This window comes from Megalobrama amblycephala, linkage group LG12, assembly GCF_018812025.1.
Source record: "Megalobrama amblycephala isolate DHTTF-2021 linkage group LG12, ASM1881202v1, whole genome shotgun sequence".
Lineage (NCBI taxonomy): Eukaryota > Metazoa > Chordata > Actinopteri > Cypriniformes > Xenocyprididae > Megalobrama > Megalobrama amblycephala.
In genome coordinates this window covers 5529080-5749259 of record NC_063055.1, presented here as the reverse complement: position 1 = coordinate 5749259, position 220180 = coordinate 5529080, and the positions used below count along the sequence as shown (strand labels likewise).

At 37.3% G+C, this 220180-nt stretch overlaps 11 protein-coding genes across 73 annotated transcripts; 7 read left to right on the top strand and 4 right to left on the bottom strand.

Annotated features, from left to right (window-relative positions):
* Positions 1-1290: 1290 nt before the first annotated feature.
* mecp2 (methyl CpG binding protein 2) lies at positions 1291-15302 on the top strand. Of its 3 annotated transcripts, none has more exons than XM_048210148.1 (3): positions 1291-1448; positions 6758-7126; positions 9082-15302. In XM_048210148.1, the coding sequence occupies exons 1-3, from the start codon at positions 1417-1419 to the stop codon at positions 10313-10315; spliced, it is 1635 nt and encodes a 544-aa protein (XP_048066105.1). In that variant the 5' UTR covers positions 1291-1416; the 3' UTR covers positions 10316-15302. The 3 variants fall into 3 exon arrangements, with proteins under 3 accessions (XP_048066105.1, XP_048066104.1, XP_048066103.1); XM_048210147.1 differs by having other exon boundaries at positions 1315-1448; positions 6755-7126; XM_048210146.1 differs by lacking the exon at positions 1291-1448 and adding an exon at positions 1475-1986.
* A 132-nt stretch (positions 15303-15434) lies between these two features.
* irak1 (interleukin-1 receptor-associated kinase 1) lies at positions 15435-29720 on the top strand. Of its 3 annotated transcripts, none has more exons than XM_048210089.1 (15): positions 15435-16217; positions 16877-17044; positions 18786-18899; positions 19007-19089; positions 19277-19462; positions 19569-19633; positions 19722-19769; positions 20689-20803; positions 21834-21946; positions 22741-22948; positions 23983-24051; positions 24134-24358; positions 24964-25408; positions 25529-25648; positions 28173-29720. In XM_048210089.1, the coding sequence occupies exons 1-15, from the start codon at positions 16106-16108 to the stop codon at positions 28268-28270; spliced, it is 2169 nt and encodes a 722-aa protein (XP_048066046.1). In that variant the 5' UTR covers positions 15435-16105; the 3' UTR covers positions 28271-29720. The 3 variants fall into 3 exon arrangements, with proteins under 3 accessions (XP_048066046.1, XP_048066047.1, XP_048066048.1); XM_048210091.1 differs by lacking the exon at positions 15435-16217 and adding an exon at positions 16238-16607; XM_048210090.1 differs by lacking the exon at positions 19722-19769.
* Positions 29721-30689: 969 nt separating this feature from the next.
* On the top strand, positions 30690-58835 carry hcfc1b (host cell factor C1b). The gene is made up of 28 exons (XM_048210073.1): positions 30690-30852; positions 32942-33126; positions 34983-35131; positions 35253-35413; positions 35494-35702; positions 37097-37181; positions 38251-38357; positions 42486-42665; positions 43346-43669; positions 43755-43906; positions 44120-44314; positions 44602-44826; positions 45172-45273; positions 46199-46412; positions 46580-46722; positions 46829-46967; positions 47064-47260; positions 47760-49137; positions 52197-52339; positions 52629-52880; positions 53718-53967; positions 54044-54328; positions 54508-54626; positions 54708-54845; positions 55648-55833; positions 56115-56412; positions 56893-56956; positions 57060-58835. Exons 2-28 carry the CDS (start codon positions 32952-32954, stop codon positions 57097-57099), a joined length of 5910 nt encoding a protein of 1969 aa, XP_048066030.1. The 5' UTR covers positions 30690-30852; positions 32942-32951; the 3' UTR covers positions 57100-58835.
* Positions 58836-59612: 777 nt separating this feature from the next.
* Positions 59613-66240, top strand: cdk20 (cyclin-dependent kinase 20). The gene is made up of 8 exons (XM_048210167.1): positions 59613-59924; positions 60023-60136; positions 61983-62171; positions 62273-62394; positions 64166-64228; positions 65472-65595; positions 65698-65853; positions 65939-66240. The coding sequence occupies exons 1-8, from the start codon at positions 59850-59852 to the stop codon at positions 66128-66130; spliced, it is 1035 nt and encodes a 344-aa protein (XP_048066124.1). The 5' UTR covers positions 59613-59849; the 3' UTR covers positions 66131-66240.
* Positions 66241-70051: 3811 nt separating this feature from the next.
* On the top strand, positions 70052-79339 carry gata1b (GATA binding protein 1b). The gene is made up of 5 exons (XM_048210161.1): positions 70052-70395; positions 72233-72691; positions 75407-75552; positions 76226-76351; positions 78908-79339. Exons 1-5 carry the CDS (start codon positions 70185-70187, stop codon positions 79199-79201), a joined length of 1236 nt encoding a protein of 411 aa, XP_048066118.1. The 5' UTR covers positions 70052-70184; the 3' UTR covers positions 79202-79339.
* A 5717-nt stretch (positions 79340-85056) lies between these two features.
* On the top strand, positions 85057-100994 carry hdac6 (histone deacetylase 6). Of its 5 annotated transcripts, none has more exons than XM_048210086.1 (29): positions 85114-85130; positions 87432-87527; positions 87637-87714; positions 87813-87923; positions 88358-88443; positions 90278-90362; positions 90457-90497; positions 90602-90698; positions 91229-91326; positions 91435-91539; positions 91938-92006; positions 92102-92228; positions 92478-92543; positions 92619-92678; positions 92766-92855; positions 92936-93042; positions 93139-93206; positions 94368-94494; positions 94640-94768; positions 94960-95128; positions 95249-95451; positions 96137-96329; positions 96406-96555; positions 97372-97546; positions 97648-98021; positions 98102-98230; positions 98659-98805; positions 99748-99876; positions 100213-100994. In XM_048210086.1, the coding sequence occupies exons 4-29, from the start codon at positions 87873-87875 to the stop codon at positions 100279-100281; spliced, it is 3144 nt and encodes a 1047-aa protein (XP_048066043.1). In that variant the 5' UTR covers positions 85114-85130; positions 87432-87527; positions 87637-87714; positions 87813-87872; the 3' UTR covers positions 100282-100994. The 5 variants fall into 5 exon arrangements, with proteins under 5 accessions (XP_048066041.1, XP_048066043.1, XP_048066042.1 ...); XM_048210085.1 differs by lacking the exon at positions 85114-85130 and adding an exon at positions 86572-86937; XM_048210084.1 differs by lacking the exon at positions 87637-87714 and having other exon boundaries at positions 85057-85130.
* Positions 100995-101620: 626 nt separating this feature from the next.
* lhfpl4b (LHFPL tetraspan subfamily member 4b) lies at positions 101621-109563 on the top strand. The gene is made up of 6 exons (XM_048210171.1): positions 101621-102270; positions 102357-102402; positions 104844-105292; positions 106497-106730; positions 107723-107786; positions 107907-109563. Exons 1-5 carry the CDS (start codon positions 102165-102167, stop codon positions 107746-107748), a joined length of 861 nt encoding a protein of 286 aa, XP_048066128.1. The 5' UTR covers positions 101621-102164; the 3' UTR covers positions 107749-107786; positions 107907-109563.
* pcsk1nl (proprotein convertase subtilisin/kexin type 1 inhibitor, like) lies at positions 109089-120743 on the bottom strand. Its single transcript, XM_048210168.1, has 3 exons — positions 120586-120743; positions 112986-113515; positions 109089-111422 (listed from the first exon to the last, which is right to left on the bottom strand). Exons 1-3 carry the CDS (start codon positions 120661-120663, stop codon positions 111029-111031), a joined length of 1002 nt encoding a protein of 333 aa, XP_048066125.1. The 5' UTR covers positions 120664-120743; the 3' UTR covers positions 109089-111028.
* Positions 120744-125882: 5139 nt separating this feature from the next.
* LOC125279932 lies at positions 125883-155918 on the bottom strand. Of its 6 annotated transcripts, none has more exons than XM_048210149.1 (12): positions 155674-155918; positions 155544-155585; positions 155415-155456; positions 152058-152099; positions 150936-150977; positions 145543-145944; positions 145134-145307; positions 144276-144548; positions 143923-143964; positions 130469-130510; positions 129707-129832; positions 125883-126063 (listed from the first exon to the last, which is right to left on the bottom strand). In XM_048210149.1, exons 1-12 carry the CDS (start codon positions 155717-155719, stop codon positions 125957-125959), a joined length of 1380 nt encoding a protein of 459 aa, XP_048066106.1. In that variant the 5' UTR covers positions 155720-155918; the 3' UTR covers positions 125883-125956. The 6 variants fall into 6 exon arrangements, with proteins under 6 accessions (XP_048066106.1, XP_048066107.1, XP_048066108.1 ...); XM_048210150.1 differs by having other exon boundaries at positions 129713-129832; positions 155674-155912; XM_048210151.1 differs by lacking the exon at positions 130469-130510 and having other exon boundaries at positions 155674-155916.
* Positions 155919-165868: 9950 nt separating this feature from the next.
* Positions 165869-186200, bottom strand: LOC125279928 (germ cell nuclear acidic protein-like). Of its 50 annotated transcripts, XM_048210092.1 has the most exons (36): positions 186010-186136; positions 185891-185917; positions 185735-185770; positions 185052-185105; positions 184910-184951; positions 184470-184508; positions 184128-184166; positions 183857-183895; positions 183536-183574; positions 183243-183281; positions 182926-182964; positions 182657-182698; positions 181850-181891; positions 181555-181596; positions 181235-181273; positions 180936-180974; positions 180658-180696; positions 178562-178600; positions 178298-178339; positions 178000-178041; positions 177316-177354; positions 177020-177058; positions 175766-175804; positions 175492-175533; positions 175197-175235; positions 173924-173962; positions 173626-173664; positions 172767-172808; positions 172446-172484; positions 172173-172214; positions 171169-171210; positions 168096-168116; positions 167679-167951; positions 167381-167422; positions 166827-166949; positions 165869-166490 (listed from the first exon to the last, which is right to left on the bottom strand). In XM_048210092.1, the coding sequence occupies exons 1-36, from the start codon at positions 186056-186058 to the stop codon at positions 166447-166449; spliced, it is 1752 nt and encodes a 583-aa protein (XP_048066049.1). In that variant the 5' UTR covers positions 186059-186136; the 3' UTR covers positions 165869-166446. The 50 variants fall into 50 exon arrangements, with proteins under 50 accessions (XP_048066049.1, XP_048066055.1, XP_048066053.1 ...); XM_048210098.1 differs by lacking the exon at positions 180936-180974 and having other exon boundaries at positions 186010-186159; XM_048210096.1 differs by lacking the exon at positions 172446-172484.
* A 6444-nt stretch (positions 186201-192644) lies between these two features.
* LOC125280103 lies at positions 192645-213550 on the bottom strand. Its single transcript, XM_048210425.1, has 14 exons — positions 213409-213550; positions 213279-213317; positions 213123-213158; positions 204935-204964; positions 204635-204673; positions 204110-204151; positions 201570-201608; positions 200772-201044; positions 200434-200475; positions 195719-195763; positions 195378-195422; positions 195050-195094; positions 193429-193551; positions 192645-193101 (listed from the first exon to the last, which is right to left on the bottom strand). The coding sequence occupies exons 1-14, from the start codon at positions 213548-213550 to the stop codon at positions 193058-193060; spliced, it is 984 nt and encodes a 327-aa protein (XP_048066382.1). The 3' UTR covers positions 192645-193057.
* Between the last annotated feature and the right edge of the window lie 6630 nt (positions 213551-220180).

Here is a 220180-nt window from a genome sequence, read left to right as displayed (position 1 = left end):
AAAATGCTGCTGTTTTTGGTACTGAGAAGGAAGTACCACTTGTACCACCGCATACATGGTTATCAGCATGTGCTGATCATCTAAAAATGGAGACCTGTAGGCCTTGCTGATATATCACTCCATCTCTACTTTTTTGTGTCTTCCAGAAATGGTCAGAAATTAAGCAGTGCTTGCTGCAAAAATGCTATTGAAAATGACAAAAAATGCCAAAGATTTAAAAATTGGATCCAACATATGTCCCGGTAGTGCATTCATCTGTTTATTTTTAATAACATTGTACATATTTCGTCTATTGATCTATCTAGTGATGGGTTTAGTATGGATTCAGTGCCTCTCAAGAAATTAGCTGTCAGATTTATTCTGTTTTCACTGTTTCAGATGCAAGTGTTGTTGACTGTGTACCCAAGCAAGTGTTTTCTGATTGCAGTGGGACAAAACTAAGCTCAACTGAATTAAAAAAACAACAAACTCAGCTAAAACACAAATCCAAATCTGTAAAAATCTTACCATGTAAAATCTAAATACGGATGGGACGGTTATTTGAAATAAGAGTGTTTATTGATGGTATCTTGTGCATTTGATGTGGAATCAATTTAGCTATTTCTGTATTTCTTTTCTACTTTCTGCCAAGTCTGTAAATCGTTTTTCAACTCTTGGCCTGTGAGTAAAGATTTGGGACGTACCCTGATACTCTCATTTCCTCTTTTGCTTTTTTTCTTTCTTACCTCATTATCACATTTATGTGTCAAAAGAGGAAGTTGGAAAGAAAATAATTACAAACTTCAACTTTGCAAGCATCACCCTTATAGCAGCACTTGTTGATTGTTCACATGAAAATGTCAAGCTAAATATGAAATATGCAATTGGAGAAAGTTAAAACAGGACAACATGAGCCCTGCTACCATTTCCAACCTTATTCGTGCATGTGTGCGTGTGTGAATTAAAACTGTAAATGTCTATTCAATTTGAAAAGCTTTATTTACATTTTTATTTTTTAATCCATCATTAGTTTCCTTATTTATTAGTGGCAAACTAGTGACACTAGCCTTCCATAGGCTATATAAGGTGCAGACGTGTTTTAAAATAAGCACTTTTATCAAAAAATATCTCAAACGCATTCAAAAACTTGATATGAATTTATCTAAAAGAAACAGGACTAGTACATAATACAGTTATGCACTGTTATTCTGGTGTGCAATGCAGCTTTCCTCGCCCTGGACGTTGTTCCCCTCTCTAGTTATCCACTTCTCAGCTCTCGCGAGAACGTACGCGTTACCCCCTTTCCCTTCTACCCCACCTCTCGCGAGAACTCGCGTCCGAAGGATGGTGTTGTGTTAGAGGGAGTGGGAGAGGAGGGTGAGGGGTACCCACAAAGATGTTGCGTGATTTTTTGGAAATTTATTTATTTAAATAAAAATGGCCGCCGCAGAGAGCGGAGAGGAGAGACTGTAAGTGTGAATCGCATCCATTCCCATTGTCACGGCTTCCAATGTCAGGCGTCGCGAGCGGCGATGGCGTAGGTTTTGATCGTCGCTGTGATATTTTGTCAGGCAGGCGCAGGCTGAGCGGGGAATGTTAGCCGCGCTAGCCCGCGAAGGCGTTGAGAATACGTCACTCGTATTTCTCCCGCTCTTTTTCCACGATCAACGGACACATTGTGCGGCACGAGAGCCGCGCGCTTTATCCCGATGTGTGTTCGGTGTCGTTTTCTGACGTTACTTCAAAAACTCCTCTGAAATGTAGCGCGAAGGGCTGCCTGGGGGTTTGGACGCTCACATGTTTTGTTTTGCTTATATTCGTGGCTCTTTCGCGAGAATATTACGTGTTGTTTCGATCCTAAGTGTTCGGGAGCTGTCAAAAACAGCAGACTGAAGTAAGTTAGCTTGCTTGTGGCGCTGCAGGACAAGGCAAATGAGATTTGCTCCAGATAGATATGCCTGTCCTGGCGTGGAATTACTTGACTAAGTGCTTAGAAACGAGGTTAAGGTGCGTTTTAGTAGTCTCGCGCCGTGTACATCATCAGGTACCAAGTTTGCATATGCAAGCAAGTTGGCCAGTGTGCTATTTCTCTGTCTGATGTCACTGTGCTTGTGTCTTTGTGTTGTTATTGCTGCTCATTTTGCCCCTGCAGCATGCAAACCATTTAACTCCAGGTGCAAAACACTGTTCATGCGACTGTTGTGCTTCTCGCATCACTGAAATAGATAGTGAGCTTGCTTTAGCGGTGCACAAGGCACTCCCATGTGATAGCAGGCTGGTGATATTGTTGAGCTGACTTCCGGTAACCAGCTAACGGATCTAGCATCATCATATTTGTCTATATGCGTGTGTGGTCGACCGCAAGGCGATTAGCACAAACAGGGTGACATGCAAAACACACTGGTTCATGTCTTTTACACACACTTGTGACATGTCTCGAAGGCTGAACTTGAATCCTGTGCAACTTCTTCCTGTGTGTTGCATGCTCCATGAATTCATTGCAAGGGCAGGTACTGGCTCAGTACATGGGCTATTTTGTGGTTTTAACTAAAACTAATTATTATTTTAAACATTTAATATGGAAGTTATATGGGCACTAAACTATCATATTGAATTTTCATTGTAGTGACTCAAAGGAAAGTTCCAATAAACAACATGCAGTCTTTGGGTTTCCTATGTTTTTTTTCAAAGACAGTTGTTCATGCTGGTTAAACATGATCCTTGATTGTCCAGCATGGTATAATTGCACTTGTTCTTATTTATTAATTGTTCTTAAGGTTACATACCACCAGAACATAAGGAGCTGTCTAATGCAGATATTAATTGATTTCCAGCTGAGTTTCAAGGTCTATTTCGCCTTCTGTGAAGCTCCTACTCGGTACTAAGTTGTACAGTCAACATTCACAATAATGTGAAACTTAATAATGAACAATACCAATTATCTTCCATCATGATTCTTTCATTGACCTGCCCCCAATAATTGTGGCTTAAAGAAAGCTTGCAGTGTTCATTTGTGTTCATCTCATAAATGGTTAGTTCATGCATAAGGTCAGATTATTACATGGCTAACGAACAGAATATCTCATCTCGGGGGGGGGGGGAGCGATATAAATTCGATTAACCGGTAGAAATTTGTCAGCCGGTCGAGATTTCTGTCTATCGCGGTTATGTTTACGTGACATTGCTGTGCTGCGTAGTCGTGAAAGCTTATCATATTTTGTGTGTTTTTAAAGGGATAGTTCACCCAAAAATGAAAATTATCCCATGATTTACTCACCCTCAAGCCATCCTACGTTAATATGACTATCTTCTTTTAGACGAACACAAACAAGAGATACCTTATAAAATATCCTGGCTCTTCCAAGCTTTATAATGGTAGTGAATGGCGCTCCTGATTTTGAAATCCAAAAAAGTGCATACATCCATCATAAAAGATATCCACACGGCTCCAGGGGGTTAATAAAGGCCTTCTGAAGTGAAGCGACACTATTCTGCATCTTACGTCATCAGAAGTTTGGCGCAAGTCGATTTGTGTAGGCAGTCTACCGGAAGCTAGTTATTTTAGTTTATAAAGTTATTACGTTTTAAATATGGATATTTTTCTTACAAAAACCCATCGCTTCGCTTCAGAAGGCCTTTATTAACCCCCTGGAGTCATGTGGATTACTTTTATGATAGATGGATGCACTTTTTTTGGACTTTTCACTACCATTATAAAGCTTGGAAGAGCCAGGATGTTTTTTAATATAGCTCGGATTGTGTTCATCTGAAAGAAGATGGTCATATACTTGAGGGTGAGTAAATCATGGGATAATTTTCATTTTTTTGAACTATCCCTTTAAGTATTGCTGTTTAAAAACAAGTGATTTTAAACCATTAAAGTACAATAAGCAGAGAAAGAGAACTCATTGCGGTATATGCACAGTGAAGCTCGCACAAATCCGCTGCTTGTAGAGCGCGCAAGTACTGAACTGAGTTCTTTTTGCTGCCTTATTGGTCTTGAACAGGTCAAATACACACACTTATGTGTCAAAATGAACTTCTTTGTAAGTATCCACAGTCATTTATGACTTATGTGAAGGTAAACAGAAAGAAAGCGCATATGTATCAGTAAATTGGATCAGTGCATTCGGTCTTAAAGTGACAGCAGCCTAATAAACGTGCTGCTGTCTGTCATTAATGTTAGTCAAACAACGAAAGGCCGTTATATATACCGTTATCGTGAAATACAATTACTCATATCATGATATAAGATTTTGGTCATATTGCCCACCCCTAATTTCATCTATGCCAAATGAACTAGAATCTGCCCTTACCTAGTAATAAATTCATGGAGCATGCAACTCAGGATAAAGTTGTAAATGAATAAATGTAAATGCATAGTAACAAGATTTTAATGTATAAGGGAACGTATTTATATTAGGTCCTGTGACTGGACTTTCACAAATGTTAAAAAATAACTTTCACAATAAATGGTCTTGTGTTTTGACTGATTTTACAAATATGGATGAAGTGCAAATATTCCATGTAGTTTCTAATTTTTGAGGTCATGGATAGTATTTATGTACAATGTAGGAAAATGCAATTGAGAATATTTATGAATGGAGTTTTGCAAGTCACACCACAGGGATTGTGAACTTCCCAAATGTGTTTCACTTCAGAATTAACATATTTGGGCAACAAATGTGATGAATTGATGCTGTTTTTTTTGTTTTTGTTTTTTTAAATGTGATTTCTGCTTCTGGAACCCAACTGTTGTGCTCTACCAAAGTTTGAAAGCTACTTCACTTAGCTTGCTCAGTTTGCTTCAGTTCAGAATTAAAAATTTCCTGATAATTTACTCACCCCCATGTCATCCAAGATGTCTTTCTTTCTTTCTTTTTTCTTTAGTCAAAAAGAAATTAAGTTTTTGAGGAAAACATTCCAGGATTTTTCTCCATATAGTGGACTTCAACAGTTACCAACGGGTTGAAGGTCCAAATGTCAGTTTCACTGCAGCTTCAAAGGGCTCTACACGATCCCAGACGAGGAATAAGGGTCTTATCTAGCAAAACGATGTCATTTTCTAAATAAATAAATTAATACACTTTTTAACCACAAGTGCTCGTCTTGTACTAGCTCTGCAATGCACCACCTATTAAGTAATCACGTTGGAAAGATCACGTTTGACGTAGGCGGAAATACCGATTCAGTGTCTACAAAGCGAACGTGCAAAGACTAAGTTAAACGGCCTTTACAAAAAAGGTCAAACAACGATGTTGGACGATTTTGAAGTTTGAGGAGAAAATAAGATGGAGTTTTTTGCCCTACCGCAGTATTTCCACCTACGTCACACATGGCCTTTCCAGCATGATTACATAATGCGTGGCGCATCGCAGAGCAGCGCAAGAGGATTATTTATGTTTAAAAAGTATATACATTTTTATTTTTTTAGAAAGTATTATACTGCAATTTGGACCTTCAACCCGTTGAACCCCGTTGAAGTCCACTATATGGAGAAAAATCCTGGAATGTTTTCCTCAAAAACCTTAATTTCTTTTCAGCTGAAGAAAGAAAGACATGAACATCTTGGATGACATGGGGGTGAGTAAATTATCAGGAAATGTTAATTCTGAAGTGAGCTAATCCTTTAAGTCGTGGTGTGTAGTGATGTATTGAAACGTCAGTAAGTTTTTTTGCAGACTGTTGATTGATTGTTTAAGTGAGTAACATAAAAGAACAGTTTAACCAGTAGTTCTAGCTTTATTTAACTGGTAAACTTCATGAATGTGTTCATCACTTGACTTTGTCTTCCGAATTGACTGCACTATTATTGAAAGTGACACAACATTTGAGCTTAGAGCATGTTGGATCTGTTACAATGATCCCAGTCTCCACCCTAATAGAGTAACTGTAAATGATAAGGAAATCTAAAAAATGTGTCCTTTTAAATCTAGCTGTATTGCGAAAGTTTTGTATACCAAAACTAAGGGAAGCAGTACTGTACGATGACTGAAGAAAAAGATAAAAAATATGTTGGCTACATAGTTTGGTTAGTTATTTTTTCTCTTAAATCTCAGTTGTTGGAGATATAGAAATTAAGTTCACAATGTATATTTTTTTTGTTTATTGTGATCTGATGTTTTAATGGATTTAAATATTTTGTTTCTTTGTTCATTACTTAAACACCAAGCCACCATGTGTTCATGACGAAAGCATACGTATTTAGAGTAATTTGCAAAGTCTAAGGCAAATGAAGTTGATCAGTAACCAACAAAGAGTTGTTGTCCCCTTGAGGGACAAGCCACAGACAAGTGGGAAATTCCTTCGTCCCCTGAAGATACAATGATTCAGCCTTAACGTTGAGGTTTTGCTAAAAACAAGCCTCTTGACACCTCCAGGGTGATTTCCGTGTGTTTGCATTCACAGTAGAAATCAAATTGAATGCGTTTATCCAGAAGTTACGAAATAGACACATCCTGAGGATGACGTCCAAAGATGTTAAGATGAAAATTGCATCAGTTAATTTGGTTAACTTAGTTTTATGCTAACACTTTAAATTCAGGCCACTTCCCGCCTGCTTGGTGGTGGTATTTAATAGAGCTTGTGTGATCTGAAAATGAGCATGCTTTAAAGCCAAAATTTTGAATTGATGATCGCAAACATGCAAACTCAGCACTTCTGTTCAGTTTTTAAAAAAATCCTTCTTAGATATTTAGACAAGCGGTTGACTAGAATACAGACACATAATACTGTCATCCTCTCTCAGTATGCCACTTATTTCTTGTGTTGTCAGCAGAGGTGAGGACAAGAATGAAGACCAGGAGGGCTCAAAAGACAAGACACAGAAGCAGAAGAAAAACAAAAAGGAACGGCAAGATGTGGGAAAACTCGAGGCCACAGTATCCGTTCCTCCACCCCCGCCCCTCTTTACGCAGGGGGATGTCGGACAACAGACGGAGGCAGGGAAGTCTGAACCCACTGACCCTGAAGTTGGAGCTGCACTCAGCGCTCCAGAATCTTCCGCATCAGCCAAGCAGCGGCGTTCCGTCATTCGGGACAGAGGCCCACTGTATGACGACCCTTCACTGCCTCAAGGTTGGACACGCAAGCTGAAACAGCGCAAGTCTGGGCGATCTGCTGGCAAATTTGATGTCTACCTGATCAAGTTAGTACAAGTTACAGGAAGTTAGTACTTTTTTGAGAGCAACTGTGACGATATTCATTTCATAATGTTTATTCCAAATGACGCATACAACAAATCAGTCATTATTAAAAGTCACGTTACTGTGTTTGGAGAGTCATTGCAAACGCAACAAAACTAAAGCTTCTGACACTGGAAGTACCAGTTACGGCCTCAGTTGTTGTGCTATATTCCCCATTTAACTGAAATAAAATTATTTTATTTACATGTATAATGGATTATTTATTTGAAACTTATTCATTATGTACTTCTGTCCATCACGCCAAAGCCAGCTTGTGATGTCTCTGGTCTCTCACGATATGTATGTATATGTAGTTGTAACATTGTGTATTAAATAGTTTTGGTGCAAAGTCAGACTAATGTTACATATTTATATACTAATGTTTTGAGTAAGAATCCCTCCCATTTTAGTGTCGCTGAAGTCTTAATCACAGATTCACAGCTGATTTGTCTGATGCAGGGATATTATTGTTAACTAAAACAGAAACCATTAAAAAACAATTTCGTTACTTGAAACAAAATAAACCTTAATGGAAATAAATTATAAAAAATTAACCCCTGGTTTCGCAGACAAGGCTCAAGCTAGTCCTAGTCTAAAATGCATGTTTGAGCTGTTTTAACTGAAAGCAACTTGTACTGACATATCATAAACTATGTCAGTGCTATTGTTTTGTCTTAAGATGCACACTAGTAATGTTTTTTTCTAGTGAACGTTTATAAAAGCTAATTGAACTAATGCCTAATCCTGGCTTAGGCTAAACCCTGTCTGTGAAACTGTGCCTAAAACGTATTACATTTCAGCTAGTTTCCAGTGCAGACTTTTTAAATTTTCATTTAGTTTAACTTAAAATACTGATATTAACAAAATTAACTAAAAGTAATACATAAAAAAGTATAAAGCTATTTAAATAAAATAAAAAAGACAAAAATTAACAAAATTAATACAACTTTAAAGTTAAATTGAAAACAAAAAATAAAAATCTAATTCAAAATATTTACAAATACTATAATATTATAATTACACTGATCTGGGAGGCGTTACTGGTCACTTCCGACATAAGACGCAAGATTGCGCAACTGGTCCCAGCAGTATTTGATGCATGATATAATAACTCAGTAGTTGTTCAATAAATCTGAATTGCATGTATAGAGAGAGCTGTGCATTACACTGGTTGGGGTCACAGAGATTTGTGTTTTAGAGCTTGATTTACAAGATTTACTGTATGGCTAAATAATTAAATGATGTGAAGGTTATTGTTCTTCCAAATAATTTGACATGATGAATAAGGGTGCATGCTATTGAACACTGACTGATGTGTCACAGTTGCCACAATACCTTATTTTAAAGCATGCTTAATAGGAATAAACATGAAATCAAAGAAAATATTCAGATTTGCTTGTCTGGTTACAAATTCAGCACAAGTCGAATGCACAGCCTTGCAAAGTCTACTTCACTTAACTCGTGCGCATACACAGGTGTTCAACTCATTCGCAGTTTTGAGCAATCTCTCGCCACGAGTTACAATCCATGTAAATATATTTGTGTTTTTTCATGCTAGAGGTGTACAAATGAGGGTACTTTCTAACATCTTCGCACACTCTGTTGCCTATATAGCCTCCATTGTCACTGTAGCTTGCATGCGTTCCTGTCTGTTCTGTTTATGCAGGGTTTTTTTTCGACTACCTTGTGAATCGACATGCACCACCAGGGCACGGTTGCCACCTAAAACTAATTACTGAAAAATTAAATGCGCAATTGCAACCTGCGCATACAGAGTATGCGTGGTTACTTTCCTGATGAAATTCACGTCATGCGCACTGTACGCTGACCCTCACGTATTCATAAAAAGTGAAATATACTTTTGGCTTTACACTGTATTTTTTTGTATCATACTAATGTATTTGTTTTTATTTTTCAGCCCAGAAGGGAAAGCCTTCCGCTCCAAAGTGGAGCTCATGGCATACTTCCAAAAGGTGGGCGATACCACAACGGATCCCAATGACTTTGACTTCACAGTAACGGGCCGAGGAAGCCCGTCTCGCAGAGAAAAGAGACCGCCAAAGAAGCCTAAAGTGGTCAAACCCTCCGGTCGCGGGAGGGGCCGCCCAAAAGGCAGCGGCAAGGTACGGCAGGCCACGGAAGGGGTGGCGGTAAAGCGTGTCATAGAAAAGAGTCCGGGAAAACTCCTTGTAAAGATGCCCTTTGTTGCCCCTAAAACTGAACCGGGGGCTCCATTGGTGCAAGCGGCAGTTGCCAAAGTGCGTCGAGGACGCAAACGAAAAACGGAACAGGAACCGCCAAGCACCCCCAAAAAACGTGGCCGCAAGCCAGCAGCTGCTTCGCAGTCAACAGTGGGGACAGGCTCGGCCGCCGCGTATGCCGCCGCGGCCATTCTCACCGCAGAGGCCAAGAAAAAAGCTCAGAAGGAGTCTTCCGTAAAGCCTGTTCAGGAGAGGGCACTTCCTATCAAGAAACGCAAAACCCGAGAGACTTTGGAGGAGTTGGAGGGATCTACCACCTCTGGAACCACACCGACGGAGACGAAACGACTGATTGCATCAACTGTGACCCCTACAGGGGAGGAGGTAGAAACGGGACAGAGGCCTCACAAGCATCCTGGCCGGAAGCACAAAGAGGCATCCACAGATCCAGGGAACGGCAGCAGCGGAAGCGGCAGCGGCAGTGGCAGCGGAACGGCAACCAGCGGCGGCGGACCGAAGAGTCACAAGAAGAGAGATCAACGAGGGCAGCATTTTAAACACCACCACCATCACCACCACCACCAACACCACCTGCAGGCCATGCCGCCCTCCACCTACACTCCGCAGGCTCACCAGCTCTCCCTGGGTCACTCCACGCAAGGGGGGCCGCCGGTGCCTGCGACCATGGAAAACGAACCCCAGGACTTGAGCACCTCCAGGCCCAGAGCGGAGCACGTGGCCTGCAGGGAGGAAGCGAGAACTGACAGCTCCTCAAGCAGGGATGCTCAGAACTCAAGCAAGATGGCCTCCGCTGACCTGAGAGGGCAGCAGACGACTGTGATGGGAGAAGGCAAGGAGTTGAGAGACATTGTTCCTCCCTCCGCCGTCCCGAGGCCGAGCCGAGAGGAAACGGTCGAGTCCAGGACACAAGTGAGCGAGCCAGTGAGCTGACTGACTAAATGACCGATCGGCAGCGGCTTTGTGTGTGAAGAAGCGGAGGCGGTTGCAGCGAGACGAGTGATTTTTCGTTCTTTTTTACTGAGGAAAAAAGAAAAAGGAAACAAAAATATACAAAAATGTAAACGTACTGAAACAAAAGGCAGCTGTTGTGTCTCGTTCTCTCTGTGGGTTGGACGCGGGGCGACAATTCTCTTGCTTCCGGATGAATTCTCTGCTAACCTTTTTTCTTTATGGTTTCCTTTTATTTCCCACTATATCTTTGTATTAGTATATCTTTAGCACTCACCTAAACCCGTTATTCCTTTGTCAGAGCTTGTAGGAAGTAGAAACACACTCAAGTGGTAATGGATGCACAAGTCACACGCCATAGTAAGTGAACCTTTCTGATCAAATTGCTCTCGAAAGAACTAAAATGCCTCATAGTCATGTCATCTCAACCCTAGCAAAAAGGTGTCCTATTAGTGTGTTCTTCCTTTTGTGTCATAAAACGAAGGGGCAAATCAGACGCAAAGAAAGCAAGCTGAAGAAAAAAGGGCCACATTTCCGATCTCCACCTTTCCATTTGAGTCGGACACAGCTGTTGCAGCATCCTCACCTTTGAAATAATAAACGCTAGCTTAACTCAGACAGAAAAGAACTTCCTAGTTGTGGGTTTGTGCCAAGCTGATATTTCCAGCCTGTTGACCTGTAAAGATCAATTGAATTTGATAGTATTATTTCCTTTTGCGTTGTTGGTATTTTTAGCGCACATATGTATATTAATTATCAGTAGTTGCGTTAACCTAATCGCCCGTTTCGGATGTGCCTGAGAAAATGCAACTAGAGCGGAAAGCTCTATTTTTCATTTTCTTTGGTAGGGAAGATAAAGCACAAATGTATTTGTTAGGGAATATTGAAAGCACAGTCCACTGTAGCGTCTGGAGTAGATGTTAACTTGCGTAAAAGAATACGAGAAAAGAAATTTGTTACGTTTACCTGCTTTTTTTCCCCATTGAGTACAATTTAAATAGAGGCCTTGTGTTCTTGTGACACAAATCCCTAACAAAAAAAAAAAAAAAAGGCATACCATTTCAAATGTAGCTTTTGTTTTTACTGTGTGTGGTTATAGACTAATACCATAGAGCTGCTGTTCTAAAAATGATTCAGACAGGAAAGTTAATAGATTGCTATATTTATATAATGTCTTGTCAGGCTGTAGCTGTGTGAAATGCATGGGTTGCTGATGTTTGCGTGCTTTGCGTGCTATTTATTACAGTACTCCGTCATTGTCTTTACTATACATAAAGGTTTATAAAGCCAGGTACAGCACTATTGATGAGGGTTAAACGTTTTAGAAACGTATATATTTTGAATTCCGAATTTTTGAATTATGAAAACAGTACTTGGCAACAAAGGAAAGGTAAACTTGCATACATTTTACAACACAATGCCATCATGAAATAGTTTTCTAATCTGAACTCTTCAAAATGACAACATTTTGCAGTCAGAAAGAAGGACTGCACATCATGGCTACATGCATCAATCAAGTGGTTAGATATTCAAAGAGTGTCTTAGTAATTAACTATATATATATATATATATATATATATATATATATATATATATATATATATATATATATATGAATATGAATATGAATATGATTAGGATAGGATTAAACTTAAACCTGAAGAAATTTTGAACCAAACTGAGGAAGTTCTTCTTTGTTGTTTATGTAAACTTGTTTAGGATTTTACAGAAACTTTACAGCACTTTTTCTGTTCCATTTTCGTTTCTTCTCCTACATGAAATGCACCTTACTTTTAAGACACTTTTTTTGGAATTGTGAGAAGCATAACAATTTTCTTTATTATTATTTTCCATATATTGTTCTGGTTAGCCTTGCACAGACTTCTGTTTCATGTCCGGAGGTTGTACCTTTCTTCAGATGTGTGTTGGCATAGGATGCATGTTTAATGTCATTATAAAGAGCCATTCTTTTGTTTAGTTGTGCTTTCTCTGTAAAAACACCAAATCATAAAAGTAGCACATAACGGCTACATTTCACTTACAGTGTTGGATATCACACATTTATGGCCAATAATGGGGTGACAAAGACGGTAAAGTTAGTAAATCTTTACAGACCCCTGAATCCAATGGCATCACAAACTAATATTTTATATTCTAGATATTGCAGTTGTTGTTTTGAATAGTCCCAGAGTTTTCCCCCCCAAAGTATTAGTTTTGTCTGTGAATCTCATACATTTATGGTTATTGTGGCTTGTGTGATGGATGTGCATCGTCACTGACATAAATGCTGATAAATGTATACTACTAAACCTTAATCAGAGTCATAACAGACAGTTTTAAGTAACACTCAGCACTTGTTAAATCTTTTTGTCTGTTAGTTCAGCTAGAGTAAGATGTTTTTGATATTTGATTAGGGGTTCAAATGTATGAGTGAGAACTTACTGGTCAAGCGTGCTCTAGGTTTCTTGAAAAAACATTATTTTTGGACGCTAAATGTATAGATTAAATTGGAATCGACAATCGCAATTTTTTTTTTCATTTCTTATTAAGAACGAAAGTGTCTCCATTCTCTCCCTCCAGCCCCCCCGCTCCCTCGACCCTCACCGGGAAGAGGCACAGAGAATAAAAGAGCGTTTCCGCTCTGAACAAGGGCTATGTAATCATTTCAAGTAGTCAAAAGCAGATAAAGGAAATGGATTTTCACGTCAGAGGAACGCAGGGTCCGGTCCTCGCTGTAAAGGCAAACTCAGTTAATTGCTTGAGGTCTAACAAGAGACTTTAAGTGTTGTCAAACACCACCGGCTCGCTCTCTGTCAGAGTTAGAGCGCTCACTTAACCGGCGGCTGACGTCACGAACGTCTCCCCGGTCTGACTAAACTCGAGCAGGAGAATGGAGGTAGCAGAATGGATTCCTTTAACTTGAGCTCAGCAAGCACATTCTCAGTGTTTAAGAATAACGCAGAAGGAAAGAAACCTCCAGACATGAATTGAAGTCGCGACAACTCTTAGTTTAAAGCGCCGACTCACAAGCTGCATCAGTCTGGCTGAAACAGAAAGGGTAGTGCCTTTATTTTGGGAGACTCACTAAGGTGGTAGAAGTGACCTTTGATTCTAAAGAAACACCTTTATCCCATTGAAGCAACACGGGAGGTGAATTTACTCAAACGCTTGGATTTTATTTGGTCATTTTTCATAGGTAGGACGTGCACTGGTGTGTGTGTTGTAACTAGAGGTTTCATTGTTGTACATTTTTCTTTTTCCATCAGCCGGACCTTTGTGCCCACCTAGAAATGATGTATTGTTAAAAGCCCTCTGCTTTATGAACTTCTTGCCTTTTGTAGCGCTCAAAGCCCACTGACAAAAATGGAGCCCTACAAATGGGTAAAGACAGAATAAGAAAATTACTTTTATTATTTATATGTTGGTTTGTTTGTTTTATTTTCTTGTTCGTTTGGGTTATTTGTGCCTCTGGCAGTGAAATATGCTTTGGAATGTCCTTGTGTCCCTGTAGCCAAAAATACATGCTATGTACGTGAACATGTATCAATATGCATGATTGCCATTAGAAGATAGGACATTGCTTGCCCTTTACTATTATATATAAGATGTTTTCAAACAGCACTCCAAGAGCTGAGCCCAACCGAATCCGAAGGTTTTCATGAGGTATAAAATGTTGAATGTGTTTGTTCAATGAAGGCTAGCTGTGCACTTCGGTCTGTTTAATATGAACAGATTTATTTCATTGAAGTACTTGTTTTTTGTTTTAATGATTTAACTGGTAGCTGAGTTTGGGCTTCATATGCCGCCGTATCAACAATTGTAGTGGCTAGAGTAATTTCTGTGTTAGATTTATTTTTTATTATTATTCTTAGCATTTTTTTTTTTTTTTTTTTTCATTTTTTATTCTAAATCCAACATTGGAAATAGACCATTTTATCTTGATAGCAATAGTATGATAGTATACCCAGCAGATCCGATATGAGTTTTCTCCGTTAGTATGTCTCTAATTTGTGTACTCTGTTAAACAGTAGAACTGAAGTAAAAGAAATTTACCCTTATAACTAAAATGCAGCACTTTGAATCGTGCAAGGAGGACAATTTAAAGTCAAATGAAACAGAAGTTAAACTATAAGAAATAGATTCCAGTTCCACCGTGGTAGAAAGTTCATGGTCTATTTAACATAGTCTTGTGCCTTGAAGTTTCAGTAATAGAATTTATCTTTATACTGTAGTTGTATTTTTATTCCGAGTCCTGTGTTTGCCTCTTGTTGGTATTCAGTGCTTTGGATGTATTAAGGATTTATAGAAATCAAGAATATGTTTGCCTTGCTTTATTTTCTTAATTGAGGAAAAAAAAAAAGGATAACATTATAGGAAGATGTATTTGGGCAATATTGATGATGTAAAAAGCTATAGGATTTTGATGTTTTTCATCCCTGATATGTTGAATGTTTCACAGATTAATGAGTGACGTGTGTTTGTTGGGAAATATTCTCCATTTTAACATGACCATAAAAAAAACAACCTGGCCTCAAACATAATCTTCCAATCACAACATGACATTTTATGACAAAAAAAAATACTTCAACCTTGACCGGAAGGACGAGTCTAAGATCTGCACTTTATAAAGTATGTTTCCCGGCAGGACACCCATTAACTTTTTGTATGTATTTTTTACCTTTGTCCAAAGCTGTTTTGTTTTCATATTATTTTTTAATTTAGTTTTAAATAAAAGGGATGGGTAGTATGTATGTAAAACAAAAAAAAAAAAAAAAGAAAAAAAAAAAGTTATTTTAACCAAACAATCCTACAGACTAGGTGTCAGTGGTTATTCGCCATCTGCCAAGCTAAGTCCTTGCCTTCCTGAAAGTGAAAAGTATAGTTTGTGTCTACTTTTATAGTACTGTGTTACTGTATCATTTGTTTGCCGTATGTAACAGATACACAATAGTAAACAACATTTACCTGCTCTCTGTCTATAACATTTATTTCACTCACATCACAAACAAAAACACAATGTTAGTGTTATCATTATTAGATAATAAGATTTTATTAATCATTAGGGTTTTGTTGTCTTTAATCATGTGAGAGAGAGAGAGAAAAAAGGAAAAGTACTGATAATTGTAATCTGAAAACTGTTTCAGTTTTACTGAGAGATTTTCTCTTGAGGTTTTGCAGTTTAACCGCGTGATTTTCATTTATATTAAGTTTCTTTAGTAACCACTAACAAATGCAACTTAAATGTCTGTTTCAGAAGGAAACAACAATAGTTTATCACTGACAAAAACCGATGAATATTGCGTTTCACAGCACTAAATATAAGCAAAGTGAAACTTTCTATATTACTAAATGTGGAAAAAGGAAATGGAAGATATGAGTAAGTTAAACGTGGTGGATCTCACGAACTTCACTACTATGGTGAAGGTGGTGACTATGAATATTAACAAACGTAATGTGACGTAAGCCTCTGGAACTAGATGCCGAATTGTTGACGTTCAAATGTGGGCGTAAGTGTGCGCGCTGTAGCGGTGGCTCATGAATATTAAGTAGGTGACGCGCATCCTTTGAGGTGACGCAATAAATATTAATGAGCCAGGCGTTCTTCGCCATTAGTACGATTCGTGAAGGCTGGTGATGGTGACTAAAAGTAAAAGAAGAAAACAAGACCACCATCACAAGTGACAGCCACAAACAGGAAACTTTCGCGTTCAAGAACCACGTAAAGCTGACTAAAAAAAGACTCACACATTAAAGATAATAAAGTCCGTTAAAATGTCTGGAGTGGAGTTTGAGAGGGAGTTTCTGTACAACTTACCCGCGTCTGTTATGAGTCACTTTACACGGGTTATGGACTCACTTTCACACTCAGACTGGATATTATTCGGTAAGAATAATCTGTTTATCTTTAGGTTTCTATTATGATGATGTTGTTTTCACTTATTTAACTCGAAACTTAGAGGATTAGCACACGCGCTAACGTTAACTCTGTCTGAGCGGTGACGTCAAAAGTTCAGTTTGTGAAACGTTTATTTATTTACATCGAGGGTTTGTTTATTTCGTTTGGTTGTGAATAACTTTTGTAATGATATTTGTTTTGTTATGAATGTATTTGAGGTAACTAGAATGTTTTGCTAAGTGTCAGGATTGTTGCCCTGGCCTGATGATTAATGACATCGGAGTAAATAAACGGGTAAATAATTAATAATATGATTAAAAAGCCAGAATTTGTTGAGCACTGGACATGGATCAACGTATGTTGTGTCCATTCATTCAGGTGAGATGCTGAGATTTGATAAATCACATGGTTAAATCACAGCTGTATTTGGTCTTTTCCTCAATGGGGAATCAACTGGGATTGGGAATTAGTTTAAATAAATGTAATTTTTTCTGGCAATGTTGGCCATTTTCAGTATGTTAGTTAGGACTTTATACATAATTTTGTCTCTTCAAGTTTTAGCATGAATAATTCCATATTAATTCATTATGTTTTTGCTGTAGTTTGGTGTAAACTAAACTTAAACACTGCTTTCATGTCCATTGCAGCTTCACATGTAATATCTGATCAGACTGAACTACGCCTTTTGGAGCAAAGCCCCAGACGCACAGACATCCTCATGCACAAATGGGGCTGTCGCAACGGGACGGTTGGAGAACTACTGCAGATTCTTGAAGGCTTGCAGTGGTTTCGGCCCCGTGATATCATCCTTGAATGTATGCATGCTTTTTATTTTTTATGTAATTGTATATTGCCATTTGCTTGCTTCTGTTGTGTCTACCACATTTGATTCTCTAACCAGCCAGGTTATCAGGTGGGTTTTGTGGTTGTTTTACGAAACTCAGTTGATCATTTTTACTCAGGCACATTCTTGACAAGTAACATTTCAGTTGTGAAGAACAAACAAGCACAATGCAACATTTCTCTGCTGTGATCACACATGCATATTTGTGTTAGTTTCTGTTCTTTGATCACTAGAGATCAGATTACACTCAACCAGTTACATTCTCCACTGGCATGAGGTGGTGGGGTTGGGGGCAACTAATTAGGTTCGTTACTTAAAGGGTTAGTTCACCCAGTAATGAAATTTCTGTCATTAAGTACATTAATCCACACCTGTAAGACCTTTGTTCATCTAAAGAACACAAATTAAGATATTTATGATGAAATCTGAGGGTATCTGATCCACACACAGGCAGCAACATCATTGAACCTTTTGATGTCCAGAAATGTTGTTAAAAATGGTTAAAATAGTCAGCGTGACTACAGTGGTTTAACCTTAAAAGATTAATTCACTTTCAAATAAATTTTCCCTGATAATTTACTCACCCCCATGTTATCCACGATGTTCATGTCTTTCTTTCTTCAGTCGAACAGAAATTAAGGTTTTTGAGGAAAACATTCCAGGATTATTCTCCTTATAGTGGACTTCAATGGCTCCAAATGGTTAAAGGTCAAAATTACAGTTTCAGTGCAGCTTCAAAGGGCTTTAAACGATACTAGACGAGGAATAAGGGTCTTATCTAGCGAAACGATCGGTCGTTTTCGAAAAAAAATTTTTTTTATGTATGTAGGACATACAGCATAAGCTTTTTTAAGAATACCAAAGTGTGGTTTTGGCGGAACCACTTGGAAGGCGATCATTTGTTTATATAAAGCATATACATTTACATTTTTTTCGAAAATGACCGATAGTTTCTCTAGATAAGACCCTTATTCCTCATCTGGTATCGTTTAAAGCCCTTTGAAGCTGCACTGAAACTGTAATTTTGACCTTATAGCGTTTGGAGGCCATTGAAATCCACTATATGGGAATAATCCTGGAATGTTTTCATCAAAAACCTTAATTTCTTTTCGACTGAAGAAAGAAGGACATGAACATCTTGGATGACATGGGGATGAGTAAATTATCAGGAAAATTTTATTTGAAAGTGAACTAATCCTTTAATGTTATGAAGCGATGAGTACGTAGTGAAATACGTACTGCAGGCTTCCTTGTTTATGTAAAATGCCAGCTTATTATTGGCTGGCTCCTGCGTCAGCATCACATGCATGCGTTGTGCTGCTTACGTGTTCAGCTTAGGCCAATAATGAGTCGTATTAATTAAAGAACTTAGCATCCATCTGATATAAGTTTAAGTTGAAATACTACAACGAAATAAAAAAAAAATTAAAGCTAAATAGAAATATAAAAAAAACTAAAAACAAAATGACAAGCACATAAAATTACTAAAACAAACTAAAATGAAAACTGAAAATATAAAAATAACAGCTAATTCAAAATAAATTAATTACTATAATAGTATTTAATACTAAAATAACAGTGTATTATAGATGTGTAATTTTAGGTAAAAAAAATGTACCTGATATGTTTCAGCTTTATAATTTTGTGTTTTGTGCAATTTATTGTAGTTGGATAATAAATCCATTAATGTAGTTTTGTATGCATTTCCAAAGGTAGACGTATACCGCAGTCTCGTTTGGAGCGACGGTCACCTTCACCGGTGCCACCATCCACGGCATGTCAAACCAGTACAGTCAGCTTTATCAAAGAGTTTCTCCCGGTCCACGGTAACATGTTAAACTTTCTGCAGTGCTTGCATCTGATGATATAAATAATATCATTATGATGGTAAAAATATATATATTTTTAATATACGGTAATTTTGTTTTTCCAGAAATCAGGCCTCTACCCAAGCCTAGCCCTCCACCGCCCGATATGGACTCCATCAGTTCAAGAACCTCAAATATAGCCGAAAAGGTGCTTTATTTGATTAAAAAAGAAAGAAATTAAGCATTAAAAGTACTAATAAAAAAGACTTGATAGGTTTGAGCGTTCACTCTATTTTTATTGTGCTGGAAAGGCATTAGTCAGCATGTCTCTTCCTTTAGCCATTACGTTTATCTTCCCTTTCTTAATCCACTGACACTTCTGTGTTTGTTCACAGTGCCCAAGTAAGAACCGGGTGGATCCCCCGCCTCTTTACTCCACTGCGATGAGTTGGCCGTTTGAAGAAATACAGAGAGGCACATGCAATTTTTCGCCGTGCAAGCAGATCGGAGAAGGAGGTTTTGGGCACGTGTATCAAGCTGTGATGAGAAACACAGAGTTCGCTGTGAAGAAGCTGAAAGAGGTACTAAAACAAACATCTGTGAGTTTGGTTGTTGTGTTATTGAGTCATTCATTCAGTTTCCTTAACATCCATCTTTTTTTTTCTTTCACGTGGATGTTCGGAGCAGGACTCTCATTTGGATTGGGATGTCGTGAAGGAAAGTTTCAGGACGGAAGTGGAAAAACTTTCACAGTAAGAAACTGCCTGTCCATCCTCTGCTCCTGTGGCTTATGCTTCCTTCTCTCGTGCTTTAAATCTGTCTTTCCTGATTTGTCTTAAGGCACCCATGCACATTTTGGGCCCAATTCTCCCTTTCCAACAATCCTAGGTAAAGTCTTGATTATCTTGATGGTTCTACAGATTATCTTATCAGATTTTCCTCTTGTGTGATGTGTATTAAGAGTGATTGAATCTGCTTGGAAGAATGTCAGGGCCTCACCAATCTCGAATCATAAGTATCCAACATGTTGAACATTTAAGATCAGAAATCCTGTTGTGTAAGGGGGAACCCAGAGGACAAACACGCGCACACACTTTGTAGATTGTCACATGATGGAAGGAAACAATACCCAATCAGAAAGCAAGCTGACAGAAGATGGAAGCAAAACACAACTTGATCCAAACATTTTTCATTTTTTTCCCCTGCAAAAATTCTGTAAAAAGCAGTCCAAACTCCATTATCGCCATTTCTTCTTGCCCGTTTTGAGTCCCAGTTTGACCCTGAGTTCACAGTAGGGACTCTTGTTGTTTATGAATGCAATCTGTTAATGTGTGGTGTGCTGTCTTGGTCACATCGTGGCACCCCACACACTATGGAAACTAAACGATCTAATCTATCTTCTTTTTTCTTTCATCATGTTTGCGGTCCCTTACATTTCGAAAATCTGATAAGATTTTAATATTTATCATTTTAGTTTGGGCAAGCCTTTATCAGCTTTTTTTCGGTCTGGCTGTGATTCATTTGTTTGTTTAACAGAAATGCAGAACGGGACTTACCCGCCTGAAATTTGATTGCTCTTTATGCACAACACCAGCCAAAAATGAAAGTCTCCTGCCTACCCTCCAAATCTTTTTTGTGGTTAGTTGTCATCCTGTTGTCTCTTAATTGGGTCAATTTTTTTCTGACACATTTTTCAGCCAACACTTTCAAGCCTTGCTTTTTCAGCTACTGTAATGCTCTCATTTAATGTTATGTAATACAATCTAAAGCAACACATTTTTTTATTAGGCTCTTTCTTATTCCGCAGATACAGGCATCCCAACATAATGGACTTTGTTGGCTACAGTATAGACAGACAAATTTATTGTCTCATATATGTTTATATGCCGAATGGCTCTTTAGAAGACCGACTACGCTGTGAGGTGAGTTACCACATTTACAAGACAATATAGGCTCTGCTTCATGATTTAGTGTGTTACTTAAAGGCGTAGTCCACTCAAAATGAAACTCTCATACCTGTATGACAAACAGTGAAAGTAAATAGAGACAATGCTGTCGAGGTCAAGAAAGTACAAAAAAAGTTTGTATGACTCATATTTTGAGTGTTCTGAAGTCATATGATGGAATGTAATTTAAATTATCTTTTGAAAATCATCTCGCCTGTCAATTATGGAAGCTTGTTTCCACATGACATAAAAAATAAAGGTAATTACATTTTTTTTCTCACAATTCTGACTTTTTTTCTCGCAATATCATGATATAAAGTCAGAATTGTGTGATATAAAGTCAAAATTGCATGATATAAAGTCAGAATTGCGAGTTATAAAGTCAGAATTGTGTGACATAAAGTCAGAATTGCATGATATAAAGTCAGAATTGCGAGTTATAAAGTATATCACGCAATTCTGACTTTATAACTCGCAATTGTGAATTTAAATCTCGCAATTTTCTGAGATATAAAGTCAGAATTGTGTGACAAAGTCAGAATTGTGTGACATAAAGTCAGAATTGTGAGATATAAAGTCAGAATTGTGTGATATACTGTAAAGTCAAAATTGCATGATATAAAGTCAGAATTGCGAGTTATAAAGTATATCACGCAATTGCGAATTTAAATCTCGCAATTTTCTGAGAAATAAAGTCAGAATTGTGAGATGTAAACTTGAAATTGCGAGGAAAAAAAGTCAGAGTTGTGAGATAAAAAGTTTAATATTTAAAAAAAAATCTTCCATACTCATTAGCACATTTAAATATTGTGCATCACAACGTATTGCACAAAGTTTTTTTCTGTATCTCATCCTCATGCACTTTATTTGTATGGAAATAAGCCCTCAGAACAGTCATTTGGGGAATACCATGAAGGTGAATAAATGATGACAGAAGTTTCATTTTATGTGATCTAACCCTTTCAAGGCACGAGTCTGTGTTTTTCATAATGCTTGTTTCTTTCAGGACAGCAACGCCCTCTCTTGGTCACAGCGTGTAAATGTGTTACTGGGCACTGCAAAAGCTATTCAATACCTGCATTCTTGTTCACCTGCACTTATTCATGGAGATATCAAGAGGTGAGTACAAGAACATGTAAACCACATGAACACTACCATTTAAAAGTTTGGGATCAGTTTTTTTATTTTTATTTTTTATTATTTTAAAAAAAAAAAATTATACTTGAATTCAGCAAGGGTGCATTAAATTGATCAAAAGTGACTGTAAAGACACTTATAATGTTACAAAAGATTCCAGTAAAAAATGCTGTTCTTTTGAACCTTCCGTTCATCAAAGTATCATTGTTTCTACAAAAATATGAAGTAGTGTAACTGTTTTCAACACTAATAATAATTAGAAATGTTTATTAAGCCGCAAATCAGCATATTAGAATGGTTTCGGAAGGATCATGTGACACTGAAGAGTGAAGACTGGAGTAATGATGCTGAAAATTCAGCTTTGCCATCACAGAAATAAATTACATTTTACAATACATTAAAATAGAAACGTTTTTAAAATTGTAATAAAATGCAGTCTTTGTGAGCATAAGAGATGAAAATGATAATGTATGTTTAGGCTCTTTGAAGTTGAGATCTTCAGACTTTTTGAATCATCAGTATTTGATATGGATTATCATGAGTGCTTAGAAGTGGCAGAAATGATTGTTCATGAAAATGCAGTAATTGTGGGGTTTTATCTAATTGCTAACTGCAACTCCATCATCAAATGCAGCCCCATTTTTCCTTTTTGTTGAATATATTGTTTGCATAAGTCGAACGAAATAAATAAGTTGTAAATGCCATTTAATGTTGATTTCATGTTAACCATTAGGGTTGCACCAGGCGTCTTTCACAAACCGGTCATCTTCCCTCAGCTCTAACATCCTTTTAGGCGATCACCTGGAGCCCAAGTTGGGCGACTTTGGATTGGCGCGTTTCTGTCGGAGCCCCAGCAAAACCCCAGGCAAGACGTCCACCGTGGCTCACACTGCAACGGTACGGGGAACTCTCGCATACCTCCCAGAAGAATACCTGAAGGATGGACAGCTAGGAGTGGAGATCGATGTCTACAGCTTTGGAGTGGTGAGATTCATCTTTTAAGACATGCATTGTGAAAGCAAAACCTCATAAAGGGTTAGTTCACCCAAAAATAAAAACTTTGTCATTAATTACTCACCCTCATGTCATTCCAAACCCATAGGACTTTCGTTCATCTTCAGGGCAGAAATAAAGATATTTTTTATGAAATCTGAGAGATTTATCCCTCCATTGACAGACTGCGCAACTACCACTTTGTCACTTCAAAAAGTAGAGTGATAGAAGTAAAGAGTTCATAAAACTAATCCATATGAATTAAGTGGTTTAGTCCAAATTTTGTGAAGAGACTCGATCGCTTTATATGATGAACAGATTTAATTTAGTCTTTTATTCACATAAACATTGATCAGCGAACATGAACAGAAGCTCAACCGAACCTACTTGAGAACAAACCTCAAACCTCAAATTTGGACTAAGCTTCTCAATTCATATGGATTACTTTTATGATCTCATTATGAACTTTTTGAAGCGTCAAAGTGGTAGTTGTGTAGACTGTCAATGGAGGGACAGAAATCTCTCAGATTTCATTAAAGTATCTTCATTTGTGTTCTGAAGAACACAAAAGTCTTACGAGTTTGGACCGGCATGAGGGGGAGTGATAAATGATGACAATTTTCATTTTTGGGTGAACTAACTCTTTAATAGCAATAAATTAATATAACTTTGACAGCCCTAATTGTACCCAAATGTTCACCATCATCCTCATCAACAATATTTTATTACAATAACATTCAAGTGGGCTGGGATCCACAAAAAAGCACCCATTGAGAATTGAAAATGGACTGAGACTCCATCACACCTAATAAGATTTCAGCTCACTTTCAAGGCCAATGTAAACTACTTTTTGGTCCACTTAAATGGGTGTGAGTTGGGTTTTTTAAGGAGGACCCACCCTTTATTATCCTCACTTCCATATTTAGTTGAACTCTTTGATGGTTCATGTTCGTAAAGAGATGCTGAAACGTCCTTCGATCTTACATTTTTGATAAAGTAACACTCCAGTTTCTCTCGTACCGCAGGTCATACTAGAGGTACTTACTGGACGGCAGGCACTTGAGGTCGATGGCCAGTCCAAAACTGTTTACTTGGTAAGAAAAGCTAAAGTTAATTTATAGTAACATATGTTAGGGTTAGGGTTAGAACCAGGGTTAAACCTGTTATTTCTCACAGAAAGATCTGGTTAAAGAGGAGGAAGATGATGGGAGAAGCTTCAGCAAAGGGAAGCACTCGCGAGAGCTGTCCTATGTTAACGCGGCGGAGAACATCTGCAGGAAACATCTGGATCCACGATTGATGACTAAAGACACACCTACCCCTCATGGATCAATGGAAATTTCTCAAATGGCATGTCGATGTTTAGAACGACGGAGGAAGAAGAGGCCTCCTATGACGGAAGTAGGAGAATCTATTCAAATGCTATTTGTTTATTTTGATTTTAATATGTTAAAGGGGTTATGTTATGACCTGTAAATTGAAGTGGCAGTAAAGACATTTATAATGTTACAAAAGATTTCTATTTCCAAAAAATGTTCTTGTGAACTTCAAGAATCAACCAAAATATATAAACTAAAAAATATTAAACAGCGCAACTGTTTTCAACAAAAATAAAAAAATAGTTTCTTGATCATCAAATCAGCATATTAGAATGATTTCTGAAGGATCATGTGACACTGAAGACTGGAGTAATGATGCTGAAAATTTGGCTTTGCATCACAAATAAATTATATTTTAAAATAGATTGAAATAGAAAATAGTTATAGTTAAAAAATGCTGTATTTCTAATAAAATAAATGCAGCCTTGGTGAGCATAAGAGACTTCTTTCAAAAATATGAATTAAAATCTTAATTATTCCAAACTTTTGAACTTTGTGGGACTGTCTGGCTAACAATTAGACATGAGGAAAATAAATAAGATTTTTATAAACCATAACACCCCTTCATAATATTATGTTTTAGTTCAAATTATCAGGCTTATTCTGGCTCTTTTGGTGTTTTTATAGGTGTTTAAAGCACTTCAAGATGTACATTCAGGGTTGAAGACCTCTGGCAGATTGACCACGGTCAGATTATCTCCTGTATCATCTCATCCATCCACCCCTGAGCCTCTGCGCTCCAACGACAGCTCTCTGGACTCTCTCACCCATCAGTTCTCCAAACTCCACCCTCAAGAGAACACATACCCCTACCTTCAAAAGCCTGTCTTTCCCACCTTGAACTCTGTAATGACTCAGTCTAGCTGCTCAGTGTCAGAGCTGAATGCTGAATCATGGGCTTCACAGTCCTCTGGCATGCCATGTGAATCGGATGAGAGTCAAGGCTTTTCTCAATACTTGACAAGTCACTGTAGCAGACCTCAGTCGACGTCATGTGGGGCCTGTGGCGTTCAGAGCACTGAAATAAGCAGTTCTTTAGAGGAAAACCCATCACAGTCCAGTCCAAATGAAGGTAATATTTGTTATTAAAATGGATAGATTAGGAACATCATACATATTTAAATGAGCATTTTTCTGAATGTATGTTGTTAATGTTTTTCTTTCTTTTCATTCTCTGTCTGAATCTTTACAGATTTTTCTGACCAGAAAGCATTTATCAACCCTGTAAGGCAGCGACTGGTCCAGAAAATGGAGCTTTATGAAGAGGGGAGGATTTTAACTTCTGATCTGCTCTCATCAGGCGACTCATTATGTAAGTGTGAAAATCAATTGTAAATGGATTCCATAACTGTTACAAACAAATGTTTGGTGGAGACAGTTCTGGGTTCTTCAGGCAACACGAGAAGATGTTTTAAGATGGAATTTCATTCAAGCTGAGCTGATAATGACCCATTTAGTATAGTCATAGATGCTGGTTATCATGATTGCATCTGTTCGAGTAGAATCAGATTGCCCTGTGACTGATGTCACTGATGACACAGCAGGATCATTTCCATAATGACCAACGGAATCTACCAAGAGCAGCGCAAATTAGCGTCTGGTTTAAGACATGCTTTTTTGGGTGGTAAATAATGGCGCAAATACCAGAAAACTGACTAGCGCAAACCTTAGTAAATCACCTTGCATGATTCATTCCAATAAATTTTGCGTCTGAAAGGGAAACTCCTACAAACGCATATGCATTAAGGTCAGCCGCAAAAATAACTGTGTCCACACCTTTTCAGCACAAATTTTTCACTGTGTGTCTTTAGTAAATCCTGACGGTAGTTTTTAATTCCAAAATAGGGTTTGTGCTGGCGTAAGTTGTCAGAAAATCTGGCCCTAACAGGTGGTAGGCAGTTAAAGGTGCTAAAGAGGATGTTTTGTTTTATACATTTTTGCAATATTGCTTGAAACTGTCTTTACTAACTGATAAAAGACTATTTATTAGGTGCACTGAAAGGAATAATATTAATATACATCATCTGTGCACGAGGTAGGGCCTTAAAAACATCAGCCAATCGCGATCATGCGCGATCATCGACCCTCTGGCTTGTCAATCACTGCCATGACGTTCCTTGTGCGAGACGTGCGCGGCTGCGCGCTCCAGTAACTTTCCACACTCTACAGGCACCGCATGCAATGTTTTTGTCAGGAGACAGGAGTAACAACTGCAGATTATGAGTTACCTGCGGTGAGTCCGGCATAATGAATCCACAAACACGACACAGCGAATGCCGGTGGTAAACGCTCGTGTTCCAATACTCGTGCACGAGTTTTGGGAGGCGTTCCCTCGAAATGAGCTGTGAAGGAGGGGGGTTGTTCTTACGCATGCGCTCATTTCAAAAACTCACTAACAGTCTTTGGTTTCTCAGTCGACGAAAAGATTCTCTTTAGCACCTTTAAGGTCACAGTTCTAATAACTTAGGACACTAAAAAAAAAACTTTTCTATGGATGCTGAAAAACACCAGAAGAAAGATGCCCAAGGTTCCTTATGACCATGCCATGGTCCTGCTGCAGGGAGGCTTGAGGACTGCAGATGTGACCAAAGCAATAAATTGCAATGTGCGTAATGTAAGACGCCTAAGACTGTGCTACAGACAGGAAGGACAGCTGATCGTCCTCACAGTGCCAAACCACATGCAACCATGTGTCCCCCAAGACGTGTTTGAGAACTTGCAAGTGTCTTGGTGAAAGAGTGAAGTAACATCTCACAGCAAGAACTGGCAGATCTGGTGCAGTCCAAACAAACCATAAGACTTCTGGAACGATGTCCTTTGGACAGCTGAGACCAAACTGGAGATGTTTGGCCATAATGCACATCACCAAGTTAGGTGAAAACTAAATGCAGCATATCAGCACAAACGCCTCATATCAACTGTCCATCACGCTGGTGGAGGGGTGATGATTTGTGCTTGTTTTGCAGCCACAGGACCTGGGCATCTCACAGTCATTGAGTCGACCATGAACTCCTCTGTACACCAAAGTGTTCAAATGTGAGGCAATCTGTCTGAAAATTGGGTCATGCAACAGGACAATGATCCCAAGCACACCAGCAAATCTACAACAGAATGGCTGAAAAAGAAAAGAATGAAGGTGTTGCAATGGCCCAGTCAAAGTCCAGACCTCAACCCGATTGAAATGCTGTGGCTGGACCTTAAGAGAGCTGTGCATAAACAAATGCCCACAAACCTCAAAGAAATGAAGCAACATACAGTGAACTGAATGTAAAGAATAGTGAATGTGAGAGAATGTGAGAGACTGATACTGTCATACAAAAAATGATTCCTTCAGCTTATTGCTGCTAAAGGTGGCTCTACAAACAACTGAATCATAGGGTGTACTTAGTTTGTCACACATGGCGTTTCCATTTTGGCTTTATTATTGTTAAATAAATAATGACAGTGTAATATGTCAGTTGTTGTTCATTTGAGGTTGTATTTATTATGTCCTGATATGTAAAACCATAAAATCCTAAAGGGTGTCCTTTTTGTGTCTGTCTGTCTATCTGTCTGTCATGTGAAAATGAAACCATATATGTATGGAGCTAGATATATTTATTAATGTATATATTTATTAAAGCCACATATATTTCATCACTATAAGCTACTTTACAATAATTTTCGTTAGCATTAATAAACATTATTCAGTGCATAATGGATTTGTTCTCTAGATCTGATTTAAGGCTTCTTGTCTGAAGAACTCAGAAGTGCAGTTTCTTTTTGTGACATCCTGATAATGAAAAAAAAATGGAAGAGGATTTAAATATATTTGGTTTTTTTTCAACATTTTGTAGACCGAGGGATGAACGCTCAAACGAGGGAGCCAGAAGAGAGTGATGAGTTTGCAAGTGAGACGTCTGGAGTCGACATGCAGTCACCTGCTGCAGTTTAACACTGGATGTTTGGAAGAAAGTGCACAACAGTTGTTAAAATATTATTCAAAATATACATTAATTTCTTTATGGTACTTTTTTTTACGGTTATGGTAGAGAAAATACCTCCATAAATACCTCGGCCAAAGCTTTTTTTTTTTTATTTGATGGTAATGGCAAGTGAAAAGTGGTACAGATAATGAAAGCTCTGAAGTTGTAAACCTGTGAATCTTGACTGACAAGTCAAAGGCGAAGATATAAAAGTGCATAATTTATTGTTATACGCCTGTTATTTTGGCGATCAAATGTCTGTCTGTTGTTTTAGGCTTAGTTCTTAGAGGCATATTGCTTTAAATAGCATAAAGTCAAGTTTATGGATTATGGCCAAAACACTTACATGTATGAGAGTACTATTTAACATTAATGACTAATCTTCTATGGTACTAACTGGTGTTTGTTATATAAATTGAATTTAGCCTGTTCATTATGCACAATTTATTTTTATTTTTATTAATTGTCAGCAAAACTACAGCAATACCGAAACAACAGCTTTATTTGAAACGGTTTTTGTTTCCATTAGATGCCTGTTTAGCCCGTTGCTTTTTAAAGGTCCATGTATCTCCCGTTTTTCAAACTGTTCCAAAAAGCTTCTCTTTTTTTACAGTCTTAATTTTGTGATTGGCAGATTCAGAATCTAAACTGAATTCTTGATTTTGCTTGCGTTATTGGTTATTGTACACACACTGACTTGTAAAATGTTTTTACTTGAAAAATTGTTGTCAGATGTATCTATTTAATCTGTTCTTCAGAAAGAAAAAGTTTAGGTCATTAATCAGAACACTGGGTTTTTGTGAATGGAATACAACTATTATGTGTGTTGTTGAGAGTGTTTTATAAACATATACTATTTACATGAATCTGATAAAAAAATGTTCATGCAGAGATCATGAATTTTACAGAAATCATCATGTTGGAGTTAAAGGAGAAAAGACTGTGTTTACCATAGTTTCTGTTACACAAAAATATTATGTATTTGACCTTATTTCTGTATGTAGGCTATATATTCTATAATGTAAGTTTATATGTCTGAAGGGTTGATTTTTATTAAAACTAACAAATTTCCAACTTTTTTTTTTTTTTGTATGAAGATCAGAAAACTTGCTAACTTTTTTGTGCCTTAATAATTTATTTTTGTCCCCTTGTCCCAGACCCAAACTTTCAATGTGTCAAAACTATGTTGTTATAGTTTTAAACATGTAAATATCTAAACATATTGAAATAAACTATTTCATTATTTATGTGAAAATTATTAATATATACAGTATATATATGTAGCTATATGTATGTATTTAGCAATAGATAGATGGATAGATTCTATGGAAATCATATTCTACATTGGAATAATGCTTTGTACTTTATCTGTATTTGATTTTGTTCAAGTAAATATAATAAAAAGATGTGTGAAGAAAATGGACAGATCAAGGTAAATATCACTTGTGAGCAGAATATTTTTTATTGCACATCATGTGCAATCAAGCAGTGATTTTGTCAAATTGTGCAAAAATACAACACGGCATAGCTATGAAAAAATATGTAAATTCAAACTATAAAATGTATGGTATTTGGGTGTAAACTATAATCCAGATTGCAGAGCATGGCTGATGAGTGAATGGAATGTGATGGTAGTTTTTTTATTTAACAAGATAAACAAAATACATTCATAATGGCATTCATAATTATAAATAAATAAGCAAGGCACACCAATAAAATTGGGAAAAACGATGAAGAGGGATCTTTTGATTCATATTTCAAAAAATTAGTCTCCTATCAACCCAGTAATGTGTGTGTGTGTATATATATATATATATATATATATATATGGAATGTTATGGTAGTTAGTCTTTTCATTCATCTTTCAAAAAATTAGTAAATTAGTCTCCTATCATCCCAGCAAATTGCCAGGCCTGTTTACTATTCATATATTATCAAAAATTGTTACAAAGATAATAAAGTTTAAATACAGAGAAATACAGTATTGTCTTCATACACTTACATTTACAGATAGAGAATTTACCCAACATGAACATTACATTAACAAAAATAGTCTGCCTTTTTGTGGTACAATATGGTTTCTAGAAAAAGTAGAAGTTTCCAACCAATACAACTCTCAAAAACGAAGGTTCTTTGCCATCTGTGGTTCCATGAAGAACCTTTATCGTCTATGGAACCTTTCCATTCCACGAAAGGTTCTTTAGAATTTTAAAATGTTCTTAACACTGTTCAAATGTTCTTTTGGGACCCAAAATGGTTCTTCTATTGCATCGCTGCGCAAAACCGACCTTTTGAAACCTTTATTTTTAAGAGTGCAAGTCATATCTTCCCAGAGAATATCTGAGGGCATACAGTAGGGATGCGCGCGCTCTAGAGGCTGAACCGCTCCGCTGTTGAATTATTGAGCGCTTGTCAAGAAGATGGCGGCTTCCTGGGCGGCATGAAAAGATGTAGAGTTAGCAATATCTACAGTGAAAGACGCACCCAGGGTTGAATTCGTTCTCTGAGTCCTCTCTCGTGATTTTTAAATTAAGTTAACGAATCGGAACGAGTAAGTATTTTGTGCCAGGCAATGACAGAATCCGAATATTTTGCAGCTTTCTGTGACGGCTAACGGTACATCCGCCATTTTTCTTGAGGGAAGCTAAGCGAGTAGCCAGAGACGAAACAGTAACTGAAGTTATTGAACTGTGCATCTCGAATAAAATGCAATTTGAAATTCTAACAGTAAATAAACATGAAACATGTAACATTTTCTCTGTTGTGCCAAATGAGTATGTAGAATTTGCAATGTTGTAATGAGCTATTTAGCATTGAAGCTAACTGGCTGCCCAATGGATCTCATTGAACATTTCAGATAGAGTGCTAATGCGGCTAATAGCTAGCAGCAGCCGATATACGTTCTTCTTTTTAGTTTTATCAGCGCTGATTTGTAGCAAGAACATGAGTATTTATGGTGTATTTATTTATAACTATACACATGCATTTGGATCATTAAAAGGCACTAAGCATTTTTTCCAGAGGGATGGATTGTTTGGTTTGTTTATCAAGATGGCGGCACCCAGACAAGAGAGGCATGAATAATCCACATATCACATAAACTTGCGCTGTTAACCTCTATCAGAATTTATTTTATCATGTGTCAATTTTTTTTTTACCTTTAACAAATTTAAATGTTACCCGCGGTGATTAATTGACTTATTATAATATGATTTCCGTAATATTAACTTTAATATTTTGTTTGGATCGTCGCCCGTTCTTTATTTTTTTAATTCATTTTTGGGGTTTTTTTTTTTTTTTGGGTCGCCCATTTTTCATTATTATTATTTACATTTTTATTATTATTATTATTTTCCATCCCGTTTCCACTTACTAGCTTGTATTTTAGATTTTAAAAAAATATTAAAATTCACCACCTATTTTATTTTTTCGCCACCCATTTCTGTTCACCAGCTCCTGTTTTTTTTACCGTCACCTTTTTTTCTTTTTACTATTTATTTTATTTTTTCCACCGCCCATTTCTATTCACCAGCTCGTATGTTATAATTTTGTTTGTATTTTTTACTATTTTTTTTTTCAATTTTCTATTCACTAGCTTATGTTTTTTTTTACTGTCACCTTTTTTTACTATTTATTTTATTTTTTTCCACTGCCCATTTCTATTCACCAGCTCGTATGTTAATTTCTTTTTACCGTCACTTTTTTTTACTATTTCTTTTCCACCACCCATTACTATTCACCAGCTCATATGTTGGATTTTTTTTTTTTACTAATTTAATTTTTTTCCACCGCCCATTTCTATTCACCAGCTCGTATGTGTTAGAATTTTTTTTTACTAATTTATTATTTTTTTCCACCGCCCATTTATATTCACTAGCTTGTATGTTTTTGGGGTTTTTTTGTTTACCGTCACCTTTTTTTCTTACTATTTATTTAACTAATTTTTTTTCCACCGCCCATTTCTATTCACTAGCTTGTATGTTAGAATTTTTTCGCCGCCCATTTCTGCTCACTAGCTTGTCTGTGTTAGCTTAGCCGCTTAGCAGCTAACTAGGCGCTCGTGCTGGTAGCGTTTAGCTAGCCTCTGCAAGATGGCGGCATACACATCCTCATTGCGCTTTTCTTTTTCTCCTAGAGACATTTAACCTAAACATGCTTTCTAGTTTACAATACAGAGATTTAAGGAAAAAATGCACAGGAGCCCACCTGCATGTAATGTTATGTATTTTTAATAACTTTCCTATATTTCTCCGGGAATTCGCGTTTGTTCAGCCGCCGGCGTCTGTCTATTTATTTTCTTCTCGTGATGAAAAGCGTCTTTTGCCGCTAAAATGGCGGTTCGCGCAGATTTGAGCGGCTAACATGCTAACCGGCCAACATTCTTCACACGCTATCCTTTTGGTTTCCGAAGCGCACAAACACTAATATTTGTTATAACGGGGTTTTTGTAGTACATTTTAGGCAGCATTTGGCCCAAAAAAAGCTTGTGGAAGTCGAATACATTTTAGTGACCTAGTTAGCTCGCGCGAGGCTACCGTGCACTAGCGGGCTAATCCAGTTAGCACAGAGATTTTGACACACGAATGCTGTTGAGATCCGAACTAAAACCAGCGCTGTGCGTGGGATTTGTGTTTCGCTAGAGAAGTGGACATGGCTTCTTCAGGCACCTCGGTTCTGCAGCCGCGCTGGAAGAGGGTTTTGGGCTGGTCTGGCCCGGTTCCTCGCCCAAGACACGGACACCGAGCTGTGGCCATTAAAGAGCTGATGGTGGTGTTCGGCGGAGGGAATGAAGGCATTGTGGATGAGCTGCACGTCTATAATACAGGTGAGAATATTATTATTTTGTAATAAGGCGGTTATTTTGCGCGTACTTGCGTTTTATTTCAGTAGCATTTAGCTCGCTATGTTATTAGCCCGATTTTGTCCCTTCTACGGTCTCTTCTTGGTGGTCAGAGGTGCTGTTTTGGTTTTTACAAACGCTACAATTTGTTGCATTTTTGCACTTTACATAACTCCTTTTTATATTTGTTTAGTAGTTTCTGGACTAATTGTTTATATATGCATTATTAGCCCTGGTGCATTAGCGCAGTTAGCGGCTAGACGAAATCTGCATAAGTGATCAGCTACCTAAGCTAACTAGCCATAAAGAATGTGCACAAAGATATTACACTTGTAATTCAAAACTCGCACCGTCAAGTGGTGTTTGCACTGACATTAGCGCACTTAATTTCAGTGCATCATCTGCAGAATATGATACTGCATTTATGCGCACTGTTGAATTGATCTGTGTTGTGTTCAGATGTTTGTGTGTTGAAGTGTCGGCTATCCAGCTAAAACGCTACAGCACTAGCCAAGCACTGAAACTTGCACGCCAGGAAAAATGCAAAGATAAATGGCGGGTTAAAGCAACGCCGCCTACGTCATCACAACACACATGCCCCGCCCACAATATTTCCCGCATTTCCATGTAAATACTTCTGGAATGAATGGAAGAGTTTGTAATTCACAGAATTTCTGATGTGGATATTTTAGTTAATTTTAAATAGTGTTGCAAAGTTTTGGTAAGGTCTGGGGAATGATATAAAACTGTAATGAGTAGATGCACTCCAAAAAGCATTGTTTTACATTGAAAATATATATGCTACATGTTGTTAAGTGATGCTTATTAATAAGATGGTGATATAAAGATGCCCTACATTTGCATGTTGCTCATGGATCATTGTTTTCTTCTGGAAGCTGTTTATAGCTATGCACAACCAGTATTATTCATTGAGGTTCTATTATAGTATCTATACTAAATGCTGTTACAGATTTAGTTAATATTTAGAATTTTTTTTTTTTTTTTTTGCATTTTTGTTAAAGCTTTAGTAAGTAACAAAATGGTTTTAGTTAAAGGATTAGTTCATTTCAGAATTACAATTTTCTGATAATTTACTCACCCCCATGTCATCCAAGATGTTTGTCGAAAAGAAATTAAGTTTTTTGACGAAAACATTCCAGGATTTTTCTCCATATAGTGGACTTCAACGTGTTGAAGGTCCAAATGTCAGTTTCAGTGCAGCTTCAAAGGGCTCTACACGATCCCAGACGGGGAACAAGGGTCTTATCTAGCGAAACGATTGGCCATTTTCTAAAAACAATAAAAATGTATGTACTTTTTAACCACAAATTCTCGTCTTGCACTGTGATGCGCCACGCATTACATAATCATGTTGGAAAGGTTAGGTCGGATGTAGACCTTTCTAACGTGATTGTTATGCGTGGCGCATCACAGAGCAGTGCAAGACAAGTATTTGTGGTATTTACATTTTTATTTTTTTAGAAAATGATCGATCGTTTCACTAGATAAGACCCTTATTCCTCAGCTGGGATTGAGTAAAAGTCCTTTGAAGCTGCACTGAAACTGTAAATTGGACCTTCAACACGTTGAAGTCCACTATATGGAGAAAAATCCTGGAATATTTTCATCAAAAACCTTAATTTCTTTTCAACTGAAGAAAGAAAGACATAAACATCTTGGAAGACATGGTGGTGAGTAAATTATCAGGAAATTTTAATTCTGAAGTGAACTAATCCTTTAACTAAAATTGCAGAATGAAAGAACATGATGCATTGCAACACGCCACTGAAAGAACTTTATTTATCAAAACCACAATGACGCAACTATATGTTTCTCAACAGCCACCAATCAGTGGTTTATTCCTGCTGTCCGGGGTGACATTCCTCCCGGCTGCGCTGCATATGGATTTGTGTGTGATGGCACCAGACTCCTTGTGTTCGGGGGCATGGTTGAGTACGGAAAATACAGCAACGATCTTTATGAACTACAGGTAAGCATATTGGCAACATCTTTAAATCTCAAAGGTTAAGCTTTTTTCATTACTGCTTTCTCATAGCATCAGCCCTATCGTTTGTAATAATTAATTAATTTCTGTCAAATACTTCAAACAGGCCAGTAGATGGGAGTGGAAACGTTTGAAGCCCAAAGCCCCCAAAAATGGCCCGCCACCCTGTCCTCGCTTGGGCCACAGCTTTTCTCTAGTTGGAAACAAATGCTACTTGTTTGGTGGACTGGCAAATGACAGTGAAGATCCCAAAAACAATATTCCCAGGTAAAAGATGGAGCCAAACTAATTCATGAATGTGTGAGCAGCAGATCCATAATTTAATTATTTCTCTGTTTTTACACCAGATACCTGAATGACCTCTACACACTCGAGCTACGCCCAGGGTCAAACGTAGCAGGCTGGGACATCCCCATTACATACGGCGTGCTTCCCCCTCCTCGCGAGAGCCACACTGCTGTTGTCTACACAGAGAAAACGTCCAAAAAGTCTCGTCTCATCATCTACGGCGGCATGAGTGGTTGCCGTCTTGGAGACCTCTGGACTTTAGACATAGGTGAGAGAAAGTATTCATAGTTTTCAGTCACGTAAATGAAACAGAGGCCTGGAAGGCAAAATATCCATAGAACTGAAAGAAATTATGGTTTTTGAGGAAAACATTCTAGGATTTTTCTCCATATAGTGGACTTCAACAGTTACCAACAGGTTGAAGGTCCAAATTGCAGTTTCAGTGCAGCTTCAAAGGGCTCTACATGATCCCAGACGAAGAATAAGGGTCTTTTCTAGCAAAACGATCGGTCATTTTCTTAAAAAAATAAATAATAAAAATTAGATACAATTTGGACCTTCAACCCGTTTACCCTGCTGAAATCCACTATATGGAGAAAAATCCTGGAATATTTACCCTAAAATAAACATTTCTTTCTTTGGTCAAAAAGAAATTAAAGGGATAGTTCACCCAAAAATGAAAATTTGATGTTTATCTGCTTACCCCCAGGGCATCCAAGATGTAGGTGACTTTGTTTCTTCAGTAAAACACAAATGATCATTTTCAACTCCAACCGCTGCTGTCTGTCAGTCAAATAATGCGAGTGAATGGGAACTTGAACAATAAGAGTAGAAAAAACATGCACAGACAAATCCAAATTAAACCCTGCAGCTCGTGACGACACATTGATGTCCTAAGACACGAAACGATCGGTTTGTGCGAGAAACCGAACAGTATTTATATCGTTTTTTACCTCTAAAACACCACTATGTCCAACTGCTTTCAGCATTCGCTTAGTGAAGTCTGATCACACTCTGACAACGGCAGTGATGTCTCTTGCATAGACTTCAGTGAGTGCTAGACATCACTTCTGAACGCAGTTGGACATAGTGGTGTATTAGAGGTAAAAAATGATATAAATACTGTTCGGTTTCTCGCACAAACTGATCGTTTCGTGTCTTAGGACATCAATGTGTCGTCACGAGCTGCAGGGTTTCATTTGGATTTGTCTGTGCATGTTTTTTCGACTCTTATTGTTCAACTTCCCATTCACTCGCATTATTTGACTGACAGACGGCAACGGTTGGAGATAAAAATCATCATTTGTGTTTTACTGAAGAAACAAAGTCACCTACACCCCTTGATGCTCTGGGGGTAAGCAGATAAACATCAAATTTTCATTTTTGGGTGAACTATCCCTTTAAGACATAAACATCTTGGATGACATGAGGGTGAGTAAATTATCAGGAAATTTTAATTCTGAAGTGAACTGTTCCTTTCACGAGAAACTGCACGTTGCTTTTATATTCTGGGTTCGTCTGCTCCAGAAGAGCATTCCTATAAGGGTGTGATATCAAGTGAAAGCTATGAATTGGCTTAAAATATTTTTTGAAGAAAAGCCCATGCCATAGCATTATATAACATACGTGAACTCTGTACAATGAACTCACTCTGTTTTGCAGATACTTTAACCTGGAACAAACCTGCCATAAGTGGTGCAGCACCTTTGCCCCGCAGTCTCCACTCTGCCACCACTATAACCAACAAGTAAGTTATAACTTTCTCAGGCTTGTTTTAAACATTAACTGTCTTCAAGATTGGAAATGATTGATGAGAAACCAGTACTGCATTATGGGTGCAGAATTAAAGTTGACATCGAATCATAAATGACTTTCAGAGTAGGCTTACTGCGGTAGTCTGTGTTACACGGTGTTCGGCCATACACCTATTACATTATATGCCCACCATGGCACCGCCCTCACTGTCGTTTAACTTTTTTTATAGAAATAAAAACCATTTAGTTCAGTTGGACAATGGATGCTACAATTTTATAAACTGAAAGCGTCTGCTCTGCTCCATACAGCACGAGCTGCAGAGTCGCAGCGCAGTGCAGCAGGAGTCAGATTTCACTTATCACGTGACGAGAGTAAGGAGAGATGACTGAGAGGACGATGGCGGAGGATTTGGTGCGCAACAGATCCTGAGAGTCATTGACAAATATCTTATCTTGTAAAATGTGGGGTCAGTACCGCCGCTCCCTATACACAGAGTATGCGTGACTGCGAATCCGAAAATGAAAAGCGAGAGCACATTCAAAAGTGATTTCAGTACCCCGCATATTGATATCCCTGATGTCTGCCAATTATGATAGTGGCTTCAACTCCCCTCGTTTACTCTCTTAAAGTAAACTGAGTATGAATAAGTAGTATTGCATTTGTAATTCATATGCTTATGCTCGTATAGCATTAGCATTCAGCATTTAAATCATTTAAACAAGTCTTTGAATAGTTCATATTTTATTCAATGAACCTCGCAAATGATCAACTTTATTATATCGAATATCGCCGTCTGCAGTGGCCGTAAAAAAAAATAATAATAATATTGGTTGACCACTAAAACACATGTTTGTCTTAATTATCTTGCATTTAAATGTAAAAACTTGCTTATCTCTGAAACACATTTCCTTTTTGGAAGTGAATAAAACTAAGTACCTCCCCACAGTTTTAATTTTTTTACGTCACAGAAGTAAAATGTGTTGTGAATGCCTTTCCATGTTGACTTCAATAGTGGACTAGTTGGTGTGGACTTGACTAATGTTGGTCTCATGTGTTTGTAGGATGTTTGTGTTTGGTGGATGGGTCCCTCTGGTTATGGATGATGTCAAAGTAGCCACACACGAGAAGGAATGGAAGTGCACTAACACGTTGGCCTGCTTAAATCTAGGTATGTTTAAGGTGCAGTAAGCGACTTCTGAGAAACACTGATATTTGAAATCAACCAAAAAACAAACAAACGCACACTTCATTGCTCCGACCCCAAAACAACACACTATGCAACATAGGCAACCACTAAAGTCTTTTTTTATATTCGACTTGCTCCGCACCGCAAGCCTCCGCTGACTGCGCGCACTCCTCCCCAAATGGACAAGGCGCTTAAACTGGTCATGCTTGCTGTTGTACTATTCTTTGAATTGACGGGGCGACTGAGTAATTGTCCTCTAAACCATCACGAAGCAGCAGTGAGAAGTGAGGTACACACGTGGCAATGTTTGTTTTTTATTACACTTCACCAAACCCACGCTACAAAAGAACCAAAGAATCATGTGAAACCCGGTAAACCTTGAGATTATTACTTGTGACATTAGAACAAAATAGATATGAGATATGAGAACAGCTATAAAACTAAATCTTAAACATCTTAAATATATTCTAATTTCATTAAACATTTTCATTTAATTTCATGAACTTTCCATTAAACATGGACCTTTATTTTCATTGAAAATACTTATTTCTGCTATTGTAGGCTCATTTTGTAAATGTAAGCAATTAATTTAGATGAGTGCAAACTAGGTGCTGGTAAGATGCCAGAACAGACATAACTGCTCGACCAGAATTGCCTCAAAGTCGTGCATCTTCTGAAGAGGAGCCATGCATAAAGTTACAAAAAAAATGCCTGCACACCGCCACGTAAAATGGGGTCTTGCTAGGGTTGCCAACTGTCCCGTATTAGCTGGGACTTCCCGTATATTGGGCCTCAGTGATTTGTCCTTTACATGACCTCCCTTGTCCCCTGCTACACTGATCTAACGGCCACTTTCTTACTTGCATGTATTTCGGGAGAAGTGGAGGCTTGACGTTTTAAATACGACACGATTCTCTGAATTGCGGTGCAAACTAGCATCGCGCGTTATAGATCAGCTAACATGATCATTATAAAGGTTTTTAAATGTCAAAACACATTCACTTACAGTTATTTGAGAATCTGAAGATCAGGTAGGTGATGACAGCTAACAAGTTTGTAAATATTTTGAATAGAAAAGGAAAAACGGAATAAAAGCAATACATCTGTCATACAGCGCTGCTGTGGTGTCGCCATGGAAATAAGGTGAAACGTTCTAAATTAAGTCACCTTAAAGGTCCCGTTCTTCGTGATCCCATGTTTCAAACTTTAGTTAGTGTGTAATGTTGTTGTTAGAGTATAAATAAAATCTGTAAAATTTTAAAGCTCAAAGTTCAATGCCAAGCGAGATAAGATATTTAACAGAAGTCGCCTACATCGAACGGCCAGTTTGGACTACATCCCTCTACTTCCTCCTTTAATGACGGGGCCGTGGTCTTGTTGCGCTCCCATGGAGAAGAAGTTTGTAGTGTGTGTTTGTCGCCATGTCGTTGAAACGCTGTTATTTTCATCCCGCAGTCCAATCACCTTTGTTTGGCCTTCCCAGGGACGCTGTACTTAGAGATCAGTGGTTACAATTTATGTTTAACTCGGTTCCCGAAAATTATAATCCACATGTAAAACTATGTGCAGCACATTTTGCTGAGGACAGCTTCCTCAATCTCAATCAGTTTAATGCCGGATTCGCGATTCGCACAAAGATTATTCTTGAAAGATGGAGCAGAAGCTGCTGTCGAATCACAACACAGAATCAGAACTCGTTACGTATTTCTGAAGGAGGGACTTCATAGAACAAGGAAGTCATCAGCCCGTTTTTATGACAGTGGAAACAGCGGTATACAGATAAGTAAATTATGTGAAAAATACTGTGTTTTTTTACACGCGAAACATGAACACATGTTATATTGCACACTATAAACACAATCAAAGCTTCAAAACACCACGAAAAACGGGACCTTTAAAAAAAACTCACTCTAGGGGTGGCTAGAATATTTTAAACGTACGTGTGAAAAGGTTCATATTTTGGCTTTCTTCATTTCTTTGTCTTCAGGTAAAAATATGAACAATCAAAAATTTGAGCCGGGAAAGTTTCTGAAATTTGGTTGATTTGACACGGAATGATCCAAATGTATTTATGTCTGAGAATCTTTACATCTTTCATACGCACTTAACTGCAGATACTGAAATGACATGCACTGTGTGGTGCAGTACAAATCTTTTGAGTGTGTGTGCCTTATTTTCTTACAAAGAACCATGATTGTCCCTTATTTTCGTTTCCCAAAGTTGGCAGCCATAGGTCTTGCGCACTCAATGCGCACGACTGCCCAGCTGGTGCAGCAGAAAACTTGCACAAGTGTGGATGAATCAGCTGTGATTTAGAAACAACAACAGCATGGTTCTATTTCTGTGAAACATAGCAAGAAACAATATTACTCACATATAGAGCAGAAACAATTGCAACCTCAGAATCTGTTTTCAGTCCTTAATTCCCGCTCTCTAAGGGCCTGTTTACACCTGATCATCTCGTATGTTTCTACTGATCGAATAGATGTCTGATTTGTTTAATCGGTTCCATTTACACTTGGCCACATAAGTGTCTCCCCAAAATGAATATAAATCTAATCTTTAAATCCTGTGCTATATGCAAATTTTCATGTCAAAGTTCATGTCAGTGAAAGTAACACATGTGCTGCATTTTATCAGCTAACTTCAAGATCAAAGGCTGCAGTGGGAGAAAGAGCAGCATCAGCACTGCTAAGATCATTGTCTCAAGACTTTTAATGAAGATGATTGTGCGTTGACCGTCTGAGACTTTGTTTCAATTTGTGGCAGTTTTTGCGTTGGTTTGCTGAAGAGATATTCAGCTGCTCATCTGTGGTGATGTGTGATGCAGTAGCCCTGTCATATCTGGCTGTAACATGTCATATAGCCTATAACATGCTCTCTCACATTTATTTAACAATTTAGGAGGAGTAAAATTCACATATGTGGTTTCAGCAAACAGATGCATTTATACTTCTCCAGTTTCATATGGAATGTGTCTCAGACCACATCTTAAAGTTGTTTGAGTGATCGGATTCAAATCTGTCTCAAAGTGTTTCGGAGGGCATTTACACCTGGTCTTTTCACGATCCAATAGCTATCCGATAAGAAAAAAAAACATGTGAAAAAATGCAGTGACCAGGTGTAAACAGGCCCTAACATATCTCTAGCGCTGTAAAGCTTTTCTAATATTAATGTGGATCCTAGCTCTTGCCCGATTGCAACCCTCCTTCCAATTATTTTCCTCTGACCTTTTTCTCTTTGGTAATATCTCAGCTATCTCAATTTTTACAGTCCTTCTACAAATCTCCCACTTGCTCACTCTCTCTCCTCCCCCATCATGAGTGGATACACCCCCATTGTTGACTGGCTACAAGAATGTTTTGGTGCTCTGTTTTTTCTTCTATTTACACAGCCAGGACTATGTGCAAACACTTTTTTTTTTGGTCAGCACACACAAAACGGACATCTAGTAAATATTCACAAAATTGTTTGTTTAGGTGTTGACGCTTACTGCACCTTTAAAAACACCTCAATTTTATTGAGAGGCCCAAACTGAGCAAAATATGCATTTTGGTGCAGTATCTGATATTCATATAGCCAAAAAATAACATTAACATTTTTATAACAGTATAGCAGACTACTTGCATAATGCATATAAGTATCAGTTGTTGCTCAGTAGCTTCCAATAACATGTCTTAGTAAAATTATATTTAAATGTTTAGTTTCCAATTTTAGGTGTGCGTCAGGCAGCCTTATCACGTGATGGCATTATGATGTACGAGTCGCTCAAGATGTCATTAAGATGTAAGAGTCGTTGACGCGTTTTAATGTTTCTGTTAGCCTATCCAGTTGATCCCACTAGATGCGGAGCTACAGCGTTGTTCATTCAAAACATTGCAGAAATAGAGAAGCTCAAGGCGGAGAAGATCCTGGTTAAGTCCAAACCGTAACCAATCCCATCACACGGAACTCATTTTCTGCCCTGCATTTCTATTGTTTTCAATGTAAACATGTTAAAAGAGAACTGTCTCAGATTCCTTAAAATGCTGCCTCTGCTCATAGTTCATTAGGTTTCAGAACAGGACTTATGTTTTACCACTGCTGATCTTGACCTTTTATTTCTTTCAGACTCAATGTCTTGGGAAACTATCCTGATGGACACTCTTGAGGATAATATCCCAAGGGCCAGAGCTGGACACTGCTCTGTGGCTATTAACAATAGGCTGTACGTCTGGAGTGGAAGGGACGGCTACCGCAAAGCCTGGAACAACCAAGTTTGCTGCAAAGATCTGTGGTATTTGGAGACAGGTGAGTTGAGCTGGTACCTCAGTGTAGAAGATGATTTATTACACCTACTCATAGTATTACATTGGGACGTTGGGAGAAAAAAAATCCATTCTCAGATGCATCGCAATTCTCGCTTCAATGATTGTAATTCTTTTCTGAAAACGTATCTTAGTTTTTGACAAGTCATTACTAGTGACTATTAAATATGTATTTGTCATTGAATTATTCATTCAAGAGACTTGTTCAAAAATGCTGATTCATCCAGTAATGAAACAAGGGAAGTCTTTATGAGCAAGTCATTGAATTATTTATTTAAACTAATTAAAAAAAAATAATTCAAATTAATAAAAAAAAAAAAATTAAAATACTGTTTTGTTTAGTTGTCTGTTCAGAATCGTGGGAGAATCGTGATCTCTATTTTTAACAAAAAAATCGTGTAATTCTCAATTTATCCAGAATTTATCCAGGTGACTTGACTACTTAAGTTGTATTTAGTTAATTAATAATTCTTAACATAGTTGTTTTGATTTGATCAATTTGTTATTAATTTAAAAAGTAATTGAACAAAAATGCATAACAAAAAATAATTTAGAATCGTTCCAGAATCAGAATCTGATCATGAGTTGCCTAATGATTCCCCACCCCTAGTATTACCATCTCAGACAAAATTTAAAATGCATAATCTTGTCTTTTGCTATCAGATCGTCCTCAGCCACCATCACGTGTGCAGCTGGTCCGTGCCAACACTAACTCTCTGGAGGTGAGCTGGGGGGCAGTGCCTACCGCCGACACTTACCTGCTGCAGCTGCAGAAATACGACATCCCTGCTGCAACAGCTGCCACATCGCCAACGGTCAACCCCACTCCGTCTTTACCCGTCAACTCGCCTAAGAGTCCGGTGCCCGCCGCTGCTGCTCCTGCAGCTCAGAGCATGCCTCTCTCTGGGGTCACACTGGTGCCACAAGTCCCTTCCCCCACCACCGCCATGCCAACCAGCCCACTTGCAGCCTCACCTCGTGGACCAGGTGCAGCTAACTTCACGAATATCTTTTTGCAATTTGCAGACTTATTGTGACATTACCAACCCCAACATATTCTTTTCATTCCCAGCTATTCTTAAAGTGGCAGCGCCTCATTCAACCCCCGGGACGTCAGTTGTTACTGTGCGTCAGGCCACTCCTGGAGGAAAATCCCCAGTCACGGTTACATCACTTCCTGCAGGCGTCCGCATGGTTGTCCCCGCACAGAGCACCCAGGGGACGGTATGTAGATGATCAGCATCTATATAAATCTTAAATTAGAGCTGCACGATTAGTCAAAATAAAATTTAATTCACAATATGACTTAATGTGTTTATCTATATTAACACGAACACCCCACACACACACACTCCCAAATCATGCAGCCTTGTCTTCAATTTCAGAATCCAGTGTTAAATTTGCATTTAAACCCTTTGTAACTGTTTCTGTCTCTAGCCAATTGGCAGCAGCCCTCAGATGAGTGGCATGGCTGCTTTGGCAGCAGCTGCAGCCGCCACACAGAAGATCCCGCCCTCTTCTGCAACCACTGTGCTAAATGTTCCAGCCGGAGCCACCATCATGAAAACAGTCAATGTTACTCCTGGATCCACAACTCTGCCTGCTACTGTCAAAGTAGCTTCACCTGTAATGGTAAGTATCATCTCGAGTAACCAGATCATTAAGTAAACAATATAAACCATAAGTCTTCAATCGTGGAGACCCACTGTCCTGCAAAGTTTATATCCAACCTGATGTTGTACTATTGGTGAGCAAAAAGTACTTTGGATAAAAACAACTGAGTTCCAAAATGATAAAACATAAATAGAATCAACTTCCCTTTCTGGCATCCTTCCGGACGTGAATCATCCTGATTATATCCTTCCTGTCTTGTAGCTGTTCGTGATTTTAATGTGTCTTTGTTCCTGCTTCCATTCCAGGTTACTAATCCTGCGACCCGAATGCTGAAAACAGCTGCAGCACAGGTCGGCACTTCCGCCATCTCTACTCCCAACACCCCGACTCGGCCGATCATAACTGTGCACAAATCAGGCACAGTAACTGTAGCCCAGCAGGCCCAGGTCGTCACCACCATGGTCGGAGGAGTCACCAAAACTATAACCCTTGTTAAGAGCCCCATCACAATGGGTAGCAGCGGTGCTCTGGTAAGAACAACAACATATCTGATTTTCTATGCTTAAAAGTAGGGCTGCTTGTTGGAGCTGCCAATGTGGATATTGGTCGTTTGCCGATACGACCCCCCTCTCTCACCCACTTTACTTCCTGTCCTCTCTCCAATTGATAATCACAGAAGTTTTGGCCAAATTGTGCAGCTGTGTTTATCACATTTTAAATGCCTTTTTTTTTTTTTTTTTTTTTTTTTTTCCAGAAAAATCACAATTTGAATTTATTTCCCCTGAAATCGCACAGCCCTAGTGTTTTGACTATGTGAATCCAGACTCATTTTTTCATTTGGTTATACTCCAGTAATAACCCTTTACTGTTCTCAGATCTCCAGCCTTGGGAAGATGATGTCTGTTGTCCAGACCAAACCAGTACAAACGTCTGCGGTCACCGGACAGGCTGGAGGCAGTCCTGTCACTCTAATACAAGTCAGTAGTGCTGCTCATTTTAAGCACTTGCATGTCGTGCCCAGTCTTATAGACCAATTTGGTGTTTGCAAACAGCGATGATGTTTTTTGTGGGCGGAGCCTAGCTGGTTGCAAAAAAATGACAGTTGAGCAGTAGAAGTCTATGGAAGCCACGAAATAAAAGAATAAAAAAAGTTAATTTCGAGTTTATATCTCACAATTCTGACTTTTATTTTTCGCAAATCTGAGTTTACATCTCACATTTCTTACAAAGAAAAACAGAATTGTGAGATATACTCGTTATTCTGTCTTTTCTGAATTGCAATTTATCCCGCAATTCTGACTTTTCCCCCCTCAGAATTGTGAAATAAACTCACAATTGCGAGTTATAAAGTCCGAACTGGGAGTAATAAACACGCAAATGCAAGAAAAAAAAAGTAGAATTGTGAAATAAAAATTGTTTAAAAGTTATCTATGTAAAATATTATAGGTTTAAATTATTTTAATTATAATTATTTCATGCCGTGTAACTGCTATGTATGTCCTCTGAGCTGCATATGTGAATTATGTAGACTTACTGTTTACATCAAATTCCTGCTTTAATAGTAGACTAATCCTTGCAGGTGTCATCAGTCCAGTCTGTGAAACATCTCTGTTTATCTTCAAAGGACGTTTTCAACGATGATTTTCTTTAAAAATGTAGACTATATTTTTTGCATTCCGATTCCAACATCCAGAGGCACAACAAAACATTTTTCTCTTATTCTGTGGATTTTGCACATTTTCCTTCAATTGCTACCGCTATTTTTCTGCAACCAGTATGCGCGCGCAGCTGCAAGTGACGTAATTGTGACGTCTGCTCCAAAGTGGTCTATATGTTCTTAAAAGAAATTGTGTTGTCAATTTTCTATAAAGTTATTTATGCTTGTCTAAAACTTTTTCTTAGACAAAGACTCCTCTGCCTGCTGGTACCATCCTGAAACTGGTCACATCTGCTGATGGCAAGCCCACCACAATCATTACAACTACCCAAGCAGGAGGGACTGGCACCAAACCTACTATCCTGGGCATCAGCAGTGTCTCTCCAACTACCACCAACAAACCAGGCACCACCATTATTAAAACTATTCCCATGTCTGCTTTACAACAAGGAGCAACAGGTCTGTTTCATATCTGACTGTTCATCTGAAGAGATTTTAGTTCAATTGTATCTCAGATGTTTTTTTAGTTAAGCCTCACAACCTCATGTTTATAAATAACATCTGTTTTTTTACGCATCGTTGCAAGCTCACATGATTTCCTGTTGTGATATCCGTCTCGATGCTAGGTGTGACTAGCAGTACTGGCATCAAGTCCCCCATCACAATTATCACCACTAAGGTTGTTACTCCTGGCACGGGTACTCCGGGGAAAATCATAACAGCTGTACCTAAGCTGACAGCAGGTGCAGGACAACAGGGGGTCACACAGGTGAGGCCAATTTGATCTAAAAACGAATTGTTTTATGCACATTTTAAGCTAACATAGATGTAATTTAATATTTTGAGTGGTACCTGAATATTTTATTTGCTCTCAGGTGGTCCTGAAGGGGGCGCCAGGACAGCCCGGCACTATCCTGCGCACTTTGCCTATGGGTGGAGTGCGTCTGGTTTCACCAGGCACTGTGTCTGCCGGCAAACCAACGGTTACCACACTAGTCGTCAAGGGCACCACGGGTATGAATATTTAGGCTGTAAACTTTCTCTGCGGTGTAGTTGTATACAAATTACAGAGAAATTATTTCTCATTATTAATGACTTGTCTTAATTTAGGAGTCACAACTCTGGGTACAGTAACTGGTACAGTATCAACTAGTGCGGCAGGGGCCAATGTGGCAAGCGCTAATGCCAGCCTGGCTACTCCTGTCACCACACTTGCCTCTATCGCCACATTGTCCAGCCAGGTGATCAATCCCACGGCCATCACTGTATCTGCTGCCCAGACCAGCCTCGCCACCGCTACAATGCAAGTAAGTCATTGTAACATTTATAAATATTTTAAAATAATTGCTGTTCTTTTGACCTTTCAACTAATAAAAAAAAAAAAACATGAAAAATGTATCATGGTTTCCACAAAAATATTAAGCATATTCTGCTTTGCCATCACAGGAATAAATTTAGTTTTAAAATATATTAAAATAGATACTGCTATATAAAATTGTAATGTTTACTGTATTTATGATCAATAAATGCAGCCTTGCTGAGCATAAGAAACCTCTTTAAAAAAAATAATAAAAAAAATCTTACCAACCCTGTTCTTTTGAATGGTAGTGCATAACAATAATTATAATTCACTTATTTTTAACACTTGTGTGTATTTTATTTTTGTTTTTATATAAATGAATATAAATAACTATATAAATTGTTATTAAACAAAACATTTGTTATAATAAAAGAATTTTTTTATTATTTATTCATTCATCCAATAAATGGGAATTCTCATTTCTTAATCTTTATTTTTTCTCTTAGTCGGCACCCCAGCCTACTCAAGTAACCCTGATCACAACTCCAAGTGGTGCTGAAGCCCAGCCTGCACAGGATCTTCCTGTCTCCATCCTGGCCTCTCCCACCTCAGAGCAGCCCTCCACCACTGGTGCTGATGCTGGTGACGGCTCTGGCGACGCTGGTACCACTGTGACACTGGTCTGCTCCAACCCACCATGTGAGACCCATGAGACTGGAACAACCAACACAGCTACTACAGCTTCTGCCAAAATGGGCACCGGACAGGTTTGTTCCAACCCTCCATGTGAAATGCATGTAACAGGCACCACCAACACTGCAACTACCGCCTCTGCGAACATGGGCAGAGCACAGCAGGTCTGCACCAACCCACCCTCAGAGACACATGATACTGGCACCACCAACACAGCCACTACTGCCAGCTGCAACATGGGCTCTAAAGAGATGGGCACTGTGAACAGCAAGACAGGGGCTTCTTCATCAGCTACATCCTCAGCTTCTGGTTCAGAAGCAGCAACGCCCGTCACAGAGAGCGGTGCTGGATCTGGCTCCATGCGGCCGGAGAATCTCCGCACAGGTACCACCAACACCTCCACTACCGCCCGCTCCAACATGGGCTCTGACCAGACGGGAACGGTCCAGAGCTCCAACAAGAGCCAAGCTGCCATCTCCTCTACTCTGATGCCTGTTTGCTCCAGCCCTACTGGGGAAACTCCCGAGACGGACACCACAAAAGCTTCAGCTGAGTCCGGTGACGTCCAACAGGTCTGTTCAAATCCACCCTGTGAGACACATGAAACGGGCACGACCAATACTGCTACGCAGTCAAGCTCCAGTATGGGAAGTGGGCAAACTAATGTTGTGCAGAGGGTATGCTCCAATCCACCCTGTGAAACACACGAAACGGGCACCACCAACACGCCAACCCAGGCTTCATCTACTATGGGTGCAGGACAGAGTGGCACCGTGCAAATGGTTTGTTCCAATCCACCCTGTGAAACACACGAAACGGGCACCACCAACACGCCAACCCAGGCCTCATCTACTATGGGTGCAGGACAGAGTGGTGCTGTGCAGAGGGTTTGTTCCAATCCTCCCTGTGAAACACATGAAACGGGCACCACCAACACGCCAACCCAGGCCTCGTCTACTATGGGTGCAGGACAGAATGGCACCGTGCAGAGGGTGTGTTCCAACCCTCCCTGTGAAACTCATGAAACGGGCACTACCAACACGCCAACCCAGTCCTCGTCTTCTATTGGTGCTGGACAGAACGGCACAGTGCAGATGGTGTGTTCCAATCCACCCTGTGAAACACACGAGACGGGCACAACCAACACAGCCACCACTGCTACAAGCAGCTTAGAAACTGGAGAAGGAACAGGTATTTATCTATACTACACTTTTTTTTCAAGATTATTGTTTTAATATAAATATTAAACTTATAATTTTTAATGTTGTTGTAACTAAAGGTAGGGCTGCACAGTTAATCAAAATAAAACCGAACTACCAATTTGGCTGCAATTATTTTAAATGAAATATATGCACAGCACAGGGTTCGTACGGTCATGAAAAACCTGGAAAAGTCATGGAATTTTAAAATGGCTATTTCCAGGCCTGGAAAAGTTTTGAAAAAATTAATTAACCCACAAAGTTTTGGAAAAGTCATGGAAATTTGTTTCACAATCTCCGTATATTCGAATATAGTTGATAATATTAGTTAAATTACAATAGTTAACGTTCGCACTATCCGTCACGTGACGTTCTCTGCGTGGGGTAACGCAGTTTCAGCAAATAGTATTGTGTAGCAATGCCAGGGAAATGCAGATTTAAAAAATGTATGACTTCATGATGAAAAGTATGCAGCTGCGTGCTCGACTGCTTCCAACCCAATCGCTGGCTTTTTCACCCGTGCGACTGACGTGACACCCGCTCCCAGCTGCGGTGCTTCCCTCTCATCCACTGTAAAACAAGGGACCATTTTGAGTGCTTTGCAGAGGTAGGCTACTGTGCAGGAACAGTGTTGCTGGACACTTTTATTTATTTTTTAGTTTAACATTGTTGCTTCCCCTTGATTTATGTTAATTTTCTCCCATGGATTACGTTAATCCATTTCTAAGCGGTTCTCAGGGTTTTATGTAGCCTATGTTATGAAACTTTGTTGGGGCCGTTCACACAGAACGCGTTTTTCTATTCCAATGCGCTACTTTCCTATTGTTTTTCTATGTAAACGCGCTTGACGGATGTGCATGCGTCTTTTGCAGCGCCTCTCACATGAGCGCCGCGTTTTTAAGACGCCATGTCAAGTTAAAAGAATTTCAACTTTTACACGCAGCGCCGCTCATCAATGTCAGTTCCAAAACAGTGGACCAATCAGAAGAACTCGGAGGCAGGGCAAGCGTTGCGAGTTGGCATGACAACTGTTTTATATAACGGCAACATGGAGGAGGCGCTCATTATTATCTTATTTTCTTTTTTTCCATGTCAAAACTTGTATCTGTAAATTCTGCAGTTTGCCTATTTCTATTATTTCCATTATTGCATCACGTCTCAAAGGCGTGTCTCGAGACTCTCGCGTTCTATGCTGCGTTTTTTTAAAAACCACTCCTGAGCGCCGCGTCTCACGTTTTTAGACGCAAAGACGCGTTCTGTGTGCAAGCGTTATTTAAATAAATATTTCATATTCTACTGTACACTACAAAGCTTGTCATTTATTTTAGTAAAAATATGCTGGGTGTAACATGGATTTTCTTCTTATTTAACATGTATACATAGACATTTCATGAAACATTAGGTCATGAAATTTTACTTAAAGTCATGGAAAAGTCATGGAATTTTATTGGTAAAAATGTGTACGAACCCTGACAGCATGTTAGTGAAGAGAGACTCCATAGTAAATGCTGCTCCATCTCTGAAAGCACTGCTAGTTTGAGTCACTTATAACATGCAGTTGAAAAAGCAGTAAGTTTCAAACATCTTCCAAAACTTGTAAGGCGAAGCGTTTATAAACCTGTTGTCCAACAAAAGACAACATTTAATAACATGTTTTTACTCAACTCACTTCATAACGTCAGTCAAGTGTTTGAAATAACTTCCTTTTGTGAGGTGATGTGGCTTCTTATCATAGAATAAAGCAGACAATATATTAATTTATAGTATTTTATACAGTGATAAAGGCTATGTCGATTAGCATTGCATTATAAATATACTTTATTATTATGAAATTACCCGAGAAGGCTTGAGCTCAGATAAACCATTATTGTCTTCATGTTTAATCAGTCAAAGCATTTCTATCTTTTATTCAGCTACAGCGAGAGCTGAATGCCATATTAAGGATAACCTGGAATGCCATAAGTTTGGCTATATTACTTCTGTGAGGCAAATTTGGAGTTTCTGGTCTTATTTGGGGTAAAAATAGGAAAGATAATACTTGTTTCTAAAGAAATTTGAAGTAAACATGATAATCCATATGTTTTTCTCCAGTGTACAGGAGTTTGTTTGTTTTTTTCTCACAGTTGATGCATAGGAGGCTCATATTTCATATCAAAGACATGGACTCCATTTTAATTTTGCATACCTTCTGACAAAAGAAATTGTCAGATTTTTATATTTTATATTAAATCCTTAGACCTTTCTAATGATTTATAGTCAGGCTGCCTTCATGTGAGCAGGTAACCCTGCAGTATTTTGTAAAATAAGTTTTCTGTAAAATAAAAAGTAATATTTTCTTATTATCATGTTATATTTATTGTTAAATACTTTTTTTTAAGCAATAATCATAATGATTATTGTTAGCCATATTAAAATATAAGCACAGTATGTTTTGGTAAATGGTGCAGCCCTACAAACAAGCACAAGAAACCAGGTATTCTTTGTGTTTTGTTCATTTGTTTTAAAAATTGCATTTTAAATTGCAAATTTAACCAGAAAAATCGCAATTAGGCTTTTTCTCCAAATCGTGCAGCCCTAACTTAACGTATAATTATTTTTTATATTTGTTAACGAGAGCACCCCCCCCCCCACATAACAATTTTTTTTATATTTATTATTAAATGTAGTAGTAGTAGTAGTAGTAGTAGTAGTATGAGTATTATTCTTTTTATTTGTTTTTAGAAAGCAAATGCATCGCATTTTTTCAAAAAGTCTTTTACGAAGTATATGTAACCAAAGGCATTTTTATTTTAGCCAGGTATTAATACTGTCAAGCTGTCAAGAGTACTAAATAGATGATTCATCTTTTTTACCTCAGCCTGTTTTACTTATTATCCTCGATTGCCACTTCAATGTGGACACTTCAAAAAAGAAAACATGCTAGATTTACAGTATAGTTTTATAATATTGGTCATCTATTATAAAGCAATTATCAGCATTAATTATTATTGTCAATGTCAAGAGTTTCAGTGCACCCTTAGTAATTAAGCTCATCTGTGTCTGTCCTTTTAGCCCAGCAGGGTGGTGATGGACAGAGTGACAGCGGCACCAGCTCAGAACCCACATCATCTACAGAACCAGCCAATCCCACGACACAAAGCAGAGCCATCACCACAGTAACACAGGCCACGCCCACTCCAGGACCATCAGTACCGGTATGAACACGACTCTAATCTGATCGGCTGGCTTTATGCAATTTCCTGGGCCTGACTCACATTTATATTCCACTCTGCTCTCAAGGTTATCTCAGATACTATTAAAGATAGAGCATAAAAGCTGCTTAGTAATTTTACATATACAGACAGCACTTTACTATCTAATTGGGCACATTTCAGCTAGAAAAAGCTGCAGTGCAGGGCAGATGGGATACATGCAAATTGGTGTTCTAAATTAAGCGATTTTTGTCATCCTTGTTCTCTCTGCTTGTCTTCTCACTCAATGCAGGAGATCTCGTCTATGGCCGGATCTGTGGTAGTGGCTGAGGTCCCGGGAGAGGCGGAGGCCATGGAGCAGACCAGCGCAGAGGCCGTAGCAGCGGGAGAAGAGCCCATGCAGACCGAGTGTCAGGGAGAGCTCGGTGAAGAGGGAGCCATCAGGGTCGTTGCCATAGATGAAAGTGCAGCGGGTGATGAGGGCACCATGCTACAGGTTCATGTTGCCATGGAAGCACAGCCAGGTCAAGGAGATCAGGCTGAGGTAAGGAAGAATGTTTTGTAATCGTATGGTTTAGAGAGAAATACAAATGATGTGAATTGATATTGTGAAACCACACTTTTATGATGCTTTTTTTTTTTCTTCACTCCGCTTAGAATGTTAGTCATCGTTTCTTTGACCAAAACAAGTGTAATTCAGTTATTCAATACTTTTTTTCCACTATTTTTGAACCTTTGAATTCAATAGACTATTTTTTGATTGGAGCTTTTGCGTTGCAATCCTTGTTTATACCTTGTTTATTTGAATTTTTTGTTTAAAAAACATGTTTTTCCTGATACAGCTATATATGTTATATATTGGTATATACACTACTGTTCAAAAGTTTGGATTTAAGTTTTTTTTTGTTTGTTTTTTTAGTGTTTTAGAAAGAGGTCTTCTTATGCTCAATGCTGCATTTATTTGATCAAAAATATAGTAAAAACTGTACTATTGTGAAACATGATTACAATCTAAAAGAACCGTTTTCTATTTGAATATATATTAAAGTATAATTTATTCCTGTGATGCAAAGCTGAATTTTCAGCATCATTACTCCAGTCTTCAGTGTCACATGATCTTTCAGAAATCATTCTAATATGATGATTTGCAGCATTTTTTACTGTTTTTGTGCTAAGTAATATTTTTGTGGCAACTGTGTTTTCAGGATTCTTTGATGAAAGGAAATCAAAGCACCATTTATTTAAAATAGAAATCTTTTCTGACATTGTAAATGTCTTTACTGTCACTTTTCTTCAGTTTAATGCGTCCACACTGAATAAAATCTTACTAAACATAAACAAATGTGCAAATAATAAACAATTCCTTGTTCTCACCATACAGCAAATGGACGCCGGTGTGGAGGCTGCAGAAGCGATGAGTCTAGCTGCTCAAGACTCAGAAGCGCTCGCTCTGCCCCAGGAACTGATGTCTGCAGAAGGACAGCAAACCACCCTCATGGTGACTGGACTGACCCCAGAGGAGCTGGCTGTGACGGCAGCAGCTGAGGCTGCAGCACAGGCTGCGGCTACAGAAGAAGCGCAGGCCCTCGCTATCCAGGCTGTCTTACAGGCGGCTCAGCAGGCTGTGCTCAGTAAGTGTGCGACACACTGCCATACGCTTAACGTTATGATGGATGCAGTGGAATTCTCAGCTTGACTTTGTTTCAGGTGAGGGAGACGGAGGTCAGGACGGGCAGCAATCCACCACCATCCCTATAGTTTTGACCCAGCAGGAACTCGCTGCTCTAGTTCAGCAACAGCAGCAGCTCCAGGAGGCGCAGGCGGCCGCAGCCCAGCAGTTAAGCGCTGAAGCAGCTGCAGCTGCTCTGCCCACCGAAGGCTTGGCACCAGCAGACAGCCTCAATGACCCAGCATCTGAAAGCAATGGCCATGAGATGGCAACCGCTGTTACGAGAGCCGTGGCCTGTCTCCTTCCGCGCACTACTGCCGAGAGTAAGAGATCTTTTTTTAAACAATTGTTTTTAATTGCACAAACAAAACAAATAAAGTTTATTTGAACAAGTTGTTGTTCTTCCCAATATTTTGGTGTCAGGAGATGCATTTAAGATGCTTTATGATTCAAATGTGTTGTTTTTTGGTGCATACTAAAAAATGTCCCTCTTTTGTTACAGCTCTAGCCCCATCAAGTACTTTTGCACCATCTCAGCCGATTATGGTCGCCAGCCCTGCCAAGATGCAAGCAGCAACTGCTTTAGCTGAGGTGGCCAATGGGATTGAATCAGCAGCTGGGGTGAGTTCACAAGTGGTGCTTAATGATTACTGTACCAATATTTATTTCAGACTATTGTTCAACCAGTTGTTTTTATTGTAGAAGCAAGGAGCACCTCCAGCAGTTGTGAAGCCACCAGTGAAGAAAGAGAATCAGTGGTTTGACGTTGGAATCATTAAGGTCACAAACACGGTTGTCACTCACTATTACGTGCCAGCTGACGATTCAGCGGTTACTGATGTAAGTAGTTCAAGGTGCCATTAATTTTGTGTTTTGCAGCAATTCAAGTAAAAGGTCTTAGAACAATTTGGAAAAGGAAGTGTTATTTAGCACAAGTTGAAATCCACTTTACTTGGTGTAAATCATGATAACTGATTTACAGATATATCGTTAAGGTTCGTCAAATATGGATTTATATAATGTCTTTGACATCTAATAAAGTCGATTATAATGATTGTAACGATTATATAAACTTGTAAATATAAAAGTCTATTCTCCAGACCGCTGGAGCTTATCCCAGTGTCTGGAACTAAATAAATATAAAATGCAAAATATGAATTATACATGTGCTAATTACTTTTTTTTTTTGTGAGCAAGGTGACTGATATACACAATATCACACTTGCTGTGCATTCACACCGCCGCCGGTGAGAGCGTCAACATTCGAATGGGCTGCCCTGCCAACAACGCTGTACTGTGCGTTTAAACCACCGCCAGCGGGAGGGTCAAAGTAAATGACAAGTTGTGGCAACCAATCGGAATCCTCTCAAGCGAGGACCTCTACATTCAGATTGGTTGCCGCTGAACCGCGTCATAGCTCATTACCATAAAGTTGACCTGACTTCAACTCTCCTCAATGCTCTCCAAGACATGCTGTGCCGTGCCGCTCTCACCGGAGCTTGCCGCCGGCTCACATTGAAAATGAATGACTTCCTGTCACTTTGATGCTCTCGCCGGCGGCGGTGTGAACGCACAGCAAGATATCGACAATGGCCTTTAAAAAATTCATATCAGACAACCATTAATCCTCTTGACATTGCAGGATGATTCTGGCGCAATCCCAGACTACAGCCGAATGAAGAAGATTGAGCTGTCTCCAGGCACTGCGTACAAGTTTCGTGTGGCTGGTGTCAACGCGTGCGGCCGTGGAACGTTCTCTGAGGTCTCTGCGTTTAAGACTTGCTTACCTGGCTTCCCCGGAGCACCGTGTGCCATCAAAATCAGCAAGGTTGGTCACTGCAAATGGCTTGCGTTTGATCTACTTGTGGGTTTGTCTTGGTGACCTAACTAAAAGAGCAAAAACAATGCCTGATGAGGGTCTCAGGACCGAAGCAATGTATTAAAATACGATTTGCAAGCTATAGCAGTGTGCATGATTAATCTATTTTTGTTAGATTATTTGCTTCTATTTATTCCTACGCACCTGCTTATAGGATTTTTAAGGAGATGTGGTGGCATTTCATTTATATTTTATCTTGGTGACTGAAATAGTTTTTCCTTACTCGTCAGAGCCCAGATGGTGCCCACCTGACCTGGGAGCCTCCATCAGTGACATCAGGGAAGATCATTGAGTATTCAGTGTATCTGGCCATCCAGAGCTCGCAGACGGTCGAGGCGAAAGCATCCACTCCGGCTCAGCTTGCCTTTATGCGGGTGTACTGTGGGCCCAACCCGTCCTGCCTAGTGCAGTCGTCTAGTCTCTCCAACGCCCACATCGATTACACCACCAAACCCGCCATCATCTTCCGCATCGCCGCCCGCAATGAGAAGGGCTACGGCCCCGCCACGCAAGTCAGGTGGCTACAAGGTGAGGAAATGTTTTGTTGACACTTTTCACAGACTTGTTTCCACAGTTAACATCGTAAATCTAGCGAAGTTTTTGTTTTTAATATTTAGAAAATTGTATGTACATTTACAACACTATACTTTGTAATATTACCTTGGCATTTAATTAAATCTAAAATTAGTTTTAAAAAAAGGAGCTAGTTAATGCTGCTGAGGGAGTGATGGCAGATTTGACATCTTTTTCTCTTTTCTGACCAATGTAATTAACCTCTTGATATTTTTTTTCTTTTTTGGAAGTCAGAAACTATTGTGGATTTTTTTTTTTTTTTTTTCTTTTGTAAATGGGAACACAAAAAATTTGTTGTTTCAGTTCACCAATATAAATGTTTACCCAACTATGATACCAAAAAAGAACCCCGGAAATGTGAAAAGGGTCTATTAAACGCATCTTTAAGCTGTGGAAGGGATTTTACAATTATTTTTCTTCAAATATTGTTTGCAGAAACCAATAAAGATGGCTCTGCGGCCAAACCTGCAGCAAAGAGGCCGGTCTCGTCGCCTGATATGTGAGTTTGTTGCATTACACCTTTCGAAATGAACAATGCAAGCCTGTCGTATGCCAAACCTGATGCGTTTTATTGAAACGAAACGTTTCTTTGCCCTTTGCAGGAAAGGCGCTGGTCCAAAGAAGGCCAGATCTGACCAGTGAGAGCTCACCGTGACCCCTGACCCCGCCCTCTTTATGAGCTGAACCCTGACTGAACTCCACTTCCTGCTGAATGACCTTCCTGCTTCCACTTCTCACACCATTCCATCCTCTGCAATGAAACGGAAGGAAACTGCAGCCAAAAAAAAGGAAAACCATTTGTTTCCATTTTTGAGAAATCTGCTCCCATCACTGGACATTTTGGTGCCATGGACGCCTTATTTCCGACTGTATTTTTAAAAAAAACATAAATGTTCCTCCTCAAAAGCACATACATTTGCTTTTCCTGACAATTTTGTGTAAAGAGATTCCAATGGCAGCGTTCAGTCTCGTTATAACTGTATTATCAGATACTCGATCTTTGTTTTCCTCCCTTGATATTCATTTATTTTTAAGCTTATTTCAATCCAAGCAATAGATAAGCAGAAAAATAACTTTGCTCTTGTCAGTTTGTTGATGTTTTCATTATTTGGGCAAGTCTGTATATTTCAAAACGTGTGCTTAAAGGTGACGGATATACGGAGGAGGGAGTGTGGACGACAAAACGGCGCAGGGGAAACGCATCAAAATAAAATGAAAACGAACAGCACTTGGTGATGCTTGTGAGGGAAAAGACTCGGTTCATTCAGAGAATCTGTAATTATTCATTCACTTCGAGTTCAGTAGCCTGTTTTGCATCACTGTGTGTTCATACATTTGCTGTGAGGGACAATTGAGGACCGCAACGCTGAAGACTAAAAGGACTTCAATCCATGTAGATGAAAAGCATACTACTTTTGCATTGCGTCAACAAGATCTTGTATAAAGAGAGAGACGAAAAAAATCCCCAAAATAGTAAATGGTGATACAGGAGTTCTTTGTGTGTGGTTTATTTTTGTAATTTTTTTTTAAAAAGGTCTTTCTTTATTGTGTGCTTCAGGGCGCAGTTTTAAACCTCACACCTCTCCTCAACATGTTAACTGCTCATTCCTGCAGTCTCCATGCTTGAGATTTTGACATGCGGCGGCTTGTCTAAAGGCCACAGTGTTTCACATCCCGTGTTCATGAATGATTTCATCTTTATTTTGGGAATTGTAGTGTAAAATATATGTATTTGTTCTGGACAATGACCTACTTTTGACAACTTTGAGGCTTCCTCAACCCTTTTTTTCCCCCCCTCTCGACATTTTATTCTTTGGCATTTACAATATCCTGCTACAGAAGAAATGTTTTTTCCCCCCTCCTGTCACTAGTCTACATTTCCTGTAAATTTGCTTTTCTGAATCTCACATTTCTTTTTTTTATGCTTGGTTTTGTGAGTTGATGAATATGAATTGGGATTCTTCTCAAGCTGAGCAGCAAAAGTTTGACCCATTTTCATTCTCTGCAAACTGTTTGGACTTTCGGAGATAATGTTTAGGGATGCAGGCCTGTGTAAATGCTAAATAGGTGGAAATTAAGGAGAGGTTTTGATGGGCATGTCTCTTTTTTTTTTTTTTTTTTTCTCTCTTTTTTTTTTTCTTTTTGAATGGAAGTTGGAAACAGTTTGTTCCTGTTTCTAGTGGTTGGAAAATGTTGCAGATGGATTGTTGGCTTAGCCAGAGTTTGAACTCCGTTGTAAATTAGTTCTTTCACGTAGCAAGACGTAAAACGATAAACTCTTTGCCTTTTTTATATAATTATCTGTAACAAAATGTTTTTACATGTTGTCATCTATTGATTGCTTTTGTGTCTTGACATATAAAAGTAATGGAATTCTGTCTCTGTGCTCATTTGTCTTGTTTTGCCTGCTGTTACTTCAGCGTTTGTGTTGCTGATTGTGTCTTATGGTCTTGTCTTTTAAGAAATGTTATGTACAAGAAATATAGATGACAACCAAGAGATTAAAGATGATTTGTATCAGGAAAAAGAGGAGGCGTGGCTTTGGAATTTTAACATCAGTATATTAAGGATTCAATACAGTAAGTTAAGTTTTTTTATTATTATTATTGAAAATGTACCATATTTGCCCTCAAACGTAGTTTCCTCACGAGTTTATAGCATGGATTTTGAGTGGATTTCAGCTTTTAGTCACGGGAAATTTTTATGGTAAAAATACATATTTAATATATGCTACTCACTGACCTGGATCTACTTGTACAATGCAAAATTATAATCATTTAAATGTTACTTTCTAAATACTGGCACTTGCCATACGAATGTAAACAAAGAATATACACTAACAAGAAGCGACACTCAATAGAACGTTCCATTGCAACAGCGGGTTCTAAGCTCTGATGTAAATCAGCTCAATAAAGCGCATTAAGCGCGCAATCAACTGTGATTGGTCCATCCAGACTTGCGTTGAGAAAAGTAACAGGTGCCACCAGACAGCTTTTGTTTATACCTAAATAATTATATTGAGAAATTTTAATATTTAAATTCAATTAAAATATATAGACAATTACTTTACAATAACGTTTGTTTCGTTTTCATCAGGAAAATCGTTTTTGGTCCACTTTAATTTACGAGGTTGATAAAGTAACGCGGATTTTTGTCTTCGCTAGATTGCCGTACTGAAACGATCTCCATGGCGACTGCTATCAGCTGCAGCGGAGCGTCGTCGGATTCACCCACAGATGATCTCTTCTAAACAATCCTCCATCTCGCTATTGTTTCCATTCAGTTATTGTTTTGTTTTGCGAAGTAAAACGTTGCTGAATATTTGCCAGTGTGTGAATGGAAAACAAAGATACATTTCTGCTTTGCTAGCCGGCTAGTTGTCGAGTAGTGGGATGGATCAGTACAGTATTCTGGGTCGGATTGGGGAAGGAGCTCACGGAATTGTTTTCAAAGCCAAACACATCGAGGTGAGACTGTATATGCCTGCATTCATCCTGTGTAAAGGACAATAACTCTGTTTCTTACAACAGGCCTTCTGCACTGCTTTATCTGTTGATGTATTCAGACAGGAGAGACAGTGGCTTTGAAAAAAGTTGCTTTGCGAAAACTTGAAGATGGTATTCCGAACCAGGCCCTGAGAGAAATCAAAGCCCTGCAAGAGATCGAGGACAACCAATATGTGAGTGAGACTGAGACATACAGATCACTGGAGACTTGAGTAGTGAAGATCATCTCAAGTGAAGTAACTCTATTTCTATGCAACTCACATTGGAAGAAAAATATGCTTTGGTAATCATAATTATGACATAAAAAGTTGAAATGATGACATGTTTAGAGTTGAAAGTCAAAATTGACAATGAAAAGTCAATATAATGACATACTAAGACAATCATTTTTTAGGTTAAAGTCATTATGACCAAATGTTGAAATTATGACATGCAAAGTCAATTATAGGATAAATCAACATTATGATATTGTAAGTCATGACATAAAAAGTCATTTACGAGTGATGACAGTCATTTATTTAGATTAAAGTCAAAATTATGAGATAAAAAGTCATAATTATGGCAAAATGTTAAAAATTATGACATACTAAGTCAATAATGAGAAGTCAAAATTATGTCTTTTTAAGTCATGACATAAAAATTCATATTTACGAGTGATGAAAATGTCTTTTTAGGTGAAAGTCAAAATTGAGAAGTCATAATTATGACAAAATGTTGAAATTATGACCGACTAAATCAATTATGAGATGAGTCAAAATTATGACATTTTAAGTTGTGACAAAAAGTCACAGTAATAATCCCTGATTATAAAACATTTTTGTCATAATTGTCAAAATGTTGAAAATATGACATACTAAGTCAATAATTGAAATTATGACATGCTAAGTCAATTATAAGATTTTAAGTCATGACATAAAAAGTAATTTACAAGTGATGACAGTCATTTCTTAGATGAAAGTCAAAATTATGAGATAAAAAGTCATAATTGTGGAAAAATGTTAAATTATGACATACTAAGTCAATAATGAGAAGTCAAAATTATGACTTTTAAGTTGTGACATAAAAAGTCATTTATGAGTGATGACAGTTGTTTTTTTAGATGAAAGTCAAAATTGAGAAGTCATAATTATGACAAAATGTTAAAAATTATGACCTACTAAATCAATTATGAGAGGAGTCAAAATGATGACATTTTAAGTGATGACAAATAGTCACAGTAATAATACCTGATTATAAAACATTGTCATAATTGTCAAAATGTTGAAAATATGACATACTAAGTCAATAATTGAAATTATGACATGCTAAGTCAATAATGAGAAGTCAAAATTATGACTTTTAAGTTGTGACATAAAAAGTCATATTTATGAGTGATGACTGTCATTTTTTAGATGAAAGTCAAAATTGAGAAGTCATAATTACGATAAAATGTTAAAAATTATGACCTACTAAATCAATTATGAGAAGTCAAAATGATGACTTTTCAAGTCATGACATAAAAAGTAATTTACAAGTGATGACAGTCATTTTTTAGATAAAAGTCAAAATGATGAGATAAAAAGTAATAATTATGGAAAAATGTTAAAAATTATGACATACTAAGTCAATAATGAGAAGTCAAAATTATGACTTTTAAGTTGTGACATAAAAAGTCATGATGACTGTCATTTTTTTAGATGAAAGTCAAAATTGAGAAATCATAATTATGACAAAATGTTGAAATTATGACCTACTAAATCAATTTCAAATAAATCAAAATTATGACATTTTAAATCATGACAAAAAGTCATAATTTTTTCTTTTTTGTCATAATTGTGATTTTCATCTCAAAAAGTCAAATATTTCAAAATAATTTGTCATCCTACTTTTGTCATAATATTTTCATCTTATGTCTTTTACCAAAGCATGAATTGTGGTGGAAATGGGCTTCCATACTATGATGATTTGTATAACCACAATAATTATTTCTATTTTCATCATTTGATCTAGACTAATTTTTATTTCTGATCATCTCTATAGGTGGTGAAGCTAAAGGACGTGTTCCCTCACGGCACAGGCTTTGTGCTGGTGTTTGAGTACATGTTATCCGATCTGTCAGAAGTCATTCGGAATTCCCAGCGTCCTCTCACCGCATCCCAGGTCAAAGGTTACATGATGATGCTGCTGAAAGGAGTGGCTTTCTGCCACGAGAACTCTATCATGCACAGGGTGAGACTGCGTTCTTTATGATCATTAGATTTGTCCCCATATAAATCTGTGCTTTACGTGTTTCTTTTTTTAATCCGTGCTTTAAATGTTTTTTTGTGTAGGATCTGAAGCCTGCAAACCTTCTCATCAGCTCAACGGGTCACCTGAAGATCGCTGACTTTGGTCTGGCGAGGCTCTTTTCCAATGAAGGAGATCGTCTGTACAGTCACCAAGTGGCCACCAGGTGATCGTTTAAGCCAGTTCACCCTAAAATGAAAATGAACTCATCATTTTCTCACCCTGGTGTTGTTCTAACGCCGTATGCCCTTCTTTCTTTTTCGGACTACAAAAGGAGAATTTAAAGAAATATATAATGGCAGTGAATAGCAGCCAGCATCAAGCCTTGCATCAAAAAAAGATGTAAAAGTGTCACAGAATGGTCCCATGTGACATGTGCCGTGGCCCGTGTATATGACAGGGTTTGGTGAAAAACAAACTGAAATTTAATGTATTATTTAAAAAAAAGAAACCCTGACCTTGGCCGCTGGTCTTCTGAGCACGGTTCATGACACTTTATTAGTGCTGCAGTTCACTCCGACACCCAGAAAAAGCACACAAGTTGTGAGAAATCAAGATGAATAAAAACACGACATGAAATACAACTCATGTGCCTTCTTCTCTGAGGTGAATATATCCGTTGTGTTCAAGAAGTTGTCACGTTCACATCTGTCATTCTGACTGTCATCTGACAACCAGAGTTCCTGTCTGGAGATATTTAACTCTGAAAGTACACAGAATTTTTTTTTATTGTTATTGTTTCTAGGAGTTAGAAACGTTTTTATTAACTTGTGTGCTTTTTCTGGGCGAGTCAGAACTACGGCACTAATGGCATGTAATGAACCGCGCACAGAAGACCAGTGGAAAAGGTCATGATTTTTGTTAAATCACATGAAATTTCAGTTTGTTTTTCACCAAACCCTATCGCATACCCCCAGAACACATGGAATATATGACACGTGACAGATGGGATCATGCTTTGATGCTTCTGCATCTTTTTTAAAAGCTTGATGCTGGTCGCTATTCACTGCCATTATGTCGTTATGAATTTTGTGGTCTGAAAAAGAAAGAAGGGCATACGGCATTAGAACAACAGCAGGATGAGTAAATGACTTAATAAGTGTTAGTTCACCCAAAAATGTTGTCATCATTTACTCACCTCCACGTTGTTCCAAACCCTTTCGTTCATCTTTGGAACAGAAATGAAGATCTTTTTATTGAAATCTGAGTGATTTCTGTCCCTCCATTGACAGCTACGCAACTACCACTTTGACGCTTCAAAAAGTTCATAAAGAGATCGTAAGACTAATCCATATGAATTGAGCGGTTTAGTTCAAATTTTCTGAAAAGATTCGATCACTTTATATGATGAACAGACTGAATTTAGGCTTTTATTCACATATTAATATTGATCAATGCACACATCAGTTGTGGTAAACTGAAGCTCAAGCATGTTTGCATGACGTGGGAGAACCAATGAGGTTCATTCTCGTACGCCAAGCATTATGGTTAAGTTCTGTTCGCTGATCAATATTTATATCTGAATAAAAGCTTAAATTCCATCTGTTCATCATATAAAGGGATCAAATCTATTCAGAAAGTTTGGACTAAACCACTTAATTCATATGGATTAGTTTTACGATCTCTTTATGAACTTTTTGAAGCAACAAACTGGTAAGTGTGTGGACTATCAATGGAGGGACAGAAATCTCTCAGATTTAATTTAAATTATCTTCATTTGTGTTTCAAAGATGAATGAGTCTTACGAGTCTAAAATGACATGAGGGTGAGTAAATGATGACTTTTCATTTTTTGGGTGAACTAACCCTGTAATTTTCATTTTAGGGTGAAATGTCCCTTTAAAGCTTCTGTCAAGCCAGCATTGATCTACATTGGTTCTAGCTTTAAGCCAAAACCTAAATCATATGGCTAAAAATACATGTTGTGCTGTGTTTCAGGTGGTACAGAGCACCAGAACTTTTGTATGGTGCCCGAAAATATGATGAAGGAGTTGATCTTTGGTAAGAAATTTTAGAATCATATGTCCACTTTATTCTTAAAGTCAACATGAAATCGGTATTGACACTTCTTATTTTTTATTAAATATTTTAGTGTTTATTATAATTAATAAACATGGTTGCCCTGCCCTACATTTTTTCTTATTCGAGAAGCCGCATCACTCAGATATACGTCGCAATTGGATCCTTTTCACAGACTGAAGACTCGTTTCCACAGTTATCAGCATCGCAAATATATTCATTTTTAAAAAATGTAATACACATTTATGATGCTATATATTGTATGAAATGAGGGAAAACTAATGAACGCTGCTGCAAGGGTGTTTCTTACAGAGAGTGACAGCAAATTTGACATCTTTCTCTCTTCTGACCAACATAATCAACCTCTCTGTATTTTTTCCTCTTTTGGAAAGTCGTGGAAACTAAATCACAGATTTTTTTCTTTTGCTATTGGAGTAAATGGAATTATATTTTCTGTCATCTCCTGTTCACCACTATAGAAGTTTACCCAGTTATGACGAGTTCTGCTTCTGAGTAAAGGGTCCATATTAGGAAAGAAAAGTTTCTGTTTCACGCTGCCTTTAAGAACCTTGAAAATTCTAAATTACAAAAATTATTTTTGAGGAAATAAATTGTTACTAATAACAGTCATTCAATATATACATTTAATCATTTTATATTAGCATGTATTAGTTTTTATCAGCTTTAACTATTTCTATACATTTTATAATCAGGTTAATTACAGATAATTTACTAAAAATATATCCGGTGTGTGATGTCTGTGTAAATTCATGATTTTTTTAAAACATTCAGGTAATGTTCAAACATCACTGGACTACATAATAATTAATGATTGTTTGAATCCAATGTGTTATGCAATTCTTCAGTCTGTAAATGTGAAATGTATAGTTTTTATAGATTTGGATAGATTTGTGTCTTCGTTTTCATTTTTTTGGATGAATCAAATACCAAAATACCAGAATAATTAAATAAAAAAAAATTCTAACTAAATGTCAGATTTCGTAATGCATTCATAATGCAACATATTCGTATGAAAGATATTTTGAAATAAAAAATTAAATATTCATAAAAAATATTTTTTTTAAAAATTCCTAAATATTTAGATCCCTACTAATAAGTCCTTTTTTTGTGAACTTTGTCTCTTGCCTCAAGTTTCACTAGATGGCAGTAGTGCTTCTTCTGCACTCATCCGGTGTCTCTGTGTCTTCCTTCTGGCTTGTTTCAGGGCAGTCGGCTGCATTTTCGGGGAGCTGTTGAATAACTCTCCACTTTTCCCCGGAGAGAATGACATTGAGCAGTTGTGCTGCGTGCTCCGAGTGCTGGGAACCCCCAACCAGAAAGTTTGGCCAGTGAGCTCTCGCTTTACATTCACTACGCCTGTTTAGAATGACGCGATGCACGACTGTTCTCCTAAAGATTCTGCCTGTGTCATGTTGATGTATCAAATCTAGGAAATAACAGAACTACCAGACTACAATAAGATCACATTTAAAGAAAACCCACCTATTCCTTTGGAGGAAATTGTACCTGACACGTCACCACAAGCTGTGGACCTGCTGAAGAAGTTCCTCGTCTATCCATCCAAACAGAGGATCAGTGCTAGACAGGTGCACATTTGAAGTTGTGTACAGATTGATTCAGTCAGTCATGTAACTCCACTCGACACTTATAATGCCCCATCTGTTTCCTCAGGCTTTGCTCCATCCGTATTTTTTCACAGACCCTCTCCCGGCTCATCATTCAGAGCTGCCCATCCCACAGCGAGGAGGAAAGCACTCTAGACAGCGCATGCAACCGCCTCACGAATTCACAGTGGATCGACCCTTACACGAGAGCTTGGTGGATCCGAGTCTGATCCAAAGGCACGCGTGGAGTTGTTTATGACACCGATATGTGCAGAAATGTAGGGGTTTGTACTTTGATTCAAACCAGGAAGCTGGCCATTTTTAAGGATGATGAAAATAGAAATAAAACATTTAAAGTATTTATTATAATATACAGAAATAGGTCATATAATGTTTTAGTTCTTTGAATATACTTCTAGTGAATTTCAAAATGGCATGTCTAGCTTTGCTTTTCTGTCACACGTTTAAATTTCATGTAATATTTCCGTTTCAATTTGTACGGCACATTTTACAATACGCATGTAGCTTATTTGACTTGATAGCATCTCATGCTGTATAACTTACTCCACTTCGGTGGAACTGTAAAATGAAAAAACGATTCTTCCTTCTTGCTCAACAACCATTAACCTTATCATTTAACACCAGCCAGTATAAATGCACTGATCTGGGTTTTATACAGTTAGACGCAACTTTATATGGTGATCAGATAAAAATGAATATACTAGAACAGGTCTGGTCATGCAGTTTTGTGCCAACATTTTTTAAAGCGCCAGGTTTTCGTCCCAAACAACAAATTGCCGGGTAGCTAGTTTGGAATCATACACTACCATCCGTTCAAAAATTTGTGGTCGGTAAGATTTTTTAAAAGAAATGAATACTTTAATACAGCAAGGATGCATTAAATTAATCAAAAGTAAAGCAGCACTTTAAACAGCACAACTGCTTTCAACATTGATAATTAATTAGAAATGTTTCTTGAGCAATTAGAATGATTTCTGAAGGATCATGTGATGCTGAAGACTGCAGTAACGATGCCTGAAATTCAGCTTTGCGTCAGGAATAAATTATATTTTAAAATAGATTCAAATAGAAAGCGCTTATTTAAAATAGTAATAATATTTCACAACATCACTGTATTTTTGATCAAATAAATGCGAGCATTAGATATCCCTTGTTAATACAGTTAATATTATTAATACAGAAACGTTCTACCTTTCAAATGATCATTACATTGTTGAAAAGCTGTGGAGGAAACTAGCCTTATCAGTGAACATGCAAACACCTAGTTTCTATTAATAGAGCTATAAGCAGTCTTATCATTGTTTTATAGATTTTTCTGAATTTCTTTAATCACTAACACAGTCATAGTGATGAATCACTTGAGAAAATACAACATCGCACAAAAGATGGAGGCAAATAGTGTAACTGTAATGTCAAATTAACATTGCTGTTAGGGCAAATAAACTCTAAACCAGAACAAAACGGACGTGGTGTATATCTGTCATCTTTTTTATTCTGTTGTAGTCTGTTATACTTTACATTTTCTAGCTAGATGACACTCTTTCACACACAGCATGATTCATCACACTAATGTTCCTTCAAACCGAACGCGCAAAAGGAAAGAAAACGGCTCGCTTTGATTAACAAATGACTTCCACAGCCCTGCTCTGTCTGCATGTGGTCAGGTTGTGCGACTTTAGAATGATTGCAGCATTTGTCTCTATTTGCATTAGTGCAATCAGCTCAACTGTCCTCTTGTGTTACATATTAAGCTGTGCTTTGCATCTTTTATTGGCTACACTTTCCCTTTTGTTCCATCAGTGGTTTGGCTTTTATCAAGATTTTTTTTTTTTAAGTTGGTTAAAATTCTTAGAGCTAATAGTAAGTTAAAGTTCACTCAAAAATGTAAATTCTGTCATCATTTACGCACCCTCATTTTATTATCTTCTGTGAAACAGTGTTTTTTGTCCATACAATGAAAGTCAATGGGCTCCAGTGTTGTTTGGATGCCAACATTTGTCAGAAGATCTTTTATGAAAGTCATACAGGTTTGGAACGTCATATATCAGTTTCTTTATACTTTGTACATTCTCTGTGTATGTATTTTATATATCAATTTTAGTTTAAGTTTATATTTTTAGTTTTTATGTTAATTTTAGGTACATTTTTAGTTATTTTGTTATGTTTTTCATTTTATTTTTATTGTTTTTATTTTATATTGCTATTTAGGTTTCATTCATTTTTATTTTAGTTTTTGTTTTTATTTATTTTCCTGTTTTTCAACTTTCAACTTCTAATTAAGTTTTTCAACTAATATTTAGATTTTGTTTTGTTTGATTTCAGCTTTATTTCAGTTAACAGGAAAATTTTTTATAGTTTATATACATACATATATACACATTGTATGGACAAAAAACACTGTTCCACAGAAGAGAGAAAGTTATGTAGTTTTGCATGTGATAGATTTGCATATTTGTAATTGTAATTTGCAATGCAGACTTTTATTAGATTTACAAATTATGGGGAAATTTTTTGTGCATTTGCACTTACGAGGCACCACATTTGCTGAAGTGGACCTGTCTTTGGCTCCGCCCACTGTATCCACATGTGTAACCTCACAATGCCAGAGCTCAGAAACTTTCACACATAAAGTTCTGACCCATCAGCGGTGCTCCAACGTATGCTCACCTTCGTCACAGACACCTGTCCTGCAGACTGAACAGATAAGCTTCAGGTATGTCGCATTACAATCTACATTACCATATCTACAGCCGGATTAGCAAATCAAACAATGCAAGTGATGCTTATCTTGTTTTTAGAGTAATTTGATTCTAAATGTGATTTTTGTTAAATGGAAAGGTGAAGACTGTCATTGTTGTTCTGTTTGGTCTTCATTGTGCAGCAGTATTACGTATTTATTAAAGATAGAAGGGTTTGTTTGCTTTTTAAAGTATGGATTTTGTGAGAATCTGATTGATCTTCTGAAATGTATTCAAATGTATTTTTATATTGTCTTTAAACTGATTCGATTGCAATTATTAAAACTATTAAATAATACACATACAGTGGCATGAAGAAGTATGTGAACCCCTTGCAGAATCTGTGAAAATGAGAATTATTTTAATAAAATAAGAGGGATAATAAATTATTTTTTGTTTAGTACTGTCCTGAGTAAGATATTTTACGTAAAAGATGTTTGCATTTAGTTCACAAAACAAAACAATAGCTGAATTTATTAAAAAAAAAAACCATTCATAAGTATGTGAACCATTGATTCTCAATACTGTGTGTGGTTACCTGATGATCCACGACTGTTTTTATGTTTTGTGATGGTTGTTCATGAGTCTCTTGTTTGTCGTGAGCAGTTAAACTGAGCTCTGTTCTTCAGAAAAATCCTCCAGCTCCTGCAGATTCATCAGTTTTCAAGGATTTTTGCATATTTGAACCCTTTCCAGCAGTGGCTGTATGATTTTGAGATTCATCTTTTCACACTGAGGACAACTGAGGGACTCAAACTCAACTTTTAAAAAAGGTTCAAACATTCACTGATGCTCCAGAAGGAAACACGACGCATTAAGAGCCGAGGGGTGAAAACTTTTGAACAGGATGAAGATGTCACAATTGTTCTTATTTTGTTTAAATATCATTGTTTTTCATTTAGTACTGCCCTTCAGAAGCAACAGAAGATACTTGCATGTATCAGAAAAATTAAGTACAATTTATTGATATTTGAATTCAAAAGTTTTCACCCCTCGGCTCTTAATGCATCGTGTTTCCTTCTGGAGCATCAGTGAATGTTTGAACCTTTTTTAATAGTTGAGTTTGAGTCCCTCAGTTGTCCTCAGTATGAAAACACAGATCTCAAAATCATACAGCCACTGCTGGAAAGGGTTCAAATATGCAAAAATGCTTGAAAACTGAAGAATCTGCAGGAGCTGGAGGATTTTTCTGAAGAACAGAGCTCAGTTTAACTGCTCAGGACAAACAAGAGACTCATGAACAACCATCACAAAACATAAAAACAGTCGTGGATCATCATCATCATTCTTACTTAAGAATGGGGTTATTTTAATAAATTCAGCTATTGTTTTGTCTTGTGAACTAAATGCAAACATCTTTTATGTAAAATATCTTACTCAGGACAGTACTAAACAAAAAATAACATGCATTTTTTATTATCCCTCTTATTTTATTAAAATAATTCTCATTTTCACAGATTCTGCAAGGGGTTCACATACTTTTTCATGCCATTGTATAGTAACTTACTATAATTTCCATAATTAAATCCAGTACAAAAGGGTTTCCTGGTAGACATGGAGAGCTCCGTTGAGCAGACTCGCTGGGTATCATCGTCCATGGTGGCATCAGAGGTGATGCCCACCTACCCATCTGACTCCAGCTATCTGGTCCACACCGAGGATGGCTCGATGTTCCCCTGCACCGACGCGGATCACAGCGGCCTGCCCTCTATGTTCACCAGCCCCATCCATGGCCGCCCGTCTGGAGCTTTTCAACACAGCCCAGGTCAGTGACACAGCACACCGTCAGAAGAGTATTGTGGCAGTGTCATGGTAAGTGATATACAGTACACTACCTACTGTTCAAAAGTTTGGGGATTATGTTTGAAAGAAGTCTTTTTTTACTGTAAAAACAGTAATATTATTATTACGATTTACTTAGGATTCGATTTGCTGATGAGTGTATATTTTTACCCTCGCCGTTGGTGCTAATTTTGGATGCATTTATTCTCACCTCGCACCAGAGAATACTTCCATATCTATGATGAAACATGCATTTTGGAGGTTTAAGAGGCAGATGTTTTCTAGAGGCAAATAATAGAACATTTTTAGAAGGTCAGATATTAAAAACAACCTTTTTTTTCAGGTTTATCATTAATTTTTGCATTATCAATTGAAACATATTGTATTTTCAGTTCATTATCTGATTTTGATTATTCACTTTTTCAAAGATCAGATTGTTGGGTCTTTTTGTCCTTTTGTTTATCCATATTTTAGCACCCAATACAAAAGACTGTAATGTATTTTTCATTTTCAGATGTCCAAGCAGACAAAAATCACAAAACTACAAGAAAATGCTAAAGTTAGAAATATATTTTTTCTATTTGAATATATTTTAAAATGTAATTTATTCCTGTGATGCAAAGCTGAATTTTCAGCATCATTACTCCAGTATTCATTGTCACATGATCCTTCAGATATCATTCTAATATGCTGATGCATTTATAATTATTATCATCGATACAGAAAACGGTTGTTCTGCTTATTATTTTTCAATATTTTTTGATGAATAAAGTTCAAAAGAAGAGCATTTATTTAAAATAGAAAGCTTTTGTGACATTATAAATGTATTTACTGTCACTTTTGATCAATTTAATGCATCCTTGCTGAATAAAAGTATTAAAAAAAACTTATTAACCCCAAACTTTGGAACAGTAGTGTATACTGTACTGTGGCACTGAATAATTACCATATTCATATAACATGATGATAACTTAAAGAACCAAAAGCTTATAAATAGTATAAAAAGGACCCTTGAATACAGAGAAATTATATGTAAGTGAAAACATGTGACTGTGTCAGTAAGTCAAATTATCAATAGCCATGAAGTGAGTGAAATTAAAACTTTCGTCCATTTAATTGTGCTTTACATGCACCAGATGTTAAACCGAAACTAATATTTTGAAACTCATTTCATAAAAACTTCAGCGATGGTTATATTTCAAATGAACTGCATTGCATTTCTTCAGAATTACCCTAGCTGTAAGGAGTTACACTAAAATTAATTCCATTAGCTGTTTTAGATAAAAGTTGGGTCAAAAAAGTGATTCAGTTGTCTCAATGACTCAATAAAAGAGTCAGGATTGAAGGTCTAAATTAAACTGTAAGAAGAACTGTAAGTTTTTTCGGTCACACTTTAGATTAGGCTCCAATTTTCACTATTAACTATGACTTTTGCCTTAATAAACATCTGCTTATTAATAGTAAGTAGTTGTTATGTATATGTATTAGGTAAGATTGAGGATGTAGAATATGGTCATGCAGAATAAGGCATTAATATGTGCTTTATAAGTACTAATAAACAGCCAATATTCTAGTAATATGCATGCTAATAAGCAACTAGTTAACAGTGAGAATTGGACCCTAAACTAAAGTGTTACCTACTTTCTCATACCAGTTTACATTTACATTAATATGCAGAGAAGTAATTTAAAGGTTCTCCATAAAAGTATCAATTCTTTGTCTCTGTGGCGCTATCAAAACACCCCTTTTTATCTCTAGAAACGTGTCATTTTTTCTGATTTCAGTTCCTTTCTTTGAGTGTTCCTCCCTCTCTTCCTCAGTATATCCCGTTTACTCCTCACCATTCCTCGGCAACCTGTCCTGGCTTGAAGGTTCAAACGGATCCTCTCTAACCAACCTCTTCCCATCATCCCCATCATCCTGGCATGGCAGTGCATTTTCCAAGACGTCCTCCCCGTCTTTCCACGGCTCCACGTCCCTCACCTCTGCCAGACCGCTTCGTTCTGCCCTTCCCTCCCCTATCCTGGACCAAAAGGAGAGTGTGAAAGGAGAGAGGTTGAGTCCTCCTGGAGGAGGGGAGGCGTTTGGCGGGATGTTTCCTCTGAACCCTTCAGTGAGCGGTGTGTATGCTCATACACACTCCTCAAAAGCGCACTCGCAGCCACTGACCCACCACAGTCCGTATGGGAGCTTCACGCAAGATTACAACAGTTCAGCTCTCTACGCACCCTCGTCCTTCTCACCGAATTTATGCAGCAAGATGAGATTCTCCCCTTTAGGTGAGGAAGTATCCTTAAAAAAAAAAAAAAAAAAAAAAAAAATCAAGTCCTAGGATCAAACCTGGTCTTTTTTTCTTTTTTTTTCAATTCCATTTTTATTAAAGTCCCCCTATTATGCTTTTTTTGTATATTACCTTTCATGTAGTGTGTAATATGGCTGTTTGTGAATGTAAAAGGTCTGCAAAGTTTCAAGGATCAAAGTGTGCATGATAAATGAAGTTATTGTCTCCCAAAAGAAAGAACTGATTCTGAACTGCCGAAACGAGTCATCAGTAATTCCAGCCTTACTTCCTGCTCAAACCTATGTGGGTTTGTAACAAATTTGCATAATGCTTATGGTCTTCATTGGCTGCCTGCAAATGACGTCTGCTTTGCCCCTCAAACACTGTGGTTGAAGCTGAGATTAAAAGAGTTTGGTTCGTGTTGTCGACCAGGGTTGCCAGGTTTTCACAACAAAACCCACCGAATTGCTACTCAAAACTAGCCCAATCGGGTTCCGGGAGTAAAATCCACGTTTTTGTCGGGGTGCCCTGGGTAAAATTCGTATTCCATGGGCTAAATATCATGTTATTTGGGGTCGCTTCAACCCGCGGCAACAGTAATAAAATAGCCCAATTCCACGGGAAAACCGCAGACTTGGCAACTCTGTTGTCGACGTGTCGAGAAGACGCTGTTTTGGCGCTGCCAACGTGGCAGACCAATCACAACAGATTGGGCCATCTGACCAATCAGAGCAGAGTAGGCTCTCAGAAAGGAAAGGTTTAGAGAGACTGAATCCTAGACCAAACCTCTTTCAGACACTGTGAGAAAAGAGGTGATGCTGCAATGTATATTACGAGAAAATTAAAGTGTTTTTTTTGTTTTTTTTTTACTTTGGATGCATGTAAACTTATTGTAGGGGACTCCAAAACAAAATTAGGAACCATTAAAATAGCATCCAAATGAACAACACAAAATACAGAACAATTACAGCTTTCCCAACCCTACATTTGTAATAATTTTAAAAATTCACTTTTAAAGGGGTGGTTCATTATGATTTCACTTTTTTAACTTTAATTAGTGTGTAATGTTGCTGTTTGAGCATAAACAACATCTGCAAAGTTACAATGCTCAAAGTTCAATGCAAAGAGAGATATTTTCTTTTAAAGAATTCTGTTTAAGGACTACAACAAACGACTGGTAGGGACTACAACAAGCTTCTTCCCGGGTTGGTGACATCCCTAACCCTAAAATTTACCCTAAAATAAAACCCCACCCCCGAGAACACACAACAAAGGGTTGAGGCCATGTTACTGCAATACAGTAACTAACACAAATGCAATAGCATGTCATAAAAGCAAGATGACAACATAAGTTATAACCCTAATTAAACTAAACTATACCTGTTCTGTCTTCATGCAGCAGATATTCTCTGGCTCTGTAGGATCTTATAACAGTTCCCACATGAGCGATTTATAGATTATCATGACAGAATATGCAATCAATAACTTTAAGATAGTTAACTCCACATTAGCTACATAAATTAATCAACTAACCATTCAGAAACGTCCTGTTGCATTCAACATGTTGTCACTCCTTCCTGAGTGCCTCCATTGTCCGACTTCGGTTTGAACATAAAAGGCTGAACAGTTTCGGACATTTTAAGTGAGTCTGCGTGAGGTAATCGGCGCTGCTAACACAAGCTCTTGAAACTCCACCCTCTTCTTGAGAGCAGCAGCTTATTTGCATTTAAGGGACAAACACAAAAACAGAGCATTTTTGCTCACCCAAAAGTGACAAAGTGACAAATTTAACTTGCTATAATAAATGATCTGTGGGGTATTTTGAGCTAAAACTTCACATACACACTCTGGGGACACCAGAGACTTATTTTACATCTTGTAAAAATGGCATTATGCCACCCCTTTAAAAAGTAAATAATAATAAAAAGTCTGGTATTTTAGTAAAAATGTGTTTGCACTAACAGTGAATGCATCTTTTTAAATTTTATATTATATATAAATATTCAAGATTTAGAAGAACTGAAAATGGAAGGTTCTTCAGTGGTTCTTTGCAGTCCCTTTGGTTCAGGTGATATAAGGTTCTTTGATGTTACACTATAGGTTTTTTAGATCAGCATATTGGTTTCTGAAATCAATTCATAGTTTCTCATGATGTCACACCCTTATAGGAACGCCCACCTGGAGGGTTATTTTTTACTAGGTTTGTATTAAGTACTAATGTTCCAAGACAGTGATAGAAAAACACCAAATTCAGTGTACATCAATTTTCCCATAGAAAACCATAGTAAAGAAAATGCTTAATGTTGCATGCATTAAGACTAAAATCAATATACACCTTACTAATGAAACACATGTACAGGCAAGCAGATGAATCCAGAACATGAACACAACATGTTTCACGTTATGCATTTCCCATAGAAATCCATTATAAAGAAAATTGAGCACTTTGCGTTTTATATTTGTATGCATCATCAGTAAGTTGTATATTTTAATATGACCGTCTTAGCACATTAGGGCATGTCCCGTTTTAAGTGACTGAAAAACTCCAGCAGGTGCTGTATACCTTGCAGTTTGTTAACATATATTTGGTATGACATTAGTCTGTAAGCATTCTAACTGGAACCTTTTGAGTGTAAGTTTCATTGTGTATTTTTGTTAAAGTTGGATGATGATGTGCAAATTAAACGTTGTCTTCAATCTTTTGTGGTGACAGAGACTCGTGAGTGTGTGAACTGTGGGGCCACTGCTACCCCTCTGTGGCGACGAGATGGAACGGGCCACTACCTCTGCAATGCCTGCGGACTGTACCACAAGATGAACGGACAGAACAGGCCTCTCATCCGACCCAAAAAGAGACTGGTACACCTCACAGATACTTCACTTAGATTTTTAAAAGAAGTCTCTCCTGTTCCCCAAGGCTGCATTTAATTGATCATCAGTACAGTGAAAACTTTAATATTGTGAAATATCGTTACAATTTAAAAGAACTGTTTTCTATTTTAAAATGTAATTTATTCCTGTGATCAAACCTGAAGACTCCAGTCTTCGGTGTCACATGATCCTTCAGAAATCATTCTAATGTGCTGATTTGCTCTTAATATTATCAATGTTGAAAGCATTTATTTGAAATAGAAATCTTTTGTGACATTACTTTTGTCACTTTTCTGTAGGATTGTCAAAAGTACCGACTTAGATACCAAGTCGGTACTGAAATTTTAAAAATGTGACATTTCCCCCAAGCATTTTTCCGCTGTTGAGCGGATTCTTAAACACCTCTGATTGGCCACTGTGTTCAAGTGCTCAACAGATATGTCTATGATTGGCTACAATGATCAACGCTTCAAAAACATGTTGCAAATAGACATTTTTAACGCTCTTCACTGAGCGCTTACACAGATAGGCCTATCTGTTGAGCTCGTGAACACAATAGCCAATCAGTCGGTAGCCGAAGTCGGTACTTTTGACAACTGTTCTTTTCTGTCACAGTTTATAAGACATAGAGTGACTCTGGCCTTTGTCTCTCTTTCTGTAGGTCATCAGTAAGCGAATAGGAACTCAATGTGCAAACTGCCAGACCAGCAACACCACGCTGTGGAGACGCAACGCCAATGGAGAGCCCGTGTGTAATGCTTGCGGACTCTATTTCAAGCTTCACAATGTAAGCAACTTCACTTTTAATACAATTTCACTTGACTTTATTTTATAAAACTGATGAGTATCATTTTAGTGGACAAATTTGTTGAACAGTTGTCACTCACAACCTAGCACAAAATTTTTGGCAGCATTTGTGTTGTTTCCTGATTTGCATAACTTCTTTTTGTAGATCTGGTGCTAAAACAGTGCAAAAACCCCACAATAGATTCTTAGTAAATTACTTACTGTGGCATGTGTCAACATTACCAACAGCACACACTAACACTAACAGCATAAAGATAAGGTAGTTTTTTTTCCACCAATTTTAAGCAGTTTGTTATTATGCTTGGAATTCCATTTGGTACATCTGATGGCACAGGAATCACACACAGCAGTACTAAAGCATAAAAATACCATAATATGTTTGCAGATACAGTGGTATGCGAAAGTTTGGGAACCCTTTGCAGAATCTGTGAAAATGTGAATAATTTTAACTAAATAAGAGAGATCATAGAAAATGCATGTTATTTTTTATTTAGTAATATAAGGGGAAAAAAATTATTTAGTAACTCAGGAAAAAGTTACTTTCCTGAGTAAGATATTTTATATAAAATATGTTTACATATAGTCCACAAGACAAAAAAAGTAGCTGAATTTATTCAAATATCTCCGTTCAAAATTTTGGGAATCCTTGATTCTTTCACCTCCCGACTCTTAATGCATCGTGTTTCCTTCTGGAGCATCAGTGAATGTTTGAACCTTTTTAATAGTTGAGTTTGAGTCCCTCAATTGTCCTCAGTGTGAAAAGATGAATCTCAAAATCATACAGTCACTGCTGGAAAGGGTTCAAATATGCAAAAAATCCTTGAAAACTGAAGAATTTGCAGTATCTGGAGGATTTTTCTGAAGAACAGAGCTCAGTTTAACTGCTCAGGACAAACAAGAGACTCATGAACAACCATCACAAAACATAAAAACAGTCGTGGATCATCAGGTAACCACACACAGTATTGAGAATCAATGGTTCCCAAACTTTTGAACGGAGATATTTTAATAAATTCAGCTACTTTTTTGTCTTGTGGACTATATGTAAACATCTTTCATGTAAAATATCTTACTCAGGACAATATTAAATAAAAAATAACATGCATTTTATATAACCTCTCTTATTTTGTTAAAATTATTCACATTTTCACAGATTCTGCAAGGGGTTCACATACTTTCGCATACCACTGTATTTAGGAAACATGCTTGTTTCTCTGAAAAACTGTGCTACAGCCAGTTATTTTACTTTTTTATTTACTTTAAATGTGCATTCCGTGTTGGAATGTCTTTTTTTTGTTTTGGTCTGTGTGGTCCCGCTCACTGCTAGTATTTCGACACCCCGGGTTGCCAGTTGGCAGAGAAAACAGTGTATTGCAGCCATGGAAGCCAGCAAACAAATTGGGTCAGGAGATCGCAGATACTACCCGGCTTAAATCGCCTCGGCATCCATCTAAAAATCTCTATGAACGGGAGCATATTAAAAGATTAGTTCACTTTCAAATGAAAATTTCCTGATAATTTACTCACCCCCATGTCATCCAAGACATTCATGTCTTTCTTTCTTCAGTCAAAAAGAAATTAATGTTTTTCAAGGATTTTTCTCCTTATAGTGAACTTCAACGGACTCCAAATGGTTGAAGGTCAAAATTACAGTTTCAGTGCAGCTTCAAAGGGCTTTAAATGATACCAGACGAGGAATAAGGGTCTTATCTAGCGAAACAATCGCTCATTTTCTTAAAAAAAATGTTACAATTATATACGTTTCAACCATAAACACTAGTCTTGAACTAGCTCTCTTCTTCTTCTGTATTAGAATTCTGTGTATTACTGCCCTCCACAGGTCAAAGTTTGAACTAAGCTGTCATATACAATATGCTAGTGCAAGTATATAACAATTAGTTCAAACTTTAACCTGTGGAGGGCAGTAATAGACTTAGCAGCGTCTACACTGCCGGAATTCTAATAGAGAAGAAGAAGAGGAGCTAGTTCAAGATGTGCGTTTATGGTTAAAACATTTTTTTTTTTTTTTAGAAAATAAACGATCGTTTCGCTAGATAAGACCCTTATTTTTCATCTGGGATCGCTAAGAGCCCTTTGAAGCTGCACTGAAACTGTAATTTTGACCATAAACTGTTTGGAGTCCATTGAAGTCCACTATATGGAGAAAAACCCTTAATTTCTTTTCAACTGAAGAAAGAAAGACATGAACATCTTGGATGACATGGGGGTGAGTAAATTATCAGGAAATTTTAATTTGAAAGTGAACTAATCTCTTAAACTGCGGATAAAAAGTGTCTCCTTGCCTTCCGTTGTCAATTGCACTCATTCCTGTTGCGTGTCCTCAATCTGACAACCCACATGAGTGTTAAGTCTGAGGAGGACGAGGCGGAAGAAACAACTCTCTCCAATATTTTGAATTTGGACTGCAGTACCCATTTCAACCACTAGCTTTCAATATTACGTATTGTGCCTTTAACTGCAATTTCAATTTGCAGTTCTTTAAATCGTGCTTAATATTTTCCATCCTACTCATCAGGTGAACAGACCGCTGACTATGAAGAAGGAAGGCATTCAGACGCGCAACCGTAAAGTGTCCAGCAAGAACAGGAAAGGGAAGAAATTTAGCACTGCAGAGGAGAATCTGTATTGTGATTTTTCGAAGAATCCTGCCTCTGATCAATATTTCGACATGTTTTCTCAGAGTCCAGGAGCTCTGGGGCTCTATAGTCATTCTTCCCATTCACTGCCGCCCACAGCTGCCTTCCACAGCCATGCCACCCTGCCCTACCCATACCACCCGTCGGCTGCCATCTTACCCAGCATGATGTGAGAGGAACTGGACAAAAGACTATGAGTTTATGGAAAGCTGGAAGAAGTTGTACAAAACAACCACACCTGCCCTGCCATCTGTTTAGATGCCCTACAAATATTTGGACATTAAAGTCACAAATTAAAAATATCCGAATATCGTTGCATTATAATATCAGACCAGGTGCCATTTATTTTAAACAAAAACAGCACAAACACACTTTTCAAGTTTGGTAGGTTTGAAAAGCATTTGTTTGCAGAAGCCACTTAGTTTTATATTTTGCGGCTAACGCAATGACATTCGGACATACACTACTGTTCACAAGTTTGGGGTCAAAGAAATGAATACTTTTATTCAAGGATGCATTAAACTGTTTCCAATATTGGGAATAATCATATTATAACATATTAGAATGATTTCTGAAGGATCATGTGACACTGAAGACTGGAGTAATGATGCTGAAAATTACATTTTCAAATATATTCAAATAGAAAAGTGTTTTTTTATTTAACTAATAATTTTTACTGTATTTTTGACCAAATAAATGCATCCTTGGTGAGCAGAAGAGACCTCTTTGTCTTACCCCAAACTATTGTACAGGAGTTTATATATAAACTACATTTATTTTTTCAGTGTTTGTAACCACTTTTCTTTAACCACTTTCTTTTTTTAGCATTTGTAATTGTTGAATGTTTTACAGAACATTAATGTTGTTTATAAATAAAAGTTTACCTAAAGCACCTTTTCTTTTTGCAGTTGCTGTAATTCTCGACAACAGACAGCCGATCTCAATTGACTCGCTTGATCGCATTCAAAACAGAGTCTCCTTATCGAAACACACCTCGTGTCACGAAGCTCCTTAACATCTCTGCGTCGTAACAGACGTTTGAATCTGACATTGTGGTTATTCTATGGCACCATTGTGAGCTCTGCAGCTTGGATGAATTAGTTTGTAGTGGGAGTTAGTCAGTTACAATGAGCCATGACAGCACATATGCAAATCCAGCACTTTCCATAGTACAGCGGTGCAGCTTAAAAATGATAGAGAGTCCAGTGATGTCACACTTCATTAATCATGTGACCTGTTTCAGTTGGTTCAGAGTTATGGAAAAACAGTATTTGCTTATCGTGTGAAACATGGTATTTACGATTGAATGCCTTCAACAGTCTAAAACACATTATAGCTTAGTTTTGTAAATCATAAGGCAAATTCATTATTTCTATCTGTAGAAATATGTGTGTGTGTGTGTGTGTGTGATGATTTTTAAAAAGTTTTTATATATTTTGTACTTCTCTCTTTAGTTGTTGTGTTGATGTCTATATGTCGAAGCCAATGACAAATTTCCACATTGTGGACAATAAAAGTAACTAATTATGTCGCTTCCTAAGTAGTATAGTATCATTCTTGATATTATTCATTAAAACTACATAAAAACTAAAAAATGCTGGGTTAAAAACAACCCAAGTTGGGTTGAAAATGGACAAACCCAGCGGCTGGGTTACATGTTTGCCAAACATGCTGGGCAGTTTTATTTAACCCAACAATTGTTAAAAAATGACTATATGGCTGGCTTAAAATGAACCCAAAATAGGTTGGAAATTGAAAATCAGACACATAATTACTAGAGGCAACAATAATAATCAAAAGGTGAACATTTATTAATAAGGAATTTAATACATGTTTATTGTTTAATTATTTTTCATTAAACGTATTAATAAATGTTAATTTCCAACATATTTTGGGTTCATTTTAAGCCAGCAATACAGTCATTTTTAAACAATAGTTGAGTTAAATAAAACTACCCAGCAGGTTGGTCAACATTTAACCCAACCGCTGGGTTAAAAAATCCCAATTGTTGGGTTTGTCCATTTTCAACTGAACTTGGGTTGTTTTTAACCCAGCATTTTCTGTCATGACAGCTCTTGGAGTGTTTGGCAGGATAATGGATATGACAATGTTAATGTGTTTAGTCTTAGTGGAATAGATCTGCTACGCTGCTGCTGCTTATTCTGCTGCTGTTGATTATTGCTGCTGATCAGGTACGAGACTTAATATTGCCAAACAATACATGAGCAAGTGAGACATGCTGCTGCTGTACAATAGCAGACATGGGTCACCCCGTAGCAGATCTATATACAGGTGGAGCTGGGGAAGATGGAGGGTTTCTGAAAGCACGCTGCAAACTGCTACGCAGTATTTGAAAGTTGAGTAACAAGCTCATTGGCTGCTGATACAGCAGGAACCAATCAGCTGTGCCCTATAACTGTGCCCTATAATGATGTGATTGCAAGTAGATTGAAATAAAGGGGACATATCATTAAAAATCTCAAGTGCTATAATCTGGTCCCCGGTGCATCTACCAACCCAGAAAACGTGGAAAAGGACAACCCAGTAACTTAGGAAGGGTATCTTTTAATATTAACACCCCTTAATCTGCACGTTTCCACCCACGGTGCCACCAAAATGTTTTTTCAAGGAAGGCAAAGCTGCAGATGAAGAAAATGTAAGTATGCAATGTGTTTCTTTGGTTCAAGCAGCTTTTTTCCCTTAGCCTCCATATGCTCTATTACTTTATGCTAGCACAAACAGAAGTTGTGTTTGACAGAAATGTATTGGTGTGACTTATGACTCACCCACAAAACAGCTTAGATTACTAATGTGATGTCATTTTATGCCGGTCTGCTTCACAAACGAGGGTCAATTCAACGCTGGATTTGCACAAAAGATTAACATGACGCCACATGCTAGTCAATGATTTGAATCAACAACCACAGCAACTACATAAATTTATCCACTAACCATTCAGAAACATCCAGTTTCATTGTAAAAGTTGTAACTTCTTCCTGAGTCTCTCCATCAGTGTCGACTCCGGTTTGAACAATGTAAGGCTGAACACCGTTACTGACAATCCTCATTTTGCGTGAGATTCTCCAGCTTTGTTGTTGTTGAGCAACCGAAGCGCGAGCTGTTAAAGCTCCGCCCTCTTCTGGAAAGGGAGCCGGGAGCAGCAGCTCATTTGCATTTAAAGGGACACACACAAAAACGGTGTGTTTTTGCTCACACCCAAATAGGGGCAAATTTGACAAGCTATAATAAATGATCTGTGGGGTATTTTGAGCTGAAACTTCACAGACACATTCTGGGGACACCAGAGACTTAAATTACATCTTGTGAAAAGGGGCATAATAATTTAAGGACCTATCAGCCTGCGCCAGCTTCATGACTATTTTTGTGAGGATTGCCCGCCACAATGCTCGGATGTTGTGTGTGGTTGCCAGGGTGTTGCTATGCACTTGCTAAAGTGTTCTGAGTGTTATTAAGATGTTGCTATGTGGTTGCTTACCAGTCAAAGTCATAATGCTGACCAACATGTTATGGCAGACATCACATTGAGTGTCAAGAAAGGCCAACGATACACATGCACAATATTTTCCCAGCATCTTTGAGCTAATAAATTGGTTTGATTGAGAGAATTCTTCAATGCCGGTATGGGAAAAAAATGGCTCAGCGGTGTGAAATATGGATTTGTGTCTAGTTTTACTCTGGTTGGTGATGATATCTCAGATAGTGCCCCTCCCCTGTCCTCCATCTGTTTCCATCTCTCAGGGTTGACCACATAGCTCTGCTCCCCTGGCATCTAGTGGAGCCTCATTGTGCAACGCAGGCGGCTTCTGGTTTTCCGGACTCTGTAAAAAAAAGTGCAGAAGGGAAAAGGAGATGCACAGAAGAAGGCTGCAAGCAATGGCATGAGCGTTTTTTTCAAGCCTGGTGCATGAGGCACATCGTTCGCTTTTTTCTGTCATCGGCTTCCTCCATTCAGGGTGAAGCCGTGTTATCTGGTGGAGTCGGCACCATAGTGAGGGGGAAATGGTACTGAGTGACTGGGAGAGATTAGCAACCACAGGACAGGTCCAGCCAACACGTACAGGCCTGTACGTTAGCGCTCACCAGCTCCGCTGCGCTCACGCTTGCAAACTCTTTTCCATTCACGTAAACAGACTAACAAAGACAAGAAGGGGTAAATGGTGATTTTAAGTCACATATTTACAACTGATCTGCACAGGTCATGAGGTCAGAGCCCTCCTCTAGTCTAGAAGAGCCTGATTAAACTGCTTTTGTGTGCAAACTGTTGATCACATTATAAATTGGACACTAATTTTGTTTGGAATTAAATTTAAAAATTCCAAACAAATAAATTCCAGTTGTTTTATAAGAAAAGTCAAGTAATGAAAATGTTTGGCAACACTTTTTTTCGATGGTCCACTTTAGACATTCTACTAACTATAAGTAACTTTGCAACTACATGAGTATTAATACTGTCTGCTTAATATCTGCTAACACTTTATTTTGATGCTCCCCAAACAGATATTCTACTGACTATAAGTAACTTTGTAAGTACATGTCAACTTATTCTACTAACCCTAACAGTCTTCTACAGTCTACTAATGCTCTGAGAGTTAGTTGACATGTACAGTAGTTGCAAAGTTACTAATAGTCAGTAGAATGTCTAAAGTGGACCATCAAAACAAAGTGTAACCAAATGTTCCAGCAGGTGTGATTATTTTGTGTCATTACACATTCATTTTGATGGTCTCCACCAAGGGGGTCAAGAAATTGCTGGTTGACCCCGTTGACCCCGTAGTAAAAGCATCTTTCTCCACTGACAGCCATTCAAAAGTAACTATGCATTCTGATGAAATGCAACTTGCAAGGTCAACCTGAAATATTTTATTATATAGTTGTTGTATCAGTGCTGATATAATTTTATAATGCACTGGTTCTTACTAGGGGCCGCAGGATGACTTAAAAGTATTAAATTAATAAATCATTATTAATATATATAAAAAAATATATAAATGAATAAAAATTATATAAATGAAATAACCTCCACACCCCATAACTATTAATTTTGTTGAAGAGTTTTAGATTAATTGGTTTAATATATGAATAATTTCACAGTTTCTGTTAGTAAAAAGTTTGAAAACAAGCAGATTTGTCATAATCACAGCAAAAATAAATGGAAATAGCTTAACCTAGGTGTTTTAAATTTTTTTAGATGCCACAGACCCTCAGATATTACCATTCTTGTGTGAGGGTACAACACAAAATGTAAAAAAAAAAAAAAAAAAAAAAAAAAAAAAAAATATATATATATATATATATATATATATATATATATATATATATATATTTTTTTTTTTTTTTTTTCATATTTTCATATTATTATAAATATGTTCAAAGTATTATTTGGAGAATATTTAGCTTCTATTACATTACATTACATTTATTAGTTTTTTTTTTTTCTCTTCTCAATATAGTACTGTATTTTTAAATATATTATTTATTTATTTACATTTTTATGATTTATTTATTATTTTAATTAATTTTTATTTTGTTTTAATCAAATTTATTTATGTATTTATTTAATTTAATCTTTTTAAAAACAGTTTAGGGTGAATTCAGGTTGATTGGGACACTTTTTGCCATGATGAATGGGGGAAAAGTGTCCCAATCAACCTGAGTTCACCCCTATTTATTTTTACTTTTTTCTCTAAAAAATTTCAGCAGACCTCCTAGCACTCCCTTATTGTGCAATTTGGCCCCTGACCCCTTACATAAATTGAGAAAAAAAAAAGAAAACCAATCAGTAAAGAACAAGGGTGTACTGGTTATACTCTGGATCTTTTTTTGAGATTTTATTATAATGTAAAATCTCTTGTGCCAAGCGAAATAATTTTGTCGTTTCATAAAAATATTTTCAAGTTAACGCTATTAAATATGCAACAGTGACCTCCAGCGTCACAGCACAGACTACAGCGAGCACGCGCTATGCGTTACTGACGTAATTTTATTGCGCCGGCTCGCGCGCCTCATAGAAAAATAAGTGGGAAGAGTGGCAATTGACGTAAAAGAGGAGTCCTGAAAGGAGCGACGAGGAAGCGCTGTTTGGTACGACATGTATTTTAACTATTTACTGTATATTCTCAATTCATTGGACCAAGCTGTGCAGTTTAATTATTCAGGTGAAACATATCGACGATTTCAACACTGTCAGGATGGACCTAACAGTCGTTTGTTTTTACTGGAATTATAATTTTATAGACGTTGTTGTGAAGGATTTAACCTATAAACCACATGATTTTAAATGATAAGTTAAAGGGTTAGTTCACCCAAAAATGAAAATTCTGTCATTTATTACTCATGCTCATGTCGTTCCACACCCGTAAGACCTTCGTTCATATTCATAACACAAATTAAGATATTTTTGTTGAAATCCGATGGCTCAGTGAGGCCTCATAGACAGCAATGACATTTCCTCTCTCAAGATCCATTAATGTACTAAAAACATATTTAAATCAGTTCATGTGAGTACAGTGGCTCAATATTAATATTATAAAGCGACGAGAATATTTTTGGTGCACCAAAAACAAACAAAATAACGACTTATTTAGTGATGGCAGATTTCAAAACACTGCTTCAGGAAGCATCGGAGCATAAATGAATCAGTAGTTGCGTCCCAAATGACGCACTATACACTATGCACTTATACACTATGTACTTGTGCACTATGCACTCATCCATGTAGTGCGTGAATTGTATAAAGTTATTTTGTCATTTAACAACGGAGTCCGATCCTCCCTTCCCCTCCGCTACATAATTAAAGCTGCGACAGTTGAGTGCACGAAGTGTCCAACATTACACACTTCGTTTTTTCCGTTAATTTAGTGCACCATCCGGGTATTTAAAGTGCACTTTTTCTTTTTGGAATTTTCAGTGTGAACACACTACTCGCACTATTTATACTTAAAAACGTCATAGAATAGTGCACAAGTACGCGAATTGGGACGCACCTAGTGTGTCGAATCTGCTGTTCGGAGCGCCAAAGTCACGTGATTTCAGCCGTTGGCAGTTTGACACGTGATCTGAATCATGATTCAATACACTGATTCATTATGCTCCGAAGCTTCCTGAAGCAGTGTTTTGAAATCAGCCATCACTAAATAAGTCGTTATTTTGTTTTTTTTTTGGCGCACCAAAAATATTCTCGTCGCTTTATAATATTAATATTGAACCACTGTACTCACATGAACCGATTTAAATATGTTTTTAGTACCTTTATGGATCTTGAGAGAGGAAATGTCATTGCTCCCTATGCAGGCCTCACGGAGCCATCGGATTTCAACTAAAATATCTTAATTCGTGGAACTGCATGAGGGTGGGTAATAAATGACAGAATTTTCATTTTTGGGTCAACTAACCCTTTAAATAACAGTACAAATGCCTCCAGCGAGACCTGCTGAAATTTGAGTGCGACTCAATGGAGGATTCTGCAGTCTGAGCCTCAATGCGCCCCCTAGAGGAGGAACCGCTTTATGTCTCACTGGAAAATACAGTTCTTAACGCGACATCTTTGCTTCTGCTGTGCAGAGTTGGGCGTGAGTTAGCCTTTAGCATTTCCAAACAAAAACATTATTGTGCCTTTTTTCGTATCCACCTTAATAAATATTTATCTTACAGTTGATTTTGCTATGCGGTTCCCATTTTGCTACGTTCATTTTCCACTTTTATGTCCAATCCAGAGAATAACAACAGACACGGAAACTTAGGAAAGCAAAAAGCTTGCGGCTCAAATGACTGGCAGATTGGTCTTTTTCATAAAAACAGAATTTCAAAAGTGTGTTTTTGCCAACGGCATAAAAATCTGACAGCAGTTCTGTTCATATCCTCTCATACACATCACACATTTCTGAAAGCAGTAAGTACAACCTGTTATGTCGTGTGACATCTGTCACTTTTTAACATCTAGACGTTATTTTTAAGAAAGAAAATGGTCTATTTTGTGCATCTCATTAAATATTTTGATCTTGATGCTGAATTTCTAGGTTAGAATGATAAATGATAAAGAAGATTTTATATGGTTTTCAATTATTATTTAGTAGTATTGTTATCATTATTATTATGTATTAGTAATAAAGAATCACACACACACACACACACACACACACACACACACAAAACAGTTATAAACTGCTATATATTTCATTCATAGCCACAACTTGGACACAACTTTATACAGCAAATTTATGCATCATTTATTCTGCATATACAAAAAAAAACAAGTGTAGCATCTGTTATAACCTCTATTTTATTATTAAACTTTTACATAACATAACTGGACCTACTTATACATGCAGTTTATCCAAATTGGAACTCTTAATGTAGATGCACCTGTCACTAACACTTTTCAAGGTCTTTGGTGTGGATCTGTAAAATCCTCCTCTGATGGATCCTGTTCCAGTTTCCAAAGGTTCCACTCGTTCTCCAAGAGGAACACCAGAAACCAAAGTGAGAGAATGTTTACACTCCATTATAGTGGTGTAGCAAGTCAGCTGATTAAAAAAAATTAACGGGTTCAAATCACGTTCAGTGTTTTAATCAGTGTGTACATGTGTAGTTAATAATCCACAGATAGTCGTGAAGTTTGCCCACTTGATCTACACAGCGTCATGCTCTGTTTTGCTCATTTTTAAAGGTCAGATGTGGGAGCTAGTGCTTTATTTGGATTCATGTTTTGAGAGTGTATGCCTCTGCTGTGTGTAATTGTCTCTAAAAGACCTTTGTGCTCTTCAGAGAGAAAACAACAACCCAAACCATAAGAAGAGTCTACAGGACGCACGGAGGAAGGGGAGAATGGATCGGAGCAAAGTGGAGGAGGAGATGAGCAATGAATTACAAAACCTGGTAAACACTTACAGTCACGCAGTCACTGTTTGTCTTCTTTTAAGACTTGTCAAGAAATGTCTATATAATATTTCACACACACAAAAATACAAGCAAAAATATTTTGCATGAATAAAACAAAGATTGTTTTTATTGTAAAATATTTTCCTAACAATTTATCCCTCTTTATAATTCTTATGTGCTCAAAAGGCTAGCTTTACTGTACTTAACTACTTTAAATTACAATTAGCTTGTAGTGTGGCAAGCTTCAAAGAAGCTCCACAACATTGGCAGAATTTGGCACTAATGCACATGTTTATGGAGTTGTATATGGAGTTGATTATTAAAAATCAGTTGTGTGCATGCATTATTTTTTTTTGTCAGTGTGGGATTGCATGCTCAGGGATGGAGTGCTTTTGAAACAGCTGTTTGAATGTTCTTGGCATGCTTTTTAGGATGTGCGTGGGAAGACTAAAGCAGCAGGAACAGGTCTTGTCTACGTAGATGCCTTCACTCACTTTCACTGCCTCTGGGATGCCAGGTGATGCTTCAGAATGGTTCAATTATTACTGACAATAGTTTGCTTCAAAATGAAAATTTATGTCATTTGGAATTTCAAAAAAGAAAAAGATTCATGCTGTAACCCTTTAGAGTCGGCATGAAACAGAGGTTGCGAATGTCAGAGGAAATAGCTTCTCGAACCAGAAAAAATGTAGGGCAGGACTTGATTTTGTCCATCAGGAATTGATTGGATCGTTTTCATTTGCTATTGTTGTGACCTTGTGTGTGACAGGTTGTCCCGTCCACATGTCAGTAAACCATTAATCAGTGGGAGGGGAAGTTATATTGATTAAAGATTACAAAAATCATTTGTAATAAATACAGCAGTATTCCATAAAAAAAAAAAAAAAATGTCAATTTTGATTTCACAGTGACTTTAAGACTCTCCAGTGGACGCTATGAAGCAAAAGACAGAATATTCCACTCTTATGCATTAAAGGTGCCCTAGAATCAAAAATTGAATTTACTTTGGCATAGTTGAATAATAAGAGTTCAGTACATGAAAAATAACATATGGTGAGTTTCAAACTCCATTGCTTCCTCCTTCTTATGTAATTCTCATTTGTTTAAAAGACCTCTGAAGAACAGGCGAATCTCAACATAACACCAACTGTTACGTAACAGTCGGGATCATTAATATGTACGCCCCCAAATTTGCATATGCCAGTCCATGTTCAAGGCATTAGACAAGGGCAGCCAGTATTAACGTCTGGATCTGTGCACAGCTGAATCAACAGACTAGGTAAGCAAGCAAGAACAATAGCGAAAATTGGCAGATGGAGCAATAATATCTGACATGATTCATGATATCATGAAATTTTTAGTGATATTTGTAAATTCTCTTTCTAAATGTTTCGTTAGCATGTTGCTAATGTACTGTTAAATGTGGTTAAAGTTACCATCGTTTATTACTGTATTCGCGGAGACAAGAGAGCTGTCGCTATTTTCATTATTAAACACTTGCAGTCTGTATAATGCACTCTCCAACAGTGTGTAATGTTAGCTTTAGCCATAGAGCATACTATCAGACTCATTCAGAATCAAATGTAAACATCCAAATAAATACTATACTCACATGATCCGATCCATGCATGCAGCATGCATGACGAACATCTTGTAAAGATCCATTTGAGGGTTATATTAGCTGTGTGAACTTTGTTGATGCACTGTATATAGAGTCGAGAGCTTGGGGGGCGGGGAGCGTGAGATTTAAAGGGGCCGCACGCTGAATCGGTGCATAGTTAATGATGCCCCAAAATAAAAATGCCCCAAAAAAATCTATGGGGTATTTTGAGCTGAAACTTCACAGACACATTCAGGGAACACCTTAGACTTGTATTACATCTTGTAAAAGAACGTTTTAGGGCACCTTTAAGTTTATACTGACTTGAATTGAACATACATTTGTAAAATAATAGAAAATAGAAAGCATCAAAGTGTTTGTTGTCATTGCATCAATAAAAGCTACACTACACTTATTCTTTATATTTAATTTTATTTTAAATAGTTTACTTAGTATTGGATTTCACAAGTTATTGGCCCGGTTTCACAGACAGGACTTAGACTAAGCCAGGATTAGGCCTTAGTTCAATTAGGGTATTTAAGTAGCTTTTATAAATGTACCCTAGAAAAAAACATTACTGGTGTGCATCTTGAGACGAAACAATGGCTCTAACATATTTTAAGATATGTCAGTGCAAGTTCCTTTCGGTTAAAGCAGCTCAAACATGCATTTTAGTCTAGGACTAGCTTAAGCCTTGTCTGTGAAACCGGGGGATTATGTATCAGCGGATTGGATATTTTTGTTTTCGCAGTCACCCAGAGTGTCCAGCGAGAGTGAGCACTGTGATGGAGACACTGGAGACGGAGGGTCTGCTGGGACGCTGTGTGCGAGTGGAGGTAGAGACACTACTGTAGTGATATTATTTTAGATAGGTAGTACTTGAAGTCCTCCTGACTGAGCAGTTTTAAATGGTTTAACTTTGTGTTTCAGGCCAGAGCTGTATCAGAAGATGAGCTATTACTCGTTCATACGTAAGTTTATACACATGATTAAGTAAAGAGTGATGCTGTTAATTGGGTTGGTTTTGTTTTATGATTTTCTTATGTGACATGGGGAAATGTGTTGTGTATGATAGAAAGGATTATGTAGAGCTGATGAAATCCACACAGAAAATGACAGAGGAGGAGCTGAAGACTCTCTCTGATAAATACGACTCTGTCTACCTGCATCCTGTAAGTCACCTAATCACATGTCTTTAACAGTCCTGGAATTTATTGTGTGCTGATTCCAGTTCCAATGTTTAAAGGGTTAGTTCAGCTGAAAATGAAAATTCTGTCATCATTTAATCACCCTCATGTCGTTCCAAACCTGTAAGACTTTCGGAACACATCATCTTCGGAACACAAATGAAGATATTTTTGATGAAATATGAGCGATTTCTGTCCTTCCATTGACTGCCTACGCAACTGACACTTCGATGCTTCAAAAAGTTCATAAAGAGATCGTAAAACGAATCCATCAATGTTTATATGTGAATAAAAGCCTAAATTCAATTTGTTCATCATATAAAGTTATCGAGTCTCTTCAGAAAATTTGGACTAAACTGCTCAATTCATGTGGATTTTTTTTTTTTTTTTTTTTTTTTTTTTTTTTACATTTTTTCATTTTTTACAACAAACAAAAGTATGAAAACATGAAAACAAATACCAATCCACCTTATAAAATAATATAAGAAAGAATTTTTTTTTTTCAATTCCATCAGGAATTTTTCACCTCCGCCTGTATGGCGGTAGGATCAGTCCTCCAGCTGGTGGATAAAGTGATGACATCACAGCTGCGTAACGGCTTCTCTGTCAGCAGGTCTTGATGCATCTCTTCTTTTCAACAATACTAATATCTTTGAGTTTTTAATTTTATGTTGATTTATTCATTGATCTTTTTGAGTTAAATATTTTTTTATACACACAGGCCTCCAGGTCACCATGCACAGGCAGATAAGATGAACGGCTACTGTATGTTTAACAATCTGGCCATAGCAGCGCGCTATGCTCAAAAACATCATGGAGTTGAACGGTGAGAGTCTGCATTTTGCTTAAGCATCATACATTTATTAACACCTTTTATTTATTAAAGACATTGTGAAATTGTCTTTACTTACTTTCTTGATATTCTTGATCCTGGTCTTATTGTGAGCGATTTATCAGAGCACGTTTGATCTAGAGATAAAATGTTTACATAGTCTTTCATCAAATGTAATGACTTTCGCCACCTCTGAAATGACTCAAAAATCTGTAATATCAGTCAGATTAACCTAATGATCCAATCAAATTCTGATTGATAAAATCAAGTCTGGTCCTGGATTATTTCCCACTGAATATTCAAAAAAGGTGAAATGCATTTTCACATTGTCTTCAATGAGGTTTATGGTTTGAGAATCTATAGCATGGATTGTTGCTTTTCCAATCACTCAGAGTTCTAATTGTGGATTGGGACGTGCATCATGGACAGGGAATCCAGTATATTTTTGAAGAGGATCCCAGGTACATTTGTCCGCACCTGCACATCATATTATATGCGTTCTGTATAAATGTCTGGCATTTAAAGACCATCTCATCTCTGTCCTCCTGTGTGGCAGTGTGCTGTATTTCTCAGTGCACAGATATGAAGATGGCTCGTTCTGGCCGCATCTCAAGGAGTCTGACAGCAGCTCGGTGGGTTCAGGAGCAGGACAGGGCTACAATATCAACCTGCCCTGGAACAAGGTACACCACGCTAATTTGTGCCGGTTGTCAGTGTTTATGTCACTCATTTCAAGAGGTTAACCAATTTACAGTTTCATGTAGAAGTCCTCCTAATAGAGATGTCGAAAATGGTCATTTAAAACTAAATCATCACCTTGACTAACATTTTAGTGGGCTATAAATGAAAAAATAAATGCTACAGAAGTGTGGTAGAATAAGGTCCGTGTTAGCTGGTGCTGAATGTGGCCTGATCTCTTTATTTAACTCCAGGTGGGGATGGAGGATGGAGATTACATCACAGCTTTCCAGCAGCTCCTCCTGCCTGTGGCGTATGAGGTACACCTTTCATATCGGTCACCTGCACATCTCATTTAATGTTTTATTGTCTATTAATATGTATGCGCTGCACAGTTTCAGCCTCAACTGGTGTTAGTGGCGGCCGGCTTTGACTCTGTGATCGGTGACCCAAAGGTGGGATGCTCAGCTTCAATCTATTTAATATCATTTTCCAAAACTCATTCCATTATGTTAATTATTTAAAACGTTCTGTGTGTCTAGGGTGAGATGCGAGTGAGTCCACAGTGTTTCTCCATCCTGACCCATATGCTGAAAGGTGTAGCACAGGGCCGACTCGTGCTGGCTCTGGAGGTATGATCATATTATGCCATAAGAGAACTAAATATTCTTCTTTGTGGTTAACATCTCACACACAGTATTTCATTCATTAGGGTGGGTATAACCTCCAGTCCACAGCAGAGGGTGTTTGCGCTAGTGTGAGGTCACTGCTGGATGACCCTTGCCCTCACCTGACCTCTCCTGGTGCTCCGAGTGAGAGGTGAGTGAGCTGAGGAGCACATCTGCCTACATATTCTTACATTTCACTCCCATACTTCCTATTTGCTGTGTATTTTTTTGTGTGCTTTTATTGCAGTGCCCTGAAGTCCATCTCAAAGACCATCTCTGCCTTGTATCCATTTTGGAAGAGTCTTCAGACTTTTGGTAAGAAGCAAGAATTATTATTTACAAATAAACAAACCATATCACCATATTGTATTGGTGTGTGTGTATATATATATATATATACACACACACACACACAGGGCTTGACATTAACACCCGTCAATTGAATTTTAAATATAATATACATTCTTCGATTCTAGTCTTTTAAAAAGGCATGTAAAATAATAAACGAAGTGCAATATAGTGTTTAAGATTATTCGATAATATCGATGCTGTAACATCTGAAACGCTTTCAATACACATTTTCCGCAGAATAGATACATGATATCAGCTGCTCTTTCTCTCTCTCTCATCTCTCCAACAGCGAGTCGACACATAAACCCAGCCTTCCCTCACTCACTCATTTAATTTGCTTCGGATGAATATTGTTGGTGTTACAGGGCTTGAATTTTAGCTTGGGATTGCGCATAATTTTACTCATTCCATTTGTTCTCACACCCAAATTGCGCACATAAAACCACCTCTCAGTACTAAACTGAGTTATTTTTCGCTGCTTATCACGCTTAAACAGTCAAATACACACAAAATAATTTCAAAGTACCGGTCTTAGAGAGTATTCATGTAAACACAGTCAGCTATGTTTTAGGTCAACATAAACAGTTGAGAAGAAAACGCATGTGAAACAGCATAATGGATCCGTGCATCAGGTCTTAAAGTGACAGCAGCCTAATATACTTGCTGCCAAATTATGAGATAATATTAAAAATATCTAAATGGCAGTTTTTACCATGGTATTGATGTCAAAATTGTGGCCAGTGAAAATGCTGAATGGCTAGTAACTTTGGAAAACCTCTAGCCATAGTGGCTGGTGAGCAGAAAAGTTAATGTCAAGCCCCTAATATATACATGCATACATTTATAGAAATATAAAATATGTTAACACATATATGTGTATGTAAATGGTTAAATTATTGGAAACGGCATGGAAATTCATTAGTCATTGATGTTTAATTGGGACATTATATTATCCGGTCATCTTCGGATAAAAAGAAAGCGCTCAGCTGCAAACCAGTAAACTCTATACCCAACATCATATTTGCACAAGCATTCAAACTGCCAATCATTTGGTACAGCTGGCACCTTGGTGAAAGAGTTTTCCTGAATGCTCTTGAATGTGTGTGTTTGATCTTGACCTTTTAGAGGGGGGTCCTCTGTCCAATGCCACTCCCCTGCCCGCTCCAGTATGTGCAGAAGTGAAGGTTTCTTCTCCAATCACTGGGCTAGTTTATGACCAGAAAATGATGCATCATCACAACATGTGGGATGGGTGAGAGTGACTCCTGCTTAATAGCATCAACACCACAATAATCCCTGTGACACAGCTGAAAAGTGACAGTTTTCTCATTTGTGTGTGTTTTTTGATTATTTGGTTGTATTTAATACATAAGATGAGGATGTATTGATTCCTACAGTCATCATCCAGAGCTCCCTCAGAGAATTTCACGGATCTTCTCCCGACACGAGGAGTTGGGCCTGCTGTCCCGTTGCCATCGGATACCAGCTCGCTTAGCAACAGAGGAAGAGCTGGCACTCTGTCACAGGTGAAATGCATTCAGATGAATAAATAAATAATGATCACATTAATGTATGAAGTTACATGCAAATCTGTATTTCATTTGTGTGATTAACATTTTCTCAAATAATCATTTTCAGTGATAATTAGTTTGATTAGTAAAATTAATGTAACATTGCACTTGATTAAATTAATGTCAGTTTATCTCTCTTACGCTAGTTCTGAGCACATAAGCACTATTAAGAGTACAGAGCACATGAAACCCAGAGATCTGCACCGACTGGGGAACAATTACAACTCCATCTACATCAGTAACGAGAGCTACACCTGTGCCCTGATGGCCGCTGGGTCATGCTTTAACTCCGTACAGGCCATACTCACAGGCCAGGTCTGTCTTTTTGTGATTTTTATAAGTAATAAACTTTACATGTCTTAGTATACAGTATAGTAGAACATTACTGCTTGAATTTGTTCCCAGGTGTCCTCAATTGTTTGTTTGGTCCTGTAGGTTAGAAACGGCGTGGCCATAGTCCGTCCTCCTGGCCATCATGCAGAGAAAGACACAGCTTGTGGTTTCTGTTTCTTTAATACGGCCGCTGTGACCGCACGCTATGCCCAGAGCATCACACACAAATCGCTGCGTGTCCTCATCCTCGACTGGGATGTTCATCATGGAAACGGCACACAGCACATCTTTGAGGAGGATGACAGGTTTGTCTAGTCCCACAGTTAACCATAATCTCATATAGCATTAAACTAGAACAATCAAAAAAACATTTAAATAAACCTGAAATAAAATATAAATATTATATGAAATTTAAAATATAAGTTGAAGTACTAAGATTACTAAATCTAAAACTTAAATAAAAATAATAAAAAACAAAATATTAAAAAGACTTTAAAAGACTTTAAAATTAAAATGAAAATATAAAAAAATAAAAGCTCATTCAAAATATTAATATATACTGTAATAGTATATAAATAATACTAAAATAACACTGGCCAACCTCTTTGCATTTAAATGAGTAACAACTTATATTTGTAGTCGGGTCCAATATAGTTAGGACCGCCCCAAGGCTGTCTGACTGACATATAAAACAACCAATCACAGTTTATTTTGTTCAGCGTCATGTTTAGGGGCGTGGCAATGTAACGTCGATGTCCTTACTATAATAGACAGGTGTGTAAAATTCTTGGATGTATTTTAAAAAGTCTATCCAGTGTTTAGTTGATCCTGATGAGTGCTCATTGTCACAGTTGTAAACACAACCGTGAGGGGGTTTGGCGTCACAACATATGATTTATAAATAAATATAATTTTCTTTAGATCAGTCACATATGCATTGGTCAGTATGCAGACCTATGTTTTTAACCAATATCTTTCTCATTTTTCCAGTGTTCTGTACATTTCTCTGCATCGTTATGAAGACGGGACATTTTTCCCCAACTCGGAGGATGCTAACTATGATAAGGTGGGTCAGGGGAAAGGCCGAGGATACAATGTCAACATCCCCTGGAATGGAGGAAAGATGGGAGACCCAGAATACATGGCAGCTTTCCATCACTTAGTGATGCCGATATCCAGAGAGGTAAAATATGCTAATTTTTACCTGATTGTGTTGTTTGGTGTTAAACACTAACTGAATAGTGTTGTCTGTCTTGTAGTTTGCCCCAGAGCTGGTGCTGGTGTCTGCTGGGTTTGATGCGGCACGGGGTGATCCGTTGGGAGGGTATCAGGTGACCCCAGAGGGCTACGCCCACTTCACCCATCAGTTGATGAGTCTGGCAGCAGGAAGAGTGCTGGTCATACTGGAGGTGGGTTATATTCACTCTCACATTCACAATCACTTTATATTATTGAGTTTTTCAGTGGCCAATGCTGATGTCAATATCTAGAGAGCATGGTGCCGGATGTAGCCATAATTTCTAAATAATAAAATAAGTTGATATCAAAGGAGATGTACACACAATTTTAAATAATATTTCTTAAAATATCCATAGAAAATTTTTATACATTGACAACATTGTCATTATTGGCCAAAATGACCTAAATATCAGCTAATCATTTATAATTAATCCTTAATTATTTGGCAAAGATGCATTAAATTGAATCAGAAGTGACAGTATGTCTTCACTGTCACTTTTTTAAATTACAAGGTTACAAAACATTTCTGTTTCAAATAGAATGCTGTTTCTAATTATCAAATAATCCTGAAAAAAAAGTGCATCTTGGTTTTCACAAAAATATTAAGCGGCACTATTTTCAGCAACAAAGTATTTTCAACATTGATAATAATAATAAATGTTTCTTGAGCAGCAAATCAGCATATTAGAATGATTTCTGAAGGATCATGTGACACTGAAGACTGGAGTAATGATGCTAAAAATTCAGCTTTGCATCACTGGAATAAATTACATTTCAAAATGCATTAACTTATTCTAAATTGTAATAATATTTCACAATGTTACAGTTTTTATTGTATTTTTTAATTTTCAAATAAATGCAGCCTTGGTGCGAATAAGAAACTTCTTACTAAAACATTAAAAAGTCAACTCCAAACTGTTAAACAGTGATGTATGTAGTGTAGTTTTAAAAGTTTAATGATGTCATCTAACCCTTTTCACCATAAGGGAGGATATAACCTCACCTCCATCTCTGAGTCCATGTCCATGTGCACCAGTATGTTGCTGGGAGACTCCCCTCCACCTCTAGACCATCTACCCCCACCCAAGAACAGCGCTGCTGTCACCATTAACAACGTCCTGCGTGCACACGCCCCCTTCTGGAGCTCCCTGAGAATACAGAGTGAGCTAGTGACACGAAGTGTACTTCATATCAAGAATTGAACCCTAAGAAAATGCTGATTATTTTAATGCAACATGCTTTTGTTTGTGTGTTTATATCAGTTCCAGAATCACTTCGTTTGTCTTTGCCATCTCCTAAACCGAAAGGCAAGCGGGAATCGGGTGGCAAGGGCAAGAGATCGCCTCGCCAGTCCACTTCTGCTCAGAGTCCCGGACAGAACCCGCAGCATCTTGAGCAGTCTGGCCTTGATGGGCTCACTGAGGATCTGCTTTCTCTGAATCTCAACACAAGTACCTCATCTAACACCAGCCCAGCATCAGTTGCTATTGGGGGAGCCAGAAGGAAAGTGAAACCCAACCCACAGAGGAATTCAACAGGCCAGGAGTCAAATTCACCTCTAAAACCCATGTCAGAGAAAGCCAGAGATGGAGACAGCACACATGCAGAGATTACTGCTGTAAAAGCAGAGACACCTGTAGGCAATCTCAAATGTCATTAGCAGTATGTTTGGTGACTCATAATGTGTTCACTCATTAAACATGCTCTGTTTAACAGGACCGGTCATTCCCAGTCACTGGAAATTCAGCTGCCATGTATGACCAGGAGAGCTCTGGTCTGGAGGCTGCTTGTGGTGAGACTGTGACGGCAGTCATAGAGGTCTTTGGAACACAAGCCACGGATGTGGTAATGTGTCTTATTAGCATAATAACATTGCAGATAGATGTGTATGCAAAAAAAATAAAAAAATAAATAAAAATAAATATATATATATTTATATAATTATATATAATTAATAACTAATTATATATAATTAGTAATAGTTATTTCATAATAGTAATAATAAATCATAAATAATAAACAGATAGAATAATAAATATAAAAATAAAAAAATTAAAACATTCTATATTATCAGTATAATATTTGATAGTAGTAGTAATAATTTATACAATGTGTATAAATTATTTATATATATATATATATATATATGTGTGTATGTATGTATGTATGTTAGATTTCTCATTTTCATTCTGTCGTCTCATTCAATTTTAGCCTGTGTGATATTATTAATGTGAATTTGAGGGGTGATCTAATTGTGTGGCTCTTGTTGCTAGGACGGCATGCATGTGGTGAACCCGTTGCCATGGTGCCCACACTTGGAGTCAGTGCGACCGGTGCCCTCAGGTGGCATCGACGTCTTCCTGCCGTGTGAGGAGTGTGGAGGTGATGCTGAAAACTGGATCTGCCTCTTCTGCTACAAGGTAGCAACTGATAACACTCAAAATCACAGCGAGAATATATATTGTGTGTGTGTGTATGTATATTTTATATATATATATTATATTTAAACATATTGAGGTTTAGAAATATGACTCACCATTGTCAACACAATTATGACTTACCATTGCCGACACTGGTACACATTGGGTCTCAGCCACTAACCTCTTTGAAATCTGCGTACAAACATTTTCATGAACAAATCATCATTCAGTAATAACTACTATAAAATTTCTTATAGAATGTAGGAACAATGGAAAGCACATGTACATCAAAATCACAGTCTGTGACCTTATAACTGTGTTAAGATTAAATATTCTAGATCGATAGTTCATCTTAAATATGCCATCAAATATAATAAGAGTATATAAAAGAAAAGGAGTGTTATAGCTCAAGTTGTGAGGTTCCTCTGTAAATGTATGTACAGATAAATGTATGTACAGCCGGCTAATGAGAGGTCTATAATCTGGGTTTATACAGAAGGTGTTTATTGTGTTTGAACTGGTTTAAAGATGGCACACTTGTTGCCCGAGGATCTTGCTGCACATGATTTCAGGCGAGAGTGTGACTTTGCTCAGAGTGACGAAAGACTGTAAAGGAAAGGTTGTGAGGAAAGCCGTTATATTGGAGATGTTTTGTGCAAATTACTAACTTTGAGTATGTGGTTGCTCCTTTATATCTTCCAGATTCATTAACCTTAGAACAAGGTTAAGAACAAGTTTGTACATACTCATATTTGTTGTGAATTATGCAGAAATTTGTCATCAGACGTTCTCCTGTTCGTATAAATACGAGTGACTGAGACACGTTGTTATTTTTTATTACAGAATTCAATGAGTATTTTTCTTGTTTTCCTAGTTGAGAACTGTACAAGCCCCTGGCAAAGTGTGGTTTAATTTTTGTTCTGTTTATCCTCTTTTTTTCAGGTGCTCTGCGGGCGTTATGTGAACCAGCACATGGTGACCCACGGGCAGGTGTCGGGTCACCCTCTGGTGCTGAGCTTCGCTGATCTTTCTGTCTGGTGCTACGCTTGTGAGTCATACGTCCACAACAAGGTGGGTGCCGCCCAGATCACGGGCCTGTAATCTGCTGTTTTGATGAATGACAACGTTAATGTTGATCTGCAACATGAATGAATGCTGCACTTCATGAGATTGACAAGTGTAATTCATTTATCTAATCTGACATTACTGCTGCTTGATGTAACAAATCAAGTAGCAGTAATGTCAGATTAGATAAATGAATTACGTATGTTAATCTATGCGCGACTGTTGTGTATGTTTTTTAAAGAGGGGTTGGATTCAGAACAACAGCACATTTTTAACACACACACACACACACACACACACAAACAACTGTGTAACTATGTCTGTCTGTCTCTGCACACACAGGTGCTCCATGAAGCCAAAAACGCTGCTCACCTCATGAAGTTTGGAGAGGAGATTCCTCCTTTCAACTAAACCAGCAGAGAGAAGGAAGTGTGTTTGTGTGTGTGTGTGTGTGTGTGTGTTTGCGTGTTGTGAGGTGGTTGTTGTTTGCATGCATATATGCAGTGAAAATAAGACCAAACTAAGCTGCAGTGGAAGCAATTTTTTTCAGTTCATCTGTCTTCCTTCCTCACTTGTGTCTTAAACATAATCATAGATTCTCATTGTGCCAATTATGAGTTTGTCTGCCCAAATATTAATTTTATTAATGGAATTTGTTTCATCTTAAAGAAAATCAGTTTTTAAAAGGTGCACTCTTTGCAAATTGTAATAGTAATTTTTTTAAGTTATTGCAGAAGCACGGTAACATGGTGCTAAAACCACAATTTTACACCAGCCAAAACTGTAATATTTTGTGTTTCATATGTTTTGCATTCTGAGTGCACAGGTAACAGTGTTTGCACTGCACTGTTGTGAAGCATTCCTGTTTTCATTGTATCACTCCAGGCCAAGGCATTCAAACTTTGGAAATTACAAAACCACCTTAAACTTAAAAGCAATAAATAGTGCAATATTTCCCAAAACAGTGTTTGAAGACTGTGTAAACGAGTTATTTTTTTGTTTTGTTTTTGTATCTTTCTGTTATGTTATTTTTTGCACAAGTATAGTGACACAAACATTTTTAAACTCTCACTTTGTAACCGTTGGTACATGTTGCAATCTAAATAAAACCCGTCTGTTCCATATTCGTAAAAGCCAGTTCTTTCTACGGTCACATTTGTGATAAGATAAAGGGCATAAAACCTGACAAAAACATGTTCAGTGCATGTCAACTCAAAGCAGAAATAAATTAAAAGTATATTTGTTTAAGATATTATTTTTGTTCCTTATTTTATGACCATTAAATATTTTTTTACATTATTTTCATGACAATTAATGACAATTCTCCCTTAATTCTCATTATCATAATGCAAAAAAACCCACAAAAATATTTATTATTATGAAAGTATTTCATATTATTACATAATTATACATTATAATGTGTTGTAATTTTCTTTTTAATTATATATATATATATATATATATATATAATATAAATTATGCATTAATGATTACAGTCAAACCAAAAATTATTCAGACATTTTTTATATTTTTTATATATTTTTACTAGTGGGTGCAGGACACTATAGTTCATTTATGTAAGTGAGGATAGCAAAATAAAATAAACTGTTACATATTATACCCAAAAATTCTTCATACAGTGGACTACCAGTAAATCTGATAAAAAATTTGGGACCAAAAATTATTCAGACACTTTGACCTGACCATGTTTTGCTTAAGTGTTATCTGACATAATTAAGATTAACTTTTTCTGACACAGTTTGTCTCTGAGATCTTGTCATATTTTATTACCATTTTTTAAACTATAGTGAATAAACTGTAATAATGAATGAAATGTTCAAGGTGACTGAATACATTTTGGTTTGACTGTATCAGATCATTCTGTCAGTGAATCTGCTGAATGATGCACAGATGAGCTTCTTCCTTTGACCATTCAAACATTTATTTCTCTGCTGCTGTCTTTCTGCGTTATTTATCTTGCGGTCATCTGAAATGCATCACTTATGCACCATGTATTTATTATTCTCTCACTTCCTCTTTCTTCTCTGCATGGAATATAACGCTTTTAGGATCGATGAGCTGTAACTCTCTTCCCCCTACAGGGATTGACAGATAATTTCATTTTCTCATTGTGCATCATTGGATTGCATTGCTTTTGCCTTTGCGTGCGTGCGTGCGTGCGTGTGTGTCCGTGTGTGTGTGTGTGTGTGTGTGTGTGTACACGCAGAGACCCTCCTCCCAATCAGAATGGCCCTGCGCACCCCCTCCCCTCTGCCACTCTCCTCTCCCTCCATATGTGCAAGGAAGATGGTTGCAACCAGCGTGGGCCTGTTTTTAATGTCGCACATCCTGCCGTGATCCCACCGGGAGCAAGAGGAGGAGAAGAATCATTCCATTCAGGTCAATTTTTCTCTTTCGCTCACTCCCACGCTTTTACATGATGCTGCTCTCCAGTAATTAAATTTTAATGTGATTTTGTCACGCAGTTCCTGTTGTGAGAGGAAGAGACCTGGAAGCAGCCAGAGCAGAGAGGTGAATCATCCTTCATCCATCTATTTTACATTGTTTACCATGTTGAGATCACGTTTTCCTGTCGGTATTCGCTTTCTTAGATGTTCATTTGGCAATGCTTTGTAATATTTTAGGGTTAAAAAATGACCATGGTATTAATGTTTGTACTTTGTACCATGGTAATACCATGTTTCTTAAGGGCATGCTCCATTGTAACGGCATGATGTTCTGTGAAGTGTAATGTAAATGAATATGATGCACTTACAAAAATGGATCAATGGTGTTACCATAGAGTACTGTATAAAAATGGTAACAATTTACAATAAGGTTCCATTTGTTAACATTATAGTTCACTATATTAGTTAACATAAACTAACAACTCTAAAGCATTTATTCATCTTAGTTAATGTTAATTTCAACATTTACTAATACATTATTCAAATCAAACATTGTATCTGTTAATATTAATTAATGGACCTGTGCTAACAATGAACAGTTGTATTTTTATTAATGTTAACAATGGTTAAAAAATACTGTAACAAATTGTAACGTAGTTCGTATGTACGGGAAGAAGGAGGCGGGAACTGGCAAATGTTCAACATAACTTTAATACAAAATAAACAAATACAAAATGAAAGGAAAATATACACACAAACATAACAAAACATAAAATTAAATCCAGGCCTGGTCCTTTCTTGTCGCTCCTCCTTTTATGCTTCCGGAGCTCCTCCGTGAGAGATTTGAGACCGGTGCAACGCGCAGCTGATGCTCGTTTATCACCCGTTACCGGCCTCTCGCCGCTCCCTCACGGCTCTCGCCCGCCCTGCTCGTCACATAACTTTTTTGCTCTTTGTTTGTTACAAATACAATTAATTTACTCACTCTCATGTCATTCCAAACCTGTTTGAATAACTTTCTTCTGTGAAATCCAAAAAAAGATATTTTGAAGAATGTTGGTAACCAAAGTGTTTCGGTTCCCTTTGACTTCCATTGAATGGACAAAAATACAATAGAAGTCAATGGGAATCAAAACTGTTTTCTTAACAACATTCTTCAAAATATCTACTTTTGTGTTTCACAGAAGAAAAAATGTTGTGTGTTTGGAACGACATAAGGGTGAGTAAATTTTCAATTTTCATTTTGGGTGAACTATCCATTTAAAGGGGTCCTTGATTATGATTTCACTTTTTTAACTTTAGTTAGTGTGTAATGTTGCTGTTTGAGCATAAACAACATCTGCAAAGTTAGGACGCTCAAAGTTCAATGAAAAGGGAGATATTTTCTTTTACAGAAATAATTTTTTAAGCACTACAACAAATGACTGGTATGGACTACAACAAGCTTCTTCCTGGGTTGGTGACATCACAAACCCTAAAATTTACATAAACCCCGCCCCCGAGAACACGCAACAAAGGGGGTTAGTCCATGTTGGGCTGCTTTAGAGAAGAGGAAGAGTTGTTGTAGTAGAGTGTTGTTGTCATGCCGTCATTTTACACTGGACTGCTTCACAAACGAGGGTCAATTCAACACTGGATTTGCACAAAAGATTAACATGACGGCACATGGTAGTCGATGAGTTGAATCAACTCCACATCAACTACATAAATTTATCCACTAACCATTCAGAAACGTCCAGTTTCATTCTAAAAGTTGTAACTTCTTCCTGAGTCTCTCCATCAGTGTCGACTCCGGTTTGAACAATGTAAGGCTGAACACCGTTACTGACAATCCTCATTTTGGCTGCGTGAGATTCTCCAGCTTTGTTGTTGTTGAGCAACTGAAGCACGAGCTGTTAAAGCTCCGCCCTCTTCTGGAAAGGGGGCGGGAACGGCAGGTCATTTGCATTTAAAGGGACACACACAAAAATTGTGTTTTTGCTCAAACCCAAATAGTGGCAAATTTGACAAGTTATAATAAATGATCTCTAAATGCTGAAATTAACATTAACTAAGATTAATTAATTGTTTATTCTTAGCTCATGTTAACTAAAGTAGTTAACTAATGAAACTGTATTGTAAAGTGTTACCAAATTTTGTTTAAAATTGTTGTATATGTATAATATAGGGCTGTTCAACGATAATCGTGATTATCGTGTACAAAATAAGAGTCTGTGTTTACGTAATATATGTGTGTTTGTTTTGTGTATAATTATTATGTATATATAAATACACACACATACATGTATATATTTAAGTAATATATGCATGTATGTATAAGTATATATATTTATATTTTTAGATATTTAAATGATATATAAATGTACATATTTTTATAGAAATATAAGATATTTTTCTTAAATGTATACATGTATGTGTGTGTATTTATATATACATAATAATTATACACAAAACAAACACACATATATTACATAAACACAGACTCTTATTTTGTACACGATAATCACGATTATCGTTGAACAGCCCTAGTATAATATTTTGATTATTTTGTCTTATATTAAACAGAACAGAAATTATTACTCCAGCTGTCTCCAGCATGCAGCACCACTCATCTGAGGTGGCCCGTCTGTATCAGACCGAGTTCATCCGGAGCGCCCGGGCGGTGGGCGTGCTGTGGGCCATCTGCACACTCTGCTTTGCTGTTATCGAGGTGGTCATTCTCATCCAGCCATCCTGGGTGGGTACACGAGAGCTTCACTACCGTGGAGGGGGACCGGCCCCTCCGACTGGGACACTCGGCCTCTTTGAAGTCTGCGTGGAGACTGATTGGCCCGTCCCAGACTGCCGGGGGTCTCTTCACACCCTGACCCCACTCCCTGCCTTCCAGTCTCCCGCTGTGCTGGTGTGCATGTCTCTCACCATGGTGTGGGCCAGCGTGGGCTGCCTGTGTCTGTTCAGGTTCTGCAACGCAGCAACGGTCTATAAGATATGCGCTTGGCTGCAGCTCACAGCAGGTGAGATGGTCCTTCAGTTGAAAGAAGTCTCTCATGACAGTAGTATTGTGAGATACTACAATTTAAACAAACTGTTTTCTATTTGAATATATTTAAAAATGAATTTTCAGCATCATTACTCCAGTCTTCAGTGTCACATGATCCTTCAGAAATTATTCTAATATGTTGATTTTTGTGTTTATACTTAATATTTTTATAAAATTAGCTTTATATAAGCATTAGATCATTTATTTTGGCATAAGCATTTATAAAACATGTATTTGAAATAGAAATCTTCTGTAACCTTATAAATGTCTGTCATTTTAATATAGCTGAATAGAAGTATTAATCTCTTTAAATGATTTAAATCTTACTGACCCCAATATATATGTAATTTAAATAAAAATCAAATTTCTTGGTATAAAAAGAAACCTGTTTTAGGACCATTAAGTTGTTTTGCATTGTGACACTATTTTCATGACAATTCAGCAATTCATTTTCCAATTTTCCCTTAAACAGTCATTACTGTAATGCAATCACACATTTTCCTCTTTTGTATTTTAGTACTCATTATTCTCATTCTTTAATTTAATACATTTATATATGCGCAATTTTCATTAAAATTCAGAAAAAATGAAATACAGGTGAAATACAGTATGATCCAGAGATCAGCGTAGTAAGTGATGAATAAGTGATTATAGAAATATTATAGAAATTATTTTATATATATATTATAGAATTATAGAAAGCTTGTGATTTCTTCTAAAGAGCTCATATAATTGTTTTTATCATTTTTAAAGTTTTCCCCCCCCTGAAAGTTCCATTTCTAATGTTATTTGGGGTTTTTTACATCAAAAACGTCATAATTTAGTTTCTCATGACCCTCTTTATGACCCTAAGAGTTAAATAGTCTGTGGTTAAACATGCTGTTTTTGCTATTGTACCTTTAAGACTTCTGGAGGATGTAAACGACCTCGTTTATGATTGGCTAACCTCTGTGCGTGCTGAATGAGGCTCTGGGGTCACAGGCTGTGGGTTTGCTGTCAAGTCCTATATAATTTGCACTGCCATCCTTCAATAACAGCCTCTTTGCGAAGCTATATTCGTTGAGAATCTCTCCACACTGAAATGTGCCCTTCTTGACCAGAAATCTGATCGAAATATGTGAAGCACATTATCTCTCTCTCTCTCGTGTTCCTAATTGCATCTGTGTTTCTCTTCCCAGGCTTCTGTTTGGCCCTGGCGTGCGTGTTGTTCCCAGACTCCTGGGCGTGTGCTGAGATGCGGGCGCTGTGCGGGGAGCGTGTGAGTAGTTTCTCCCCAGGGAACTGCTCCGTGCACTGGGCGTACATACTGGCCATGCTGGGGGTCCTGGATGCCGGCATACTGTCCATGCTGGCTTTTGTATTAGGGAATCGCCAAGATGCCCTGCTGCCAGAAGATGCCAAGGATGGTGATGGTAAACGCTTCACTTATTCTTTCCTGAAATCTCTAAATCAATGAATGTTTTACAGCCCATTTTAAGAGTTTAGTTAGCATGATTTTTAAACAACCATAAACAGATTTTTTCTCAAATAATATTTTATATATACATTTATATATTTATATATATATATATTTAAGTATTAATGTTAAATAAAACTAAAATATTAAAAAAAGTATTAAAACAGTTTCCGTTAATTGAAATAAAGCTGAAATTAAATAAAAAATAAATATTAGATGAAACACTTAGACATGTAGAAAATAACTGAAATAAGTGGGTGCTAAAATGACCAAAACTAAACTGAAATAAAAAATAAAGCTAAATAGAAATATTTTAATAAAAACTAAAACTAATATTAATGAAATTATTAAAATTAAAATACAATTTTGTAAAATACAAAATTGTAAAAATAATAAAAGCTAATTCAAAATATTAATAAATATCAAAATAGAATATAAATTATGCTAAAATAACATTTATTTTGTTATATATGACAATTCTTCCTTAATCCTCAATATCATAAAGCAAAAAACCCCACAAAAAATATTTATTATTATAGAAGTATTACATATTATGTATTTATACATTGTAATATTGTAATTTTCTTTTTAATTTATATATATATATATATATATATATATATATATATATATATATATATATATATAATATACACACACACATTATTTTGCGTTATTCAATCTGCTTTTAAATCTTATTATATATATTATTTATTAATATATTATATATATTAACATATATTTTAACATATTCACATTAATAAATGTTGGCAAATTATTATTCTTTTAATACAAATATACAAAAAAAAAGGCTTTCCTTTTAATTGTGAAATTGTCATAATAAGGTGATATGAGAATGAACTAAATTGACTAAATGTTAGTTCTATTCATTATCATGTTATCCTGTACACACAGACGTTTCAATCATGCTATTTTCTCTCTTCTCAGTGACTGGCTTGTTACTGGCAGCATAAAAGAGGCCTGATCTGTTCTCAACAGTCAGAAACTGCTGGTAAGACTGTAATCTAGTTTCTCTGGGCTTCAGTGATGTTTCTAATTGGCACTAGCATTCGACCCAGCATCCTCTCCTCTCTTCTGTAACTCACATCACTGTTCTTTCTCACCCTCTCAGGTGGCTGTTTCATCACGTCGTCTGTGAACTTCACTCTCGACAAATAATGATGGCATAAAACGTGTGAAGAGATGCTTCTCTCTTCCCCCTCAGCATGATGTCATCATCCTGTGAAGTCAGCTTACATAACCTGTCTGGGTAGAAACAGTCACCTGGCAACAGTATCCGAGTCCTTTCTCCCCTGACAGAGGAACATTAGTCTGATCTTATAATGGTGGCTCTAAATAGAGAAGAGGAAAGGTTATGTTCTTTAGTGCATTTCTATTAGAGTTATAGTCCAGGTCTCTGCGACCTCGTACGATGCACAAACAGATCAAGTGAATGTGGTTTCCAATTAAATGATGTTTGATGTTTGGTTCTGTGTTCTGGACATTTCTTGTGCATGAATTTAAATTGAGATCTGAAGATGAACAGTCACAGTTTCAGTATTACAATTCTGTAAAATCTGTTTAATTAGTTTTATTGTTGACCTATTTATTTTCTTAATGCATGCGTCTGGTCTGTGTGTGTGTGTGTATATATATATATATATATATATATATATATATATATATATATATATATAAAATATACACACACACACACAGTACTGGTCAGATGTTTGGAAAATTACAGCATATTAGAATGATTTCTGAAGGATCATGTGACACTGAAGACTGGAGTAATGGCTGATGAAAATTCAGCTTTGCATCACAGAAATAAATTATATTTTAAAGTATATTAAAATAGAAAACCATTATTTTAAATTGTAATAATATTTCACAATATTACTGTTTTTTCTGTATTTTTGATCAAATAAATGAAGGCTTGATGAGCAGAAGAGACTTCTTTCCAAATCTATTTTAATTAAGATCCAGTCCACTCACTTTGTATACAGTCCAGTGAACAAATAATGTTCCCACCCTAGATATATATATTTTTGTTGTTGCTTGATTGCTGTTTCACATGGAAATGTCATAATATGGTTGTAAAGTTGAATACAACTTCTGTTTCATGCCGATTTTAAAACTGCATGTCGCTGTGCTGTATTGCGAGTCATCTTCACCTATCGTTATATATAACAAGTCCTTGTCTTAGTCGAGACTCTTATGTGATTTTATTAAGCCAATGCATTAATTGTTAAATATGATGTAATTTCTAATCCACTTCCAGTTTAAAAGCAATGCACAGTTCTAAACAAACTTTTGGTGTTCACATACATTTTATTAGCACGTACAGTGATTTTTGTTGTTTGACAAAACTTGCAGTGCAGAGATATGTATTTTTGTACAAGATTTTATGACTGCACGAAAAGCGTTTATATACTCAGAGCCACGATTTCCTTCACAAATAGTCAGATTACAAACCCAGAGGGCAGGAAGTTGGGACAGTGATTAGATAGTATCAGACAGAGTATTTCAAAGCCAAGTCAAGGAGGACAAAATAACATTTTATCAAGCTTGGATAGGATGCAAATGACATTACGAAGATGGCACACCACTTTAACAGCCAATCAGAGAAAGAGAGGACAGGAAACTCACTGTTTGACATTTAGACGGGCTCTTTCTGAGTCTAAACTCACGTAGTGCTGCTTATTGCTGGATAAAGCAGCAGATCTGATGTGTTGTGCTGTTTAAACCTGTACCAGATATCTTCTGCAATAAAAATAATTAAGAGATTTTTGTTTCTCAATCATTTGTTTCAAACAAAAACTTAATTTCTAAAAGAACATACAGTAGTAGATTTAGGTATGTCAAACTTCCAACTTTCATAAGTCACGTACTGTAAATATAAATATAAATTAATTTGGATTTGGATTCTGGATTAAGCAGTTTATAACTATAGACTGGTGTTTGGGTTCTGTTCTGTGTAGATTCATTGCCATTTGGATGTAAATGTCTTCATCCTTACACTTCTGTTCAAAAGTTTGGAGTTCTCATCAAGGCTGCATTTATTTGACAAAAATGCAGTAAAAACTAATATTGTTAAATATTATTACTATTTAAAATAAAAAATGTTTTGGTTTAATATAGTTTTACACAACATATTTCATGTGAAATATACAACATGATATATTTATTAATGTGGAATGTGGTACATTTCATGTTCTTTAGAAATCATTCTAATATGCTGATTTGGTACTCAAGAAACATTTCTGATTATTATGAATGTTGAAAATTCAAAAATTCAAATTCATAGAAAATTCATAAAAACAGCATTTATTTGAAATACAAATCTACTGTAACATTATAAATGTCTTTACTGTAACTTTTGATCAATTTAATGCATCCTTGCTGAATATACATATTAATTTCTTAACCCAAAAAATAAACCCCAAACTTTTGAATGGTATTGTGTATAAATTAGATTCCACATCCATGTTTAGGTTGTGTATTATCAACGGCCTACTCTGGGTAGCTGTTTTATAGACTAATTTATGTTCATTATTACAGGAAATATTCAATACAGCAACCTAGAAATGACTTTATTTTCCGTATAGAGCTGCAGTTCGGTTAAACAGCAGAAATGCTGAAAGCACAATGTGAGCTCTGAAATGGGCCAAAGAGGTTCTCCACTCCCACTGACAGCTGTAGTAAAGCTCTGATATATAAGGTTCAGATATATAAGGATATATGGAGCATGACAGGAGCAGAACCAGCAGCAAACGCTCCTTCAATCTGTGGAGGAGCTCTGGGATTCCGGGTTGCCGAGTTGTAAACGGCCCTCAGTAGAAACTCACGAGAAACATCACCTAAACGCACTCTTGCGTGACCCTGGTCAAGCTGTGGTTTTGTTTTTAAGAACTGAGTGAGATACCGTCTGGTTACCAACAGCATGTCAACAAGGTATTAAAATGCCTGTACAATGTGGCAAGAAAAAACAAAAGCATATTCCATAAGCTGTTATGTGTGTGGAATTTATTATTATAGTATAACATCGAAACAGAGTAACATCATATCAGAGTACCTTGGCAAGCAGGCCTGATTAGACTTAGGCGGATGACAATGAATGCTGGCGTTTCTGAAAGCAAGTGAATTGTTGCCGTCCCCATCAGAAACTCTCGCTCGCTCTGTCTGTCTTGACTTCCTTCTTTTTCCCTTCCCCACATTTCCCTTGTTTCCTCTGACTTTCACATGCACTCTTTAGGCTGGCAGGTACTGCAGGATGTGCTGTGCGATCAGGGCGGGGTCATAGGTCAGGGCTCTGCGCTTGCGGCTGGTTTTTTTGGGGGGTGGCAGGTCAGTGTCTATGCGCTTCATTCTCTGCAGGCCGACGTGTGGCGTTCTGTTGCTCTGACCTGCGATGCCGTCGTCGTCGACGTCGTCGTCGAGTCTTTTCACCCTCAGCAGCGATGCCTCCACCTGGGGGGAGGGGGCAGGGGCGGAGTCTAGGGAGCGACGGGAGCGTTTTAGGGCGGGTCCTGCGGATCGCTCCATGCTGGCCACGGCGCTCAGGTCCCGTTTAGCACGCTGGTTTGAAGGGCCTCCCTGATTGCCGCCCGAAGCCAAGCTGGAGAGGATCTTCTCAACAAGGTACCTTAATAATGCAAAGACAGAAATACTGTTGTTTGTTTGCTTAACGTTATCATGAAATCGGCAGCTGTTGTGAGAAACTTAATGCACACTGCAGTAAGCTAGATCGATATTAGACATGGTAAAACATGATACTCACTGTAAATCAAGCAAACAAGATTTAAACAATAAAAATGATTGATAACAATGATTAGTTTTTTGTCTATAAATGTATCCACACAGTTGGTCCCTTGTCTAATAAAACACATAATATATTAAAGCGTCTTTGGTGTTTCCATGGTTTCTACAAAATAAAACCGTAAATCTAGGGTAACGCGAGTATGATGTCATTGATAGGTGATGCACAGACACGGTCCATGTCCTATGTAAAAATGACTTATATCTCTGGATTTAAACATTATTGGAAACATCTGGAATAATGTAAGTACACAAGTTAACAAAATATATAACACTGTTCTAGTGGTTTTTGGATATTTTAATCCAAAAATATTACATATTATATGCCTTTAACATTTTTTTGTTTGTTTTTTTCTTGGCAAAAATCACCTGTGCATGTTTTTCAAAAACATTTTTTTTGTGGTCAAATTATAATAAATTCTGACACTGAGCAGATATTTTATTATAATTTATACAATTATAGGTTATATTAATATTTTGAATTAACTTTTATATTTTCATTTTTGATTTTAATTTTAGTTATTTTTTTATAATTTTATGTGCTTTTGTCACATTTATTAGGATTTTTTACTATTTACTTTTACTTCATCTAATATTTATTTTATTATATTTTCAGTTTTCATTTTAGTTTAATATTTGTAGCAATTTTGTTATGTGCTTTTGTCGTTTTTATTAGTTTTTGTTTAAAATATTATTTATTTTAGTTTAGGTTTTGATCTAATATTTATATTTTTTATTGATATATTGAATTAGATTTTTACTATATTTTAAGTATTCATTTTATTATTATTATTATTTAAACATTACTATTTAGGTTTAATATATTTTTATTTTATTGTTTAATATTTTAATATTTTCATTTATTTTTTATTTTCAGCTAGTAATTTCAGTGCTTAAACTTATTTCAGTTAGTTGGCAAAGTTGTTTTTTTCATAAAAATATATGTAAAAATATACTGAGACAAACATTAAGTTGGCTTGAAAAAGCCGGACCAGAAAGTTTAAAGTAGTTTTAAAAGTTTGAAGGTTTTCAGTTTGAAAGTTTAAGTTTTAGTTTAGTAGTTTAGATAGATAGATAGATAGATAGATAGATAGTTGGCTGCTAGTGTGTTGCTATGCAGTTGCTAGGGTACTCGGTTAGTTGCTAAGGTGTTGCTATATGGTTGCTAAGGTATTCTGAGTGGTTGCTGCTATGTGGTTGCTAAGGTACTTGGGGTGGTTGCTAGGGTGTTGCTAAGATATATATATATATATATATATATATATATATATATATATATATATATATATATATATATATATATATATAAAATTTCAACTTTATTTTAATGAACAACATTTTTTAAATAGTTGATAACCCTGATTCTGAGCCATCGGCATGTTTCCATTACCTGAGCATCTCTTGGTCTTTGTCCTGCTCTCTCTCTGGAATCCTGTTGTTTGTCGGAGCAAGTCCAGCCTGCATCAGTCTCTCCTGCTTGTAGCGGTTGAGTAGAGCCTGAGTAAGCTGAGGATCCAGAAGGCCCTGGGGCTTGGCCATGCTCACAGCCTGCTCTGTCTCATCGTAGTCCGGAGGGTAGGGTCCCTGGAAATCACCCTCATCCTCCTCATCTTCCTCTGGTTTGCCCTGTCTGTTATTCTGTGCTTCGTTAAGGAGACGCAGCATTGATGCCAGATAAGCTGCTTCCTGTTCCCGCCTCTGATCGTTCTCCACCAGTCGCTGGAGGGCTTGTCCAAGACCTTGAGCCCTCAAGACCTCTGGTTGGTAGTACAGATCATTGCCCCGACTCTTGAAGTCAGCAGCGGGATAAGACATCATCTGGGCCTCGTAGGGCACTGAGTCACGCAGGTCTCTTCGGAGACGCACTCCACCTGCCTGGCTGTCAAAGCTGCGACCGCCGCCACGCATGGCTGAGAGAGGCTGAGAAACAGAAACCCAACAGCTGACTGATGAAAAATGTCTCCTGTTTCCATGTTAAAGCAATATAAACAATTTTGTGCACATTTTGGTACAGAAAAGTTTTATTTACATCATTTTGTATTTATAAGCTGTTTTCCTCATAGGGACCAAAAAATGGGGACCATTTTGTCCCCACAAAATTTACTCATATTTTAAACCCTAAAATTAAAAATTTTTAGTGAACATTTTTAAATACAAACCATAAAATCACACTACAAACTGTCAGATATCACTGAAATAGGAGTCTTGAGAAATCAGATAAATGCCCGCGCTTTTTTTAGCCAATCATAAAAGCTTTCTGCAAGGAGAGGAAGAAAACTAAGTATTCCCAAAATATGGATGTAACAACGAAAGTAATAAAATTCACTTTTGTTTTAATTAACTGATAATGTATGCATTTAATTTACAGTTTTTATTTCTTTCGTGCGCGTTTAAATCGCCTTACTAAACTGACCAATCAGAATGAATATTCAAATAACGCAGGCTGTCCATTCCAGCCAATCAGCTTTTAATATCACCTTTAGTTCGTATCAGAGCCGTTGATGTTTTTAACGGCTCTGCGTTCCTGTGTGATTAAGAAGATATGGATAACAGATGAAGGGAAACCTCGAAACAAGAGAGGCTGAACGACCGAGCTATGAATTTACAATAATGATGGAGTGGAGGATGGAGTTTGTCTGCACAGTGGTAAGTGGATGGTAGATGGAATGGGGCTCTCCATTCATAAATAAATGTTTATAATTTATGGTCTACTCTGTATATGGCGATGCAAGATTAACGTTAGATCCGTTGACTTTGACATGGCTTTGGTGGATGGGGTTTGGTTTGCTAGCGGGAGATTTGTGAAATTGTTAAAGGTGCTGTAATCGATTTCAGTCATTTTGGCAGCTTTACCTAAACTTTTTTATTGTTAGTAAAAAAACAAACAAAGTTTTTACTAAAACGACTGAAATTGCTTACATAATCTTTAATGGGGCTCTCCATTCATAATGCTTCTAATGGTCTGTAGATGACGGTGAATTTGTGATATTTGTCTGGGTATGAATTTAAATTAAGGGTTCATTCACCCAAAAATGAAAATAATGTCATTTATTACCCACCCTCATGCTGTTCCACACCCGTAAGACCTTCGTTAATCTTCAGAACACAACTTAAGATATTTTTGTTGAAATCCGATGACTCCGTGAGGCCTGCATAGCCAGCAATGACATTTCCTCTCTCAAGATCCATTAATGTACTAAAAACATATTTAAATCAGTTCATGTGAGTACAGTGGTTAAATATCAATATTATAAAGTGACAAGAATATTTTTGGTGCGCCAAACACTGCTTCATTAAAGGTGCCCTAGAATTAAAAATTGAATTTATCTTGGCATAGTTAAATAACAAGAGTTCAGTACATGGAAATGACATACAGTGAGTCTCAAAACCATTGTTTCCTCCTTCTTATATAAATCTCATTTGTTTAAAAGACCTCAGAAGAACAGGCGAATCACAACATAATACCGACTGTTTATTCATTAATATGTATGACCCCAATATTTGCATATGCCAGCTCATGTTCAAGCCATTAGACAAGGGCAGCCAGTATTAACGTCTGGATGTGCACAGCTGAATCAACAGACTAGGTAAGCAAGCAAGAACAATAGCGAAAAATGGCAGATGGAGCAATAATAACTGACATGATCCATGATATCATGATATTTTTAGTGATATTTGTAAATTGCCTTTCTAAATGTTTCGTTAGCATGTTGCTAATGTACTGTTAAATGTGGTTAAAGTTACCATTGTTTATACTATATTCACGGAGACAAGACTGTCGTTATTTTCATTTTTTAAACTCTTGCAGTCTGTATAATTTATAAACTTCATTCTTTATAAATCTCTCCAACAGTGTGTAATGTTAGCTTTAGCCACGGAGCACCATCAAACTCATTCAGAATCAAATGTAAACATCCAAATAAACACTGTACTTACGCGATTAGACATGCTGTATGACGAACTCTTTGTAAAGATCCATTTTGAGGGTTATATTAGCTGTGTGAACTTTGTTTATGCTGGTTAAGGCAAGCGAGAGTTCCGGGGGCGGAGAGCACGAGATTTAAAGGGGCCGCGCAAGGAATCAGTTAAAAAAATTAATTAAAAAAAATCTATGTCGTATTTTGAGCTGAAACTTCACAGATTCATTCAGGGGACACCTTAGACTTATATTACATCTTTTAAAAAGACGTTCTATGGCACCTTTAAGTTTAGGAGCGTTATGAAACAGTGTGTCGAATCATGATTCGGATCCCGTGTCAAACCGCCAAACTGCTGAAATCACGTGACTTTGGCGTGCCGAACTGCTGATTCGACAAAAAAGATTAATAATGCTCCGAAGCTTCCTGAAGCAGTGTTTTGAAATCGGCCATCACTAAATAAGTCGTTATTTTGGGGTTTTTTGGCGCACCAAAAATATTCTTGTCGCTTTATAATATTAATATTTAACCACTGTACTCACATGAACTGATTTAAATATGTTTTTAGTACATTAATGGATCTTGAGAGAGGAAATGTCATTGCTGGCTATGCAGGCCATCAGATTTCAACAAAAATATCTTAATTTGCATTCCGAAGATGAACGAAGGTCTTACGGGTGTGGAACAGCATGAGGGTGAGTAATAAACTACATTATTTTCATTTTTGGGTGAACTAACCCTTTAATTCAACATTGTTATAGATGCTCTAAGTGATTTCAGGTGCATGTTTTTATTTTATTCTTAACTTCTTTTGTTGTTTGTAATACAAAAAAGTTTAGTGAAAATGATCAAAATGACTGAAATCATCTATAACAATTTAATTAATGCTATTTAATATTGTATTGTTAGTAATAACACAGGACATATTGTTTTGAATGTGAGAAAGTGCAATGCTTAATATGGCGGAATAATATGGTCCCGCCTTCTAAATAAGAGCCAATCACTGATTGGTAAAGTCATCGCGTCACGTTAGAAGCTCAGGTTCCTATAGAAACAGTCAGACGCGTGCTTCCTGCGCATGCGCATTAGCTTGATCCAGCCTGAAAAATACTTTTTTTTTTTTCATGATTCGAGCGTTTAGAAGCAAAATTTATGAGACGGTTGTTGTCAGATTTCATTGGTGATTTCAAATATGAAATTTAAACGAAAACTTGGCAAACAGTTTTGGAAAATTTGATGCTTCCCCATTCAAAGAGATAGGAGCTGCACTTGCATGCCCGAGAGGTGTTTCAAAGATGGCCGCCGAGTGAAATGACTTGTCTTAAACGAACTTTGATTTAATGCAATTTAATAACATAATTTAACCTTATTTAGCAATTATTATATTCAGATGACAAACTCTGATAAATGTTAGATTTGTAGATTCTGTAGTGCATCTGCCTTTGAGAGCACAGAAACAAACCTCCCACACCAATACCACGCTTTAAGCCGCGCACACACTTAACGATTGTAAGGCCGATTATGAATGTAAATTGATACTTATGACTGATCGCGCTCAAACGCGTCCAGTCAGAGCCAGTTGCGTTCAGTCTGCGATTACAGTCGGTGTTCAAATTCCATGCGTGAGTATATAAATCGGCTCCAGTCGAAGGAAACAATCGGTATGTGTGTTCAGTTCAGTCTTAGAATGTTTCAGCTAATCGTTAGGTGTGTCCCCGGCTTTACATACGAATCATTCATGCATTCGACACAGTTCACCACATTTCATTCAGAGGAAGCATTAGTAAGCACATTTTCCATCTGCACTCATCCTCGCACCTCCTCTCCATCCACAGTGAGTCAGACATTTAATTACACTTGCACACTATTGAGAGGAAAAGAAAGATGCTTTTCAAGAAGCTGAAATCACTGTAGTGTGCATAGCAAGCACATTCTGACAGTATGAGTAACCAGCTCCTCTTCAGCGTATATTAGTTCTGTCACTGGCTGTGATGATCTATGTCCACCATTACTGATAGGAGACCTGTGTTTCAGCAGTGATTTATTGTCTAGAGCCTTGAATCTGTTATCCACTGAACAGCTCAAGCCTGAGGTTATGAACAAAGTGCTGAGTCATGACATTGTCTTCACCCTCTGTGTGCTGCGTAATTATTTTGAATTGCAAAGTGAACACTGAGAGACAACTAGCCCAACTAGTGTTCAGAAACTACCCACTGTGCAAGATTTGTGTTACTGTAAATCATATTCTGCATCAGCTGTGTCAGATTGATACATGAAACTTTCTGTGTTGAGTCAGTTCTTCAGTTTGAGCTTTGTGGTATTTCAGGGCTGTTATGATTCATAATAAATGAGGCGGATCGTGACGTCTGAAACTAAAGGAACAGGATTCCTCTGGCCGCTGAGTTGATTTGATGACTCACTCTGGCGCATTATGACGTCTGTCCCGCCTCAGACGTACAGTACACATTGTGTGTGTGGGTGGTGGGAAGATCTTGCTGTTCATACCATGAGTTCAAGTGGTGTTGATGTCCTCCGGTTCCTTACCATCTGCTCTACCTCCGCATTACTGCACCAATGGACAGATTTCTAACATGAACAACTATCTGCAAAGTTACAAACACCCTCTGCTAGCTCGTTAAACTCCTGCAGACGCCAGCCAAAGTGCGTCACATCAGTTTGCAGTTGTGTGTGTCATTGTAGAACGTGCTAGAGATAATTAATGTTAATTTGTCTGCACACGCTTCTTTTTTCTATTGTTATTTTGTTGTCATGCACCTGAGACCAATTAGGGTGCGTGGGTTTTATTAATAGTAATGGTGTAAAAAATGTTTACGTTAAAAACAGTACAGTTTAAGTGTAACCCAATCAGTGTTGTTATTTGTTAACTAAAACTATTACTAAATCATTTACAAATAAAATAAAATAAATATTGGAATGTAAAAATATTAATATTATTGATTCTAGTGCTGTCAAATCAATTAATCATGATTAATCGTATCTAACATAAGTCTGCAATATATATATATATATATATATATATATATATATATATATATATATATATATATATATACATAGAGACATATATACAAACTTGTTATATGCGATTAATCACAATCATTAGTAGTATTAATTAGTGGTGCCAAATCAATTAAACGTAATTAACTGCATCTAACAAAAGTTTGTAAATAATATTTATAGTGTGTATATATGAAGTGCCGTCTGAAATTTTCTTCTAAAATGAGCATTTTTATCAAGCTTGTATGTTTAGGTTCAGTAATTTCACTTTAATGGCAAGTAATAGGTCCTTTTCATTGCCATTAAAGCGAATTAACTGAACATAAACATACGAGCTTGTTAAAAATGCTCATTTTAGAAGAAAATTTCAGATGGCAGGCTTTTGCATCTGAAGTCTCACACACACAGACACTCACACACATATATATTTGCAAACGTTTATGTTAGATGTGATTAATCACGATTAATCAATTTGACAGCACTAATTACTAAAACTAAAGCTGAAATAAAAATAAAATAAAGCTAAATATATAAAAAATACAATTTAGAAATGTTGCAACTAGATGAAATACATACTAATAATAATATTGAAAATAATTACTAAAACTAAAGCTGAAATAAAAATAAAATAAAGCTGAATAGAAATATAAAAACAAACTAATAAAAATAACAAACACACAATAATATTACTATGACTTAAACTAAAATTAAAGTTGCAAAATGAAAATATAAAAAGTAATTAAAATATTAATACTATAATCAAATGTATATAAATAATAATAAAATATATCTGTATAAGTATCAAAGTTTATAATAAAAATATATTAATGTTTATTCATTCAAATTGTTAAATACATTTTTTTTACTTGAATTAAATCAGTTAATTTAGATAATAGCACATGAAGCACTTTTTACAGTATAAATAGGATGGATGGATGTGAGAAAACTGAGTGTGCTCTCTGAAAGCTGTTGCCATGGCAGCGTTCCTCCTCCGCTCGGAGTGAAAGACTGGCTGTTTGTTCTGCTAATGAGATTGTGCTTCCTCTCCTATTGATTTTGTCCTGTGTTGTCCTTCAGATACGGCCCATAATCCTTCACACGTCCTCAAAATCACTGTGGCGTTTACATTCTGCTCTGTATCAGTGACGGACGCTGTCCGTGGTGCTGAAAACCTGAGCTCATACTCTAATGACTGCAACAGATGCTCACAACAAACTCTACTAGTTACTTTAATTCACGACAGCTGTCCAAGATCTCTCCAATGCATCAGTGCTGCTGAACTGTCATTTTTATGAGAAATACATTACAGGGATCTAGAGACCAGTATATCACAAGCCCTATTGTTGCAAATAAGACTTGTAACACTAACACTTGTTCTTGAATTCAATAAAATTCAGTGTTTAAAATCTCAGAATAGACCTACATTTAGTTAATGACAAAATATAGAACAGGCATAGAACAGAAGAATCAACAAATACAAGACACATTGCTGTCTCTCGATATAAAATAACATGTAGCTCTTTAATTGAACAATGCATGTAATGTTTAATGTGATCTTAGGTTGTTTGCAGAAGCTTCCATTTCTAGATACTGCCTTTCAGAGAAATTTCCAGAATATAATCAGGATTCTATTGGCCAGTAAAGCCCTGTTGATATGTGCTCTGTTGTTGCCAGGCAATGATGATTTGTACGCCCTATTTCACGCCATCTGGCTCGAGTGATCTCGATCAGTTTATACCAGAAATGAACACGCAGCCTAGCGTAACATATAAAAAGCATCTAAATAGTACACAGTGTACTTCCACATATTCAAAATTATCCATGTGCAGTGTATACGTGATTCATATACAAATATTTGAAATGAAATGGGAATGTACCATTAAACAGAATGAAATCAGCATTTACCAGCAAATGCAAACCTCTATACTAACTGTATTGTGGTAAAAAGGAAGAAAACATGCAGGTTAAAATGTAGCTATAGAGGAATGAGAGTGAATTAAGCACTCAGTCTCACCAAACACACATGATCAGGAACTGGTGTGGTGTTTGGTTTACCTTTGCCTCTGGTGCGGGGATCTGGAACAGCGTCAGAGAGAGGAAAAGCAGAAAAGAGCTGGTCAGTAGGCCCGACATCCTGGAGGAGAGAATGTAGCTGCCTCTGCAGTGAAGAGAAACGCTGCCACTGAACACCAGCGCAGAGATGGACAGAGAGAGAGGGACGGAGAGAGAGAGGGAGCAGGGCAGAGGGGGAGGAGCTTCACTTTTACTCTGAATAGAGATGCAACACAGAGAGAGAGAGAGAGAGACTGTGCTTGTGATTTTGCATGGTAAAGATGGTGAAAATTAGAGCCTGACCATATCGGATGGTTTTTGGGGGGCAGATACCGATATTAGGGAGTAAAAAAAGTCTGATATTGATATATCGGACAATATTTTTAATGTATATATTACAGAGTTGCAACAGTTCAAATTACTGCCGGTTCATTTTTTATCACGGTTTTCAGTTTCAGTACAGTTTGGTATGTTCAGGGAAAATAGGACAACTGTCAAATAAAAAATAAAGAAAAAAAAAACAAATAATCAAACTACGAGCAACAGAAGGTATTTCAGGTATCTAACAGTATAGGTACAGAAAATGAATAAAATAATCATATATAAAATAACACTACATATTATCTTCACTGTATAAATTAAGTAAAGATTAATCATTATTGAAGTTAAAGCTATTCAGTCAAGAGCAGTGAGTGGTTTCTTTGTCATTTGTTGTTTTATTGAAATTAAAAACACGGAGAGCAGGAATATTAGGCTTCTTTCTCTTTAAGACATAATGCACGATCCAGTACATATATTGTTACACATGCGTTGTTTTCTTCACTGTTATACGTTCACTTAAGATATAACCAACTATGTTATACTCACCGAAATGGGCATGTTGACATAATTTTTGTGTGAATTTGTCCATTCAAGCACAAGACTTGAAAGAGAACTCAGTATTTGTGTGCTGTCTAAGAGAAGCATGTGCACGCTTTGGGTGAGTGCACAAATTCTTGCTCATGTATGTATAAATTAGCAAGGCTTAAATGAGTTTAGTTTAAACACAGATAGCAACATGTGCTGTTCATGTCTCACCTATCAACACTCAGGTGATGACGGCGTAAATGACTGCTCATATTCCAGAATACGGCACTCGCATTGAACAAAAGTTTACAAGTGTGACTGTTTTTGTCCACGCTTTTTTATCATCGCTGTTGTAATGTATTGGGAAGCCAGAATGCACATTCATCGACTGAAACATACATTAGCTGAACTATCTCTCTGTCTGTTTTAGATGTTGCTATTTTCAACAAACCATATTGATGCGTCATCAGATTTGAGATGAGCCGCGGTGCAAGTGCGTGCCGAAAATGTTCACATTGGTGGCATATCTGCATCATATATGCAGATGCAGATAGGGCTGTCGTGATAACCGCAATATCGTAATACCGCGCTTTTGACGAGCCAACCGCAGAACACGTTTTAAACTTCATACACGTGTACTAATTATTAAATAAGGTAATAATGATAGCATAATGTGTACCATGGTGATTTGTACAGAGGCTCCGTAGATATGCACTAAACAAGCCTAAACAGACAGTGAATGTGAGAGAGATCGACTGAGCGCGTGCGATTACCTGCGTCTGTCCTTCAGGCCGAGACATATATTTGTGAAAAAAAGTTGTCGTGTCCAAGGATAGCGAAGCATCGAAGCATTACTGGTCAACTGAGCCTTATAAAGTGGCGCTCAACGTTAAAATGATCTCAACAGCTTGTTTCATTTAATCTCTCTTTGAATGAATCTGCGTTTTTGCAGTTGAATGAACGGCCTTGTATCACAACAATGTAACTGCACTGACTGACAGCCCGTCTAGAACGCGCAGAGATGAGTAACGTTAGTTCTGCTTATACTCGTGAAATATCAGCAGAAAGTCTTGTTTGGTCAGATTCGAGGATCGGAGCTAACTATTATACATACAACAATAGCTCTACCATCTTATTGCCAGGTTTATGTTCTGTTTTGTAGACCCTTATTTTGACATTCTCTTTTTACTTCACTTTCTGTTTCAATGCTCTATTTAGTTTCGTTACTGAATATGACCTCATATATATATATATATATATATATATATATATATATATATATGGCGGTAATATCACATATCGCGCTATTGAGGTTAAATTCTTTAACCGCGACAGCCCTAGATGCAGATATATCTGGGAAAGGGTCATGTTGGCAGACCGATAAATCAGTCGGGCTTTAGTGAAAATCTTCTACTGCAATCTGAAAAGTCAGTTCAAGGTTTAGTAATGCACATATAGCCTATGGAAATGGGTAAATAATGTCTGGCTGTACAAATAATGATAATTTCGATATTTGGCAGTATCTTGCTTTTTTTTTTATTGTGCAGTACAATCAAAAATGCAAGTGACAAGAAATTTTTTTTATTCATTTGTAGTAGTAGTTGTAGTAATATTATATCTAGTAGAAAGCATGTAAAATATAAATATTTAAAGACACACATAAGAACATAAAATATGAATTTATGTGAAATGCATAGTAGCTAAAAATGTATTTATTGATTTTGCACCCACTTATATTTTCCACTGTGTGTTATGACTCGGCTCAGCTTGCTTTATTTTGGCTCGGTTTGCTTTTCCACTGCAGTTTAGTAGCACTTCAAAGTGGCTGGGATTATAGACTGATTGTTATAGTTGCGCTGCCTCTATTGCCGTGGATCCGCTCCTCGGCTACCAACGAGTCTGGCACTTTGTCAGCTGACCACGATACAGCCATTTTCTTTTTTCAAGTTGTGGGCAATGGTCGTTTAAAGCAAGTCATTTAAAAAAACAAATTATACTGTGGTGGCTGTTGCTGACTAATTAAATCTAGTTGGTTTGGTGTCTAGTGTTTCAAATCCATTGATGCTGGTAGTGACAATTCTCTCTGACCAATCAGTAGCTAGTAAAAATGAAAATGTCGAAATTAAAGGTCCAGTCTTCGTGATCCCATGTTTCAAACTTTAGTTAGTGTGTAATGTTGTTGTTAGAGTATAAATAAAATCTGTAAAATTTTAAAGCTCAAAATTCAATGCCAAGCGAGATATTGTATTTAACAGAAGTTGCCTACATCGAACGGCCAGTTTGGACTACATCCCTCTACTTCCTTCTTTAATGACGTCACTAAAACAGTTTTTTGACTAACCTCCGCCCACAGGAATACACAAGAGTTGCGTTTGTAGAGTGTGTTTGTCGCCATGTCGTCGAAACGCTGTTATTTTCATCCCGCAGTCCAATCACCGGGTCTGATTCCGGCTCAAATTGATAGGGTAAAATTAAAGACATGTTTACAATAACACTGAGCGCGTGCATCTCCACGTTATGGTAAGAGGCGTGACCTTTCCGGGCAAGGAGCGCTAAGCTGCTGTCGAATCACAACACAGGAACCGCTGGCACAATCAGAACTCGTTACGTATTTCTGAAGGAGGGACTTCATAGAACAAGGAAGTCATCAGCCCGTTTTTATGACAGTGGAAACAGCGGTATACAGATAAGTAAATTATGTGAAAAATACTGTGTTTTTTTACACACGAAACATGAACACATGTTATATTGCACACTATAAACACAATCAAAGCTTCAAAAAACCACGAAAAATGGGACCTTTAAAAATAACAAGGGCTCTGTGAGAGTACAAAAATTTCAGTGCCCTTAGCCTTCTGTGCTGATTGGCCGGACTCTTGACTCCCAACAAATCTGATGGGCGGTGGGTGGACATTGCTCTTGGAAAATTCCGACAGAGATAGCTGCATCAGAGCCAAATAGTGCATCTCAAAATTAAATTATTTTATCAGCAAATCGACCGATACTGATAACCATAAAAATGCTGAATATCAGTGCCGATAATTGGCCAGGCCAATAATTGGTCGACCCCTAATCAATATGGCTTGGAAGTAGACATGTGCCGATATTCGGTAATACGATATATCACGATAATGAATGTACACAATATTGTTACCGTGGGCACCTCAAAATACTGTGAATAATTATTTATTACGAATTATTAAAATTTTTATATTACATTTTAAGAATACTTTACCCATCAACCGTATAAAATGCACAACACTGCTGTATGCAGTGTCAAAGAGGCACACGCACTATGTAAACAAACCTAACATGCATGAGAAGCACAGGAACATGCTGAATGAAAGTGCACGTTCACTCTCTGACAGCAGAGGGTGCTGATGGAAGAGCAGAATGCGTCGGTTACCCCGGAAACCCTGTAAACAAAGCAGCTGCACTAGTGAAGTTTTTAAAATGCTTCAAACAGCCATTTTTTTTGTATTCGCAATGTTGTTCATCACAGCACCAAATACTTAATACTTAAAGACTTAGTAGGTTATTTATTTTCAAACTTAAACAATTTTGTATTTTAATATGGCGTACAACATGCCCTAATGATTGAACATTTTCTGTTTATTGTTCAGTAACACTTGATGACCTAAGGCTTCATTAGTTAACATGTTAATTCATTATTACCAAACTGACAATGAAAAATACTTTTATTATAGCATTTATTGGCATTTAAAATAGCATAATCTTAGTTAATGTTATTTTTTTTAATGTTTATTAACATTACTAAAATAAAAAGTTGTAATTATTTAATGGACCTAAAACTAATAATGATCAGTTGTATTTTTTAACTAATATTAACAAAAAAATAATACCCTCTGTAACAAATGTAGCTATTGCTCATTCTTAATCTTAGTTAATGCATTAACTAACGTTATGAGACCTTATATAGCGTTACCTGTTGTTCTTTATAATTCTTTTTCACTTTAATCTGTTTGAAACATTTTACTTTATAATTTGTGTACTGCATTATTGTATTTAAATGTTCTTTTTGGTATAAGAAAAAGAGTTCTTAAAGCTGTTATACTATGACAACACTTTTTTTGCAACTTATTTCAATATCGCGATAATACCGAATAAAAGCTTCAGCAATTATTGCAACATGAAAATTTGATACCGTCACATGCCTACTTGGAACCTTGAGCAGGAAGAGAGGTATTGTACAGTGGTGCTGTACCGAGCCATACCATGCAGTGGAAAAGCTCCATTACAAATAAGAAAAAAAGCTAAATGCCACAAATATTTGCAATACAGAACTTCAAGAGTAAACCAGAGTAATAAAAAGCTAGTGAAATGTGTAATTGTACAGCAGTAGAGAATAGAGATTTAATTCATGGTTTTTAATTGTACTTTAGTAAAAGTAACCTTCAGTTTTGAACATGATTAAAATAAGATGTCAATATTGATAAAATGAATATAATAGGCATTTTACTTTTATGTTGAAAGGGTGTTACTGTTCAGCATGCAGAAAATTATTGGATCAGTCTAAATTGATTAATTGATCGGTTGCCTCTTCTTTCCTCTTCAGAAACTCTGACCTGTTCTCATATATCAGTATAGTATTATCTGTCCCAGCAATCACTGAACCTGTGGAAACAAATGCATTCTGCTGAGTTTTTTCTGATTTGATGGAGCAGTTTAAGAGTGCTAACTGTGGTGTGTACAGCAGCATAAATGTGTCAAAACACAGCTAAATAAACCTGTAATAAACTCACAATGCATTAAATATTCAAGTCACACGAGCAGGTGGGGTCTTGGGCCCTGTTTTCACCTGGTATTGAGAATGTTTTGGTCGATCGGATCACAAGTGGACAAGGGAAACACATACTCGTTCACACCTGGTGTTTTAATCCATCTCTTTTGTCCACTTTCAACAACTTCTGCACTGAAAAAAATTTGGAGTAGGATTTACTTGAAAAAAGCTTGGAAACAATTTTCACTCAGAAAAGGCTAGTAAATTTACAAAAATTTGCCAAGTGAAAGCATAAACATAATTATTAGTAGCTTTAACTAGAAATGTTTAAGTTAAGTTTACTTGGGAATTCCCATTCAATTTTATTGACTCTTTGTTTGTAAATTTGACTAAAGTAATGCTTATAAATTTATTATGATTTATTGCATTTTTTACACACGAGACCATCACTGAAAAAAACAATATGTAAAATTGACTTTTGCAAGTTTTTGCAAACATATTTAAGTCAATTTTACATATGGAATTAAATAAACTCTACTTAAGTTAAGTAAAATTAACAAAGAAATTAGGTCATTTTAACAGGCTAAAAGGCTTCAGTAGTTTCTACTTAGTTAAAGTTTTACTCAAACAATACACTTTTAAAGTGTATGCTTTACTTAGACACATCTAAGTAAATAATACAATAGATATTGTGTAAACACCATGTCCATATTAGCTGAACACAGAGACCTCAATACTTGGTACACAATACACAATGACACTAACATTCGATGGATCGTTTTTTGAGTGTGAATGTGCCATTTTGAGTAGAAAATGTACTCCAAATGTCACAAAATGGCAAGTTACTAAACATAACCACAAAAGCAATGATAAAACAGTGTAAATACAGCTGGAAAACTAAATTAATTATTCAAGGCCCAGTGCGTGATGGGAACACCAGTATAAGAAAAGATGAGTAGTTTTACTTAACTTTATATTGTTGATATTTACGCTTTAATTTCTACAAGCTTAAATTGAGTATTAATATAGAATTTACTTAGTTTTTTTTAATTCTTGCCTGAACTAACTTTTTCATGTAAAAATTACATTTGTTTTTTCTGTAGTATTTACTTTACTATAAAATAATTTTTTACAGTGTGTCATGATTTCTTTGAGGAGAGGGTCTATGGGCAGGTAAATGTATGGGCTTTTTCAGATATTTCGATCTAAAGGACAAAATAAGCCCACGCAATTTACATATGAACGCGTCTGGAGATGACTGAAAAACATATGGAGAGCAGCAGCTTTTGTTTCCTCTCTGACAGCTGCAAGACCAGCCGAACACTGTGATTGGTAAGTTTTTTGTCTTCAAACCAAACATGGGTCTTCAGCTGACAAAGTAAATCCTGTCTGGCTAGTGCGCTTCCCATAATGTTTACGCGTTAGGTCAGTAGGCGGTCTTTAGTGGCTGTTCGAACACATTCGTTTTCGACTACCTCTGGATAGGGCTGTCGCGATAACCACAATATCGTAATACTGCGCTTTTGACGAGCCAACCGCAGAGGACTGCAAAAACTGCACCAACTGCGATATTTGCATGTTTTCTATTTTTTGAAAGATTATGTCCTTCTCGTTTTACACTTTATACATGTGTACTAAATATTAAGTAAGTTAATAATGATAGCATAATGTGTGATGGTGATTTGCACTAAACAAGCCTAAACAGAGAGAGCCAAGACATATATTCGTGAAAAAAGGTTGTCATGACTCGTGTCCAAGGATAGCAAAATCTCTGCCTTAGCATCGACGCTTTACTCAGCTGAGCCTTATAAAGTGGCGCTCAATGTTAAAATGATATAAATCTCTCTTTGAATGAATCAGCGTTTTTGAACGTGTAGTAGAATGAATGGTTTAAAGGTGCCCTAGATTCAAAAATTGAATTTACCTCGGCATAGTTAAATAACAAGAGTTCAGTACATGGAAATGACATACAGTGAGTCTCAAACTCCGTTGTTTCCTCCTTCTTATATAAATCTCATTTGTTTAAAAGACCTCCGAAGAACAGGCGAATCTCAACATAACACTGACTGTTACGTAACAGTCGGGATCATTAATATGTACGCCCCCAGTATTTGCATATGCCCATGATCAAGGCATTACACAAGGGCAGCCAGTATTAACGTCTGGATCTGTGCACAGCAGAATCATCAGACTAGGTAAGCAAGCAAGGACAATAGCGAAAAATGGCAGATGGAGCAATAATATATGACATGATCCATGATAACATGATATTTTTAGTGATATTTGCCTTTCTAAATGTTTCGTTAGCATGTTGCTAATGTACTGTTAAATGTGGTTAAAGTTACCATCGTTTCTTACTGTATTCACAGAGACAAGAGAGCCGTCGCTATTTTTATTTTTAAACACTTGCAGCCTGTATAATTCATAAACACAACTTCATTCTTTATAAATCTCTCCAACAGTGTATCGTTAGCCACGGAGCACAGCCTCAAACTCATTCAGAATCAAATGTAAACATTCAAATAAATACTATACTTACACGATTAGACATGTTGCATGACGAACACTTTGTAAAGATCCATTTTGAGGGTTATATTAGCTGTGTGAACTTTTTTTTATGTTGTTTAAGGCAAGCGCGAGCTCTTGGGGCATGGAGCACGAGAATTAAAGGGGCCGAACACCCTGAATCGGCGCATTTATAATGATGCCCCAAAATAGGCAGTTAAAAAAATGAATTAAAAAAAACAACTATGGGGTATTTTGAGCTGAAACTTCACAGACACATTCAGGGTACACCTTAGACTTATATTACATCTTTTAAAAACATTTTCTTCGGCACCTTTAAGGACTCAAAGATAGTCCCTTGCCGCCACCTTGTGGCACAACAATGCAACTGCACAGACTGACAGCCCATCTAGACCGCGCAGAGCTGAGTAACGTTAGTTCTGCTTATACTCGTGAAATAATATTTATAATTATCAGCAGAAAGTCTCTTGTTTAGTCAGATTTGAGGATAGGAACTAACTATTATACATACAACAATAGCCCTACGATCTTATTTATGTTTATGTTTATGTTCTGTAGATCCTTATTTTGACATTCTCTTTTTACTTCACTTCATGTTTCAGTGCTCCATTTAGTTTCATTATTGCATATGACCTTGTTATATATATATATATATATATATGGCGGTAATACCGTATATCACGCTATTGAGCCACTCAAAAATACCGTAAGGTAAATTCCTTAATTACAACAGCCCTACCTCTGGAAGTGGTCAAAACGTTTTACACCCCATTTACACCTGTATTTAACGTCTTCCACTTGTGATCCGTTCAACCAAAACACATCTTAAACCTGGTGGAAACAAGGCCTAGGTGTTACTTCAGCTCTTTTGAGATCTGTTTGCTTATTCTTTAGAGCTTTTATACAGTACAGCATACCCCCCTTCATTTAAAACTAAAAGCTATAACATTAATATAGTTTTATGTATGCAAATGAATATTAGACACCCAGTTGATTGGGTGAAATACACACACACACTTTTAGCTTTTCTCCTGATGATCAGTGCCACAGTCATGATGACGAGACCAACAGCAATGAAGGAGGAAAAGCAGATGAAGAATATAGATACTCCTTTCTTATGATGTTCTGCAGCAAAATCTGAAAGCAAACACAATCAACATGTATGTACAGAGAAAAATATATAGTTACACTCATAGGTTTTGAAAGACACAGGGCACATTTACCAGGGCACATTTGACTGTGTTGTGTAGGTCTCACTGTAATTTAGAAACACTAATAACCAAAAAGAAGTACATTAGACATGCCTTTGATGTGGCATATATGGGGGTAGTAATGTTCATTTCAAACTGAAATAAATAAATAAATAAATAAGCAAGCTGTTACTTTAATATCTAAAATAATACATTAATACAAAACTGTAAATCCACTGATTTACTCTCTGTGTGTCTCGTAATACATATTTGCATACATGTATATCTAATAGAAGCTCAAACCCCTCATGTTGGGGGTTTGTGTTTCTGTAAGATATAAGAGACATAGTTGTATTTCGATTTATTTTTTACGATTTTGAAGAGCTGTTTTTATGACCACTAAACTGTAAAAAAGTAGTAAAATTTGTCAAATTAAATTTCTTAACTAAATGTTAACTAATAAGAAAGAAATTATACATATCTTCATTTAAAAATAAATAAATAAAAAAAAAACAAAAAAAAAAAAACAATAACCAATATGATCAAAAAGCATCAATACAACAGTGCAAATATGCTGACTTACTCTGTGTCTGGTAATATGGTGTGCTCATATCGGTGGGTTGAGCTTCAGTAAAACAGAGAAACGCATAATAATTTTTATTTACTTTCTTCTTCTTTTTTTTTTTTACAATTAAAAAAACATGAACATTAAATGGCAGTTGGGTGGAACATTCTCCTATTACCCACGGCACAAAAATGGTCCTACTACATGTGACAAACAACAAATAATTTGTGATTTTTAAAGGTGCCCTCGAATGAAAAATTGAATTTATCTTGGCATAGTTAAATAACAAGAGTTCAGTACATGGAAATGACATACAGTGAGTTTCAAACTCCATTGTTTCCTCCTTCTTATATAAATCTCATTTGTTTAAAAGACATCCGAAGAACAGGCGAATCTCAACATAACACCGACTGTTACGTAACAGTCGGGGTGTAGGCCCCCAATATTTTTCATATGCCAGCCCACGTTCCCAACATTATAAAAGGCATTAGACAAGGGCAGCCAGTATTAACGTCTGGATGTGCACAACCAAGTCATCAGACTAGGTAAGCAAGCAAGAACAATTGTGAAAAATGGCAGATGGAGCGATAATAACAACTGACATGATCCATGATAACATGATATTTTTAGTGATATTTGTAAACTGTCTTTCTAAATGTTTCGTTAGCATGTTGCTAATTTACTGTTAAATGTGGTTAAAGTTACCATCGGTTATTACTGTATTCACGGAGACAAGAGAGCCATCGCTATTTTCATTTTTAAACACTTGCAGTCTGTATAATTCATAAACACAACTTCATTCTTTATAAATCTCTCCAACAGTGTAGCATTACCCGTTAGCCACGCAGCACTATCAAACTCATTCAAAATCAGAAGTAAACAATATAACAGTATACAATACTCACATAATCCGACGCATGCATGACAAACACTTTGTAAAGATCCATTTTGAGGGTTATATTAGCTGTGTAAACTTTGTTAAGGCACTGTTTAAGGCAAGCGCGAGCTCTGTGGGCGGAGAGCACGGGATTTAAAGGGGCCGCAGCATAAAATCGGCGTGTTTATAATGATGCCCCAAAATAGGCAGTTAAAAAAATTAATTAAAAAAAATCTATGGGGTATTTTGAGCTGAAACTTCACAGACACATTCAGGGGACACCTTAGACTTATATTACATCTTTTAAAAACATAATCTAGGGCACCTTTAACAATATTTTTATTTATTGAAATTAATTTTAATTACATTGGCTACTATTACATATCACATCAGTGATTTTTCACCATTTCACAATCAGTGAATGGGACACAGATTTTACTGATACTTGTAAAATCTATATATTGAATAATATGTCAAATAATGTTCTTAGTCTTTTGTTCCTGTGGGGGAGCATCCCAGCCAGATACCAAAATAATTTACTATGAATTAAATGGAAATTAAATTAAATACAATTTATTGTGTAACCAAAATACCAATGATGCCCAGAAGAATAAAAAAAATGCAGTGTGTGACTTTTAATTATAAACAAGCTCAAAATACACCAGTACTCTTATTTTGAAATGTATATACTAGGGGTGAAACGGTTCTTGGTAAAAAATCGTACCGTACCGTTCTGCACTCTCGGTTCGGCACACACTTGCACTGCGGTTCATCTCATATCTTACGACACAAACACATCTATAATAGAGTGCCTCAGGGATGACGTGTTTTTGTAGGCCAACCCGGAAGTTAGCCGCGCACGGGTTCCCTCGGTTGAAAGCCTATGCATTTTTGGAAAATCGCAGAAAATAAGCTCTGTGTTTAACAGAGGGTTATGACACTTACACGTTTTGTCTATCAAGATAATCTTTACAAGTTAAAACAACATAAATACATTTTGAAGCCTAAATAAAGTGGTCAGGTATAAAAAGCTAACAGTAGGCTATAAACGGACTACAGCACACCATGGTCGCGGATCAACGTCGTCACCACCAAGCTTCCTCAAACTGTATTTAAAAAACAACGTTATTTAAAAACATGCTCGCTGATTATGATCTGTGCTGTGTATGAATACTTATCCACTTTTTCATGAGAAATGCTGTCCAAATGTCCTGTTTGTTATGATGACGTCTAAAGTCCCCGCCAAAGGAAGTAGTCCCTTTTAGCAATTTGTTAGCAACCGCCGTTTTTAAGACACAGTAAAGGTTTAAAAAAAATCACAAGTGGGTTATAACTGGTGTGATTTATGTCATAGATCAAAACGTGAAAGTATTTAGAGGCTTTGTTACCACAGACCTTATTTCAGGCGATTTAGCAAAAACCCATTCAAAAACCCCATAGACTTTACGGCGTTGGAACCGGAAGCCCTAAAATGCTAACTCGCCTACAAAAATGCATCATCCCTGAGGTACTCTATATGGTCTGTAGAAAATAAATAATACAGACAAATAGAGTTAGGCTAATGAATGTTTCTGTCGATGGATATGCTTTCTGGCTTCCCCTAAACTTTGTTCAATGCGAGTGCCGTATGCTCTATATCAGGGGTATCCAAACTTTTCAGCCCACGACCCCCAAAATAAAGATGCCAGTGACTCGCGACCCCCACTATCCTTGGAGGTGGTTAAAGTATACAAATGCTGTGCGCAATGGTGCACACGCACTAACGCCTGTTTCACACATACTCTGTTTGCAGTGCGCTTTGTTCTGTGCCCATATTAACGGATTTCACACTGCACACGGATGCAGTCCGGCAGTGCGTTCCAGGAGCGGTGCGTCTGCAGCAGTGCAGCGATCATTTACGCGCCGAGTCTATTTTTGCTGTGCTGCACAGCGCTGAATTAAAATGACGGCGCACTGTTCGCATTAAAATAAACATGTATTGACGCAAAAAAAAAAATAGTAATTTCACCATAGATGCATATGCTCACCACCCGTCCCGCATTTTGCGGGACAGTCCCGAAATTGAGAGCTTTGTCCAGCGTCTCGTAAGACTTAAGCAGTGTCCTGCATTTCATTTATGTCTATTTTTTCATCCCTGAAACTACAATACAACAGTAAGAAATATAATAAAAACTGTGACTGGCATTTAAAAATCTATTTGTGCAGCCGTCATTTTCTAGCTGTGAAAATAACCAACCAACGAAATCTATATAGAGAGAGGTTTTCCCGTTGATGACAACTGAGTGGACAGCGCAAAGGGATAAGTGCGGGCCTCATCAAAGTCAGTAAACACAACTACACCAGCAAGGATTTCATCTCACATACTAGTTAAGAACCTCATGAGCTGCTCAAAGCTGCCCAAATCAATGATTTAAAGCATGTAATCATCCATTCTGATGGCAAATATTTCCAATGAACGGCGGCGATCAAGCGCCACCCATGGAAATGGTCTACGGAAAAACAAGATATTCTCCATTTGTTTTAGCCAATACAAAATTGCAACGTTCAGACACGACTTTCTTTTCACGTTTATAGTTCATTTAATGCGGGTTCTATGGCATTATTATGTATTGAAAAATGTCGAAAACGCATTATTGTATCACGAGAGCGCATCAAATGCGGATTCCTTTGCACAAAACTGGATGCGCGCGCTCTCGCTCAGATCTGCGTGCTCAAACTTTGTCCTACTGCATGTGCAGCCCTAAATCTAGAATTGTCTTCTCTCCAGGATTTAATGTTGCCATAAGCACAACATTATAGTGTGGGCACCCACCGGCAGAAACATTAATTGGCGTATATGGCAAGTTTGCCAACAAATGTAAATCAATATTTACATAGCAGTTTTAAATGTATCTGTCTCACGTGTCCCGCATTTGTCCCGCAAAATCACATCTACTGTCCTGCAACAGATTAATAGCCAGGTGGTCACCCTAGATGCATATAATTAAAAGTCTCTGTTACAAAGTTTCCACATGGCTTTTTTGTCTCGGGTAAAGCATGGAAAATGGCATGGCATACCTGGCATAGCTGGCAGATAGCACTTGTCTCTTCGTGAAGGTGAAAAGAGTCGCCTGTTTTTGTCTATTTTAAGTTTTAATTTAAAATGTTTTTGATTTAAACATAACGCTTACGTTTAAATGTTTTGCCACTTCCGTGAGAAACATAATATATAAATCTAAAGTATTGCTTCATATATAGTAATGAAATGAATAAATAGTTTTTGTAGTGCGTTTAAACGTGACATCTATGAAATATAGTGTATATATAAAGAGAATCGCAATGCTGACAAGCCATGTTCAGTAACAACTTTTGCATTTGAAATAAAAATAAGTAAATGTATTGTTTGTGATAAACAGCCATGGATCAGTTGCGCACTGCAAACGCAGCATCTGTGAAAATACAATAGCACGTGCTTCATATGAACTGCAAAGGCATGATGGTGGTGCTTCTCCGCTCTCCTCGCATTGTCTTTGGTAGATATTAACCAACATTTCATTTAGACAAAAATAATATCCAAAGCTTAAAGCCTAAAGAATTACCAACGTGCACATATCAGAATGTTTAACATGGTGCTGTAAACTGACCTGCTAACTGATGCTGTTGCTAATATGTTGTTAATCTGTCGTAATCACCCCAGGAGTCACGGTCGAGGGGAAGGAAAATCGAAAGGTTGATGGCTTTTTTATTTGCATGGTTTTTGATTTTTAACTACTATTTTTAGTATTTTGTTACAATTATTGATAAAATATGGTATTTCTAATCGTTAAATTTTTATTTTATTATTTTTTTATTTTTATTTATGGAAATCATCTCGCGACCCCTCCCTCGCTGTCTCGCGACCCCCACTTTGGGAACCACTGCTCTATATGACCAGTCATTTACGCCGTCATCACCCGGGTGTTGATAGCACGTGAGCGCAGGTGAGACCTGAACAGCACACGTTGCTATCCGCATATAAACTAAACTCATTTATGCCTTGCCAATTTAAACAAGGTGCAAGGTGAGAAAGAAAAGTTATGCGCGTGCGGAAGCACGTGTACAGCGCTCAAATATTGAGGTCTCTTTCAAGTCTTGTGCTTCAACGGACAAATTCACACAAAATAATGTCAGCATGCCCGTCTTGGCGAGTATCTTAGCAAGCATAGTTAGTTATCTTAAGTGAACTTATATGCTCGAGAAAGAACGCATGTGTTCAGTTTAGGGATGCACTGATCTGCCTTTTTCGCTTCCGATTCCGATACCCAGGATTCAGTATCGGCCGATACTGATCCGATATTCAAGTAATAAGAAAACTTAACTTACCAATAAACTGTACACTCTAAAAAATGCTGGGTTAAAAACAACCCAAGTTGGGTTGAAAATGGACAAACCCAGCGATTGGGTTGTTTTAACTAGTGATCGACCGATGTATCTGTTTACCGATATTTTTCCCGATATTTAAGCATTTTTCCATAATCGGGTATCGGTTTTATAATATCGGATTCGCCGATTTACGGCGCCATCTTGTGGCCGTTTTGAGATTTCCGCCATTGCAGCCCGGGCGTCTGAGGAGATCAGTCAACAACAACTCAGTGCACAGGTAAAGTATATGTTCTACTTGGTTTGCTTTAATTAATCAACTTTATTTAACATAACAGACATGCACAAATGAGATCTGAGACATAAATTCCTGATATAGTTAATTTATGCAGTTTGTTTCTAAACAATTGATACGAACTCATTGAGTCACGTAGTGTAATTCGTCATGTCCTGCCCCAATAAAGACGTAACTTTACATGAATTAAATAAAACAGATAGAGCCCGACCGATATGGATTTTTGGGGGCCGATGCCGATGCCGATATTAACTCGAAAAGAGCCGATTTATAAGCCGATATTTTGATTTTGAAAATAAACTGGATATTAGACCCATTTCCTATAAACTACACTTACACGACATTCAATAGCAAAATATCTGCCTGTTCTATGTATGTGGGCTGTATAAACCATTTTCCAGAAGGGATTATGTTAAAAAAAGCCTTAGATTACAGTCTCAATGACTAAACAATTGCACATCAAAAGTATATATTTTTTAATGATCAAAAAACAGTCTGGTTTTAAACATGTAACAGTTTTACTTACTTCCAGTTGAAGCTGGTTTTAACAGTCTGTGTGTGTACTGTAAATAAATTATAATACTAAAGTTAAAGTAAAAGAGCTATACCAAACAAATTCAATATTCCACAAAACCATGTCAATGAATTGAAAATAAAATTAAAATAAGTTAAATGGGAAACACTGCAGATATATTTAGAATAAGTTAAACGCTAACGTTATAGTTTGACCTCTTATTAACGTTCGCGCTCTTCCACTGATAAACATGGTATTAGCTTTGTGGGTAATCTAATATAGCAATGCATTAGCAGCTGTAAGTGATGTTACAGAATATTTAGAAGTGATAATGATAGGACCGTTAGCTAGAACTACCACACTGTTTTTATATACAGTGTATGAACTAAATCTACAATCATTTCACATGACAAACGACAGACTCACCGTCAAAAGAGTACAACAATACTTTCTTCTGTAGTGGATTTCTGGCGCTGTTGTCAACTGGGGAGTTGCAGAGCTCCCTCTGGTGGGCAAACTATGCAACACTCATAACATGAGTGAAGCATGAGACTCTGTTTCTCATGTTTCATCGGCCGTTATAAACGCCGATGCCGATTTAAATGCAATTAGCTCATATCGGCCGATAATATCGGCCGGACGATATATCGGTCGAGCTCTAAAAACAGACATGAATGAGTGCATGTTGAAAATAAAAGTGCTGAATTTAATTCTCTATCTGTTGTATTTGCTCACCATTAGTCTAGAAGAAAAAGTTCGTTCATATTGCTTAGCAACTGACGGATGATCTTTTGACAAGATTATCTTGTTTAAACACCCTAGATTATATTATCATTTACTACATAACAATTATTTCGCTAATACACATATAAATATAGCCTACCGCTTTGTGGAAATTAATTATTTATTATCTCCATGCGCGATCGCGGTTGATTAAGTTATAGTCAAACAGCACTTTGTCAGTTGGCATTTCATGATTTAATGTTAGATTAAATTTAGATCATAAAATGCCAACTGACAAGTGCTGTTTAACTTTATATAGTCTCGGAAAAAAAAGTTTGTTCATATTGCTCAGCACCTGAATGGGTTGATGATCAGGAAGCCTCAAGCACGGCCAGTGCATGAAATTTTTGACAAGATTATCTCGTTTAAACACCCTAGATTATATAATCGTTTGATTTACTACATAACCATTAATTAGGTAATAAATATAAAGTTTTTTTTGTATGCAAGAAGGGAGTGATTGTTATAAATAAAATGGTTTGTTCAGCTCATTTGTGTTGTAATAATTGTCAAAAACAGAAGTATAACAGTAAATAAATATCGGTTCTGCATATCGGTTATCAGGTACATAAACATGCAAATAATCGGTATCGATATCGGTTATAAAAAATCAATATCGGTCGATCACTAGTTTTAACCCAGCGGTTGGGTTAAATGTTTGCCCAACCTGCTGGGTAGTTTTATTTAAACCAACTATTGTTTAAAAATTGCTATATGGCTAGCTTAAAATTAATCCAAAATAGTTGGGAAATTAAAAACCAGATGCAATTAGAGGCAACAATAATAGACAAAAGGTGAATGTTTATTAATAAGCTTTAATATTTTATTAATATAAATTTAATAGTTTAATAGTTTATTAATATAAATTTATTAATAAGCAATTTAATAAATGTTTATTGTTTAATAATTATTCATTGAACATTAATAAATGTTCATTTCCAACATACTTTGGGTTAATTTTAATTAAGCAATACAGTAATTTTTAAACAATAGTTGAGTTAAATAAAACTACCCAGCAGGTTGGGCAAACATTTAACCCTACCGCTGGGTTAAAAAAACCCATTTGCTAGATTGTATGCCTCATGGACTGTGACAGTCGGCCTGACAACCACGCCACTGCGTTCGTGGAGTGTCACCGGCGGTAGTGTGTTTTTTTTTAGCAGTGACGGAAAAAATCTGCAGCCTGTCTGTCATTTTCACAGATTACTGAGGCTGAATTTGCTTGTAACTGTAATTCCCACCCCTGTCCAGTAGGTGGTGAGTGTGCTCCAGTGTAGCAGCAGAGCACGAGTTCAGTCTCCAGAACAAAATGAAAATGATGCGTTTGATTACACGCACCCAGTTTGTCCATCAAAATAAACACTGTACTTACGTGAATAGACATGCTGCATGACGAACACTTTGTAAAGATCCATTTTGAGGGTTATATTAGCTGTTTGAGCTGTGTTTATGCTAAGGCAAGCACGAGCTCCATGGGCTGGGGAGTGCGAGATTTAAAGGGGCTACTTTATTCAATTTCTGTACCTGAAAACTGGATACATGAATAACCTGAAAAGCTTTATTTATTTGTATTTTTGCCTTTCTGTATTTATTTGTGCCGTTTGATTATTTGTTCTTATTTTCTTTTTTTTATTTGACAGTATTATTTTTTTTTTCCTGAACATATCACATACCGAACCATACCGAAACCGTGATATATATATATATATATATATATATATATATATATATATATATCATTTTGTTTTTTTTTACTTGAATCAAATGTGCACCAAAACGCTTTGTTTAAATGTTAAACCCCCCAAAAAAAACAAAAAAGTTCAGGCACAGGATTTTCTTTTGCTTTAACCCCTGTAATAGAATTCGTGAGCATGCAAAATTCAGCACTGCATATAAACTCAGACTTTTTGAGCGGTGAGAGGTTTCTAAATTAATTCTAATTCTGATTGGCCATTGCATTTCAGAAATCAACAGGTATGTCTGATTGGCTACATTGCTCAACACTGCAAACTAGGGATGCACTGATCCGATACTGTGCGTGTACCACTCTGTGTTATTGTTAAGCTCCACAAAAGGCACAAAAACATTAAAAAAGCAACATAAAGTTTCTGTGCACTATATTCCAAGTGTTCTGAAGCCATTCCATAGTTTAATTTGAGGTACAGATTAATATTTAAGTCGTTAAATTAAAGTTCACGTATATGCCTCCCTCCGCTGCGCCTGTCAGTCATTCTCCATTCAGCATTCAGACTGCGTGTCACGTTCGGTTACGACAGTCAACACAATGAAACTCTCTCCAAGATGAATCAATGTTTCTATTATTATACTTCATCTGTAGACAACGATAACGTTAATACAAAACGCATCAATATATCTTCACTTTGTGCTTTGAACTTTTCATTGCGGAGCGCTGCCGCTGCGCGCTGTGACTCCATGATGATTCAAGCGCATCATTCTGCACACGCAATGTGCATAAGCGCTTTGTACCGCTCTGTATGGGAGCCATTCATATAATAATATTTTTGCACAATGAAAGATTGTTAATAGTATTTTTTTTGTTCTGTCCTATCTAGGGGTGTAAGAAAATATTGATACACATGAATATCGCAATATTATGTGTGGCAATACTGTATCGATTCTCAAAAACACTGTATCGATATTTATTTATTTACATCCAAGATTTGTGGCTTTGTGTTCGGCTTAAACCACAGACTGTATAAAACCCAACTGCTAGATGGCATTGTTACCTAAACTGACGCGTAGTAGCCGGAGAAGCGTGAGGTGCATCAATAGCGTTAGCATTAGCAAACCCAGCTCACAAGACGATAAAGTTATTCCGCTCCCGCGGTATACAGAGCTGAAGTGTGGACTCATTTTGGCTTCAACTATAAAGAACCCACTAAAGAGATCGACAAGAGTCAGTTGTTTGCAAAATAGGCCATGTTAAAATCCAAAACTCAGGAAACGCGTTGAATCTGAGAACTCTCTCAGTACACATGAAATCACACAGTACACACAAGTACACATGAAATCAAAATTGACCTTATTTATTTTGTTAGGACAAATTGCTAGTTTTGTGGTGAACAATTCATCCGTGCAAGTCAGTCCACACACAAAAATTGTTTGGCTCCTCCCCTCTGCAACGGTGCCCCTTCTCTGATAACATCAGTTTGGGTTGAAATTGCGCAAACCGTTAGTCTGCTATGAGCGAGAGACGGAGAGGAGGAGCGTGAGAGATGGAGTTGTTCTCTCAGTCTAGTTCTGTAGGCTACACAATCATGGGGAAGACTGTTGACTTGACAGTTGTCCAAAAGACAACCATTGACACCTTGCACAAGGAGGGCAAGACACAATAGGTCATTGCAAAAGAGGCTGGCTGTTCACAAAGCTCTGTGTCCAAGCACATTAATAGAGAGGCGAAGGGAAGGAAAAGATGTGGTAGAAAAAAGTGTACAAGCAATAGGGATAACTGCACCCTGGAGAGGATTGTGAAACAAAACCCATTCAAAAATGTGGGGGAGATTCACAAAGAGTGGACTGCAGCTGGAGTCAGTGCTTCAAGAACCACTACGCACAGACGTATGCAAGACATGGGTTTCAGCTGTCGCATTCCTTGTGTCAAGCCACTCTTGAACAACAGACAGTGTCAGAAGCGTCTCGCCTGGGCTAAAGACAAAAAGGACTGGACTGCTGCTGAGTGGTCCAAAGTTATGTTCTCTGATGAAAGTAAATTTTGCATTTCCTTTGGAAATCAGGGTCCCAGAGTCTGGAGGAAGAGAGAAGAGGCACAGAATCCACGTTGCTTGAGGTCCAGTGTAAAGTTTCCACAGTCAGTGATGGTTTGGGTGCCATGTCATCTGCTGGTGTTGGTCCACTGTGTTTTCTGAGGTCCAAGGTCAACGCAGCCGTATACCAGGAAGTTTTAGAGCACTTCATGCTTCCTGCTGCTGACCAACTTTATGGAGATGCAGATTTCATTTTCCAACAGGACTTGGCACTTAGACACAGTGCCAAAGCTACCAGTACTTGGTTTAAGGACCATGGTATCCCTGTTCTTAATTGGCCAGCAAACTCACCTGACTTTAACCCCATAGAAAATCTATGGGGTATTGTGAAGAGGAAGATGTGATATGCCAGACCCAACAATGCAGAAGAGCTGAAGGCCACTATCAGAGCAACCTGGGCTCTCATAACACCTGAGCAGTGCCACAGACTGATCGACTCCATGCCATGCTACATTGCTGCAGTAATTCAGGCAAAAGGAGCCCCAACTAAGTATTGAGTGCTGTACATGCTCATACTTTTCATGTTCATACTTTTCAGTTGGCCAAGATTTCTAAAAATCCATTCTTTGTATTGGTCTTGAGTAATATTATAATTTTCTGAAGGTGTTTTCACACCTATGGATCGCTTGTTTTGGTCCGAAACAGGGACTAAATTTGTTACAATGTTGCATTTTCTTCTTGGTTCGGTTCGCTTTCACATGGCAACATTTCAAAGCGTACCAAAATGCGTTTAGGCAAGTCACATGCGAGTAAAACTGCCCTCTTATTGGTCAGAGTTTTCTTTGCGTCATCCATCAAAATAATGATTGACAAGTTTGCTCCATGAGATTATTGTGGCTTTATTTGAAACTGTCGAGACACACGCAAACACTTTATAAATGTAGCCGTCTTTCCCGCTGTTAAATTATATACTACATTCATATTAATACTGCGGCAAATTCTTTCTCTCTCTCGGTCTGTCTCTGGTTTCCCAGCGCTGTGTAGTAGGCGACCTGTCAGCGTGTCGAAAGAGACTATATAGGCTACATTTTATAATGAAGCAGAGCAGGAAAAAGGCTTTTATAGGGTTCTCACACGGAGAAGTGCAATTACACAACAGCGGCGCTCGTTGGTTTACATCTGTGGTAAATAATGTGCTCACTCACAGAATCAGACACTACCGCTTTTTATATCGCATTTTCCGTAATGAATTATGATGTCATTTGGTTCGTTGGTCCGTTAACTGGGTCGGATTGCTTTCACATCTCAAGCGAACCACTCCAGAGTTCGTTTGAAAGCGTACCGAGACCATCTCTTCAAGCAGGTCTCGGTACGCTTGTTTGGTCCGCTTTTAGTACGCACCCGAGTGCGATTGCTGCTTTCACACCTGCCCAAATGAACCGCACCAAAGGGGGAAACGAACTCTGGTACGATTCAACCGAACTAAATGAGGCAGGTGTGAAAGCACCCTGAGATACTGAATTTGGGATTTTCCTTAGTTGTCAGTTATAATCATCAAAATTAAAAGAAATAAACATTTGAAATATATCAGTCTGTGTGTAATGAATGAATATAATATACAAGTTTCACTTTTTGAATGGAATTAGTAAAATAAATCAACTTTTTGATGATATTCTAATTATATGACCAGCACCTGTACAACTAAAGAATCCTGCAGTCACTTTACTACTTTCCCTTAGATTGCACAAAATAGTGATCAGTGATATAAATGCATATGATACTGTATTGATTAAATAAAATAAAGTTGTTTGTAAGCTTTTATGCATATGGTGGTGTGTTCTTTATGACCATTTTTTCTAAAATTACATCCTTTTTCAAAAAAAACAAGAAATATCACAATATATCACCTTTCTTACAGTATCACAATATATCGTATCGTAACCCCTGTATCGTATTGCCAGATTCTTGGCAATACACAGCCCTAGTCCTATCTATCATATGTTGCTGCCTCATTAAAAAAACTCCGCTATAAATTTAAAAGAAATGTCTTTTAATTTTATAGTATAGCCTATATTTATATATAAATATATTTAGTTTATGTAATAACTCAAACATTCGTGAAAAACAAGCCATGAGTCATGGATGAAGGAATCAGCTGGACTCCTTTTTATTTTGAATGTCTACCAAGCTAGTGAAGCTATTTTAATAGACATTTAATTCACAAACTTATAGGATAAACAAATAGGCCTAGGCTATGCATTTATTTATATTATGAAAAGAAAGTATTATGAAAAAAAGTCAGTTTCAGTTTTCATTTTAGGTAATTTAGCACTTTTCTTATTACTTGAATATCGGATTGGATCGGTATCGGCTGATACTGAATCCCAGGAATCGGTATCGGAAGCGAAAAGGCGGATCGGTGCATCCCTACTGCAAACACGTGTTATGAATAGAATCTCGCATATGCTTGTGACTGTAAATGTTTTTATTTAATATCAGTTGTTCTTGTTGCTTTTGTGCAATATATGAATAAAATGTATTTTTATATATACAGTATTATGTTTAGATATTTCTATTTTGCGGGAGTGCTGCAAATCATTTTATTCTCCCGCAGCCCGCACACATGAGTGTCTCACCGCACGTGCCCATCAAATCTTGTCCCGTGCCACACTCTGTTGTGTTGGGTCCTGCGGGTACAGGTCTCTAGAGTAAGGCTTGGGGTAATTTTCATTTTAAAGTGAACTAATCCTTTAACTAAATGTTAACTAATAAAAAATAAATTATACATTACATTATAATTATATAATTATACCTTTGATGTGTCCATGCTAGAAAGGTTCATTCATTTCAAATAGAAATAAAAAATAAATAAAATAAAAAATAATAATATTTTATTATCAAAAAGCATCAATGTGCAAAACTACAAATATGCTGACTTACTTTGTGTCGGGTAGTATGGTGTGCTCATGTTGCTGGATTGAGCTTCAATAAAACAAAGAAATGCATAGTATTTATTTATTTATTTTACTTTTTACCATTAATGAAATATTTAATTAATTTAATTAATTAATTAAGTTAAATTAAATAATGAGCATGTATTAGTATACCACTGTATTATTGCCATTAAACCATTACTGGGAAACCTCATTAATCACTCCACAGGACATGACAAAAACATAATATTTTAAAAGTGTTTAGATTACATTGACATTGAGGAGTCAAAATCCAACGTGCCAGAAAAACAGAGCATTAGAATTAAAATGCTTTTACAGTATAGTTATAGTATGTTTTACCAGATGGGTTGTAGGTGTAGGTCTCACTCTGCCGGTTCACCGCATGATTAATCTCGTGCACACAGGTGAAGGAAACAGGTGATCTCACTTTCACATCAAACACACACTTTTCATTTGAAGATAGCAGAGGATTCTTCAGTGTGTAGTTGTATTCACCCTTCAGTGACAGCTGGAAAGAGCTCTCAATGAATCTTCTTCCGAATGAACACATCACCATCACATGCTCTCTGTCCTGCATCTGCCTGAACACTGTGATGCTGGGCACTGGGGCATCTGAAACAAACAATCATGCTTATTATTAACTTTTTGGTTTTCAAACTGACAGTCAAGATGAAACTGTAAGAAATATAAATATTTAAAGATATATATTATTACACACACACACACACACACACACACACACTTTATACACAAGTGTAACAGGGACATACATTTACATTTGATACATAAAAAATGATAATTTTAATACACCACCACACACCACTCATATAGTGTTGTCAACAATATAGATATTTCGATATATATTGTTACTGAAATATCTGAAACAGATCCAATTCTCCTTTTCTGCAGTATATCGATACACCAAATTGAAACACACCTGCCTCCTCACTCGTCTCATTCACTCCATAATAACGTCTGTTAAGTCCTGAATTTCGGTGCAGGCTTGCGGGCACTGCCTATAATTTTACTCATTCGCACAGGTTTCGCGCCCACACCAAAAGTTTATTTAACGCTGTCTCTTGTCTTGTGATGCTTTGCAGATTCTGCTGTGTATTCATGTTATGAATGCTATACACTGCTATACATGGTTATTAAAATAGCGATGTTTCTGTAGTAAATAGTGAATAGTTGTCTTACTTTTTGTGGGGCAGAAGCCCCACTTTCTGTCCGTGTCGTAATCTTTTTCTGTGGAACACCACAGCAAACCATCTTTCCTGCCATCCACAGTGCATTCAGCATACCACTTGCCATTATACTTAAAAGGGAAATGGCATGGTTTCCCAAGTGAATTACCACCTATACTTGCCATGTCTGCAGAACATAAAAAAATGACATTAGGGGTTTAAGTTTGATTTAGAATGGTTTAAGAATTTGATCTAAACAACTAAAATGACAATAAGGAAACTGAAGTCTTTAACTTAGTTTAACAAATGGTAACATCATACAAGGAAATTCATAACATAGCATGTTACATTTTGGAAGCCATAATTATAAAGTCTTAATAAGTGTCCACATTTCCTAACTGTTAGGTGGATTTTTGTTATACCTTGATATCCACGAGAACACAAAATTTCTTTGGTCCCATAAATCAGCCAGCGACTCCAAGAACCTGTTCCTGTATACAACGTCAAACTTTGCTCGTAAGAATTTCCATGGTTCAGGTGCATTGGATGTCCTTTCAACCCAAATAAGGTCTCATCTTTACATTCCCAGGTTTGCTCTGGGCTGAGTTCATTGCAGGGCAGAAGGATAATTTTGTCCCAGTTTTCAATCTTCTTGGCTCCCAAGCAGAGACTAAAAGAGAGGCTGATGATTCGTGAAGAGGAAATCCATCTGAACTGCTGTGCCGTAGATGATATATCACATGGTGCCACCTGTACCACAGTAGTACTCACAACTATCACACATTTGTTGTGGTCCTCGTTGTAGATTAGGAAGGAGCTGGTGTCTGAATGGAAAATGATATCAGACACTGTAAAAGGCAACACATTCCATATGTAGCGAATTAACTCAAAGGGGAAATATTAATAATTATTCATAACTCAGTATGATTATTAATTACGATTAATTATGAATATGTAAATATGTTAATCAGATTAACTGGATATAGCTACATTAAGCTTAATATTACAATCAATTAACCTGTTGTCCAGGGAACACTCAGTTTTGATTGTTTATTAATTCTAAGAAATGTTCATTTCCAGGTTATGGAAAAATAACATTCTTATTGTACCGTGCTACTTAGAGCATGTAGTCAGGATCTAAATCACTTAAGAGGCAATTTATTAGCAGACGGAGTCAGAACCAAACAGGTATTGTGCACAGTCTTTATTAACTAACTCACAAACTCATAACTAAACTAACAAACACATAACATACAATGACACACATACGAAGGTCAGAATGAGTAATGATAGAGTTGAACCGGAAGAGGTACTGTTACTAGAGCTATAGGAAAAAGTCAAAGGCAATCTGGAAATCTGGTTTCTTCAGTAATAAAAACACCTTTGCTGACAAAGGTGAGTTTTACAAATCAATACTAAATCGTTGTTTAGTGTTAAAATGTACGATACTTGCAAGATGCCTTTAGGCTGAGGAACGTCGGATCTGCAGGTTGAGGATAAATCTTGAGGTTTTTGTCTGAAGTTAGATTGGTCGATTGCTGCTCGATTGCTGCTCGATTGCTCCTGTCTGCCTCGCTGCCTCTGCTCACTGCCTCGCTGCTGGTGGTTTGTGTCTCCGTATAGCTTTGTTTTCTCTTTTATTGAATCTCTTACTTTTATTTATTGTTGCTTATATTATTATTATTATTGCCTACCACATTAATCTGACGTCGCTAGCTTATAATCTTTGAATCTAAATCGCTGTTACAACGCGTTTGCATCTCGCTAGCTTGTTAACTTGTCATCAGTCTTGCGCGCTCCTCTTTCAACGCGTTCATCAAACAGCTGTGGTAACTCGGATCGGATCAGTCTACAAACACGGTGAGTCATGTCATCCTCTCCCAGAATTGTTTCCTGTTCCATCTGTCACATGTTCAGTATAACTCTCTCTGTCAGCGATGAGGGATTTACATGTCATAAATGTAGGGAAATAGTCAAGCTGACAGAGAGAATCTCAGAATTAGAGACACGCATCCAAACTTTAATCGAGGATAGTAAGAATGCAGGGGCTTCAGATACTGTTTTGGATGCGACTAGCTGTACATTGTTCGGTTCCGGCTGTAGAGCCCGCGCAGCAGGGCACTTGGGTAATGGTGAGGCGGCCTAGCTGCAGAAAACACCACTCTTCCGTTCCAATAAGAACATCAAACAGGTTCTCCCCACTCAGTGACGCACCCACTGAGAATCTTGTTGAAAGTGCCCTAGTTATTGGCGATTCTATTACACGGAACGTGAAAATAGAGACACCAGCCACCATAGTCACATGTTTGCCGGGAGCCAGAGCACCTGACATCAAAGCAAATTTAAAAGTGCTGGCTAATGCTAATCGTAAATATTCTAAAATTATTATTCACGTCGGCACAAATGATGTTCGACTTCACCAGTCGGAGATCACTAAAATTAACATTAAAGAGGTGTGTGAACTCGCAAATACAATGTCAGGAGAAGTAATTTGCTCTGGTCCCCTTCCTGTTCGTCAGAGTGATGAGATAGTTAGCAGATTATCATCACTCAATGGCTGGCTGTCTAAGTGGTGTCCGCAGAATAATATAGGTTTCATAGACAATTGGAAAAGTTTTTGGGGCAGACCTGACCTGTTGAAAAGAGATGGTATTCATCCGTCCCGGGATGGTGCTGCTCTTCTCTCTTGTAATATGGCACATAGTCTTAGAGCTGAAACATGACAAACTGGGGCCCAGGACAGGAAGCAGACAGACTGGCTAAACCGACCGTCTGCTAGCTGCCTCACATTACAGAAGTCAGATAAATCCCGACACATAGAAACTCTTACACCTAGATATTATCACATAGAGACTGTGTCTGTACCCCGAATTAGTAAAAACAAAAAACTTCCAAACCCATTCAATGGTAAAAATTTAATTGATGTTCAACAAATAAAAAATAGAGATAATAATGATAAACAAATGATAAAGCTTGGATTGTTAAATATTAGATCACTTTCTTCAAAAGCACTTATTGTAAACGATATTATCACAGACAATAATCTAGATGTGCTGTGTTTGACAGAAACCTGGCTAAAACCGGACGATTACATTACTTTAAATGAGTCTAGTCGTCAAGGTTATGATTATCGACACAATCCTCGTCAGAAAGGCAAAGGGGGAGGTGTTGCTGTAATTTATAATAATAATACGTACAACATTTTATTTATTAAAAAAACAAAGAGTGTATTTGCTGTCTTAGCCAATAGGCCTACAATTATCTTTTATAACAAGATTCTGTCCAAATGTAAACCTATTAAACGAAAGGAAAAACAATGGTTTATAAAATAAAGTATTTTTTCAAGATATTTTATTGTTTGCTGCATTGTTAAAAATACCGATATTCCTGAGAGGAAAAAAGATAAGTCGCATAGGCCTATATCCTACGTCGCATTTTATTATTACATTCAGAAATAATGATAATAAAGTTATCGGTAAATGAAGTAAAATGTAAAAATAGCATAGCCTATGCTTTGTTTATAATGTTTGTAAACATAAATTATGAACAAAACTGCCCTATATTATTTACCTATCCACTTATGTACTCCACAACAAAACCTCTAAAATTAACAGTTGGACTATTCAGGCTATAAAGTCAAGCCAAAATGAATAAAAAAAAGTATTTTCTTTTTTAACATTCCAGCTTCTATTGCTATATTCAAGACGAGAATCAAGTTTATTTATTGGAAACAAAATTAAATAACATGCAAAACAAATTCATTTAAAGTGTAATCTGTAGCCTACCTTTCTCATTCGGCACAAATCCAACTGTTTTCATTTTCGAGACAAATGCTAAAATATTATTTATTATATGAGCTTTACTTCATTGGCATTATCAATGTAAAACATCATCATGGGTGGTAAATGGCAGATTGTATTACAGAATTTAATTGCGCAGTGTAACGTTTGGTTGATTGTATTTTATTTTAATATTTAACAGGCTGCGATATCAAGTAAGCAATGCAAGAATTTGTGTGCGTGAGGCGCCGGCGCGACCACTGGATTTGTTTTCCTTCTATAAGACAGTAAACTGTCTCCGTAATTTATGGTCATACAGGTAAAAGCAAGACATCATTCATACATTTACAAAAGACACTCAAATAACAAAAACAAGCAGAATGTCTGTTTTCTTTTCTAGATCTTTGGAGTGCGCCACAAATAACCACTTTCATTTTGTTAATCTGTAGACCTAATTATTTAAGTTAAATATTTTGCGTAACCTATAGGCCTAGATATTGCCTTTTATTTTATATATGTTATGTTATGTAGGTAGGCCTAGTTTTCTCCGTACACAGAAGCGCTGCAGATGTGTGATGTGACGTTGAAAATTGTACTATCCTGCAATTTTCGCTGGTTTCAAAACGCAGAACAAGCTGCATATTACTTGACATTCAGTTTCACTTAAATGTAGACCTAATACTTGATGTTTTGTTTTTATCATCGGAAAAACTAATGCCAAAAATTATCGAGATCTAGGGGTGTGACGAGACGGGTAGCTCACGAGACGAGACGAGACTCGAGATTGAGTTCACGAGAACGAGACAAGACAAGATTTTTACACACTATTTTTAAGAAATCCTCAATGGCAAAATATATGACTAGAAAAATATTCTGCAGGTGCATTTGAAATGTTTTAAATAATCATTTCAGTTCTACTTTCTGAGTATGAATTATCATATGCAGTAAAAGACAACAATACTCAAGTATTGTAAAAGGTTTTGACATTAACTCAACTGACTGACTTCTCTCCTGTATGATTTCAGTCTCTTCAGACCTTGCTGTACATAATTTATGAGCTTCTACAACTTTTGACCTCCTAACTGAACTCCTTTCCACAAACTGATCATAGAAATAAAAACAGTATAAATAAAATTGGTAACACTTTACAATAAGGTCTCATTTATTAACTTACTGTTTGTGCTTAATAAGATTAAGAGAAAACTGGTATTCGTTTTCATGGTAACACTTTACAATAAGTGCAACCATAATCGCACTCTCTCAATATTCAAAGTGCAAATAAGACCAAATTTTTCTTTGATACAGAGCTAAGAGATGGTTACAACTACACTGCCCAGCCTAAAATAGCTTTCATATTGAGAGATAATTGTATTCATCAGGGAGCCGCTTTCAAAATGCGGGGTATTGAAATCGCATATTATTTGAATGCGCGCTCGCGTTTGCTTTCACTTTCGCGATCGCGCATACTCTGTAAATATGGAGCGGCGGCGACCGTTATCTGACTGAATTAAATGTTTTTTATTTAAATACAAAGCAAAACGCCAGTGGAGGCGTAATGTAATATTCTTTCCTAATCATCCTAACACTATGTCATGGCAATATCACGAGACTACTTTTCGCCTTGACGAGAAATCTTGTCACATTTTAATCTCGCGAGATCTCATCACACCCCTATCGAGGTCATGTCCATATATTGAGCCATAAGTCGATATATCGACTATCGCAACAGACCTAGTACGCTCCAGTGACAGCTTTGATATCTTTTTTCTGAGAGTTCAGGCAAACATTTCAGCCAAGGTTTACTTCAATTTTTAAATTGCACTTAAAAATATTTTTCTTAAAAAAAAAATGGGTGACAGTAAAATGTATATATTAAAAGTCAGTAGATGATGCCATTGAAGGGTAAACTGTTGTACCACTGACTGGTGAATGAGTACAAAAACACATCAAAAATTATATTGACTCTTGTCCTTGCACTTTAAAGTATTTTGAAAATGAACACTGACAGATTAAAGAGATTAGATCAGATAACGCACCTGTCACTGAAGTAGAAGTAGTTTGCCATGCATCAGGAGAAGCTGTACAAAAACACAACAAAATTATATTGACTGACTAATTTATGGTCATACAGGTAAAAGCAAGACATCATTCATACTTTTACAAAAGACACTCAAATAACGAAAACAAGCAGAATGTCTGTTTCCTTTTCTAGATCTTTGGAGTGCGCCACAAATAACCACTTTCGTTTTGTTAATCTGTAGACCTAACTAATTAACTAATGTTAACAAATGAAACCTTACTGTTTGTGCTTAATAAGATTAAGAGAAAACTGTTATTCGTTTTCATGGTAACACTTTACAATAAGTGCAACCATAATTGCACTCTCTCAATATTCAAAGTGCAAATAAGACCAAATTTTTCTTTGATACAGAGCTGAGATGGTTTCAACTACACTGCCCAGCCTAAAATAGCTTTCATATTGAGAGATAATTGTATTCATCAGGGAGCCGCTTTCAAAATGCGGGGTATTGAAATCGCATATTATTTGAATGCGCGCTCGCGTTTGCTTTCACTTTCACGATCACGCGTACTCTAAATATGGAGCGGCGGCGACCGTTATCCGACTGAATTAAATGTTTTTTATTTAAATACAAAGCAAAACGACAGTGGAGGCGTAATGTAATATTCTTTCCTAATCATCCTAACACTCTGTCATGGCAATATCACGAGACTACTTTTCGCCTCGACGAGAAATCTCGTCACATTTTAATCTCACGAGATCTCATCACACCCCTATCGAGGTCATGTCCATAAATCATGCGGTAAGTCGATATATCGACTATCGCAACAGGCCTAGTATGCTCCAGTGACAGCTTTGATACCTTTTTTCTGAGAGTTCAGGCAAACATTTCAGCCAAGGTTTACCTCAATTTTTAAATTGCACTTAAAAATATTTTTCTTAAAAAAAAAATGGGTGACAGTAAAATGTATATATTAAAAGTCAGTAGATGATGCCATTGAAGGGTAAACTGTTGTACCACTGACTGGTGAATGAGTACAAAAACACATCAAAAATTATATTGACTCTTGTCCTTGCACTTTAAAGTATTTTGAAAATGAACACTGACAGATTAAAGAGATTAGATCAGATAACGCACCTGTCACTGAAGTAGAAGTAGTTTGCCATGCATCAGGAGAAGCTGTACAAAAACACAACAACATTATATTGACTGACTAATTTATGGTCATACAGGTAAAAGCAAGACATCATTCATACATTTACAAAAGACACTCAAATAACGAAAACAAGCAGAATGTCTGTTTCCTTTTCTAGATATTTGGAGTATGCCAAAAATAACCACTTTCATTTTGTTAATCTGTAGACCTAACTAATTAACTAATGTTAACAAATGAAACCTTACTGTTTGTGCTTAATAAGATTAAGAGAAAACTTTTATTCGTTTTCATGGTAACACTTTACAATAAGTGCAACCATAATTGCACTCTCTCAATATTCAAAGTGCAAATAAGACCAAATTTTTCTTTGATACAGAGCTGAGATGGTTACAACTACACTGCCCAGCCTAAAATAGCTTTCATATTGAGAGATAATTGTATTCATCAGGGAGCCGCTTTCAAAATGCGGGGTATTGAAATCGCATATTATTTGAATGCGTGCTCGCGTTTGCTTTCACTTTCGCGATCGCGCATACTCTGCAGTGGTGGAGCCAGGATTTTTTCATAGGGGTGGCCAGGCAGGGGCCAGCAACCAGTCTGGGGTGGCACAGAAATCTTCATTATTTTAAGAAAAAAATTAGTCTGACTATAATGTACTGGGCTGTGCCTACAACACAACTGAATACAGTTAATTTGTTCTTAATTGTAATTGAGAAAGTGAATTAGATCATGGAAGGCAGAGTGAATTTGACCATTAAAAAAAAAATAATTCCTCATCTGCAGGCATATTAATAAAGGGGCTCACACTATAGCTAAATTTCAACTTGTTCATTCAGCTTGTTCTGGTTCTCAAAACCCCTAATAGCATGTTCTCCATGAAAGAATAGTGAGCCAAATTTCCTCCAGAAAGATGTGAGCGACTGATACTGTCATACAGAAAATGATTCCTTCATCTTCATGGATGAGACATGCAGATACTGTAGTTCAAAGATTATTTAACCTTCATTGAATTTATGTATAATCAATGAACTGTTCAACAATTCCGAGTTTGTCTGTTTCAAAAACTAACCGAAAAAGTAAACACTATGGGCCCTATTTTAACGATCTAAACGCAAAGTGTAAAGCGCACGGTGCAGGTGCACTCAGGGCGTGTCCAAATCCACTTTTGCTATTTTAACGACGGAAAAACGGTCCGTGCGCGGGGGCGCATTTTTAAAATGGGTTGTCCCTATTCTCTTAATGAGTAATGGGCGTAACATTCAATAAACCAATCAGAGTGTCATCTCCCATTCCCTTTAAGAGCGAGATGCGCTTGCGCCATGGCGGATTGCTATTTACATGGCGTACACGCGATGAGTCAGTTAATATATATGTGTGTGTATTGGCACGATTGTTCAATTAATTAGCCAATTTCGTTCATCATTATAAGTAGTAATAGGCTGAATTGAAAATAGGTAGCCTAATTCTAATACACGCAATGACTATTCATCATTACATTTTTATATTTATGTAGCCTACACAATAATATTCTTTTACACTGTAATCCTTTTGTTTTTAATATTTGGCATGTTTGTGTGATGCGCATCCCTGTGTGTAATAAACAAAGTCAACGCGCACTGTGGACGCGCCCAGAGGCGCAGTTTCTACCAACGCTCTCTAACAAAAAAATATTGCGCCATTGACTTTAGACTTTAGACCAGGTTTGAGTTGGTCTATGGCGCAGTCTATTTTCAGCTCCTTAAAATAGCAATGCGCGGGCAATGCGCCTGAACACACCTCTTTTTTAGACCAGCACGCCCATGGGCGCACTAACTGGCGCAAATGCATTTACTAATTTAAGGACGTGGCGCTGAACGGGAAAACGCGAATGGCGCCGAACGCAAACTAGCAAACACACTTGCGCTGCGCCTTGCGTCGCATTGCGCCGGGTGTATTATAGGGCCCTTTATGTTCAACTTCCTATATTTTCAAAATAAATCATTGCAACAGTTGGAAAAAGGAAAAAATGTGTTCTCTTTTGAATTCCCATTTGCAAGATGCGGAAGTTAACGGCACATAAATGTCAGAATGTAAAATGTATTATTTTATGCATTTAAATGTGATACATTTTTGTTTGTACTTTATAAATTAACTCAAATTTTGCATCTTCTAATACAAATGCACAGTTCTCACATTTATGCATTAAAAAATTACATATCAGCTTGTGCCTTATATTGTGATCTCATATAGAATATTTTAGTCCAGAGACGTGACGCATAGACAGTATATATATATATCAAATAGGCCTACATACCTGCATGCACAGTTTTAACGTAGTTTTAATCGTCTTTTTGGTTATTTCATGACTTAGACGACAGAATTACGACGTTGCATGCTCGTAGTTTCTTTTGTTTATATTGAGTAATATACAGCGCCCCATATTTGCGCGTGATTGAAAAGTGCGCGGTCTTGCAACCCACCAGTTGAGAAACATTGACATCAGCTATAGTGTTCGCCGTTCACTGTTCTGCTGAAGCTCATTTGGCACCTGTACCATTTCTGCGTGCGTTTGACTGGCGGCTGCATGGCGCTGAGGCGAAAATGGAGTGCGCGTCTGAAAAGTCTCACGTTTTTTGTGGTCTTAAAGAGATGGTTCTGCGTTTGAATAAACGCAATTCTTGTCAACAAAAAAAGTAGACAGAAACAGCACTTGTGAGCGGGGTGGCCAAAGGGGTGGCCAAGCTTAGGCCAAGGGTGGCCACGGCCACCCCTGGCCACCCCCTGACTCCGCCCCTGGTACTCTGTAAATATGGAGCGGCGGCGACCATTATCCGACTGAATTAAATGTTTTTTATTTAAATACAAAGCAAAACGCCAGTGGAGGCGTAATGTAATATTCTTTCCTAATCATCCTAACACTATGTCATGGCAATATCACGAGACTACTTTTCGCCTCAACGAGAAACCTTGTCACATTTTAATCTCGCGAGATCTCATCACACCCCTATCGAGGTCATGTCCATATATTGTGCCATAAGTCGATATATCGACTATCGCAACAGGCCTAGTACGCTCCAGTGACAGCTTTGATATCTTTTTTTCTGAGAGTTCAGGCAAACATTTCAGCCAAGGTTTACCTCAATTTTTAAATTGCACTTAAAAATATTTTTCTTAAAAAAAAAATGGGTGACAGTAAAATGTATATATTAAAAGTCAGTAGATGATGCCATTGAAGGGTAAACTGTTGTACCACTGACTGGTGAATGAGTACAAAAATTATATTGACTCTTGTCCTTGCACTTTAAAGTATTTTGAAAATGAACACTGACAGATTAAAGAGATTAGATCAGATAATGCACCTGTCACTGAAGTAGAAGTAGTTTGCCATGCATCAGGAGAAGCTGTACAAAAACACAACAAAATTATATTGACTGATATCCTTGTACTTTAAGTGTAAGTGCAAAGTGTATAGATTAAAGTTAATGCACCTGTTGTTGTATAGTAATCTGGGTCCCATGCATCAGATGCATCTGTACAAAAACACAGGAAAAATTATATTGATTCCTGTCCTTACACATAGTTGATAAAATCTGAGGCAAAGAAATGTGATCCACTTACTGAAAGCTGACCAAAGGACCAATAAAGGGATGTAAAGCAGGTTCATGCTGTCATAGATTAGAGAGCTAAAGCTTTCTGAGACACATCCTGGCAGAGACTTAAATTTTAATACAGAGGAACTGAAAGTCTATTAAATGTTACCAAGAAAAATTCAGAGTAGCTGTGAAAAGCAGAAATGGCTCTTATGGCAAACATTAACTTTATACTTTCTAAACATTGCTGCTGGGTTTCCAAAATCAGGCTGATTTTACAACCCCATCGCCAGAAAAGTTGGAACATTTTGTAAAATGCAATAAAATCAAGAATCTGTGATTTGTTAATTCTCTTTTATTTAACTGACAGAAGTAAAAGAAAAGATTTCCAATGTTTTCACTGACCAACTTAATTGTATTTTGTAAATATAAACAAATTTTGTACACTCTAAAAAGTTTGAACATGTTTACTACTGTCACATCACCTTTCCTTTTAGTTACAATTTTTAATCATTTGGGAACTGAGGATACTAATTGTGGCAGTTTTGATAAAAGACAGCTGCTCAACAGACCATGGTCATCATTGTCTGATTCTCCTTTTCTTGATTGGCCATTCATTTTTGATAGGAGTCAGATCTGCAAGCAGGCAGTCAGACATCCACTCTGTGGTGTAGAGTGTCTAAGAAACCACTGTGTTTTAGCACGTACAGAATGAGGCCTGGCATTGTCTTGCTTCCTAGGAAAGATGTCAACTTGATGTGCAGTATATGTCTCTGTACAATCCCAGTATACGTCTTCAATGATTTCTTCACACAAATGAGAGTCACCCATGCTGTTTGCACTGATGCACCCTCATAAGATGTTTGCTTTTGCACCTGTTGCTGATGAAATTCTGGATGGTCCTTTTCGTCTTTGGGACTGAGAACTCAATGTCTCTTTTCCCAAAAACATGCTGAAACATGGACTCATCTGACCACAGCACATGTTTCCACTGTCTTTTGGATCATCTGAGATGAGCTCGGGCCCAAAGAACCCAGAGAACAAATTTAATTATTTTACAAACTGCGTAAACCCTGTCCCTTTGAAACTGTTGGTCGTCTTTGCATTTATAAGGAGACTGCAAGAGTTTCTACCCACACCGCTCCATAAAAACAAGATGGCAGAGTGCATTGCAGAGCTTTCTGCTGAAGGCGAACTTCCACAGAAAAAAAAGTTTCTTCTGCAAAAAAACACTTTTGACAAAAAGAGGAATAAGACCAGAATAAACATTGGTCAGATTTTCCGGAGATGGAAAAATGTGCTGTTTCTTTGTAATTATTTATTAAATGGAGTAATTTCTAAGTAAAAATGGGTTCCCATTTTTTTCCCAGTGTATATGAAATATTAATATTTTGAAGAAGATAAGCAGCTAAGATAAGCAGCTGACCCCCCGCGCTTAAACTGTCAAAATACATACAAAAGTATGTCAAAACCAGCGGCACAGATAAAGAGATAAACACAGTCAGTTTTGAATCGTTAAATAGCTAAGAAAGTGAACCCATGTCATGTGTAACAGTATTGGGTCTGTTGAACACCGTTTATAAACTCTTAAAGGGACAGCAGTCCAATATAGAGGGTATGCACGTGACGTCACCGTCGACCGTTACGACTGCGGTCACGCCGCTGAGTGGCAAAAGACTGAGCGGTAGCATTGGTTTTCAGCGTGAATGTCGCGAAAAACACACAAAACACGTCCAAAACGGAAAAGACTGACTGTATAAATAGCTTTGACACAAAACCTGAGGTATATATTTAAAAACTTGCGAAAGCTACAGAAAAAAAAGCAAATGGATCACTGCAGTTCACAGAAACAGCTCGACTCCAGCAGAGAAACATGGATTTGCAGTTATCATTTTGTATCAAATTGTTGGATTTTGAGGTAAAATCATACCGTATATATTGTATTGTTATATATTATGTTGACAACTCATTAATTAAATATTTACCATCTTATATTCTGCATAATTGGGTGTTTTTTAAATAAACAACACTGACAAAAACTACTATAAAACTATATATGTTTTAGGGCTGGACAATATGACGATATAACATTGATATAAGTGATTACACGGATTTAAGCCTACCTATATTGTAGTTACATAAAGCGTTCACAGGCAGATTTGCTTTATGTATTTCCCCACCGTCAAATCAGGCACATATAAATATCAGGAAACACGACTCCTGGCTGCATGTCAATATCCATGGATTAGGTTTATTTGACAAGTTGTAAGGAACACTTTTGAGCCCAACCTTTAGTGTAATTCATTAGTTTTACTTGCGTTTTCGCAGTTTCCCCTATTAAATCCAGTCACGCAGCAGGTTCTTTTGCCACTCAGTCCAACTGAGGGAACGCGTTTTCGGCGGGAAAGTGACATTGATGCATACCCTCTATTCCTGCTGCTGTCTGTCATGTTAATCAAAGAACAAAAGACAGAGAAAATCACTTTCTGCTCTTGACTGAATACGTTTTATAACTTTAATGGTAAGAATTGATCTGTATTAATATTTACAATAAAGACTACAGAAATTTAGGTAACCAATGTAAAATAACACTGAATGTGTCATTTTACATTTGATTACTTTCTATAGTATTTCTTACCTGAATAGAAACCCAGTTAACCCCAAAAACTTAGTGTCATAGCTTTCTTTATTCTATTGCATTTATTTGAGCTTTTTATATTTTATTACTGACTTTTACTTTTTTTTATGAAAATAAAACTTTGCATTGAAGAAAAGTAGATTTTTGTTTGTATATGTTGTCAATTATAGTTCTTAAAAAGAAAATCGGAATCGGCAAAAATCGGTATCGGCCGATCTCACTAACAAAAAATCGGAAATCGGAATCGGCCACAAAAATTGCAATCGGTGCATCTCTACTCAAAACAGTGGCAGGGATACTCATACAATTATTGGTAACAGTTTACAATAAGGTTACATTGTTACATTAGGAACATAACAATAACATAACAACATAACAATAACATAACAACATAAGAATGAGTTATGAGTTAAGAGCTTGCAGAAATTATTTAAGCATGATTGTGAAATAAAAAAAACAATTTGGGAAAGAAGAAGTATCTGTCACGTAATGTGGTCAATAGAAGCTCTCACGATGAGAAATACTTCCAAGAAGACTTTAAAGGGATAGTTCACCCAAAATGAAAAAATGTCATCATTTACTCCCCCTCATGTTTCCAAATCTGTATACATTTTTTTTGTTCTGCTGAACACAAAGGAAGATATTTGGAAGAATGTTTGTAACCAAGCAGATTTCGCTCACCATTGACTACCATGGTAGGAAAAAAAATACTATGGCAGTCAATGGTGAGCGAAATCTGCTTAATTGATAAATAGTGTTTTCTGTATTTTCCGCTGCAGTGATGAAGTTGACAATCTCCGCAGTAGTAGATGCACCTATATGCACGCTTCATATGTATTACATAACCTTAGAATATTTGTTTTCTATTTGAATTGGTTCATTTAAAAGTATATATTTTGCATTCTATAGATATATTTTTCATGTCTGTGAGGCAAATTTACATGGAGTTTCATTAAAGTGTTTTTTTTTGGCACGCTGAAGTTCACAAAGAGAGACACACCCTGTTTGCTTTCATTATTTTACAAAAGCACAACATTTCATTGTTATTGTGAGTGCACACAAATTAAAAGTAGACCCTTCACAGATTCAAAAGATGTAATGTAAATTTTGTATTTCTGTCATGCAGTAAGCACACTACTATTCAGCTTTCACACTTCGAACAAACACTTGAATAGCCCACATTTTTCCATGTTAAAGTTAGAGCGAGTGGCCATGTAGAGTTGCTACTGCTTACATGTTTCAGATTATAAGCCCTATTTGAGGTCAATGAATGATAGGCGAGTGTATGGATGTCCTGACCGACATAATGTAATTACCACATAGACCAGCTGTTAACAATCTGTCCCTCACAGACTGTGTAACTTCGCCACTTCCTGTGAATTTTTTTCCTGTCATTACACTGTATTCAACACAAACTAGGCTACCATAATATGTGAGGAACATGTATGTACATGTTTGTGTTTTTGAAGGAATAACGTTTATGCGTGGTTATTGAAAAAACAAAAAACTTAAGTCACTGAAATAAGGCCAAAAAAAGTATATTAAATCTGTGTTCATAAGACTTCTGGGTGTTGGAGGTTGTAGACTAGAGCTTTTGCTTCAGAATTATGTAAAAATTATGCTGCCTACTCCTTCATATAAAACACTATATTGATTTAGTTTTTGTAAGTCGCTTTTTGTCAAGAAACACAGTATGTGTGGAGGCGTGAATCTGCATGAATAATGGGCCATTTACACCTGAGAAGACAAAAGAATCACATAATAATGACCTGAAATGACTTGCATATTAATGAGGCCTTTCAGTCAGGTAGGCTGTGAAAAAACCCTCTGTAATCATGTCTCAGCCCAATTTAAAATAATGGTATTTTATTATATTCTTTAAAATATAATGTATTTCTGTGATGCAAAGTGTCTGAACAATTATGTTACCTCTATGGCATTTCATATAGGCTTTTAGCTTAAAAGAATGCACATTTGGAGAAATATTGATGGATTCTTATATGTTTATGTCAAATTTCTATACAGAGGAGTAATATTTATTCAATATTTATTCTATATATCATCACTATGAGTGCTGGATACTGTGTTTTTTATTCATACTTGCAGGGCACTCTGTGCACCTTTAGGCCACAAATTCATATAAAGAAGAAGAAGAAACCAGGAACTAACTGCATGTCTTCTAAAGCTCGCCAACTATGGCTTTAACATCCAGATAAACACTTTTCAAGATAATAAATACACGATTGAGATGATGTATGCATATTGCTTCTGAATTTGCCTCTGAATAGCGCTCGTTCTGTGGGCGTGGCCGCTTTAGCGGATAATGAGCTGAATCACTGACTTCTGACATTGTTCTCTTTTCATACAGATTACATAAACACAAAATGTTTGTTTTCGATTTGACTTGCACGATTTAAAACCTGGCATTTCAACGTTTCTTTAGACATAAGTGTCATTTTTTTGTCATTAGTATTCACTAAGTTACAGTTCATTTTCTGAGAACTATCAGATTGGACTTTGTTCAGAGGGAGACGAGAGATCACGCATCATGTTAGTTTTCTTTATTTTACAAAAAGCACAACATTTTGTTTTTGCTCTGAGTGTACACAAATGAAAGAAGATATTCAACAGATTAAAATGGTGTATAACTCTTAATTGTATGTGCAACATTGACAGAGTATTTTGAGTCTCTTTCACACTGGTAAGAAAAAAACACGGTGGTATCGCCGGCGATACCTCAGACCTCCGAGTGTTAAGGGCTGGGCAGAAAACGGGGGAATTATGTCACCAAAAACCCCCCATAATCGCAGCGACCATAGCGAACACATCCACCACGGCGAGGTTGTGGCCGGTGCTTTTCTCCTAGCCCTCGTACTCCACAAACCCTCCCTCACTGATGCATGATGTAGCAGGCTTACTCCTGGTCAGACACACCTTGTGGTTCAGACTCTGGGGCGGTGGCTCCCTCTTATATCTCCATCATGCTGGGCGTTGGTCTTTGGATGTGGAGTAGGGCTGGTGTCATTCTCTGCTGGGCCGATGGTGAACGGTGACTCATTATTTTCTGCTCCTGCGTCAGCATCATACAAATGCATTGTTGTGCTCATGTGAACAGCCTCTGCCAATACTGAGCCCGCGTTCTGATGCGGAACCTGGAATCGCTGAACGTAAACGGTGCATGAGAATTATTTTTGTTTTGTTTTTGCACACAATAGTATTCTTGTCGCTTAATAAAATTAAGGTTGAACCACTACAGTCACTTCGACTGTTTTAACGATGTCTTTAGGTGGTTTCTGTCTATGGAGTCATATACCGCTTGGATTTCGTCAAACATATCTTAATTTGTGTTAAGTTGTGTTTGTTAACAGTTAATACACTGTGAACTACCTTGAACAAACAATGACTATATTTTTATTTTATTTTTGTATTTATTTAACTAACATTAACAAAGATTAATAAATACTTAAAAAAATGTATTGCTCATTGTTAAATCATGTTAGTTAATACATTACCTAATGTCAATTAATTAAACATTATTGTAAAGTGTTTCCCACTCATCAGTACTAAAGCACAGCTACTTCTGCCCCCTGCTGGATGTAGTCTACATCTGTGAGAAAACAGCTGAAAAACATTTATATTTACATTTATTCATTTAGGAGACTTTTTTATTCAAGCAAACTACAAAAAAAAAAAAAAATTAGAATAACAAATAGGTGTGATGTTTAACAAACTTTATACATAATATTAGGTCATAATATATTAGGTCAAAGTGCAATATTCACTTCAACTACAAATGAGAAAGTTTTCATATTTATTAATATTCATGTTTTTTTTTTTTTTGCCTTCACTTCTGTTCTTTCCTCAGACATCCACAAGGTTCTTTATGTATTCTCATAGTCTAGATGGGACAGGAATCTTTAAAAAACAACAACAACAGTGTAACATGGCAACATTTGCCAAACAGTACAGGTTTCTGTGTGTGTGTGTGTGTGTGTGTATGTGTCGAGGCATGGACTCCACTAGACCCCTGAAGCTGTGCTGTGGTATCTGGCACCAAAATGTTAGCAGCAGATCCTTTAAGTCCTACGCCAGGGGTCATCAACTATATTTGTCCAAGGGCCAGAATTTTTCACTGCAGACACTGTAAGGGCCAGATACTCGTAATATAAAATAAAATTCGAATTGTATCCTAATACTGTATGTTATTATTTGATATACTAATTCTAATTCCAAATTTATGTTATTTTTTACATATTACCTGTACTGCAGCAAGCCACCAGGGGGCGATAGCGATATTTTAGGCTTCATATTTGTGAGGCTTTCAAGCTGTCCATCACTGTCACGCAATTGTGCGCAAATCCCAGGCAAGGAAAATTTTGACATTTGTGAAAAAATGAGCACGTGAAACAATAAAAGATGTTCAATGAGAGAACGCGTTTATCGTCATTCTTGACTGAAGGCAGGCTATGGCACAAGCTACTTTTCAGAAGGCTTTTTGTTTCGTTAGATTAAAAATAAAAAACGGTTCTCATTCCCCCTTGAATAAGGCCGGCGACACACTGGCTGCGTGAGCGACTCAGCTGCGTGGCGTGTCCGTTTTTATTTCGGCTCCCATATTTAACAGGTTGGAGTTTGCACACTGAGACACGCGTCTCAGGCGCGCTCGAGCCACGCAGAAAACGCGTGCATGCTAGAAATAGAACCGACGCGTGTTCCAGCAACGGGAGTGTTCTCTGGCTAGAGCGCAGAATAGCGGAGTTTGTGCATGTCTGAGCTTGTGTTTTGTTGCTTTGACATTGTGGAAAATAGAATAATAGACAAAATGTATTAGCATTTTTACCCGTTATTATCAATCTAAATTAATCTCGTTTTTAATTTAACTTAATTTCGTTTTTCTTTGTTTAAATTTCTGTGTCAATTTGTTAGTCAGAAAATTATTAGACTACCTTAAAAGTATTGCTTAATTTAACAGACCTGTGTGTGTGCGTTTTATATCACTAGTGCAGTGTCCGTTCTCGGAGCATAAGCCCTGCCCGCGTGAGGTGCGCCGCTTCCCGCTCGCGCTGCTCTAACTGTAGTTTACTAAAAGTTTATTAATTCTGAATGTGTCGCGTCTCGCGTGTCCATCTATATTGCACCAAATGCGACACTGCACTCCCCTGTGAAGTCGATTGGATGAACGGTTCTCGAAATAATAAAAATGCAAACGGATATACAGACACAGATTCCTGCCTTTATTAGAGAGAAAAATATGTTCAGCCCCTCTCTCCGAAGCTTCGAATAGTCGATGTTCATCAAAAAATGGTATTCGGACCAGCCCTAAACTTTTTCCTCTTACAAGGCTATTCCTGAATTCAGTATTATTCTGGGGGCCGGATGGAAATCTCTGGCGGGCCGGATTTGGCCCGCGGGCCGCCAGTTGACGTTGCATGTCCTACGCCTTCCGTATTCAAATTATGATTATTTCGTAGTTGAATACGGAAGGTGGTCTGGCGGAAGCTAGATATTTTACTTTATAACTTGTTAAATATGGATATTTGTCTTACACAAACACATCGCTTTGCTTCAGAAGGCATTTATTGATCCCTGGAGCCGTGTGGAGTACGTTAATGATGGATGGATGCACTTTCTTGAGCTTCATACTCATTGGTCCTGTATACTGCCATTTTAAAGCTTGGACGCGTCAGGATATTTATTAATATATCTCTGATTGTGTTCATCAGAAAGAAGAAAGTCATATACACATAGGATGGCTTGAGGGTGAATAAAGCTTGGCGCAGTTTTCATTTTAAAGTAAACTAATCCTTTAATGAAATAAAGATATAAAGAAAACATACATGCTTTAAAGTGTTACAAAAATGAGCATCACACAGTTTTTTTTTCTTTTTTAATCTGTTAATTATTTAAATGAAATATATGTTATTTAGTCCTATTTATTTTATTCATTTAACGAGTTTGTTTGCCCATATAATCTTTAGGGTATTAGGTTAGCTTGCTGTCCACTGAGGAGGGGCTCGATGAAGCATCTTCAACTCGAGCTCTGATATACCCCCCCAGTAGGGATGTAACGATGCATCTGGAACCGGTTGAAAATCGATTAAAATATGTGACGATTCAAGTCGGTTGAGATGCTAAATGAATCGCGATACATTTGGGGGCGGGGGGTTATATGAATGTATAGCTGAGGAGAACTGACTGTGTTCAGAAAAGTTTAGATGGTATTTTCTTTTCATCTTACTTCCATACAATGGCTTTTAAAATAGTTTTAGCGCACAGCGCTGTTTGTTTAGAGCGGTAACCATGGAAGCGCTGTATTGCCGCTGTTCCATAAGCGCCACCTGCTGTCAGACAGTGAATTTGCGTTCTCATGCAGCCCTTCTGCTCTTATGAAGTTTTATGTAGCATAATTTCACAAAGCTAAAGTCTGAACATTCTGTTTTTGCTTCAGATGTTAAAAATTATACAATCTAATTTAAATTAAAAACTGCTCAAACAGCATCTTTGTTGGGATTGTGATTAAAATGCAGTGGTTGCCTCTAATTTTAAATGGCTACAGATAGTTCAGCCTGTAATAGAGCAAATAAACGTCTTGTTCATGTACTCATATGAAGAGATTTCTTTTATTTGTATTATTTATTTATTTATTTGATTTAGGATTTGTTTTAAAATTTCAATTTAGTTGTTATAAAGATATTTCAATTTCACAAAGAAATATACAGCATTTTGTCTGAGAAATAATAAAAAGACACTTTCACATTTAAATCTCATTTTGTTAAAAAAAATCGTGAGAAAATCGAATAGTGAAACCAGTATCGTGAATCGTATCGAATCGTGAGTTGAGTGAATCGTTACATCCCTACCCCCCAGTGAATAAATATAAGATATGATTACATAGGGTAAGGTACCTGAGATGAAGGTGGAGTTTGGGGAGGTGGAGGGATGCTGGAACAGCTGAGACTGAAGAGGTAAGCAGCTGCTTATATACTCTGGCTGTTGATTGGAAGATTAGATGGGCTCGCTCCTCCCTAAATTACGTTTAGGAACTTCACTTTATATAGCCTACTTAATTTTATTCTGTTTTTCTTGGTTCACAGAAGTGCTGCAGGTGTGTGATGTGACAATGTATGTTTCGGCTTTTTCTCAAGGCCGGGAAAGCATGGTAGTGGGCTTGTGATTTGGTTACGCACTTTATTCCACCAGGCGTTGCTTGTTTTTCTTGCTATTTGCACATGTAAAGCTAAACCCCTGAAAAAAAAAACACATTATTGTATGTTTTTTTAAAATGAGTTTCAAACATCCAACTATTCTAATTTAATTTAATTTTAATTTGACATTCTAATCCTAATGGTTCATGATCAAATAATGAGCTTTGATTGTTTGTCAGGAAAATAATCAAAATGATCAAAATGTTCTCATTACAATTCTATACATTTATTGATAAATGCCAAGTTTTGCATGGAAACAGCCGTACACAATTTTCTGTCGTACGCTCATTTTATAAATGAGGCCCTATCACTTGGGAATGGAAGTAAGATCTCTAGTGTCTAGCCAGTCGTGCAGCAGTAATCAGACGGACTCCAGACAGTGCCTTTGAATATGCTTTAATCACAGCCTGGAGGATCTCAGACCAATTTCAGACAGAACAAAAGAGTTCAACAGTTTCTATAGAATAAGTTTATAGTAAATGTGACATGATTCATTACATAATTTTTTAATATGATTGGTTCTTCATATGTATAATTCTCTGTTACTAGGTAAAAACAAATCTGGATTCATTGATACTTCAGCTTGTTTCTAGGGTCATGAGGTTAAATAAAATATATATTTTCAGACAGCCATTTAGTTTTGTTTCCTCTTTTGTTATATTCAGACACACTCTGGTTAGTGGGGGTATTTGGTGACTCGGGGGACATTTAGTTTTTAAAAGCATATAAATGTTAATCCTGCAAGAAAAAAGGAATATTTGTTATGATTAATTAAAAAAAATTCCTTTGCTATATATATATATATATATATACACACACACAAACACACACACACACACACACACACACACAGTATATATGAGTATCACAGTTCAGCGTGCAGAAAATTATTTGATCAGTCTGAATTGATTAATTGATTAGTTGTCCATTCATTCCTCTTCAGAGAAACTCCGTCTTCTTATACATCTTTATAGTCATTAGCTGCCGCAGTAATCTTTGAACCTGTTGAAACATATAGATTCTGATTTTTTTATTTTTTATTTGATGCAACAGTTTAAGTCTATGTTGTGTACAGCAACATAAATGTGGCAAAATGCACAGCTTAATAAATATGTAAAAAACTTTCATAGCCCGAAAGAGTCGCATGTTATGAGCAAGTGAGGTTGAGGTGTTATGTCAATGTTCTTTAGATATGTTTGATTGTTCTTAAGAGCTTTTCTATAGCATACACCCCTTTATTTAAAAGCAAATGCTACAACATAAATGATGTATACAGTAGATTTATGTGTGCAAATGAATATTAGACATGAATATGAGTTGTTTGGGTGAAACACACACCTTTAGCTTTGCTCCTGATGATGGTCATGATCACTGCTGCAGTCATGATGACGAGACCAACAGCAATGAAGGTGAAAAAGCAGATGTAGAATGAAGATACTCCTTCCTTATAAAAATCCAAGACTGCAGGAAGATATTGAAGCGAACAAAATCATTAGAAAAATCATGAATTTCACGTTTAAAAACACATGTGGTCAAATGTACATCAACACATGTGAGAAACATACTTTGCAAATGGGAAACATGGATTTAGAACAATTCCCATGTGAAATTTATGTGATCACATGGGGAAACATGGGAAATGTATGTGTTTTTCTGTAAGAGAATGAATTTACATTTACACAATAATTGTGTATTTCGAAGAGCCTGCATCCAACATGTATAGGCATTACAATAGCTCTGATGAAAATGTAATTTGTATCTTGTGTTTTACCAGATGGATTGTATAGTTGTCACTGTAATTGATGTGCACATATATTGTGATAATGTTCATCAAAAAAAAGTTCTTACTGTAATAACCAAAATTATGCGTAACAGCAAATCTGCTGACTTACTTTGCTTCTCGTAATCTGGTGTTCTCATGTCTGGAGGTTGAGCTTCAATAAAACAAAGAGAAACTATTTTTTACAATTACTGAACATGAAATCGTGCCCATACTAGCATGCCACTGTATTACTGCCATTAATCAATTTGAAGGAAACCTCATTAATCACTACAGGTGAAAAAAATCTATCATTTTAAAGTATTTAGATTACATTGACATATGTTGAGGTGTCAAAATCGAAAATGCCAGAAAAACAGAGCATTAAGATTTATAATACTTTTGAAATGGTAATTTGTAGCATGTTTTACCAGATGGGCTGTAGGTGTATGTCTCACTGCGATGGTTCACCACAGAATTAATCTCGTGCACACAGGTGAAGGAAACAGGTGAGCTCACTTTCACATCAAACACACACTTTTCATTTGAATAACACAGTGGGATCTTCAAGCTGTAGCTGTGTTCACCCTCCACTGACAGCTGGAAAGAGCTCTCAATGAACCTCCTGCCAAATGAACACATCACCATCACATGCTCTCTGTCCTGCATCTGCCTGAACACTGTGATGTTGGGTACTGGGGCATCTGAAATCACATTGACAGACATGCTTATTAATTCCAAACTGTGGCCTAAACTGACAGTCAATAGGAAACTAAAACGGTTTAAAAACATTATACTGCATATTTATTTATTTAAATGTTGACTAATTAGAAGGAAATGAAACATACCTTGGATGCGCCAATATGACGCTGTGATATTTGAGGGAAAAAAAAAAAAAAAAAAACAGAAGAAATTTAACAAAAAACTGTTGTTTTAACATCCAGTTCTTACAATAATAGCAACAACAACAGTGTGAATCTGCTGACTTGCTCTACACTGGGTAATACAGTTTCCTCCAGGACATTCTTAAAAAAAAAAGGTTCTTTATTGACATTGATGAGTCCATGAAGAACCTTTAACATCCATGGAACCTTTCCATTTGACAAAAGATTCTTTATAGTGAGAAAGACAAAAAAAAAATGGTTCTTCAGTTTATGGCATCGCTGTGAAACCCTCTCCTTTGGAACCTTTATTTTTAAGAGTGTAGGGGGTTTGATCTTCAATAATAATAATAAAAAATAACATTACTTTGAACAGCTTAATTTATAAACATGAAATAATGAACCCATACTAATATACAACTGTATTACTGCCATTAAACCTCAAACCTTAAAGCTGTACTTATTTAATTGTACTAAATCTTATGTCTATAAACAGTATATACAAACAACCCACACAAACACACACGTTTTTCTAAAATGTGTGTGTGTATGCATGCATGTATGTATGTATGTATGTATATGTGAATATTAAGAATGCTGGTGCACACACAAAAGACTAAAAACTGGCTTTGATTCATTCTGTAAGATACATTGAGCAGACCAGCTGCATTTGCTGAGTTGTAAAATGTATTCATATAGCAGGACTGGTGTTTGAAGCACGTGTTTAAACGTGACAATTTTATTGGCTGATGACAGTACGTGATGTCACTACCAGTGCGACCATGATTATAAGACAGCATCAACTTCTTTGTCTTCAGGAGACAGAAATGCCATGGGAGGAGCTCGTTTGACTCCTCGAGCAAGCTGGATGTGCTCATTTGATGCATTTGTTAGACTACTGAAAATGACTGGTGAAAAGCTTTGTTCTTCTGTGATTCTCACCTGAGGTATAGTAGCTTCAACGTTTGTACGAGCATGTTCAGCACGATGCAATCGTGGCAGCAGACTGATTGATCAGAGTGATTAGAATCTAGTTTTTAAACGAAGCATGTTCAGCTCTCGAGGGAGCTTTTTGATGCAGTCACTATGCTTGACTTGGGGGTGAATTGAGCGTCTGCAACCTGCAGTTTGGGTCCCGCAGCCGCCATAGGGGCAAGGTGGGATTGATTGCGGCAGTTGTAGGCAGAGCATGGGAGGAGTCTGATGGTAAGTCCTTTCCCTTTCAGACTCTTCCTGCTAGATCTATTTCATGTTGATTTCCAATCTGGTTGATTAAAGTGGAATGTTTAATTCTGAGGAATTGGATGCAGAGTGAGTTGAGGCAGATGTATTAATAAATCTGCCCCCTTTTGCTGTCCGCACACAGTTGAAGGTTGTACAATCTCCTGAGGCAGACCTGGCCATCCGTGGCACATAGCAGACAGCCAGTGAAATGTCAGAGCTATGAGTCTCAGGCAGCAGCTTCCAGGAGATATGTCCCTCCCTTGCAGTTTGTGAGGGTATTAATCCCCTCTCCAGCCTGAAAAATGCTGAAGTTGGGTTTTGCCTTCATGGACCTACATGATAGGCAGAGTATTGACTGTTGATGTTAATGACAAAAAGTATTTTACTAAATATGTTCTGCCTTCTGATAGATTCAAGAAAAAAAACGAAAACAAAAAAACTATTTGACACATCTAGTCTTGATATGGTTAAATTTTTGAGTTGAGGATGTTTGCCTTTCAAAATAGTGTCCTCAATTTTGTGAACATATTGGCTGATGTTATAATCCAGGTATCACTACCTATATCAGACTAGATGGTGTTTAAGGTGAAGCTGCCTCCCCCAGAGACTGGGGTCCCTTAAGCCGGAAGCTCCTTTTGGGTATCATTGGGTTGAAGCTGCCTCCCCCAAATATTGGGGTTTTTCTCTCCAAGCAAGAAGCTCACCTATAGGAGGCAGTAGTGTAATGGTTAGAGAGTCTGACTTGTAACCCAGAGGTTGTGGGTTCGAGTCTCAGTACCTGCAGAAAATGTAGGTTGGACTACATCTGCAAGTTTAGTGAATGAACAGTTCTCTCTTCCAGTCTCACTACCCACAGCTGAGGTGCCTTTGATCAAGGCACCTAACCCCCAATCGCTCCACGGGTGCCACAGCAAAAATGGCTGCCCACTGCATGTCGAGCTCTTCCAATTCTTAGAATCCAATAGGAATGGCTTTTTTGCCCAAGTTTGCAAACCCTTTTTTTGTTGCAGGGCACTTTCGGGGTTGCTGGAGTCTTGAGATCAAGGTTAGATGGTGTAGATAGTGCAAAGTAGAACCCCCCTCCCCCTACTGGGATTTCTTTCAGTGAGGGTCCTCCACCCCCTGTGAGAGAGCTTGATGTGATTCCTGGAATCCCATTTCTGAAACAGGTATGTGTAGTGGTGTAACTCCCCTTAATTAGCGAGTCTTCAAGGTTTAGTGTGGAGAAGAACCCTTCCCCATTATGGGATTTCTATTAGTGTGGGATCCTCCGCACCCAGAGTAAGCTGAGGCTAATCTCTAGAACCTGACAAGAAGTGGTATCTCGCCCAGTCCATCCATGGCCTGAGTTGGGAAATTTTGTGACTCCAGCATCTAAGTCCGTTGAGTCCTTATTTAAGTGCCTAGTCACAGTCAATCAATCCCTTCAGCATGGCGTAGTGAGTATTTGTTCCCCATAGCACCTTGTCAGTGTGAGTTCCCATTCGAATGGGAATGTTTCAGTTACAAATGTAACCATGGTTCCCTGAGAAGGGGAGCGAGACACTACATCTCCTTGCCATGCCTTGGACTTGCGTCTCCTTTAGACAAAGAAGTTGATGACGTGTACTACAGGTGCCCTCTTATACCCGCGGTCGCACCAGTAGTGACATCACGGACTGTCAATGGCCAGTGACATTACCGCATTTAAACACATGCTTCAGACACTGGTCATGCTGATGTTCCCAATAGTATCTTGTCAGACACAGTGTCTGACATTTTTTCTTTAATAGCCAAAATTATGCATCAATACAACACTATAAATCTGCTGTCTTACTTGCTGTTTGGTAATACGGTCTCCTCCTGAAGGGGCTTTGAGCTTCATTAAGATAAAGAAAGACACACAGTTTTATTTTTACAGTTTGTAGAGCTGAATTTAAGACCATTAAACCATCACAAGGAATATTTAGAAACTAAATGAAAACTAATTGGAAGGAAATAAGTTGATGTGCCAGTGTGGTGTTAGTTATGTTTATTCATTTAAAACAAACAAACTAAATAAATAATAAAATTCATCTTACTTTAATATCTAAAATTATGCATCAATTTGGTCACGTTCACACAACAGCAGAATACGGTTGTCAATCCTGTATTTTAGTTCTTAATGCAGTTCTTAATTCTATAACCAAACTCACACCCGCAAATTTTCAGGACTCACAACCGCATTCTTGGAATGTTCGCGCTGTGTGAACGGAACCGTACTGGACAACTAGTCTGTCACGTCATACAGTGCGAGAGAGCCGCTCTGCTAAGGTGTTTTGTGTGTGGTTTCGCTTTCGGTAATTTACTGTGACAGAGATGTGAGCTGTGTGTCATCTGAAGGTGTTAGATTCAGTCACTGTTATCCACTGGAGCGGCTCTCATCAGTTTTGTGTTTCTTTTCATGTCATGCGCGAGACGTCGCAAAGGACATGACACGCGAGTGCAATGGTTTAAAGACTCCGGCTAGTGTGTGTTTTACATGCTGCTGTTGGTTAATGAAGTTTTGATGGATGAACTCGTGGTTCAATTAGTCTCATGTCATGTCAAAAGTGATAATACTTTTAAGTTTTATGGATGTCGCCTTTAATATTACATTGGTCACTGTCATTATGGTTACTATTAAGAGAATACGGGCTTGACTCTCATTGCACGTTCATACAGACAGTGTTCCAGACGCTACTGTAAGTTGCTGTGTGAACAAGACATTTCAAGACTCACACCTCTAAGCAAATGTGGTTGTCAATCCCAAAAACTGACAGTGTGAACATGGCCTATAACACTATAAATCTGTTGGCTTACTTGTCATCTGGTAGTACGGTCTCCTCCTGTATGGGGCTTGAGCTTCATAAAGATAAAGAGAGACACAATGTTTTATTTATTTATTTATTTTTGCAGTTTAAAGAGCTGAATTTATGACCATTAAACTATTACAAGGAAAATTTAGAGACTATGATAACTAATAAGAAGGAAATAAGTTGATGTGCCAGTGTGGTGTTAGTAATAAAAAAAGGCAATCTTGCTTTAATACCCAAATTGATACATCAATACAACACTATAAATCTGTTGGCTTACTTGGCATCTGGTAATACCGTCTCCTCCATGGGGCTTGAGCTTCATTAAGATGAAGAGAGAAACATAATTTTATTATTACTGTTTTTTTGTTTTGTTTTTTATTTTTTTACAGTTTGAAGAGCTGAATTTTATGACCATTAAACCATTGCAAGGAAAATTTAGAAAATAAATGATAACTAATAAGAAGGAAATAAGTTGATGTGTCAGTGTGATGTTAGTACTGTAATGTTCATTCATTTAAAATAAATAAATAATAAAATCCATTTTACTTTAATACCCATAATTATGCATCAATACAATACTATAAATCTGTTGGCTTACTTGTCATCTGGTAGTACGGTCTCCTCCTGTATGGGGCTTGAGCTTCATTAAGATAAAGAGAGACACAATTTATTATAAGTTTTATTTATTTATTTTTGCAGTTTAAAGAGCTGAATTTATGATCATTAAAGGTGCTAAAGAAGATGTTTTGTTTTATACATTTTTGCAATATTACTTGAAACTGTCTTTACTAACTGATAAAAGACTATTTATTAGGTGCACTGAAAGGAATAATATTAATATACATCATCTGTGCATGAGGTAGGGCCTTAAAAACATCAGCCAATCGTTTACGCGATCATCGCGTAAACGATTGGCCCTCTGGCTTGTCAATCACTGCCGTGACGTTCCTTGTGAGAGACGTGCGCGGCTGCGCGCTCCAGTAACTTTCCACACTCCACAGGCGCCGCATGCAATGTTTTTGTCAGGAGACAGGAATAACAACTGCAGATTATGAGTTACCTGCGGTGAGTCCGACATAATGAATCCAAAATACACGACACAGCGAATGCCGGTGGTAAACACTCGTATTCCACTACTCGTGCACGAGTTTTGGGAGACGTTCCTTTGAAACGAGCTGTGAAGGAGGGGGGGCTGTTCTTACGCATGCGCTCATTTCAAAAACTCAGTAACAGTCTTTGGATTCTCAGTCAACGAAAAAATCCTCTCTATCACCTTTAAACTATTACAAGGAAAATTTAGAGACTATGACAACTAATAAGAAGGAAATAAGTTGATGTACCAGTGTGATGTTAGTAATGTTCATTTATTTGAAATGAAATAAATAAATAATAAAATTCATGTTACTTTAATACCCATAATTATGCATCAATACAACACTGTAAATCTGTTGGCTTACTTGTCATCTGGTAATACGGTCTCCTCCATGGGGCTTGAGCTTCATTAAGATAAAGAGAGAAACATAATTTTATTATCATTGTTTTTTTTGTGATTTTTTTTTTTGGTTTTTTTTTGTAATTTTCCCAGTTTGAAGAGCTGAATTTACGACCATTAAACCATTGCAAGGAAAATTTAGAAACTAAATGATAAATAATAAGAAGGACATAAGTTGATGCATCAGTATCTGTAATAAATAAAATAAAATTCATCTTACACCCATAATTATGCATCAGTACAACACTATAAATCTGGCTTACTTGGCATCTGGTAAATCCATCTCCTCCATGGGGTTTGGGCTTCATTAAGATGAAGAGAGAAACAGAATTTTATTATTACTGTTTTTTTGTTTTGTTTTTTTACAGTTTGAAGAGCTGAATTTTATGACCATTAAACCATTGCAAGGAAAATTTTGAAAATAAATGATAACTAGAGATGCTCCGATCAGCATTTTTGGGGCCGATCACCGATTACTGATCACCAAGATCATGATCTGCCGATTGCCGATCACTGCCGATCACAGAATGGCAGGGGAATGGGAATCTTTTATCTATATTCTAGCAGAGTTTGCACCATTTGTAGAAATGAAACTAACTCTAAATTAACTGTTTTGAGAAAAAAAAAAACACTGTAGAAATAGGCTAGAGTCAAGATCTTGAAGAACCACCAAGTGTTTATTTTAGAAAATGAGATAACTTAAGGCTATTGTAGGCCATCTTTCCCAAATAAGGCAGAGTAACATAAAATTATTCCAAACAAAGAGGGGTTAGGCAGACCAACACACATCAGATCAGCTTAATGGGATGTAGCCTCTTAAAACACTGATTACATTTAATAATTAGCAGCTATATGTAAAACTTGTTACACCAAAACTGGCTACTGCCACAAAGGACAAAACTATGGCAAGTTTTTTTTTCTGTTATATATTATCACGTCGTTTAAATGCATCACTCACAGTCGGCTGGTTGAGGGATGGGGATGTTGTTGGCTTCGGCTGGTTTAGTTTCTCATACTCGGCATATTCAGTTGTATGGCGTGTTCTAAGATGCCTAATCATGTTAGTGGTGTTAAAATGACGTTGCTTGCTTTCACCTCGAGGGATTTCATCACGACATAAATTGCAAACGGCTAACTTTACGTCTTTATCGGACACTTTGAAAAACTTCCAGATGGGAGAACTCATGTTGCCACTGACAAGCTCCGCTCTGCTGTTGTGTACCTGTGCGCCGTGCATGCACGTGTGAAAAAGTTGCGCGAGTAATTTACGTCACGTGATCGGCTTTTTTGATCGGCACTTTTGGGGTTCAAAAGGGGATCAAGCTATTTTTAGCCAATATCGGCTGATCATGATCGGTGGCCGATCAATCGGAGCATCACTAATGATAACTAACAAGAAGGAAATAAGTTGATGTGCCAGTGTGATGTTAGTAGCCTACTGTAATGTTCATTCATTTAAAATAAATAAATAATAAAATCCATTTTACTTTATTACCCATAATTATGCATCAGTACAACACTATAAATCTGGCTTACTTGGCATCTGGTAATACGGTCTCCTCCATGGGGTTTGAGCTTCATTAAGATAAAGAGAGAAACATAATTTTATTTTTTTTATTTTTACAGTTTGAAGAGCTGAATTTATGAACATTAAACTATTACAAGGAAAATTGAGAAACTAAATGATAACTAATAAGAAGGAAACAGGTTTATGCACCAGTGTGCTGTTAGTAATGTACATTAATTAAAAATAAATAAATAAAATAAAATTCATCATGCTTTAATACCCATAATTATGCATCAGTACAACACTATAAATCTGTTGGCTTACTTGTCATCTGGTAATACGGTCTCCTCCTGTATGGGGCTTGAGCTTCATAAAGATAAAGAGAGACACAATGTTTTATTTATTTATTTTTACAGTTTAAAGAGCTGAATTTATGACCATTAAACTATTACAAGGAAAATTTAGAGACTATGATAACTAATAAGAAGGAAATAATTTGATGTGCCAGTGTGCTGTTAGTAATAAAAAAAAAAAAGGCAATCTTGCTTTAATACCCAAATTTATACATCAATACAACACTATAAATCTGCTGGCTTACTTGGCATCTGGTAATACCGTCTCCTCCATGGGGTTTGGGCTTCATTAAGATGAAGAGAGAAACAGAATTTTATTATTACTGTTTTTTTGTTTTGTTTTTTTACAATTTGAAGAGCTGAATTTTATGACCATTAAACCAATGCAAGGAAAATTTTGAAAATAAATGATAACTAGAGATGCTCCGATCAGCATTTTTGGGGCCAATCACCGATTAATGATCACCAAGATCATGATCTGCCGATTGCCGATCACTGCCGATCACAGAATGGCAGGGGAATGGGAATCTTTTATCTATAATCTAGCAGAGTTTGCACCATTTGTAGAAATGAAACTAACTCTAAATTAACTGTATTGAGAAAAAAAAAACTGTAGAAATAGGCTAGAGTCAAGATCTTGAAGAACCACCAAGTGTTTATTTTAGAAAATGAGATAACTTAAGGCTATTGTAGGCCATCTTTCCCAAATAAGGCAGAGTAACATAAAATTATTCCAAACAAAGAGGGGTTAGGCAGACCAACACACATCAGATCAGCTTAATGGGATGTAGCCTCTTAAAACACTGATTACATTTAATAATTGGCAGCTATATGTAAAACTTGTTACACCAAAAAGGACAAAACTATGGCAAGTTTTTTTTTCTGTTATATATTATCACGTCGTTTAAATGCATCACTCACAGTCGGCTGGTTGAGGGATGGGGATGTTGTTGGCTTCAGCTGGTTTAGTTTCTCATACTCGGCATATTCAGTTGTATGGCGTGTTCTAAGATGCCTGATCATGTTAGTGGTGTTAAAATGACGTTGCTTGCTTTCACCTCGAGGGATTTCATCACGACATAAATTGCAAACGGCTAACTTTACGTCTTTATCGGACACTTTGAAAAACTTCCAGATGGGAGAACTCATGTTGCCACTGACAAGCTCCGCTCTGCTGTTGTGTACCTGTGCGCCGTGCATGCACGTGTGAAAAAGTCGCGCGAGTAATTTACGTCACGTGATCGGCTTTTTTGATCGGCACTTTTGGGGTTCAAAAGGGGATCAAGCTATTTTTAGCCAATATCGGCTGATCATGATCGGTGGCCGATCAATCGGAGCATCACTAATGATAACTAACAAGAAGGAAATAAGTTGATGTGCCAGTGTGATGTTAGTAGCCTACTGTAATGTTCATTCATTTAAAATAAATAAATAATAAAATCCATTTTACTTTATTACCCATAATTATGCATCAGTACAACACTATAAATCTGGCTTACTTGGCATCTGGTAATACGGTCTCCTCCAAGGGGTTTGAGCTTCATTAAGATAAAGAGAGAAACATAATTTTTATTTTTTTTATTTTTACAGTTTGAAGAGCTGAATTTATGAACATTAAACTATTACAAGGAAAATTGAGAAACTAAATGATAACTAATAAGAAGGAAACAGGTTTATGCACCAGTGTGCTGTTAGTAATGTACATTAATTAAAAATAAATAAATAAAATAAAATTAATCTTGCTTTAATACCCATAATTATGCATCAATACAACACTATAAATCTGCTGGCTTACTTGTCATCTGGTAATACCGTCTCCTCCATGGGGTTTGAGCTTCATTAAGATGAAGAGAGAAACATAGTTTTATTATTACTGTTTTTTTGTTTTGTTTTTTGTTTTTTTTTACAGTTTGAAGAGCTGAATTTTATGACCCTTAAACCATTGCAAGGAAAATTTAGAAACTAAGGGTGCGTTCACACTTGTAGTTTGGTTTGTTTGGTTCATTTTGTCCTGACCAAAAAACAAAACAAAAAACATTTAGTCCTGGTCTGATTAGCGTTTAGATTAGCAATTTTAACACCGAACCAAAAGATAACGAACCTAAAGGCATAGGGATACATTCATAACCTGATTGGTCAGATTTTATGACGTATTGCTTATTTTGAGACGGAACGTACCGAACATCCAAAAGAATGCTGTATGCTGAGGTAAATGCGCTTGTTGTTTGTGTGTAGCCTGCATGTGATGGTATTTTGGCCAGCTGGGAATTCGTGAAGAGTTTATAAAATGTGTAAAGGAGTCAAAACAGCGGCGAGAGTCCCTCCGTCACACACACAAACAATCCGCTGCGTGGAGACACGTGTCTGATGCCTGTGATGGGCAAACTCACTACTATGACGAAAAAAATATGCTCACACAAATCTTGCTTTAATACCCAAATTTATACATCAATACAACACTGTAAATCTGTTGGCTTACTTGTCATCTGGTAATACGGTCTCCACCTGTATGGGGCTTGAGCTTCATAAAGATAAGGAGAGAGATAATGTTTTATTTATTTATTTTTGCAGTTTAAAGAGCTGAATTTATGACCATTAAACTATTACAAGGAAAATTTAGAGACTGTGATAACTAATAAGAAGGAAGGAAGTTGATGTGCCAGTGTGATGTTAGTAATGTTCGTTTATTTAAAATGAAATAAATAAATAATAAAATTCATCTTGCTTTAATACCCATAATTATGCATCAGTACAACACTATAAATCTGCTGGCTTACTTGTCATCTGGTAATACGGTCTCCTCCTGTAGGGGGCTTGAGCTTCATTAAGATGAAGATAGAAACATAATTTTATTATTATTGTTTTTTTTTTTTGTTTTTTTTTTAATTTTCACAGTTTGAAGAGCTGAATTTATGAAAAATTCAGAAACTAAATGATATAAGAAGGACATAAGTTGATGCGCCAGTATCTGTAATAAATAAAATAAAATTCATCTTACACCCATAATTATGCATCAATACAACACTATAAATCTGGCTTACTTGGCATCTGGTAATACGGTCTCCTCCATGGGGTTTGAGCTTCATTAAGATAAAGAGAGAAACATAATTTTATTTTTTTATTTTTACAGTTTGAAGAGCTCAATTTATGAACATTAAACTATTACAAGGAAAATTGAGAAACTAAATGATAACTAATAAGAAGGAAACAGGTTTATGCACCAGTGTGCTGTTAGTAATGTACATTAATTAAAAATAAATAAAATTCATCTTGCTTTAATACAGGGGCGTAGGAGCCATTATACGTGGGGGGGACACGTCCCCCCCACATTTCAAAATCTAAGTTTTGTCCCCCTCACTATTTCCCAATGTCAGATTTTGTTTTGCATTGCCTGCCTATCTCTGCCGATTTCAGAGTCTCCAAATTAATCCATTCTGCAACTTTTAAATGCACAATTAAATTTTTAAAAACGAAATTATAGGCTTAAGTGCAGGTTCCAAGAGTTGGTCGTTTTGTCGCTATGGTTACACACACACACACACACACACACACACACACATACACACACACCGTAAATTGCGCTCTTTTATATGGCAAAAGTGGGAGACATAGAGCAAAGTAAGTAGACTAGCACCAATTAAGTTTTCGTGCACTATATTCAAAGTCATCTGAAGCCATTCCATAGCTTCATGTGAGGGACAGAAGAAATATACATCGATAAGTTCACGGTCAGAAACTCGTCTTCCCTCCGCTACAGCTGTCAATCATTCAGCATTTAAACAGCGCGTCGCGTTCGGTAACGACAGTCAGCACGGTAAAACTCTCCAATATGATATATTCCCATTATAATACTTGATATGTAGATAAAGAGCTGTGGATTTGCATAAAATGACTTAATCTTGCTGGAGTTTATTGCTGTTTCTGAACGATGTCATCATACTGGCTACAGGATGTCTGTTAGATCGCACACAAGGACTACAGCACAATAACTGGAATTTAAAAATGAAAGAAACATATGATTAATAAACTGTTAGATACAGTCAGATGTACACAGTGATTCTCTTTGTACCAAGAACTTTTCAATGCGCAGCACAACTGCGCGCTCTGACTCGATATTGCTTCAAGCACATCATTCTGCACCCGGGATGCGCATTAGCGGTTTTTTGCTGTTGTTTTGAAGCGTTTCATATTATCATGCCCTGTGTCTCAATCAGCTCCCTAGCTCCCTAGGTCGTAAATCAGTATATAATGAAAGTGAATGTGGCTGATACCCTGATCAGTGCCCTGACTACTGAACTAGGGAGCTGATTGAGACACACGCATGGTTTTGCACACTGAAAGATTATTAATAGCCTATTTTGTTCTGTCGTATCTATAGCTTGTTGCCCCATTAAAAAGCTGCACAATACATTTAAAATAAGCGTCTTTTAATGTTACATTAATATAAATACATATAATTATTTACATATAAATCTAATTTCATAATACAAATAGTAATTTTAAACTTTTTATTAACATTTGGATTTATAAAATTACTGTGCAAAGTTTTTAGGTTTTTTGATGAATTATATACTCGCCTAGTTTACTTATTTATTTATTGGTCAGCTTATGAATATATTTTTATTCATTTGTTATTTTTCTCTATAATGAGATGTTGTGTTTAGTGCATTCTGGATTGGTTAACAAATCAAAGATACAGGCTCCCACTAATAAATTAATTCAACCTCTTTTGCTACATATTTTTAATGGTTTAAATGTGTATTCTACATGTTTGACCACTTATGAACTATCATTTAGCCTACTATATGTTGTGTACATGACTAATGTGCCCTACCATCACCAATAAATAAATTACTTTTAGAGCACAAAATTGTTTACAAGAGAACAAATTTCTTTATTGATCTAGTCATGTAATTTTGCTCTCAGAATACACCAGATTTATGCATTTAAATTTAAAATGTACAAAATTTTCCTCCGGGGGGGCATATATATATATATATATATATAAAAATCCGGGGAATTTCCCCCGAACCCCCCTGGCATTTACTGTCCCCCCCAGGTTCAAAATCACTCCTACGCCCCTGCTTTAATACCCATAATTATGCATCAATACAACACTATAAATCTGCTGGCTTACTTGTCATCTGGTAATACCGTCTCCTCCATGGGGTTTGAGCTTCATTAAGATGAAGAGAGAAACATAATTTTTATTGCTATTGTTTTTTTATTATTATTATTTTAACAGTTTGAAGAGCTGAATTTATGACCATTAAACCATTGCAAGGAAAATTTAGAAACTAAATGATAACTAATAAGAAGGACATAAGTTGATGAGCCAGTATATGTAATAAATAAAATAAAATTCATCTTACACCCGTAATTATGCATCAGTACAACACTATAAATCTGGCTTACTTGGCATCTGGTAATACCGTCTCCTCCATGGGGTTTGAGCTTCATTAAGATAAAGAGAGAAACATAATTTTTTATTTTTTTATTTTTACAGTTTGAAGAGCTCAATTTATGACAATTAAACCATTACAAGGAAAATTGAGAAACTAAATGATAACTAATAAGAAGGAAACAGGTTGATGCACCAGTGTGCTGTTAATAATGTACATTAATTAAAAATAAATAAATAAAATAATATTCATCTTGCTTTAATACCCAAATTGATACATCAATACAACACTATAATAAATCTGCTGGCTTACTTGTCATCTGGTAATACCGTCTCCTCCATGGGGTTTGAGCTTCATTAAGATGAAGAGAGAAACATAATTTTATTATTACTGTTTTTTTGTTTTGTTTTTTGTTTTTTTACAGTTTGAAGAGCTGAATTTATGACCATTAAACCATTGCAAGGAAAATTTAGAAAATAAATGATAACTAATAAGAAGGAAATAAGTTGATGTGCCAGTGTGATGTTAGTACTGTAATGTTCATTCATTTAAAATAAATAAATAAAAAAATCCATTTTACTTTCATACCCATAATTATGCATCAATACAACACTGTAAATCTGTTGGCTTACTTGTCATCTGGTAATACGGTCTCCACCTGTATGGGGCTTGAGCTTCATAAAGATAAAGAGAGAGATAATGTTTTATTTATTTATTTTTGCAGTTTAAAGAGCTGAATTTATGACCATTAAACTATTACAAGGAAAATTTAGAGACTATGATAACTAATAAGAAGGAAGTAAGTTGATGTGCCAGTGTGATGTTATTGTACATTTATTTAAAATGAAATAAATAAATAATAAAATTCATCTTGCTTTAATACCCATAATTATGCATCAATACAACACTATAAATCTGTTGGCTTACTTGTCATCTGGTAATACGGTCTCCTCCTGTAGGGGGCTTCAGCTTCATTAAGATAAAGAGTGAAACATAATTTAATTATTTCTTTCATGTCTAGTTTAGTCATATTCTGATTGGTTCATTGTCTTGTTGTGTTTCTGAGTTCTGTTCTGTCATTGGTTCCCTTGTTCCTTGTGTCGCTTGCCCATTGGTTGTCTTAGTCAAGAGTCAAGAGTTGGTCAGGTCATGTCAAGTCAAGTCAAGTCTGCTCATCATTAAGTTCACTTATGTCCAAGTCAAGTGGCTGCTTTGTTTGTTTGTCACTTTATTTCAATAAACTGCACATGAGTTCATCAACTTGCCTTCAGTTGAAATGATTGTTACAGAATACACAACCTACAATAAGGACCCAGTAGTTTCTCGCCTCGTGAATCTTCGTCATGCGCGAGACGTCGCAAAGGATGTGACACGCGAGTGCAACAGTTTAAAGACTCCGGCTAGTGTGTGTTTTACATGCTGCTGTTGGTTAATGTAGTTTTGATGGATGAACTCGCGGTTCAATCAGTCTCGTGTCGTCAAAAGTGATAATACTTTTAAGTTTTATGGATGTCGCCTTTAATATTACATTGGTCACTGTCATTATGGTTACTATTAAGAGAATACGGGCTTGACTCTCGTTGCACGTTCATACAGACAGTGTTCCAGACGCTACTGTAAGTTGCTGTGTGAACAAGACATTTCAAGACTCACACCTCTAAGCAAATGTGGTTGTCAATCCCAAAAACTGACAGTGTGAACATGGCCTATAACACTATAAATCTGTTGGCTTACTTGTCATCTGGTAGTACGGTCTCCTCCTGTATGGGGCTTGAGCTTCATAAAGATAAAGAGAGACACAATGTTTTATTTATTTATTTATTTTTGCAGTTTAAAGAGCTGAATTTATGACCATTAAACTATTACAAGGAAAATTTAGAGACTATGATAACTAATAAGAAGGAAATAAGTTGATGTGCCAGTGTGGTGTTAGTAATAAAAAAGGCAATCTTGCTTTAATACCCAAATTGATACATCAATACAACACTATAAATCTGGCTTACTTGGCATCTGGTAATACCGTCTCCTCCATGGGGTTTCGGCTTCATTAAGATGAAGAGAGAAACATAATTTTATTATTACTGTTTTTTTGTTTTGTTTTTTGTTTTTTACAGTTTGAAGAGCTGAATTTTATGACCATTAAACCATTGCAAGGAAAATTTTGAAAATAAATGATAACTAATAAGAAGAAAATAAGTTGATGTGCCAGTGTGATGTTAGTACTGTAATGTTCATTCATTTAAAATAAATAAATAATAAAATCCATTTTACTTTAATACCCATAATTATGCATCAATACAACACTATAAATCTGGCTTACTTGGCATCTGGTAATACGGTCTCCTCCAAGGGGTTTGAGCTTCATTAAGATAAAGAGAGAAACATAATTTTATTTTTTTATTTTTACAGTTTGAAGAGCTGAATTTATGAACATTAAACTATTACAAGGAAAATTGAGAAACTAAATGATAACTAATAAAAAGGAAACAAGTTGATGCACCAGTGTGCTGTTAATAATGTACATTCATTAAAAATAAATAAATAAAATAAAATTCATCTTGCTTAATAACTAAAATTATGCATCAGTACAACACTATAAATCTGCTGGCTTACTTGTCATCTGGTAATACCGTCTCCTCCATGGGGTTTGAGCTTCATTAAGATAAAGAGAAAAACATAATTTTATTATTATTGTTTTATTTTTTATTTTTTATTTTAACAGTTTGAAGAGCTGAATTTATGACCATTAAACCATTGCAAGTAAAATTTAGAAAATAAATGATAACTAATAAGAAGGAAATAAGTTGATGTGCCAGTGTGATGTTAGTAATGTTCATTCATTTAAAATTAAATAAATAAATAAATAATAAAATTCATCTTACTTTAATACCCATAATTATGCATCAATACAACACTATAAATCTTCTGGCTTACTTGTCATCTGGTAATACGGTGTCCTCCATGGGGTTTGAGCTTCATTAATATATTTTATTTTTAGAGTTTGAAGAGCTGAATTTATGACCATTAAAGCATTACAGAGAAAATTGAGAAACTAAATGATAACTAATAAGAAAGAAATAAGTTGATGCACCAGTGTGCTGTTAGTAATGTACATTAATTAAAAATAAATAAATAAAATAAATTTCATCTTGCTTTAATACCTGAAATTATTCATCAATACAACACTGTAAATCTGTTGGCTTACTTGTCATCTGGTAATACCGTCTCCTCCATGGGGTTTGGGCTTCATTAAGGTAGAGAGAAACATAGTTTCATTTTTATATATATATATATATATATATATATATATATATATATATATATATATATATATATATATATATTACAGTTTGAAAAGCTTTTATGAACAAGCTTTTAGAATTTATGACCATTAAACCATTACAAGGACAATTTAGAAACTAAATGATAACTAATAAGAAGGAAATAAGTTGATGTGCCAGTGTGATGTTAGTAATGCTCATAAAATTAATCTTTCTGTAATACCCAAAATTATGCATCAATACAAACTATAAATCTGTTGGCTTACCTGTCATCTGGTAATACGGTCTCCTCCATGGGGTTTGAGCTTCATTAAGATAAAGAGAGACACAGTTTAATATGTTTTTGTACTTTTACAGTTTGAAGAGCTGAATTTAGTACCATTAAACTATTACAAGGAAAATTTAGAAACTAAATGAAAACTAATAGGAAGGAAATTAGACATAACTTTGATGTGCCAGTATGGTGCTAGTAATGTTCATTTATTTAAATAATAATAATAATAAGAGTCATCTTACTTTAATACCCAAAATTATGCATCAGTGAGGAAACTTTAGATACCCTAAAATACTAAACTAAATGTTAAGAAGGAACTGAGAAATACCTGTGATGTACAAAAATGTATTAATAAATAAATAAAAGTCATCTTACTTTAATACCCAAAATTGGTGTATGCATCAGTGCAAGAGTGCAAATCTGCTGACTTACTCTGCGTCTTGTAATGCAGTGTGCTCGTGTTTCTGGGTTGAACTTCAATGGAACAAAGAGAAACATGAACATAACATAAACAGTTGAACAGCTGAATGTCAAATATGTGATAATATATGAATATAATTATCTGCACACTTACTAGTGGTCCAATAACATGCTGCATTGTACCAGTACCGGCAGGGATTTGAAGATGCTATTGAATATAAAAAGAGACACAAAGTACTTTTACATTTTTTTTTATCAGCTTAGATGATTTCATGATCGGATAATAAGGTGCCTCATATCACTGTATTGAAACCGCATGACGTAGGAGTAGAGAAACCAAAATAGTTTTTGATGATGATGATGATAATTAACAGGATGGGAATAGGTGTGAAAGACTAATTAACAAACAAGGAAACTAACTAGGAAATCAGGCAGGAAAAACAGGAACAGAACACAGAAAACAAAACCAAAAACAGGCTGCACGTGACAATTATAAACTCAGCTTGAATGACTGACAGGCAAATTTCAAAATATATTTCAGCAAAGGTCTGTCCTGATGTTAAATTGCACTTTAAAATTCTATTTTTTAAATAGAACACTAGATTAAAGTCATTAGATGATGTGCCTGACATTGACAGGTAAACTGTAACGCACCAGGCATCAGATGACATCGGCAAAAAAAATGATTGACTGACACATTATATTACAATTATAAAAAATTATATATTGACTGAATATGTAAAATATTATATAAAATTAAATTAACAGAATACAGAATAAAGAATACTGACAGAAAAGTGAATAAATGAAATAGATTAAGGTTATTTGATAATGCACCTGTTAGTGAAGGTTGAGCTGTAGTGAGAGGCGGCTCTGTACAAAAACACAGCAAAAATTATATTGACTGCTATCCTTGTATTTTAAAATATTTTGAAATATTATATAGGAACACATGTAGAAACATGTATAGATTAAAGTCATTAGATGATGCACCTGTGTAGTACCATGCATCAGACGAATCTGTACAAACACACAGCAGAAATTGTATTAACTCCTGTCCTTAGAGTAGATACAGTACACAAAATCTGAGGCAAAAAATTTGATCCACTTACTGAAAGATGACCAAAGGACCAATAAAAGGACATAAAGCAGGTTCATCATGCTGTCTTTGATTAGAGAGCTACAGCTTTCTGAGACACACACCTGACAGTGACTGAATCTGACACTGACTTCCTCTGTCTTAACCAGAAATATGCAGAGTAAATGTGGGAAAGCAGAAGTGGCTTTCAAGACAAACATTAATTTTCTTTTTCCAGCTGCTGATGGATTTCCAAAATATTGCTGATTTTAAGAGAAAATTAATGGACCAAAGTAAACAGTATCATATCATTGAAATAAGTATGCAAGGTATCTGGATATAGCTCTTTGTTTTTACACAGTTTGTAGATGTTATGTGCACATTTGTTCTTTGTGGCGATCTGGACGTGCAGCTCTGAACCTTCAGCTCTGATCACAAAACCACAGGATCAGTTTTTTACACATGTGACATTTGTCCTTGGTCTCGAATATATTACACAACTGTCAAACTCTATTTCTCTATTTCTATAATATCTATTTAATGTAAAATTTTAGAACTCCTCATTTCTCTTTAATTGTAAGTTCACTTAGCTTTAAAATCAACTTTTTCTGCTTTGACATCAGCAATGCCATGTGTGCACTTTAGTAATCCACTGAATTTGTTTTAAGTGGGATCTCTGTGATTTACGGTCTCTGACACGCATACACTTTTAGGCAGAGGTGTCCAAACCTGCTCCTTTGCAGTTTTATTAGTTGAGGTCATTTCATAATATCCAGTGCTGTTATAAATGATTAAGTAACTAGTGAAACACACGTTAGCTTTGATTCTAAAAAGGTTTCTGGCCATTTCATCTGGAAATTTAGCTCAAGATCATCAGTGCATTCATAGGGAACTGAACCACACATAACCATGCTGCCTTAAATATATATATATATATAACACCATATACTATGTCAAGTCTCTTTGTGTGTTTCTCAACTTATAAGATATATAAGATATTTTAGTTTGAGGCCTTCACACCTTTGTCTGACAGAAAAATCTAAAGAAAGTGTTTTTTAAATAAAATCTGGACAGAATTTACTTCTTTAAAAAAAAATATTTTTAATGGATCATTAAGACATTGTTTAAGCATGATTATCAAATACAAACTCTTCAAAGACCAAGTTTCATATCTTGGAAAGAGGAAGTGTCTATTTAACTTTCATTCTGTAATAAAAAAAGGCTTTTCTACTCTCTACTTTTGAATGTGAAGCCTGTTTGTGTATATGCAAAAGTAAAATTACATGGCAAGATTAGCAAGATAAATATCACATTGCATGTTATTTATTAGTTTTGTTTAAAGGTAGGGTAGGCAGTTTCAGAAAGGCTAATAGCAAGCTAGCTTTGAAAGCACAAGATCCCACCCTCCCTTCAGAGCGTCTCCAAAGCCACGCCTCCTCAAAACACATGAACGCACACAGCAGAGTCTGCAAAGCGTCACGAGAGATGGCGTTAAATTACCTCATGTCTCAATGCACATAACATTAAACAACATAAACAACTTACAGAGCTCTGACTTGTACCACCTGACTGCTGCAGGTTCATTTTGACATTGATAATGTTGACATAGAAACACACAAATCTGAGTCTGAGGATGTAAGTAGCTCTGGGTAGTAAGTCACGGGTTGCCATCTCATATTTACGGTTAGGACATAGCGGGAATGCATTATAAGCTTGTAGTTTTGGTTAAGGAGGAACTATACAATTTTTTCTTTGTGGTTGTCTGGACATCTCTGAACCATCAGCTCTGACCACACAATCACAAGCTTACAGATGCACATTTAGGCACGTCTGTCTATCACGTGCAGCACACAAGTTCTGAAAAACCCTTATCTCTATTTATGTATGAGCTTTCAGAAATCCTTATGAAGGCAGCACACCACATAATGCATGGAGGATATCAAATAAAAGATAATATAATAATAGAAAAAAAAATCACTCAACTTTACTGCACATTTGGGTGGCAACAGGAATCTGACCAATTAAATAAAAACATACTATAGCATTTTTCTTTCTTTTTTTTTAGTTTGTTTTGAATGAAGAGTGTATGACAAATGTTTTTAAGCAAGATGAGCAGCCGCTCCCTTCCATCCAACCCATGCAAGGTTCTGCCACATATAAAATGAACATTAATAGATAATAGATAAAAGACTTTACTGAATAATTAATAAATTGTCAGTTGATCTCCTTTTCCTACATCTTTTTTTCCTCATCAGAAATACACAAAATGATTTAGACATCCATGTAGTCATTGTTTAAAGTGTCATGAAAGAACATATAAATACATCCATGGTTTGATTTTCTCTTTTAAATCAGTATTTTAAAAGTGTTAACAGCTTTATTCAGAGAGTTAGTCTGTGAAATGATTGTAACTTTTATTGTTAGAAAATAGTGATACAGATTATCACACTTTGAAGAAGTAAAACGGCATATTGCACAAAAGCTGAGCTCAGGAAGTGGCCATTATCATTGCTTCCTGTGGCACTGCATTGATTAACTTTGCAACCAAAATTTCTCCTTATTTACTCATTATACAGTCACGTGGATAAGAAAGTACATCATCTTTAAATTCTATGGGTTTATGTATCAGGAAAAAAAAAATCATAAAATTAAAAATAAAAATAAAAAGAATCATCTGGTCTTTAGCAGGTCTTAAAATTAGGTAAATACAACCTCAGATAAGCAACAACATGTGACATACACTGTCATTATTTAATTAACAAAAATAAAGACGAAATGGAGAAGCCTTGTGTGAAGAAACTAAGTACACCCCATTCAGAACCACCTTTCTCAGCAATAACTTAGTAGTCTGTTAAGTTAACTGAAATAATCATTTTCCAAATGACTTTGTTAGTCTCTCACATCGTTGTAGAGGAATTTCGGCCCACTCTTCTTTACAACGTTGCTTCACTTCATTGAGGTTTGTGGGCATTTGTTTATGCACAGCTCTCTTAAAGGATTAGTTCACTTCTGAATGAAAATTTCCTGAAAATTTACTCACCCCCATGTCATCCAAGATGTTCATGTCCTTCTTTCTTCAGTCGAAAAGAAATTAAGGTTTTTCATGAAAACATTCCAGGACTTCAATGGTCTCCAAACGGTTGAAGGTCAAAATGACAGTTTCAGTGCAGCTTCAAAGAGCTTTAAACGATACCAGACGAGGAATAAGGGTCTTATCTGGCAAAACGATCTGTCATTTTCTTAAAAAAAATTACAACTGTATATGCTTTATAAACACAAATTATCGCCTTGCAAGTGCTTCCACCATTACGCTTTCCGTATTCTTCAAAAAGCTTACGCCGTATATCCTACGCCTATTCTACTTACGGAAAAAACGGAACTGGCACCGCGTTCGTTCCGTAAGTTGAATAGGGCGTAGGATATACAGCGTAAGCTTTTTGAAGAATATGGAAAGCGGAAGCACTTCCAAGGTGATAATGTGTGTTATAAAGCATATACAGTTGTAACTTTTTTTAGAAAATGACAGATTATCTAGTGCTTCGCTAGATAAGACCCTTATTCCTCGTCTGGTATCGTTTAAAGCCGTTTGGAGCCCATTGAAATCCACTATAAGGATTGTTCAATTGTTAAAATTTTATTGCATTAATGAACCATTGCAGAAATTATTTAAGCATGATTATGAAATAAAAAATCAGTAAACCATAATTTTCCCATCTAGGAAAGAGGAAGTTTCTATACAACGTTCTTAATGTGAAAAAAAAAAAAAGTTGCAAGATTAGATAGAAAAGTAACATATAGCATGTTATTTAAGATATTCTCCTTCCATACTGTTACCCTACAGATGAAAGTCACATTATTTCACCATCTGTGAAATGCATTGCACTCATCAGTACTAAAGCACATATACTTCTGTCCCCTACTGGATGTAGACAGAAACTACATCTGTAATAAAACAGCTCAAAAGCATTTACATTTATTCATTTAGCAGTTCTTGTTCAAACAAACTACAAAAACAATTAAAAAAAATAAGCAAATAGGTGTGATAATGTATTAACAAATAGGGAACAAATACAAGGTGTTAATTGAATAATTCATATATTTAATTATTTTTTTTATTACATTAAAAGTTTTTTCTTCAAGTCTATTCTTCTCTCTTCAGAAAGTTTTTGATTATTTATTCATCCATGTAGTAACTGTTGGTATTGATGGGATCTGTCTTTACTAAAGTGTGCAAAGAGTTCAGGGTTAGTCTCAGTGTGGTGCTGTTATACTGAAGCTAAAGCCTGGGATGAGAAAAACTAATCCAAACTGTATAGATCAGGTGGATCTCCATGTCAGATATTTTAGATTCGACCCTGGCCTGGACTCTGAGTCCCTACCAGAAGATATCAGTCTTCTATCAGCCTGAGAGTTTGATTGAGTATGCCAGTGAAGAGCAGAAGCAGGAGAAGAAGTGATGATAATAAAACATTTATTGAATAATCTTAATTGCATATTTTAATGATCAGACTTTTTCCGAATGTCTCAATGCTTAGACTTCATCTATTTCGTCTGACCAGTGCAAATCCAACAAATATTATTATACTACACTGTAAAAAATGACCGTGATTTTAACAGTAAAAGACTGTAAAAATGCTGCGGTGAAAAACTGTTGATTGGTTTACAGAAAGTTTCCGTACTATATACGGTGAATAACTGTAATAGATCTAATGGTACATTTAATGTAATTTTACGGTAAAATACCGTTAAATTCACAGTTTTTGGAAGTGAAAAATAACAATTCATTGTAAAATTTACAGTGAAAAAACGTATATTGACATTCCCACAATTCCCTGCATGACACTTCACATTTTATATATTTTCGTTGAAATAACTCTGTTTCGTCTTAGTTTTTCTCATTTTTTTCTAATCAGTTATGTACATTAGGGTTTTATGTTACATCTAATGTTGTTAAATTAATGTTTATTGCATTTTTAAAATTTCATACATGTTACCATGATGGTGTTTAGTGTGTGTGTGAATGACACTGTGTGCACCTTCTATATATTAGTATTGTCCTCCTCAGCTTGTGGAAAAGCTGCTTGTGATGAACTTTGATTCATCATGTGACTCTCATCACCACTGTGTTTGGTGACTGTCAGTGTATTATAAAGGTACAAAACAGATATTAGTACTTCATTAGGTTGGTAAATTAACATTATATCAGTTAATGAAATACGTTATTTTACCGTAAATTTAACAGATTTAAAATGTAAAATTCACATGTAACTCCGTAAGTATGTTTACGGTTTGATGTCATTTTTACAGTATTGTTCTGGTAACCACAGCTGCCGGTATTTTTCCGTAGAAACAACGGGATTTTTTTTACAGTGTAAAGCAAAACAAAAGCAATGGAAAATGACTGCTTCACAACATTGTCCTGTGACTTTAAAACCTTGAAATGGAGACATTTTCTTATCTCTTCTCATGAAGACAAACATTCCTTCAAATCACACAATCATTAGATTAAACATCAATAGCACGCATTGCAAGAGCAAGGAAATAAGTAAAATAAAAAGTAATATAAAAGAGATACCAAATGTTTAGAGGTGTAACCATGGCAACTCCCTTTCCTTGGTCTTTAAATATGACTGACATTGACTAAATGACTAAATTCAGCACAAATTTTCATATTGTTTGTCATAAATTAGCATCTCTAGACAACTTTAATGGGGTTTCATTCACCAGGACTTACAGCATGCTTAAGTTATCAGGCATAATAAGTAAAATTATATATCAATATTTCTATGAAATATGAGATATGAAAATGTTTCCAAGTTACTACTCTCATTATTATATAGCTACTTCTTGTTTTAGTTACATGTTGCCCAAAGATTTTTTAATATGCAAATTAGAGACAATGAATAGATACGTTGTATATAATGGGAAAACCCATTTTTTGGCCATGTTTACAAACATATTGTGTAAAGTAAAATAGTATATCAAATCATTTTGATATCTACATTAAATGCCTATTAAAATGCGGTCACTAGTATGCATACAAACTACAAAATATAAATGTTTTCTAAACATCTTTTTCCAACATTATTCACATATTTGTTTAACAGAGGTTGTTATAGAAAAAGAATAGCCTGGAACATAAAACTTAACTACTGAAATATAAAAAATTAATATAAAATAAAATATAATTGTTCATTATAGGCTTTTTTTTTTTTTTCCATTTTCTTAGTCCTTTTGTCCTCTACATAGGACATGACATTTATATATATATTTATTTATATAAACAATTCAGATTTTATTTCCCATTTGTTTTTTATATTCCAAACAATGTAATGAATAATGAATAAATTATTAAATGATAAATTAAATGACAACTACATAAATTACTAATTATTATAAATGATTATAAAAAAATAAATAAAAAAATCACAGAAAATAAAACAACAGATGATTGCTCTCTCAAAGTAACACACAAAAAAAGCGTAATTGCAGAACAGTAGAGAATAGAGATCTAATTCATGGTTATGAATTACTTGCAGAAGAGGTTCCTTCTGTCATTATTTGTTTAAAATTTATATATATATATATATATATATATATATATATATATATATATATATATATATATATATATATATATATATATATATATATTTAGGAGCTAGTATTAGCACTAAATTGCTTTGTGAAATACTCTAAGATCAAAAATGTAGGAGTCTGCAGGACTGACACACCCATTATTTTTAAGAGTTTCTCTTAAATCGGCAAGGTAGGAGCTACTTTTAGCCTTAAGATGTTTTGTGAATACATTTTTGTCCTGGTACGTAAAACCATAGAATTCAAAAGGGTGTCCTTTCTTTTTCACATGTCTATATATATATATTTAAACATAAAAGTAAAAGTTATATCCATCTGTGTGTGTGTGTGTGTGTGTGTGTGTGTGTGTGTGTGTGTGTGTGTGTGTGTGTGTGTTTATGTTGAAAGGGTGTTACATTTCAGCATGCAGAAAATGATTGGATCAGTCTGAATTGATTAACTGATCGGTTGCCTCTTCTTTCCTCTTCAGAAACTCTGATGTCGCCTTATACATTAGTATAGTCGTTTTCTGTCTCAGTAATCACTGAACCTGTTGAAACAAATGCATTCTGCTGAGTTTTTTCTTATTTGATGGTGCAATTTAAGAGTGCTAACTGTGGCGTGTGCAGCAGCATAAATGTGTCAAAACACACAGCTAAATAAATGTGTGAAAAAGTCTCATAGCAGTAGAGTGACACATGTTATGAGCAAGTGAGATCTAGGTGTTACTTCAGCTCTTTTGAGATGTGTTTATTTTTTTGTAGCTTTTCTACCCTATTTAAAACCAAAAGCTATAACATAAATGATGTATTCAGTAGTTTTATATGTGCAAATGATTATCAGACTTAAATATGAGTTGTTTGTGTGAAACACACACCTTTAGTATTGCTCTTAAGGGTGGTCATGATCACTGCCGCAGTCATAATGACGAGACCAACAACAATGAAGGAGAAAAAGCCGATATAGAATGAAGATACTCCTTCCTCATGTTGCAGAAACACTGCAGAAAAATACATTTACAGTCACAAGTTTTGAGACACACAGGGCACATACAGTAGATGTAATTTCAAAGAGCTTGGATCCAACATGCAAGTATTAGGCATTAGGATTATAATAGTTTTCTGTTATCTTTGATGAAAGTGCCATTTGTAGCATATTTATGTTTTACCAGATGGACTGTATAGGTCTCGATGTAATTGATGTGCCCATATATAGTGGGATTAGTAATGTTCATTAATTTAATTAGAAATAAACAAATAAAATCAGTTTTACTTTAATAACCAAAATCATGCATTATAAAGAGACACATAGCTACTAGGGGTGTGACGAGATTGAAATGTGACAAGATTTCTCGTCGAGGTGAAAAGTTTTCTCGTGAGTGATACTGCCATGGCAGAGTGTGAGGGTGAAATTAGGATAGAATATGTCACTGCTACATTTACATTATGCCTCCACTGTCGTTTTGCTTTTTATAGAATTAAAAAAAACATTTAATTCAGCTGGATAACGGTCGCCTGCCGCTCCCTATTCACAGAGTACACGCGATCGCGAAAGTGAGCGTAAACAATTCGCATTCAAACGTGATTTAAATACCCCGCATTTTGAAAGCGGCTCCCTGATGCATGCAGATATCTACCAATATGAAAGCTATATCAGGCTGGGCTGTGTAGTTGTAACCATCTCTCAGCTCTGTATCATGATTGAAGAAAAAATGGTCTCTATTTGCACTTTGAATATTGTGAGAGGACTTTGATTATGGTTGCACAGTTGCACTTATTGTTAATGCACTGTGAACCAACATGAACTAACAATGAATGACTATTTTTATTAACTAACATTAACAAAGATTAATAATGTAGCAAATGTATTGCTCATTGTTAGTTCATGTTAGTTAATACATTAATGTTAACAAATTAACCTTATTGTAAAGTGTTACCATTTTTTATACTTTATATTTTTATTTCTGTGAACAATTTTGTGGAAATGAGTTCAGTTAGGAGGTCAAAATTTGTAAATCATGTACAGTAAGGCCTGTCAGTTGAGTTAATGTCAAAACCTTTTACAGTACTTGAGTATTGTTGTCTTTTACATATGATAATTCATACTCAGAAAGTACAACTCAAATGACATTCATTGCAAGATGATTAGTTAAAACATTTTAAATGCACCTGCAGACTATTTTTAGTCATGTATTTTGTCACTGAGGATTTCTTAAAAATAGTGTGTAAAAATCTTGTCTTGTCTCGTTCTTGTGAACTCAATCTCGAGTCTTGTCTCATCTCTCATCACACCCCTAATAGCTACATTTTTTTTTTTAATTTTTATAATTTTGAAAAGCTGTATACTTAACAAAATGTTAACTAATAAGAAGGAAATTATAGGCCTACATACCTTTGATGTGCCCATACGGTGTTAGTAAGGTTCATTAATATCAATAGAAAAAAATATCAATAACCAAAATTATGCATCAGTACAAGAGTGCAAATCTGCTGACTTACTCTGTGTCTTGTAACACGGTGTGCATGTGATGGGGTTTTGAGCTTCTAAGATATAAAGAGACACATTTTACTTTTTATTATTTTGAAAAGCTGTATATGGCCATTAAACTATTACAAAGAAAATTTTTACTTAACTAAATGTTAACTAATAAGAAGGAAATTATAGACCTATGTGCCTTTGATGTGCCCATAATATTGAAATTAATGAACCTTACTAGCACCATATCATATGGTGCTAGTAAGGTTCATCAATTTAAATAGAAATGTAAAAAAACAAACAAACAAAAAAATTATGCATCAGTGCAAGAGTGCAAATCTGCTGACTTACTCTGTGTCTTGAAGCATGGTGTGCATGTGATGGGGTTTTGAGCTTCTGTAAGATATAAAGACACATAGCTGTATTTTTTTTTTTTTTTTTTACTTTTTATAATTTTGAAAAGCTATATATGGCCATCAAACTATTACAATGAAATGTTTACTTAACTAATAAGAAGTAAATTATAGACCTATGTGCCTTTGATGTGCCCATAATATTGAAATTAATGAACCTTACTAGCACCATATGGTGCTAGTGAGGTTCATTCATTTCAATAGAAATGTAAAAAACAAAACAAAAACAAAAAAAACTAAATTGTGCATTGGTGCAAGAGTGCAAATCTGTTGACTTACTCTGTGTCTTATAACACGGTGTGCTTGTGATGGGGTTTTGAGCTTCTGTAAGATATAAAGAGACACATAGCTGCACTTTTTTTTTTAAACTTTTTATAATTTTGAAAGGCTGTATATGACCTTTCAAAATTATAAAATTATAAAAATAATATAAATATAAAGAGACGTTGCTGCCCGGCATTCATCGATCCACCGCGAGGTACAGCGTCCCGCACATCACCCTTGCCCCAGGCACCGGCAAGCGACCGAGACATCCAGCCAGCGAGTCCCGTGTGCGTTGCAGTTTTTCGGACGGCGTTCATCAAACACACGGTCAGTCATGTCCGACGATTATCATGTGTATTAAATGTAACATGTACAGCTTAGCTCTTTCTGTCAGCAGTGAGACTTACACATGTGATAAATGCAGGGATATTGTCAGGCTGACAGAGAGAATCTCAGAATTAGAGACACGCATCCAAACTTTAATTGAGGATAGTGAGAATGAAAGGGCCTTAGATACTGCTTTGGATGCGACTAGCCTAGTAAACACTGCACATTCGGTTCCGGTTGTAGAGGCACAAATGATGTTCGACTTCGCCAGTCGGAGATCACTAAAATTAACATTAAAGAGGTGTGTGAACTCGCAAATTCAATGTCAGCAGAAGTAATTTGTTCTGGCCCTCTTCCTGTTCGTCGGAGTGATGAGATAGTTAGCAGGTTATCATCACTCAATGGCTGGCTGTCTAAGTGGTGTCCGCAGAATAATATAGGTTTCATAGACAATTGGAAAAGCTTTTGGGGCAGACCTGATCTGTTGAAAAGAGATGGTATTCATCCCTCCCGGGATGATGCTGCTCTTCTATCTAGAAATTTGGCAAATAGTCTTAGAGCTAAACCATGACAAACCAGGGCCCAGATCAGGACGCAGACAAACTGGCTAAACCGACCGTCTGCTAGCCGCCTCACGTCACAGAACTCAAATAATTCACAGCACATAGAAACTCTTTCACCTAGATATTATCACATAGAGACTGTGTCTGTACCTCGAACTAGTAAATACAAAAAACTTCCGAAACCTTTTAAGGGTAAAAATTTAATTGATGTTCAAAAAATGAAAATCACAGATAAATCAGATAAACAAATGATAAAGCTTGGGTTACTGAATATTAGATCTATTTCTTCAAAAGCACTTATTGTAAATGAAATTATCACAGACAATAAACTAGACTTGCTGTGTTTGACAGAAACCTGGCTAAAACCAGACGATTACATTACTTTAAATGAATCTAGTCCTCAAGGTTATGATTATCGACACAATCCTCGACAGAAAGGCAAAGGGGGAGGTGTTGCTGTAATTTATAGTAATATATTCAGAATCATTCAAAAGAATTTCAAATATAATTCCTTTGAAGTGATGGTGCTTTATGTAACATTATGTAAGTTGACATTTGTGCTGGCTACTGTATACAGGCCACCAGGGCACCATACTGACTTTATCAAAGAATTTGCTGATTTTCTATCAGAGTTAGTACTGGCTGCGGATAAAGTCCTTGTTGTTGGTGATTTTAATATCCATGTAGATAATAATAAAGACGCATTTGGATTGGCATTTGCAGACATTTTAAACTCTATTGGAGTTAGACAACACGTGTCAGGACCCACTCATTGTCGTAATCATACCTTAGATCTAATACTGTCGCATGGAATTGATATTGATGCTGTTGAAATCCTACCGCAGAGCGATGATATATCAGATCATTATTTAGTCTCGTGTATAATACAATTAGCCAAGGCTACAAAACCACCACCCAGCCATAAATATTGTAGAACCATCATGTCTACCACTAAAGATTGCTTTATAAATAATCTCCCCGAGCAGTTTCATCGCCTTAGTATACCTGACAACTTAGAAGAACTCGATGCTGCAACAGAAACTATTGGCTCTCTCTTTTCCAGCACATTAGATGCAGTCGCTCCTTTACGTCTAAAGAAGATTAAGGAAACTAATCCAACGCCGTGGTATGATGAGCATACTCGGGCTCTAAAACGAGCTGTTAGAAAAGCTGAACGTAGTTGGAAGAAAACAAAACTAGAAGTTTTTCGCCTTTCATGGAAAGAAAAAATGATTGAGTACAGAACGGCTATAAGAAATGCTAGATCTACTTATTTTTCAAATCTCTTAATAGAAAACAAACATAATCCTAGGTATTTATTTGACACAGTGGCTAAATTAACTAGAAACAGAGATTCAACTGCTGACGTTTCCATAGAGCACAGCAGTAATGACTTTATGAACTTCTTTACTTGCAAGATTGATAATATTAGAGAGAAAATTAAAAACATGCAACCGTCTACAGTTTCGCTTCAGACAGTGCACTGTAGTGTCCCTGAGGTAAAACTAGAATCATTCGCCGCTATAGGAGAGGAAGAATTATCTAAACTTATCAAATCATCAAAATCAACGACATGTATGTTAGACCCAATGCCGACTAAACTACTGAAAGAAATGCTTCCAGAGGTCGTAGGTCCACTTCTTGATATAATTAATTCATCGTTAACACTAGGATACGTGCCAAAAACCTTTAAGCAGGCTATTATTAAACCTCTTATTAAAAAACCTCAACTAGATCCGAGAGATTTAGTAAATTACAGGCCAATCTCGAATCTACCTTTTCTGTCAAAGATACTAGAAAAGGCAGTTTCATCACAACTGTGTTCCTTTTTAGAAAGAAATGGAATCTGTGAGGATTTCCAGTCAGGATTTAGACCGTACCATAGTACTGAGACTGCTCTTGTTAGAGTTACAAACGATCTACTCTTATCATCCGATCGTGGCTGTATTTCTCTATTAGTGTTATTAGATCTCAGTGCTGCTTTTGACACTATCGATCACAACATTCTTTTAAAAAGACTTGAAAACTATATTGGCATTAGTGGAATTGCTTTGGCATGGTTCAAATCGTACTTATCTGACCGTTATCAGTCTGTAATAATTAATGAAGAGATGTCGTATCGATCACAGGTTCAGTATGGAGTACCACAAGGCTCAGTACTAGGACCGTTGCTTTTCACTCTGTACATGCTGCCCTTAGGAGAGATAATTAGGAAGCATGGTGTTAGTTTTCACTGCTACGCTGACGATACTCAGCTCTATATTTCCTCGCGCCCTGACGAAACCTACAAATTCACAAAACTAACAGAATGCATAGCTGACATTAAAAACTGGATGACAAGAAATTTCTTATTATTAAATTCAGAAAAAACTGATATCCTAATCTTTGGACCAAAAACTTCCTCACGAAAAAACCTTGAATACTCTCTAACACTTGACGGGTGCTCCATTAAATCTTCGTCCTCAGTTAGGAACTTGGGTGTGCTCTTCGATACCAATCTTTCATTTGAAAGTCATGTTTCTAGTATCTGTAAAACCGCCTTCTTCCATCTAAAAAATATATCTAAATTACGACATATGCTCTCAATGACAAATGCGGAACAGTTGATTCATGCATTCATGACCTCAAGACTAGATTACTGTAACGCTCTACTGGGTGGTTGTTCTGCTCGGCTTTTAAACAGACTACAGTTGGTCCAAAATGCGGCAGCTAGAGTTCTTACTAGAACCAGAAAGTATGACCATATTAGCCCAGTTCTGTCAACATTACATTGGCTCCCTATTAAACATCGTATAGATTTTAAAATCTTGCTACTTACTTATAAAGCACTAAATGGTTTAGCTCCCCAGTACCTAAGTGAGCTCTTAATGCATTATAGTCCTTCACGTTTATTGCGATCTCAGAATTCAGGCCAGTTGATAATACCCAGAATATCAAAATCAACTGAAGGCGGCAGATCCTTTTCCTATTTAGCACCTAAACTCTGGAACAATCTTCCTAGCATTGTTCGGGAAGCAGACACACTCTGTCAGTTTAAATCTAGACTAAAAACACATCTCTTTGCTCTTGCATACACATAACACATTATCAATACATTAACATTTTTCAAATCCGTTAAAGGATTGTTACGCTGCAATAATTAGGTCGGCCGGAACCGAGAACATTTCCTATAACACTAGATATACCTGTACATCAGAATAAGAATGGCATCTACGCTAATATCTGTCTCTCTGCTTATCCCGAGGTTTTCCGGGTGCTGGATCCAGGCCGTATCCAGATCAGATGGAGAACCTGTGTCTGGACCTGACTACAACGCAGCCCAGGAGACAATGGGCCTACAGATCCAGTTCTGGCTGCATAGATTTTTAAATCCCCGTATCCGCTTACAAATATATATATATAATCTATTTTTAATCTCTATAATAAAAATGTATAATTCAGATTTTGATCTCCATATCCATTTACATATATTATATATATCTTCCAAGGGGTTTTTTCCCTCCTAGGACTTTTTTCCCACGCTGGGTTTTCTCCTAGGGGGTTTTTTCCACCCCTGGGAGTCAGCCGACATTGGCTTAATGTAGCACCATCTTGTATATGTTACATATTACCACGCTTGTTTGTACAGCTTATTTTTAACCACTTCCCTTTTTTTCTGTGCGTCTAATATGTAAAGCTGCTTTGAAACAATTACCAATTGTAAAAGCGCTATATAAATAAATTTGACTTGACTTGACCATTAAATTATACCTTTGATGCGCCCATATGGTGCTAGTAAGGTTCATTAATTTAAATAGAAAAAAAACAAAATTATGCATCAGTGCAAGCGTGATGACTTACTCAGTGTCTTGTAATATGGTGTCCTCATGTTGCTGGGTTGAGCTTAAATAAAACATAGAGAAACACAGTGATTTATTTATTTTTTTTACTTTTTACAATTACTGTACCTGAAATAATGAGCCTATACTAGTATGCCACTGTATTACTGCCATTAATCCATTGGAAGGAAACCTCATTAAACACTCAATCTACAGGAGAAAATCTATCATTTTAAAGTGTTTAGGCACATTGACATACAGTATGTTGAGGTGTCAAAATCTAACATGCCATCATAACAGCATTAGAATTATAATAATTTTAAAAATCCAATTTTGTAGTGTATTTACAGTATGTTTTACCAGATGGGCTGTAGGTGTAGGTCTCACTGTGATGGTTCAGCACATAATTAATCTCGTGCACACAGGTGAAGGAAACAGATGAGCTCACTTTCACATCAAACACACACTTTTCATTTGAATAACACAGTGGGTTCTTCAGTGTGTAGCTGTGTTCACCCTCCACTGACAGCTGGAAAGAGCTCTCAATGAACCTCCTGCCAAATGAACACATCACCATCACATGCTCTCCGTCCTGCATCTGCCTGAACACTGTGATGTTGGGCACTGGGGCATCTGAAATCACATTGACATGCTTAATTATTCCAAACTGTGTTCTAAACTGACAGTCAAGAAGAAACCATAAAATGGTTTAAAATAAAGTGAGAACAAAATATCTTATTCAGGACAGTAGCTACTAAATACATTTTTTGTATGATCCCTGTATATACACTTATTGTAGTGTGTGTATAATCATTTTAGATATAGCATATATTGCATGTTTAATTAGGATTTAAATATATTGTCAGGATGTACTCTATAAATTAAAAAGTAGGGTTTGACTTTTCAGAAAAAGATCATTAAAAATGCTTGTGTGGAATCAAAAGACTAAACTGGCATTGATAGTTCAGGATAGCAAAATAAAGTGACATATTATACCAAAAAATTCTTACAATTCTTACATACAGTAAACTACCAGTAAAATTGATAATTTGGAACCAAAAATTATTTAAAAATGTAATACCCCAAATTATGCAAAATTATAAAAGCCATTTGCTTTAATACCCAAAATTATGCATCAGTGCAAATCTGCTGACTTACTCTCATTCTGGTGCGATGTGCTTGTAATGTTGGGTCGAGCTTCAAAAAAACAAAGAGAGACACATAGTTTTTTATTTGCAGTTTGAAATGCTGAATTTATGACCATTAAACCAAACCTTAAAAACCGTAAATTATTCAACTAAATGTTAACTAATAAGAAGGAAATTAGACATGCCTTTGATGTACCAATGGTGCTGTATGTTACGTAATGGTGGTGCATCAAACACACGACGAGGAAGAGTAAAGTTAAACAAGTCTTTACTTGATAATCCACAGGGAGAAATACAGAGTCCAGGTCAGAACACAATCCAACACATTATGACCACAAACTGAACTGATATACACATACTAATGAACTCAAATGACTAACAGCTGTGATGATAATGAAAGGTGTCCATGGAAACAGATTGTGGCGGGAAACTGAAACAAAGAAGCATGTGACAGAAGAAAAACAAACTGACAGTTCATGTGATGTGTAGATGTGACATATCGCCCCCCTCCCGGAAAGGTGCGTCCTCGCGCATTGGAGAGGAGATGGAGATGAAGAAGAGATGCAGATGATGATGTAGGAGGCAGTTTAGGAGGTGGACAGCCTACCGGGAGGAGGCAGGAAACAAAAGTCCAGGGTGGAGAAGATGGTGGAGTGATCCAAGGTGGAGCCTTGAGATGTTGTATGTTGACCCAGGCCACAGCTGAGACTGTGTCCCATGGCGGCGGCACAGGGGGCAGGAGCCATGGAGATGTGTTCACTGGCGCCACCATTGGGACGACCGGAGGCGACGGAGACACCGATGATGGAGCCCACCACGAAGCCAGAGAGCCGATGTAGTGGAGGGACTCCAAAGATCTAAACCGCCGCGACGTAGCTGCAGTGACGACTCCCCAAGATGGTGGTAGAGATCCGGAGGGCTGAAGTTGAGCAGAAGCGACCGAGGGCGGAGGTGGAGCCTGCGGGAGGGAGGAGCTGGCCGAAGACGAAGGGGTGGAGGGCCAGAGAGCAGCGACCGGCCCGTAAGTCTGTGGCGTAGGTGTAGCGATGCCCGACCCAGGTGGAGCCGACGTACTGAGGGAGTCCTGCGAGGCTGAAAGTCCGATGCTCTCTCCCAACATCGAGGGAGGAAGGAGCGTAGGCGCAGGAGTTGGGACGACAGATCGAGGAGGACTGGAGCGTGCAGAGGCAGAGGGCCGTCCAACTCCGTCCCGTCTTACTCCACTAAGACTCCCTCAGCGATGGTTGAGACAGCCAGCTCACACACCTGGTCAGGTACGCGTCGCTCAGACTCCGTGGCGATGTTCAGCTTAGTCGCTCTTGTCGGCGCTGGCTTGTACGTCACGGTGGAGTGGCTCTCGTTGCCTGCGGTGAGCTCGGGCTGTCGATCCCCGCAGTCGAGGTGTTGTTGGCTGGGCACTAGGTAGCTAGTGGGGCTGGTGTCATCGTCGACGATGTCCACTGTGAGCGGCGAATCACAGGACACCAGCACCCACTCGATGTATTCCTTGAAACTCCCTCGAGGCCCTTCCCCGGACAGCAGTGCTTTGGTGGCGGTGTTGAAGCTGGCATATATTAGAAGCTGCAGAGGCTGCGGTCCAGGAAAGTTGTAGATGGTACTAGATGGATAAAATCCTCTAAAATCTGCCTCGAGGGAGCGGTCCTTCTGCTGAAGGCAAAGCAGTTGCACTGCTAAAAAGGAGTCCATGGTGCAGGAAGAAACAAAAAAAAAAAAACGTAATGACAAAAAACACAGGAGAAACAAAAAACGTAGATGACACAAACACGCCGCTACTGTTGAGGTTGGGTCTTCTGTTACGTAATGGTGGTGTATCAAACACACGATGAGGAAGAGTAAAGTTAAACAAAGTCTTTACTTGATAATCCACAGCGAGAAATACAGAATCCAGATCGGAACAGGAAAAATTTATCTTAATTATATGTCAGATAACACTTAAGCAAAACATGGTCTGGTCAGGTCATAATTTTTGGTTTGACTGTATATATATATATATATATATATATATATATATATATATATATATATATATATATACAGTCAAACAAACCAAAAATTATTCAGACATTTTTGATAGATTTTTACTAGTGGATGCAGGACACTATATTTCAGGATAGCAAAAAAAAAAAGTAAACTGTGACATATTATACCTAAAAATTCTTTATACAGTGGACTACCAGTAAAATTGATAAAAAAATTTGGAACCAAAAATTATTTAATTATTTAAAAATGTAATACCCCAAATTATGCAAGAGTGCGAATCTGCTGACTTATTCTCACTGTGGTAATGCGGTGTGCTCATGTCGTTGGATTGAGCTTCACAAAAACAACAGTTTGAAAAGCCAAACTTTAGAAACCGTAAATTATTAAACTAACTGTTAACTAATAAGAAGGAAATTAAACATGCCTTTGATGCACCAATGGTGCTGTAGTAATGTTCATTCATTTAATATATACAGTGTATGTATAAATAATAAAAGCCATCTTATTTAATACCCAAAATTATGCATCAGGGCAAATCTGCTGACTTACTCTGTGTCTGGTAATGCGGTATGCTCGTGATGGTGGGTCGAGCTTCAAAAAAAGCAGAGAGACACATAGTTTTTTTAGTTTTTATTAACTGTAAATTATTAAATTAAATGTTAACTAATAAGGAATTTACTACAGTACCAATATGGTGCTGTAGTAATGTTCATTCATATATATATATCTGTATGAAGATTTTTTGGGTATATGTCATAGTTTATTTTGCTATCCTCACTTACATAAATGAACTATAATGTATATATACAGTCAAACCAAAAATTATTCATTTTTGATATTTTTGATATATTTTTACTAGTGGGTGCAGAACACTATAGTTCAGGATAGCAAAATAAAGTGACAAATTATACTTAAAAATTCTTCATACAGTGAACTTCCAGTAAAATTGATGAAAATTTGGAACCAAAAATTATTTAATTATTTAAAAATGTAATGCCCCAAATTATGCAAAATTATAAAAGCCATTTACTTTAATACCCAAAATTATGCATCAGTGCAAATCTGCTGACTTACTCTCATTCTGTTGCGATGTGCTCGTGATGGTGGGTCGAGCTTCAAAAAAACAAAGAGAGACACATAGTTTTTTATTTGCAGTTTGAAATGCTGAATTTATGACCATTAAACCAAACCTTAAAAACCGTAAATTATTCAACTAAATGTTAACTAATAAGAAGGAAATTAGACATGCCTTTGATGTACCAATGGTGCTGTAGTAATGTTTATTCATTTAATATATACAGTATATGTATAAATAATAAAAGCCATCTTATTTAATACCCAAAATTATGCATCAGTGCAAATCTCCTGACTTACTCTGCATCTGGCTTGCGATGGTGGGTAGAGCTTCAAAAATCAGAGAGACACATAGTTTTTTATTTTTTATTAAACTTAAATTATTAAACTAACTGTTAACTAATAAGAAGGAAATTAGACATAAAGAAAAAATTTATTAGACATAAAGTAAAATATTTCCAGACTTTTTTGTTTTCATTTTGATGATTACAGCTTGCTGCTCATCAAAGTAAAAAAAATTAGTATCTCAAATTATTAGAATATTTAATTTCAAGTACTATTAAATTACCATTCGACGTATAAATACTGGGTTTAGGTCAGTAATCCCAACAGCAGTCATGGGGAAGTCTGCTGACTTGACAGTTGTCCAGAAGACGATCATCAAGACCCTCTACAATGAGGGTAAGCCACAGAGGGTCAATGCTGAAAGAGCTGGCTGTTCGCAGAGTGCTGTGCCAAAGCATATCCATGGAAAGTTGACTGGAAGGAAAAAGTGTGGTAGGAAAAGGTGTACAAGTGAAAGGAATGACCACAGGCTTGAGAAGATTGTCAGGCGAAGCTGATTTAAGAACTTAGGAGAGCTTCAAAAGGAGTGGACTGAAGCTGGAGTAAGTGCATCAAGAGCCACCACACACAGATGTCATCATTAAATGGGCTACAACTGTCACATTCCATGTACCAAGCCACTTCTGAACCAAAGACAACATCAGAAGTGTCTTACCTGGGCAAAGGAGAAGAAGAACTAGACCGTTGCTCAGTGGTCCAAAGTCGTCTTTTCAGATGAAAGTAAATTTTGCATTTCATTTGGAAATCAAGGTCCCAGAGTCTGGTGGAAGAGTGGAGAGGCACAGAAACCATGTGGCTTGAAGTCCAGTGTGAAGTTTTCTCAATCTGTGATGATTTTGGGTGCCATGTCATCTGCTGGTGTTGGTCCAATGTGTTTCATCAAGTCCAGAGTCAATGCATTTGTCTACCAGGAGATTTTAGAGTACTTTATGCTTCCATCTGCTGACAAGCTTTATGGAGATGCTAATTTCCTTTTCCAGCAGGACTTAGAACCTGCCCACAGTGCCAAAAGTACTACTTACTTGTTTGCCTGTCATAATATTACTGTGCTTTATTGGCCAGCCAACTCGCCTGACCTGAAACCCATGGAGAATCTATGGGATAATGTCAAGAGGAAGATGAGAAACACCAGACCAAACAATACAGATGAGCTGAAGGCCACTATCAAAGCAAGCTGCACGGCTTAAATAACGCCTCAACAGTGCCACAGGTTGATTGCCTCAATGCCACGCCGCATTGATGCAGTAATTCGTGCCAAAGGAGCCCCAACCAAGTATTGAGAGCAAGAATGAACATAAACTTTTCAGAAATTGAATTTATTTTGTATTGTAAATCCTTTTTTTTAATTTTATTATTTATCTTAGGAAATACTCTAATATTTTCAGATACTGATTATTTGAGTTTGATGAGAAGCAAGCTGTAATCATAGAAATGAAAACAAAAACATCTGGGAATATTTTACTTTGTCTAATAATGCATTCAAAATATCACATCTCAAAAGCAAACATTTGTCTTACATTGCACATCTTAGCCATAATATTCTATTTTTGGATATATCATATACACACAGTTATTCAAAACCTAAAGCTCTTCTTTCATGAGCTCCTACATTTCTGTACAAGATTGATAGTAATTGGCAGAGAGATGTTGAAAAATTGTGTGTTGTGTTTTGCAAAAAATTTATGAAACTGAAAACTGAGTCGAAGGCTGAGAATTAGCATATGGTTTTTCAGATTTGCTGTGTGGTTCAGGTGTTTGAGTGTCAGGTTTCAGAAATTGTGTGACAAAGATTTTGTGTGTAAGCAGTTGAAAAAAACTATCAAAAACGTCTCGGTTACATATGTAACCCTCGTTCCCTGAAGGAGGGAACGGAGACGTACGTCAGTAGTGACCGACGAATTGGGATATCGCTTAGAGAGCCCTATCAGCTTCGTGTAAACTAAAACAAGCCAATGGAATTGGCGTGCGATATTTGCATAATGCGCACCGCCCCCGACAGGTGTATATAAATAGGAAGCAGATGCAATCGCACTCTGTTTTTCGCTGAGGAGACAACTGGTGTCCGCGCTACAGCGAGGGTACAGAAACTGTGGCGACGGGACGTACGTCTCCGTTCCCTCCTTCAGGGAACGAGGGTTACATATGTAACCGAGACGTTCCCTTTCAGTCGGTCACGTTCGACGTACGTCAGTAGTGACCGACGAATTGGGATCCCAACTAAAGCGCCACAGTTACGAAACCCCTTCCAGTGCCCAGCGCAAGCTCAGCCGCCCATAGCACCGGCTGGCGGTGAAGGGGGCGAGCTTACACCGAGAGAGTCTACTGCTGTCTAACCACTACCCACTAAGTAAACTAGACACACTGGGGAAGCGAACCCGAAGGGACGCTGCGGAGACCACTACCTACCCAATGGGGGAGGAGTTTACGTGGGAATACACATATGGACTGGCCCGGGGGGCAGTACGCATATGGAGTCCCTGGGATGGCTCCACCTGGTTAGGGGGAGACTCATCTGACAGGTGACAGCAGAGCTGGCTCTGCTAAGGGAAAGACACGGACTCGCCGTAGGGAGTTTTAAACCGTGGAAAATTACACATATGGGACCGCTCACGTAGAGGGGTCACGACATATGGGCCCCAGCCAACAGACAGCGTCAGCGACGGATGTAGGCCTGGCATCAGACACTCCGCAATGTCCGAGCCGAAGGGGGAGGCGGAGGAACTCGACAGGGTTCGCCAAGCGGGGAACTCGACTGGAGTGAAGTATGCACGTATCCGGCCAGTGGCGGGAATGGCATTGCAAGCCGACACTTAGAGCAGGTACAACACGTCTACCGACTAGTGGATGCGAGTACACGTGAAGATACTGGCTCTACACGTAGGCTATAAAACCTAGCGAACGTGTTAGGTGTCGCCCAGCCCGCAGCTCTACAAATATCTGTCAGCGAGGCGCCATGAGCCAGCGCCCAGGAAGAGGCCACCCTCTGGTGGAGTGGGCTCTCAACCCGAGCGGGCAAGGCACGCCCTGGGATTCACACGCCAAGGCGATGGCATCCACTATCCAGTGGGCCATCCTCTGCTTGGAGACAGCCTTTCCCCTCTGCTGGCCTCCGTAACAGATGAAGAGCTGATCTGAGGTCCTGAAGCTTCGCGTTCTATCCACGTAAACGCGCAGAGCGCGGACGGGACAGAGCAAAGCTAGGGCTGGGTCTGCCTCCTCCGAGGGCAGCGCTTGCAGGTTCACTACCTGATCTCTGAAGGGAGTGGTAGGAACTTTGGGCACGTATCCAGGCCGGGGTCTCAGAATAACGTGAGAATCACCGGGCCCGAATTCTAGGCACGTTTCGTCGACCGAAAATGCATGCAGATCCCCTACCCTCTTCAGGGAAGCCAATGCAACCAGAAGAACCGTCTTAAGAGACAATAGTTTCAGGTCGACTGATTGCAAAGGCTCAAAGGGATGACCCCGGAGAGCTGTGAGAACCAGGGTCAAATCCCAAGAGGGTACGGAGGAAGGGCGAGGAGGATTGAGTCTCCTGGCCCCCCTCAGGAATCTGACGATCAGATCGTGTCTCCCCAGGGACTTACCCTCAACTGCATGGTGATGTGCGGCAATAGCGGCAACATACACCTTCAGGGTGGAGGGAGACAGCCTTCGCTCCAACCCTTCTTGCAGGAAGGAAAACACGGATCCGACCGAACATGATCGGGGGTCCTCTCGGCGGGAGGCGCACCATTCGACGAACAGGTTCCACTTCAACGCATAGAGACTCCTAGTGGAAGGAGCTCTAGCGGAAGTGATGGTGTCTACAACCGCTTGCGGGAGATCACTCAGAACCTCCGCATCCCGTCCAGGGACCACACGTGGAGGTTCCATAGGTCGGGACGCGGGTGCCACAGGGTGCCCCGTCTCTGAGTCAGGAGGTCCTTCCTCAGAGGAATCGGCCAGGGAGGGGCTGTCGCGAGGAGAATGAGGTCTGAGAACCAGGTCCGAGTGGGCCAATACGGAGCCACTAACAGAACCTGCTCCCCGTCCTCCCTGACCTTGCACAGGAGTTGTGCGAGAAGGCTCACTGGGGGAAACGCATATTTGCGCAGACCCGGGGGCCAGCTGTGTGCCAGGGCATCCGTGCCGAGCGTGCCGCCGGTCAGGGAATAAAACCACTGGCAGTGGGCAGTTTCCGGGGAGGCAAACAGGTCTACCTGGCCTCGCCGAAACGCTGCCAAATCAGCTGGACCGCCTGGGGGTGGAGCCGCCACTCGCCCGCAAGTGGAGGCTGCCGTGACAGCTCGTCGGCTGCACGGTTGAGCACACCTGGGACATGAGTGGCCCGAAGGGACCTCAGATACTTCTGACTCCACAACAAGAGATGGCGGGCGAGTTGCGACATGCGACGGGAGCGTAGACCACCTTGACGGTTGATGTACGCAACGGCCGCAGTGCTGTCTGAGCGGACTAGAACGTGCTTGCCTGACAACAGCTTCTTGAAGCGGGCCAGCGCAAGACGTACCGCTAGCAACTCGAGGCAATTGATATGCCAATGCAGCTGAGGCCCCGTCCAAAGACCTGCCACTGCATGCCCGTTGTACGTGGCCCCCCATCCCGTGGCAGAGGCATCTGTGGAGACCACAGCGTGCCTGGACACTTGTTCGAGGGGTACTCCGGCCCGCAGGAACGAAGGGTCCGACCACCGGACAAGGGTGCGATGGCAGCTCGGTGTCACGGGGACACGGAGCGTGCCGCACTGCCACGCCCATCTCGGGACCCGGCCGCGGAGCCAGTGTTGAAGCGGTCTCATATGAAGCAATCCGAGCGGCGTGACCGCGGCTGCAGATGCCATATGCCCCAGGAGCCTCTGAAAATCTTTCAGTGGAGCCGCTGTCCTGCACTTGAGCGAGCTCAGGCAGTTCAACACCGACTGGACGCGCGCCTCGGTGAGACGCGCAGTCCGTGCGACCGAGTCTAGCTCGAGACCGAGACAAGAGATCCTCTGCCCGGGGGCAAGTTTGCTCTTGTCCCAGTTGACCTGAAGACCCAACCGGCTGGGAGCTAAAACCATGTCGGGTAGGACTTTGTACTGACATGCCCGACCCTCGAACGCAGACCGGAGGAAGGATCTGTGTCGAGGCAGAATCGAGACATGAAAGTACGCGTCCTTCAGGTCTATTGCTGCAAACCAATCCTGGGGACGGTCCAGGATTGGCCGTAGCCCACCGCCCTTTTTTGGTACAATGAAGTAGGGGCAGTAGAACCCCGACTTCATATCGGCTGGAGGGACCGGCTCGATTGTATCCTTCGCCAGGAGGACAGCAATCTCCGCCCGGAGAACAGGTGCACTGTCCAACGACACCTGAGTGAAGTGGACAGCCCTGAAGACCGGGGGACGCCGGGCGAACTGAATCGCATAGCCGAGTCTGATAGTACGAATGAGCCAACTGGACAGGCTGGGGAGCGCTATCCACGCTTCCAGACACTGAGCCAGCGGGACCAAAGGCACCACAGACGCACCGGGGGTGGGGCAGCAAGGCAGAGAGGGACCCGACTCGGACGGCTTGGGAGCGGCCCGGAGTGGGGTCGGACTCTGCGAGGCAGCAGTGTGCATGGGAGACGGCGCACGGGACGCGGTCTGCGCCATCACACTGCCGCCGGCTGGCGAATGGGGAGGGAGCTGCCAGCGGCGAGGCGGGGCCTGACACACTGGCAGACACACCTAGTTGTGACCTGGAGTTTGAGGAAACTGCTCTTTTTGTGGCAAAGTGGGTACCGCTGGACTCCGGAGAGCCAGCGGCGGTAGATGGACAGCCGCCACAAAATCCCCCGGCCCTCCTCCGGGGGTGGGAGAGCAGATGGAATACTCTCCCAAAGGGCAGGAACCTTCCGCTCCAGGTCGCCCGTCTCAGGGCCGAGTTTTCCCCGACCGCTTGCCACCTGGGTTGACAGAGACGGGCTGGGCACCACGTCCGCGACCAGCACCCTGCTGTTTGGCTGGTGTAGGCTGCTGCTTTGCCGACTTAGCAGGGGCGGAGGAAGACGCAGGCGGGCGCCCTCGGCGACGAGCGGGCTGAGGCTGAGCCACGGGAGGCTGGGTGGAGGCAGCAGCGGACCGCCGTGGCATGACATGTCTGATAGCCTCAGCCTGCTTCTGTGCAGCGGAGAACTGTTGGGCACAGCTCTCCACCGCGTCGCCGAAAAGGCCGACCGGAGACACGGGGAAATCCAGGAACCGATGTTTGTCGGTCTCCCTCATGTCTGCCAAGGTCAGCCAGAGGTGGCGTTGCTGGACTACCAGAGTAGACATCGCCTGGCCAACAGAACGCGCTGTCACCTTCGTTGCCCGGAGGGCAAGGTCAGTGGCAGCGCGCAGCTCCCCAAGCAGCTGTTGGTCAGGACCTTCCTGGGGCATCTGCGACAGCGCTTTTGCCTGATAGACCTGCAAAAGGGCCATCGCGTGCAGGGCAGAGGCAGCCTGCCCACAGGCACTGTAAGCTTTCTCAGTCAGACCGGCTGAGAATTCACAGGCCTGGGACGGGAGACGCGGCTCACCGCGCCAGCCAGCGGCCGTTGGACACAACTGCATCGCAACAGACCGCTCGACTGGCGGGATCTTCGCGTATCCCCTGGCTTCCCCGCCGTCCAGGGAGGTGAAGGCGGACGAGGGACCAGGCCCTGTACGAGCCCCATACGGAGCTTGCCAAGACCTGGTCACCTCATCGTGTACTTCCGGGAAGAAAGGCATTGGGGCGAGATGCTGGATTTGACCAGCGCGACCCCCCCCAAGTACCAATCGTCCAACCGAGATGGGCCGGGACAGGGTGGAGGGTTCCACTCAAGCCCGACGCACAAGGCGGCCCGGGAGAGCACAGCCGTGAGCTCGGGATCCGACTCGGGCAACGCTACCGTCCCGGGTGGCAGCGCGTCCGGATCTTCCTCCCCCGAGGACTCAGGCTCACCTTCCGATGCAGCGGTCGACATCCGATCCGCCGCCGGCACACCAAAGGTAACGGCTGGACAGTCCGTAGAGGGCCCAGCGGAAACCAACGGTGGCACGATGGGTTGCGGTGCTGATGAGGCGGCAGGGGCCCGAGGAGCGTTTCCGCTCGGCGGGGAAGCCCTGACCATAAGCCTCAGGTCACCCTTCCTATACACCGCCGAACCGTCATTCCGGCCCGGGCCGGAAAAAACGGTCGAACGGGGCACAGGGGAGGGGGCCCCCGCTTCCTGAGACTTCAGGAAGGAGAGTCTCGACCTCAGCACCGCGATAGTCATGTTCCCGCAATGGGAACATGAACCATTCACAAAAGCTGCTTCAGCGTGCTGAATGCCCAAACACGAGATATAACGATTGTGCCCATCAGCAGGGACCAGGGAACGACCGCACCCATTAACGCACAGACGAAATGACATACTGTCAGGGTTCGTCTGTAAAGCTCTTTTAGAAGGGGAAAACAGTCAACTCGCTCGTGCCGAAGCACACAGGGAGTGACGCGATGTGCCAGGTACACCACTCCCTGGACACACCGAGGAACCGGCCCAAATCGCAACACACACACTTTCACTCTAGGCGTGTGCTGTGAAAACAGCAGTTGAGAGCTATAGCTCGGATCCTCGGGAGCTCGCGACCTCGCTGTAGCACCGTTACACCGGCACACACGGCTTGCTGTGAATCCTCTTCGAGGCAGTTTAGTTCACACAAACAGTCTTCTTAAACAGGACACCACTGAATGGCTCCGAAGCGAAAGACAGAGTGCGATTGCATCTGCTTCCTATTTATATACACCTGTCGGGGGCGGTGCACATTATGCAAATATCGCACGCCAATTCCATTGGCTTGTTTTAGTTTACACGAAGCTGATAGGGCTCTCTAAGCGATATCCCAATTCGTCGGTCACTACTGACGTACGTCGAACGTGACCGACTGAAAGGGAACTCAAAAAAAAAAAGTTAGGCCACAGAACTAAAACACACTGCAAACCCAGACAATCCCTTACAATTATATAAAAATTATAAAAAAAAAATATACATATTGACTGAATATGTAAAATATTATGCAGATTATATAAAATTAAATTAACAGAATACAGAATAAAGAATACTGACAGAAAAGTGAATAAATGAAATAGATTAAGGTTATTTGATAATGCACCTGTTAGTGAAGGTTGAGCTGTAGCGAGAGGCGGCTCTGTACAAAAACACAGCAAAAATTATATTGACTGCTATCCTTGTATTTTAAAATATTTTGGAATATTATAAAGGAACACATGTAGAAACATGTATAGATTAAAGTCATTAGATGATGCACCTGTCATAGAGTAATTTAGGTACCATGCATCAGATGAATCTGTACAAAAACAACAAAAATTGTATTAACTCCTGTCCTTAGAGTAGATACAGTACACAAAATCTGAGGCAAAGAAATGTGATCCACTTACTGAAAGCTGACCAAAGGACCAATAAAAGGATATAAAGCAGGTTCATCATGCTGTCTTTGATTAGAGAGCTACAGCTTTCTGAGACACTCGCCTGACAGTGACTGAGTCTGACACTGACTTCCTCTAAACAAGAAATATGCATAATCCATTATCTTTCTACTTCGATTTGCTGCTAGGTTTCCAAAATCAGCCTGATTTTAAGGGATATCAAGGCAACAAGCAGTATCATTTTTTATTATTGTATAATATATTGTAAATATGTATACAAAACATCTGGACTGTCTGAATTTACTTAGTGACTGACTGACTTTTAATTATTACACAGTTTATAGATGTTAACATGCACATTTGTTCTTTGTGGTGATCTGGACGTGCAGCTCTGAACCTTCAGCTCTGACCACACAACCACAGGATCACAGTTTCTTTTGGCACTGTGACATCTGCCCTGGTATCACATATACCACACAATAGTCAAACAACTATTTCTATTTATAAAAGTGAGCTTCTAGAACTCCTTACTGTAACTTAGTCTGTAATTTTAAGTTCACTTAGCTTTGAAATCACACAAGATTACAATTAAAACTTTTCTGCTTTGACCTCAGCAATGCCGTGTGTGCACTTTAGTGATCCACTGAATATGTTTCAAGTGATATGCAAGGCTTTGAATCAATAAATGCCAGTAAAAATAATGTATATAAATATTGTCGCAACTGGCAATCATCGGGGTCCAAGCAACAATGGCAGATGTGAATGATGAAAAATGAAATGAAATGAGGCATTTATATAGCGCTTTCCTATGTACAACTGTACACCCAAAGCACTTTACAATACACTCATCTGAAGAACGGGTTTAATGATGTAACTGAAATGTATCTTATGATGTGGTCTTTCTTGAATCTTCACTGATATTTAGGGTTTGATGAAACCGGTTGGAGCAACACACGGGTCAAAAAGGCAACTGACGTCCATCAAAGAAGATGCATACTAATTTTTGCTTTCATCAATCATACGGTTGCTGAGTTATTTTTATTTTTATTTTTTTATTGACACCCTATTGGCAAAAATTTACCAAACTCAGTGTGCGTCCTCAGAATTTTCTTTTTTTTTTGTTGTGTGTCAAGTTTCATTAAGCTTGGACTGTGTTCATCAGCTATACTGTAGTTCAACTCGTAAAAATGGGCATTGCCTGATCAATTTATTAAAGTGTCCCTATTATGCTACTTTAAAGGTTCCTAATTTTGTTTTGGAGGTCTCCTACAACAGGTTTTACATACATCAAAGGTCAAAAAACACTTTAGTTTTCTCATTATATACATTGCACATTACTGCATTTTTCAAAGATTCTCAAACAATTCGTCCAAAAATTCAGGCTGTGTCTGAAATCACCCCCCATACCCTCATTCACTACATTACTCCACTAACATAGTCCACTTGAGGGAGTGAATGAAAACGAGTGAGTGAATTTGGACACTGAGTGCGCCGGTAGGGCTTCTGATTTTGCATAGTTTGTGCTTGTTATTTAATAATTATTTGAAACATAGCAAACTGGCAGCTCCAGTAATAATAAAAGGATTTATCATGAAAATTTTTTATAAAACATTTGCAACTTTTATTTTTAGACAATTTAATAATCAATTAAAAAGGATGATATTACAATGTAGCCACATTGGACCAGCAGTTTAGAAAATGAATGGATGATTCAGCTGGGGGTGCCATCTTCTGGTCAGACTCGGGAATTCATTTGCATGTTACTCTCACAGTGCATTATGGGTATTCTCTAGCCACTGAGCATATATTGGTTGTACACTTGTTATTGCGGTGCATTGTGAAATTGAATGAGTGCACTCAATAACATCCACTGTGGTTTCGGACACCATGACTAATGCCAGTCCCCTCAAATATTGCCATATTTAAGGGTAAAAGGGGCAGATTTCAGACACAGCCTCAGTCTCCCTAAACCCCTCCTTTCCGAAAACCTACTCTGCTCTGATTGGTCAAATGGCTCAGTCTGTTTTGACTGGTCTACCGCTTACAGCACATGTCGGAAACATTTTGTAAATGCCGTATTGTACTAAACCACAGCTACTGTAGCTGATAACCAAGTTGTTTTCAATCAGCACTTAAGCTCGAATGGATACTTTGACAACTTTCAAACTGGTTTCCGACCACATCACAGAACACACACAGCGCTCATAATGATAATAAATTATATTCGCTTAATACTGATACAGGCAAAATATCAGTGCTGGTACTACTTGATCTCAGTGCTGCGTTTGACACTGTCAATCACAACATACTTCTTGACAGGCTGGAAAACTAGGTAGAGCTTTCTGGGATGGTCCTTTTATAGTTCTAGACAGTAGGGAGAGGTTATTATGTGAGTATAGGTGACCATAAGTCTGAGTCACATCCATGAAATGCAGAGGCCAGCAAGGCTCAATTCTTGTACCGCTCTTGTTCAACCTGCATATGCTGCCACTGAGCCAAATAATGAGAAAGAACCAAATTGCTCACCACAGCTATGCAGATGACATACAGATCTACTTAGCCCTATCACCTAAAGACTACTGCCCCATTGACTCCCTGTGCCAATGCATTGATGAAATTAACAGTTGGATGTGCCAAAACATTCTTCAGTTAAACAAAGAGAAAATTGAAGTTGTTGCATTTGGAAACAAAAATGAAGTTCTCAAGGTGAATGCATACCTTCACTCTAGGGGTCAAACAACTAAAAGTTAAGTCAGGAATCTTGGTGCGATTTTGGTGTCTTAGTTTCAGAAGTCATGTCAAAGCAATAACTAAATTAGAATATTATAATCTCAAAAATATCACAAGAATTAGATGCTTTGATTCCAGTCAAGATTTGTTCATGCTTCCATCACCAGCAGGGTGGGTTATTTTAATGGACTCCTCACTGGCCTTCCCAAAAAGACCACAAGACAGCTGCAGCTCGTACAGAATGCTGCTGCCAGGATTCTGAGTAGAACCAGAAAATATTAACATATTACACCAGTCAGGTCCTTGCACTGACTTTCAGTTGCATTTAGAATTCATTTTACAGTTCTGTTTGTTTATAAATCACTCAATGGCCTAGGACCTCAATATATTGCAGATATGCTCATAGAATATAAACCTAACAGATCACTAAGGTCATCAGGATCAAGTCACTTAGAAATACCAAGGGTTCACTCAAGTCACTTAGAAATACCAAGGGTTCACTCAAAGCAAGGAGAGTCTGCTTTTAACTGTTCTGCAAGCCGCAGCTGGAGCAAGCTTACAGATTTCAACTGTAGTCACATTCAAATCCAGACACATCTGAATGAGCACTGTACCACTGTACGTCTGACTGATTGAACTTTATTCAATCTTATCTTATCTTAGCTTATTTCTTATGTATATGGTGTGATTATTTTATGATTATTTTCATTCCTTTTCTATGTAAAGCACTTTGAATTACCAGTGTGTATGAAATGTGCTATATAAATAAACTTGCCTTGTCTACTAATGCCCCCTATTGGATGTAGTCATAAGCTACAGCTTTAAGAAAACAGCAGAAAAACATGTATTAATTTTGCAGAACTTCTTTCCTCAATCTACAATTGAGGAAAGCAGAAAAAAACACATTCATAAAATTGTTAAATTAAATTCTTAATGTAATAGTTTAAAAGCATAATAATATTTTAAATGTATATCCTTGATTTGTTTCTTTTGCCTTCTCTACTGTTCTTCTGAAAGCTGCAATGTTCTTTATGCATTCTCAGTCTTTGCTGGTAAATGTCATGGTAGGCCCTGTTTCAACTGAAACATATGCAGGGTTAGTCTGTTAGTGTGTATACTGTCAATTCTTGTCACTGCTGGACTATAATATTTAATCTTGAACCTATACAGGTTCCTAAAGGACCATGAGTTGTCTGTCAGTCATGTTGCTGTGTCAGTCAAAGATTGTCTCATAAAGACAATCTTTGCCGCCATCAAATGGCGTAATAAATGTAACTCCTCTCTGCGTCATGCCTAATAACGCCCCTTAGCTGTTAGAAATTCACTGTAAACCATGGCTTCTTGGGGCTTATTGCTTTATTTTACCAGACTGACCATAAGTGTAAGTCTCACTACGAAGGAGTGTTTAATTTCCAAATCCATATAAAGAGGTGAAGGACAGAGAGAGAGAAACAAAGAGCAAAAGTTAGATTTCTGTTCACATGTATGATTCTCCTTCAATATTGAAAATCTCAATTAAAAATCAAATTATTTTATACTCACAGGCAGAGTTTGCTTTGTAAACCATAATAGGGTTTATACAATATAGCACATTTCTCTGGATAAAAGAAATTCATTCAATTTGTGAAATTTACAAAATTATAATGTACTTGTGTAAGGCTGACCAGCTAAAAAGCAAAAGAAGGAAATTCATTGTGCTTCAAAGGATTTTCCTTCCTGTAAAATGTTGTGCAGTAGTTGAGTTTGGGTGTTACTTAACTTTTTATTTTGTGTCCTCAAAAAAAGGACAGAAAAGTAGTTTTTCAGAAACAAGGCCTTTATGTTATGCTATAATGTAGCAAATGTTATCATCAAGAAATTATTCAGTACAGGTACATATACCATATATTGTTGTATTAAAATGTAAAAGGAAAGAAACTACACAAATCATTACATTTTGAAAAAGTACAACGGCATATTGCACAAAAGCTGAGCTCAGGAAGTGACCATCATCATTGTTTCATCATTGGCACTGCATTGGTTAACTATGCCACACTTCAACACTTCTCATTTGTTCTTTATGTACACATATAGTTTGAGTTTGGTGTAACTGTTGTGGTATGATGTGAAATTTCTGCAAGACTTTTTTCTGTACTTCCAGATTGACACATCTTGATTGACACATTCTCCTTTAGAATATTCTGACTAGGGCTGCACGATTTGGGGAAAATGTCATATTGCGATTATTGAGGTCAATATTGCGATTGCGATTTGCGATAGCGATATAATAAACAAATAGTATCATGAGTCATCTTGCTTGGTTCTCAATGGAAATACACACACAGATTACTGATAATGCTGAAATGTGTATTTCTCAACTCAAACTAGCAACAACAGCAAACAAATGCACAGCGTTTTCAAATTAAAATATTTTTATGAAATTAAATAACATCTTTGCATTACTGCAAACTTGTTATAATCCCATTTAAGATATTTGTTTCTTTACTAATCTGTAGTGGTTCAACGGATCACAAAACTCTCGGTTCGGATCACATCACGGTTATGACGCCACAGATCGGATCATTTTTCGGATCAGCACAAAAAAATAAATAAATAAATTGGATGGGGGTAACTTAACTTTGCATTTATTACTTAGCCCACTTAAACTATTCTGATACCATAGCATAAACTGCTAGCCTAAATAATACATTATTAAAGGCAAGTGAACAGACTGTAAAAAGAACAAATAGGCTACTGTACACCAATTACAACAAGCATAGATAAATACTACATAAAGTTACAAATAAAGTATAAGGTCTAACTGTAGTATTAATTTCTTTGTTAAAGCTGTGTTTTGTTGTTTGATTTACATGACAGACAACAGCAGGTATTTATAGGTTGCTGTCACTTTAAGAGTAAGACATGCACGCACACATCGGACAGATATACATCCGAATTCTCACCTCGTTCAATTAAGACATAACTGAATGTGTTTACATGAATACTTGCTGAGAGGGGTATTTTGACTGACATAATGCGTGTATGTGACCATCCAAGTGCACTGAGGACGCGAAAGAGAAATCAATTTGGAGTTCGCGAGCTATAACGCGCCTCTCTCTCTCTCTGTGCGCGCGAGCCTTGTATGTATGTGCGTCATGTGCGCACCGATAACAGCGCTGCGTGCGATACCGAATTAAATCCTCTTTCCTCTTCAACCACTACTAATCTGGGTTTATAATCTTATAGCCAAAATATCGCCATATAACAGAGGTAGCGTTTTTTCTTGCCACCAGTTCAGTGACCGTTTACTCCGCATCCATCTTTACCCGTTCTCTGCGCTGCACACTGGAAAAGTCATGACATGACCGTGCGCGCCACACATGCTGAAACTGACTGGTCTTCTTTTTATTAGCGGTGTATAAAATGGGCAAACAGCTCTCAGATAATGGGTTGTTGTGTCCACACATGTATTTTTTAATTTTTTTATTTATTTATTAACTTATTATTATTTTATTTCATAAAATCGCAGCATTTTGCGTCATATAATCGCACAAGCTTGACATCGCGATTGCGATTGCGATACGATTAATCGTGCAGCTCTAATTCTGACATTATCTAGAACAGAAATATATATATATATATATATCTCATATGGCAGTATTAAGCCACAGCTAGTTAGAAATCTACCTGGATATACAGTTTAAAATCGTAACTGATTTTATATATATATATATATATATATATATATATATACATGACATATATATACTCAAAATGATTCATAACCAGGCAAAACTTTGAATTATGATTTGAATTTTCATTTGAAAAATAGGCATCTTCTTGCTGGAAATGACACAGAAAGGTGACAAAGACATTGTTTTAGAGATATTAATGCATAATATTATGCTATTTTATTATTTTTTACATTTTGACAAAACATTCCATGTCCACAATTATTTATATCCTTTCTCAAAAATCAATGGCGAAGCCTTTATTTTTTTATCAAAGCTATCAAACTGTTTTTACAAATGGTGACAAGTTTTTTTTTGCACATTTCCACTGGGATTTTGGACCC

Bases quoted from the DNA above. Each gene is read 5' to 3' on its own strand.
- lhfpl4b (XM_048210171.1), top strand. From the start codon at position 102,165: ATGTGCAAGGAAGATGGTTGCAACCAGCGTGGGCCTGTTTTTAATGTC. The intron at 102,403-104,843 runs GTGAATCATCCT...TATATTAAACAG, and splicing joins GAAGCAGCCAGAGCAGAGAG to AACAGAAATTATTACTCCAG. The intron at 105,293-106,496 runs GTGAGATGGTCC...TTCTCTTCCCAG, and splicing joins TTGGCTGCAGCTCACAGCAG to GCTTCTGTTTGGCCCTGGCG.
- hcfc1b (XM_048210073.1), top strand. From the start codon at position 32,952: ATGGCTTCTTCAGGCACCTCGGTTCTGCAGCCGCGCTGGAAGAGGGTT. The intron at 35,132-35,252 runs GTAAGCATATTG...TACTTCAAACAG, and splicing joins ACGATCTTTATGAACTACAG to GCCAGTAGATGGGAGTGGAA. The intron at 43,670-43,754 runs GTGCAGCTAACT...TTTCATTCCCAG, and splicing joins AGCCTCACCTCGTGGACCAG to CTATTCTTAAAGTGGCAGCG.
- cdk20 (XM_048210167.1), top strand. From the start codon at position 59,850: ATGGATCAGTACAGTATTCTGGGTCGGATTGGGGAAGGAGCTCACGGA. The intron at 60,137-61,982 runs GTGAGTGAGACT...TCATCTCTATAG, and splicing joins AGATCGAGGACAACCAATAT to GTGGTGAAGCTAAAGGACGT. The intron at 62,395-64,165 runs GTGATCGTTTAA...GCTGTGTTTCAG, and splicing joins AGTCACCAAGTGGCCACCAG to GTGGTACAGAGCACCAGAAC.
- LOC125279928 (XM_048210092.1), bottom strand. From the start codon at position 186,058: ATGATGAACCTGCTTTATGTCCTTTTATTGGTCCTTTGGTCATCTTTC. The intron at 181,274-181,554 runs GTAAGCCAACAG...ATCTTAATGAAG, and splicing joins ACCGTATTACCAGATGACAA to CTCAAACCCCATGGAGGAGA. The intron at 177,059-177,315 runs GTAAGCCAGCAG...ATCTTAATGAAG, and splicing joins ACGGTATTACCAGATGACAA to CTCAAACCCCTTGGAGGAGA.
- gata1b (XM_048210161.1), top strand. From the start codon at position 70,185: ATGGAGAGCTCCGTTGAGCAGACTCGCTGGGTATCATCGTCCATGGTG. The intron at 70,396-72,232 runs GTCAGTGACACA...TCTCTTCCTCAG, and splicing joins AGCTTTTCAACACAGCCCAG to TATATCCCGTTTACTCCTCA. The intron at 72,692-75,406 runs GTGAGGAAGTAT...TTGTGGTGACAG, and splicing joins GATGAGATTCTCCCCTTTAG to AGACTCGTGAGTGTGTGAAC.
- hdac6 (XM_048210084.1), top strand. From the start codon at position 87,465: ATGGATCCTGTTCCAGTTTCCAAAGGTTCCACTCGTTCTCCAAGAGGA. The intron at 90,363-90,456 runs GTAGAGACACTA...TTTGTGTTTCAG, and splicing joins GACGCTGTGTGCGAGTGGAG to GCCAGAGCTGTATCAGAAGA. The intron at 95,452-96,136 runs GTTTGTCTAGTC...TCATTTTTCCAG, and splicing joins ATCTTTGAGGAGGATGACAG to TGTTCTGTACATTTCTCTGC.
- irak1 (XM_048210089.1), top strand. From the start codon at position 16,106: ATGTCTGGAGTGGAGTTTGAGAGGGAGTTTCTGTACAACTTACCCGCG. The intron at 16,218-16,876 runs GTAAGAATAATC...TGTCCATTGCAG, and splicing joins CTCAGACTGGATATTATTCG to CTTCACATGTAATATCTGAT. The intron at 24,052-24,133 runs GTAAGAAAAGCT...TATTTCTCACAG, and splicing joins AGTCCAAAACTGTTTACTTG to AAAGATCTGGTTAAAGAGGA.
- pcsk1nl (XM_048210168.1), bottom strand. From the start codon at position 120,663: ATGTCGGGCCTACTGACCAGCTCTTTTCTGCTTTTCCTCTCTCTGACG. The intron at 113,516-120,585 runs GTAAACCAAACA...TCTGTTTCTCAG, and splicing joins TCCCCGCACCAGAGGCAAAG to CCTCTCTCAGCCATGCGTGG. The intron at 111,423-112,985 runs GTAATGGAAACA...TGCATTATTAAG, and splicing joins AAAGACCAAGAGATGCTCAG to GTACCTTGTTGAGAAGATCC.
- mecp2 (XM_048210146.1), top strand. From the start codon at position 1,934: ATGCCTGTCCTGGCGTGGAATTACTTGACTAAGTGCTTAGAAACGAGG. The intron at 1,987-6,757 runs GTGCGTTTTAGT...TGTTGTCAGCAG, and splicing joins TGCTTAGAAACGAGGTTAAG to AGGTGAGGACAAGAATGAAG. The intron at 7,127-9,081 runs GTTAGTACAAGT...TTTATTTTTCAG, and splicing joins TTTGATGTCTACCTGATCAA to CCCAGAAGGGAAAGCCTTCC.
- LOC125279932 (XM_048210149.1), bottom strand. From the start codon at position 155,719: ATGAACCTGCTTTACATCCCTTTATTGGTCCTTTGGTCAGCTTTCA. The intron at 152,100-155,414 runs GTGCATTATCTG...GTTTTTGTACAG, and splicing joins TACTTCTACTTCAGTGACAG to CTTCTCCTGATGCATGGCAA. The intron at 150,978-152,057 runs GTGCGTTATCTG...GTTTTTGTACAG, and splicing joins TACTTCTACTTCAGTGACAG to CTTCTCCTGATGCATGGCAA.
- LOC125280103 (XM_048210425.1), bottom strand. From the start codon at position 213,550: ATGCATATTTCTTGTTTAGAGGAAGTCAGTGTCAGACTCAGTCACTGT. The intron at 213,318-213,408 runs GTAAGTGGATCA...GTTTTTGTACAG, and splicing joins GGTCCTTTGGTCAGCTTTCA to ATTCATCTGATGCATGGTAC. The intron at 193,552-195,049 runs GTAAGTCAGCAG...ATTTTTCTGCAG, and splicing joins ACCGTGTTACAAGACACAGA to TGTTTCTGCAACATGAGGAA.